This window comes from Typha latifolia, chromosome 1 (genome assembly GCF_019914945.1).
Source record: "Typha latifolia isolate L0001 chromosome 1, TyphaL0001v2, whole genome shotgun sequence".
In the NCBI taxonomy this organism is placed as follows: Eukaryota; Viridiplantae; Streptophyta; class Magnoliopsida; order Poales; family Typhaceae; genus Typha; species Typha latifolia.
Genome location: NC_133086.1, coordinates 22,487,679 through 22,700,102, shown reverse-complemented (window position 1 = coordinate 22,700,102; position 212,424 = coordinate 22,487,679). Strand labels below are relative to the sequence as shown.

Below are 212,424 nucleotides of genomic sequence, written 5' to 3'. Positions count from 1 at the left end.
GGAGAGCCTAATGGCCTTCATAATCCCACATCCTTAGTGGATCCACACCTTATTATTTATTACTCGTTATACGTAGGCATCTCTCTCTCCCATGGCGTGCAGCTTTGCATCACCCTTCCACGCACTCACTATTGTTTAATTAATTAAAACCTACTTGCACATACTTATAACCCCCTCTCGTAAAAGAGACAGCCAAAGATTTGCTAAAAAGATTCTAATGCATGTATCTATCTATTGAAGAGTCTCATAAGGAAGTAACATATTTCTTAAGTAGAACATATAAAGCTTATCCTTTGTAGGCCAATCCATATACGAGTAAACATAAACACAAGTATAAAAGGCAAAGAATCTACTCAAAAGAGAAAGTTGGTGATTTGGTTTTAATTCCTAGTGGGAGAAGTGGGTCCGGGCCCAACTACAAATGTGGTTTTGTAACCCCCCATGTAGTTTATGTACATGTTTTAATTGTATGAGAGAGAGAGAGAGAGAGAGAGAGAGATGAATTGATTAAGACCATAATTTTGTTTGGACATAGGAAAAATGAGATGACTGATGGGCATGCAAATTAATGGTGGTAGTGGATGGGGCTCACCATATAATCTGGTGCTCTTCCATGGCAGGCAAAGAAACTAAAGAATGGAGCTGTGTCTTGCCTCAGAATGGAGCTGAGTCCAAGTTATGGGCACTGGTAGAAGTATCATATATGCTGATCGATCTAATTGAACTTAATTTAACACTCGTATCTGATAAACCTACATGGGTGTGACACGAATTTTTTTTCTTCTTCCTTTTTTCTGGTTGATTCTTCCTGCACTTCATCATCAGTGGGAGAATACTTACTTAACTATAAAAGATTTTAGAGTTAATAATTCGAGATTGAAATATTGAGATAGGTTTTGACAAACGGAGATGCCGAATCTCCTTGAAATTGTTTAAATTATGGGTTAATCAACTATCTAAACTAGTGGATTCATGAATATGATAATGAGTTCGAGAACAAATTGAATACTTTGGATGAGGTTAATTAAGAACTATTTAGACCATGCTCAGAGATCATATTCGATTGGATCTGCAAAGCATAGAGTCAAGTCAAGCAGCATTAATAATCACAATACGAAGTGGAAGAACAAAATTTTCTTTTTTTAAAATTTCCTTTTCCCAAAATTTCTTTTGTCCTTTATGCTTCTTAACCTTTTCCTCTGCTTCTCTCGCTATCCATGCTCCCCACTGCCGCAGCTGATCGCGTGCAGCCCGAGCTGCAGCAGTTTCCCTGCACTCCTTTAATTCGCAGCCAAACAAGAGATGCCAAGTATCCAACTGCGAAGTACGTAATTACCGAACTTCCTCAGTCGTCTCAAAATGCCATCATTTGGCCGTAATTCCCCGTACGAAACCCATTTATGAGGACACGGACGGATTCGTCCTACCATCATCCTACGTAACATTTAACTAAAAATTCTCGTATATTATAAAACTTCGTCTCTTGTTCTATGTTAATTACACTTGTCTCTGCCTCACGAGATGTCTGACATATGACCAACATCCATCCAGGATGTCACATAAAAGAGCGTGAGAGATTCGGTGCGGGCTAATTCATCTACTAACTATAGATTCAAATTTATGTCAGTACGTATATTCGACAATCGTAATACCTGTCCGAAATTAAAAGATTCGATCATCGTAACTATGTCCGAAATTAAAGACAGAGGACCCTTATAAGATAGAAAAGGAACATGACCGCAATCGATGTGAGGGCGCACCGAATTCGAATCGGCTCCACAAAGTACCATATCAGTACATATTTGTGTGGTGCTGGTAGGGACCCATCACCGGCACCAGTAAAACAAGATTAACGTCGCAAATTATCCATCCATCATCGGACGGCGATAGGAAGAGACATGATTATCCGACGGCTGAAAGATCCGCTATCACTCGCTTAATCAATGGGTCGGTTCCATGGAAGGCAGGACGTGGAAGCTCAGAGATGCTCGTGTCGAAGAAGAAGACAAGAGATCCACTCCAATGTTCCCCAGGAACCGTTTAGCTAAGAGCAACCCCCCACCACGATCAGCCGATGAAGTTGCTTCGGGCACTAAACCGGCCGTTCTGATTAGGACACGTAGTAGGGACACAGTCGAGTCTCGGAAGGATGAAAGAGCACGGCTGGATTCTACGAGAGAAGGGCACAGGTGGAGATTTGCTTTGTCGTCCAACAAGAAAAAGAATCGATGCGAGAGGTAAATATTGGAAGGTTAGTTTAGAGAGGCGGGGATTAAGGATGTGGGTAAATGGGAGATGTAGTGCGAGATGATGTAATAGAATGGGAATCTCAACGCTAACAATATCCATACCTACTGCGGTGTGGGATTTCCTTTTGCTTCCTTTACTCATAGTTGCACCACGTCAACTCATAAGTTGCTTTCCTTCTGAGCTTAAGATGTTTCCTCATTCTTGTGGTATTAGGTGAGCAGTGATAGCTTTTCACTTCTCAGTATATACATAGCTGCAAAACGAAGAGGGAAAATAAAGTCAAATGAGAAATTCCACTAAAAATAGATCAGAAAATAAAATTTTATGCGGCGTTGAAAGAGAGAAAGGAAAAAAGAAAAAGAAAAAAGAGTTCCATAATGTGATCCTTGCCCTAAATGAACTTCCAAGAATAAAATATAACTAAGCTTTCGTAGAAGTGCATGTTTGACAATCAGGAGAGAGTACAATCATATAGTAAAAGAAAATCTCATATGGGACCACTTTTTCAAAGTGTCAAACTGTGCTATTTGATCTTATCAACAAAGAATTACGAACAATTAACTGGCCAGTAAACTCGCTACTACATGGCACTGAAAAGAAACCAATGTGGAGGAACCAAATTATACCACATTTACCCAGTACGTATCATAAGGAGAACTCGATAAGACTTGCATATGTAATTACATCTACAGATATCTTGTATGTCAAGCAATTCCCTATCCAGAACTTTAGAGGGTGTCATAGTTAATCCTGCAGGAATATTAACATCCAGAACTCATATCTGCTGCTTCTATGTACTACCAGTCACTTTAGAATCTCATCATTACCATATTATGCCATCTAGTGTAGAGCATTAAACTAAGACAATGTTCTCTTATAAAGTTCCTGTGCCTGTTCCTGTGTCATTCATCACAGTGGCAAGATAGGGAAGAATATAACAAGTAAAATAAAGTTTTCCAGAAGTGAAGACCTTGTTATGATCCCATTAATATCGAGAAACGACTCCTAACCATCGTCGTGTTTCACGTGAAATTGGATAGATATGTAATATGTGCGTCACTCGGTGGAACAAATTCTAGTTCTGGTTCTACAACCAGGAGAATCAAATAAATCGAATAAACCATCTAAATGACATGACATTAGATAATCTAATGAGCAACTTATGACGCTTTAACTGATAATACCTACAGCACTATAGATAACTACACACTTCACTTCATGATTCATATCATGAGAGAATTACAAGGTGACAGCACAGATGGATAGTAGATGTGAAGCATTTCCTAGAACAGAAAGAATGAAATGATAAGTGCATCATAGAAGAAAATGTTTACATCAACTATTCGGTATACCAGACACAAGTTGGCATTAAACGTATAAAATCTAGCTCAAACATGTATGCAAGTAAAAGAAATGCCTAGTATAACAATAATAAACTTATGAAAAAAAAATAAAAATAAGATCAAGATTAAAATAAAAAAGAATACCTTACATAGAAGCCTCATGGATAGGGACATCTCTTTTTAACTATAAAAGAAGGCTTTGGATAAAGAGCTGAGGCAAGCACATCTGAGAAAAAGATTTAATAGAATGCTCATCAGAAAATTAGTGCTATTTTTCATAGTGCACCCTAATTACCCATTTTCTTTGAGGCCAAAGGGGGCCACTGGAGTGGATCACTTGAATCATCAATTATAAATTTCTTCACTTTGCAGAAAGTGACTTCCGTTACGTCTGCTCTGTCAGAATTGAGATCATCTCTCACCAATAAATATAATAATCCCAACATACCCTCAAAGCTCTTCTTTCCTCTTACCTCTTTGGCATATTGTGGGCATTCTTATCCAACAGATGGAACCTGCATCTCATTATGCTCCTACACTGCATGATACTACATGCTCTATACACATGTCCATCATCCAGATCTATGACTGCACACCATAAGATCATTGTCGCAACCCTTTCAATCCACAGTAAATTCTTGTTACTGTCAGCCAACCAACAGCCGGTTAAATGGCTAGAGGACCTGATATATGATGTTATTTGAAGCTCCATTATTCCATGACCATGTATGCACAAAAGCACATGTGGACATCCATGATATCCATAAAGCTAAATGCTGATCATGAATGAATACTATATGCATCTTTGCTGCGATGCTATACAAGTTAAGAAACTGTATGGCTGCTAGAAGTGGGGTCTCTTCTCATTGTGTCCTTCACACTATAAATGACCCGTACCACCTCATGGTTTCTCCCCTTCCACAAGCCTATCGTGCAACACACCTTCCATCTCTCCCTGCCCAAGATCTTCTCAGTTCTCTCTTCAACAGTAGAAACCATGTATCCTGGCGAGGTTGCCAGCATTCAGTATCTTTCCCCATCAAATCCACCTTCCTTCGGAACTCACTACAACATGACTCACAGTAGCATCTCCTCCTCCGAATTCAGCAGTCTCTTTGGACCTCACACTGCATACCATCCCCATACCATGCCACTGATCCAAGAAGTTTACCACCTTCCTGTTTCTTGTCTCAGTAATAATTCAACCTCAGATGAGGCAGACAACCAACCACTGAGCCTAGCAGAAGTGAGGAGAAAGAGAAGGATGATATCAAATAGAGAATCTGCTCGTAGATCACGCATGAGAAAGCAGAAGCACTTAACTGAGCTGGGGACGCAGGTACTACATCTCCGCGGGACCAATCGCCAACTTTTCGACGAGCTGAACCGTGTGATGCGGGATCACAGCCAGCTCCTACATGAGAACGCCCAGCTTAGAAATGAAAAGGTTCAGCTTCAAAAGACACTTGAAAAGCTCCTTGGAGAGAACTCTTCTGGTGCACCACAAGATGTCCAAGAGACCTGTGCTGCTAAATAAGATCTGAAACAGAGAAGAACAGAGAGGTGCAGCTACGAAGTATGAACTTCTGTTATTGCGGGATACATGTATTTTTAAATGGTCTTCTTTTTGTCATTGTCTCTTCCTCTATGTGAGGAGCAATGCTAACCATTTTCAATGAGTTCCACCAAATTTCAACAGCAACAAAGAATGAAAAATAGTTGCCTCCAGAAGACAACTTAATTAGTGACATAGAAGGTTTCAGTTCTAAAAGATACCCAGGTGGAGTATTTGTGGATACTGCTACAAAATTGCTTACCTTGTTCCACATGAATGACTGAATGGCAAAAGCTTCTTTAATTCCGTAACAATAGTCATGTCAAAAACATAGGAGCTAAGGCCAAAGCAAACATGAAACCCTGATTAAAGAAAACAAAAGTGACAAGTACCCAAGCAAGATTGTCATTGGAACGTATGATTATTTTAATCATCTAACAACATGTATGAGAACAGAGAATTATGTTTCAGACAGGAATAACTTGATCCATATGATATGTTTCAGAAGTATCAGTCAATTCAATAAATCAGTTGAACAGCAAAAGCAACTTTTCTCATAAGGTTCATATTATGCAATCTTCTTCTGTTGGGAATGACCACAGAGATTGATCTCTACATTTTCTGCCAACATCTAGCAGAATACATGACAAAGTTCCTCACTCAACTATCATGCACTAATAACTACATGCATAGAGAGAACCAGAAGCACTACGCCACTGATTGTTTTCAGCTCACAGAGCTAAGATTAAGAGCTTTTCTTGGATGCTTGCTTTTTGGTTGGGGTGACTGAGGTTTCAGCAGCCAAAGATGGAGACTGATTTTGCTCCTGTAAGTACTTGGCAGGGTCTGCAAATGACCTTGTACACGGCCACCTGTGGATATGGAAATAAATGGTTACTATATAGAAACTTATAAAATTGATATAAAGAATGGACGATCTGCACCTGCTTGACTTGATTGTCTGATCTTGAACATGTACTTTCTGCTCAAATATATCCCCTGAAAATAGATAAAAGAATCAGAAGGGCACTAGTAATGCAATATCGGAAAGTTGCTAAACAGGATAATTCTATCAGGAGAATTGAAATGTAAGAGTGGTGTCTTTAGAAATTAGAAATTAGAAATGCTATGTAAACGGTAAAAATGATAGTGAATCAGACTGAAGAAATAAATAAGATTAATACAGATTAAATTGAATCAAACCATAAAGCAAATTCTATAATACCAGTCTGTGACCTCTTCTCCTTCAAAATAAATAAAAATCTATAATACCATATATGGGAGTCAATGAATTAGGACAATTTATGAGTTATTTGGTAAGAAAAAAATAGCATGATTAGATTGGAAAACACTAACGATGAGAAAATACGTTTTTGAGCCTATATAAAAACTATTACTAGAAAATATGTTTTTGAGCCTATATTAGCATTATTACTAGCAAACTATACTACTGCTCGTTTCCTTATAAGTATAAAATCCACTTAAGGAACTATGTTCCTGAAGCAATTGTGACTTTTGTTAGCATCCATCAAGATTCTAAAACTTGGGATTGAGATCGATCATCCAAAAAAATGATATATATCGATCGTATCAATCGGATCGATTGCCCCTATTGGATCAAACTATTTTTTAAATATGTAAAATTCTAAATATTATTTAAAAATATTAAAAAATTTAAATATTTAGAAAAAGTGACCTAAATATTAAAAAAATAAAGATTACTCATAGCATAAAAACTAAAAATGAAGTACTTATTTAAAACTTTGATAAATTTTAGATTGGATTTGATAATTTTGTATGTTCGTAAATTACTACTATAAAAGTGAAATGAAGAGAGAGAGAGAGAGAGAGAGAGAGAGAGAGAGAGAGAGAGAGAGAGAGAGAGAGAGATCTCTATCTCTTTTCACTGTTGTTTTACAGCAGTAAGAAATAGGTAGTTAAGAAGTGAGTGAGAAAAGGAGAGAGAAGATAAATGAAAAAAAAAAAAATACTAGAGTGCATAGTAGCCAAAAGAGCTTGTTGGATCAACCACCGGATGAGCTCAGTAAAGTGTGAAGGGTGGGATAAAAATGTGTATAAAAAATAGATAGTGAAAAATGAAAACTTAAAGAAGATAGCTAGGGACATCAATTATTGATGTTCCCCAGGTTGGATCTATTTAAATCTGACTTGAATTTTAAACATATTTTTACCGAGTTTCGATCAATTTCGACTAGGTTTCTGCTGATACAGCTGAAACTGGCCGATCCCAAACCAAAATAGTCACTGGACTATTTCGGGTCAAGATCGAGATCAGCCGAAAATGAGATCCATGAATAATACAAAATTTAGAGTGGTTGATTATACTTTAATCAGCACTATATATTCCTTTGTGCAGGCAATCAGCAAATATCTCACAAGGATTAACAAGTATTCAAAGCCTAAGAATCAAATTTAGCAAGAAAAGTGATTTGTAAAGGCTCCCGTGGAGCATAGGAGTTAATAAGATGGTGGAAGCTTCATATGACTATATGGTAATCGTGTACATTGACGCTGAACACATGGTACAAATAGATATGAGACTTAAGTATGATTGTAGTATCAACATAACAGGAGCAGATCATGCATGAGATAGTAGATGGTGCCTTCCCCTAAGGGTATGTTGATATCCCAAGTTTAGCACCAAACAAAAAAATATTAAAAGGGTTGAAATTCTGAATATCATAACTGCCTTGATTTTGAAGAAGCTAGGCATTAAATGACAAATTGCATCTCATAATGGACTAACTACTACTACTGAGGCAGTATCATAGATAAGATTTTGAAAGAAATAGCCTTTTATGTGCAAATCCATCACTCCATTTTGGTGGCAGCATGAGAAATGCAAGTCATTTCATGCTTTATTTTTAATTGTTATTTATCTTTTATATCTAACATTATATAATGCATACTGTCAAGTACATGTATTTTTCTGGTTGAAAGTTTGCTTCTACGATCATAGATTAGAAAAAACAAGTATTTTAATTCTCTTATTATTATGCCCATCTGCCATAAAAATGGATCATCTGCAAATAAGCTTCAAACTTAGGATTCTCTGAATCAAGTTTAAGTATATGTTTGACTTTTGAGTTGAGGCAAGCACGCTAGATATTGGGGCACACCTCCCTGCCAATTAAAAAGCAAGCAAGAACATTGCTTACCATCAAGTTCGATTTTCCTATTAGCTGAATAAGTGAGTAAATGGGATACGTGTTTTGAGTTCAATCATCTAGGATTAGAGTTTTATGCAACTGAGCTGTGCTGTAGTCTTCCAACTCTTTGCTCACCAACAAAGTTGTAAGATGGTCAATACCTTCTTTTGATCTGCAATACATGTTATAAAATATTAGAACTGGCATATGGACTGTCTTGAAATGGTCATTGTCCCTGCCCGAACATTTGAGTTTAGCCAGGCCAAAACATTTGCAGAAAAGAACTTGCATCCATAAAATGGACCAACTATTATGTGAACACCCTCTTGTGAGAATTGATCTGGATATATTCTGATTGCATATATTTAGATGATTCCAGACTTTTGGTCATTCTTATACACATCTTTGCATTTAATCCAGATAAAACCAAGGTGGTATTAATGGTAAAAACAGCTGTATTGAGAAGCTTCCAGATTCCAATCATCCAAGTTGTGCTTAGATAGTAAGCAGCTGTGTCTACCTAGGTATTACTTTGTGATCTTGGTGTAGCTTGATATGCCCTATGTAGTTAGGCATGTCCTAACTGCCGAAATCACCAGTTTTGTACTGTACTGCAAGTGTCAGCCGTCAGCTTCTCCTAAAGGCTAATGCAAAAATGAGTGCACAAGGCCCAAGTGCAAGGGTAAATCCAAGGTTCTGAAAATAGGTATCGAAATCGAAATCGGCCGTCCGAAAAAACAATATGTATCGACTATATCGGCCATATCAGCTGTCTGTATCGGATCGAATTATTTAAATTAAATAAAATTTTAAATATTATTTAAAAATATTAACAAATTTAGGAAAAATCACAAAAAAATAAAAAATATATAATTACTTATATATAAAGCCTAAAAATATCTTTTTTTTTCTCTCTCTCTGCAGTAAGCCTACTGCAGCCACAGCAGGAGCAGCTGTAGCAAGCCTGCTACAGTGCCAAAACCAGCCAACCGACTGGTTTCCGTCCATATCAAGATCGGCCGAAACTGAAATCTATGGGTAAATCTGCTCTAATGTTCTTATCAAAGTGGTAGATGTTTTGCGGATAGAAATTTGTCAAATTTCTGATGATGTGTAACAAGTAGAATGCAATATCTTCAAAAGTGACAGAAATACAAAAATTGTGCGTAGAACAATTGAAGGCCTATAATTATCTTAAGTATCAAAAGAGAAATACTTTTGCTACAAAACAAAAATAACTAGCTTGATTCTGTCAGTACCTGCAGTAACTTAATGCAATAGTTTAAAAATTGTCCAAGGGCAGCATGATCTATATCACCAGTTAATTAAATATTATTACTGTTTTGGGAAAAAAGAATAAGGACAGTATCAAGATATACAAATACCTTACTGTCAAATTGACAACAAAATGTGAAGCTTGCATACATTCTAGATGAATATCAAGACATTATATAAAGTTCAAGAATTTTGACTACCTCCGGTGAAAGTCTTATTTGAAAAGTATTTGGCCTTCAGTCGTCGGGCATACATAGCCTCGTACATGTTCAATTTCTCTTCATGCTCAATAATATCTGTTTCCCTGAAAGTCATACATGTTTTTTTACTTTTATCACTGAAAACAGTATCATTAAAAATATCACTATGGATAGAAGGATAAACAATTAATGTGAATAGCAATAAAAGAATTGGGTCTTAATAATCATTGACAAATGGAACAACTCAGTAGTGGCTTACAAATCGAACACTTTTCTCACTTGATACACAACCAATTCTCCATGAAATGAAAGCATAATCTTAAAGGAGGAAAGAAGGCAGGCACTTATTGCATAACAGCATAATCAATTAAGAAGAAACATAGTGAATTGACTATGAAGTTAGAGGTAGGTTACACTTGAAGATGGGTAAGAAATAGCAAGCAACATGCAGTTGGAATTCTCACAGATCTTACTCTCATCACATCTCAGTGGTTGAAACTACCAAAATTCTCAGTGAACAGAGACTGGGAAATGCAAAAGATACAACTCATCTATAATGCCAAACTGAGATGAGAGGAAAAAAATAAAAAGAAGCCAAGTGAGGCATTCTATTTCCTGCAAAAAGTAAGCTAGTTAACTGGATGTGGATCTTCTATTGCACAAGACTCTAAATTTTTTCCACCCTACAGAAGATTCCATCTTTAATGATTCCTTTTCTGATTACTGCAATTCCTTAGTGATCCTTGAAGAAAAAAAAAATGTGATTAAGGAGTAGACCCAAATATCAATGACTAGAGAAAGAAGACATTGCATAACAGAAGACTGGGAAAAATAAGCAGATCTAATAGCATACTTGTTTGAGCTGGTTGACATACTGCCTTTGTAGTAAGGCAGCTGAGTAATTTGAGGGGAAAAAGTTTATTGGTAGAGGGGTTGGTGGCTGATTCCCTAGTTTCTTTCCACCATGAAGAACAGATATTGGGTGTATAATTGATGAATTCCTATCTCAGACACATACAAGGGCATCAGACATAAGGACATGCATAAAGTGGAAGACACCATCAGACCAGTCCATCTTGGTAAGAGCAGGACAAGATGATATGTCACAAATCCTTGATCTTAAATGAAGATGGACCTTTTTCTGCAGAATACTTCCATACCAGTCAATGCAATAAAGGTAAAAGATAGAAAGGGGGTAACGTAAAGAAGGAAATAAAAATGCCATAATACATATAACGGATTACCTGTCATAGAGCTAAGCTATTATCCTTATCTAGGCATCATGATACATTTTCTAGGACACTTTGGTACCAATTTTTATAACAACGGCTCATCTAGAAAAGAATGACCAATTTGGGAATTGGATCTTATTTTCATTTAAAATACAAAGATATCCTTCTTAGACAATAGTACTGCAGATAAAGAATGATAATCTAAGACTTGGGTTCAATTAAGTACATTATCTTATAAAAAGAAGGTGGATGTATCTTAACATGAGAACGTAGAAACTTATGCTTTTGGGAAGAAAAGCAATACAGATGTGGAATTTCTTTCTAAATATGAGTATCCAATGATTTTGATGGCATACGAATGAACAATGATGAACATCCTCTGGTAAGGTTTTGAACATAAAATATCCAGTTTACCACTTCTAGTCTTAGTGCCTTACATAGAAAAGCTTTCTGTATCCTATAGCTCGAATATGGATATTTAGGTTTTCTATTAGCAAAGCTAAGAATAACAGGTGTTCTTCAGCAAAGATGAAGTGAAGTACTTTGAATATCCTATAAGTTTATGAGGTCTAGGATCTCTTATTGCAGATTAAAAGCAATTAAATGACTTCACCAAAAAAAAAAGTAGCTAGAAACTGAACCGTTGGTGTAGTTATCATAATCAAATTGCATATAGTGTAAATTGGTGCAAACCAGTTTTACATGGAGACACTGCTGAGCATCCATGTTAGTGTATGGCTAAAACCAACAAATAAATATCTGCAAATTCTGTGGATCCCACCAATGTGGTACTCCTTTTTCTTTTATTTTTTTCCCCTTTTATTTCTCACGAACTGCTGATATTAGTCTAACTGTCACCTTATTTCCTCCTTTTTCACCTACGCTGAAACAAAGGTTTTTTGGATTTCACCTTCTTGTTCCCACAAGATGCAGAAATAAAAATACTACCATCACAAAAAAACTAAATTGATTATAATCAACACGATCGATGGAAGAATCTAACCAAAACGACACATGAATCATATTCTTAGCAAAGGACCTATCAGACCGTTGCACACAAAAAGAGAGATCAAGAAATGCAAGTCCAAATAACCTACGAGAAATCGTCCACCGAACCAGGCTTGATCTCCTGGGCCCGATCCGTCTTGGAATCATCAACCTCTTCCTGCTAGAATTCAAACCTCCGAGATTTAAACCAAGAGGAGTCGCTCAAGGAAACGAGCGGGATGAGAGGTTAGAAGGAAAGAGACCTTAAGGGAGGGAAGGAGACTTTTCTCGGACGCATCCTCCCCGGCGGCAGCCGTGGAGGCAGAGTCCGGCGGCGGAGAGGTAGGAGTTCCGGAAGGCCATGAGGACATCTGACGCAGAGCGAGACGAGATCGAAAAAAACAGCGGTAAAATAGAGCGAGACCTGGAAGGCTGGAACAGAGTATTTATTATATGTAAGAAATTTTACATAATTGCCTCTCAAAACTTTTAAAATATCATAATATCACTATGCTAATAATAATTAAATTACAATATAACTTAAATTCACAAAAATTATTTTTCTCTTGTATAAATTATTTAAAATAGTATAAAAGTTATTCAATATTATACTCAACTTCGTAGTAAAATGAAGAATATCTTCTATTGACAATAGTTATCGATAAATATTATATATTCTAAACTCAAAGAAAAAAAAATTAGTCAGTGATATATATATAGATATGTTAATTTTAGTAATAATATGTTATGACTATTCTATTAAAAAATTATCATAATGGTAATTTTAAGAGACTCAAAATATTTGTGATATTAATGTAAAGCAATAAGAAAACTAAACAACTGATCGTTTCATAGTTGCCATTATAATTAATTTTTTAAGAAATATCTATAAAACGTTTCTAACAAGTGACTGTTGAAATTTTATTTTTATTTTTAGTTAACACCATTCGAGGGTGAGAAATTGCCCATTAATTTAGTAGAAATGGGCAAGAGTTCGTAGCTTTAGTGTAATTATCTCTAAAATGTGCAGTATTTGTACCGAAATTATTGGAGAATTCACCTCTGGGTCGTTTTCTGGTGTAGTAGTGGCAAGAACAGCGGCAGCGTTATCTTGAAATGCTTCATGAGATATTTTGGAGCGCGCAAACTCTCCCTCTCCTCTTCCTTTTTCAAAACCCCCCTTATCCTACGCTCACCATCTTCCCGTTACTCCCCAACCATGTCATCATCTTCCCCAAATCCTCTCACCATTAGTCCCCAGCTTCCCTTCTCCCAAAAGAAGCCTCCTTTAAAGCCCATCACCAAGGACCTACACTTCAATTACGACCTCTCTACCACTAAGAAGCTCAAGGTCGGCCTAAAACACACTTCTTGAAACTCGATTCATGATTGCATTCTCTGTTGGGTTGTTAGATTGATGAATTATATTGTAGGCTGGAGTAGATTTGGTGGCGGAGTTGGTTGGGGTGACCCTGGGCCCCAAGGGTCGAAACGTGGTGTTGCAGAACAAGTATGGACCGCCAAAGATTGTTAATGATGGCGAGACTGTACTAAAGGAGGTAGAGCAGAGATAGTTATCATCCTGGTTTTGTCTCATTTTCATGTGCAATTCTTCTTTAGATTGTGTAGAACGAAATGATCGATCAATCTAGATATTCCATATGGGTTTCCTGAAATTGAGTGCGTTGATATTTCTGGCATAAATTAAGTTTGTTTGCTGTTTACAAGACTAATGGTGGTAGAACTTCTTTTAGTTGTAACCTTTCCTTTATTGGGTCCTGTTTTGACGCAATTGAGCATTTATAATAGTATGGTTTGTCAATCGTGGAACAGAACAGTATTATGCTGTGGGTATTTTAGCGGGAAAAAAGAAATATTTATTAATGTGGTACAGCCTGAGTTCATATTGATACCATAGTACTATGACTTCTTCTTTTCTTTTCTTTTTTGGACCCACTAATCTTAGGTAGTTTTGCAGTTTTGCTCAACCTAGATGAACATGTATGCTCTTTAGATTCCAAGAGTAAATTGGTCATCCATCTGTCTCATTATAAAATGTTTTGAATCTTTGAAGTTTCTACTGATGGGGGGAAGTTAAACCTGGGGAGGAAACAAATTTTCCAGAAGGTGTGTTGAATGAATAATAATAACCTGAAAAGGCACACCACAATCCTGTCTTGGTTGTTTTGGACCTTTTGATAGATACTTGTAGTTGCACCTTGTTGTTAATATTACCAAAAGGTAGATTAAAAGTTAGATCGGAAGAGAACCCCTAATTGCTTTATAGACTTTTAGTTCTTTCATAAATGTCAGAAGAAAATATTTGCAAATCATTTGGTTTTCCTAATTCTGTAAGGTTGAATTGGAGGATCCTTTGGAGAATCTAGGCGTTAAATTGGTGAGACAAGCTGGCGCAAAGACGAATGATCTTGCTGGTGATGGCTGCACTACCTCCATTGTTCTCGCTCAAGGTTTAATTGCTGAAGGTGTAAAGGTATAATCCTTCCCTTTTGTATATTTCTATAAGGCACAGAGATAATACCATATCATTCATCAAACTAACTCATATGAAGAATTTACTTTTAATCCTGCGCTGCATATCTTATTATATTTTCACAAATTAGGTACTCGCTGCAGGAATGAATCCGGTCCAAGTTGCACGTGGGATTGAGAGGACTGCTGTAGCTTTGATTTCTGAACTCAGGGTGATGTCAAGGGAGGTACTGTAGATTAATGGTTGTGTTGTTCTGTAAGCGAATAAGTATTGTTTAGTTATATATCTTTTTGTTACTTAATAATGCAACTTATGCAGTGTCACAGGTCTTAGAAATTTTGAATGCTTTACCTGTCACTAAGCTTTTAAGCCCTTCAGTTACAATCTTATAACCACCTTCGTCTACTTAATGTGAAACTATCTTTAATAAATGGTATTTATGCAGCCTTTATATATGGTGCCCTCAACCTTGATCAATGCATATATCAGTGGGAAAATGCTATGCCAGCTTTAACTCATGGTTCATCTTGCAGATTGAAGACCATGAAATTGCTGATGTTGCAGCAGTTAGTGCTGGGAATGATTACTCTGTGGGAACTATGATTGCCGATGCTCTGAAAAGAGTTGGAAGAAAAGGTGTTGTAAGAATTGAAAATGGAAGAGGCACTGAAAATCATCTGCAGGTTGTAGAAGGAATGCAATTTGATCGTGGTTATCTATCAACCTACTTTGTTACTGATCGCACAAATATGTCAGTGGAATTGAACAACAGCAAGGTAGGTATTAATGTTGGCATAACATTGTGTTATTCTGCCATGTAATTAGCAGGATTGTGTTCTTCTGTGCAGATACTTTTGGTTGACAAAAAGATTACAAATGCGAAGGAGATGTTTAAGATATTGGATGGGGCTGTCAAAGAAAAGTATCCACTGCTTATAATTGCAGAAGATATTGAACAAGAAGCCATGGCTCCTATAATAAGAAATAAGTTGAAAGGCGTGATAAAAGCAGCTGTCATTAAAGCTCCTGCCTTTGGAGAACGCAAGAGTGATTACTTAGATGACATTGCTATCTTGACTGGAGGTATACAAAAGAGTTGCACAAGTTATTACAAATTACAGATTAAATGACTGGATTTTGTCCTAATCATGACAAATAAGACACATTTCCATACATATTTGGTTCTCTCTCTCTCAGATTGTCATATGTTTTGCAGGTAAAGTAGTGAGGGATGCGATGGGATTGACTCTCGAAAAAGCTGGAAAAGAGGTCCTGGGTTCTGCTGATAAGGTGGTAATTACAAAGGATTCAACATTGATTGTTACTGATGGAAGCACTCAAAATGCAGTTGAAAAGAGGGTTGCTCAGATAAGAAGTCTTTTTGAGGTAGGAATACTTGTTCTCCTAGTGTATGTTAGTATTCATCTTTGTTGTATTCCTTTGTATTCTTGAAGGCATATCTGATCTTCATATAATGCATCCATAAATCATTACAGATTAAAAAAAACTACAGGACAGGAAAGGCAGTTTGTCAAAAATTAATGTTCTTCTGTAGAACCACCAAAATATGTTGGACTAATTGACTCAGTTGGTAAGTGCACGGTAACACGTGTTGCTATTAAACTTATCCCCTTTCGAGGATTAGTTTGGCCTGATTATAAGACATATATTTCTGTATAGTTAAGAGTAAACAATATTAACCCTTTAAATGTGGAGCGCTGTCGTACAATATGTTGTGCCACTAGTAGCTTTCTGAAATAATTGTAGATTTTCTCGCAAACTACTGTAAAACTTTATATAAGTTGCTGGAACAAGGCGGGTGCTCATAGAGGTCTCCCTCAGTCGAATTTCTATCATGGAGCATTTTTCATTCAATCTCTGCATATTAGAAGCATCGTCCAATTTCTTAATATCTTGTCTCCTCAACTTGTTTGATATTCTCATATTCTCATTTGTGCTAAGCATCATCTAGATATTCACCTCATGGCCTTTCATTTAGTTTGTTTTTTCATAACTACCAGTTAAATGACAAGACTATTATATCTTCATATACAATTTTTCAGAACTCTGAAGAGAAGTTCAAAAAGAAAATACTGAATGAGAGAATAGCAAGGCTGTGTGGTGGGATTGCAATTGTTCAGGTGCGCATGTTAATCACTTCTGTGTTTGACAAACTTCTAGATCTGATGTGCAATAAATAAAGGTTAGGAAATGCTAGAATTGTGTTGTGATTGCTAGGTTGAGCAAGTTTTTACAAACTAAATGACAGGTAGGCGCACATACAGTTGTCGAATTGAAAGATAAGAAGTTGAGAATTGAAGATGCTCTTAATGCAACTAAGGTAGGCCAGCTTTTCTTGATGCATCTCCTTGTTACCATCATAATGGAAATTGCAATTTACAGGCAGCTATTGAGGAAGGTGTTGTCATTGGTGGTGGATGTAGCCTATTGAGGTTATCTACCAAAGTGGACAGTATCAAAGAAACCTTGGATAATGAAGAGCAGAAGGTAGCGCACTAGTGCTCTTTAAAAAAAATTACCGTTCTTTTTTTCCTTTTCTGGAAACTAGGATCGAATAAGTTTGAACTTAGAAAGAAATTTTAGCCAAATAAAAGAGGATGTAAATCTTAAGCTTTGCTTTTTAACCTTCTTTTAGTATCCATTCAGATGCCCGCCTTTATAATCAAGTTAATATCTGTGGATGCTTATGTCAAACTGAGATCAACTCTTTGGGCTGGCACTATACACTTTTGAAATTTGATAAAAGAGAAGGGCTTGTTATAAGCCAATAGGGAGCTCTCTTCCATAGAAACTCTAGCATGATTGAATGTGTTTTATTTCTGTAGCTTGTTGAAACCTGATAATTATTGGAGGAAGTAATGCTGTGGGTTTATTTCTGGTACCCTGATCCCTGATTCTGCAGATTGGTGCTGACATCTTTAAACGGGCTTTAAGTTATCCTTCAAAATTAATAGCGAAAAATGCTGGGATGAATGGTAACTCTGTCGTGGAAAAGGTTTGTAGCACTCCCAGTTTTTGTACATTTGCACACTTCCTTAGTTTCTGGATGTTTTTCTTAATAAGGTCACTCTTTGTGAACATCACACTCTGTGCTAATAAATCCGACATTCTATGTTCTTTTTCAGGTTCTGTCCAATGATGACTTAACCTATGGCTATAATGCAGCTAAAAATTGTTACGAGGACTTGATGGCTGCTGGAATTCTAGATCCATTTAAGGTACTTAATCTCTTCAAGTAAGGGTAGAATAGGAAGAGAGTCCCTGTGATCTGCAATCTATTGAATTGCTCCTTTTGGCTTCAATTTTTGTAGTAGAACTAGTCCTAACATATTTAAGCTTTAATCTTCTGCACACATTGGAGCAGGTTGTTAGATGTTGTATAGAGCATGCTGCTTCTGTTGCAAAGATTTTTCTCCTGTCTGATGTGGCTGTTGTTGATGGAAAAGAAAACAAGCCAGTTCGCATACCAAGGTTGGTTCCAACATCTAAGCTGATGCCAGCATCAGGTAGTCACATATTCTCAGCTTCACTCAACAAATCCAGTTTTTGATTTCCTATTGTGAAATACAAGATAATGCTCACTCTTTTCCTACTAATTACCGTCTCAGGATTTCCACTTTAATCTGTCCAAAGCTGTTTTCTCCTGCTTACCTCTCTCCCATCCGTGATACAAATGGAAAAGATGGAGCAGAGAATCCTATTAGACGAGGATCATCAAACTTTATCCAAGATGAACACATGAGACAAATTCCAGTAGAAGAATGAGATTCCAAGATTAGCTTCAGAATTGGAATAATGCTCGTCTGTGTAATTAATTCTAAGTTATGTGGTTCTTAAAAATCTTCTTCTTTCTTTCTTTCTTTTCCTCTATCACGGTGTTAGTGTAGACAACTAGCTCTCATTCTTTCAGAAGACAAATTGACACTTCTTTGAACTTTCTTGGAGCAGGCATGTAGTCTAACATATTTCGCATGATCTATTGTTGAAGCTTTTTTTTTCAGTCAATGATGAGTCTATAAGCTATACGCTAGATAAAAATTAAAAAAAAATTAGCTCTTTTCGATTTGGATAACTGAGTTAATTTTCTTAAGAAAAGAGTTGCAGAGTCATACTTTTTTTTAGAAGTCCATAGATAAGTCATAAACTCATAATATTATACGTATTTAGTGCCCTAATAAAAAGTTTACTAAACGTTAATTTGAATGTACATTAGGGAATCAAATCCATAAGACAATCACAAGGCTGTAATGATGGCTTATTAAAGCTTATTAGATATTCCATTAAAAAAACTTATATAAAATTATATTTCACGAATTTATGATTCACACCCTCATTTTCTTTACTTAAATGGATGTGATAATTGTCGGCCCATGGGCCCATTCGTCATCCCGAACCCGCTTTGCTGGCATGCCACGCCTTAGACACATGACATTGATGCCTACAGCCTACTCTCTCGTGCGTGTGCCGTTCTTCGCCATCGTTGCCCCCCATCTGTCTCTCTCACACACAGCTCTTCTTCTCTGCGTATCATCCGAATGAGAGAAAGGAGAAGGAAAGATGATTGGATTTCATCTTCTGCAGGTGGTGATGGATCTGACGGTCGCGGGCATCTCCTTAATGTTGGTTTTGGGCATCTTCGCATTCATTGCTTCCATCCTCTGCTCCGCCGCCTTCATCCATAACTCGAAGGCTATCTCTTAAACTCCAGAAAAAGGTGGATTCCTCTCCATCTCTGTTACCTTTATCCCTGATTATTGTACTTTTTTGTGAATATGTGATGATGGTGGGTTTCAGAATTGGGAAGGAATTGAATCAGAAATTAATTTTTAGGCTGTTGTCTGAATTGTATGAATTGAGTTGACTGCTTAATCTGTTTGATTAATTGTTTGGCTAAGGTTGGGAATGGGAATTAGGAAAAGATATCCGAAATATACGAATTACTGCCAAAATAATTTACTATGACATCAGAAAGGAAGAACAGCAGTTATGAAAACTACTGCTTAAACCTGCAAGAAACTGGAAATTTGGGAACATAGGATAAGATTTGACCATAATTGAATGGGATCCCCATATCCATATGAGAAGGATTTATGTCTCTTTGCATCAATGTTCGATCTTTATCTTGCTGGAGATCTCTCTCTGCGCATGTTTGATGGATTGATAATAGATTTAGGACGGTTTGTTAAGGATGGATGCCAGACTATTTATGTAGCACTTGCACTATAGTCCTCAATAGCTCTATGCATCTCTGATCGATTGTAAACTAATGGCAAAACAGTTTAAAAGAGTCTCATATCGACAAATTGGCCTGTTGGTTGAATCCGTTGTGACATCTGTGATCCATCGTTGTAAGAGAAGGTCACGAACAGTTGTCAAATCAAGTATTTACTTCAGCTAGTTCGGTTTCTTTTTCCTTTTTTGTGTTTGCCTTGTTATCTTGATTTGATGAATGGATTGTCATCTCCATTTGCATTGGCTTTAGTTATGCATTTATGTATGTAGTTCTGGTTGGCATGAGAACTAAACATTGGTGGCTTCTTCTTTTTTGCCTTCTTGAACAGATGCAAGAGTCTACAAAAGGGCAGTAATCATCTTTTGCATCAATTAGTAGACAATGCGAGGAAGGGATCCTTAGCTTTGTGTAATTGATATGGGTCTACAGAAAGCCATGTTTAATTTCACATTCAGCTCTATGTCGTTTGGGAATATTAACTGGGACTTATTTCAAATTGATAGTTTGAGGATTTGATATTACTTCCGATGGATGGATTCGATTGTTCAAGCAGAAGATGAGAATAAATGTGCCTCGATTATTATTTTGGCAAGAACCTTTGCTGCAGCACAGCGTGGTCCTAAGATAGTCCTAAACTGTAGTTTAGATTCTAAGCGTCAAGAGATAACATGTACACTGGACCTGCCACAACTAAGTCTTAAAAGAGTATTGCCTATGAATATTCGATCGATCACTACTTACTCTGCATATAACACTCGGTCACTAATGTTAATACAGCCGGAATGAGTGCAGATAAAAATAGCATTCTTAGCTGCGTTGGCCCGCTTGAACTGTAGCCCAATCAACAGTGGGTTACTAAGTATCAAATAGTAGTAGAACCCCAGCAATAAAGGAAGAAAATACTTTAAATGATGATGATCACGTGGAACCTCACCCACAAAAACTTTTGACTTTCGACAAACACACGAGGTTTAGTTACATCGACATATGAGCACCACTGCATCCTTACATAATTTGAAATTAACATGCACACAAATCTTAAAAATAACAGTATACCAGCATAATAAGCTTTAGTATCTTAGCACGACAAGTTTGTGCACACATGCAATCCAGATACAAACATGAGAGCAGAACTTCAAACTTAAGAGCAGAACTTCAAAATGACACATCGCAGGTAGTCTTAAGCAGCTCGGTAGGTAACCTGATAGGATAGCCAACAGTCCATAACTTCCGGCACACTAACAAACCTTCCAATTGATGGGTACAAGTAATTAGTCGTCCACCTCTGACTCTGATTCTGCGCTTTGCAGCCATTCAACAAAGGGCTTCATATTCTTCCAAACTGGGGAGCTCTTGTTGACACCAGCCACGCCTTCCCCATACCACTTCACAATGCTTTCTTCCTCCACCACATCTCCATCGTAAAGAGACTTAGCAGCTAAAGGCACCTCCTTCACAGCATCGGCACTACATTTCCCACAGAAGACTTCAATAGCTCGGAGTAGAAGCATCTCAGATTCCTCATCCTGTACTGCAGCAGCAAGATATTTCTTCTTTTTAGTCACCTCGTTGGCAAACCCTTTACCCACACCATCAAAGAGGGATTCAAAGAGTGCATTCATCACATCCTGGGGAGAACCAGACAGTGAACCCAGGAAGGACCCAAGCTCACCTGGTGTTGAACCCTTCCTCAGTTTAGCTTTGATCTCTGTGATCAAGCTATCATGGGCGTTAGATTTCTCCTGTACTTTTTCAACATCTTTCTTTGCAGCTTCCACTTTCTTCTCCTGCTTTGGTTTCTTCTCTTCTTTGTCAGGTTCAGCAGTAGAAAGCATCACCATCTCAGCAGTAACGGCACTGAGCTGCTCCTGAATGCGTTGGCGGGCAGCTTCAAGAGATGTGTCAGTCTGCCACTGGATGTCGTCGTCGTCTTCAGCCAGTGCATTATCACCTGCCTGGCTGACACCCGGTGAAGAATGTTCCTCATCCGAAACTGTTGGCTTCTTCTTGACAGCAACAGATTTTGAATTGCTATTTTCTTTCGATGAAGCAGCACCTTTCTTCTTGATCTCTTTCTTCAACTTCTTCTGTTCCTCATCAGCAGCTTCCCCTTCTTTAAGCCTCTCTTTTTCTGCTCGCCTCATTGCCTTCTTATCTTTGGATCCTTTTTTCTGCTCTGGTGGGTTCTTCAGAATGAAAGTTGTGAGCTTGTCCCTCATGTCCACATCCGATAAAAAACCACAAGCAGCACACTTGAGGGTGATCATTTGCGTCTTTGTGATTATTATTTCAGTCTCAGGATTGCCACATCCATAACATTGTACATACTTCTTGATGAAGTTCTCAAGTAGACCAGCTAGTTTTGCAGTTTCATGAGCCCCATTGACAAGTGAAACACCAGTTTTCTCATCAAACTTAGATTGGGCACCAAGTTCGCAGCCAAAGTATTTTGTGGTGTAAGAGGCAGGCCTGGCCAATGCCTTGGCAATATCAACCATGTTCACAATATTGGTCTTGATGCCATTTCCACGACCTTCTATCTTGGTAATCATCCTTGGCATCTTATACCTGTAGAAGGCATCATCACTGTTGGAAGCACCTATGTTCTGCAAAGCCATTTTAGCTTCGAAAGGCTGCTAATAAAGTCAGATATAACAAAAACAGGGGGTACAAGTTGAAGAAACAACAAATGATGATGAGTGGCTTTCTTCTTCAGTCCAGGGCCAAGCAACTGCCGATGAAATATATAGCTGCCACGTACTACCTTGAGTTACCACAGAGGTCTGAAATGGCTCAAGATGCATGCAGCCAACCTCTTCCAAAGAGCATATATACTTTTTTCTGGACGTAGGATAGTACTCTCCAAGTAACCCAATTGATCCCAAGTAAGACGAGTCCCGTTCAGACATAAAAGATTTCCTACACTTCACACCCTCCACTCTAGCAAGCACAAAGTCACAACTGGCAAACTCAATCACAAAATTCAATCCTGTACACATTGAAACATCGATCAGAATCTGTGAAGACTGAAGAGTTTAATCTATTCCACAACTAAATCCTAAAATGAGAAGAGGAAAACATAACTGCCAGTGCCAACAAATAGCATCAGACAGTCAAACTTTAGAAATTCAAACAAAAATATACCTGAGAAATTAATATCTAAAAGACCGACTGTACAGTAGTTGATGTATGTACAAGAATTTTTATCCATTTATCTGAATGCAAGTTGATAGAATTAGATTTGAGATAAATTCAGCAGTGTACTTGCAGGACTTGGGCTCAGATATGCAACACTGGTACTAAATCAACCCAAAGGCTGCTTAAACCATAGTTTTGCACCTTCTAGCTGAAATCTAATCATTATGATGTCTATTCTAATACCAAAAAATAAGATGCTCCAAATTCCTTCCCATGAGATCCTAAAAATAAACAAATTTTAGTTGCTTAGAACTGTCTCTTTTCTTTCAACTTACACTCAATTACCAAATCACGAGATATAAGAACTTCTTCAATCCAGAGATAAAAAGAATCCAAATTAATCGTATCTTCTCAACCCTTTTGGCCGCAACAAGCAACAAGATAAGCTCTCTTTGGATGTCAATGGGAGCATATGAATGAATTCTAGGCATAAATTTGCTCAAATCAAAGGTTAAAATCAGATACAATTATATTCTGAACAAATCTCTCGGTTCACTTTTGATATCTAACTGAACCTTAATAATTATCTAGCCAACATATTAAGAAAAGAATCTTACTCACTTTTGCATTCAACAAACATATTAATATCTAACCTAGACATAACTCCTAATTATCTTTACAGTTTCCTATTGTTCGGGCAATCTTGCTCAGATTGTTTAATCTCAAACAAAACCAATAAACATATTTTTGTGTGCCATTTATTATTAAAAAAACATATGCAACTCAACTTATATAATACAATCAGCCAAACAAGAGACAACGGCAATTCAATCCTAAGCTCATTGAATACACAGAGTACAGTTATACTCACAAAAAGGTAAAATCATTTCATCAAACGTATGACAACAAGATCACGAATCAAATCTTACAACAAGAATAACTCGAGTAAAAGAAACATTGTAATGAAAAAATTACATCACACAGCTATAAAAGGACCGAAGAATAAATACTTTTACCGCCAGATCCACAGATCTATAAGGAGAAAATAAATGTTATTACGGAAGGCAAATTGAATTGGATGCGAGAAAACAAATTTATAGGCCAATCGGATCAATAGGAAATCGGCCAAATTTAAGATCTTCCAGAACTACTATGCCGACAGATATTGAGATTCATCGACAAAGAGGAAAATAATCAAATCACAGATTGCTATAACCTACTCCCGAGAAAAAGAAAATATCGATAGAACTCCACTAAATTCAGAATATAAACAGAAAAATCGTGGAGAAAAGCAATAGACAAACACAATCAGATCGATCTAGATGCATCAAATAAGACAATATCGCATATATCAGATTACCTGAACGCGATCGCCGAAGGCGAAACCCTAGATCGTATTCTATTCAGGTAATCGGAAAACCTGACAGAGACGAGGAGACGACGAATATATATAGAGGCGAAGCTAAGGCTCTTTAGAAACCCTAATGTTGTATTTTAAGATATTTCTTAGGGTTATTTTGCATCTACACCCTTCAAAGATCTCTTATTATATAATCCTACAAAGGTGATACGTATATATATATATATATATATATATATATATATACCATTCAAAACGCTTTTATTTCCTCATAGATACTCTTCGAATTACAAAAATAATTAATTTCACAGAAAAAGTATTTTTATATTTGATAAATGACAAAGAAAATTATGAATCAATTATCAATTTCTCGTGTTAATAAAATTTAATGAAGGGTGAGTTTGAAAAAGAAAATGGGTCTTTGATGGCCGTATACATAAATAAAGGACTCTTGAGGGTATCCATGCAAACTTACAACAAATGAACGGCTGCCGTACGAACGCATATAACTTCTATACGGCAGAAAACGGCGTTATGCGCTTGACCGTGACGCCTTCTACGAGCAGGATAAATTTTATCGGCATAATAATGCACTAATTCTACCGGATAATAGAAAAAATTGCAAGATTTATTCTCCTTATTCTAGAATAATATATGCTATTCCCGAACAAGGTAAGGACTTGGTTTGAATATTATAAGAAGTGGCTCATTCCATAGTGGCACTTAAATGTAACCTTAAAATGTTGTGCAATTTTCTTTGCTAATCTATTGTAAAAATAACGAAGACTTGAATAATAATTGCTTGCCAACTTTAGAAACTTGTCTTCTAATTGCATTCCAACTCATTAAAAGATTACCTAGTTGTGGACACACTCTGGCGACTTAAAAATAAGATTATAGTGTAATAATAAACATAATTTAACCATCAACTATTTAATCTTTTTTTTTATCGTGAATGGTTGTCGAGGGATTCACTGTTATAATGTTTGCAGTAATAGGCCTTCTTGATACAATATTAATGTGCTCGGATAAGTGGCATTCCCAATTTGGAAACTTATGATGAAGATTAATACATTTTAACTCTGGCTTAAAAGTTTGTCAAGTAAAAGTTAGATTTAAAGGCCTTCTAATTACAAGACTAATTGGGCTTGATTGCAAAATATAAACCCAAACCAACAGCTAGTTTAGTTTAGTTTAGTTTAGTTTTAGGTAATATTCCTCTTGAGCACCTGCTTCTTGTCAAGCAGCTTTGCCAGCCAAGAACAGATGGGAATTCCATAGCCTTTTGAGGTAGATAGTAGCAATAATTCAATCATGAGTCATGACATGTGCCTAATTAGGATTAAGAATAGATTAATTGAGAACTCCTAACCACTTTAAGGAACTCACTGGATTCCTTCATTAAATGATATTAGCCACCAAAGTCAAGTACTTACAATCACTTTTAGATCATGGTTTTGGTTTCCATTTAGCAGAAAACTTCCCTGAAGTTGGTATGAGATATCCTGCAATTAGGTGCCATCTTTGCTGTTCTTGACCATTAGAAGAGCATAGCAAGGTTAAGCCATTAATGACATTACAAACTAAACATTATTATCACACTTAACCATTTCTACTTACAAAATAAGCTTCCAAAGTTTAGAAAATTAAGCTACACCACTTTATCTCCAAACTCAATTTCAAGGCATGTGAGTCCATGTGAAAGATGCTTGTAGGTTGTCTTCACAAAGGAAAAACTGCTGATAAATAGAAACACAGATAGGTCTAATCCTTTTAACAGAAGAGTATAGGAAGTTTCTAAAATCATTTTCCAATCAAATTACTCTTCCTTACCTTATGGCTGCTGCTGTTTGAAGGGCTCGCTTCCCTATGGCTATGGAAAGGTTTTGGGGATTTTCCAATGGCATCCTTCTTCTCCACCTTGCCAACTTTCTTGTACAAGTTTGAGGAGAATTGACTGTAAGCTTCAGGAGCAACATCATCATGCTTGAAATGATCATCCATGGCCTTTGAGCCACCAAATCTTCTGTGTGAGTACTTCTCCTGAGCTGGTCCTGTAGAAGCATCAGAAGCCAAGGAATCATCATCATCATCATCATCATCATCTCTATCATCTCCATTGCTACCACCACTTGTATTGCTCCTCTTACTGCTACCATCATAGCCATGACCTTCCACTTCACCATCACCATCATCTCCATCATCTCCATCATCACCATCATCATCATGCATGGGGGATGCAAGGTACATGGTCCACCCAGACTCACTACTGTTACATTCTTCAGCATCTCCAATGAGCTGGGAGGAGTCCATAATTGTAGAAAGACACACACACACACACAAGAGAGGGAAGAAAGCCAACCGGAAGAAGGAATATTGTGAGGTCCAACCTCTTAAATGGCAAGGCAGATAGCTAAATACAAGCACACATAAATTCCCCACTGCCCAAAAGAAACTTTAATTCCTTCAGACTTTATTATGTTCCTGACCTCTCTATCAGCTGTGCACACAAAACTGTCCAGATTGAACCCATCCTATAGATTTGAATCAAAAGAATACAAAGCCCACATCATTAAATAGGCTGACTTCAATACACACCACCTGGAAAACTCAAGACAAGTCTGAATTCTCTGACAATGCTATCAGCACAGGAGGAATGGAAGGAGAGAGCCCAAGATTGACATTTATAGCTCCTTTTTAATTCCCCCCCCCACTGCAAAGAGAGACTCTCACAGTGCTCTTAAATGGGAAAGACAGCCTATCCTTGCAACAGCCTCACACATTTCCCAACCATCTCAATTTTTCTCGCTCTTGTCACCAATCCAAAAGAATGAAAGATAGATAGATAGATAGATCAATGATCCCATCTGGACTCAATGAGGGGCTTGTGGTCTTTGCATCATGGTGGGGGTTGGAGATGAGGCTGTCATTAGGGCTTCTACTTGTTATATTGCTCCCCCCCATCTGTCCTGCAATTGTTCTTCTCCTTGTCTCTTTCTTTCAATATAAGTAAGATGGTATTATTTAGCTCAACCTCCTAATGATAAATTATAAGATCTCTCTCTCTCTCAATATATATATATAAAGATTAATAATTGCTATTAGAGCAGTTAAGTTAGAAGGTATTTTGCTTATTAGAGTGCTATCACTTTCTTTTATTACAGTGGCAATGCATTTATGTGACATGTGAGCATAATAAATTCTCCACATCACAGCCACTTCAGTTGTTGAGAGGAACATGCCCCTCATTGTAGGCTGTCATGTCAAATGAGCAGTCCAATAGGGGATGACCCAAACACCAAAATCTTATTGATGAGATGTTTCCTGCAGCCCAAATCATAAATACTTCATATATATATATATATATATATATATATATAATATCTATCTACTTTGATACCTTCTAAATTCTTTTAACTAAAAATTATTTTGAAAATTTAAAAAAGAAAAATTGAGTAGGATACTATTTTAGTATATTATATATTTCTAGCCCAGTTTTACAACCTAAAGAGTACTAATATCTTTGTCTAGTTTGAGTTGACTTATAATAAATTATTATAAAACAGAGGAGAAATGTAAAAAATAAATTAAAAGAAGAGGCGTTTCTTTCGATCACTCTGTTGAAATTTTCTGTAACAAAACTATACACAGCTTGACTTACGTTGAACTTTGAAGGATAATTTGCAATAAAATTTTACGAGCTTTTATTTTTATTTTTTTTTATTTTCGAAATCACAAGTCTTTGATCTCGTGTCCTTGAGGTGGACCAAGACACAGCTCCTATCAAGTCTGTCGGCTAGGCTATTCGAATTACTGATAAATGATTTCTAAAACTTTTGCCGTCCTCCGTGACATCCACTCCACCATCGGCTCATCTTGTCTCATAATATCTTTTGTTCTGCTCTCATGATTTAAGCTTTCTTCTCTCTGTGTCATTTTCCTCATGCAAGAGTATGGCCGACGATCAAACAGAGGAAGGGAATAAACCCCTGCTGCTAAGCCATTCTTGTGTCACTGGACTATTTCATAAGCTATTATTAGCAGCCTAGCAGCTGGTGTAGAAAAAATAGTAAATCTAAGCTTATATTTTAATATAATAATAATAATAATAATAAAAAGTATATGAATTTTTGTCTGATGTACACCGAAAAGTAGCTGAGCATGTTTTTTTTTTTTTAAGGAAGCTGATTAGCTTATATATAAACACTCCTCCCAATCGAGTTAGGGGCAGCGTCAAAAGAGAGGAGCTTATACAAATCCCGGGAGAGCTCCTCAGCTGGCCCCAAGTTGGAATGTTGCATGACACCTTTGTCCTACCATGCGGCCCAGTTTGTAACCCTATTTTTTTCACCTAAGACGTAGAAAAATTTAACCACCTTAAGACTCTCCGTTAACCAAATACACTCGCCCACGACCTGTCGCACTCTCCACGGGCAGGTGGCCTCCGAGCGTAGACATTGAACCAGCACGCTCGAGACAAGCTCGAGCTCGATCCCCATGTATTTATGCTCCTTTGCCATACGGAGCTCAAGTCGGACTGCGTAAACCTCCGCTAGCAGGATCGAGTCCTAATATTTTCTTCGAGGTACAACTAAGAATCTCATTCTTGTTTCGTTGACTCTTCTCTGTTTGAGAGAAAAGTAGCTAAATTTTTTATATTTATCTTAAAATTTTATGCTATAGTTTTCATAGACAAAAGGATATCTATAGATGCTCGAAGCTTTTGAATTTCTCTAAAAACTTATCTATCCCTGTGACTGTTGCCCGTTCAAAGTTAACAATGGGTAACTAAAACAAATAGATAGGCCCATAGCTATTGCCAAAGGGACAAACAATTTCCACACTCGTTAACTCTAAAGTCATAAGGCTTCAATACGAAGCAAAAAATTATCATTAGGTGAAATAAAATTTAGTCCAACCAGACGGCGGGGCCGTCCGACAAACCAATTGGTCAGCCGGAATTGGGGCTCGATGGTCTAAGAAGAAATATTGACCTCCATCATCGTGTGTTCGTTCGTTCGTCAACGTTGGTCTAAAAGCCCCCATAGAACGAAAGACAATTTATTACAGAAAATACCTATAATACCCCTTATAATCTCCACTTAGATCATCTTCCCTCCTGACTTAATCTCTCTCGTTCCACTCGATTAAAAACACTTTTGACCTCTTTAGATGTCACCACCACTGCATGGCCAATGATAAACTGCTTCAACTCTATGTCTTAGGTTTCTAAGACAAAATTCACACCCTCTCTCTTATGAGATTTTTGGAGGAAATTATTGAGATTATTATTATTTACGAGTTGAGATTAAACAATGAGAGAAAGAGGAAGAATATGACGAAATAATTTATACAGAATTATATGACTTTTGATTTTATTTAGATTAATTTCTTATTTAGAGGTATAAATTATTTTTAATTTAAAACTTAAATTAACTAATATATATATATAGTTTGGTTCTCTTTATGAGAACTACCGGAGAGTGAATCGAAAATGGGATGATAAATACTTATAAATAGAGAAAAAAATGGGGGTATTTTTGACAGATTGACAACACACACAAAAAAATCTTAGATTTAATCTCCATTTATTTTATAAAAGATAAACCCAGCACTCGGGAGTTGGAGAGAACGAGAGAGAGAAAGTCAAAGGAGACCTCTCTCCGCCTTCCGATTTCACCGTCTCCAATCCCACTTATCTGGATCTAAAAGTCTCCTCTCCTCCTCTTCTCTACTTCTTTGAGATCTCTTTCTATTTGATTTTATAGATCCGAATCGGGATGGGCCTGATGGAGCTCTCCTCCTCCGTGGATTGGGAGCGGGAATCTTATCCGGCATACGAGGACTACATCGCTCTACCCTTCTTCGTTCTCTTCTTCCCCACAGTTCGATTCTTCCTTGATAGATTCGTGTTCGAGGTGATTGGTCTTTATCTTTAATAGCTTGGTGCTAGCTGAATTGGTTATTCCTTACTTTTATGCAAGGTTTGGCTATAAATAATCGTTTTGACATATTACTTTGATAGGTCTCCGATTTGGGCCACTTGCTTCTCAGCGGATGGTTTAGGTTTTTAGACTTTAATCATCTCTTTTCTGTATGGGAAAGAAAACATGATGTTTTGGAGTTTCTTTGCAAGACGCTGCAATCGGAGTGATGTTCCTTCATGGATTGTTTGCTTAATGAGATAATTTTTCTTGAAGTTCTTAGATTCGTGGGATATTGAGATCTACCAAGATTTGACGTTTTTAGGCTTTGAAAAATAGAAGAGAAAAAGATGAGCGCTTAGATTTCCAGTTTTGGTTATAAATTGCTCGCTATATTACTGGTATGTTAGTTGCTGAATCTAAAAAGAGGTCCTTATATTGAACTTGCTTTATCTTCAAAATAGTAAGATAAGGAAGAACCCTACAACATACTTGTCCATCTTTTACTAACTTTTCTTGCAAGTATATTACGTTGACAATGAGTATATCACTGAGTTCAATGCCGTAATAATCAGGTAGTACAGGTATCATGTGTAGGAGGGGGTCAATGGATGGACTTCCCTATGTGGTATTATTGGCCCACCATAAAGATGGATGCAATTTTCCAGCCACTCAATTGCCTTACAATCAGGCTTGATGGGCCTTTGAAGTGGACATTTTATTGCTTTTTTTCTTTTGCGCCATCTGAGATTTCTTTGTTGACCATTGTTTGCTGAATTAGCATATGTAGGCATTGTGTAAGCTGATAACTTTGTGCAGGTTGCAGGTCAAATATGTAGAATGTTTTAATGTAAGCGTGTGGTATGAATAATGATAGTCTTTTGCTTACTTTCTGTCTGCAGAGGTTAGCAAGGAGACTTATACTTGGAAGGGGTTATCAGAAGCTTGATCTTGAAATAGATGAAAGGGGAAAAAAGATCAATAAATTTAAGGAGTCTGCTTGGAAGTGTATTTATTATCTTTCTGCAGAACTTTTGTCTTTGTCTGTTACATATAATGAGCAGTGGTTCACAAACACCAAATATTATTGGGTAGGACCTGGAGAGCAGGTCTGGCCTGATCAAAAGATAAAGTGAGTAAGATATAAACCTTTCTCTTCCTTTTTGGTTCCCTATCATCATTATGACAAGAGTGCAATATGCATACAAAAGTCTAACAAATGATTCTATCTTGTCTCTAGATTAAAGCTCAAGGCTGTTTATATGTATGCTGCTGGATTTTACACATATTCCATATTTGCCCTTATGTTCTGGGAAACAAGGCGTTCAGACTTTCTGGTGTCAATGTGTCATCATGTGGCAACTGTTGTTCTTATAATCCTGTCCTACATATTCAGGTTTGCTGCATGCCAGTTATCTGTTTACCATTATCATCTGTGCTTGACAGATTTGTATGTATTATTGATGTTTATCATTGTTCTGTTGACACTCCATCTAGAATTTTGATGTGGTCTTGGTTTTCCAGAAGTTCTCTGTAAGAAGTCTTTCTCTTTAAGAATTATTATTGTAACTTGAATAACAAGCAAGATTTTATGTGCTGGTCCTGCATCCCCTGTGCTTTGGAGCATATGTTTTGGCTAGTTTTTCTTTCTATTTTTTTCTCTATTTTTTTTAAAGTTGGGATAGCTCTAGAGAGAGGGAGAAACCAATGTTTCATGCACTTAATTTATTCCATGCTAGTGGCAAGTTATTTTCATTTAATATAGGACTAATCCATTTAATTAGAATCTTTAGTACATGACATTAGGCCATTTGGTTTATCTTTGAAGAACAAATTTTAGAAACACGAATATACCCTCCACTTCATCTTTAGAGTATGTATGGACATTTAATTTCTAATAGGAATTCGACTAAGCTTAGGCCATGGTGTATGTTTCTTGCAGGTTCCTTTAATCCCTTTTAATTTCTTCTTATACCAACCTTTGTGGAAAATTTACTTGTTTTGCATTAATGCTGTCTTGCTCTTCAAACAGATTTGCTCGTGCTGGTTCAATTATCCTTGCCATTCATGATGCTAGTGATGTGTTCTTGGAAACAGGGAAGATGTCCAAGTATAGTGGCTGTGAATGGCTTGCCAATATCTCATTTCCTCTTTTTGTTGCTTCATGGATACTTCTTCGCCTCATATACTACCCATTCTGGGTTCTCAGAAGTACTAGGTAAATTATATTATTGGGTTTTGAAATTGGTTACAATGCTAGTTCTCATTGACCATCCTTACTGCCATACATACCTCGGGATATTAAAGGTATCTAGAAGTATCATAGAAGGGAGTACCATGAATAACTTATGAAGGAATTGGATGTTATCTACATACTGAATCTGGGATTTTTATCCTTGACTTTTTATTTGGCCTAGCTTGCTGCATACTGAAACATTTTGATACTTGGTCTTCCATCCCAAGCTACTCGATGACTGAAAGTGCTCGTCAATTTTGCATTGAACCTAAAAGGCTTTTATCTGTATGAGTTCAAAATTTTGATGCCAAATTACCTTAAACTTGAGTTTAAGGTTTGTTCTTGTTTGTGTAATTGCATGAAATGTTAAAGTTGAAAGTCATATTTTAGCGTCATTTACATGCTATACTAATAGGGTGAGATAGTAAATGATACATTCATTTGCCAAGATTTTTTAAATCATCTAGAGCATCATAATAGAGTCCAGACTTAAATAGTTAAAATGCTGGGCTCAAACTGCAAATTCACTTAAAGATGTGGTATTATTTGCATATTTCTTTTGTTTTAATTTTGTGACCTAGTAAATATGCTTTTCTAAATTGCTTAGAAAGTGGTGGACAAATCAAGTCCTCAAGTGTGCAAGTTAACTTAGATATATGTGAGGGGTAATTCTACTTAGAAAAGGATGACATCAAAAAATAAAACAACCTTCTGTATAGTCTGTTTTGGTTGTTGCCAAATTTTTACCATATTTATGATGCCAGCGACATATATCCTACAACTGATGATTTTATTTCATGCATTGTTGGTTATAGTTAATAATATTGCTTACAGGTTTCTCGCAATGTTGTGCATCTTTGAATTTGTGTTATCATATTTGACACCATCTATGGAGAAGATTATTCTTTTCTATCTTCCATCTATAATGAAGTTTGGAGAAATTATAAGCTGAAAATCTGAATCACCTGGACATCTATAACCAACTTACTAGTTGAATGAATTAGTCATGGAAACAGAAGTACCACAACACATCCTTCCCAATTTGTACCTTGGTAGGGGTCTTGTGTTTACTCTCCCCACTGCAAATTTATTTGCTTTGTCTACCTCTACTCTATAAACTTTTATTATAGACTCTATTTTAATTATGCCAGTTGTTCCTATCTGATCACAAAGAGAAAGCAGGGACATTGGAGCACATTTGATTGATCTCGTGTCTCTTGATTGAACATTTTTCAGTTATGAAGTCATATTGACTTTAGATAAGGAGAAGCACAAGTTTGAAGGACCAATGTATTATTATGTCTTCAACACGCTTCTGTTCTCACTGCTTGTTCTTCATATATATTGGTGGGTGTTAATGTACCGGATGCTTGTAAAACAAATCCAATCAAGGGGCCAAATTGGTGATGACGTTCGATCTGGTAAGTGCTGCCTATCTTAAGTTTTTGGTTTTAATTATAAAAGGAAGAATATATTTCCCTCACACATGCACAAAAATGAAGTGGTCTATATGTGAACATGAGTACAATTTGGATTATTATAGATTATCTTGAAATATTTTTTATGACAATTATGTGAGTTTTAAGTATGAACTCTACACCCCTGTACTTTGTAATTAATCTGTTGTCCTTTGCTGTAGCTTAGTGCCATTCTGATTGTTCTCTTATGCAGATTCTGAAGGTGAAGAGGAACATGAAGATTGATTTGAGAAAACTGTCGATTCCATAATCCTACATAAATGCTGAATTTATCATGATGCTGAAGTTCATAGATGCCAATTTCTTGATTGTGTATCTCATGCTGGTTACAAGAACTAAAATGCGTTGCATTTAGTGAGAATAGATCAGCTTATTCTTCTCTTCCAGATTAACCTGTCAATGCCGCGTCTCACTTGTTGTCTCTGTGCCCTCATGTCGTGTAACTTTTTAAGGTGAATAGCTGTCATTAGGGAGAGCTTGTATAATTATTTGAGAAACAGGCGCAGATGAACTTTGAGACTGATGATTGCGTTGACATTCATTTCATGTTAAAATATTTGGCTAACATTGCTCTTGTTGCGTCATGAATGATAAATGACGCTTATTAATTTCCAAATATTCCTCAGTTATTCTCAGATACATCTGCTCAGATGGCAGTCTGTTGTAAATGCTGGGTAATTTCTATAATGGTCAAATGATCAAGGCATCCGTGATAGCAATAATGATTCTGTTGGTAATTGAGTATTTACTGCAATCTGGCTTGCCAGTCTCAATTGACCACCAATTCTTTGCACATCTATATTTATCTTAACCAATGAATAACTTGATTCAATCGTTTAACGCAATTAATAGTTCTATGCAGTTTCCCATCTGAACTGACACAACAGCATATTAATTAAGTGCCATTTACGATGCATTTAATAAGTATTAGGTTTTATTTTCACCATTTAACATTTCTTATCATGCCTTGCTACCATAAGTACTTTTCCACTATGAAATAGTTTTCCTGGGTTTCTCAGCATTCCGTAGGTAAAAAACCAGCTGTTAGACGAGCAAATACGCCTATAAACTTTCCATATTGATTGAGAAGTTTGTACACCATGAAGAGTATATAAACAAATATTCAACTAGTAAGTAGTAACCATCTATTGAAAGTATAAAAAGAATCGGTATTATGCCATCAACAGAGCATAACCACCTCAACCCTGAATGAAATTCACTTGCAAAGAGATACAAGATAACTTTATGTTACATTGACCCATTGGAGAAATGAACTACACATTGGCTTGAGAGTACTTCGATATGAGTTTGTCAACATGGATGACGATATCATCAATGTGAGGCCGCATTGCAGGTTGAGGCTGGAGCATCCAGACCACAAACTGATGAAGAGCTTCTGGATAAGGGGGATTAGGACCAGGGGGCCACTTTATTTGAGCATTGAGAATGGCCAACTGTAAGCTTCCTCCAGATTCACCAAGTGCATACTCAAAGGGAGATACACCATACCTGCAATCGTCAGCAAAAACAAATTAATAGACATGATATTATTTCTTATCAATTTGATGCATGATACTGGAAAACTGATATATCTGATGCGATGATTTGAATGACATCCATATTTAGGGTTTATCAGTGAACATGCTATAGTCAGTCATGAGGTTCCAATCTATGCGAATGAGATGAACATTGAAAAGCTAGTACCAAGGAAAGATAGCCAATAAAAGGGAAAAGGAAAAAAAAAGGATAAAATACATCGCACTACTATGCAGGATGAATTATAGCAGTCTTCCATCCATGATTAGAACACTGAAGCAAATTCTTCATCCTATTTGTCAGTTCCAATTTTCATCTATAAATGAACTGCTAGTTAGCTCTGAATTCTTGTCCAAGCAAGTGTAGCACATATCACTCGTTCAAGGCTAAGAGACATCCAGGTCTGCAAGCAGTTCCAATCAGCTCCAACTTTCCTATGGCTCTTACTACCAAAAAACCAAACTTGCCAACCTTTATTCTAGTTCATAGCTTTTCCTAATAACAACAAAGCTAAACAAGTAGCTTTTATCACTTTACAGAGAATGATATCACTAACTCGCGTATAGGTATCAAAAGCAAGAATTCACTCAAGATTCCATGTCCCACAGATATCTGATCTGTACTTCTCACTGATACTAATTCATGTTTCAAAAGTATTCTTATGCGATTCACATCAATAATGTTCAACTTGTGCAAAGTTTTATGCGACTAACTGAACCTGCAATGTTTGAAGTCAATCTGTGCCTCAGACCCTTGGGTGCTTGAAGCATTTGGTAACTTGACTGCTATGTTATGAATGTGGGAAAAGAATGAAGAACAACTAGTATGCTAGAAAATAACATCACTAAATGAATCCTGCAAAAATTAATAGACAGAAATATTGCTTAGAATGCAAAGTTTTAACTTTTAAGAAAGCCTCACATTATTGCATAGAGGGTACATCCTAACGACCAGATATCTGTCCTCTCATCAATGTCTGCATGGCTTGGACAATCCCACAACTCAGGAGCTCGGAAAGGTGCAGAACAATGCTCAGCAGCCCATTCCTGTGGAAAATCAATTATTAGTTCATAGTACTAGTAAATGTATCGGATATTGAATTTATCATGTTGAATCTTTAATTAGAACTGTATATTTCCAAACTGCATGCCTAAATTAGTATGACTGACAGATTAATTATGTCCCAATAAAACAAAGTAGACCATCAAAGAACTACATAATTAGTAGAGAATTCCACAGAATTCAAATGCTAAGTTGAAGATAATGTATCCTATTATAGTATTATATACTACATAGGCACTACTAGTATGTCTTGCTACTTGTTTATACATAATTTGCTCGAGGGATTTTCTTAATAGGAAACACACAAAAATACTTTCAAATTCATGAAATTTTATTGCCTTGTAAAGGCAATGATATAAGAAAGACAAATTAACAACCAAAAGAACATGTCAAGGATGAACGAATGAACAACAAATACATGAAAAAGAAAAGCAAAAGAAAGGAGAATACTTTGGTTTAGGCCTGAAGAATGAAGGCCCATACCTGCAATTGCAATGCCTCAGGACGAGAACGAATTTCTTTTCTTGATGGCCGAGCACTTCCAAAATCCATTAAGATAGCTAGAGGTGGTTGTCCTTTCCTATGCGTTATAAGGACATTACCAGGTTTGACATCATTATGGGCATACGGAGGATCAAAAGTATGCATGTGCTTTATTCCTGCACAAAGCTGTTAATAGTCCTATGTCAGCAGTTTACGCACAAACCAAACATACTTCTAATTTACAAAAGATTCAAAAAGAAAAGACCAACCTTAATTTATCTTTTAATCTTGTCCCAAAGGTTTCACTTGCTTAATTTAAAACGAAGAATTATTTAAAATAAAAAATAAAACAAGAAATTTTGCATATTTCATCAAAGTACTCAAGGCTTCATTAGAACTACGAAGTATGGATATGAATATGACATACAATATTATAGAGGAACATACTAAAACTATAAATCTTGAAAAATAAGGATATGATATGCCTAGGATACATAACTCATATAATATATATTTGTGTTTACACATATAACATCAATGAATTTGTGTACTTGCATTTTCTTAATTGAAGAATTATATGTTATTGTTGCATATGATGGTTTATATAATAAGATCTTCAATTTATCCATTAAAAGAATATAGCAAGAGGGATGTTCATTCAGTACTGGTTCTTATTCTTTTTATATATGCTATAATGAAATATAATAATTTGGTGTATCAATCAATCTATGAAGAGGACAGGCAATCTTTTACTACAAATCACAAATTTCATGTTGGACGCAATACTCATACCCTCTCCGTTGGAGCCCAGAGTAGAGATCTTCTTGTAAAGACACGGTTCTTTAATAGCCTCGGCTACTAATTGAGGAACAACAAAAGCAGTATTGGTGTGTTGTCCAGTTCACACTACTTACAAAAGTCATCGTTAGGTGCGCTAGCGAATACGTCATATTGGTATGTTTACATTCAAGTTTGGATCAAGGGAAGAAAAAAAAACGACTCCCGTTTCCAAAATGGAACTAATACCCTAACCTAAGGTCATCCGTTCCTTCATCCTTTCCTTCTTAATCAAAGTCAACGTTCTCACTTGTTGCCAAAAGTTTCAAACTAAAATTTCACACAGCTCAAATTATCTTTAACGCGCTTGTTGCCACGCTAGCACTAGAGAGTTAGCGCAACAACTTTTTGTCTTGTTTTCTTGGCAGCTTCTTTTTTTTTACATAAAGTTAAACGAAACTACCATTCTCAACAAAGAACTACTATATTACATAGTATATTACTAACTAAAATATAAGATAAACAAATGAACTCAATCTATAAATCAAAAGAAATTGACCATTGTAACATGATTTCCTAATATAGATCATAAAATAAATAAGTGAACTCATCTTTTCACACAGAGAAAACTTCTAGATCAGATAAAATGAGAAGTAACGGCCTCCCTTAATTTGACTCATATTGATAGGAATCTTTAAAGTATCCAAGAAATATGTAAGGAGTATCCGAGAAGCATCCACAATATTAATTTATTGCTAAAAATCAGATACTTTAAGATTGCATTTGGATGTGGTTTAGATTTAATTTTAAACTAGTTTAGTGTGCACTAAACTGGTTTAGTATCCAAACACTAGTTTAAGATAAAACGGGTATAGGGCAACTTACTTAAACTCATCCTTCTCTCTCCTCTCCTCTCCTCTCCTCTCCTCTTCCATCAAATTATTTTATATTTACCAACAAAATTAAATTATCATTTTGCTCTTGAAAAGACGTTACTTAAATCAACTAGCATTTCAATCTTTCTCTCTCTCTCCTCTCTTCTCCTTATCCATCCCCTATAAAACATATTTTGGTCATTTGACATAACATATCTCCTAAATTCACTACTTATTAATGTCACATCAAGGGTAATCAAGACATCACTAAACCGGTTTACGACCGAACACTATTTTTTACTAAATCAGCTTTAGCTACCTTATTCAAGTTTAAAAAATCAAATAAGAGTAGTTAGGAGATAAACTACATTCAAATGTCACTTAATGAAGTATATGATATGTATCTAAAAGCATCCAACGATATTGTATCCGATACAACGTCCAATACAAAAATGGCGAGAGTGTAAAAGTATCCATATTTCCTGGATTAGAAGTAGTTAAAACTGGCAGACAACTAGGAAATATCAAAACCTTTTAAATATTTGAAGTACTTGAAAGCTGAGTTATGACTTGTAGAGTTTTGTTTTTCCCCTTTTTGGATGAAAATTCATAACTTGTAAGTTACCATCAACACCAAATCAAATTAAGCTATAAGTATGAAATGATTCTATGGTTATAAAGAGAATTCCAGCTGTTAGTCAAAAACCTACATCCAAGTCAAAGACTCGAAGGATAAATCAGATTTAAATGCCACAAAGAAAAACATAAACTTCACAGAATGCTAAGAGCACGGAGCTCAGTATAGATAGTTCACATTACAGTATCTGCATTTGCAACATCTAAGAATAGTCAATACTGAATTTTTCTGAGCAATTACCTGCTGTAGTATTTGCAGAACAGTAAGTGTGGAATAGAATTCCTTCTTCGCCTGCATAATTTTAGCATTGTCCAATAATGTTCCATCCAGGTGAACTGGGAACAGTAAGTATGCTTCATGGTTCCATGATCCTCCTTGTGGACTCTACTAGAAGTAGAAAATTATCAAATTAAGCAAATGGGTTGGGTAGAAACAAAACAATAGTAATATCAATTTTCCTGAACAATTCGGTAGGAATAAAATAAAAATAGATAGTAAAATCATATTAATAACTGTAATAAAGCCTATGGTCAAAACGATGTATGGTATAAAATTAAGTTGGCAAGAAAAGTCATTACCTTAACCGCAATAATTGCGTAGTCAATAAGCGGAAGCAAATTAGGATGACTAAATAGAGAGGAAATACGGATCTCCTCCCTCACCAACTCTAATTGCTCCGGACTTTGAATAAGCACTTTCTTCATAGCATATGTTCCATCATCTGAACAACGTCAGAATATCTCATAAGAACTACAGTAGGGAAAATTTTAATTCTCGCACTATTTAGGAACTCTTAAAGGCAATATCATGATAACAATCCCAGTAAATATCAAACTAAACCAACTAATTGAAACTTATAATAATAATAAAAGAAAGAAAAAAAAAAAAGACTACGAGAACTTGTAAACTCCTAACCCTAAGATATTACCTAATTGCAACATACAATCATATCAATCGCAGAAAGAAAAAAGAAAAAGAAAAGGGAAAAAACACCACACTTTACAATCATAAGTACATTAGAACTACCACAACTGATAAATAGAAATCAATAGTCGGGAAATTACCAAAAGAATAACCGATTTCAAGACACGAGAACTCCTATCGAATATCACCCATTACAATCAGAAATAACACCTGTAAGACCTACTAAAAAAAAAATCCAAACCAAGAATTATTCTAAAGGAAGACCCTAAGTAGACTTCGCGGAGATCGTGAACCTGACCTGAAACGTGAGAAGGATGATTGGACTTCTTGGCGGCGATCCCGGCCCCACCATCTGAAACGACCTCCTTGACGAGGTAGACGTAGGCGAATCCCCCTTCTCCGAGCTGCCTCAAGATTCGGAAGCGGTTCTCGTTGATCCACACATCGCCGCCGCCGTTCACGGCGTCGTAGAGAGCATTGAGCCCCGAGAACGAGCAGCCCATCCGCTCTCAATCTCCTCTCTTCCCTTCTTTGACTCTCTCGCCTCTTTCTCTTCGCTCTTTCCCCAGATTAATTTCTTTTTCTCATATCAAACACATAAATCAAGATTAATCGAAGTGTCAACGGAAAACGAATACGACCCTCTTTATATTGTGTGGGTGTAAATCACAATAATCATGTAACTCAGGTGTAAAATGAAATTTCTCTTAAAAACTTCTTTTTGGAACTATATTAATTAAATAAAATTTTCAATTAATACCGATCAAATTTTCAAATAACAATATACAATGAATATATATATATTTATCACATTTAATATGTTAAAAAATTTATCTAATTATTTATAATTTTATCTCTAATTTCTTTAAATTCAACTAATAGATTAATCAAATATAAAATAAAAAAAAAGCAACCGTTTCAATTTAAATATAATCACAGAATAAACATAGGAGAGTAAAAGTGAATTTATCCCTAATCAAATGAGGGTAGAATATAAACAGACAGACACTCTAAACTATTAGGTTAATATTTCTCTTTCTATTTTCCTTCCAAAATAAAGAATATAAATATCACAAATCTGTTCACCTGTGAGTCACGTGACATAATAAAAGAGGGATTTGGGAGATTTTTAATAATTCAGAAAAAATTCTTTGTAAAGAAAAAAAAAATTAGATAATACATATAAAATACGCAATAGTTAGGGGGTGTTAGTGGAATTATCCTTAGGTTTTTAACTGGTATGAAGTATCCTTAGTCAAGGGGTTGTCAAGGCATTAATAAATAGGGAGTGCTTAAGATTATTATTTTTTTTGAATAAGAGAGTTGGTGTGAGGATTAATGGCCATCACGAAGCAACCATTGCTATTTTCATGGCAGTCCAACATTGACAAGGGAAATCAAGAACTAATATTTGTTCGCAATTAACCCATCTTATACTGGGCATCCGGCCCACAGATTAGCCTTTCCCCACTTGAGAATTTTATCCGGGAATTATGGTATGTAAATGCGTCCTCTTTTAAGATTAATTACACTTAGATTCGTTTGTTTATTTTCTAATATTTAATTATGCAACTATCTAATATCTTTTTATCTCTTCGATGTTGAAAAAAGTAGTATCAAATAATTATTTTACCCCTCATAATTTTTCTCTTCATTTCTTCGTAAAATAAAGATAAAAATAATTCTTAGAGCACCTAAAATTGATAGGATATTTTTTTAATGAAAAACCATTAGAAACTTAGTAGTTTCCAAGATCAATTTATCCCAGCTATTTGTACCCAGGTCAATCGAAGTAGTCAATCCAAAATATAACACCAATCTGCAGTTGTCAGTCTGCAAGACTGAGAGGAGAGCATTCTAATTCCAACTTGTCAAACTCCAGTAGGCACAATCTTCACACATTGGTTCACAATCTGAGAGATCCGGCAGAATACTTTTGTTTCCCAACAAAAATAAATGATTAGCAGAACAGGAAATCTAACAGAATTTTTGTTTGTATATAACCTCTTTTCCTTAAATAAGTTCCCTGGCAAGATCTAGTACTGTGTTTTGTTTGTGCGACATAGGCAGGTTGAGTGTTTGATGCTCAAAGAGAGACAGATAATAATGCCCATGAATTTAACATTAAGGACAAGATAAACTACGAATTTCTAACATTTACAAACAACTGAACTCAGAAAAGACCAAATAGCTTACAATTCATCTTACGACTTCATGCCAAGACCTTGTTCTTGTTTGTTTTTACAGAAGATACAAAAAAATTCAATGTTCCACTCTAAACTTTTTTCACTTGCACCCATATTGATCACTTCAACCATGAAGAACACAACTTATGTCAGAGTAATTAAGAATTTGGAGTTACTGTACTATACATATTTTGCAAAGCGAATTTTAAATCTTACAGTTTTTCATGATTGTAGATCACCTTGGTCCAGAGAGCTCAAAGGAGGAGTCATTGTTCTCATTGCAGTGATCCCAAAATGAGGATTCAGGCACGTTGAACTTGTCGGCTTCAACCTGGCGAGAGGCTTCCCATCTTTCTGCACGTCCATCACCTTCGAGCATTCCGACCACCTCTGCCATCTTAGGCCTCTGGTTTGGGCTGTATTGGGTGCACAAGAGCGCCACTTGGACCATCTCCTCGAGCTCAATTCTATCATAATTTTCCCTTAAATCCTCAGAAACAAGCATGTCAACATTCTTTTCTTGGTAGCACTTTCTCACCTAAGTAAAGAAAACAAGCAGGCAAGAAATGTGACAAGCAAATTTTTGTTGTTTGTATCTTGCTCAGGCTAAGTATAATATTACATACCCAGTCAAGCATGGCTCCCTTCTGATTTGATGCTTTGCCAAATTCCAATGCAGTCTGACCAGTGATTAGTTCGAGCAAAAGGATCCCAAATCCATAGACATCAGTTTTATCAGATGATTGGCCCGTCAAGAGATACTCTGGAGCTATGTGCCCCACAGTGCCTCGTACAGCAGTAGTTACATGAGAGTCCTTGTGATCCATGAGCTTTGCAAGCCCAAAGTCTCCTACAATGGCTTCAAAGTTGCTATCTAGCAATATATTAGCAGCCTTTACATCTCTGTGAATTATCTTGGGGTTGCACTGCTCATGAAGATATAATAGACCTCTTGCAGCTCCTAGAGCTATTTTATTTCTAGTGTTCCAATCCAATGGTGGCTTCCCTGAAGGAAAGAGGAGAGATGAAGCATGAGGGTATTAATAACAGATGCCATTGCAACTCTGGACCTCTGCGACATTTTAATAACAATAATCTTTCAACAGCACAAAGGCAAAATAATCATAATGACTTAGCAATACCTGAATTTGTTGTTTACACAAAAAAGAAAAAAAAAACTACTCAGTATTTGCACCAAAATCTATGTCTAAGGAACTATCTTGTACTGTGATTGGCTCGTCATCATGCACACCATATGTTTACATTTCTTATACACTAAATAACTTCATTTTTTTTTTCTCTTTTATGTTTTGACAAAAAGGCAGGGTCAAAATAGCAGTGGAATGATGCAGTTACCTTTTAGCCGAGAAGCTACACTCCCATTGGACATGTAGGGATAAACTAGGAGCCTCTCTTTGGCAGTCGTACAAAATCCATACAGCCTAAGTAGGTTTCTATGCACTGCCAAGCTTCTCATTTGGACTTCAGTCTGAAACTGTCTCTCTCCTCCGGCAGCATTTCCATCCTTGAGTCTTTTCACAGCTATTAGAGTTCCATCTGTAAGCTGACCTTTGTAAACATTTCCAAAGCCACCTTTTCCTAGAATTTTCTTACTGCTGAAATTACTTGTTGCAATCTGAAGTTCCCTGAATTGAAACCTCTTTATGTTTCCAATGCTTACTTCCTCATTAAATTGATCTGCACAGTTCAAAGAGCTCGCTAGTTTAACTCCAAGAATAACAACATTGCATCAGTATTTGCACAAATCAAAAAATAATTGCAGCAGTCATCTCTACATTCTAAAGTATTCATCATTTTAAGCTGATTCAGAAAGAATATTTTAGGTTCTTTTACTGACCATCGACATTGTCAAGGATTTGTCGATTATGTCTTTGCCTCAACCAGAATAAAATTCCTCCAGTAAGAACTAGCAAACAGATGCAACCAACAGTGGATCCAAATGCAATAGCAATCTTATGACTTCTTGGCTTTCCTGGAGTTGAAGTACCTTTAACAAAGTTCATGAGAACATTATTAGAGAAAGAGGGAATCAGTCAGCCAAAACATATAACATAAAATCAATCCCAGAATATTAAAATGACCAAACAAAGAGTTCAGATGATACAATTGATTTTGCTGAACTTGAAAAGGAAAAGAGGCAAGCATATTGCAAGTGTTTCATCATGCATATCATTGTTTTACAATTAGACTACATACTTCTCATTCTTTCTTGATCTAATGAAATCATGGTCCTTCCAGATTGGAGCAAAAGTGAGGGTTTTCTCAGAATCTTACAAATAGAAGAAAAAAAGTGGCATGACCAAAAAGATAATGAAAATGTGGGCTGGAAACCTGCAGAACCATTTTCAAGTTCACTTTGATCCCTATTTAGTCCAACTAGCTAATGCTTTTAAGCACAAAACTGATGAGCGGAAATGATGACAATTAGCAAGACGAAATGTCAAAACAAGAAAGCAGATGGCTATCCATCACTTGAAGAAAATTAGATCAGAAAGGTATCAACAGAATATATTATAATCGATGGATGTAGCATCAAATTTCTTTTGATAAATTAGCACTAACTTATGCCCTATTCCGAAAACTGACAAAGCTTACAGAGAAATTAAGTACTGGGAAGGGAAAAAAATAATAGGCAGGAATTTGACCATTTTAGGACTGCAAACTTAGTTTAAAAAACCACCTAACAATAAATATGACAGGAAAAAGTATCAATTAAAGATCTTTAGGATGAACCATTACTAATTGAACTATTCAGATTGTACGACAGAGGCATAGGCATTGTCCTGTAGCACTCTTGCTTTGAACCAGTACCACAAATCAGCGGATTTCCAACAATGCTGCAAGAAATGAACGATAGTATAAGTTCAGAATTCATCTTTAGTGTAACAATGGAGCACCATTAACTTAGTCTTAGTGCTTCAACTCAATCTTTCAAATGCTTTAATGAAAGAAAAGAAATTTCCCTAACGTATTATGGAAAATATAAAAGATGATACATCAACTCAGTTTCGTATCACTAGTGGTTCAATTATGCACTGCATATAGCCATATACAGTCTCACACTATCTGATATTGCTAACATCAATGAACTTAAGCCACCATTTGTGAAACTAAAATGCAAAAGAGGAGAAGGATTGAAAATTTCAAGTCTTACTTAAATGTCCTTGCCAAAGTCCCAGGTATAGTTCCGCTCAAGTTATTATAAGACAAATCCCTGAATCATCAAAGACACAGAAAGTTACTTCCGTTAAAGGTTTTACTAACAAGGAATTCTGCATCATAAGTTAAAGTCAGTGGACTTACAGAAATACTAGCTGTGTCTGGTCAGCATTTGACGAAGGACATTCTCCAGTTAGACTATTATTGTTAAGCTTCCTGGTACATTTCACAGAGGAAGTAAGAAACAAGAGAAAATTTTCAGTAAACCTGGGTAAGAAAAGACCGCTGACATGATCTAAAAATACAATCTATTTTATTATTTACTCACAGATACTGAAGGCTTGCCAGATGGACTATAGATGTTGGGATTTTGCCAGTTAGGTGGTTGTTTGAGAGATCAAGTGTTCTGAGATTTGATATTTTCCCTATCTCTTTTGGGATTGACCCTGTTATGCTGTTGTTATGCAATAACCTAGAGAACATTTAACCCCAGGCACTAATTAGATTATAAAAGCATACCAATAAGAAGAAGCTAAAAACCAGCAGAGAATGGAGAAGATGGATAAAGTATTAAACCCATCTAAGGGGGGAACTTACACAGACTCAAGGTTGGTCAAGTTCCCTATGCTTGGAGATAGTGTACCAGATAAATTCCGGTTTGGAACTTCTCTGCAGAAACAGCAACAGAAACTAAATAACTCTTCTCTAATGGCGACCCCAACTTAATGGAGAGTGATAAAAGATATGGTAAAGACTCACAACATAATGACCAGGTACTGTGATGAACATGTAACCGAGGTCCAGCCGCATGGATCAACAGAGTCCGGATCCCAGTTGTTAAGAACACCATGAGGATCCGTGAAAGAATTTTTGAGACCAATCAAAGCTAGTACTGAGACAAGAAAAAGACACAAACGAAAGAGCCTCATTAATCTTCACTTGCCTGCTAAAAAAGAAGGGAGAAGAATCTACCTTCAGGGTTTACACCTTTAGGGGAGAGAAGGCCAGCTGCAGCAATCCAAGAAGATAGCAAAGCCATAATAAACATCCCTTTGCTCCAAGCCTTTGCTCCCATTAAACCAGCAAGCTCCAAAGAAGAGAGACCCATTTATGAAGCACAGCCTGTGAGTGGAATTTGAGGACTTGCAGACTTATCAAGAGATGAAAGCATTACTTGGGTTCTTGACTGGCCATCTGCCTCTGGTTGATGTCAGTAGCAGCCATGACACAGCAAGGAGATGCTTATTTTCATGGTAGCAAGTAAAGCAGAAAAGAGAGGGAGAGAACAAAACATGCCTGCCACCTGAGGCTGCTGGAAATAGCAAGTATACTGAAAGAAAAACAAACATTCTAAGCATTTTCTTTTAGGAGTTAAATAAAGAGATGTTTGGATCAATAATTGTAAAGAAATTCCTTGGTGGGGGCAGCTGAAACACTTGCTTGGGAAGTGTGTTAGAGAGAATATTGTGACACATTTCATGAAGTATTTAATAAGTGATGAGGATATGTTTTGGGATGAGAAAGAAGTGCTCTCTTATGTGAGGTACTAAGCTTAGTTAAAATAAAGAATGGCAAGTGGAAGTAAGAATAAAATTACTTTAGCCTTGTTGGATTAAGAATGGACTTAGTGGTTCAAGGAAAGCTCATGGGGGAGGACCATAGCTATCTTTCATCCACTCAGGAGCAGAGGTTGATGTGGAAGGGAATGATCATTGAGCCATTTCTTGGAGTCCACAATTCAAAGACAATCCACTGTAGCATTAGTCCAAACCCACATCATATTTGATAGGAATTCTTCAGCTTAACTTATGTTGCAAAGAGAACTATATTTCCTCTGTCAATCCTCATCAAATCCCATAATGCTCTCCATGGCCGCTGATGGAAAGTTAAGAATATTTCGGGCAATTCGAGACTCCAAAAGGCAACTTAAATCATATCGTATATGCTCCACAGCTGCAGTTCAAAAAGCCAAAGACAGCATCTAAAAGGTCAAAAGGGAGCCAAACAATGGGCATATAAACACACTTTTCCCCTTTGACGTGCAAGGCAGATTCAGATATGCAAACAGTGGGTTTTACACCAAAAGAATCTTCTATCATTTTTTAATCAATCGTTGTAAAGAGTATATTCTCCACAATATATAAACTAAATAATTAGACTAAATCTGAAAAAAATAATCATAACGAATTCAAATCATGCATAATAACATTTGGATGGATTTTTTTTTCTTAAATATCAACTCTAGTCCTCTTCCGAAAAAATTAAATCAATGAGCTTTGTCATTGATTCATAAGACCTATCATTAATACTAATAAGAAGTAAGAAAGATTTGGCTAGTTTGTCGCTGAAAAATTGGCATAAACTATTATTCATAAAATCTAGCTCAAGATTTGAAGAGAGAGATAGACAACAATTTGAAAGATGAAGTTGTCATTGTTGGTAAAGGCTGAGATCATCCTAAGAGAATCTCACTATTCCCCAAGTTTAGCCATTCATTACAGTCCCAAATCCCATCTTTTGTTTGCTCGGCCAAAGGATGGTACTAAACTCGAGATAAGTTCGTGCATATCTTTGTTGGGTTCTCCTTTTCCATTCCCCTTGGCCTCTTTTAGAGTAGTGTGTACCATCATAGATATGCTCCTCCAAAGCATTGTACCAAATTAATTGAGTTTTAAATTTATTTAACAACCTTTTAGAACCCATAGTAAAATAAATATTATTGTGTAAACTACTTATTTAGCAATCTATATAACTTTATCATTTGTTATTTACGCGGGCCCAAGATCAAGTATAAAAAATGATTTATATTTAAAAAAAACCTACCAACTCAAATAATAATTTCTATCTATGGGTATAAAATTTCTTGTATAATATCCATGTCGACTAAAATTTACTTAGCCTCTTGAATAAATTTCAAACTCACTTAGGTACAATGTTTGATGAGCAGACATAAAATAGTCAAAAACTCACAAAAATGTCTCACTTATGCAACCTTGATCATCTATTTAAAACTAATGGTGGTCAATTTTGACCTTTTGCAAAGTATGACTCGTGACTATATGTGAATGTTTTCTTGATTCCCTTAGCACAATTGCAGTGAGGAGAAAAAGGCTACATAACATCATGCTCACGCTATTACCAAAGAAATCTGTTCTTCCGTATGCAAGAGATTAAAGATAGATTTTGTTCCTAGAGATCTTAATACACCATGGATGGCAATAAGAAAGAAACCGCATTTGCGCTGATATAAATGAATTGCGTGCTAGCATACATTGCCATGGTTCTATATGAATATCGCCACCTTTTCACTTTCCAGCAGGCATCCCAATGATTGAAACAAAATAAGCAACTCAATTAGGTTCAATTTTCTTATCGACCATATTTGTCAAAACATGGAGGATGTAAGCTCAACAACATCTGAGACTACTTGCTTGTAATCCGATTGCAGTTTCTCCCTCACCTCATTGTCTAATTCCCCTTTGGTTGGCTTTGTTAGCACTAACACACAGCAGGTAGGTCTCTTAGTAGCCCCAGCAGTAGCAAGATCCTGGAAGGAAGAGAAACACCCAGAACAAACATGTCAACAATGAGCAGCGCTGCAATTTCTAAAACAAATAACACTACTAGTTCTGCGACACAAATTAGAAAAGCTTCACACTTGATAAGTCATTAAATAAGTCACACCAATAATCAACAGGAGCATACCCATGACTGATGAATGAGTATGGTTATGTATATATTTAATATACAAGATAAACCCATTCATCATACTGCATAAACACAAAAATAGCTGAACTAGAAAACTTTGATGGAGGGAGGACATCAAGTTTCAGATCTCTCTAGTGAGAAAGGTAGCAGGAAAATTGAAGCAAGACTTTGTAGCAATTTTGGAGAGACTAACAAGATGGGAAAACAATATTAGTCCTGGCAACAAACTCTCCCTGCGGTGGACCTAGAGGTTCAATAGACGAACAAAACAGACATAAAAATTGGCCAACTCTACAGTAAGGATGAATCAACTATCATATCTGGCGGCTGCAGAGAACTATAGCCGTTAATTATATTTTCACTTGAAACCACCACCATTGACTCTGCTTTCTTTATCCACACATAAGTTTCTGATTTGCCTTTGCAACTTTTGTTAAGTTGATCTGGATGGAGGATAGGTCTGGATTTCAGATGCAAGAGTAACCCTTTGAGATTTATATATCGCATAATTCAATTGAACTAGAATTCTTCAGGCTTAATTGACGCATGCCCCCAATAAATCTTCATCTGCATATCTAAAGGGCATTTACAGCATATATTACTTCGCCGCAGAGGTTCCTTTTTCGCAGACTTCAGAAAAGGGCATGCTAACATGATGGTTATACACAAAAGTTTAAATTGAAAATGATTGCATATAGTGATAACAACTGACCTCTTTTGAAGGGATGTATATGTATGGAATTTCCGCTTCTTCGCATAATACTGGGACATGCGTTATCACATCAATAGGAGAAATATTTCCAGCAATCACACACAACCTAGAATCAGATAGACCAAAATCAATTAAATATTTTTAAAAAAATTATGCAGTTGACAAACAATTATAGCATCAGATTGCTAACAGATTTGGGGAGATTGCTTTCATAGTAACTGATCTAACTGTACTCAGTTTATTGATCTATCATCTATGCATAGCCAATGCTTGTGTGGATTGTGTTTACCAGTTTTCTGCATTAGGTCAAAAGAGAAATTCGAGAATGTAAAATCACACACCATCAATTCGCTTTTCTATGAAATAAACAGGAGGAAAAGCATAGCAAAACGAACCCTTTCTAAATTATGACTAGATGTTAACTGAATTTAAAATATTGAAAATGGGCAAGAAGACCAACCCTTTGTGACCTCGGCGGATGCTCTTTACTACCTCCTTCACTCCTCTTTTCAAGCACTTGGATTCAGAAGCTGGCAGCCCATATCACAGAACCCTCAAATTAGGTTACGAAATTTTAACGAATAAATAGAAAAAATAATTATATAAACAAATGTCAGACTTCCTACAATCAATATAATGGAACAAAAAGACATCATATACAGGAATCAAACCCAATAAATTTCATCACATCCTGCAACGAAAGATCACATCGCGGCTACTACTAATCTCTCCTTGAATAGCATTAGAAATCGGGAAACCCACTTCTAAAATTATAAAGAAGATACAAAAGGACTGCTTCTTTTTCATCGAAAATAACCGAGAAGTAATTACAAAATAAATCATCAAGAAGTGATAGGAAAAAGAAGAAAAAAAATCACCTCTTCTTACGAGCTTGAGGGTCCTCTTGCAAAGCTTCTTCCCTGCGAGGGGCTTGGCTATTGGTGCGAGCGCCATTAGCTTCTTCCTCTCCTTCGCGGATTTCTCCGTCTCGCTATCGCTGCCCATCTTCCCCTCCACGATTTTGATTAGGGTTTTAGACAACGAGAGCTACTAAGGCTTTGGCCTTCTATGGGTGGGGTGGGGGCGACTTGGGTCGTAAGGTTCGAATCAAACGGTTAAAAAACAAAACGGTCCATTAGCTTGGGCCGGAAAACCCTCGGCCAAATCCGACCCGTTTAGAGTCATTCAAGTAAATATATTTGATTATTTAAAACTTTTTACTTTTTTTCAATTATATGAACCAAAACCTCACTGCTAGCTTTGTAAACAGAGCAGCATAACTTAGACTACGATTCCCGGAATGTCATACTCATTGGTATTCACATTTTGGGATGTTTCTCTTGGAAGTAATATTTTTTTTTATCTTTCATGAGTTCAAAGATTAAATATGAGACGAACAAAATGTCAATTATTCATATATATACAGAGACACTTAAGCTCTATCAAATTTTTAGCTGTCTAGTCTATACTTTAAATTATATGCATCGTCAAATAGTTGTTTTGAACTAAATGCCGCTGAGACCTGATTTAAATTATTGTGCTGTCAAGCTACTCCTCCAAGATAACTGTAATGTCGAGCCATTAATTGAATCGAGCCAAGTCATTAAATTACTAAATAATTTATTCTTAATATTATTTAGAGTTGGAATTGAATCCATAATTTCCTTAATTATGAAAAAATTATTTATCAACTCTACTAATGATAATTAATTCTCTTGAAAGTAACATAGAAATAACAAGGTACCCTTTACGATGGATTTGATGTAGTGAAGTCGGTGAAGGTCACTCTCGTCCACCTTGCCTTTTGATTGATGGCACCTCTAATTACTTCACTGGATGCCTCATCAGCCCCGACATTGCCCACCCTAAGATTACCGAGGACGTGTCTATCCCACCAATGAAGATATTCTACAGCCAATTGATAAAGATTGAAAGGAAGTAGAGTGTGTGTGTGTGTGCATTAATTTTAGAAAAATATAGTTGATCAACGAGTGTTTAAATATTTATAAATATCTGAATTAAGTTACGTACCATGAGAACACCTTTGATGTGATCATCGGTCAGATGCTTCTCATCCCTCTGGATGCATAGCAGCACATCCACGATATCTTCGTTGTGATCATCACGTAATTGTTCCTGCCTCACCCTATGAAGATGGTCATCGATGACGTGTTGTAGAAGCGATCGAGATCGGCAAAGCTCTTGTCGAGCCTTTTTCGCATTCCTCTTAGCACGTCGATCCGGCCGGCCATCCGTAAGTAGTCAGCGACGAAGAAGCCAGCAAACATATATGGCTTGGGCTTCCTCGCGGAATTAATCCTCTCAAACCCGCAACCATCACCAAGATATCGCCTTCCAAAAGCGATTCTACGTGTTATATTGTTCGGGAGTGCGAGGAACTCTTCGCTTAGGTTGACGGGGAGTGAACCGACTGAGCTAGGAGATATCGTCGAGCTCATAATTCGTTCCACTTCTTCTTCCCTTACGGATCGAAACGATCGAGGCCACCTTCCCGGTGCTAAAGAGATGGATCGCACGAATCTTTCTCAGCTCCCTCCATTGCTCTTCCGTACGCCATGAACGCCACGTCGGAGCGATCGTACGAGAGCTTCGTCGAGCCGGCGCGGGACGGTCGGCTGCAGCACTATTTGGGATCATGCGTCTTGAGGACCTCTTTGGCGACCTCCGCGGAGGAGACGACGACCGAGCTTCAGGTGCATGAGGGGGCCCTACTGTTTCGAGAGCTGCCATAGGGAGTGGTGGAGGCGCCGCCGTCCGATCTGGTGGAGGTCCTGGAGGAAGCTTTACGTGAGAATTGCTCTCCTCCTTTGTTCTTCTTGTGAGGATAAAGAAGAAGAGCGAGTAGCACTGGCAGGATGAGTAGGATAGGTAGTAGGAATTCCAACATCATGGGAGGAAGAGCCAGGTCTTATGATGAGGATGTAGGAAGAATAGGTATAAGTAACATTTACATAGGAAGACATATATATATTAAAAAAATTTTTTTTGCTAGTATAAACAAATTAAATATATTTAGTTTTAATTATCTAATTTTACTACTAGTATAAATATAAGAGTTTCTTTTTGCAGATAACCCCTTCGATCTTCACCAAATGGTATGAGATTGAAGTCACGAGTATCCAGCATGGATCCACCATCCAATAGCGGTTAGCGGATCAGATTAGATTTTAGATGATCGGGCTTAACTAATAAAAAGGAAACCTGGCAGGAAACCAAATCCCCAATCCTAAGTAGAGCCCTTCTTTCTCTTTGGCTCTCTTTGACACGACAGTTCCGGGGTTGAAAATGGGTCAGATTAATTCTGATCCAATCCAATCTAAATTTAATTCAGGTCAAGAAGTTGGATTTTGGTATGAATCGGCTTTTTGAGAAATATTTGAATATATATATAGGTTGTATTTTTCAGATACGAATATCAAATATTTCTTTACTCAAATGATATACTTATAACCACTATCTATTAGAACACAACCCATTAGGTAGAGCCGTAGAGGTGGTAAAAATTTACCTAACTCAGTTATCTGACGTGATAACTTGACTTCCAAATATGTATAAGTCATAAATGGATCAACCCGTCTAACTTGATTATTAAGTGGGTTATGTTTATATTTATTTTCCTCAACCCAATTGACCTATTTATAACTTGACCCGCCAACTCATTTATGACCCCATTAACCCGTCAATGATCAAACTAACTTATTTTTAACACAAAAAACTCATTAATAATATGAATCAATTTATTTATAACTCGAATAGATCATAAACAAATATATATATATTGTGCCACTTAATGACCCATTAAATGACCCGTGTTACCGTGTAATATGTTTAATAAATGGAGCATATTACTGTTTAAAAACTCTTAGTCTTAGCCGTTTAATAAACGAGTGTTCGTGTTTGCACTGCCATACCATACCATGACCCGAACTCGACCCGAACCCGACCCGACCCGAACCCTGCTAACACGATCCCCGTCGTTAGGCTGCTGCTCCTCACTAGTTTCTACTCTTCATCTCGTCATCTTTCTCTAGCCCTAGCTGCCACGAACGAGAGTTGAAGCCTGATCACCCTATTCATCTCCTCCGTCGTCAAGCCACCGTCTCTCCGCCGTCGCCAAGATCCTCGGCCTCTCTACCTCGAGCTCGCCTTCCACTTTGAGAGCCCCCTCCATTCACGGTTAGCCTCCTACCTCGAGCTTAGTTTCAAACTAGCATAAATCATTTCTCTTGGACAAAAGCTAGCCTCCGTTTCTTTGAGTCTCTCTGTTGTGTCCTCATATAATTTGACACAAATCGCCTCAATGATGTAGGTAGCCGGTTTAAAAAAATTATCACCTTCAGAATGTGATAGATAGTCTCAGACTAAATCAATATAATAGCTTAAACATATAATAGAACACCAAAGAACAAAGACCAAGGAATACAGACCATATACAGCAAATATATGAGTGTCAGGTTTTAGTTCAGAAACTTCACAAAGTTGGAGGCCATCCAATCTCTTGAAAAAATAGCTTTTGGATCTTTAGCCATTGCTAACTGTACCACTATTGAACCCATTCGATAAACTTGAAAATGTAAGAAGTACATCCCTGCAGATTTTCTATTTTCCTTACCTTAGTTTCAAGTTGATTATTCTAGTTTCAATTTATAGAGTTTTAGTTCAACAATTAATCTAATAGTATTCGTTTATTTTACAGATGCACTTAAAAGAGGAGGATTGTTTGGATAGTTGGATGTTTTTGTTTCTCTCTAACTTTGAAATGTTCATATTTTGTATATTTGTTTTAATTTAATTTGTTGAAGTTAATGTGAATTTGTGTCTATATTTTATATTTAAACCTGTGTTAATTTAATTTTCTTGAAGTTAGTGTGAACTTGTGTCTAGACTTTGTATTTGAACTTTGTTAATTTAATTTTCTTGAAGTTAATGTAAATGGAGTGATTGTATGTTGAAATCAACTGAAGTTCGTGAAGTTAGAAATAGAATCTGTTTGTATGTTGATGCTCAATTGAAGTGATTTATTATTCTTTGTGTTGTATAGTCTTGTTAATAATGTTATATTATGATTTGTTGTTTCTTGCTCATTTAGATGGTGAATACTGATATGATTATTAATGATGTGTTCTATGTTGTTTCTAGAGATTGATTTTGCAAAGTATATTTATTTGATATGCAAGTAATTATTTTTGTGAAACTCTTTGTGCCTAAAAGAAATGTCGCAATTCATTTAAGATTCGATATGTATTTGTTTAAGATCCGATTCATATCTAAAAAAGGTATGATCCATATTCGAAATTATCTGATTCGTATCCGAAAAGTATCCGTATCCGTTTAGTTATGATATGATTTCAAAATTTATTTTTCTGTCCAATATCTGTATCTGATCTATTTTCACTCCTAATTGTTCCTCTCGTTTGCTGACCGGTGACTTGACGACGACGGTGGCGGTGGTGGTGAACTATTTTCTCTCCTTATTTCTCTCACACAGTCTCTCTCTCACTCTCATAGTCTCTCTCACAGCTACCCACCGCCCACCCCCTCACCCACCATCCACCGCCTCCTTTCCTTTGCCGCTCTACACATCCCCACCCCATCCTACATCAATCACCTCCTTCTTTCTCTACCAGTCTCCTCTCTAAACAGCGTACTCCATATCATTGTAGACTGTAGAGTCTAGATAATGACTAAGATGTGAGACAATGCTAAATTGCTAACTACTTATTAGTGATGTGAAACTATGAGTTATCAGCTATGTTACTTTAAAGCTGTGATTATGTTGTACTAATACAATTTTATATATGCTATATAGTCTATTACATATCATATATAATTATTTTTATATATTAAGAATGCTAAAACCTGCATCCGGCATGGCTTTTCGAAACCTTGGAATTCGGTGAGTGATTGCACGTTTGGTGATTGCATTATCCAATGATGGATGCTTGGTTAGTGGGTTTTTTGTTAACGAATTGCATATTATTTGACGGAATGATATGCATTGTTACAATTTATGTATTTCTCGTCAGCAGATTGCAAATTTATATATTCTGATATGCAATTTCCTTACCTTTTTTTCTCTATTACCCTGGAAAGGCCCTCTTGTAACCTTGTTAACTTTCTTTGGTGGGTCCTGGTTCTTTGATGGTTTTTGTGCAGATTTTGCATTGGATTGTGCTTCAATTGGTACAAGAAAGAGGATTATTTTGCCATTGTCATCTTGTGTAGTGGAGCGGGCTTCTTGCTGTCATATCAGCTAGCTGCAATTCTATTCAATGGGAAAAGGTCTGTCTTCTTTTTGTTTTAAAGATTATGGAAATAAGAATCTTAATGTTCTTGAGTCTCTTCGTTGTTGCATTTTGAAGTGCATCAACTCTTCCCTTTTTTATATTGTTCATAGTTATATCTTTGAATAAGTAGTATTTTTGTTCCGTTAAAGCTGTTTGATTCCTTTCATGCATTGCAGTTAATAAGGAAAGCAAAGCAGTAACAGATAACAAAAGGACACTGCTTAAAGTGAAAAAGGGGAAGCTAAGTAAGAGGAAAGGTGGAGCAAGTAAAGCAGATGTGGTATTTTCGGAAGATGCTGATTTTGGGAGAATCTTGAAAGGTGTGATATTAAGAGTATTTAGCAGAATCTCTCCAATGAAAATCTAAATTGCATTAGGTTGTTTAGCTGCCTGCGGTAGTCATTGTTGGCAATCCGTGAGGGAAACAGATGGAGGTAGCATATTTGCTGCATCCATCTATATATCTCACCCATTTGACCCTCCAAGTTTGCTCTGCATCTTGTTGCATTATCAAATTTGAAAATGTTGAATTGCCAGAAGTTATCCATTCATGCATCCTGAGTACCAATTCCCTTATCATCTTGCTGACAGCATATAATACCTGTTAGAAACTTAGAATGCCCCGCACATCTGCTGCACTGCAAGATTCGTTGCTTTTATAATGCAGGCAGAGGAAGTGCCTTATAGGCTTATAGTACATTTTTACATTTAGAGTTCAAATTCTGCTGGAAATCCTATGCATAGTTTCTTTTGTCCGGCTAGGACTATCTTTGTAGCAGTTATAATCAACCTAGAGTTCCCTAAAAGAATAGCCGCTATCATTGCTCGAGAAAAAAATGTAATATTGCCAGTCCCTTTAGCCCCTCATTGTTCTCCTAGGAAAGAAGGAAAATATGGGAAAGGAATACTATATTTCAGTCACAGACATAATTTTCTTATTCTTTTACAAATAAATTTTATTAATGCTTTATATTTAAGGTAGCTTTTAATATATCAAATTATTACTATAACCCATGTTTTGCTTATCCTTAGATAAAAAGGACAGCACAAACGCAAAACGCAACACAGAGGCGCTGGCTAAGGTAAAAAGGCGGAAGACAAAGGACAAAAATTCTAAAGCAGTCGATAATTTCTGTGTTATTGCTTCTGAAAATGAGAACTGGAAAAGCTTGAAAGGTATCTAACCGTTTCCGTTATATTCTGTTGTACATCTCATTTTGATGCCCTTCTGTCTTCTGAACATATGCCATTTTTATGTTTGTGTCTTGAACTTCAGAACTGATTAGATCCTGATCATGACTATATGTCCTCTTATTTGCATCTGTTGTACAGTATTATTTCAAGTACTTGGCAAGCTTGTTTAGAACTGCAAAACTTTATCTTATGAGGATTGTTTTTTTAAGGTACTGATAACTTCTGCTTTAATGACCAGTTAACCTCTTGATTCTTGAACATTTTTTATGAATGGAGGAAGTTATATGTTATGTTATGTTTGCCACAATTTTTTGACCTGGTATTCTGTTGACGCTTGATTTTGACTTGGATGAACTTGATTAGGTTTTCTGTTGCTTAACCTCTTGGACATATCATTAGTCCTAAGAAAACATTCAGATTAGTATGTCCTTAAGATTGAGAGCTTAGGGCATGATTATAAGAATGGATTAGAACTCTAGCAATTTAAAATGTTAGTCAACTGTTAACAGATATATGAAATGATTTAATTAGCCCACGTAAATGTTCTAATAATGATAAGATTAGTTTGGTCATTTAACAACTTGCTTATGTTAGAAATTAGAAAAAACGCTGATGATAGTAGGGGTAGTATGTTATTTACTCTGTTAGTTTTGGATAAAAAAAATCTAACAGTTCCAACTTGGCCTGCATCATAAGGGTTTAAGTGCTTAAGTTTGAATTATAAGGGTATAAGTTGAAATCTGGCCAAACCACAGTGGGGTAAATTGTATTTTGCCCTTCTTTAAATTACTCTTAGCAAGTTGTCATGCTTATCAGTCATGGATACCTCTTTTCATCTGAAGCTTTCAAGGATCTATTGAAACCCAAGTTATTGTGACATGATTCCGTTATTGTTATTGTTGATATTATTTTACTATAGTTACCAACAATGTTTTGCTCTGCATTTACTAGCTGATCAGGAAATAGGCAAAGTTTCCGCTGGAAATTTCATTGAACTTGAGACATTGAGCAAGGTTGATGATTTTGGAGAGCCAGAGGAACAAAAAAATGGGGCAAAATTAAAAAGCAGTGAGCTTCCATCTTTATGTTCCCTTACCTTCAAATCTTTGCTGGAAAATGAGTTATCCTGAAAGAAACAAAAAATGTTTTTTATCTTCATTGATGGCAGAGAAAGTAAAGAAAGCAAAGAAGAGGAAAGAGAAGAATGTGCACGTAATGATAGAGGAGAAAAAAAGCCTCTGTGAAGTAAATGCGGAAATGGTTTATCAAATCTCATCAGCCGATGAAGATTGTTCGAGAGGAATGAAAAGTATTGCTTTTGTCCTCTTGTGCTGTTATGCTACTTATTTTGTATATATTTTCTGGTCGCACTAAGTCATCCTTTTCTTGTTCATTTCTGTGAGATTATAATTTACCAATTGAAAGCACATCAATGATTATTCAGATGCATTTTATCAACTAGGTACTATGGGAATCTGAATACATGACTGTATTTTTCTCGAGTGTTTTTTTTTTCCTTTGTCATATTCCATTAGGACATGCTATGGAGGCCTTCACATCCTTATATTAGATATTTTTGTTTTTTGCATGGACATATATGTTTGAGCCACGTCAATTGGTTGAAACCTCTCAATGGTATGACAATATGACATATAGAACATGCTGTAGAACCTTCTCATCCTTATATTAGATTTTTTGCATCGACAATCATGTTTAGGTCATCAATTGGTAGAAAACCTCTCAATGATATGATTCATGACATGTTCACAGTTTCTTTCATGTCACAATTTGTATTAGTCCTACAGATTTTTGTGCACTGTTCTCAATTGAAACTGACTTAGAAATTTTTCACAGAATGGCTTACTGATTACAAGCAAAGTAGACCGGGCTTAAAGATACTGCAACAAAGAATAGATGAGTTTATGATTGCTTATGATGCACAAAAGGAGCAGGTAATGTTACTCCTAATGTCCTATTCTTACAGGTTATACTATCTGGGCAACTTGAAATCTAGATGACCATGAAAAAAGCAGTCAGTTCTAGTAATATCTTTGCAATCCAATTAGTAATGAACCCTAAAACACATGTTCGCAGAGGCTAGTTCATTGATATTGAGTCAATAAATAAACAGTCATCTGATGTGTTTCCACTCTGGAATACTTTTCTGTTTAACATAAGTTGATTTTCACATATGTGATGCTGAAAATTGACAAAAAATGCCACTAACCTTGTGCTAACAAAATTCTTATCTGCAGTTGGTTTTCAAGAAAAAGGTACAATTTCTAACTTAATTTATAAATACAGGAAAGAAAGGAAAGTGAGGCACTTGCTGCAGAAGGAGGATGGACAGTGGTGGTGCATCACAAGGGTAGGAAGAAAACAACAGATACTGAAAGTGGGATAACCGTTGGCTCTGTTGCCCAAGCTGCTGTGATGGATAAACTGGCCAAAAAGAAGAGTAAAGAAATCAATCTAGATTTTTACAGATTCCAAAAACGGGAAGCTAAGAGGAATGGTATGTTTGCAAAGATCTGCATTCCTATACATTTTGTAGAAAACAAACCGACCTTTGTGAATATTTTCATGATTTTTGAGGCACTTCCATGTGAAAATTTCTTTTATCGGTATTTAAAGCTAAGACCAATCATTGTTACTAATAGTACTGTTCCTTTTGTTGTCATTGTTTTTCTAGTTAAGAAACTATAAGTTAATTATAGGAAGCAGGCTCAATGTTTATCAACAGTGATCATTACACGTTTGAACGAACGGTGGTCGGTAGATGCTCCTTGGTACTTGCAGCTTAATTCCACATTCTATTCGTTTTGCAGAGGTAATGATTCTGCAGAGCAAATTTGAGCAGGACAAAAAACGCATACAGCAACTGAGAGCTGCGAGGAAGTTCCGGCCTTACTAGTTCTGCACATGATTTCAAAATTTTCCTGCGGTGGAAAAGCAGCATGCCCTCTGTTACATTTTATTAAATTTTTTTTTTCTTTTTATTGAAGAGAGAAGAATACAGCGAGGGAGAGCGCATTTCTTTACTGCATTAAAATAGAGAGTTAACTCGATCCGAGGCGAGACTCTCTTCTGACATTGTGTTAACTTGGGCATTTTCCTCTTATTTTTTTGGGTTAAGATATAACATCATTTTACGTCCTTGCCCAACTAGTACTTGTTATAAATCTCAATTCTTGTACATTTGCATTGTTCCCAAATAATTTATATCCTGCTTTTCACTCGGAACGTACAAAAGATCTTCATTTTTCTGCGCCGAAAGCTTGAAGCCTTTTCCTGACGATTTTTTTAACATAGTTTTGAAATTGTTATGCAAGCAAGAGAGAGAGCAAAGTTTTTTCAACGAAAGAATCTCATTTTTCTTCTTTTGTTTTTGTTTTTAAAAAAAAGACTGGCTGCAAGATAACCAGACTACAGCCGCTGCCTAATGTATGAATGATACATGTGGACTTCTTGTTAAAAGCCACGTGCTACTAAATACAGCAATCAACAAACCAATCGAATATACATATACGTATTTGCTATGATACAGAAGGATTTGTGTATGATTTAACCCCTTCCCCTCTTATAATTTCTGCTTCTGGAGGTTTAGACAGCAGATTCATTCTGAAAAACACAAGTGTTCGTTTGGGTTCTGCTCATCTTTTTAGATTTAATTGAGTGCAGCCGCTTACTACTCGTGCCTCCATAATGCAATACTCCCTCATTTCTCTTCTCATATTCTTGCTTAAGCTCATCCAAGCGTTTCGAGACCTAGAACCACCACAGGAAAAGGGGGAAAAATAAAAATAAAAAGTCAAGCACTGTAATGTAAATCAATCAAGAATCAAGATCAGGAGGAATAATACATTTTAGACTGTATGGATCTTTTTTCTGTTCATCTTTATTTTAGAGCACCGGTTTGTATCAATCAAGCACTACTACTTTTCTAACTAATTCCCCCAGTTCCTCTAGGATACACAAAATAATCTCCAAACTTTTTATCAAATGAGTAAAAAGGTGCTTCCTGAGCATGGATTTAAGACCACATGAATAACAAATAGTTGAGAAACAGTTAGTTTAAAAGAAAATTTAATCGAAAACAGCTAATAACACGATTCACATATTAGAGTAAATAACATCACTTGAATGAATATAGAGGGATGCCAGATGTTACTGAATGCTTCTATATAGAGTAAAAAAAGCTAATTGATGACAACATATTCTTCAAAAGAGTCCGACCGCAAAAATCGAAGTCATCATGATTCATGCATAATCAAAACATAAATAGTAAACATGAGGACCAATCAAAATAGTTTATTCTTAAATCATGACGGCTAGTTTGTATGGAAAATTTAGAGGACCAAAGAGTCCTCAATTTGATAATATAAATGACCATTTAATCTGCACTACTATTAGAAAAGGATCAAGGATCTTGTCAGTCTTTCTTCTTTTGAGTTCAAAGAAAAATATCATATTCATGCAAATAAAAATAATGAGAAAATGAGTAAGATTATCAAACAAAACATAATCGATATCTAGCAGTAATATACTGGAACGAATAAGAGAGATCCAACACCCGACATTCATTGTAATCAATTGCTGCAAGCATGCAGAAGATGATTATGCTAGAACATTTTCATGTGCAAGTTGCATAGGATGATCATCACCTTAAATGTGAAAGCAAGCGGCAATAATGTATCTGGATTTGTCGCGTCCTCCGGGAAGTTTCGAAGAGCATGTATAAGCTTCTCGAAAGGCAATTTTATCTGACCAAATATTACCTCAAAATAAGAGGTAGTACCTCAAAATAAGAGGCTTTTACGAGCAAAATATATACACCAGAAAACTCACCAAGTCATCATGGCAGAACTTCAGCAAAGCCAAACCAACTTGAAAAACTACTTTAACACCCTGTAGAAAGTGACAAATCAAAGTTCAACCAAACAGTAATATAGTAAGTGTCTCTATACACCATAACATAGAAAAGGGTATCTCAGTGCACAAAGCTCTTGCTAACATGAGGAGGAAATTGTGCAACCATCAGCTTTTTATTTTATTCCCATAAACCATAATGATCTACTAGATGCAAGAGGCAAGCCATTTTGAAAAAGTGATTCAGATTCATAAAATTACAAATCATTACAGATATACCCCAAAAGAGATGCTAATTTTAATATACACCCGTAGAAAAAGAAAAGATTGCATATCTACAATGTTCAGAACTTTGATCTTTGAATAAGTATGTATCCGAAAGTTCATATATGGCCCTGTAAAATTTTGCAGTTCATGCTATGTCCTTGTAGTCAGATGACATACCAGTATGAAAATGTACATAGATACTTGCTGAGGTGTACATATGCATGTAAGAATTTCTTTAGGATACTTCTATAAGTTGTATAATTCAGGTAAATAAGTATCATATATAACACAGGTGACTGAAACCATTAAGAAATTGGCCATTTCACAATGCTTCAAAAACAAAGCATTAAATTGCTAACCTCGTAAAGAAAGACATCCCAGATGCGAAGCGCCAAGGGAAATGGGAATGAATATGAGAAAACAGTTATAAACCATTGACTTGCATACATGCTTGGATTAATCATTTCTTGAGAAAAATGTTGCCCCAACTTTGGCAAGTATTCTTTCACCAATTGTTCCAACTGAAATAGGTACTGCTGTACAAGTGGCAATCCAACCTGCTCCGCAATCACAAATTTTAAATTGTTAGTATTCCAATATAGCATATCAAGTTAACAGCATGGATATATGTTTCTTTATTTGCCAAAATAAAAGGTGCTATTGCACAATCTTGCAGTGACAACTGACAACATCATTTTGAATATCATTCAGAAGCAGAAAGAAAGGTAAAAGTAACAGTATCAGAAGAGAAAGACTGATGATGCTTAAATTAACTTAACCACCAACAAAATCCAGGCAATAGATACTTTCCATGATCCCTCATTCTCTCACAATACTTAACAATGCCAGTTGAGCCAAGAAAAGAATGGAACTCTCAACAGTAAAATCAGATGGAACCAGACAGAACCTTTGAATGTTGTTTCAGAAAAAGCAAATATAGGGGAACCCAAAATTTCAATCACTAATAATTAAATAAGAAAAATCCATGAATGAGGTGAGAAAGTTATTCAGCCAAAACCCAACTAGCCATTCGATAGAAAACTGCCCTAAAGGTAAATGTATGTAGGATGAATCCAACCATGAGAAGAAATCAAACATGTCTTCCAAATACAAACATGAAACAAAGTAGTAATGTTCTCATTGAAAAAAAGAAAATCTTTTCAAAAATCTTGTGTGACATTGCATGTTATAATTGTGTTAAAGGAGATTGGGCAAGACCATTTGAAAGGGTCATATTCATCTCACGCTTAAGGCTCATATAAAATTATGTTATATAATAAAAAATTATGTATGACTAAATAAAGAACAAAGATCTAATACATCTAAAAGAGACAACTTGATTAAGCAATGAGGAAGCTGACAAATTCTTTAACTTAATGTACTGCTCAAGAGTCATTCTGCTCCATCTCATTATTCGACTGTTTCAAAATGATTCGATAAATCTTACAACTTAGAACAGTTATCTGATGAAATTAATGAAATTTGGGAACAATTATGCCCTTTTTGTTGCATACACTGGTCACACCATTAACAAAGGTGCTTGAAGGCTTGTACGGCATGTCGCGAGCACTCTTAAGAAATTGATAACATGGTATATGCATAAAGCAGAAAAATATAACTCATACTGGAATAAGGATTAACTATATATCAGGTAGAAATAATTATCATTGAAAAGGGGTTTAACTACCAGATATAATCCTTCCATTGGTGCATGAACAGCTCCCTTCAATAATGCAACTAATAGCCAGAATGCGTCCTCCTCGCTCATATAAAGAAGCAGCAGACCTGCTAAAAATCCCATTCCCTGAAATTAAACTAGCCATGTTACTAGATACCTTAAAATCTCAATTCCATTAGTTTAGTTAGGAATTGCTAAAACCCGTGCATGTTTACTAACTCAATTCAAACCTGAACATATCCAACATCCCTGTCATATACTGAATATGCCTTCAAAACATTGTACAAGGACCTCTGACCCGGACCATGTCTTTGTTGAAAGAAAACATGTGAAGGAAAAGTCCGAGATATGTCTCGAATTATATCCAGTTCTGAAGCCGACGTCTCATATATCACTAGTTGCTGTAGTAGAAAAGGACACATAACATAAGCAAGTTGTTAACCAACTGGAAAGATGGAAAGAAAGAAGCCAAAATATGTTATGATAAACACAAGGAAATTTAAATGGGCGGTAAAATAGAGAAAAAGGCATTAAAAGACGATTCAATAATTTCAACTCGTCTTTTAGATCTTGATGATCTTCACCCATTTTTTTGATCTGGTGGATCTTTGTTTCTTATATATATTATCACAAACATAATAGGTTTATGATGCTTGGACAAATTAAATAGTGGTAAGTGCAGGTGAGCTGTCACATTCTTTATAAACTCAAACAAGTTAAGTAGAGGAAGAACTCCAAAAATAATGAATAACTACTAAATATTATAAATTTGCAAATCAAATCAAGTGAGGATAGGCATGAGCTAATCGTGAGATACATGCTAGAGTCATGGCACCATTATTATGTTACTCACTAGCTTTTCTTTTAACTAATCAGGAATCATTTATGGATAATTGATAATACCCACAAGCAACTGATAATTTAATTTTATCACAATGATATACAAGTTACTGAAAGTAATTAAGAGACTAAATCAAGAATTCAGTTGATCCTGGCACTGCTGTGCCAACACATAGTACACTGCACAGCCACTGAGTCACGCCAGGTCATGCTGACACAGAGTGGCCACGGAAATCCATCCTTTAAATATCTATAAATAAAATATTACATTAATACATCTAAATCTACCATCAGAAATTACTATTACAATAGAATTTGCTGCATATGTCAAGAAAATATTATATGCTGAAAAATGAGAGATCATCTAAAGCAAGTCTCTATATCAAAGAGCTATGATGTTCATGTAAAGAACATCATTCGCCTTTGTCTGCATTTCCGAGTGCACCAAACAAGACTAATGAAAACAAGCACTTAAGTTGAAAATGCAAATGGCATCAAGCAATTCCTTTCTTTCTTCATGAAACATCACCATCTTTATACATTATAAGAAGCATTTGTATCGGTCCTAAGAAGATCCGTGAAGTCAGCATGCACAAAGAGTTGCATGTCAGCTGAAAGATTCTGAAGCACAGTTGTTGATGAAATAAACAACAAGAATGTAACCAAGAATTATGTGCACTTCAGTTTTACACAAAATTCCTAGACTTTAGCTATGGCATTCAAACGTTATGTGATGCAAAATATTTTGTGGTTTTTATCCCAAAAGGTAAATGCTATCATCTTGTGGAGATTCAATAAAAGTTCTTGGAGCCTCATGCACTTAGATGCCTTTTTAAATTAAAAAATTATGGTCAAAATTAAAAAAATTCCGTAGGTTCTTTCCGACAAGTAGATTTTGAGAAAAAGATAGCAATTTATGCTAGCAAGAAATTTAGTCAGTTCAGAGCAGGAAAAGAAGTGAAAATAGGAGTACCTCATAAACACCAGGGTTCATTAACAATAGATCTCGACTTCCTGAAATCAATTGCCAAACAAGTCCTCTCAAACAATCAGGAATGCCCTTTCTTATACGCCTTTTAACTACATGGGATTTTCTTCTAACATAATGCTTCCAGTCACTGCCACCAACACCTATCATCTTCCTCCATTTTCTTATCCTTCTTTCCTCCCTGGAAAATTCAAGGAAAAGGAAAGTCAGAAAATAATGACAATTAGAATGAGAATTCCATGAGTTGGAACTGGGAAGTTTTGCTAATTAGAAGTTCATAATCCGATAGCTTTGCAAGTCAGAAAATGGTAAGATCATAAGAAGAATGTCTAGGACAAGTTAGTAAACCAAGGATATGTGCAGTTTAGCAAGATAACCAAATTGGAAAAATGGAGAATAATGCAGGTAACGTATAGGGAAAATTTACAATTTGCAATATAGAAGTAAAAGAAGTCCCCTTGAAGTTTTAACAGTTTGTGGAAGGCAATAAATAAAAAGTTAAACAATGAAAAATCTTGGTGGTAACATGGGTTGAAGTTACACAAATTCAACCACTATATAGGTGTTTATGATTACACATAACAAGCATAGAACAAGAAAAATAAAATCCAACCACTATATGGAGTCTGTTCTGTGCAACTAAAAGAAATTTTCAAAAAATGATGAAGGGAAATCTCCTTTCATTAAAGTGACAGATGATGCATGAGGGTACAAGGACTAAGGAGGTGAAAGTGGTCGTACAAAGAAATTGTGGCTGAACTGCCCTATAATACCACATCCCATTGCCTTTTCATTAATTGACATGCTAGATAACACGAGAGGAAGATGAGATCCCATAAATCTCTGTATCCATTGTAGGGACATTTTGCCACTTTTGATTCTCTTAATGTCACTGCAAAGTGCAAACATTTACTTAATTATCCTTGAAGTTTACAAAAAAAGGGATCTGCTTCTAGCTGATTAAAAAGATGAAAACAATATAATGCTAGTCTAATCAAGGTTAGGAGGAACAAATGAACAACATTAGGCTGGTTCTTAGTAGTTGTTATTTACTTGGCATTAGACATCCAATATATCCTAAGCATTGTGAAAGAACAATGTGAAGAATACTGAAATGTGATTCTATGACAAGTGACAACATGTACCTATCGTGTTCGTTTATGGATCTGCTTTTTCTAAAGCCCTCCGGTGAGCTGCTCTGCTCTTGTTTAATAAAACCAAACCTATCCACTGGTCTTGAAGGGGAAGCAACTGCTGGTTCAATTTCTTCTGTTGTTTTTTTCTTTTCCATTCCAGTTGCAATAGAAAACCCTTTCGTAGTTTTTCTATTTGGGACATAAAAGTACTCCCTTCCTTTTCTTCACATGGCCGTCCATCTATTCTATTTTTTCATATGCACGACAAGATCAACAAATATTCTTTAGTACCAGATCATTAGACGTGTAGCATAGCCGATAATGTCATCACAACTTAACCAAATATGGCAGGAGAAACAAGAAAAGAAATGAAGAGCAATTAGAAACAATACGTGTAAGTTGAACCAATATATGCCAATTAGAAGTTAGAAAATACGTTTTTTAAGGAACCACTGGAATGCTATACTGAAGTTCTTGCATATGAAAAATGGGCATGAAATTGACCAACTCACAACAACTTTAAGTGCTTGAAAATCTAGGACTCGGCATACTATATAGGAGAAAATGCATCAACCTATACCACAATTAACAGACATCACAGAGAGCAAATAGAAAAAAACAAAAGACATAAGATGGACATACCTGCAGATCTTCTTAAATAGTACATATCCGAATTACAAACAGTTAACAGATTCAAGAAACAGCAGTTCAATAAAAGGAACACCGAACGTTTCAAAAGTACAGCGAATTGGTTGTAACGAAAAGATTGTAATAACTGAAGCCAATAAAGAGCACTGTTCCAACAAATATGCAAGATCTTTAATGCACATAGGAGTTTTAATCTATAAATAGAAAAACCCATACGAACCAACAGATTGTAGCATACAAATCGATTACATCCATACCATTCAAACACAACATTCAAGTGACAAGTTGTGTTATAAGGTAATACTGCAAGAAAGATTAGTTGTAATCGCAACAAAGGAAACCCACAAAGATCAAGAAACGAACTCCGCTCCCGCGTTGGCAATGTACCTTCCTTCTATACGATCAAACAAGAAACTCTGATTCTTTTCCAATTATAAAACATCTTCCTAATCCGACAGCCCAACAGGAGATCTGTGGTCGAAACCGACGGAATCCGACCTTGTTTAAATCGAAATTGATCAAAGAAAAAAAGGGGGCACAAGGGGGAAACGAACAGCGAGGTTGATGGAACCCTACCTCGGGATGAGCTCCCATGGAAGAATTCGCGAACGAACGGTGAAATTTTGCGGAGGGATTTATGATTGAAATCAAGATCTTTCTTTCTTTTACCCTTCGTCGTCACCCCGGGCGAGGGGATTTTTAATATTAATTTGCAATAAGAGGTCTCTTTTTTTTAATTAAAAAAATAATAATCGCCGGTTCATGGACAGCTGCGTCCTGAAAGAAGGAACCCTTTGGTCGATCATCTCCAGGGCAGCGAATCACAGCCGTTGGATAGATCCTATCGAAATATCACACGACGACACGTTTTAAGAGCATTTAAAAATCCCTCTACAAAAAATATGAATAGTTAAGTTTGATGGTGTCCAAACCAAAACACGTCGTTAATTAGCTCTAATTGCAAGTATCTAAGTCAATCTTCCAATTTATTTATTTATTTATTTATTTTTCATCAAAATTTTTACTCCCAATTTGAATCCGTACCTTACGTTACGTGACACCACGACTCTTCCATCTACAATAAGAGAATATAACATTTATGCTCAACCAGCTGCCATCCTTGGCCTAAAGCCTATATCATATTAGATAAACAAAATAAAGATCACCTTTATTGATACAAATTTATAGTAAAAGTATTAGATCACTAACTAGTTTGTAGATCTTGATCATTCATATTACCCGAAAATAATTGATCATGGGATAAATAAACCATATAACATGAAGTTCTAATTTTACTACATTTTTATATATATATTTTTTGATGTCTTTAAAGATCATATTGAACTGCTACAAGCTTCTTCTTTTTTTATATAAACATGACATTATGTGAAGGTATAGTAACGCGTGCTCAATAATTTCCAAGGCAGTTTATTAATTGAAAAAATGACATAAATCTTTCATTAAAAAAGAGATATATATATATATATATATATATATATATATATATATATATATATATCAAGTTGCATCTGCAGATAAGATGAGAGGCGTCCAAGTTGCAAGTCCAGAGCAAATGTATGTTCTTGACTTCTTTCTAGTTACGTCATATAGCAAGCAAAATAGTTTTTTCTATAAAGCAATCTTTATCTGGTTGCCTACGTTCCTGTCGACTGGATGGATTGAATGACGAAGAAGAAACTAGCATGCATTTAAGAAGAAACTATCAACTCCATGGCTTGCATAGAGACTCAAATCATTTAAGTTATTGTCTCCCAGCTGCCGTCTATTCTATTCTTTTTTTAACGCTTGAGTTTAGATATGAACAGTCTATCAACTTTCTCTCTCTAGAAATATATATATATATATATATATATATATATATATATATATGAACTGTAGCTAGCTCAACTGTTACAACTAATTTGTTGACTTCTTATAATCTTAAATTATAGAGAGATATATATCTCTCTATAATTTAAGATTAATTTAAACTAAAATGTCATAATAAATAGAGATAGTGAATTAAATTTAAATTGAAATCTATCTCCCATAAAAATAAATAATTAAATTTAAATTACTTTTATTAATTGATATCTCATATAATCATTACTAAATCGTACCTATCACAATTATAATCTTTTTAACTAATAGATCTTTTTTTTCGGTATATAAAAATTAACTATTATAACCTTTTGATTAGATTATAAGTTATAGAAGGAAGTATTGAAGTTCTTCGAAGCCACATGGGATCATAACTTTCTGCATCCATATATATAATAATATAAAGGATAGAACTTGGTAGGTGTCACCATTTAAGGCTCAACCGTCTCTGAATAGAAAGAACAAAAATGAGGCAATAATGCGATCTCTCTCATCCATATAAGTTTATATAAACTCTCGGGAAGTGTACTCGTTGCAGTTGAACACAACAATACTAAGACCATGGAAGTAAAGCACTTTACTTGTCTACTCTCCCTAGTACTCCTACCTCTTCTTCTTCCTCCTCATTTCATGGCTTTTGGTTATGAAACAAAAACTATTGACAAGCTGCAAAAGATAGAAAAGCTCGTACTTAGCTCCATATCAGGGCCGGAGAGCCTCGCCTTCGACAACTTCGGCAAGGGGCCTTACACTGGTGTTTCTAATGGCAGGATCCTCAAATGGCAAGGGAAAGACGTAGGTTGGGTTGCGTTTGCCTTTAACTCTAGACACAGGTAATGTTATTCTTATAAGATAAGTGCCCTCTATAAGGAAGTTAAGATATTAAGTTGCAGGACCTCCTGTTTTAGGTTAAATTAAACATCATCTCTCTGCAAGCAGGAATGCAGAATGTGCAGTGTTCAACAATGTTCTATTGGAGAGCAAGTGTGGGAGGCCATTGGGGTTGCAGTTCCATAGGAAGACTGGTGATCTCTACGTCGCAGATGCCTACTTTGGGCTCTTCAAGGTTGGACCAAATGGAGGTTTGATGAGTGAGCTTGCATCTAGTGCCGAGGGAGTACCATTCAAGTTCACAAATGGAGTTGATATTGATCAAGAGAGAGGAGTGGTGTACTTCACCGATAGCAGCACACGTTTCGATAGGAGGTGACACGTTCATCTACGCCCATACACACGTATATGTTTTTCTGTACTAATAGCCTTAAAAATATGGCTTCCAAAATTGATATTTTGCTTAGATGCACTGTTAGTTTTCAAGTTACAAATTAAAAAAGACAGATAATTTTAACTAAGCAACATATGAAAACTATAACTACATATTACTGTTAGTTAACTGTAAGGAATATCTATATGAAAAATAAGGATTTTAATAAGAAATACATGTAAAAATTATATGTCTTGAGAAATATACATGTAATATTAAATTTTAGATAGCCATATAAATAAAAAAGAGGCTTTTTAAAAGTTTATGTGCAAAAAAAAGGTTGGGCATATATAATACTATTTCTTAATCTTAGATCATATAGATAGACAACGACTTATATTGCTAGTTTAAAGTGTAATAGACTAAAAAGAAAGTTTGAGAGGACTAGTTTTGGTTAAAAACTCGGTCAATCTCCTGATAGCATGGAAATTCCAACCGTCGTATTATTGTCGTGCTCACTGCAGTACAAAAGATCTTAACATCACGTCACATTTAATTTGTTTCCACGTTCCCTCTGTCAGCCGACCTTTTTATCGGTTTCTTTGAACAATTAATTTCCTCGCTTCTACCGTTCTACGTCTACGTCTACTCACCGACGAACGACTCCTTGGAGACAATTCTATTCGACCTCTTCCTGGCCAAATGCATGCTTGTCTTACACCTTATACTAGTACTTTATTACTCTTATGTATGTATGTATGCCCTTTGAAAATCTTTTATTTACTCTACTCTTGTGTTTGTATAGATAGTTCTCAAACAAATTAATAATAGAAATACCTTAATCTTGTTTGCATCTTTTTGTTGTTTTCTCTCGATCGACAGTGAGCACATATTGGTAGTGCTCTCCGGAGATGCCACAGGGAGGCTTCTGAAGTACGAGCCCCAGACAAAACAAGTAACAGTCCTAAAGAAGAACCTCGCCTTCCCCAACGGCGTCGCCATTAGCGACGACAACACCTACCTCCTCGTCGCCGAGAGCTCGCCGTGCAGGATCCTCAAGTACTGGCTCCGAGGTCCCAAAACTGGAGAGTTTGAACTCTTCGCCGAGTTACCCGGATACCCAGATAACATCAAGAGGAACTCGAGAGGCGAGTTTTGGGTGGCAATCCAGAAGAAGGTTCAGCTCAATGGATTGACCTCCAGCTCGGCGTTGGACAATCCGGTGGCTTTGAGATTGAGCAAGGAGGGGAAAGTCTTGGAGATTTTGGACGGAGATATTTCTACGTCCATAAGTGAGGTGGAAGAAAGAGATGGGACGCTGTGGTTGGGCTCCGTGGAGATGCCGTATGTTGGTGTTTACAAAGCTTAACTAAGCTCACCTTTAATTATATGCATCATTTTGTCTTTACAACAGCAATAGTGGGCCTCAGTGGAGAAACAGCGAATCCGTTCTCTGCTTACTTTAAAATTAGGCTTAGGTTAGGGAGTGTTTAAGAATTTCTTTTTTCAGTTTTATCGTATGGTTGCAAAAATATATTAGGAAAATAACTTCTTTATCTATTGACTTTAAAAAAAAAAATACTTTATTGAAATAAGTTATTAATTTGATTAAACTAGAAATCAAACAAATTCTTAGTGTGAATACGTTACGGGACACCACTATGGAGGCCTAGCTCCAACTACAATGTGCACCATATTCATAAAGTCAACCTGATCATTACAGGAAGCTTCATACCGTGTAAAGTCAACTAAACCGGTTCACATAATACCATTACATAGAAGAGAGAGAGAGAGAGAGAGAGAGAGAGAGGAATGTATGCAACAAAGCCATTATCCATCTTCGAAAGCCAACCTGTGGCTTCCTCCCTCCCAGATGCCTCCTAAGAATTCCTCCTCCGGCTATCTCGTCGTCGACGAAGACAAATCCGAGACGTCGAGTCCTCGTTCCTTTCGAGATGCTGCTGAGATGGCATGAGAGTTCGCGATCTTCCTTTCCCTCAAACAAGATCCCTGTCTTCGAAAAGCTTATGTTACTTCGCAACTCTACGTGGAACCTCATGAGGTAAACAAATATTAGCTTTAGAAAAATTAAGCAAACTAAGAACTTTCTTAATTATTTATCTATGCCAGTATTCAAAATTCAAATTGGATTGGATTCCCAGGAAAGTGTCCACATGTTCGTCGGAGGAAGAGATGAGCACATGCTGCTTTAATTCGCCGGTGCATAAATGACGTGCAGCCGAAGGTGTTTGATCACAGAGATCTCATAAAGGCATGCAGATTCACCGCCAAGTCCATAGCTTCCGATGGCTTCCCCTCCATCCATATTTAGGAAGAAATATTGGAAACTCCACTCCTCTCAGCCCAAGAACTACTACTTAGGTGAGGCTTCGGGACTCAACGATCGACGCTCTTCTTTCGCCTCTTCCCGAATTGGACTTCCCAATATCCTCCATCGGAAAGTGGTACTGCCCCTTGGGCTGGGGGATGGTTACGTGACACCACAGGTCTTCTATCTACAATAAGAGAATATATCCTCCATGGGCTAAGCCTAAGTCATATAGATAAACAAAATAAAGATCACCCGGAAATTGATAAAAAGAAAAATTGATGGTAAAAGAATATCGTAAGAGTATCAAATCACTAACTTGTTTGTAGATCTCTATCATATTACCCGGAAAATAATTGATCATGGGATATATAAATTTATTACATGAACTTCTAATTTTACATGAATCTTCAACATCTACATTTTTTAATTTGATTATTTTGATGTCTTTAAAGATCATATTGAACTGCTACATTGTTTGAAAAAGAAAAAGCATTTGCCTTTAATCACATGATATTATGTGAAGGTATTGTAATGCGTGCTCAATAAATTACAGCGTGATATATTGGACTTGTTCCAAGGCCGTTTATTAATTAAAAATTGACTTATAAATTATTCATAAAATAAATCATATATATATATAAGATAGTGATGTAAATGAGTCGAGCTTGAGCTAGAGTCGGTTTAAAATTAATTTTGAGCTGTCCAAAAATATTTAGGCTCGATTCAACAGACCAAGTCGACTTGAGTTCGTGCTTGATTAGAGGAGAATGAGGCAGAAGAGGCCAAAAGAGGAGGGGGCCAAATGAAGAGGAGAATGTAGTGGCAGCTTGTTGATGGAGTACAATGAGGTCGGATGAGGAGGTGAAGGAGGCGACTATGGGGTGGTTAGACGAGGAGGTGAAGGAAGAAGAGGAGGGAAAAAAAATAAGTAGATTGAGTGTTAGTTTGTTGAGAGTTTTTATTAAATTTAGGGTTAGAATTAGATAAGAATAGAATAATAATAGCAAGATGTAATAATTATTAATATATTTATATATAATATATAATAATACGTAATAATATTAATAAATATTAGATTTAAACGAGCTGGTCGAGTCGAGCCTTAAAATAAGGCTCAAACTTAAGCTCGGCTTAAAATACAAATCAAACCTTAAAATATGACTCAAGCTTGACTCAACTTAAACTAAATTAAATCGAGTTTGATCTCCTGCCGCTAGTTTATTTTAACACCACTAGTTGCAGGGCCTCGAGATACGTTGACAGGCAGTACAACTTCTACTTTCAGAGCAAATTACAAATTTATGACGTATTTTTTTCTTCTAGTTACGTCATGTATCAACGAAAGTACGAGCTCTTTTTCAATACCGGTTCTATAGATGATTACGTTTTTTTTTAAATATAGATACTCTTTTTTTTGCAATTTATGTATATATTATTTTAAATTTTAAAAATTATATTTATATGTATATCTTTTCTTTTATATTTTGATAATTATATTAGCTTAGTAATTTATCAAATAAAAGATATAAACAATGAGAATAAAAATATTTATTAATTATTTATATATATCTTTTATTAGTTTAAGATTAATTTAAACTCAAATTTAATAACAAGATAGAGATAAAGAGAATCAAATTTAAATTGAAGTTTATCTCCTATAAAGATAAAGATTCCATGAAATAAACACCATATTAGTGGTTCAAAATATTCGGCTTAGGTTAGTGTTACTCCTTGGGCCAGGGATGGGGTCAACTAGGCCCAATTTGAATCCGTTCCATCCTCGGCCTAAGCTTGTATCATTTAGATAAACAAAATATAGATCTCCTTATTGATAAATATTGATGGTAAAAGTATCAATTCACTAACTAGTTTGTCGATCTCGATCATATTAATATTTTTTAATTATATATCTTTTATTAGTTTAAGATTAATTTAAACTCAAATTTAATAACAAGATAGAGATAAAGAGAATCAAATTTAAATTGAAGTTTATCTCCTATAAAGATAAAGAATCAAATAAACTTATAGTTCAAACTTGATCATATCTATTACAATCACATATAAAAATTAAAAAAACAAATCTTAACAAAAGAAAAGAGAGTAATTATTATTGTCCTTGGATTATGATTATAAATTTATTACAACCACACAAATCAGAACTTAACTTTCATCCGTATATATTTAGATAAGGGTGATAAGGTTTAGATAGAATTTAACCGTAACCATCTACAACTAAACCTCTTATCTATATAAGCTTAAATAAACTCTTTGGAAGTGTAGACGTTTCCTTGTAGTTAGAACGATGGAAGTAAAGCGCTTGACTTGTCTCCTCTCCGTAGTGCTCCTACTTCTTCTTCTCCCTCCTCCTCCCTTGGTTTTTAGTTATGAAACAAAGGCTATTGACAAGCTACAGAGCATCGACAAGATCGAACTTAACTCCGTATCTGGGCCGGAGAGCCTCGCCTTCGACAACTTCGGCGAGGGGCCTTACACCGGTGTCTCTAATGGCAAGATCCTCAAGTGGCAAGGGAAAGACGTAGGCTGGGCTGAGTTTGCCTTTAACTCTAGACACAGGTAATATTTATTTTATAAGATAAGTACCCTCGATCAATAAAGAAGTTAAGATATTAAGTTGCATGACCTACCTTTATGGGTCAAATTAAATATTTTTTTCTCTACGAGCAGCAATGCAGAATGTGGAGTGTACAACAATGTCCTCTTGGAGAGCAGGTGTGGGAGGCCATTGGGGTTGCGATTCCACAACAAGACCGGCGATCTCTATGTCGCAGATGCCTACTTTGGGCTCTTCAAGGTTGGACCAAGTGGAGGTTTGATGAGCGAGCTTGCATCTAGTGCCGAGGGAGTGCCTTTCAGGTTCACAAACGGACTCGATATCGATCAAGAGACCGGGGTGGTGTACTTCACCGATAGCAGCACGTATTTTCACAGGAGGTAATCGACTCCTATACATACATATTGCGGTTTTTATTTATTTTTAATTACTTGTATAACCTAAAAAGTAGGTCTTTCAAGTTATCTTTGAGGACAAAGATAACTTTAACTAAGCAAATATATGAAAACTATAATACATCATATACTTTTATCCTTTTATATTTACAACATTTAAAAGTATATGCGCAAAAAAAAAAAGTAGTTGGACATATATAGATAATATACTGTTTCTTAATCTTAAGATCATATAGATAGACAGAGACTTTTATTTATAGCTAGTTTTATTTTTTTGCAGTAAATATAAAATTAGTTTTATATTTAAGTTTTAAAATGTATTAGATTAAAAAGAAAGTTTGAGAGGACTAGTTTTATGATGACATGGAAATTCCAACCGTCGTATTATTGTCGTGTTCACTGTAGTACAAAAGATCTTAACATCTCAGGTCAGCCTTCTTTAAACTTTGATTTGTTTTAAGAATTTCCTCTTTCTAGGCAAATTCCTTTGAATATTAATTAATTTATTTATTTTTTTTATCTCGATCGACACTTCGACAGTGAGAATGCATTGGTGGTGATCTCCGGAGATGCCACAGGGAGGCTTATGAAGTACGAGCCCCAGACCAAAAAAGTAACAGTCCTAAAGAAGAACCTCGTGTACCCCAACGGCGTCGCCATTAGCGACGACAACACCTACCTCCTCGTCGCCGAGAGCACGCCGTGCAGGATCCTCAAGTACTGGCTCCAAGGTCCCAAAACTGGACAACTTGAACACTTCGCAGATTTGCCCGGATACCCAGATAACATCAAGAGGAACTCGAGAGGCGAGTTTTGGGTGGCAATCGGGAAGAAGGTTCAGCCCAATGGATTGACCTCCAGCTCGGCGTTGGACAATCCGGTGGCGTTGAGGTTGAGCAAGGAGGGGAAAGTCTTGGAGATTTTGGACGGAGATACTTCTACGTCCCTAAGTGAGGTCCAAGAAAGAGATGGGACGCTATGGTTCGGCTCCGTGGAGATGTCGTACATTGGTGTTTACAAAGCTTAACAGAGCTCAGCTGCATCATTTTGTCTCAACAACAGTCTGCTTAATTACTTTAAATTTGTGCTTAAATGTTAGGATTAGGTTAGGGGGTGTTTAAGAAAACTTTCAATTTTAATGTTTTGATACTGCAAACATAAATTAGAACAGTGACTTCTTTTATCTGTTGAAATTAACTTCAGTCTTTTCTTCTTTAACTGTTTCTTTTAAATTACATTACTGAAATAAGTCATTTGATTAAACTAGCAATCAAGCGCACTCTTTGTGGTGAATACGTTACGTGACACCACCATGGATGCCTAGCTCCAACTACGTACAATGTGCACCATGTGGATAAAGTCAACCGGATCATCGCAGGAAGCTTCATACTATGCACATCTGAACCGTGTCAATAAAGTCAACTAAACTGGAATAAAGAACTCATTTAAAAAAATAATGAATATTTATTTTAGAATTGATATTATTCTAAGAGGGCTAAAGGTAGGACCAAATGAGAACTATTAATTCCAAAAAATAATGAGGCATATATGGTCCTATGGTAGATTGTAGTCTATATATGTACGTATCTGGTTGGTGATTCGAGCTATTAATTTACATGAGTTTTTGTATATGCGATCAGTGTGGTTTTGCTTTTGTTGCCTGTTGACTTTTCCGATGGTGTTTGATCAAACACCTAGCACTTTAAGAATAGAAAAAACGTACCATTTGACTTTGCTCTCCTCGCAGTTGACTAATCTTCACAGGATACTTCATTGCCAAGTTGTTTAGAAAACGTCTCACAGTCGACTAATCATCACACGAAACTTCCGGGCCAAGTTATTTATTAGAAAACGACGAATTGTAAACTAATCACCACAGGAAACTTCATGAGATCGATGTTCATGGACGAAGTCTCCGTCAGCCGTTATTAATAGCATCTTCGTCTCCATCAATTCAATTCCTTTAACAAAGATCGGAGAGTTAACAAAAGAAAGAAAGAAAGAAAGAAAGAAAGAAGGAAGGAAAGAAATGTATGCAACAAAGCCACTGTCCATCTTCAAAAGCCAAGCTGAGGCCTCCTCCCAGCTGCCTCCTAAGGATTCCTCCTCCGCGGCCGGTCATCTCGTCGTCAAAGAAGATGAGCCCGACGTTGAGACTACCTGCTGTTGGGGATTCTGCAAAGACACGAGAGTTCGCGATCTCCCGTTCCCTCAAAACAAGATCCTCACGGTTTCATACTCGGAGCAACAAGGCGAGAATAGTAGACACTACACTGCTGTTGCCTACTTCATCCCTGTCTTAGATAAGCCACTGTCGTCCAATCAATATTACGTTGTCGTCGCCAAAGGAAGGAAGAAAGGGTAAGCATCTCCTACTTTGCAAACTCTTATTCAAAATTCAAAATAGATTTTAATTGAAACTAAGCAACCTACTACTTACCTTCCTATGGTAATTAAACAAAAAATTGCCTTGAAATTTGGAAGTTTCCAATTAGCCTAACAATAGCGAATGTGTTAATTACAATGAAAAATATAATATATTGTTGAATTAATTGAATTCTCAGGAAAGTGTACACATGTTCTACGGAGGAGGAGATGAGCACATGCTGCTTTTGCCGGTGCATAAACGATGTGCAGCCGAAGGTGTTTGATCACAGAGATGTCTACCAACGCATGGAGATTATAAGCCATAAAGGCAGATTCACCGCCAAGTCGGTAGCTTCCGACGGCTTCCCTCCAACCATATTTAGGAAGAAATATTGGAAACTTCACGCGTCTCAGCCCAAGGACTACAACTTAGGTGAGGCTGCGGGACTCAACGACGCTCTTCGTTCGCGTCTTCCCGAATTGGACTTCCCGATATCCTCCATCGGAAAGTGGTACTGCCCCTTCGTCTTCGTGAAGGAGGCGAGGAGCTTAAAAGAACAGATGAGCAAGGCCACGTTTTATGAGGTGAGTTTGGATCGATCCTGGGAGGAGGTGTACGTGCTCGACAATTTACATGGGGATGCAAAGGTTGTTCAACTGAAAGCTACCACTCGAAGCAAAAGAGTTCTCTTGGATGGGCAAGAAGCAGTTCAAGAAGGCCAAGCTGATGGGTTTGTTTGGTTTAAGAATGTGATGAGTTCCAACGGGGAAAGAGTTGGGTTGAGTCTGGTTGTATGGGAGAGAATGAGATGGGAGGAGAGTAGAGCAGGGTGGGTTGAAAGCGATGAGGTGGTGGAGAAGGTGGAGGAATACGGAGGGTCAAATTTGTGGAAGAAATATAGGTGTTATGTGTTGGTGGAGAGGTTTGTGTTCAAGAGAATGGATGGGAGCTATGCGTTGACCTTTGAGTTTAGACACAACAATATAGTCAGGAACAAATGGGACTGATCAATTCCACAAATATTCTAGCATGGTAGTCTATATATGTACGTATTGGGTTGGTGATTCAAGTTATTAATTACATTAGTGTTTGTATTTGTGAGCAGTGTGTTGTTACTCTTTGATGAATTAATATATGTATATTTGATCGGCCTATTTATTTTGTTTACATCACAAGTATACTTTTGTTACTTGTTGACCTTTCCATTAATATCTAGTTGACTAAACAATTACATACAGTGGATAAATTCCATATATATTACCCGATATCTAACTGCCTTCTCTTTTCTCATCAAGTCATCCTATACGCATAGAAAAAAAAGTAGGCAAAGTTATGTTCACAATATATTTGCGTAACAACCCTCACGCCGTCTCCGAGCAGCCATCGGTCGGATGGCCCAAACTCCGGCATTCTGGTCATCGACGACGAAGTGGAAGAATTCAATGATCGATGGATGTCCTCCCTTTCTCTTAGAACCTATTGATCAAGAGGATGATCATGAGATTGGAGTTAAATAGAGGATGCTAGGTTGGTGATGAACAGTCGGGGAGGTAGAAAAGTACGATATAATTCTACTCATTATTTATTTTTATTTTTTTGAAACTCTTTTTGTACCATATACATTCTTAAGTCAAACTCTTTTTTTTTTTGATTTAGATGTCTATATAATTATATTAATTTTTTATCAATTCAGAGGAGTATATATGAATTTTTTTCATAGTTTAGAAGAGGTATATATACGTGGGTAATAAGAAAATTCAGAAACTATATATAAAAAATAAGAATAGTTTAAGAATCTAAATATAATTATTTCTAATTAATTTACAAACAAAGATGAATGGGAGCTTGGCTTGACGCATGATTTTAAATTTATCAAGATCAAAAGGAAGTGAAAGTTGTCATTCTAAGTATTAATTTGTTGTAATTTTTTTCACACTATTGAGTTTGCTTACCTAAAGAAGATCATAATTAATTAAATAATTTAGCAACTCTCTTGTTTATGATTTATCACACATGGTAATGTAATTGGAAATTAAGGAAGCCATGATTTAGGCACAATATGTCTTCCATCAGAGGGATACGATTTAGATATATATATCCTATCAAGTTATTAACAGAATGATATAAATTTCATGTTTTGTTTCATTATAATGTTCTCTAGAAAACGAGCCAAAATAGTCCACAGCCCATATATAAAATTGTTCACATCCGATCAACTTTTGATCAGTAGGAAAGAAAAGAAAACCTGATGAATTCCCAAGGAGCCAAAAGGATAGAGCTACCATGAGATGATGAGAAGAAACCTACTATAGCTAGTGCTTTAGAAGTATTGCTCAAATTTATTTGCTTGCTTAGGTTACTACGTAAGTTAGGAACCATGATGGAGAACGATTAAAAAGAAAGAAAACAAAATGATTGCAAAGAGGAAAGACCGTGAATTAATCTCAGAGACTAAGTATTGATAAATTTAACTTCTCTTACTCATACCGTGGACTGGAAAGCAGCGATAAACTCTAAGTAATAATACTAGTTAATTAACAAAACATTAAGATTATTTCTTTCCCTTCGATAGATTTGCAGCACTATTCAATTCGCTACTGAAGCAATAAATCTCATTTTATTCATCTCATCAGTCTTCCAAACAAACTGCATTCCACAAAATGGACATGCTTATACTAACTAAAGTTCACGAAATAATTAATCAAGATATTTAATGGACATGTCTACTGCACCATGATCTTGCTTTCATGGAACCTAGCAATGAAATCTGTAGCCTTTTTATCAACATCTGGTTCTCCAAACCATCCCCCTCTGTCTTCGTCGCTCGGACGTACCTTCCTCAAGTATCTGGGCTCCATGTCAACGTCTTCTTCGTAACTTCGCGACCTCTTGGAGAAGCTGAAGAAGAAGCAGAAGGACTTGGAAGAAGATTTCCTCCCTCCCATTGATATGCTTCTAAGGGAAGTACTGCAAGGAGCTGCTGCTCTTTGTTTTGTTTTTGGAAGGAAGAGAGTAGACTGCCCTTGCATTTATAGAACTTGAGCCATGCAATCTACACCAGCCGAGAGCAATCTAATGGTTGAGATTTGTTGGTCTCTATGTGAGGCTAAAAGTTGATAGAGATACCATAGTAAAACCATTCCAAAAAGCCAAATGGTTTCCAGGCCGCTGCTTTTAAGGTTGAGAACCAAGACAGGCTATGTCTCTTGTCCTTTCCAGAGCACTAACAAGGGCTCAAGTGCATAAGGATTCTGCCTCATTAGTTAAACTTAATTAACCTCTCCAAATTAAACTTTAGAATTCAAGACCTTGTGCAATTTAAATTTTAAATTTTAATTCTCAGTTTTTCTTTCTTTTTTTTCTCTCTTAAATATGTGTAAATAGTCTTTAGAGCATCTAATATAAGAGACATTTCAGATATTTTCTATAGTTTTTTTTTTTTTTTGAGGGAGTCTTGTGCAATTACCCATGTTATTTATTAATCAATTGTAAATTTTCATGCCTCTAGACCATAGTTAACAAGGACTAATGAACGTGTTCGTATAAGTTCAATAGAACATATATTTATGGGTAATTAAAATATGAAAGTTTAGAGTGGTCAAATTTTTTACTTTTGGGTCCTCTTGGAATCAATGCAAGCTGTCTTCCTTCTGATCACCTTAAAGCAACCTTCCTAAATCCATCACTTTATTAGGCACAATGGAGTCCAATAATTTCAACCCTGGTTTGGTATGCCCACTTAGTAGAGCAGATCAATGCAAGATATCTTCCTTCAGCCTTTGCCTCTTTGTTTAGACAACATAGTTTATGTTTTCCTTCTGTAATCACATTGCTCATTAAATTAAGTGTGTGGATTCTTAATCATTAAGTGTCTTCAAAAGTTTAAGTCTTTCCATTGTGGGCTGTGAGATTCTTCTCCAAGTACTGTACTTGCCCATGAACATGTGTAAATCATATATAGGAGGAAGCTGCTAAGTAAAAAAAGATGATATTTGTCTTCCATGTGGATTATTTGGTACAAAAGGGTACATTAAACTATTTCAGGTAACATGAGTTAATTGTAAGGGTTAATTGTAAAGGGAAACACTTTCTTCTAATTGTATATTGGAACAGCATCATTAGACACTAAACCCAAAATATCTCGCTTGTTAGTAGTTTAATATGAATGGTTGCACTACTTTTTCTTCAATGTGTATGGAGTACAGCATCATTAAAGTGAAGATAGTGACTTTGGCTTGAATCTTTAACATATCATTGGGGTTCTAGATTAAGTTTTTTTTTTAAGTTTGATTTCTTCAGCAAGCATCTTGTTTTACCTTTAAGCACTTTTTAGCTCCAAAATCCATTTAAAATGTAGATTTGCCAAACTACACAGTTTGAAATAAATTAATTAATCAAGCAGCTCAGCTAGCTAGCAGATTCGCAAGTGGTTTTTACACCAAAGTGATAAAAGGATTAATTTGGATGTTATTAGAGGTCAACTATTTAATCCAAGAAGATTAATTCCAAACATACGTACTACAGATCTAAAGTTGGACTTAGCTCAAAAAATTTGGCAGAATACATTCCTTCTTAATCCGCAGTTACAACCAATTCATTTGAAAAGAAATTGTTTTGGAAAAAAAACTCTTGAGGATAAGATTTTAAGAACAAGTACAAGGATAAGAAGGTTGTGGATAATTCAATCCTTCATCTGAGTTTCAAAGAACAAGCACAAATTAAGCTAAGATTTCAGTATAATTCTTCATCTACAACAGGAGAACAGTTTTTCTCCACATCTTCTTTACCATTGAGGGCTAATTCTTCTTGTGGATAAGAAGGATGCAACACCGATCCATTCCCTTGTGAGTGATTCAGGCCCTTAGCAAAAAGCTCCAAATCACTCACACTTCTCCTTGCATGCCTCATTGCCTCCATGAAGTGTTTTACCTTTATCTCAGCAACTTCCTTAGTCATGCCTTCTCCATTCTCCTCCTCATCTCCTTCCCTTCTCAAATGCAGCTTCTTCTCTATAACTTCTCTGATGGCATACTTACGTGCTCGTTGGCAAATCCCGGTAATGTCGGCCCCGCTGAATCCTTCAGTAGCCTTTGCAAATTCCGGCAAGTCTACGAGAAGCGAGATGGGCGACTTCCTCAGGCAAGACTTGAAGATCTGTAACCGCGACGCCTCATCGGGCAATGGTATGTATACCAGCTGATCTAACCGGCCTGGCCGGAGCAGCGCGGGATCGATAATATCGGGCCTATTGGTTGCTCCGATGATGAACACTGACTTCTTGCTATTGATACCATCCATCTCAGTTAAAAGTTGGTTCAGGACGCGGTCGGCCGCACCGGATTCTCCGACATTGCTACCGCGCTAAAAGATTGGAAAAATAAATTGAATAATAGTTATAGCTATAGATGTTTAACTTCAGAAGTAGGCAGTTCAAGTAATATTACCAGGCATCATATTTTTCACCTTGATTGCGATTGAATCAAGCTCGTCGAAGAAAAGCACGCAAGGCGAGGATTGACTGGCCTTGTCGAAGATATTGCGAACGTTGGCCTCGCTCTCGCCGAACCACATGGTGAGAAGTTCGAAATTTCTACGTACCATCTCACGCAGAATTGAAGGCTTCGATGCCGCTATCGCAGTTTGAAGGTGTTCATTTGTAACCAACATAGAATTCAAGACCTCTGCATCAATAATTTCATCTTCGAGATTCGTAACGTCCAACTTCTCTCTGATGCATTGGAACGCAGCTTCAGAACAGAGCGCCTCAAGATCCGCGCCGACGCCTCCATGCGTGCACTTGCTAATCTTCTCCAGATCAACCTGCAAATAAATCAACAAACAGGTTGCTCAACATTATTTGTTACTTCTAGCATATAATAGTAACAAATGGATATATACATACATCTAAGGGAGCTTCATCTTCTTCGTATGAATGCGAAGAATATCGAGCCGGCCGGCCTCGTCCGGCACGCAGACATCAATCTCCCTGTCGAACCTCCCGTACCGCCTCAACGCGGGATCAAGGCTACTAGGCCGGTTGGTCGCTCCGAGAACGATGACCTGAGCCCGGGCCTTAAGTCCGTCCATCAACGTCAGAAGCTGCGACACGACGCGCTGATCGACCTCGCCATGCGTCTTCTCCCTGTTGGGTGCAATTGAGTCTATCTCGTCCACAAAGATGACGGACGGCGCGTTCTTCTCCGCCTCCTTGAAGGCCTTTCTTAGATTAGCCTAACTTTGTCCGGCCATCTGGGACATGATCTCAGGTCCATTAATCACCAAGAAGAATGCACCCGACTCATTTGCTATGGCTTTGGCAAGCAGTGTCTTCCCGGAGCCTGGCGGGCCGTAGAGCAAGACGCCTTTAGGCGGCTTGACGCCGACGGTGGTGAAGAGCTTCGGGTGCCGAAGAGGGAGCTCGATTATTTCTCTGATCTGAGCTAGTTGCCGCCTTAACCCGCCGATGTCGTCGTAGCCGACGCCATCTAGTTTCTCTTCGTCCTCGCGCTTTATCGGGTCGCCTTCCCAGTATATCTCGGTCTCCGGTGCGACGACGACGAAGTCGGCAGGATGAGTGTCAACTACCTTGGATTCTACTGCGTTCATGCCTCCTCTCACCAAGAACACGTAGCCCTTCCGGACAGGACGCAGGTTAGTTGCAAAGTACGCTGTCGGAACACAAGAGCAAAACAATATTAGTCATCAAAACTCACATCAAATGTAGGATCTTTTTGCATTAAGTGAATTGCATGTGTACTAATTGAGGTTATACACATGAACAAGGGAATAGCTTGCGAGTAGGAATAGATATATACGTTTCAAGTACGCCTCGAAGAGATTTCCGGTGATCCCTTCGATGGTGTCGTCAATCGGAAGGACTAGTATCTTCTCCGCGTTAGGTATGCCGGTGGATGGTCGGACGCCGACAATGTCGCCGAGACACACCTTGAGGTTAGTCCTAACAACTCTGCTCATCCGAATCTTACCGTTCTCACAGTTCTCATCTTGGGTAATAGCACACAAGCAGTTTCCCTCCTCTTCTTTCCTTTGAGTGTAACTATTTCGCCTTGAAAGTTGAAACAGATCGAGTGCTTGCACTGTCTCGGGATTCACTTGAACAACCGAGTTGTCAAGGCCCATTGCGTCCTCCACCATAAGGCGATTTGGAGCCTTCTTCCTTTCTAGGATTGCTGCGACGTAGTCCCTCTTAGACCCCATACTGCACAAAAAGAAGAAGAAAGAATTCAACATTGGAGAAGATAAAATAGTAATAAGGAAATCTCATCGATAAAACTTCTTCAGAGTTTCTGGTTAATAAACATTAAAACGATCAAGCATAATATAAAAACAAGAAACTAAACACCACGATGTCAAGGATGAAAAAGGAACCCGAGTCCAAAGCATTACTTCTTGAAAGCATATCCTTGACAAGAGGAAAAGAGGAGACAAGAACAGAACAAGATAGAAGGGGAACGACATTGCACTACTACCTCTATGCTTCTTTCTCTTCGTCTCACCGAGTCTACACGAATAACTTCGAGTAATGAAGCCTTCGAGGAGAGGAGAGGATGTGCTTGGTGAGGATGCGAGTAATATAAATAGTATCAGAGGAGTTCCTTTCAGGGGACAGTTGAACTGTACCTAAGCCAAATGAACTCGGAGACGAGTGCTGAAGGCGATCGAGTCCGTCCATCTAGGTGGCTCTAACAACGGTGCACAGGAAAAAATTGCAGGATTATACCTCCAGAACTAGCGCTATTAAATTTCTCTCTCTCTCTAGCAGAGTCCAGCCCCTAGGCCAGCTAGGGTTTAGCGCTGAGGTTCCTTTGCTCCCTCTTAGAGAGAAACCTTCTTCCCTCTTTCCGCTCTTGCTTCCTCCCCTTCTCCCTAAAGTCCGATGTACGTTCACAATTCTCTCGCGCGCCCCGCCACCGCTCCTCACGGCTGCCTCTCCTCTGGCCCCTCGACGCCGCCCTCTGCCGTCCACCGCTGCCTCTCCCCTTCTCCCTTGAAGCTGTCGTTCGCCGCCTCTCGTTACTGCCAATCTCCTCCGCTCTTTACCACTGCCGATCTCCCTCTGCCTCCCTACCGCCACCCCCTCGACTGTCGCCGCTCCTCACTAGTCCACCGCTGCTTGCCACTACCGATCTGTCCCCATCGCAACCACCCTCGGTTCCTACCCCGCCCTCTCGACTGCCGTTCTCCTCTTCCCTCCTCCTTCGGTGGACCCTCGCCGGCGCCGCCAATGCAGATCTCCCGCCCCCATGCCAACCCGGTCAGTGAGGATGCCTTCTGCAACGGCTACCTTTTTGCGCTGCCACCCCCTTCTTGCAGTGGTTTCGAGCGCGTCGCGTGTTTGGCTTGGGTTTCTCGTTTTTGAATGCCAAACTACTGCCTCATCAAACTCTGAGAATACTTGGGCTGCTGGTCCTGTGCACAATTAGTTCCAGCAAAATGATATCAAATGTTGGAAGAGAGACTAAGGCTGTAACATGACTCATTCCTTTCAGAGACCTCTCATTTTTGTGTAGGTATAATATTCCTATTTCCTAACTAGAATAAAGTTCGAGTTTATCCCGTTTTTATTGGTTATAACCCAACACCCCATTAACTGCCACGCTATTCCACCCACTTATTCGGACACCGTGTCCGGATTTTATTCCCACTCCCAGCTCATAAACGGGGATTTAGAATGAAACAACGATACATACCTCGTGTAACGGACTTAAGCTTAATATGGAAAATCCTCTTCTTCTCCCTCCTTTTCCTACCATTCTTTTCCTCCGTATTGTTCAAAGAGAAGGGCGTTAGAGAGATAGTTCAGAGATAGAGATAGGGATACGAATAGAGAGGGATTCATATTCTCCTCTCTTAAGCATACGAATAAATTAGTGAACAATGGTTAGGATCAGCAATGGCCTCTTAGGCACCCTAAACCTTGTTATCCTTCTTCTCTCTGTCCCTGTCATCGGCATCGGCACATGGCTTAGGTTCCACGCCGCCTCCGAATGCGAGAAGTTCCTTCAATGGCCGGTCATAATACTAGGCGTCTTCCTCTCGGTGGTATCTCTTCTGGGTCTCTTGGGGTCGTGCTGTCGCATGACGTTCTTCCTGTGGATCTATCTCTTCGTGCTGTTCCTGTTGATCCTTGGGATGTTTTGCTTCACCGTGTTTGCGTTTGTGATCACAAATAAGGGCATCGGTGAGGTGATATCGGGGAAGGGATATAAGGAGTATAGGCTTGGTGATTATTCGAAATGGCTGCAGAAGAGAGTAGGGGATTGGAAGACGTGGGAGGAGATCAAGAGCTGCATGAAGGATGGCAAGGTGTGTGGGGGTTTCAATGGAGATGTGGGCCTTAAGGCGAATGACTTTTACAAGCAAAACCTTTCACCCATCAAGGTATTCGTAAACTTATTCATATCGTAGCAAGTATATAGTATCTACGAGCATCAAGGACTTATTTTCTACATTTAATATTTTTGGTCTTACACTCTCTTTAAACTATTAAAAATACTTTAAACACTTTTTTGTTGTTGTTAGATTTACGTTATACTTTTTCACGTGAATTATTATATAATATGTTTACATTTATATTCATATCTTACGCTTATGACACATTAATTGTTGTTTCTATGCATCAATGAACTCGATTGATCGATCAATGTGTTGCCAAAACAGACATATTAATTAATCCCTGGTTCATGATGCAGTCTGGTTGTTGTAAACCTCCAACCTACTGTGGCTTTGTATATCAGAATGCTACGTACTGGGTTGCTCCGAAATCTAGAATCACTCCAGGTGGTGTGGATTGCAAGACATGGAACAACGATCAAAGTAAGCTGTGCTACGATTGCGACTCATGCAAGGCTGGTGTTCTCGCAACCATGAAGAGTAAATGGAAATATGTCTCCATATTCAACATCGCGCTTATCGTCTTCCTCATCATCGTCTACTCGATAGGATGCTGTGCTATTCGGAACAACAAGAATGATAGCTATTACAAGCATTATAATTGAGGCAAGATATACCAAGCATTGCTCTCACTATTGGGTATGAAGATGTATATTGGATATTTGAATATGAAGATGTATCTACTTAAAATTTGTATATTTAACTTCTTCATTTTTGAAGATAGGTCCAGATCAATAACTTCTTTTTTTTCCTGTTAGATAAGAAGATGTATATATTAACTTCACTTCTCAAATTTGTAGAAAGTGAGAGAAGAAGATACTCACTTTTAGAAACTTCTCTATTTTTTATATTTGATTATAAAAAATTAATTTTTAAAAGTGATTTTCTTACTGATAAAAAATAAATTAATATTTTTAAACTTTCTTTTTCAAAAGCAAAAATTTTATTTTTATTAAATTTTATTTTATAACAATTAAACTTACCTTAAGCCGTACTTTAAATAATTTACAACCGTCGTATCTTTAAACTAACGCTCTTGTTTAAATTTCTCTAAATAATGTAATGAAAAAAGAAAAAGTATAATTAATTTTTTTTAGTGGAAACAAAGGTTAAATATATTTGAACTATTCCTTAATGCGAGTTTCCACTATTTTTAGTGGAAAAAAGAAAAAAAATTTGACTAGTTTTAAGTTTGTTCATCAAACATCATATCTAAGTAAGCGAGTTTCAAACATATTTAAATGACTTCTAATTTATTATACGAATACGAAAATCATCATTTGAGTTGATAATTTTATTTAATATAAATTACTTTCTCAAATAGTGATTTTAGGTACGCCTAAATAGCAAAGAATAAATGTATATAAATCGCTATCATCTAGTTAAAATTATTATTATTATTATTATTAATTTGAACAATCCTAAGTTTAGAATTTATTTACTTTTGGAATAATATTTGGTGAATTTGCCCAGAAACGGTCAGAGACTATTTTATGACGAACACCAACCAACCGCCATGGGTTACTCTCTTTCCATTATAATACTAACATAGAAGAAAAGAAGAAGAAGAAGAAGAAGAAGAAGCCTATGGAAGCCGAGGAAAAGCAGCAACTCCAGATCCCCAAGATCGATCTCCGAGGGTTGGATCGGACCCAATCCGGATCCCAGCTCTGGGATTCGATCCGATCCGAGGTGATGGCAGCCATGGAGATGTACGGGTGCTTCGAGGCAGTGTTTGATCGGGTGAGCGAAGAGCTAAAAGAAGCCCTCTTTGGCAAAGCCATGGTCGATCTCTTTGGGCTTCCATTAGAGACCAAGCAAAGCAATAGCTCCGCCAAGCCCTACCTTGGCTACATAGGCCAGATTCCAGGCATGGACTACGAGAGCCTTCGAGTAGAGGACGCGCCCAATTTCGAGAGCATTGAGAAGTTTGCTCGCCTCCTTTGGCCCACAGGGAATCCAAGCTTTTGGTAAGGATTATTAGCTTTTGCAAGGGGAAAAGGGATTTTTTTTTTTTTTGTGGCATTTGCATTAAAAAAAAAGTAAAGATATTCTTGGAACGTTTCTTATGAGCTAACTGTATATGGTTATTTGCAAATATATTCAAAGAAAGATAGAATTAATCTACTGTAGATGGAAGACCTTCATAGTTATTGCTGTTAGAATCCTAGTTTCTTTCATCAGTCTCTTCTTATGTATTTGAGAAATAATCACTGCTTAATTTCTTCTCATCGGCTAGCAATACATTGTGTGCATATGCCAAGCATTTGCAAGAGTTGGAGCAGATGATTGAGAAGATGGTCCTACAGAGTATGGGCCTTGAAAAGCACTACATCTCTCACATTGAATCACTGCAGTATGGTGTCAGACTTTCACAGTATGGAGTTCCATTGGATCAGGAAACTAAAATTGCAATGCAACCTCACCTGGATCCTAACATGATAACCATAATTTGCCAGCATCAGGTAGGAGGACTTGAAGTGCAGACTAAAGACGGCGAATGGATCCATGTACAGCCCTCACCGAACTCCTTCACCGTCGTGATCGGTGAAGCATTTGCTGTAAGATTTCTCATTGTTTTCTAACACAATATTAGTGCTGTAGCTTCTTTATCAGACACTGGTTGTTGCACATAGGTCCTGACAAATGGAAGGTTGCAACCTTGCCTTCATCGCGTAAGGCCAACGAGCAATTGCAAAAGATACTCTGTTCTTTTCAGTTCGCGACCGAGGGATGGATGCATAGTAGAGACCCTGCAAGAACTGGTCGATGAACAGCATCCTTTGCTTTACAAGCCTTGCAATTATGTCGATTACCTGCGATTTCGCTTCTCTGGAGAGGGCCAGAAAGCTAAAGACACACTGAAAGCTTTTTGTGGAGTTGCGGGAGAGGAAACAGAAGCATGATCACCTCATCTTGTCATGTTCTTTTCATGCAGAGCTTGATAAGATTGAAATTTCTAAGCTTCCTTGTCTATTCATATGGAAAAACAGCATTCTCTATTATCCAGTCAGCTATATTGGCTTCCTTATCTATGCATGTTGCATAAATTTGCAGTTATTACTGAAGATATGTCTTTTAGAGTATCTTCATTTGACCAGTTGTAAGTGTTCTTCATTATTAGGAGTTCCAGTATTTAAAGTAGTTTTTTCTTATGATCTGTGCACAACTCTAAACGGATTTACAATATACTAAAAGGCTAAAAGCATTTATTTCCAACTTTATATGTTAGTTGTGAGTGTGAGAAGAAATTTCAAGAATACTAGAAATACAAGACTAAAATACTTTTAAGTGGTAGTAGCTGAATTTAATCTTCTATCCGCTGAATCAAAAGGATTTATCCAACGATGTAACAAATCATACAAAGAGAATTGCACTTGAAGTAAACCAAAGAATTGTTGATAAAACAGGGCTAACAGTGCACCTACAGGACTCATCAAAATTAATGGCAAAATTAAGTTTCTTTACATTAATTGTATAACAGGAAAAGAAAGCACCATTTTACTTGAGAAAAGTGCAGGATAAAAATAAGAAAACATAAGCTACCAATGAGGTAAGGAGTTCTAGCGTCCAAGTTGGTGGCAGAACAGCTGAAGGAATCACGGGAACCAGTATAGATCCAACTATCCAACCAACAACAAGAGCTCCGAATCTGGAAGAGAGGATGGTGATAAATTAACACACGAGATAATTTAACAATCTAACAATATGTTGGAAACTTCTTACTTACCCCGTTGCTGATGCTCTGATGACATTGTTCATCTTGTCATTAAGGAAGTAGATACAAGATAAGAGCGAAAGAGCAACCTGCAGAATAAAATACCCATCCAAATGAAATTAGCTCTCCCTTTGAAGCTACTGTTCATGGATTAATTTTAGTTTAGAAGTTAAATCCTTGTCACAAAATCATTGGTGAACAAATTGAGAAGTGGAAGTACTATGTTATCTTTGCAAGAAAACTTGCCCCAAGAAATATTTATCTATCTTATGGATGAAGTGGACCCAACTTGAAAAGAAGTAAACATGTCATCCTGGAAACATGCAAATTCATTGCACTATAAGTAGCAAAATCTAGAGCATACTTGGAAAGCAGGCCCAGTCTCTGCAGAGGTCATTATACTCCATCCACCCATGAAACCGAAAAGGAATAATCTTCTCAGGATAACATCCACTGGTGGTAGTTCAACATAGCTGAGCAATGTTTTGACCCATGATGGTGACTCCTCGACTTTCTGTTTCAACCTGCTTTTCAGGTTAATTTTTGATTTCTTTCGCTCCCTAAAACTCTTCATTATTATCTTCTCATATGCATCTTCAATAGACTCCATGCTTCTCTCATGCCCAGCATACTGTTGTAGAAGAAAATTCCTCGCCCCTCTGATTTCTTCTTCAGAAGCATCACGAGTAACACCAAGACGCTTGTAAGGATCCCACACATTCGTCCGTGGAAATTTTGGAATGTGCTCTACAAAACAAATTGATTAAGTCATTGATACTTATAGATTTTAAATAAAGGTGCAATAAGTTGATCATGGATTAGAGTATTCATGACCCCAATAAGAATAAAAACAAGTACAAGCCTCACTTTGGAACACCAATTCAATAATGCATTTCAACGAAATAAATCAACATAAGAGTCGAACACTCCATGGTCATAATAGATCTAACAAGAACATGGACTGCAATCTCACGTATACCGTTCCGTTAACGAGAAAATCACCTTTTCAGTGTGATATTGTCATGTACGTTGTAAAGAATTTGTGAAGCACCTATTAATAATTCATCTTATGCAAAATTTCCATATGACACCAGAGTTCCCCTTATTTCAAACTTAATTCAGCCTACCTTACTTCCATAATCTCTTTGGAAACTTCTAACAAATGTCGGCAAGAATAGGATGGAGTCATAAATCATAGACCATAACAAACAAAGCGGATCACATACAATGGATTTATCTCTTTTATTTCTCTGCAATACTGGAAGAAGTAAAATGATAAATATGCCAAATAATATGTATACAGGCATATACAGGAGTTTTTTGGATTGCATTGCAGGCAATAAGATAGATAACTCCGTCCAGTACCAGGCCTTGGAGGGGAAAAAAATTGGATTTTTTTTTTATTTCCTACTAACTGTGACACTTCAATCCATTATCTTGTACAGCTGTGTCCAAATCAAAACAGCATGAAATATTCAACACTTATAGATATATAGAGGAAAAATAAATAAATTGACAACAGGAACTAAATCTTTCTTCATTTAAGCGCAAGAGAGAGCCAAAAATCTAGCGAATGAACAGTATAATAAAGTCTAACCGTAATTGAAGTTCCCACCGCCGATTGAAACATCCATCGCACACCTGGGGCTTCTAAAACCAGCAAAAGAAACCCTTTTGGTCTTCCCTGGATTCCTGCGAAAAGAACATAGAAAGAAAAGATGCAAGGTTTAGCGAATCAAAGAATAAGGAACATTAAGGAGAGGGATCGAGATGTAATCTTACGTTCGTGGGCGGCGAAAAGGAGGAGCGTAGCATCTCGCTGGATTCGAGACGGAGATGGCGTTCATCCTTCTTTGAGAGAGAGAGAGAGAGAGAGAGAGAGAGAGATGGGACCGATAACACTGCGTCTCTCTCAGATAAGACGGAGCTCCGCCGTCTCGATTTACCTGAGAAGATGAGTAAAGGTAGGTGTTCACGGGTCGGGCCGGATCCGTTATTGGGCCTCACTAAACCCGCCCCGCTAACATCTTATGTGTGTCTAGACTCTAGACCCCTTTAAAATTTGATGGTTACGTTTACATCCCTCAAAATGTCAAAATTACTCTTAATACTCTTACTTTTCATACGGACACAATTAAACCTAACTAACTATTAAATTTTCATCAATTTAACTATTGAAAAAATACCCTTATTCTGTTTTTATGTATTTATTTCAGTTAATAATTTTTTTGTCATATCTTTTATTAAATTATTAAAAAAAATATTAATATAAATTGAGCATGTGTGCACTTTAACATATTATTTGTAGCTTTATAACAAAATTGAGAATTTTGGAAGGCTGATATGCAAATAAGGAACTTGGGTTTGGAGTTTGGACAATATGGGTCCAGCCATTACTTGACTTGCACGTTTGAGCTTAAATACGATCTCAAAACGGTCAACTTTAACTCTTAATTACGTAAACTAATCCTTTTATATTCGATCCAAATGAATAGGGTTATTGAGAATGCGATTAGTGTAATAAGTTGGACAAAATACTCGTCCTTGTTGTCAAACCTCAGGCCATACAATTTCCTGAGCATGATTAGAGTCTTTATAGGCCCACAATTAATAAGCATCCTTACTGCTCATGAAAGAATACGTCCAAATTGTCCTTGTTTTTTCCATGATATATTAAGGCATTTTATTGGATTTCAAGTTCAAAGATTCTGACCAGTAACTAGCTTTCCCAGCAAATAAAGTTGTGGGCCTAATCCCTTGTGATCCACTTAATGCAGTGACTCAGCGAAATGAATTGTTTCTCTTCTTCTTTTTTCCCCTTCCCTAAGAAAGGAGGAAACAAGTGAGAAGTCATTCCCAAACACTACTATTATACTTTTTTACTTCTTAAAAATAAAATTATGTTTTATATACAGGTGATGAGATCCTTAATACATAACTCTTTTAACGTATTTACATAGTGATTCCTCCCTTTTCAAGTATATTTGAGAAGATTTTAGGGGAAAGAAAAGGTGAGTAGACAATAAACTTCAACATAAAACCATCCATGCTAGAGTAATAGAAGCATACATATCACTTCATTTATAGTACAAATGGCAAGAGGATAGCAAACCAATCATATGGTGAGAGTATATATATATATATATATATATGGAAGATTGGGAGCTTAATTGCTTTAATATAAACCAAGGAGGAAGATGAAATACATAGCAATAGCAATTAGAAGGCAAAGCTCTTGTGGCCCAAGGAATCGACAGCCATGAGGTTCTTGGCTATAAGCTTCTGAGCCCTCCTGCTGCTAATTTCCACTCTCATGCTGTCCGTCTTGTCCACCTTGTCATAAGGCCTAGGCTTCTTCGCCTTCAAGAGCTTCAGCTTCGACTTGAGGCTGTCCACAAGTCTCTCTAGATGATGACCCATCATCACCATGGCTGGAACCTAGACATAGATATATAAAATCATCAGGAGAGAGAGAGAGAGAGAGAGAGAGAGAGAGAGAGAGAGAGAGAGAGCAAACCTATACGGAGCAGCAGATGTTAAGCAAAAGGAAGACGGAGGAAGACGGAGTTTGGCATTTGGTTTGTGATATAAAACAAAGGCCTTCAATAATGAAAGTACGACAACGACGCTCCGTGAGGACATCTATGGATACATTTCAAAGCTTTCCTTTTACATGAGTTTAATGTGGACGAGAATTTTTCTCTTTAAAAGACTTGACATTTTTACCCCGAAAAAGGGTCTTAACATTTTTACCCCAAAGAAAGGACTTGACATTGATCACAGGCTGCGTATTAGGCAGCTACTCCGATTGTTGAACACAGTTTAGCAGAACAATTTGTAGAAGAAATTTTAAAGTTGACATCAACAACGGCTGTCAAAATAATCGAGCTATCTGGGCTTGGCTCAAATTTGGCTCGGCTGAAGCTCGAGTTCAGCTCGGCTTGATTAAAGATAAGTTGAGTTCGAGCCGTCCAAATCAATTTGAAATTAATATCGAGCCGAGCCTAAGCTGGAGTCGGCTTACTCAGATTCGGCTTGATAGACTCAGTATAAAGGGGTAAGAAAACTCTAATTCACAAACACGTGCAGCACGACCAATTTCGTATCCGCTTGAGCAACATTTCTCGCCATAGCGACAAGAAGCGTGATCTCGTGCTTTGCCGCCGTGACGGTGTTCATGGTAGACGAGTTCACGACAAGGCATCCAAACTTCGTTGCCACTTAGAGATCCAAGTTGTTGATCCCCACCCCTACTCTCCCCAACACCTTAAGCCTCTCCTTCCCAACCTTGAACATCTCCCTCGTCACCTTCATCATGCTCCTCACGATTAGGACATCGCAGAGGGCAATCTTGGAGCAGAGCTCGGCAGAGGAGAGACTGACTCTGCTCCAGTCTTACTTAACCTAAGCTCGAGCCAGAGCTAGAGCTTGAGTCGCAGCCTTACTCAACCTCTCGATACCCCCCCTCCCCTGAAAAGCTCTTATGGCGACCCCAATCCTCCTCGACGCGCTTGCCGTCACCTTCGCCTCCCAACATGCCATAACGGCGCTCTACAACCTCCTCTACAACCTCCTCTTCGTCGACTCCTATCGCTCTGAAATAATGGCGACCTCGCAGCGGACGTCGTCAACATTGACGACTGTTCAAAGATGACTGTTCAAAGCTTTCGCTTAGGGTTGAATTTCCACTGTTCCAAACTTTCACTTAGGGATGGATTTGCAGTCACAGAATCCAAGTAACCATGAGAGGAGGGATGGGTTGGCTAATTCTAAAGAATTTTTATAAGCCGTACCCAACGACAACGACGTACAAACTAACAAGGATTCAAGCTCGTGCTCAATTCTAAGCCTAAAATTGAGGCTCAAAATTAATTTCAAACCAAGCCTCTCAATAGAGCCAAAATTAGTTGGCTATTCTTATGTTTTAAACTTCAAATATTTATCAAATGCTTTAGGTACCTTAAATAACTAAAATAATTGAACCGATAAAAACAAAACAGAATAATTGCTTAAATAGGTTGCTCCTAAACAATTCTATCTTAGACCTTAAGGATTTGAGAAATGAAACTCAATTCAATTGTAGCTCAAAATTCAGAGCACGCACATCTATCCGTTTAAAATAGAGTATTCCCCACGATCTAGCGAGCAACGGCTTAATCGTCAAACAAAGAAGAAAATTCATCCAACAATATGATGTAACAGTTATCAGACAATAGTACAAGACGCACGCTAAGAAGAAATCCCGGCCTACATAGCAGTAACAAATTTCGCTTAATGAGGATTCCTTGGATACCCGGGTCTCTCTCTCTCTCTCTCTCTCTCTCTCTCGGGCATCGGAAAGGGAGGTTGAGTACTTCCGCTTCACATCACATTTGGCAAACGACTTCTATCCAGCATTTTTGGGGGTCGCAATCCGTTCGTCACTTGCCTCAAAACCACCGAACTACAACAGGTTAGCTTCTTATTGAAGTCCATAAGCATCTGGCGCCATGATGTTGGCATCTTTTGGTGGAGATTCGCATTAAGCACGCTATCCTACTATCCGGACGATTTTTCATCGATACCACAAGTGCTCAAGTGCCTCGTCTGAGAAATATCTTGGAAACTATATTCGGCAGCATCAGTAGCTACTCTTTTCAACCGTCTCTGCTTAATATAATAACTACCATGGTAAACAAAATTCCTAACGCAAAATTACAGTACTAAGAACATATATATAAGTACATTATATGTAGCACTATTCATTCAAAAATATACCATAACAATGGATTCAAAGATCCAGTCAATACAAATGGATCGTAGATAGCATAAATGTTAATTCCAATCCAAGATTATAAGCCTAATTTTGACTATAATACGTTACATATCGAAAATAATTATTCCACCAGCAAAATAAGCAACTAAAATCAAATTCTAAGAACGGAAAGAGGATTCAAAGTCTCCGTTAAAAAACGACCAAAAGCCGGTAAGACCGGATTAGTTAGAAATAAAAACGATCGAAGCTTTGGGATTTCGAAGTGGCATCAGACATCCAAGGAAGGATTAAGCAGCACAAGCTCTCAAGCCCGGCAAGGCGAAAGCTCTCAGGCGGCCACTGCGAATGTCTTGAGAAACAAGCCTTTGGTAGTCTCATCATTGCCAACTATCGACTGGCAGCATAATAAGCGAACATGTAAAGAAGAACAAAAAGAAAAAGAATCGAAAAAATGGATCTAAAAGGGGATTCAAGCAAAGATCTCAGACATCCAAGGAAGGATTAAAGCAGCATTAGCTCTCAAGCCCGGCGAGGCGAAAGCTCTTAGGCGGCCACTGCGAATGTTCGTGAGAAACAAGCCTTTAGATGCATCATCATAGATCGCTCCAATCAAAATACCGAGAATATATATGCTCCGATAAATTCCAACCATACCACCAATAAGAGACAAAAAACTAATAAAAAATTATGAAGAGGGGGAGAGGCGAAGGCTTCTTCTGGATGTGAAGAGAGTCAAAGTAATCCAGGATAGGATATCGAGAAATGGGGATCTCAGACATCCAAGGAAGGATAGAAACAGCATAAGCTCTCAAGCCCGGCGAGGCGAAAGCTCTTAGGCGGCCACTGCGAATGTTGTGAGAAACAAGCCTTTATATGCATCATCATAGATCGGGCCATCAAAAACTCGAAAATTCACAATATTAATCTACCAAAATAACGATAAACAAACAAATTACTCGATTAAAACACCAAAACTACAAAACAATGTGATGTGATGTGATGACACCACCAATTACGAACGACTAATAAAACGGACTGGGGGATACGTAAAGAAGATTGAAGGAGCGAAAGCCAAGGCGGAAGCAGGCAGCCGCGGCACTTAGGGTTTTCAACGATCTGATGCCGAGCGAGGTATTATATAGAGGGTCCTGTGAGGGTGAATGGGTGATCCAGAAGCTTCCAGTCTGGTCGACACGAGTGCGGCGCGTGCGTCAACGAGTGGGGGTTTAAATTAAGTTTCCAGTCTGGACTATAATTAAGTAGCAGGGGAGTATAGTTTTTGAGAAAGATATGAGATTATGATTATTTGGATTCGCAAGGACTGTAAAGGTGGTTTAAAAAAAAAATCAATACAATAATATAGTATTTACTGTTATATTTTGTATAAATATCACATTTTTATAATTTTAACTTGTTTTTTTCTCTTCCCTGGCTCCTCTTTTAATCCTCTTTTAATCTAGTGGCCAAAGAAGGGAGTTATTTCCCCCACCTTTTGAGGTGTTTCTTTATCTCTTTCCCTCCCTCTCTTCCTTCTCTTTAACTAGCTTTGCCGCCCTCTTCATTACTAGGAGAGTCTGACTAAAGACTTTATCAAAATAAATTTTGATGGGTCATAAAACCCGTTAGACAATATCGAAGGAATTAGAGTTGTCATTAAAAATAATCAAGCTAAATTACTATTTACCTCGGCCAAACTAATATCAGTTAACTCGGCATTAGAGGCAGAGAGACTTGCGATTTTGCATGCTATCACTATTGCTGCTAACAACAACTATATGAATATCATTTTTGAATAAGACTCTAGTATAGTTATCAACGCTATCAACAAATCCAAAGACCCTCCTTGGCTTATCCATGATATCATATATCGCTATAAACCTTAACTGCTTAGCTATCACTCCTATGCTGTTATTCATGCTAGTCGAATTTGTAACAAGGCAACTAATTGAGTTGCTCATTTTGAAAGGTAGCATCTTTTTGTAACCTTAGGTACTAAGCACTCCTTGCTTCCGCCTGCAATGGTCTATACCTATCATTTTGACACAAATAGAAAACTCCATGAAGCACTTAATTAATCCTTAGCTTAAAAACCCTACATCTTTTGTTGGTGTACCGGCTTAAATAATATCTTGGCTGCTTTATTTTGTGTAGGCCTTGCGCTTAATATAATGTTTCTTTTTACAATGCTATTGTTTTATTGTCAAGTTGTAGGGCCTTGTTAAACTCTCTCTCTCTCTCTCTCTCTCTCTCTCTCTCTCTCTCTCTCTCTCTCTCTCTCTCTCTCTCTCTCTCTCTCTCTCTCTTACTCCTTTGTATATCATCTTTATAATCATATTTTGGGAACAGTCAAATTTCTAGCACGGAATATTTTTCTAAATAAAACAACAGTTTGGTGACATACTTATTCTACAATCAGTATGTGAAAAAAGAATGAGACCTTTTTATTTTTAACCTACTCAGATTAGGCTTGTCACAATATTATGAACAAATTAAATTCAAATAGACATTTAAGATTTGTACTCAATGCATATTAATCCATAGAGAATAGCAATAGAAGAGCATCACACCATTGCAACAAAATATTTATGTGGTTCAGCCAAATTTGAGCTATATTCACAGTCTACCGACAAACATATTTACTATCAATGGAGACAGATTACAAGAATGGGATATCTGGGGTTACTTCTATTAAAATTACAAGAATGAGAAGATATTCCTCTTTCACAATCTCCTTAATAACTAAGCAAGATGATCATGCTCAAGACCTTGAGCACCAATAATCTCTCTCTAACCCAAGGAAATTCAAACTCAAGCTCTGTCGCACTCTTTCTTCCTCTCTTGCTAAAACCCCAAAAGCCCTAGAAGAGAGAAAAAAAAAAAACCTCTCTAACGAGACATCATGAAAGAATGGACTAGAAATCCATATTACACTCTTTTGAGTTAGACAAATTTGCCCCTTATATGGGTTTTTTAAATCACTCACAGAGGAAGACGTCTAGTGTTATTTTTGTCACACGTCTAGTGTTATTTTGCCGTTAATTTTCATATCAAGAGTTTTATTAATTTAAATCAGAAACGTCGGCATAGCTCGATCGACTGGAGCTGTAGTTTAAACTTCTTAGAGCTCGACAAAAGCTGCAGTAAAACGGTGAGTTTTCAAGATTTCATGCATTAAACTTTTTTATAATGCAGTATGAAGAGTATTATTATCACAGTCATTCTCAATTAACGGTAGTATTTCTGTGGTTCGCAGGCGATCACAGCCGTCCAAGCCCCCACATCAGACGCGAAACGTAGATCGTAAAGACGTCAACAATCGCAGGGCTTTACATGGGCCACTTCTTTAAAAGGGAGTTCCTAATTTTCCAACAAGCCCATCGAGCACACCTATATAGAAGTATTAAGGCCGTCCGCGGGCTAAACCTATAGTATGAACTGGAGCCATCTTCCTCCCAATTCAAGAATCCGATCTCCCCCACCCCCAACTATTTCGACTCCCTGAACCCAATCCATCTCTCGCGACCGGCTTTCGTCTCTTTCCGAGCTCTGTCCATGGCGGTTGTCGCTCCTTCATCCCCCGAAACCCTAGACTCCAAGCCGGACAAATCCGAGCTCGAAAACCTCCAATCCACCTCCCAATCCCCTTCCCCTCTCCCTCCTCCATCTTCCACTCCATCCAGTACCGAAATCCCAAACCCTAACCCTACTCCAGCTCCTACCGTTATAACACCTCCTCCGCCTGCCGTTCCGTCTTTCGCTCCGTCGTTCCGGCCGCTCGGAGCTCCGGCCATGCCCCAGTACTCCACTGTCCCGAACCCTAGCTATCCGATGGCGCAAAGCCCTGGAATCCAGCCTCCAGGGGTATCGGCTCCGGTCCCTGTCATGTATCCGGGAGCGGCGGGTGGCGTTGGATCCGTTCCGGCTTCGGTTCCCCAGATGCGGCCGATCGGCGTTTACCAGCCGCCGGGGTCGATGCCGATGCAGTATGGGCAGGTCCCGAATGGGTACATGGCGGTTCCTCAGCCTCCGGGTGCGATTCCTCCTCCCGGTGGGTGTTCCTGGATTTCTTTTGCAAATCTAGTGATAGAAACTCGTTTACTCGTTGATTCTTTAATTAGATGCATCTTTATTATACATGAATTTGCTTGGTCATTCTGGTACTCAGTTATGTTGTGGAATAATGATTGAAATAAATGCTGGAAAGCATGCGTTGTGGTTAATTAGTGTTACGTTAGTGTTTGTGTTAGAAAATATTTGGGGGAAATTAGAGGGGATGATTGACGGGTGAAAAGGAGACCAGGGAAAAGAGAAAAAAAATATGCACTTGGTATCGATGACTGGGTATTTTCTCCTACAGCATCGTCTAATGGTCCATGGTGAGAAACGTCAGCGGCTTGCGGTTGCCAAAAGATCACTTCAACTCTATGTTGGTATGCTTAGATTCTTGAAAGGTGTTGTTTTGAGCATTTGTCATTTGATAACAGTTTGGTTAGGTTTTACGTCTAAAAGAAAGTGAATTTGGTAAATTATTGTTTAGCATGTTACCAGTTTTTGAGCCGAAAGTACAATATTCCTCTCACGGCCTTCATGGATACTTGAGTGCACGTTGCAATATTTCCTGAGGTATTATGATTCCTTTATTGAATTTTCTAATGTCCCGTCTATTCTATTCTATATACTTTATATTGTTATTGTCCTTTATATTATCCTGCCATTTTCTTTGATGAGAAGCTTAGACATAGTGATACATTTATTGTCCTTTCACAATTGAGTGGTACATTGCAATGGTGTGAACTCTGCAAGTCTTGCAAATTCTCAATGTTACTTCATGATACCTGGGTTAACTTCTGAAGGTTGTGGTCATGGATATAGAAAGGTAAGACCAACTTCACACATCTTGAGTTTGATGAAACAAATGGTATTTTGTGCATATCTCCCCAGGTTATTTGTTCAGCTGGCGATAGTTGCCTAGCTTGTGCTGCGCATCTCTTGTATGCTTGTATTGTGGTAACATTGTCTGATCATTATTGTCCTTTTCTCTTCTGGACTTTCCATGTGTAAAAGAATATTTTCTAAATTTTTTTTTCTTTCGCTATCTGATAAGTTGGCCGATCTTGTCTGACAAGTTTGCATAGATTCTTCTTTTTGTATTTCTGCAGGAGTGCCTCGATATCCTGGCCCATATCCGGCCATGTTTCGCCCGGGGTTTCCTCCACGCCCGATTCCGCCTATGGGTGTGATCCCGCGACCTCCTATTCCAGGGATCCGCGGCATTCCTCCTGTTGTGACCCCTGCGGTCAGGCCAGTTATTCCCATTGTTCCTCCAGCTGAAAAGCCACAAACCACAGTTTATGTTGGCAAGATCGCCTCCACAGTCGACAATGAGTTCCTCCTTTCTATCCTTCGGGTGAGTTGTTGCCAACACCAAAATATATTAACCATGGTATTTTTCAATCATCAATTAAATATTGCTGACGTCTAATTTGTAATATTTTCCCTCAAAATGATGTTTTTATGAAGCTATGTGGACCAGTGAAAAGTTGGAAACGTGCCCAAGATCCTAGTGATGGAACTCCTAAAGGCTTTGGATTTTGCGAATTCGAATCTGCTGAAGGAGTTCTTCGTGCAATGCGGTTACTCAGCAAATTGAACATTGATGGTCAAGAACTGGTGGTAGGTTAATTCATCTATATTCTGTTGTTACATCATCACCACTTGCCAATGAATTATCTGGAAATATACTTATTTGTGCAAGCTGCTTTAGCACATGCGAGGGCCCAACAAAGTTCATTTCACGATTCTTGTATATTTAAAAGCAAGATTGTTGATATTTGGAAGACCAGATGAGAAAAATGCATTTAAGAGTAGGGTGAGCAAATAGTCAACTGGGATATTTAACAGACTTACTTTAGTTGTTCCTGGCCATAAGCGCCGACAACTGCAGTCCCATTTTACCAATATAGCCATGTAGTAAACAAGTTAATCTTGGGATTCAGAATGTTAAATTGTTGGAATCTTTCTTCATGCATTGGATCTTTTCTTTTCTCATACAACTGGTTTCACATTTAAGGAAAGAAAATTTTAATTCTAGTTAACTCTAGAGTCTAGATTCTTCACCTTTTCAATGAAGTGTCAAATGGCCACTTAGTGTATGCCACAAAGTTTGTGCAAACCAGTTGAGTGAGAGCAAAATAGTCGAGAAGTTCACTACTAATTTATCTATAAAGTTCTTTCTACTGGGCGTCAAAGAGTTGCTTGATAACATTTGTATCTGAAAATTACTATTAGCTGGGTTTAGGACTGATGCATTTTACTCTTTCCTTTTGTTGCTTGTTTGGCTTTTTTGTTCATTGTGATGATATAAGGGATGGTTAGCCTTTGCACTCCAGAAGTGGGCATTGAGAATTTAAGATTACAACTTGAAGTTGCCTGATGTTCCACCTTAATCTAGCTTAAATCTTCTGAAGTTCCTTGATCTTCATGGTGCCTCCATGGTGTTGGAGAAGCTAATAAGCTGTAATAAGCTCCTCGTGTTCTTGCATGCTAAAAGGACATTATGATCTTAGATGACGTATATGAAACTCTCATTGAGAAAATTAGTCATGTACATTTTGGTGGAAGAAACACAGAAATCATACTTGGAAATACTAATTTTTTAAATGGGCTAAAGAATGATATATTGAATCTTGAATTTTCTTTTTGTATGCGTGTATGCATCAAATAATTTTAGTTTTGGACTTCTAGTGATTACACAAAGTGCTGTATCTCAGAGTGCTATCTTTTGACATCTTTCCTTCTGTATTGAGCTACGATTCTATTTTGGTATCTTATTTGTAACTTTCGGTTACCCGAGTCCATGTTATCTTGTTTTTCCTCTGTCCTTAGTTCACCATATGGTCCTCAGATTGATTTCCTTATGTTTGTTTTGCTCCTATTAACATTATTTGGTCATGGTAATATCAGCTAAATATTAATCAAGCCACCAAGGACTATCTTGAGAAATATATTGAAAAAAAGACTGAAAGAGAAAAGCTCAAAGGAGCTGAAACTGAAGCTGGTGATAAAGAGAATGAAAATGGATCTGTTATTGAAAAGGAATCTCCAAAGCCAGTCATAGTGGAAACTAAGAAGGATCCAGAAGATTCTGATGATAAAGAAAAACAAGAGAATGCCCAAAAATTTGGTATTGTTACTGATGAAGACCGTGAGGCTGACAGGGATGCTCTGGAGAAGATCACTAGTATGATAGAGGAGAGATTAAAGACCAAACCTTTGCCTCCTCCCCCACCTGTACAGACGCCTGCTGATGGTTCTGCTAAGTCTCATTCCGAACTTCCTTCTAAGTCGAGAGATGGGGACTCAGACGTGGATATTGTGAGGAGTGGTGAGTCCATGTTCTAGTTGGCTTATTCTCTTTAATTTTCTGAATAATAATTTTTGACGCAGAAATTGGGCTTCATTTGCTGGAGCTGATATACTAGCTTATTGCTGCAGATGCTGCTGAAGATAAGAATGATGACGATACTGCAAGTGATAACAAAATGACGACTGAAAATGACAAGCCTGATGTTAGCTCACCCGATAGGAGCAGAAGGAGTGACAGGAACAAAGAACGAGATAGGGACCGCGATTTGAAACGAGAGAAGGAAAGGGAACTTGAACGATATGAGCGAGAACGAGAGCGAGAACGTGTTAGAAGGGAGCGGGAGAGGGAACTGAAACTTAGAGAGTCTGAGCGATTGTATAAAGATCGTGTCAAGGAATGGGAAGCTAGAGAGAGGGAGAAAGATTATCAAAGGCAATATGAGAAGGAGAGGGAGAAGGAAAGGGAGCGGGAACGCAGGAGGGAGATTTTGAAGCAGGAAGATGAGAGTGATGATGATGATTCGAGGAAAAGAAGGCGCAGGAGTAGTGTGCTTGAGGACAAGAAAAGGAAGAGACAGCGTGAAAAGGAGGATGACTTGGCTGATAGATTTAAGGAGGAGGACGAAATTACTGAAGCAAAGAGGAGGGCACTGGAGGAACCACCACAAAAAGACGAGTCAAAGGCTTCTATGGAAATGGACATGGAGAGTGAAAAACCTAATATACAAGAAGAAAGAAAATCTGTTGAAAGCAACCAAGTTGTTTCAGAGCAGGATTATGAGAATGTGGTCGCTAATGGTGACAATGTCGGTAAGTATTTTGTCATTTGTCAAGCACTGCAATTCTTGGTCCTGGCTTCTTTTCTTATAAGTTTTCGATGTTGTGGATTTTCAATTGGCAGGTGATGGAATTTATAAGAACAACATTGATGATGAACTGGGCCTGGGATCAGGCCCCACTTCAGATGTTAAGCAGAACAGCAATGCCCCAACTAAAAAGCTGGGCTTTGGTCTAATAGGTTCAGGAAAACGAACTACTGTTCCATCTGTATTTCATCAAGAAGATGATGAGGATGTTGATGATAAGAAGATGAGACCTCTTGTACCTATTGATTACTCTACTGAGGAGTTGCAAGCTGTCCAAAGTAATGCTTCTGGAGCACCACCAAATATTGTAGCTGCTGCTGAATTTGCCAAGCGCATCTCAACTTCTAACCCAAAGGAAGAAAAGTCTGAGACAGAAAAAGACAGAAGTAGGAGGTATAGTGATAGATCAAACCAACGAGACCGTGCTCGAAATGATGACGATAGATTAAACCAACGAGACCGTGGTAGAAATGAAGATGATGTCCCCCGTCTGAAGGATGACGGTAAGGATAAGATGCATGATAAGATGCACGATCGGGAGAAGGATAGAGAAGACAAGCCTAAAGCAGATAACAAAAAACTTTTGGATGCGAAACAGTTGATCGACATGATCCCAAAGACGAAGGAAGAGCTTTTTGTTTATGAAATAAATTGGGCAATTTATGACAAGGTGAATGATTTTTTGCTTTCACGTTTGAGGGCATAGATCAGTAACTTTGTGTTGGTTCCAATTTTTTTTATTATAATGCTTTTGCATGCAGTGATGTTTAAATCTTAAGTTTTACCCTGCGCTTCCTGCTGAAGTGTTGGCGTCTTAGAATCACGTAATTGGTAACAGAGTTAAGGTTGTGTACATGTTTCCCTTCACTTATCCCTCATCTCTTCGACATTTTTTTTATTATAATTTTATATGGCAATTCAAGTCATATAACTTGTATCTTTTATGGAGAAATTTGGCCTTAAAATATGACCTTTTTATACCTGGTTCTTATTTTGAGTTAGCTTTTGTTGAAGTGACAACTCTACTAATTACATATATTTGTTAGCTTACAGTCTGAGGTGCAACATTGTTAATAGTCCGGTGTTCACGCAGATGATTATCTTTTCTTTTCCTTGGTTTATGTTATTAATGTAGTTCAATGCCTTTTCCCGCCTGCAGCATCAGTTGCAAGAGAGAATGAGGCCTTGGATTTCAAAGAAGATCACAGAGTTTCTTGGTGAGGAGGAAGCAACGTTGGTTGATTACATTGTCTCCTGTACGAAAGATCATGTTCAGGCATCAAAAATGCTAGAACTTCTTCAGTCTATACTGGATGACGAGGCAGAAATGTTTGTCCTTAAGATGTGGAGGATGCTGATATTTGAAATCAAGAAAGTTGAGACAGGCCTCTCAGTGAAACCAAGGGTCTGAGTATCAGGTTATTCCTTTTTGCTGTTTAGATATGTTATGGATTGTGTTTTTATGTTTCCTATTCCTGTTATAGCACTGGAGAAGACCTTAGCATATTTTACTCATTGTTTATCTGGTGCTAATTAATCTTTATACCAGCATTTTACCCGATTAGGATGACACATTTAAATTTGTTCTGTAGTTGCTCTGATTTGCAGTCTCATTGTCATCTTAAAAGGAACTATTGATGATCTTATACTGCAATTGGAACTGAACTTTGCTCCCTCTTCATGAAGAGAAGCACTCAAATCTTGGGTGGGTTAATCTTTTCAGATAGGTATGTTGCTAAAATCACAGCTCTATGTATAACCAAGGGCTGATTTCAGTTACTTCTTGTAGATTTCTCCTTAAATATTTTATTTACTGTGGCATTATTGAACATCTTAATGGTGTATAATACTGCCCAGTCATCTTTGTCCTGGCAGCAAACTTTTCATGCAAATGGTGAGCCAGTGTTATCCAGTGGCTCTTGTAGCATTTTGTAGCGTGAATAATTCTTTTCAACGTGGAATGAGAAATTTTGTAATTTTCATTAGAATAATAGTTAGTATCTTGATTCCTGAGAAACTCGTCTCATATATAGTTTCAAGCTGCTGAAGGCTACTACTACCAGTAGGATGACAGTCTGTATGTTTTCCTCATCAATTTATGTTCCTTAAGTATTCAATTGATGCCAGATTCCCACATTACTTCGTGTTTGATATCTGTGCTATCTCGCTCATTAGATCCCAGGATTTCATCATCTCTTTTTAAAGTACATGGACCGGAATTTGTGTACTCCTACATAATTGATATGGTTATACTACCGAGTTCTTATCCTCCATTCTCACCGGTGTCTTTTGTTTCACATTTTCTCTCCTGCACGATCCTCTAGTATTGAAGTTGATATTCATGAATGTACATAGAGTATTTAAAAGTGTGAATGCCATAAGGTAAATACAGTGAAAAATAATTTGCAGAGAGCTTTATCTTAAATCTACTTAGCGTACAGAAAATCAAGATACTCTTCACTACCCTATTCGTAACGGTTCTGCTATTCACGGTCATCATAGTAATAGAACAGGATAAAATTACTCTGCGCACTTGCTATAGCACATCTTCTGTGATTAGGATGGTCTCAGTGGTAGGGCCAGGGTCTCATGTGTTTTAACTCTTACCTGCTAAGGAATGAATTGAAGGATAAATCTCCACACCAAGCCTCGACCCATGCCATTAACCTCAACTTGCAAGGCAAGGTACGGTGTGCTACTAACCTTAGACAGTAAGCAAAACTAAGCTTAGCTCCACGGATTAACCGCGCCATTCTTTCCTTTCAAACGCGCTATACGGCTTCCTTCCCACCCCCAACGGTCTTGCTGATTCTGTTTAGGCAATCCAACCCACGCTCTTCTCTTCATTAGTAGCGAACCTCCTCCCTTCTCTCTTCCCTTCACATCATTCCTACCACCTCCTCCTCCTCCTCCTCCTCCTATGCTGTTCTTGTTCTTCCCTTCCATTCACATGCCAAGGGTCATAACTTGATAGCATCGACCTGACTGACCCAACCCGATACTTCCCTTGAAGTCAAATATATTATCAAATAATAGTATCTGTCAAGAGCTCTAACAAACCAACAACTTCCACCCCGTCATCACCTACTCCATACTTGTATTAAAGTTGACAATATGATGGAGTTAGGGGGCAGGTTATTAAGAAGGTTGACAACACATATTAACATTATCATAACCAAAATCTTCACGGAGGATATCAACAACCGTCCCCAACCCTCTCAGATCCCAGATCAAAAAAAGCCGCCACCACCACCTCCTCCTCTTCCCTTAACCCCTTCAATTCCTCCCACAATGTCTTCTCATCACCACAGACGCCGATTCCTCTTCCCCACCACCCAGTCCCCGGTCCTCCCCAATCCATCTCCCTACTTCTCCTCCAACCTCCTCTCCTCCCCTCTCCCCACCAACTCCTTCTTCCAAAACTTCGTCCTCAAGAATGGCGACCAGCCCGAGTACATCCATCCCTACCTCATCAAATACACCTCCTCCTCCCTCTCCCTCTCCTACCCATCTCGCTACGCCACCCCTTCTTTTATCTACCAGACCTTCACCGCGGATCTCACCATCTCTTCCCCTTCGAATTCATCTCCCAACCATCTCATCTCCTCCTTCCATGATCTCAGTGTCACACTCGACCTCCCGCCGGCTCTCCGCTTCTTCCTCGTCCGCGGCAGCCCTTTCGTCACCTTCGCCACTCTCGCCGGCCCTGTCGACATCTCCATCGCCTCCGTCCACGCCTTCTTGTCCGTCACATCTAATTCAACTTTTACCAAGTACGTCTTCCAGCTGAATAGCAACCAAACCTTCCTCTTGTACTCCTCTTCGCCGCTGCAATTGACGCAATCCAATGTCTCGCTCTTGACGGCCCCCGGCTTCGACGGCGTTATCCGCATCGCTGTACTTCCGCAGCCGAGCTTTGAGCCAGTTCTTGATCGGTTCAGCTCGTGCTACCCGGTCTCCGGAGATGCCTCCCTCGCCCGGCCGTTCTGTGTGGAGTACAATTGGGTGAAGAAGGGATGGGGAGATCTGTTGATGCTTGCGCATCCGTTGCATCTTCGCTTACTCGATGAGAATTGTGCGACGGTATTGAATGATTTCAAGTTTAGAAGCATTGACGGCGATCTTGTTGGAGTAGTGGGTGATTCTTGGGTGTTGAAGGCCGATCCGGTGCCGCTCACATGGCATTCGACGAAAGGCTTGAGTGAGGATAGTCAAGAGGAGATAATAGCGGCTCTTCGCAAGGATGTGGATGCTCTTAGCTCTACACCCGTAAGTACAACTTCGTCGTACTTCTTCGGGAAGGCGATTGCCAGAGCTGCTAGATTCGCCTTGATTGCAGAGGAGGTTGGTTTTCCTGATGTAATCCCATCTGTGCAGCAGTTCTTGAAAAATTCAATTACACCGTGGCTGGATGGGAACTTTAATGGGAATGGCTTCCTGTATGATCCCAAATGGGGTGGGATTGTCACTAAGCAGGGGTCGGTGGACTCCGGTGCGGACTTTGGGTTTGGGATCTTCAATGATCACCATTACCACTTGGGTTACTTCCTTTATGCAATGGCAGTGCTGTCTAAGATTGATCCTGCATGGGGGAGGAGGTTTATGCCCCAGGCTTATTCCATGGTTGCGGATTTCATGACAGTGTCTCGCAAGCCGGAATCTACTTACACTAGGTTGAGATGCTTTGATCTTTGGAAGCTGCATTCTTGGGCAGGTGGGTTGACTGAGTTTGCAGATGGACGGAATCAGGAGAGTACTAGTGAGGCTGTGAATGCTTACTATTCAGCTGCTCTTTTGGGATTGAGCTATGGAGATGCTCATCTCATGTCTGTTGGGTCAACGCTTACGGCCTTTGAGATCCAGGCGGCGCAGATGTGGTGGCATGTGAGAGAGGGAGAAGGATTGTATGAAGATGATTTCAGTAGAGAGAATAGATTGATGGGAGTCTTGTGGGCTAATAAGAGGGATAGTGGGCTCTGGTTTGCTCCTGCTGAATGGAAGGAGTGCAGGCTGGGGATTCAAGTGCTACCTTTGTTGCCGATAACTGAGGTTCTGTTCCAGGATGTTGGATTTGTGAAGGAGTTAGTGAAGTGGACATTGCCTGCGCTGTCAAGGGAAGGCGTTGGAGAAGGTTGGAAGGGCTTTGTGTATGCCATGGAGGGGATGTATGACAAGGAGACTGCATTGGTGAAAACTCGGGCTTTGAATGGTTTCGATGATGGTAATTCGCTTTCGAATATGCTATGGTGGCTTTACAGCAGGGGTGATTATAAGGAGGGGGTAGTTGGATGGCTGAGAAGCTGCTGGTATCGTCAATATTGCCATTGAAGAAGCAGATCATGTTGCTTCTAATAATAATGATATCTCTCTTTGGTGTCTTTGGGATTCACTTGTTACTGGAATACTAAGACGGCTATAGAGAGGTATGATTATATGATCAGATGTGTTAAAAAATAAATAAATATACACAGTTATTTCCAGACACTGAAGTGAGAATAATATTACTTTCCTGAGTATTATTGTGTGTGCGCGCGCTTGTGCGCAAAGGTATACAATACTGGTTGATTTGTTCTTCTATGATAATAGTAATAAAATGTAATAGTTTTAAATATTGATGCGAGTTTATCTTGTAATTGTTGTTTAGAAGCTTTACTTGTTCTTATTTGAGTTGTTTATTACTTTATTGTCATTGTGTATCTGTGGTTGATTCAACTTTGCTATGAACTATGAACTATCATTACTGCATTTGCAAATGATACAACGTCTGTGGTTGATTCTACTTGTAGGAAGTTGCACACCTTTAGAATTAAGTGCGGAAATGCATAGTCTAATACTCTAATATGTTTCAACTTGATTTTATTCATTGGTCAGCCTTGCAAATGGGAGTTACTTGCCAAGTTGGTATCTCCTAAATTACATAATGGTTGTGGATGGAATTTTTCTGTAATATTTTGGTTCATGACTTGAGATGCAACACCACTTGGTAGTTGGGACTATAGGAAGCTTAGAATGAAAGGTTGCCATAAGTGGCAATATACAAGCTCTTGATGCTGCAGCACCACTTGTTAGTCCTCAGTAATAGTGTATTTAAGATTGCCGTCTCTGATGTATAACTGTACAAGGTTATTGGCAGGAGGGTCTGCTCAATATTGTCATTGGTTTGCAAGTGCATCTGAAACCATCTTTAAAATTATGTAATTTTAAAATACATTTGTTTTAATGGAATGTCAAAATACTGTATTTATCCATATAGGCCTTTTCACGGATAATTTGTATGAAAAAGTCTTTTAGTTATGGTATTAATAATTTTGGGCTCCTTAATTTTTGAATTATAATTTCGAGATTCTTTTATTCACTTAGTCCAAACAAAATAATAAAATAAAAGACTATTGTATCCTAAAATTACTCGCAAAAACTATGCAAAAAAAAATGTACTTTTAATTTTGCTACAATATAATAAAAACATTGTACATATTACCTATGTAAATTATATATAAAGAGTATGCAAAATGTACATTTTCATTTTGTCGAGATATGTATTTAAATGTACACTTTTAATAAGAACTAAATGAATAAAAAGAGTCCAAATTTACTATTCAAAAATTAAGGAGCCTAAAATTGTTAATATCATATTGGGTTCTTTTCATGCAAATCAAAGCATCTCTAACCGGACTCCAAAACTCTAAATTTGGAGCTCGGTTAGCCCATCTCTAATACTATTTAACTTTTAGAAATACCAATTTTGCCCTACAAAAGCTTAATTTAAAATTTTAAATTTCGTCTGTATCCTTTATTAAATAATCTAATTAATTAAACTGAATATATAATTAGTTTTGCTAATTAATTTTTAACATTAGTATGCTCTCATCGAGATTTTTAAAATGAGTATAATATTAAATTATTTAAGTTATTTTAAATATTTTAATTTTATTTTGTGTAATATAATTTTAATATTTTTAATTAAAAATATAGTAATTTAAAATTATTTGTGAAACTATTGAATATTAGTCTTATTATAAAGATATCGATGAGAATTTTATAACCATATATTTTTTATCAAAAAATAATAATATTAAGAGGTCTTATTAAGTGATTTAGCATATATATATATATAATAAATATATATTATATTAATTAAATAATAAATATAGAGCCCGGTGCATTTGGAGTTTTTGGGCTCCAAAGCCTCCCTTGGAGATGCTCTCAGTGTCTAAAAGTATGGACCTCCTACTCAAACGGGCCGGGTCGGGTCGTGTCCGGTCGGGTTGGTTGAGCACCCTTTGCATCCTTTCGGTTCGAATGCAGAGCCACAAAAAAGATATTTGATCCGATAACCCGTCCATCCGTTCGATGAACCGACCTAGCCACCTAGGCAATAGAGAACTTCGCTAATCGCTACCAATACCCATCCATCCATATCCGACCTTTCTTTAAACCCGCCGAAACCCCCTTCTCTCCGCTCTCCTCTCCGTCCCGCTCCTCTCATCATGGGGGGAGCCGTCGATAGGAATAATCCCTCCAAGAAACCAAGGAAACCCCATCACCGAATGAAGAAATCCCTCGAAGTAGAGGACCTCGAAGCCGAGGCCGCCATGGGCGTGAGCTCGAAGTCCGACCTCAAGCGCCGCCAGATGGAGATCAAGAAGGCCAGATCGGGCGGGTTCGAATCCCTGGGTCTCTGCTCCGAGGTGTTCGGCGGGGTGAAGCGTAAGGGATATCGTGTTCCCACCCCGATCCAGCGCAAGACCATGCCGCTGATACTGGCCGGTGCCGACGTCGTCGCCATGGCCCGAACTGGTTCTGGGAAGACCGCCGCTTTCCTCGTCCCCATGCTACAGAAGCTTCGTCAGCACGTGCCGCAGGCCGGAGTTCGTGCATTGATTCTTTCGCCCACTCGCGATCTTGCTATCCAAACACTAAAGTTTACAAAGGAGCTCGGAAAATTCACCGGTACGACTTCTAACTCTTAGATATGTTATCTTTTCTTATTGTTCTCCAAATATCCTAAACTTTTAGGAGAATTGCAATTTCAAGTATAATCTTTATCGAGTTTCTGTAGGATTGTCTATTATAGTAGGGTTGCAAAAGCATTTCTGTAGGATTGTTTGGACACTGTGGTAGCTTTTAACGAACCAGGTGCTCAAGCAGGTGGGATGAATCTAAGTAGCTATTTAAGGTATTACCATATCATTCACATAATCAAGAATTTAGTTAATTAATAAGATTTTGAAACTACATTTTGTTATTCTTCCCTATATACCTATCTTTGCAGGAGAATTTAACATCTCTAACTTGGTTTACACTGAATTCTTCGGCGTTGATATGTAGATGAAAAATAACTCAAATTTTATGAGCATTAAGAGGACTCCGTTTACATTGATCAAGTTCCTACCAAATTTGAGTTGACGTGGACTGGGGAAATCCAGTAATAAAAGTTTAAACAGAATGGAACAAGGTAGGTAACCGGCTAGATCGAGGAACAAAAAGCAATAAACTATTGTTTGTGAATATCTATCTGGCCCATGCAATTTTCTTCTTTTCTAATAACTGAGAAAGGTCCATGTAGGCCAAGAAGGATATGGAATTTCCTCCCTTCTTATTATATGCTTTGGATAGTTTAAATACTTTTGCTTTGTGGTGTATCCAGTGGATTTGATTGAGATGGGCTAGGTGATGCATCGCTAATGCCACCCTAGGCACTGGAGTTGACAAGGAATAACTAATCTTTTGTTAGATCTTGAAATTGGCAATTATTAAGGAAATGCATCTACTCTCCTAATATACAACTATAAGCAGGAAAGAAACCAATTCTTGCAGGTAAACAAAGTTTGTGCTATTACCATTATTAATAGTTTTGTCAGCTTCCAATTAAGGGTTCAAAGAGAAGGAAGCCAGGGGAATTATACGTGTTAGCAACCTGTTATATTATCATGACTCATGAGATAAACCTATCAACTGCCAATCAAGTTATAATGACATACTTCACTTTTCAAGTGGCAAATTTGTGGGTTCTTTTTTTTTTAAATTCTTTTCTTCCAGACTTGGAGTATCTAACTTTTTCCGTTTATACATGGGAAATAATGTAGACCTTCGAACTAGTCTGTTAGTTGGTGGAGATAGTATGGAAAATCAATTTGAGGAGTTGACACAGAGTCCTGATATTATAATTGCTACACCTGGTCGACTCATGCATCATTTGTCAGAAGTTGAGGACATGTCTCTAAGAACTGTAGAATACGTAGTGTTTGATGAAGCTGACAGCTTGTTTGGTATGGGATTTGCTGAACAGTTGCAGAAAATATTGTTACAGCTGAGTGACACACGCCAAACATTACTATTCAGTGCTACTTTACCAAGTGCCCTTGCTGAGTTTGCCAAGGCTGGTCTGCGCGACCCGCAGCTTGTGAGGCTTGACTTAGAAACTAAGATTAGCCCAGATCTTAAGCTGAACTTCTTCACATTACGCCACGAGGAGAAGCTTGCTGCTTTGTTATATTTAGTAAGGGAGCAGATAGGTTCTGACCAGCAGACATTGATCTTTGTTTCTACCAAGTATCATGTGGAGTTCTTAAATATTCTTTTCAGAGAGGAGGGCATCGAGCCTTCCATTTCATACGGTGATATGGATCAAGATGCCCGAAAAATTCATCTTTCAAAGTTCAGAGCAAGAAAGAGTATGCTACTTATTGTGACAGACATTGCTGCAAGGGGGTTAGATATTCCCTTGCTTGATAATGTGGTAAATTGGGACTTTCCTCCAAAGCCTAAATTATTTGTTCATAGGGTGGGTCGAGTAGCTCGTGCAGGTAGAACAGGTACTGCCTACTCCTTTGTCACATCGGAGGATATGCCATATTTATTAGACCTTCACCTTTTTCTGTCGAAGCCCCTTAAACCTGCTCCAACAGAGGAGGATGTTCTCAAAGATATGGAGGGAGTAAAATTGAAAGTTGATCAAGCTCTTGCCAATGGGGAAACAATATATGGACGTTTTCCTCAGCCAACGCTGGATCTTGTTTCTGATAGAGTTCAGGAAATTATTAATGGATGCACAGAGTTGATTTTGTTGCAAAAGTCATGCAGTAATGCTTTTCGGTTATATTCGAAAACTAAGCCTGTACCTTCAAGGGAGTCTATCAGAAGGACAAGAGATTTGCCTCGTGAAGGGCTACACCCAATTTTCACAAGCTTGCTTGCCTCGAATGAACTCTCAGCACTTGCATTTTCTGAACGTTTGAAGTCATTCCGGTTAGTTTCTTTATTTGTTCTTGCTGTTCTTGATTTGTTATAATGCTGCTTTGCTTGATGTCCTTATAGCTTCTACTTGGAAGTTCTATTTTTTTTTAATGTTAGATACAAAGGATAAACTTATTAAGTTAGTATCATTTTTTTTTCTACTGGCTAAGGATTTATTTAAGTTGGTTAAATTTTTACCAGGCCAAAGCAGACCATTTTGGAAGCTGAAGGGGAAGCTGCAAAAGCAAAAAGTTCACAAGTAATTTCACTTCCTTTGATTACTGTTCCTTTGGAGGTCTATTTTTGCTTGGTTTAGGTTGTTGTTTTTGTTTTCATGCAGTTGCTAGTAGAAAACTACAAATTAATCGTTGTCAACAAGAACCATTCTTCCACAGTTTCAGATTCTTCCCATGAACTCCATCACTTTCTTTGAAATAATTGCTGGAAACAACTTATTCCCATGCTTTACGTGAAGGCATGATATAGTTTTATGTTAGGTTTATAAGTTATCTTATACTTGTATGAGATGCATACTTAGTAAGCTCTGATCATCTTCACGACCACTGTGGAACCTGTGATGTTTGTACTTGTAAATTAACACCGAATATCACTTGGGTGGGAACATTTATTTCTGCAACCTCTTTTGGAGATGTGCTAACAGTTATTTTCTGCACATACAATTTAGGGCTCCAACCTATGGCTTGATGTGATGAGGAAGAAGAGAGCTGTCCATGAGGAGGTGATTAGATTGGCCCATCAAAAGCATTCTTCTTATCAGTCGCCAAAGGTAGTTCTTGAACTAGTTGAATGACACCTTTGTGCACACTTCCAACTCCACAAGCTGCAGAATAATTCATTAGTCTTAGCTTGTATGCACATATGGCCTCCCGACTGTACCACAGGCACTATGCAATATTTCTTCCCCTCCAGGAGTTTATATTATTCATATACAAAAGTATAAGTGTAGAGTTAGTATAAAGGTATTGCATAGTTAAGGATCTTGTAGACATACTGTATAAATGAGAAAAAAAGATGGTGAATATATGCACTTTTAATTTCTACAGTCATTCATTACTCCTCACATCATTGTAACAAGTTAAAATTTACTATTCATGATCATCAAAATGTTAAATATCATGAGATATTTACTGCTGACTTCTGAATGAATATTTTGACGTATGGATGGAGGAAAGAGAAGGGTTCTCTATGTAACATGAACTTAGTAATGTGACTTTGGAAAATTACTGATGATTTGCATTACTTTTCATTTTACAGGATGTGGAACAAGAAAGTGCTTCATATTGGGAGAAAAAAGGTTTTCATCTTCTCCGATTTTGTCATTTCGACTCTTATATATGCTGTTATTTATAATTACATGTTGGGACTTCAAAATAGTGTCTATTGTAGTAATTTGGAAGGTGCTTTGTAGCTGGTATAACACAACACCTAGAAAAAAGAGTACCTTGTCAGGTAGCTTGACAGTGGGTGTATTACTTTTATCAAGGGAGAAAAAGATCATGAATCCTTACTTGATGTAGCTCATGACAATTAATTGAGGCATGTTTCCATATGATTTCCTTTTATCTATCTTATAATAATGGTTTGATAAGAGAAAATATTGTCCCTCTAGCAATTTTTTTCTTCAATTCATTCCATTATAATGGTTACCAATGACTATTTAACTCGTACCTTGTTCTGATGAATACTGGTTGCAATGTAAAGGAAGATCATGGCTACTTTTTTCAAGTATAGATCACAAAAAAGACAAGTTGATTTGTCTCTATTTTCATTTATATGGTGTACAATGATTTTTAATTTGCATACTTGTGACACATGGCACTACAAAAAGTTTCTTCTGCCATTAAGTTGATGAGGTTATCTAATATTGCTGAATTTGAAGTGTTAGTTGGATCCAACTGCATGACAGCCTTAATTTGTAATCTACTGGAGTGTTCTGTGTTTATAGTTTATCCAAGTGTGTCAAATAACCTCCAATCATGATTTTCTGAGGGAAAAGAGAAATAATTGTGTAGGCAAGTTAAAATGTTCTTATTTGTTTCAGTACCTTTTTCTTCTAAGACGAATCAAGAAAAAGTGGGACTGAATAGGAGGAACTGGGAAAAATATAGAGAAGCACTCTAAATTTTTTCATAGTTATGGAAAAGCACCTATCTTACCACATGCTAGAAACATGGAATTGTGTCTGACAGTCTGTATTTCGCCTTGAACTCTAAGAAGCAAAGAATCTGTTGACTGGGAGCAAGAAAGGAAAATAAATTTATAGAAAATGAAAGGAAAATAAAAAATCACCCATCCATCTCTAGTTTCTCCCTCTCTCCTACAACACTCTCTGCTACTGTAGCAGTGAAGGCACTGCAGCAATAAGGAGAAAGGGGGAGAAAGGAGGGAGATGAGAGGGAGGGGGGAGAGAGAGAGATGGAATAAAGGAAAAAAAAAACCTAACCAAAGAAAAAGAAGATGAAAAACTCCTCACCTCACCAGAGAACTATTCGTCAGAGGTTACTTGTTGTCACCTGATCGGGAGGGATGTGCGCACACACAGAGATAATATTATCCAACCCATTTATGCGTTCTCGTTTCAGCCAAAATGGGTCTGAAACCTGCCTGTTTTGGCCCGATAAAGGGTGATTTCAGCCCGAAAACTGTAAAAGTACTGTTTTGCAGTATGGGCTGATGCGATCCGTTTTAGATTATCCGGATCAGAATCAGCCGAAATTTCAAGCCATGGAAAAAACATCCTTTTATAATCTGTTAGAATGTTATTTCACAATCTACATTGGTCTTTGAAAAGACAGTTAGAATCTGTAATTAATGTTAGCCATGGCATGTATTAAGTCTTGTTTCCATGGTGAATTTCTGCATTAAACTCAAATATCATGCTGATTCTCTATAATGTAAAGTCTTTAAAATTTTATTTCTCTTGCATTAAATTGGATTTTAAATTGCTTTTATTTGACCATGTAATCTTTTGCCATTAATTCTGCTATTAATTCAATAATGTTAGCTTATGAGCTCAAAGATCTTGATGATGTTGCATCGTGGTTACCATTCGATATAATTCATTTGTCTTCGTCAGCTACAAGTTCATGTTTATCATGTTAAATAAAATTTAATCCTTTCAATGGTTCACAATTTTAGTTTTATTCATTTTGATTTGGAACTTTATTTAGGAATTTATTCCCAGCAAAAGAGGTGAAAATTTTGAGCTGGCAAGGTTTTCTAGGAATACCTGGATCATTACAGTTGCTGAATTTTATACTGATTATGTTCTTTCATGGGTTTCAATTTGTTTGGAGATGAATATTCTTTTCTTTTTCCTATTTCATTAACATTTATGTCTACTGCAGAAACTTGCAGTGTGAAGAGAAAGGCAACGAACTTTAAGGATGAGGAGTACTACATAAGTTCTGTTCCCACCAATCAAGTATATCTTTGATCTAGTAACTTTTCTTGCAAACCATTTTTAGCTGACTGACATTTATCAAGTTATGCATGTCTTTGTTTGCGAACTATGTCAAACTCAGTTGATGTTAAGTCTTGGCTCCATTTAGAATATAGATAGTTTGTCTTGGCAATTTGGTTGATCAGTCTTCCTTTCTGGTGATATTCTAGCATCTGGAAGCTGGGTTATCAGTAAAGGGAAATGAAGGCTTTGAATCAAACAGGTATAAAATTCTTCTTTAAGATTTGCTTTTTTACTTATATAAAACCACACATTAGTAGACGGTTCTACATAAGCAGCTTTATGAGGAATCACTTGGGTCTTGTTTGGTTTGAGATTAAGTTCCGAACTCAATTAGTTAGTCTCATTTTTTTGTCTTGATTTTTTAAAGAATAAACTTGGTTAGATATGAAAAAGATAAACAAATATTTGGTTACTGAACCAGTTTAAAGGTCCTTGAGCCGGTTCAAGAAGGGTCCCTAAACTCAAAGTAAACGAGGCCTTGGTGACCAAGTTTTGATAACATAAAAGATTCTCTCGTCAAATTTGAATAGAATGACATTTAAAACGTGAACCATTCTTTCCTACATGCCTTTTCCACTCTTCGATGATGCAAAGGGTAGTTGACTTCTGTTGCAATAAAAATTAATCCATCCAATGATATTTAACATTAAAAAAACTGGTAAATAAAATATACACCAAGCAGAAATATCACAAATATGGCTTTGTCTAGCAAATAAAATATTAAAATACAGTACGAGATCTTACATAGAAGATCCACTATTAAGTGCATGACTAGATGGTTATGGGTCGCTAAAAATAAATCCAGAGTGCAGATGTAATCTCTACTACTGTTCAGTCCAGCTGTCCATTATGGTGGTCAGTTTGGTAACTTCACATTTTCCTTATTTTCTATACTAATAATTGAAGGCATAAATTCCAAACCTGACTTATAATCTTGATGCATATTTTAATTGTTTATTCTAAGCATGCCTTCCTTTGCCAAAGACATTGAATTTTAAATAGTCGAAGATATTGCTACCAATTCTTCCACTAAAAGTTAGAGAATTGATGAAAAGCGAAGTTTACTCTGTATTATTTCAAGCTGGCGATTGTGGGATAACTGCATGTTTGGAGTCCAGATCTGTTATATATTTTGGTATAACAGGTTGAAACTCTCTATTGTGCATGAGGACTAAATTGCATTATGAGAAGTTTGTGATCTCCATTGTAACAAGAGCATGCAAAGAGGAATTTCTAGACTTGTATCTGCTTGTCTGAATGAATTTTTCTTCTTCTCACTTTGCACCGCATCACCATCCTGTGATATTTTATTAGAGCCTCTCCATCTTCTCACACTTTGTCTTGCTCTCAGTAGTTCCTCGGTAGTCCTAGCAAGCAATATTCAATTTCTTTTTCATGCCGAATGCTTGAGAAGCAGTAATCTAGCTAATTTTCTGAAACCTTGATCTCAGATTATTTCCAACTGGAAGTTGTACCTTATAAGCTGTATTGCACAGTGGAAGTTCATTGTCTATAGCCACACTCTTCAGGACTCATCCTACATTTCCATCTCTTTGCTTAGTTTTCTTGGCGAGTTCCCAATCCATGTTCACTTTGTAAATTATGTTTTCTCAATCAAATTACCCTCATTTAGGTTAGATACACTCTCTCACCCATATATTTATTTTATAATTATATGTATTTGCACAAATTTATATCAGATGCCATGATTAGATGCATTGAAGGCTTATTCTGTCTTAGTATAAAGTTTACATGAAATCGTTTGTCTAGATTTGTTCCCACAAACAATCTGAGCTTACTTGATGTAATTATCATATCCTCTTTGTAACAAAATGATAATCACATTTGCAGATTGGAGGCTGCTGTTCTTGATTTGGTTGCAGACGATAGTTCTGGTCTTCATAAGCAAAAAACTCAATACCATTGGGACAAGGTACTCATATAAAAACAAATGTTGTTCTTTACTTTATTTTCGATATTCGTAGATGCAAAGGAGCTAAATATTTCTTTTTCAGAAAAGCAAGAAGTACATTAAGTTGAATAATGGGGAGCGTGTTACAGCTGCAGGCAAGGTATATCCTCTGTACAGTTCCTTTAAGCATACTCTCAATTTACGTCTATTCTACTGGTCAGCTGCTGGTTATTATTATTATTACTACTGCTGCTGCTGCTGCTGCTACTAATTATGGGTATTCAAAGAATGGAAGTGATTTAACTGATTTTTGATGGTGTCAGACTCAAGGATTATCTGAAAAAAAAGCAACAAAAGTTCCAATAAATGTTTAAGTGATTATCAATATTTTCTTGTCACAAGCATCTTTAACATGAAAATGCTTAGATTGAACAGTTAAAATATGATAACACCATAATTATTTCATGAACTCACAAGTCAGAACTACCTCCCAAAAAAATAAGTGTCATTGTACTATGTAATAAATTTTATGTCAACGGACTTCATGCAGATGATTATGACATCCATTTTAAGTTTTTAACAGTTAGATATTAGAAATGAGTGGAGTGTTGTGCATGAAAGGCCCATGTGTGGGCTTTTAATTAACTTACAATGTGAGATAGGTTTGTTGGCAGTTGATGCAACAACTTGTTGTGCAGACAATCTGTATTACTGTCAATCAAACTACTGAGACCAGGCAGAGTATTTAGCTTAATTTTGATTCAGATAGACTTGACACCCTGTTTGGATGAAGAAAATCTGATTGAACTCTTAAGGGAAGACGAGAAAGTAGAGATGCTTATGAGTTTACACATATATTTCATTAAGTTTAAAAGAAGGAAAAGAAGGTAATTGTGCATCTTTCTAAATCAATTTGTATAATTTCTTTTTGGTAGCATCTCTTTCTTTCTCTCGCACACACTTGTTGACATGTGTTTGTATGCTCGTAACAGAGAAACCTTGCTTAACCGCTTATATATGTTGATTTTTAATAATTCTTTCTGATCTAACCTTTACTTTAATACATATTTCCAAATTGCATGTCATTGTCTACCTAGAAGTAAATATTCATCTTGTTTGTGCATTATTCAATAGATTAAAACGGAGAGTGGTGCAAAGGCGAAGGCCATGAAAACAGGGATGTACAAGAAATGGAAGGAAAGGTCTCATCGTAAGATCTCTCTTAATGGAAACACTGCAGATACTGCAGACGAGGGTGTTGGTTTGGCAGGTGATGTTTACTCTATCTTGTCTGACACCTTCATCTTGCTTTATGTAAAATTTGACTTGCTACCATATGTATACCAATGCTTGAAGGCTATTGTGTTACTAAAATTTTATTGAATGGTACCATCTTATATAGTTAGTTCTTATCTATTTGATGACAGTCTGCCTTTATTCTTATGCTTAATAGGTAAAATATAGTTTTAAATGTTTCAAATTTGTTCTTGATCATGACCTTCATGATATCTATTTTGTTAGTGAAAAATAGAATTTGGATAGTGATATGGAAGAAATGAGAAGGAAAAATATTTTTTTTCTTTAACTAGTTAAGCAAACTAAGTTATAAGGCATGATATATATCCTAAAATTCCTTTTAAGACCAAAGTGAGTTATCATGTGCATGCAAGAACTGCTTAAAATTATGATTCTGCTATTCATGCATGATAGTGCATATATTTTATATATCAAACCATATATGCATATTGAATTTTATATATGATATATCAAAAGTAATACTGATTAAATTTCATATATGATTATTTAAAATAAATCATATATGCATGATAGTGTATATATCAAAAGTAATACTGGTTGAATTTCATATGATAAAAATATAATAAATATATTAAACATATGCATACTAACGCACCAGGCCATATAGCGCCTATCTATAATATAAGAAGAGAAGAGGTCGATGCTTTCTTCCCCAGGTTCGGTTCAGGTGACATCCCCTTTCATAGACTATTTCATCAGGCACCTAACTTGATTCGTCGGAGATGATGGAAAAACAAACAGGCCTATCACGCTTCGCGCCTGCAGCGTTTTCGCCAGACGGTCTAAGGCTTTGAAGATGGCTGCTCGTTTGGATGTTATTTTAGATTTGTTAAAAAGCTTATTCAATTATCTAGAACCTTATCTCTAATAAATATCTTCAAATTTGACCTGTAAATTAGTCAAATATGATAGAAAAAATAAGTTTCAGTTTGAATATAACTATAACGAAGTAAAATGATATAAATAAAACTATAGACGGTGAAGTAAATTTTAACTTAATCACATGGGAATAAAATATAATTTTCCCTTATTAATATTATGGTTATGTTGCTCACCCATTTGTCCTTTCATGAGGTCTTAATTGCTTTCAGTTCATTTTTATTCTTGATACTTTCAGCTTGTGTTGTGTTCTTGGTAGTTGAGTAGTTGAACAATGGAATGTTGCCTGGTTTTATAGGTGGTCATCAAAGAGGAAATAAGCGTTTTGCTAAGGGGGGCAGGAATCGCCGGTCAATACCAAATGCCAATGTACCATCTGAGCTTAAAGATCCTGAACAACTGCGGAAGAGCAGACAGAAAAATGCAGCAAGAATTGCACATCTGAAGAGCAAACCTTCAAAGGGGAAAAATAATCAGAAAAAATGGAAACAAAAGAGAAAGAGCTGATGATTTGCAATACCTCTCAAGGAGGTTACATCAAGTCAAGCAATTTTTTGCATGGGAAAGAATTTGATAAAATGAAAGGGAAGAGACAGAGCTGATGGATTTTGAAATTCACCAGACGATAATATCGCTATAGCAGAAGGCTTATGAATCATGGAACTTCTAAATGTAGGAGCTTATATTTGATTTAGTCAATATGGCAAACCTTGCTTGCTGCAGATTTTGGTTGTAATATGCAGTTTTTCTTTTATCTTGTCCAGTTATTCACAAATGTATTTTAATTACTCCTAGATGTCCGATTTTTCTCATGAAAAATTTCTTATCCTATAAAGTTAAACGTGAATAAACAATTTCAATTAATGATGCAAATGCCAAAGAAAGCCAGCGTTGCTGGTGGATGGAGATGATAAAATCCAGAAATTGAAGTTGAGATACCAGGAGGCATTTCGTAGAGTGCAGAGTTCATCCGAATTATTAATCAGCATTTTTTGTGAGGAGAATTTTGACAAGAAAACGATGGCTGAATAGTGGTGGTGAAAGCCTTTGGAAATGTACAAGGGAAATGATATTCTTACTTTTTGTTCTCTTATTTCTAATATAGTAGTCGAGCTTCATACCAACTTGGACTCCTAGTCAAGCGAGATAACTAGCAACCTGTATCAAGATGCGTGGTTTTTATCTTAGGTCTTTTAATTAATTCGATATCTGTCGGACTGTATTGCTAATTTTTACAACTGTTATTTCCTGCAGGTAGGAACTATAATTGTATTCTTTTCCCAACAGAATCATCAGATTTTTACGACTGTTATTTCCTGCAGATTGGCCTTGTCAGGATTGCTGATTAGAAGTTCTACTCGATGAGCATATTACTGTGGGTTATCCGGTTATGAGTTAATTCAGGTACTTCCTTTCTGCGGAACTTACCTACTGAGAATAAATTCAGAAAGTTAATTATGTGTATTTTCTATTGTTAAGAAAAAATATACTAGTAATGGATATATGTGTATCTATATTTGTAACTTAATATTAATTCAGAGGTAGAGACAGGCTTTACTGTCTCTAATAGTTTTGCCCAGCAGTTGAGATTGGTTTTCAATACTTCAATGACAAATCAATTCACTTTGGATTTGCGTCTTGCTTTTTGCACCTTATGATTTACTAGTGGACAAAATAAAATGTGAAATGTTTGGTGAGACATGCACAATTTGGCTTTCTCGTCACAAGCCCTTCTTAGTTGACAGTATAAGTTCTGATCAGGCTGACTGATGATGGCTTTCTCTGTTCTTCTTTTCGTAACTTGCTTCGTCGAATCTAGCGAAGTAATACAAGAGGAACACTTCAACCACCAATGGTGGAATAATCACTTTTACACTAAACACTTCCCCAGCCTTCTTTGCTACTTTCACTTTGCACGCCTCTCCTTTTGACCACCCCACCCAAACAAACATGTGCGATTTTATCAGCCAAAAGGCCCAAAACTATCAAGTGAGGAGATCGATCATCACTAGCTACATAAATATCTTCAGCACATCTTTATGTATTTGTATAGACTAACAAGAGGTCATATGAGCAACTATGATTGCTTTATTGGTGTTATATCTGTTACTTTCTTCATTTATTAGGGCTGGCAAATGTGTTTAAGCTATATTGACTTTCACCTTTAAGGCCGGGGCAAGCTTGACCAGTAATTTGTTTGTTTGGGCTAGTTATGTCTTTTAATGTGGCTCCTTTATGAGCTTGTAAACTGAAATTGTGCTTAAGCTTTATATCTTCTAGGTAATCTTTAGTTAGTGCCAAGCCTGAGCTATTTTTTTTTTTACCTTTTAGTTTGCGGAGAACAACGATATAGCTGTGATAGTAATATTTAATTATGCAAGCTTTTCAGAGAACATTCTTTTTCAGTGTTTATTCAAGGAAACCAGTTCTGTAAGATTATATATCTATTTTTTTCCTTCTCTTTCTTAGAACATTATGTCCAAATCTTGATATAGATGGACAAAACTGGAACAGGTGGGGGTAGTGAATAGTGACCCTTGATCTTTGTAAAGCATTAAGTAGTAGTGCCTTTGTAGAGGTATTCTAGCAGTGGAAAGAAAGAGGGAGGAGCACTATCTGATGCTATTCACCTTTTTTTCTTTATGTCCCACTGTATCTAAAAAGCATCCTGCTTGTTATGTGCTTGCTGTGGCTCATCCCCTCACCAGTATCATCCTTTTCAAGTTCAGAAGAGTCCCTGACAACCCACTTCCTTTTATTCTCAAAAGCTAAAGACTTCAATCCTTTCCACCCAAAAGATGCCACTGCAACACTGTGGCTTCGAAGCTAAGAAACAAGAGAGAGAGAGAGAGAGAGAGAGAGAGAGAGAGAGAGAGAGAGAGAGAGAGAGAGAGAAGCTTTCATTCTTGATGAACTCATTGCCATACATAGTCTAGGCTATAGTGAATAGAATTTTAATGTGTAAGATTAGAAAGAAAAAACAAAATGGCATTTGTGCTTATACATGTGGTTGTGCTTTCTAGAGTGATGCTAACCAATCTCTAATTGGTCCATTATGATATTAGCCAGACTGGAGGGGAAAAAAGGGACCACTTGGTTTTAAAGGATGCTTGACTAATAGGAGGTCTCATGGGTGGGTCTGGAATATGGCCTTATCAATGACAAAACACCTTGATATTAAAATAACATCTAACTGAACTATTGAATGTATAAAAAGAAAATTTCTACCATATATGAGGCCCTAGGTAAGAAGAAATGAAAGGAAATTTCTTTTCTTTTCTTTTTTTTTGAAAAAAAATGGGTTTGTAGTGGTACGATGTATGCAGCCTTACCCACTATCGAGTAAATTATATTTTAAATGTATAATGATAGTAAGGTACATGGTGGCAAGTTTTATTATTTAATAGATGGAATATTTAGAAACATAATAGAGGCTGGTTGTATGTAAATATGTTAACCTAGGGAAAACCATTATATGTCACCAAAGAAGATACAGTGTCCTGGTACATTTGAAATTTTGGCTTGTAGGAATCAAATTTACTGCTTGAAAAATTCTAAGCCTTGTGTATATGTTGGACCTTGTAATTTATTTTGGTGGTTACATGGCATAGAAAACTATATCTAATATCTCCCTCATTAAAGAAAAAGGTTTTATACTCTTATCTATATGCAACTTGGTATATTTAATGTATGGTTGTTATCTTGTCATTCTATACGGAGGAGTTAAAAGTCTTTGATGCTATTAATAGTGCAGGCTCAAACCAGAGGAATCTGTCAACAGAGGCAGCTGTGGGGGAAAAAAAGAGAGAACATTGCAAGGTGGGGTTCTGAAGTCAATTTTTTTTTTCTAAATGATAACGTGTGGTGCATAATAAATGACTCCACTTGCTCGGTTCTCTTTGTTGAGCGGTTTCACATATTACTTGCGCAGATGAAAATTCACTTTAGCAGTGAAGAATAGAGTGATGTGGTGATGCTGAATGAGGCAAAGGTATTTGAAATAGCCTAGTTCAATTTTTTGTGAAAAATGATGAGCAGTAAATAATATATGATATGAATATGGATATTGATATTAACATAGCCAGAATTGTTACCCATTATTCTTTTTCCATGGATATTTATCAAATCTAACAAACATTTACAATTTCACTTGATTAACTGCGAAAGTATATATAAATATTTTTATTTTTATTTACATGCATCCTCTAAAGTTACTAGGAACTTATAATATTTGAACAAAATCGTTATTATTAATGTCTTTGTTTTTTTTTGGGGGGTACTGTCCCTTAACTCTTATCGCCATCATAAAGATTTCACTGACAATGTTAGATTTAGTAAGACCAAGGGATTTTAGGTTAAGAAGTCCAACCATCCATTAAAAGGGAAAAAGAAAAGAGAAAATAGGAGTCAAATGGAGATGGTGGTTGCCCATTTTGTGGAGTATTATTAGTTGGAACAGTTGGAAATTGGAAGTGGAGGGCATGTTTGAGATTGAGATCTACGTCGTCTGGCCGACACTGCTAAGAGTTGACTTTGTTTTTCTTCCTTTTTGCTTGTTTGCTTTCTTCCACGGACCCGACAAGGTCGTTTAATCATAGCATATATTTTGCAATTGGGATTGAGAAGCTTAAGATTGTCGAGAAATCAACTCCTCCTCCTTTCCCTTCTCCTCTCCTCCATCATATTAGCAAACTACTAATATATATTTATGTTGTTATCTATGATTTTAATTGTCAATAAAATTGGTCACATGATGATCATATGACCAAATTTATTGATAAAAAAAAATATATTTAACACTCAACTAACAGAATGGACATTAATATGGCACTATAAATTAATAAGCGGTCTAATAAAAAAAAATTCGTTATATTACAATTGCATTTTAATTATCAACAATAGTATGATGTAATAATATATCTATGAATTAAGTTTTCCTTGATTATAATTAATAAGATGACAAGAATAATATAAATCACAATGAAACACACAAATCACATCGGGTTAGTAATGGATATCCTATAAATATGTATTAATGTGGCTGAAATTCTATCATTTCACTGGATCCAAGGCTGAATAAAGTACATAAACCCTATTTTATTATGTGAAATCTTATCTCTCTCTCTCTCTCTCTCCTTCTATTAGTCGATGAGCATATTCAGATTTATGTGGATGATTCCAAATTAAGGATCACTGTGGTTAGCAAAAATAGCCTTTTAATTTTATTCTTTGAAACCCATTAAGACCACACGGAGTTGCCGCTGAGGAGAAGGCAATTGGTACTTTTGGTGCGCGGAATTTGAGATAACCCCACGAGATTTATTCTTGGGAGTATACGAATAAGATTAGCCATCAAGATGTGAGATTTTATTCCATTATGATCACTATAATCCCCTCATAAATTTGCCTTGCTTGCACGGTTCCACTTCTCTTGTGAGATGGAATTTTTCCTCATCAACTGTAGATTATCCTTTATTCTCTCTTTTCTTTGGTGATTCTTTTTATTCCTAAATTACGTAATATATAATATTAGAATTTTTTTATTTATTTTGCTAACTCTTTTTTACGCTAATTTTATTTCAACTTTTTCTTCTTCTTTTTTTCGCATGTTTAAATCGACTCATGTTTCTTTTTTATTTATTTACATTTACTTATCTACTAAACCTCCTACCGTTAATTTTTGAATCCTCCCATACTTTTCTTCCTCAACTCTACTTTTTCTATTCACTAATGAAAACTCTTTCCAAATAACTCACTAACCATGCTCCTCTTATTAACTAGAAAGGGCCCTCTCAAACATTCCTCTAAGCATTCCCAATGAGAGAAGAAATAATAAGGGTGAAAAGATTAATAAAGTGTCATGAACAATTTTGATATTTTATAAATTATATTTTAGTAAACATATATTCATTTAAAAAATATCATTCCATCTGGTTCTAATAAAATTTTTTTTTTAACAAAAAATAAATAAATAAAGTCAAAGAGTAGGAATTTCACCATATAAGCTCTGTCTGATGTTCACATAAAAATCATGATATTTTTTGGTTGCTTTAGCTGATAAGCTTGGCTTGCTTATGATACCTACTTGGAATCTAGGAGTTGGACACTTTGATTAGGAAAGTAATACGACTTTAATGACAAAGAAGCATTACTTGATGGTCACGCGTAATCCAGAGGTTAGCGTAAATAAATAAAAGATAATAAAGATGTTATAAGAGTAGACAGTAAAAATTATTGATCGATCCAAAAGCTTAAACTGTTAAGTATTATAAATTAAAATATAGCTGCCACATGGAATAATACTAGGACCTAGAACTCACAGAAATGAAAAAGATTTCATCAATGGCGGTTCATCTAATTTTATCTTGATTTACTTTATGAGTATCAAGTTTAATCCAATAGCAACCCTTGCAAACGTGTACATCTCAATTATATATATTTAAATGTAACTACTTCAAGGATAAATTAGTACCCATAATTTATTTTCGATGTCAATATAATGCTTCAATATCTAAAAGCATTTCTATAGGAACAAATGCTTCACAGTGCTCTCCTATGTCGTCCAATTAATACGTATCATGGTTGTATATTGAAGTAAATATCACAAAGCATTTAAAGAATCCGAACACTACTATTAGGTAGTATAGAGTTAAAAGGTAGTAAAATTTATGTACTCTCAACTTAATATTTAACTCTCTTGTGATCCGAATTAAAGTATAGCCATTATTTCTTTTATTATGTTTAACTAAATTAAAGATTAAATTTAAAAGCTCTTATTAAAGATAAAATTATAAATAATTAAATGTGTTTTCTAATATATTCAAAATAATATCTATTAAATTTTAGATGGCAAAGATATGACAAAATATATTATAGTTTTTATCATCTGAAATACGACCAATATTATTCTAAATGTATTGAAAACTTTATCAAATTCTTTCAAATTCGACATGTAATTTAATCAAGTATGATGAAAAAAGAAATAAACCACACTAGAGTCGAATACTTAAATTGAAAGTAAACATATATTTAAGCCAAACTATTATCGAAAGTAAATTACAATTAACCCTGCAAAAAAAATTAGTATCTATAACTTAGCCTCCACTCCTCTGTAGTTATAAGGTTCTAAACTTTATAGACAACCTCTCTTTGGTCATTCTCTTCACCAAATTCTTATAACTATGTAAGAAATTCTATTTCTTTTTCCAGGTTAGATTTAGGTAAATGTAGACTTTAGGGCTTATTGGAGATTGTGGACATCTACGGATAAAGAAACTATGAGAGTATGAACGATTTAGATGTACAAAGTTGGATAGAGAAAGCCAAAAGAAAGAGAGATCAACACAAACCACTAAAACAAGCAAACAAGCGTGGACTATCTAATTTTTAAAATCATTAATATATACGATGTGACATAAATAATAATATCAAGACAATCTTATTATTATTATTATTATTATTATTTTAAAATATAATAAAGTTGCACAGAAACATGGATATTTTTTTTTCTGTTTAGAAGAATGAAAATAGATTAATTTAATAATTATAAAAATCTCCTAAAGCATCGAAGACCAAAATATGCATAAGCTCGACCACCAGAGTATCTCTTATCTTAAGTACAACTCGAAGCTTAAGCTTTTATCATGGTTAGATAATTAATCAGCAGCAAGATTAGCTTTTCCGGTAAGTGTGACTAATTTTATTATTTTGAAAGAAACACCGATAAATTTGAAAATAAAGAATTGCAAATTCGTTGATTTTTTTTTATCATTTAAGAGCCTAAAGGCTGGATATGGGCTAGACAAAAAGCTAATCATCTCAAGACACAAAGACACTAAGGTCACATCAAGCTTTAGCTAATATACTAAGTTGCCTAGTTTAGACTTCAAGCTGTGTGCGTTGTCAAACTATTATTCTGAACTAAAAGCCGTTAAGACATTGCTCTAAACTATTGCGCTACCGAGCTATTCTTTCAAGTCAACCGCATCGCCGAGATATTAACCGAGCTAAATCCTTGAGCTAAGCTAAGCCAAGCCTTTAAAAAAAAAAAAAAGCTTAATACAGCGATGCCTGACCCCACAGGGGTGAGGCATCGGTGGAAAGTAGATTACATAGCTCGAGGGGGATGAGGTCCCTAGGCCGCGGCTTTTCCAGACCCGACCCATTTTTCCCTCGCTTGGTCGCTCGGTCGGCCGCCACGTTGCCCTCTCTCCTAACATACACTAAACAACTGTTTACAAAAGAGCTAAATTGAATTTTGAACTGGCGAACTAACCCCCAAAGTACCCTAAGGGCAACTAACTTGATTCTCGATGATCGGAACTAACTTTCTTTCGAGAGTCTGATTTCACCTCGATGTGACTGTGGCCCTTCGCCAGCTCCAAGCCAAGCCAATGCTCGTTTATTAATTATAAGGTACATTGTTAATAAGCCAAGATTGAGAACCCCACCATGTGCACGTACGTCATACGCCCGGGTCCCCACTGTGGACACGTGGAGAACGAAATGGTCCATCCGATTCCCAATTGGGTCGACGGTGTCGTGGCCACACAACTTCAAATGACTAAACTGCCCTCATCCCCGCCCACCCGGTCGTGATTCGCGCTCGTATTCATTAGTTACGACCTGGCGTTTGCATCAGATCCGAGGCGATTTCATTTAACACCTCGCCTTTTAAGCATATATTATATTACGACTCGCAGTTCCACGATTGGGTTTGGGTTTGGGTTTATGACTTTGTATATACATTTCATTTTCACACTTGACATATCCACATATTCTGATAATAAGTAGCCTTCAATATCTCATGGGTAAAATGTTATCCATCGTATAGTTGCCAAGTTGCACCTTGTTTGATTATTATTTGGTTATATTTCTCACGTTACTGTATATAATCCCATAGTAGCATTGGACTAAAAGGTATAACTTGTCAAATGAATTACGTATCAGATTATCGCTACCTATCTAATCTTGTCAAAATTTAGGACCTCATGATATTAATTTTTTTTAATTCTTATTTATCACAATCACGTCTCAATCGGATGGCATCCACGCGTGCGTGCAATAGTGGGATGATATAATATTTCCTATTAGCTTAAGCTACTATGGAAAAAAAGTGGTAAGCAACTAATTTCGATTAGAATTATGTACGAGAACAGTGTAGTCTTGTTTTAATTAATTTCTTTTATGATCACCTTTAGCGGATTCGGATCTTTAATTATAAAATGTGGATCCGACTCGAATTCGATCGTGTAGGTCAATTCTTTATCCGCCCCTGTTTCTTTTTAATCAGCCCATGCTATTCGAGAACCAACTCCGGATAACTTTTTAATCCTGTGAAGGGGTAATTTCGTCATCTCACGTACCGCTCATCCCTATATAATACCTCCGTTTCCATTCCTCTCAACTTTAGCTGCCAAAGTTCTCCACCAAAAAGAAGGCGAAAAGAAGAGAGCGAGAGAGAGAGAGATCTTATTCTAAGCTCTTCAGCCGCCGGAATCTCCAATTCCGGTCTAAACCTCCTGAAAATTTTCCATTTATAGCTCTTGATTCTTGGTTTCCTCCTTGTCTCTTCGCCGGAGCTGGATTTGGTGGACGTGTGATTGATTTCTTGGGGCTGAGGTGCTGAGATCTACACCCGAATCTCTCGGTGCATGATGGGGTTTTCTCTGTTTCCCATGAAAACCTCGACCCGCCTGCTGTGGAGTACCAGCTTCTTCCGCCACAAGATCACCACCTACGTCTTCTTGTAAACAAACCCCCCCTCGATCTGCAAGAAAAGAAGATTACATATATACATATATATATACACATATATCGTTAGATCGCGTTAAGATTTTGGTTGGGATCTCTCCGATCTGAAGGAGAACATGATGGATTCCGGCCGTCTGATCTTTGATTCCTCGACGGCGAACCACGGCGGCAGTCGCATGCTGTTCTTAGGCGGTGGGAATCCGGTCTTCCGAGGTAACTTTTTTTTCTCTCTCTCTCTCTCTCTCTTTTTCCCCTTCCTTTCCTCGAATATCTACTCGATTTGCTGGTGTTTAATTCGAGTATGGGAATTGACGGGGTTTTGAAGGGGGGAGATTGGTGATGGGAATAGAGGAAGGGCGGACTAAAAGACCCTTCTTTACTTCCCCCGATGAGCTATTGGAAGAGGAGTACTACGACGAGCAGCTCCCGGAGAAGAAGCGACGACTCACTCCTGAGCAGGTAATTCCCTTTTCCCTCTTTTGCCCCTCCCATCTCACCGTACGATCTCTGTTCCCGATCTAATGATAGATGCAAAAGGCTGATGATGACGCTATTTATGATGCCCTTTTTGTTTGATCTAATACTACAGTACCCACCATTAAATAGAAAATATGTTTCTAGTGTGAAACGAAGTACACGGATTAATTATTTAGAATTTTTATTTATAAAATTTAAGTTTTAGCTCTTGATTTTTGAGGTGCTGTTATTGTTATTATTGTGGAAATTAATCGAGAGAAAAATAAAAAATAAAAAATAAAGGTGCACCAGTTGGAGGTGAGTTTTGAGGCCGAGAATAAGTTAGAGCCGGAGCGGAAGAGCGAGCTAGCAAAGAAGCTTGGCTTGCAGCCGCGGCAGGTGGCTGTCTGGTTCCAAAACCGACGAGCTCGGTGGAAGACAAAGCAGCTTGAGAACGACTACGACCGTCTCAAGTCCTCCTACGATGACCTCCTCGCCAACCACAACTCCCTTCTCAAGGACAACGATCGCCTCCGCTCTCAGGTCTATCTCCTTTCTTTCTTTCTTTCTTTCTTTTTTCCCCTCTCCTTTTGAATTAATTAATCTATGCGGTAATTTCACCGTTACCGGACTAACTTATGGTCACCTCACCAAATCATTTGATTGGTGAATGATAAAAATTTGCAAGAGGGGAGGGTATTCCTGTCATTTTAGACAAATTTGTAATAAATGCCTATGGGCCCAAAAATAAATGCATCTATTCGTTATTACTCACCTCACCGCACTTGTAGATAGCGACCGGTAAAAAAAAAAAAATTAAAAAAAAATAAGAGAGAGGAATAAAATTAAGATGGTGGTCCAAAGCCTATCCCCGTCGCCCGGCGAGTTGAGTGGTTGACTAGGAAACTATTACCGCACGCGCAGGTGTTCGTATTGACAGAGAAGCTCCACGGGAAGGAGACGACGACGGAGGAGAATCACGGGCTGAAGCTGGAGGAGCAAGTGGCTGCGACTGATCAATTGGTGGTTGCTGCGGCCGTGGATTCTCCGCCGAAGTCGGAGGACCGACTCAGCTCGGAAACCGGCGGGAGCGCCGTGATGGACGCCGAGGGGGCGATAAACAACCTGGTGGTGGATAGCAGCGGCGAATCCTACTTCTTGGAGGAATACCGATGCGTGGGGCCGGTCGACGGAGAGGAGGACGATGGCGGCGGCAGTGACGAGGGGTGCAGCTACTACACTGATGCTTTGTTATTGGATAACCACGGCCCGGTGGAGGATGGGACGCAGCTCGGTTGGTCTGTTTGGGGCTTGATTTAGTTGATCCAAAAGGAACAATTACTAGAGGCATCCAATCCATCTCCATCTCCATCTCTATTCCTTCGATCCCTGGTAGAAATGCTTTAATTTCCTTGTGGTTAAGCAATAGTACGTATTGGAATTGTGTTTTCTGTCGTTGCATGTATGATGGTACACTAGCTGCATACTTACTTTTATATATATATATATATATATGTGGAATAAAGTGTTTAGAGGAAATCAAGGATAATTTCCATGCACGTCAATTGGTGCTTGCTTGTAACGTTGTTATCCTGCTGTTGTATTAATGTTCTGATATTGTTGGTTATAGTTGTTGTTTCGCAAATGTCTTCTGCTCCATCTCTTCCTAAAATCTCTTTCTTTTTTCTTTTTTTTGACTAAAGACCATCCCAAAATAAACAAAACCTACTTCATCTATGGTTTTGCCTAACTGAATCGATCTAGTAGAATCTTTAGCCTACCCTCCTCCACATATGAATATATGGTAGATAGAAATTTTATGAAACCCACCTCCACTCCCAAGTTGAATGCAAGCATACCATAACCTATATATCAGAATTAAAGTACTATTTTTTTTTTTTTGCAAAATAGAAAAAAAAAAGAGAAGAAGCTAGATGATCTTTGCAGTACATATTAGGGGCACCTGGTGTTCTAGATCTCGTTAGTTTGATTGGATTGAGGAGGTAGCACCTTTTGTCTCTGATCAGTGTCCAATGGACAGCGCAGCAGCTAGATTCTCTTCTTTTATTTACACAGACATGGACCCTGTTTGTTGATGCCATGGTGCATGCTTCTTCTTCTTTTTGCATGAGTTACATTGGCATCCACGGATCAACACCAACGATCTTCCACTACTTTGAGATCTCGGTTCATACTTTACCACGTCTATATATTTTGGGTGTACGTGCTTTTGATCCGTCTGCTATCTACCTAGCTCTCTTCAATTATTCCACATGGCATAACACTGCATGTATGATTGAACAGACATGGAACAGAGAGGATCCATGCATGATGGGCCATATGGGGGACGTGTGGATGGTTGGTGGAGCTATCTCTTTCCTTCTCAAATTAACAACAATATAACAAAGTCTATGGAGGTCGATGAGCAATGGAGAGGTGCTCATCTAACAGGGGAAGCGACATGTCACATGTATGCCTTTCCTTCCATGATTCCATCTATATTAACTCTCATTGGCTAGCTTTTGGAAAAGTAAATATTAAATTCCATCTGGTGGTTTACAAAATTAACAATTACATGTCAAAATCCTGAAAGAAAATAAGAGTATTATAATCTTTATAACTATATATTATTGACTATGTTTCGAGATTAATAAATACTGAATTTATCTGTCTCCATCGTCAAGTAGTAGACTCCTTATAATCTCTTATATGTATATATATATTCTAAGTCATTGAATTAAAATATAAGAAAAATTGTACATATTTTTACCACAGAAGTTGGTAGTAGAGAATAGAGATGGACAAAGATGTGGCAGAGCAAAGAGGGGTGATGGATTATTAGGTTACCGTCTTGTACTTGTCGCTTTGCCAAATACCAAACGAAGAAGATTCTCTTCTTATATCCAATGCTTAATCCTTTAATTTAGAGGGTAAAAAAAACAGCTAAAAGACATAAACAAGGACAGAAGCACTGGAAAGTCATTACTAACTTCAACTATGATCATGTGGTAGCTAGCCAAAGATTTTTATTAATGATAGGAGTTTTTTTTTTTTCTCACATATTATCTTGTTGTAGAAGATGATCAAAACTACCTAAATAACTTTACTTGTTTACATGATATCATTGTGTTCTAACTTCTAAGAAGAGCCAAAAGTACCTAATGGGCCTAATTGGGCCAGTATTTTTTTTTTTTGGTATCAGGTTTAGAAGAAGCCTTCACCTGCTATAATTATAAGTAAAATTTCAATACTTTGTGCCCAAAAAAGAAAATTATGCAGTTAGTACTATAATGGCCATTATCTTGTATGTCATGCTGGAATCGCAATAGGAATTGAATCACGATGAGAAAATGAACATAATCCAATGGGGAAACTTAAACTTTAAGCTTGTAGTTGGGATATCTATATCAATCTTTTTCCCAATTTTCATTTCTGACAGATGATTGTTACCAATTTGCATCACTTGTTTCCTCTTGGAAACTATAGTGTCTCTTCTCTTAGAGTTTCATGTTTTTAAATAACTTTTCTAATCAAATGAATAGTATATACTTAAAAAGGCCATTAGCTTTAAGCTTGATATAATAGTAGCATAATTTAATTTGAAGTGTTATATATTTGAAATCCCGTAGATCTTAGATGTGCAACAACAAAACGGGATGAGAGATTTAAAATTCGGGTAAAAGCCTAGCAATCCCACAAGGTCCCAGTTCAAGATTCCAATGAAATGAGTGACTAACAACCTGACAACAAAAGCATAATAGCTCTTAATGCTACCTACTTAGAACCTTAATCTTACCTTAACATCCAGTTTCAAGGTTTTATTTATGTTTTTTCTCGAGGATATGGTGAGGTGTCTCTAGGATAATGTTCAATAGGACAAGAACACCTCACCCTGTTATGATTGTATGCAAAATTAGAGATACCTGAGTCCCTTGATAAATTTGACAAACTATGTTAGGTAAATCAAAAATTGCCAACAAAAGCTTTGGATGTGGTATGGGTTTGGAGAATTGGTATTCTCACTAAGAATTTTGATGGTATAAACTATTAGGATTAACCAATCCACCTGCATGCTTGATGTTGATCTCTTGATATCAGCACATAGTTTAGTATTATCCCAATACAATAAATCATAAACAATTATGAGATGTGAGAGGAAACAGTGGAATATCACAAGAAGATACAATATAGTCTGCTATCACATCCCTTTCTCAGTCTCCTCCATTTCTACTTTTCATTTCCCTAAATTCCATTCCTCCACCACCATCCTCTTCCTCTCCATCATTCTTTTACTTCCCTTCATCTCCTCTGTTCCTTAGAACAGAGGAAGACCCAAGAGGAGCAATACATAGGTAAGTGTAATTCTTGGTTAGATTTTCATACTTGGAGAAGTGATTGTGATGACCAGTAGAGTTCTTGGAGTTGGAAAACAGATAATGGTGATGGCCATCATCGTCTCTATTGTGCTACTGTTTGTTGGTATTGGGTTGTTGGTATTGATCCATGTCTGGATAGTTGGGAGGGCATTCAGGAGAGGATTTGATTCCATGGTGATCGCCGAGAGGCGAAATGGAGAAGCAGGCAAAGGTTTGTCTCCCATTGATCTGGAGAAGCTCCCGTGCTATGCTTTCAAGGCAGGAGAGAAGGGGAGTGGTGCAATGGACTGTGCTGTTTGCTTAGAGAGCTTTCAATTGGGTGATAGGTGCAGGTTGCTGCCTGTTTGTAGGCATAGCTTTCATGCAGTGTGTGTGGATTCTTGGCTGTTGAAGAGCCCTAGTTGCCCAATCTGCCGGAGCAGTGCCGACGGCAACCGGAAGGATGACCCGGTCCCGGAGGGCCAGCAAAGCCAAGCGGTTGCAGTTATTTCTGATCCATCTACAATTCATGTTACTCCCTCAGGATAGATAGTTCCTTGATTCATTTCACTTCACAGAAATAGGTGTTGCCTTAGATGGGAATTGATGGTGTAATTAGATAGGAAGATAGATTGAGATTGTTGATATTTTGGAAGCAGTGGAGTAGAAGAAAACTTGAGACAAAGTGATAAGAGGAATATATGGAAATGATATTTCAACCTCCTTTACTTATAAAATCTATTGGTTGACTCATTTTTGAATTTCTGTATACATCTTCACAGTGTTTGTGATGACCTGTTCCATTAAATTAGATGAATGTTGTCTATGAAGGTGACAAAATAGGCACACTAAACCTAACCTCTCTAGTATCAAAGATTAATCACAAGAAAACTGTGGATCACAATATCAATAGAGACCAAATCTTTTCATAACCTCAGTTTAGACATACTCATCAACCTAACAATTAATAGTAGAGACAAATCTGACATGGTATATACCAAACTTGAAGCAAAAGAATTAATCACCAAATGCAGCATCTTTTCACAAGGTCACAGAGAAATCTCTATAAGCAATTCTATCAGTAGGATCCAGAACTTGACTTGAATAACAAATTTATTCATTGTGGTTAACAAATAACACAAGAATAAGGAGATGCTTAATATTTACAGACTTAGAACAGAGATAATAATGGTAGGCTAAACTAAACAAAATAGAATCTTTATGTACACGTATAGAACTCAATCTCAGCTATCCTAAAATCCGAGCTGAGATCTATCTACACACCACAAAAATTGACCCATGGAAAATAAAATTAATTAATTAATTAATTCTAGACGCCTCACTGAGCGCGAACAAAATGGTCGCGCGCCGCCACAGCCGACGGCGGCGTTGCCAAATGAGGAGAATAATTTTGATCTCGGTAGTGAATAAGGCGATTAAGAAGCAACGTAGCCTTCTTACCGGCTTTCGGAGAACCCTCGGTGACGATCGAATAGAGAGAAGACATAAGCGCTGGTGCGTTCACTAGTAGACTGACAACTTTATCTCCACCATTGTTGCATAGCAGCAGCAAGAGAGAGACGCACAACTCTTTCCCCAGTTGCGAAATGGGGGAATTGAGAACCCCAACAAGCTCGGCAATGGCGGACGACCTCAAGATCGCCGTCGTCCCTTCGTCCCTTGCCGCTATCTTCTCGAGCAGTGCGATAGCGTCACGAACTAGATCGCCCTCGTCTCTTGAGAGAATCCGGACGAGAGCTGGAACGGCCCCGGATGCGACAACTCTCGGATGGTTACCGGGATACCGCAGCAGCTCGTAGAGAGCACCCACCGCGCACCGGTTCACTTGGCAATTGCCGTCTTTTAAGAGCTCCACTAATGTCGGAATCGCCTCCGGGATATCTCCCATCTCTTTCCGGTATTCTTCGACCAAGGAGAGGTAGAAGAAGATGGAAGCTGCGCTCTCCTGAGCCCTGGGTATGAGTCCCACTTTGACGGCGTCCAGTATCAAGCCGAAGCCATTGGCCTCGAAGAGGGCTCGCCGGCCGCTTTGGTGCCTGGAGATGAACACGAGAGCGGTGAAGGCGTTAACCTGCATTCGGAGATCCGATGAGGATAGGAGGGAGAGTAGCCATGGAACTGCGTCGGCTTCGAGCAAGCAAAATCTATTGAAAGGGGTGGATTTTGCGAGCCTTCGGATCTCGTAAGACGATATTTTCTTCTCCTCCATGGTGCCTCTCGAGATCTTGTTGATAAGGGAAGCCACGGTCAGTCTAATTCCTCCTGCTTGCGCCGCGCTTAGAGGGGAAACGATGTCGTTAAGGCTTCGCCTGGACTTGACGCTCGGTTTCGACACCGGGATGTTGGTGAACTGCTTCACGAGATTTCGAACGGCGGAATTGGGGATGAGCTCGGTGGTGGTGAGTTTCTCGCCGGTGACTGGGCATGTGATGGTCCCGCCGCCTTTGAGGATCCATTTCTCGATCGATCCCCGGTCGTAGGTCTGCCCGGTGGATATCGTCACCGGGTCGGTCATGACCTCGAGAGAGATCGGGCAACGGAGGCATTCTAGGTCGAGGCGGCCGCCGACGCTCGTCGGGGACGAGCATTTCCTCTGCTCCTCCCGGTATTCTCCGTCGAAGACGGTGTCGAAAAGAACCGCCCGGCAGTACGCCATGAACGCGATCAAGCCGCCAAGAAGAGCAACCTCGTCGTTCTCGCATTCCGTGAGCTCCTTCTCTAAAAAGGAGCTCTCTTTGTTGCAGTCGCACCAGGTTCTTATATCCAAATGATCAAGAATTCGCCTCAAATGGCCTTCGTCGGGAGCGACGCCATTCTTGAACTGGAAAAGAATCGATTTCACGCTCCTCGCCGCCCAATCGTCCTTACAATCGATTCCAATCTCGACATTCCAAGCTTGCCTCTTGAGCAGCTGAACCACCTCCTTGATCTCAACACCCGCGTCGATCTCGTCCAACGGGAGAACGTCGAGGGCAGTGGCGATGGAGCGGACGAGCACCCGGAGATCCGATAGCACCCAATCGGATCGCATCAAGATCCAAATCCGCGCGTCCCTCCGCGAGCAATCCTGAACGACTTGGTTCATCTTCTGGAGCGTAACGTGGAGCTCGAATAAGCTCACCACCGAAGACTCCGAGAGCGGGCATTGGCGATCTCGGATGTCTTCGAAGAATTGGAGGAGAACGCCGACTTCGCGAATGGCTTCGCGGATGCAGCGCCGGTGTATCGGGAAGGATTCGGATCGCCGTGAGAAGATCTCCCGCGCGAGGATAATTAGAGAGTCGACGAGAATAAGCGGTGAGATATCATCGCATGGGCGGATAGCCCTAAGGTTTAGAATCCGGCGTTTGGATAAATGACTCATCGAGAGAGAGAGAGAGAGAGAGAGAAACAGAGAGCTTTCGGATCTAAATTGTGCCGATTTGTTCCAGATCCTGGTTTAAAGTTTCGTATTTATAGAAGGTGAGACGGAGCTGCAGGCGCGACATGTGTCCACGCGCTATTCCGCGACGCGTGGATGGAGCGACACGTGGAGGGAGATGTGAGGGGAAGGAAGCAGCATGGCGGGGGATCGAGGATATGAATTGGAACGAGTACGGTACTGCTCCCAGATCCGTCGGGAGAGGGGTAGCACGAAACCGTCCTGGACGCGTGGCAAACCTTGAGTCGACGGAATCGTATGATGCCTCGTGAATCCCTCGGCCGACATCGAGCGGCAATCTCCTCAGATCTCAACAGCAAACACCACCTCACATCAACTCATTAGACGACAGCGTATCCCGTGCGCATAAGTTCCAATACGCCACGTCGACACGACGTGGAAACCTGATAGGTCCTACACGGAGAAATAATTTTATCTGACCTCGCGTTTGGAAGCAACATCATGAATGGTGACGTGGCAGTGAGTAAACTTGTTGTTAGTGTACAAGATGCGACATGTGTACACGCGAGGCTCACGTCACGCGTCGGCCAAACAGGTGATAGATACTTTGTTTTGTCGACGTGATTGCGTGTAGTTGCAATGCATGTCGATAAACTACGTTTTCTCTTGTCGTCGCAACTAAACCACACGTCTTTTGGTCAAGTCGATGTTATTTGATTACCTCGCAGGATCACGATGGCTTATGTCGTGTCTTTAATTAGGCTTATATGGTGGGAACTAGTACAAGAAAAGGAAGAAGATACACGATATAATTAGTTATACTACACCATGTAGTTGGATTTAATGTGGATTTATATCCGTATCATCTGTCATTTATGAGGAGTATTAATAAAAGTATACATATATTTCACAAAAAGATGGTATGTATTAGTTAGTTACATCATCTTATACAACGATAAGATTAACAAGAATATTATAAAAGACTTTAAATATTTTCTACTCAGTTTAAAAAGAGGGACAAAAGAACATATCTATATATATATATATATCATCCGACAGCGTGCCATGTGATAGTCCAGTATAGATTCTCCTGCTTCATTTTTTTTTTTAAGCTGTTGATTTATGTGCAAGAAGACAAGCAACTTCATTTTTGCTGGAACGTGCAGTCTCAGACATAAAGAAGAAGTACATCAGAATTAAGTTTAGATATGATCTACAAACGGACTAACGAGCATAACGTCACAATTTTACTGCAAGCAGTTACTATTATTTCACATATTATGACTACAATGCAGTTTATTATGGCTGTCATCAAGCATCAAGTTGTTACACGACATTCAGAAGTAAACTATGCGGAGCAAAGTTGTTTAGCTGACGGTGGTGATTACAACCATGCTGGGTTCTTTAAGGGCGTCACAACTGCTTTGACTTGCAAGTAGTTCTTGAGGCTATCAATGCCCTTCTCTCTTCCTTGCCCACTCATCTTGTAACCACCAAATGGGATTGCAGCATCAAACACATCAAAGCAGTTGATCCATATTGTTCCAGCTCGCAGTGCGCGGGTCAATGTGTTCGCTGTATCCAGGTTGTTGGTGAAAACTCCCGCAGCTAGCCCGTAGCGAGTGGCGTTTGCCCTTTGAATGACCTCATTAAGATCCCTATCATCATCATCATCATCATCGTCGTCAACAACAACAAAAGTTGAAATGTCATCACTTTCTTAAGATTCAAAAAGAACAAAGGGGAAGAGGTGAATATATCATCATCGTCGACTTTTAAACTGCTTAAATCAAGCTAAGATAAATATTTCGCTTTTCACTTTATAATAATCACTCTTGTGAAGCAAAGCGAGTTTCAGGAAAAGTACTCCACACTGACTAAAAGAAACTGTGCTTAAGGGAATATACTCACTTGAATTTAAAGATCGACTGAACAGGACCAAAGATCTCATCTTGAGCTATCGGCATTGCATCCTAAAGAAATGAAGATTCAATATGAAGGAAAGGACTGAAAGTTACTTCATTGAGATATTACTGGCATTAGAAAGCTATACCTTCACATCTGAGAAGATGGTAGGCTGAATGTAGTAACCTTTGCTGCCTATCCTATCACCCCCTGTCACGAGGTTAGCCCCACTATCAACGCCAAGTTTTATGTAGTGTAAGATCTTGTTGAACTGCTCTTCATCAATCTACAATGTTTCAAACACCATTTGTTAGCGCTCTTACTGACAAACTTCTGCGTAAGCACTGATTATTTCATGAAAGCAGTAAGCATGTCGACAAAAGGTAAGGACAAGCAAAGGTAGTTGCACAATCTGACATCACCACTGCTAACCGAATAGGCTCAGGAAGTTGTTCCTAAATTATTCACTTTTCAGTGAATGAATTCATTTGCATGTTGTCATTACTTGATCTATTATCTGCAGCATTTCTGCCAGAAGGATAGGTAGATAAGGACTCTTCACCATTAGATTCATAAATATTTTCTTCCTTTCTTTTTCTCGTTCTTGGTTAAAAAGCATATGCACCTTCTTTCTCAATACGAATTGCAGACTGCAGAGTTCAGATGAATATTAAGGTAGACTGTCTGTGCATTTACTGAAATTATAGTTCATTCACAGTATACGATACAGCAAAGTGTTATTTCTTACTAGTTCTCTTGCAAACTGGAAAAGGTCATTATTATCAGTTTATGAAGATTTTGAAGTACTGATTAGTTTGACAGGAATAAGAGGAATCCTCTTCCATATGCCATTATCAATTGTACAACTTGAAAATCCATTGACTAATTTTAGATAGAAGCATAAGAAAATCCCAGATGTTCATCAACAGAGTAGGAGAAACCCAAGAACCATGAATGTACCTGAGGACCTTGTTCAACTCCTCTCTTAAAAGGGTCACCAACGACACGCTTCAAAGCACGTGCTTTTGCTTTCTCTACGAACTCATCATAAACACGCTCGTGGACAAAAGTACGAGATCCAGCACAGCAGCATTGTCCCTATATTTTAGATTACCAGTCAGTAAAAGATATCATCGGTAAAGATTGATGCATTCCTTCTAGGCACTAATAGTGAAACATACCTGATTAAAAAACAATGCAAAATGAGACAGTTCGACAGCCTGGTCAACATCAGCATCATCCATTATGATCATAGGAGATTTGCCTCCAAGCTCTAAAGTTACCGTCTTAAGGTTGCTTCTTGCAGCCAATTCAAGAACAATCTTTCCAGTATCAGTTGATCCAGTAAAAGCAATCTGAATAAAGATGGGTCAGGAGAAATAGGCATTAGAAAGAAATAAACATGACCACGTATTATTCAATATCAATAGTCCTCCTTTGTACTTGGCACAGCATGACATTTAACATTCATAGATAATCAATGCAATATCAAGGGTGTTCCCAGATCCTCCTCCCTATATCGACCCATCAGATAACAAGAATAGTTAGCTATGTGTCTTTTATAGGTCATCATGAATATTTCTAGCCAAAGTTTGTCATAAGATTGTCTTCGTGTGTCATCCGTAAAGGCGTAAACATTTATGACTTCTAAATAATCTGTAAATGTGCGTATACAAATAGTAGTAGGAAATCTTTCCTCATGACTAGTGACTCTCATCTCTAGCTTACAATTATTCTACAGCTTGCATAACCCAAAGCCTGCAAGAATGCTATAAAATTTCATAGAATCACACATCATACTATTCAGAAATTCCCCACTTCCTGTTTCTACATCATAGAAGGCATATGCCCATATCAGGTACTATTCCCAAACAACCCAAACTGCAAGCCAGCACAGAGTGTTGTTCCGCACAGAAATGATTAAGGTGACATAACAATGGAAGCATTAAAATAGTATAGCCTGAAACAGAGGATGCATGAAGCATTAAAATAGTATAGCCTGAAACAGAGGATGCAATTTGTTTATACCTTGTCCACATCCATGTGACTAGCAAGGGCAGCCCCAGCTGTTGGACCAAAGCCTGAGATGACATTTAAAACGCCCTCAGGAAGCCCAGCCTGAAAACAGTACATGTGAAATTTAAGCAACATAGACAACTACTACTATAAGATCAGACATAAGCTTGTAAAGAGTGTGCAATCAGTCAGAACATAGCATGGATCAACATGCAAGTAGTAAGATTTGACTAGAACAATCAGAAAGAAACTAACATATCATGCTTTTATGTGCTTCAGAATTCAACCTAGCATTTTCCTTTACAACAATAGCAGTAGAAATGACCTTCAATCTTTTAGAACAGAAGTAACTGATTCTAATTTACATATTATGCACTCAATGCCATATTTCCTTTCATTGGACATGTGGATCAACCTTGTATTGACTGTATCTAGAAAACATACTATAAGATTCTGCCATACATTCCCTCCAAATTTAACTTAATTTTTGTGTGAACTTTAACTTAAAGCTCCATCAAAAACTCTTATTATTTACTGAGAAAGAGCATTGCAGGTAATCTTGAAATATATAGACAGAAATTTATAGATGACTCAATCCTAAGAGACTCAAACATGCACTTCCTCAAACATAAAAATCGTCAGTAGCTGTTCAGAACCAGGAAAGATTGTTCTCTTGATATATTATGAACATTACCGAAGAAGAAGTAACACACAAGCATGATTCACTTCACCAAAAAAGTGAAAACGAAAGAAACTGCTGCACAATTGAAGAGAAAAAACAACTCCATCTACCTCATGCAATAGCTTTGAAACATAAAGAGCAGATAAAGGAGTTTGCTCAGCAGTCTTCAATACGATGGCATTGCCACAAGCTAGCGCTGGCCCAACTTTCCAAGCATACATAAGAAGTGGAAAGTTCCACGGAATAATCTGGCCTGCAACACCAATTGGCTCATGCAAGACTTGCACATGATGAGGACCATCAGCAGGCACAATGAGTCCGTGTATCTTATCTGCCCAACCTGGCGATGTTGAACAGAAGGTAAATGTATGTCATATAGTAAATTGAAAAGAAGAGATAGGCTGAAGTCAGTGTCAGCTTTCTGCCTTACCAGCATAATAGCGCATCAAGCGCGCTAACATTGGAACTTCAATCCGGGCAGCCTGTTCATAAGGCTTCCCATTATCCCATGTCTCAAGAGCTGCAATCTCATCATTATGTTTTTCAATCAAATCCGCAAATCGATAAAGTATGCATGATCTTTCCTGAAACAAAGAGTTTCAAGAGAATATGACTTTCCTATTTTCACTTGCGAGAGATGACAACTAGCTCATACGATTTTATAGAGACCACAAGGATTAGGCCTTATAGTAAGAAACAAACCAATATAAGAACAGATAAAATAAAAAATAATTCTTAGAAAAATTACATAAGCTGTCATCCTAGGCCACGGTCCCTCATCAAATGCCTTTCGAGCAGCAATGACAGCACGGTTGATATCTTCAGTATCCCCTTCAGCAACATGAGCTATCACCTCACCAGTGCGAGGATCTAAGGTTGGGAATGTCCTACCTGGTTCAAACAGCACATCAGTATCCTAGTCTTACGACATTATGTGTAAGAATAAAATTGCGAAACTTTACTAAACCAACTTAGAGACAATTTCAGTTAACGATAATTTAAAAAATGTACCTGATGCTGAGTCAACAAATTGCCCGTTGATAAGAAGTTGCGTGTAGTTCACTTGAACTGGTGGTGTGATTGGTTCTTCAACTGCTGCAGCAGTGCTAAACCTTTGCAAAATCCCAGACGACAAACCAGATGCTCTACCTGGAGATGAATTTTAAAGAGTACAAAACTAGATAAAGTGTATGAAGAATTACTACATATTCCTACATTCCCAAGCCGATAAGAATTTTATTGGAAATGCGAATCAAGAGTATGCAAGGTAACCGATACAGAGCTCCTTTAAACATTTTTCTTCTTTTAATAATTAACTACCATTGTTGAATATCAAAACGACCAAAACTTGTCTTTCTCCTCAGCAATTTAATTCGCTTCACAATTGACCAAGAACCCGATGTTCTATACATCATTTGGAAGAATAAACCAAACTCCAATGATCTTTAAGAGTCAGATCAGATGCAGGGCGTAATCCTCATCGACCAAAAATAAATCTCACAATGTGTACAGAGTCTAGGATTTTTCAACACCTTCTGGTCACCAACGTATGGTCAAAGCAAAGAACACATCACCTACGATTACTTCGATTTTTCCAGGATCAGACCAGGGGAATCAAATGTAAAAGCAGCCAAAAAAAGATCCCATCTTTTTTTTTTCTTTCTTCTTTTTCGAAGAAATCCAATCCATCAACAAGAAACTCACATCAAAATAATACTCAAAAAGAAAATATTAAACAACCATGGACGTGAAATTAAAAACCCAGAAACGAATCCAAAACAAATCCAGAAAGCAGCTTCCTAAACGTATCAATTCTCAGAAAAAAAAGGCAAGCAACCTCTCCAAGGCAAGACCTTTTCTCATCGATGACAAAGACCCAACAAAAAAAACCTCCTTTTATGGACAAAAATTGAAGGAAAAAAAAAAGAAAAAAAAAAACTTGAAGAAGAGTAAAGAGATGAAATCAAAACAGAGCAGGGAATCAAGTGTTCAACGACCTCCTCGCAAGAGAGAAGGGTTGGAAGCGCGAGGAGAGGCGTAGAGGCAACGAGAGAAAAGAGAGGAAGCCACCCTTCGAGCCGCCGCCATAGCCTTTAATGCCCCAAATCTCCAACTCACTCTTCTCTCTCTCTCTCTCTTCGATCCTACGATTTCCGAAATTCTCTGCAGATTGCAGCTCTACTGTTATGGCGAGCAGATTGAATCGTCTTTACTGCGGAGGAGCCCAAAGATCAAATGGTGAGAGAGGGGCAAAGTCAAAAATAAACAGCAACTACATGTATACATTTATGAATGCGAATTTGTCGTGATGGGAAAGGCGTTGATAGCTTTCTTGGATAATGCCATGAAGTTTGGAGCTTTCCAAAAACAAAAGAAAACTAAGAGAAAGTGGAGGATACTACACTATAATTCAGTATAACTACTAAAAATAAAAATTGGCAAATTTATAATTTACCACCGGTAATTTGGCCTAATTTTTAATTACATACTTTAAACTATAAATGATCAAATTATCCCTATTTAGATTATTTAGCTACTTTACATTTAAATATTTATTAATTTGACCTTTTGTTTGACAATAGGGTAAATTAATATCTTCTCCCTATTTATATTATAGATTAACAATTCCAGAGCTAAGTTGCTTTCTTTCTTCAGTTTGATAGCACTCTGTCCAAGATTGGGTGTGCTGTCACATCCTCAAACCAGTGAAACCTCCAGCTTCTATAGGTGGATTAGTTTTGTTTGCACAAAGAGTTAGGACATGAGTATTGTTTATTTACCACAAGTCATGGTAAATTTATTGGGCATCAACAGGTAGGGGTTGGGTTGGTGGTATTCTATGAGTCATGTGAAATGTGCTTAGGATTTCTATATCTTCCACTCAGGCTCTGTTAATAATTTTCAAAATTTATATAGTTCTATATAAAATAAAAATTAATGGTTTTAAAATGTTTATATAAGTCTTCAGTTATGTATATTGGAAATTACTGATAGGGGCACTGATTTTAAAACGCACCTAATTTCCTATATAAAAGTACATTTTAAGTACAAACGGCTCAAATACATCTCTTCCAAAGAATCAGGTCGCAAGGCAATTCCTGCTGCTGTGTCGCAGACGATCTTTGGGACCACTGACGTCACTTGTCCTTATGAATGAAAGCAACAAACTGGAAGCTCCTGCGGGGTAGGCTCCCAACGCGAGCTTACCTCCATTACCTTCGTGTTGGCCCCGAGGATCGATGTGCCATGTGTGGTCTGTTCAGCGAGACGAGTGAGCACCTTCTGTTCTCGTGTAGATACAGCCGGGAGGTATGGGAGATCCTGGGCACCAGAGAACGGCTGGCGACTGCGGAGATCGATCAAGATTGGATCACGAAAGAGTGGAGCTCAAGCGTCGAGGAGGACGATCGGGCCAAAGGGTTGATAGCATGTATGCTGTGGTCACTTTGGAAGAGCAGAAATGGAGTAGTGTTTAGAGAGAGGCGGACGCCGGAGCTAGCAGTGGTTTGGTCAGCGGTAGAAATGGCTGGGGAGTACAGGCGCGTAAACAAAGAAAAGATCCCGAAGGTAAGGAAGAGGAGGAAGCCATGGGAACCGTCCGGAGCGGGCTGGATCAAAGCAAACACCGACGGAGCGCTGAGAGCTGGCGCGTACCAAGGCGGAGCAGCGGCCATATTTCGTAATGCGGAGGGAGAGTTTCTGCAGGCGGGCTGGGAGCCATGCCCGGGCACCTCGGCGCTCCAAACTGAACTCTGGGCTATTAGACTGGCGCTGAAGATGGCGAGAAGAGGCAACAGGCTAGAGATTGAATCGGACTGCACCGAGGCCATCAGATGCCTGCAGCAATCTAAGCTCAGCCCATGGCGCGTCCGAAACCTGGCGCGCGAATGTGCGGAGCTAGCCAATGGCTTCGGTGAAGTCAGGCTATCCCACGTAGGGAGAGAAGCCAACTCGGTCGCTGACTGGGCAGCAGCGAGGGCCAGTGAGGCCTCGGGTTACTGCCACGTGGAGCGCCTAAGCGACGCTCCACCGGAAATATGTAAACTTTTATCTGTCGACGCGGAAACGTGGCGGCAGAATATTAATATATAGCTGACCTCAGCTCCTTGCTGTCAAAAAAAAAAAAAAAAAAACAAAATGGATGGCACCTCTCAATGCATCTTGACGGCCATATCTCATGAAAAGTTTGCTTTCAAACAAAAAATTTCCCATCGACCATTCTTACTCTTGTCTGAAAGCGTGACACTACTTTGAAAGGTCCAAATTACTCTAAGAATTACTGTGGATTACTGTGGGTATCCCATAAATATATTTGTATATATAACAGAATACAGTGGAGAATTTGAGGATTGATGTTTCTCCTTAGTTTCTGGTGATCTACTGTACAACAGGAACAAGGTTATTATCGCTTATTTCCTTCCAGTCCATCCATCTAGCTGACATTGATGGGTGAGAATGACTTGCACAAAGACTGATATTAAGGAGGAATATCTACTTTGCAATACCATTCCGAGCCAAACTTGGATACCTTTCCTGTCTTCATACGCTCCGTCTCCGCCAAACAGGAGAAGATTAAATGGGTCCACAAGTGTTAACATCAATATATCTTGCAACGCCTCACAAGTCACAAGTGAAGCAGGCCTTCTTGGGATATTTATTGTGGAAATGTTGTTTGTGGAAATGCCGCAAAGGGAATTGCCTATCTGGAGAGAAGAAATGTAACACGCCGTTTAAAAGTAATAATATCTCAGGGAGGAATGCACTGCACGCACCCTTCTCCAGCCTGTAAAAATTAGTGATAATAAAACTTCTTCTTAGCTTTCTTGTGACACCAGTCATCCATAACAAGGAAACTCATATCAGCTGCACTCGTTACTTGACACAGTCCTCTTCTTCTTCATTAGCAAGCATATGAACTATTTTTCCAGAAAACAACCAGCAATAACTAAGCACAATGTGTTTTTATCACTCTTATGAAATAATTTTCCTTCAACTCGGTGCCGAGGCAACAATTGCAAAAAACAACCATCCACTTAAATTATGATGCTTGGATTCTCCATGCAAGGGGATTTCTCAGTTAAAGGGGTTTAGTTTCTCAGTAAAGGGATAATTGGTTAGTAGCACAACAGTACAAAACTCAGCCTAGCTACCACAAGTCCTCAATCGAATATCTATAACAAACGACAGAGCAAAATTGATGCGAGAATGTGTTTATGATCAATTTTTATATAGAATTATCATATAATTAATTTTAAGATTACTGTTAATAGCAGTAAATTACATGAAGTAAACTACTATAATATTAAAATATTTATCAATATTTTTTTATCTCACATAAAAATAGTATATAATTTATTATACTGTACAATTGTGCAAAATATTAGATATCTTCTAAACTATTTTATAATTTATGCAAGGGCAAAACAATATCTTTTGGATCTAAAAAATTGCATTTTAACTTACTTGTTCATAACTAACAAAATGACGTTTTTGAAATAGCATTAATGATTTTACTGACACTTATAAAATTTTAAATATATAGCCGCAATTATGATATATTCAAATTTTCCATAGGAATTATGTTAAAATCCCAAATAAAAAAAAGGGACTTCGAAATGCGTATGTAAAGTTTATGTTTTATCCACGGAAGGATAGAACGAACATGTGGTGGTACATCTACTCCAGATAAAAATCAAATTTTTTTTTTTTATTTGAGTACCTTCACAGATAGAGACCTCCTATTCTCAAAAACAAATCCAAAGAAAGCTAGATTAGTTAGAATATTTGAGAGATCCTCTCCTTATCCGTTCACTATTTGAGATCTACTCCTGTTAGGTGCCTCTTTTCCCTCTCAAAGAGTTCGTGTTTGGATAAACTTTCATTAATGTGGAACCAAAGGAGCCTTTCAAATGCTAATAATTCTTAGTAAAATACCTGCCAAATATATCCCTTTTCTGCAAACAAATTATTCCTCAAGGAAACAATGACCAATAGAATTTTGTACAACTATTTTGCTGACATGTCCGTAGCCACCAATGGGCAATGTTCATTCATGTGTCCATCAAATACCAACTTAAACTCTATCCAGCTTACAAGTCAAGTAGACAACTGAAATGATGAAATTCAATTCATACTGTTCTTTGACCTTGGAATGGCACCAATATATCCAAGAAACAGGAAAAATAAAGAAGATAAAAGATAACTGTGGAGCTTCAATGAAGTATAGTAGGTACTGATGTTAATTTTCATAAGTAGGTACTGATGTTAAGAACAGTATAAGTAGGTTAAGAAAGTTGCGCACAGAATAGCATTTATGGAGCTCCAGAACATTACCTACTTATGGGTTATCATGTTAAATAAAAGTACCAACAAACAAGGATTGCAATGGGAGAACACCTGAGGGTATAAGTGCAGATTAAGGCCATAAAGCCTAAAGTGTGTTAAAAACCTTGACGACACTGTGAAGAATTACATAAATTACTATAAGAGGTGGCAACGGCGACATCTAGGACACTGAAGGGGACGCACAAATGAGCATATGAGCACTCATGGATAACCTGCAATAAGCATAAACAACACCATGTAACTTTCCAAGGCATACTATGGACAGCATGGAGATACTTACCTTCGAGACAAGATAACCCTCTGTGTATCTGCAGATACCAAACCCTTTAATTTAACTCGCCACTTAATTCACATTTTGAAAGCAGTCGTGATTGTGGAATCGGTCATGAAGAGAAACCAAAAGGTGCAGAGGTAAACTATGGTGCAGTAGGAACCATAAAAGGCAACAAGTGTGGCCGACAAGCTTGAACCAGCTTCTCTTCCTGAAGCAGTGAATCAAAGACTCTAAACCTATAGCCCAATACCAAGTCTTCTTGCAGGTTGAGGCAGGAATCTAAACTATTGCTGAGGCGTCAAATTGCTTTTTCAATACTTGGCGGGTAAATCAAGCAGAGGAAAGCACGAGGGGACGAAGAATAGATGATGAGAAGCGCATTGCAGGAAACCCATTGTCAGTTAAGGAGCAGAAGATCCGAAGAGGGTGTAGTTTCAGCATTTAGCAGAACCGCACCTCAAAACAAAGAACAAATGGACAGGTCTTTATAAGATGTTCATAATAATCAACTATATATAAAGCAAAGCCTACACACAACTCTGCCACACCAAGGTATAGAAACTTAAATTATTATAAGATAGACACGATAAAGGTACTTAAGTAGAAAATTAACCTCTAAACGACAGCAAGCTGAGAGTTTTGAGGAGTCCAAGAGCTCCACTCTGCACTCAACCAGTTTGAAGTCGACTACTAATCAAAAGACATGCTTTGATGTTTTAACAACCCAAAGATCTTGCAGGACAACTACTAATCAGAGAACTCAATAATCCCATATCAGGCATAATGCAGTCAGCTCCGGCTTCGACGGCGGTCCCTGGCATCAGGATTCCTGATCAATAATTAAAACAAAGAAAATTGAAAAGACATGACAATAATGGAAAATACTCCCGAATATTCAAGACAATCTTATTCTTCTATGCAGACTCATACCCATTAGCATAAGGCGAGTCTCGATGATAAGATGGCGACCTACTGTAGCTACGTTCTCGACGAGGGGAATAGCTGCGACGTCGAGGTGACTTACCCCGTGGACTGTTGCTCCTACGAAAAAGATATGAGTGGTTATATGAAACATATTCAAAGAACAGACTACCAAAGACCTTTCTGATGACGAACTATAAAAAAGAAAAAAAAAAAAATCTGTGATCCTGCTCTTCAGTAACAGCAGCAACAGAATATATTCATTTGAAGACTATTATACTGATGTTATGGATTATTGGGATGAAGTGTCATGAAATGAAGCAAAATGATGCGAAATTCAGATCACAAGATCCTTACCTGCGTCCATAACTTGGGCTTCTGCGATAACGAGGAGGAGTGGGGCTTCGACGTCTTCCACTTCCCATCCCTCCAGGACCAATTCGCAACCGACACTCACGAGCAAAATGACCAGGCTCACCACATTCATAACACTTCATGTCTTCGCCTCCACCTCGTGAACGACCAGCTCGACCACCACCACCACCACCCTTGGAGTTATGAGAAAGCTCCACTCGCCAACCATTTTTGCCTACCAAAGGAAATCCCAAGTGAAAGACGCCGCATTATATATATCTCAAACAGCTACCAGTACATACCAGAGAGAACTTGTGCATGTGGTAACCTGATCCTGCTAAACATTCTACCTGTCACAGTGTTCTTAAGGTTTAAAGTAATCATCACATCTATTTGGTTGCTGTTTTAGTTTTCACACCTTAAAGTTGTGCCCATGACTGAAGGCAAGGTAATAGATAAGACAAACATTATCAGCACCCAATGTAGAATGACATTGCATACACTTAAAGGTACTCAAAAAGGAACATAACTATTCTAATACCTCACGACCTATACTTCAGTTGTTCTAGCAATCAATATATATATCAAGGATTTAACCTTATAATTGTCCCACAGTAATGTTAAGCTCCCTCACCAAGGCCACTCTAGTACCCACCTCAGCTTTCTTGGATCAAGTTTTCATGCGCAAGATGCACATACACGAACACAAACACAGGAAAAACAGTCAGAAGCACATCCCTACTCTCCTCATCCAGTCCCCTCCACCCTTCATATCCCTAATCATACACAACAAATCCCTGATTTGGTGAATCTAGAATGCATCAAATATTGAACAGATTGTTCCAAATAGTTCACAATTCAATCATGTTATAGATGCAAGCATTTCAATGGACATATATAGGGAGAGAAGAATTTGATAACATTAGGACTGTAAAACATCACTTTCTCAAGGATATAGAAAAAGGATACACTAAAATAAAATAGTGCATTCCAAACACGAGTATATTTCACTTACCGTCCAGCCCACGAATGGCATCTGTCGCATCTCTTCGGTCATCAAACTCCACGAACGCATAACCAGGAGGCCTTCGAGCAACCCATATACTGCATTTTATTTTAAACATGCACAAATAACAGTATTATAATATTGTACCAATAAATATACTACACGAACCCTAAATCTTATAAAGACCAATGCGACCATTCAGTTTGTCACCTAACACAGGTGTTCGAATAACTTCAGTTAAACATCAGTAAATCATGTTATATTAGATTCTGCTATTCAGAACATGGCCTTAATAAAGGATCATCAAGAAAGAGACAATGTTAGTTCATCTCTAACATTTGTAGAGATCAACATAGGTAGCTCATAACAAAGAGCAGAAAAGCATCAACATTAGTGATTTCAAGGGTAAATCATCAGCCTAATCTGATATGAAAAGCTGATACAAGAAGTTTTAAACATTGGCTTGGAAAAAGTTCACACCAGCTCTAATGGCACGAGACTTGCAGGAGCATAAATCCATATTCCAGCAAAAAGGTTTTAATACGAGAGGTATCAGAAGCTCATAAGAAGTAGTCTTTAGATAAGCTAGCATGAACAAGACTAAATCTGAATCAAACCTAGTTAGGACTTAAGACTTAGTTCATTTGGGTCATTTTTATGTATTATATTTATCCTCCTATGAATTTAATTATCCTTGTTTAGTTTTAACTTTGATTTAATATTAATGTAAAATATTTTTATTTTCAATGAATTTTTTTAACATAGACACGTGTTCTAAAGATTAATGAAGAAAGTAAACTCAACTGGCAGGTCGTGTTTCTAGATGAGCCTACGACAGGCTTGGATCCAGTATCAAAATATCAATTGTGGAAAAAGTTCACTCTAAATAAGCTGACCAACAGAGAATCATGAATAAGCTAATCAATAGAGGCTCATACAATAGTAAAAAATGCGATAGCAAAGATGCTACTTCTACACAACCGGTTGTTACGAATCAGCTTGATCCAATCCGTAACGGTTCTAGACTAGATTGAGGATGTGACTTTCGAAGGAAGCTACGGATGATTTAGCCGTTGGATCTTTCTGAATTTGGATATGTTGTCGCCATTAAAAAAAAGTTTTCCAACGAATCCAAAATCGTAGGATTTGGATGGTTAGATCTTAAAATATCGGCCGAACAGTGGCCGAAGGTCAGGCAAACCCTAGCTTAATAGCCTTTCAATGGCTAGATAGGTGCTCGGTTAATTCCTTGGAGTGAAGGGGGAGAAGTTGTTATAGAAGAGAAAGATTAGGAGTTAGAGAAAGCCGACCAAAGACTTGAGCGGTGGAAGGAAGGAGGTGGAAGAGGACATTAATGGCTAGAGGGAAGAGATAAGGAGATAAGGACACAATGTCGTTTTCAATCTTAGCCTAGATTAGACTTGAGCCTACATTGGATTGTGGGTGAGTTAAATCTTAGCATTGGACTAATTGGTCAAGCACCAACCAGCGGGCGAAAATGTGTTACACTCATGGCCTCGTCCACAAGTCTTACGCTCTTGGACTCGGCTGGAATGTTGGTGGGAACGATTTAGTAAATACGGAAGGTTTGAAAACCACCATGGACACCTTGAGGACAAAGTGGACAAAAGCGTGGTCGATTGATGCAACCTGGGTTAAATCGGATCACATCATGGAAACATTGGGCTCAATAGATTGAGTCTAGTTATTTTATTTGTTTATTTGGTTTAGTTAGAGTCTTAGTGAGTTAGAATTTTACTTAATTAGCTAAATCCAATTCTCTGCGGTTTCGGAAAAATATTCGCAAAATATTCTACAAATGTTCGAAGAAGATCAAAATATTCTACAAATGTTCGAATAAGATCGTCAATCTCCATATCTGCAATTTTGGTATTCACAACTTCTCTAGATTCGGAATCTATCTACAGCGAAACGAATGATTAATTCGAGAAGATAAGGAAGACTAGTTTAGTTAAGTTGTTTAGGATTGTTTAGATTTAATCTCTATAAAAAAGGTCTTATGGCTTGTATCTCAGACATGCTTGGAATGAAAAATTAATTAGCTTTTGCCCTTGCATCTCTCTCAATTAGGCCGTCAGCCTCAACATCTCTCTCCTCCCTCTTTACCAACCAACGCCACCTCTTACGTTGGCACAGTCTTATCTAGCTTATAATCTTCCTCTTCCGCCGATCCCCCTAGTCTCGTAGAGCAGGCCTACTTCTCCCCCTTCATCCCTCTATCTTAACCGTCTCTATCTCCCGTACGATTTTCATCTATATTGCTATCACAGTTGGTAAGCCAATCGAGCCTTCAACTATCTATCGCATCCGCATCCCCAAGCCACCACCACCATCATCCCTACCGGTGCCACCCCATCACTGTCGGCCTACCACCACCATACCTCACCTTGGAGTCCATGCCTCCACCCACGAATCCCAAATCCCGTGTAGACCTAAATCTCGTAGAACTGCTACGAATCGAATCAAGTCGGTTCGTAACAATTTGGTATCAGAGCCAACGATCCTCGGACCATCATTGCTATAACAAGATCAAAGGCAGTAATTGAAAATGACATTGTGCCTTTATCTCCTTCTCTTTTGCTCTAGCCATTGGTGCCCTCTCCCACCTCGTTCCTTCTATTGCCCAAGTCTTTGGTCGGCTTCCTCTAACTCTTAATCCCCCTCTTCTACAACAACTTATCTCTATTCACTCTAAAGAATTAACCTAGCACCTATCTAGCCATTGAAAGGCTATTAAGCTAGGGTTTGCCCGACCTTCGGCCACTGTTCGGCCGATATCTCAAGATCTAGTCATCCAAACTCTACGATCTTGGATTCGTTGGAAAGCTTTTTTCAAGAGCGACAACATATCCAAATTTCAGGAAGATCCAACGGCTAAATCATCCGCAGCTTCCTTTGAAAGTCACGTCCTCAATTTAGTCTAGAACTGTTACGGATCGAAGGTAGCAAGGCAAACGGGCGACCAAGGCTTGGAGACGAACCACATGGCTCCGTCAAGGTCACCATCTCCACCTCGTCCGCGAGATCCCATGGAGTACCTAGCGGGTTTAGCCGATCTACCTCAAGTCATAGCTTCCATGGCACAAACAATATTAGAGATGAAAGCAACCCCTGTGGACATGAACCAAAGACTTCTAGGGCGTACACCTGAGCATACCAACAGTAGGGAAGTTAATCAAGGCGGCATCCTACCTAGAAACAATGAGGAAGATCCAGCAACAGCTGCGGCTTCTGTAGCTCCACCACCGGTTGGAGCCCAACCAGATCATCCACCTCCACTTCATGACCAGCATCGTAGGACAAAGGAGAGTCCTCCACCGCTAGAATAGGACCAGCAAGGGTCAACTCTACAAGTACCATGGCCTCAGTGCGATAAACCACAACATCAATGTGCAGAATTTTCTCCCTTGTGTCCTAGACCACCTATGGCAGTAAACCACGAAGAAGACTCATGGGATGAGTGGGGTGAACCCGTTGGATAAAATCGTCAACCTCTAGATCTACAACTTTGGTATTCACGACTACTCCAGATTCGGAATCTATCTGCAGTCAAACGAAAGATTAATCCGAGAAGATGAGAAAGACTGATTTAGTTAAATTTGCTTAGAACTTTTTGATTTAATCTTTATAAATAGGACCTTATGGCTTGTATCTTAGGCATGCTTGGAATGAAAGATTAATTGGCTTTTGCCCTTACATCTCTCTCAATTAGGCCGTCGGCCTCAACATCTCCCTCATCCCTCTTCACCAACCAACGCCACCTCTTCCGTTGGCACGGTCTCATCTAGCTTCTAATCTTCCTCTTCCGCCGATCCCCCTAGTCCCGTATGGCAGGCCTACTTCTCACCCTTCGTCTCTCTATTTTAACCGTCTCTACCTCCCGTATAATTTTCATCTTTACCGCTACCACAGTTGTAGACCAATCATAGCCTTCAACCATCTATCGCATTCGTATCCGCAAGCCGCCACCACCATCATCTATTGCGGAGCCACCTCCATCACCTACTCGGCCTCCACTCTATCATCTCCTTCATCATATACCTAGGAGTCCGTGCCTCCACCCACAGATCTCAAATCCCGTACAAACCTGATCTCGTAGGTCTGACTCTCTAACCTTTATCTACCTTTTCGAAGATATCTTCTGATCTACACATTCGAATTATATGAAACTAAATTCATTGGAAAGTTCTCTCCCAAGGATAACTCGTATCAAAATTTCATGTTGATCTAACGGCTAGATCCTCTGAAATATCTCTCAAAATTTACATCCTCAAATCTGTTCAGATCCGCTACGAATCGAATCAAGCAGGTTCATTTTAATGTTGGTCAAAATATACGATAAACTGTAATTGTAATTTAATTGATCAAATTTCAATTTCAATCCTAACCTCAAACCCTAGACCCTAAACATGTCCATTGTAGAAATTTGAGTTTACAAAGAGCTCTAACCCACCCCTCGGGGTAAAGAAAAACAAGATGGAGGTCTCTCCCAACCAAGGTTTTGAAAAGCAGTTTTGGCGAAGGCCTTGGTAGGGCGACACACCGACCGCCTGCCGACAAACAAGCATCCATATTATGCTGGTAGGGTTCAAATCGGATTGACTGCTAGTAATAAAAAAAAAAAATTTAAATCAGACTAAGCCCTAACCTAACCCTAGTATCAACCAAAGTATTAAAATATCTTTTGCGTTACAAATCCTACCATCGACTAGACAAAATGACAAATCCTTTCTCTCAGATATAAACTAGTATCAAATTTGACGAATATAGTTCCATCAATAAATACAACTCTTTTAATAAATGTGGGTAAATAAAAACAATGAAGGTAAAATTACATGTATTGAAACCTATGTAAGAGACCATTCAGTAAAAACAATGCTTGAGAAAGACTTCATTTTCTTTATGTTTGAATCTAATTCTCTGCCAATACAAACTCTATCTAGACTTCGTAGGCTAATAACTGATGATCAGATGACTGCGTCACCTACAATGAAGAAATGTTAATAGGTTTGTTCAAGTCTATATATCTAAGCAATATAAGAGTAACTGTCATATCAATTTTATCAAATATTACATATGAAAGTTGCTTCATATTTATATTGCACCAACTAGATGCATTCAGAACAAAAATTGAGACCATTCTCTACTTTTTCTTTGTGGAGACAACAAAAAAGTGTTCACATTTCCAAGATTATGTAGGTTTCATTTCTCAAGTACCCAAATTCATGATAAAAGAGACAATTCAGACATAAGAGATCTATCAACTACTGTATGCATATGCATTGTTCCATTGCAACACCATATATAATTCTAGAAATACATAAAGAAGTTTCAATTATATGTATTCCACACTTGGATTGTGCTCACCTTCGAAGTACGCCATAGTAACGAAACTCATCTTCTAGATCTCTTTCTGTGACACGCGGATCCAAGTTGCCAACATAAACTCGCGACATGGTGATAACAGGTCACCTGATAAGAAAATATAAGAAAATGTCTAAATCGCAATAAATATAGAAGTCCACAATTTAAATTATATATATGTCATCGTGGGATAATATCAAAAAACAAAATGCTTGTAAAGTCTGTGAACACTGAAAAACTAACAGTGGTTAATAAAAATCACCTGCAAGAAACTTGACATCAATCTGCATCAGAAAAACTACTGCAGGTTTGTCAATTGTCATTCAAAGTTTAAGCATGACAAGTGAAGATGGCTTTTGCCCTTCATTATTTGGCTGATTATTCCTAGGGGATCCAACATATAAACAATTTATTGTAACAAAAGCATTTTCCAATAAACATTCATTTCATCATGAACAATGTTTCACACAAAGACAACAAAAAATAGAGAAAGAAAAAGAAAATGGGACAGTGCAAGAAGTCAATTTCATAAATTGGAGAATGACAGTTACGGAAGTCTGGACCAAAGTAAGCATAGAATTAATGTTACTTTGAATCAGGAGTTGCCATTGAATTCAATTAAAATCAGTATTCAGTGTTCGAACAAAAATGAAACTAAACTGAATCTTCTATTCAAAGTGTAAAGGGGACCAGACCTCCCTCCATGGTTCTACAAGAAAGAAAGCCTTCGGAACACAAATTTTCGACTTGGTTTTAGAATTGCAAAACTTTGCAAGAAATACAACTTTAAAATTAAAAAATTAAAAATTAAAAAAAAAACTAGATAGATAAAATATTGCCAGTGTTCAACATAAAACAACCATCTAAAATCCAAATAACAATATCTGCTTCAATCACTGGAAAATGCTTCAGATGAAAGACAATTAATAGTGTGACTCCTCAAATAATGTGACATTCGGTTGAACATACAACAAGACACTCAAAGCCACACAAAACAAAAAGAAGAAAAAAGAAGGGATATTCAGAATCAGTTGAGCATGAAAGCTTGGATATTTCTGGTGCAAATACGACTGTATCAAAACCTCATGTCTAGATCAAGTATACCCTAGGACAATAAGTCCAAGGATTTAAATCCAATCAAGTCGGAAAGTTTTTGTAAACGCCAACCTAAGCAGGTTTCTAGGGAGTCATTCCTTCCTTGGTACGATGTTGCTAGAGGAACTACTCAAAACCTAGACTAGCAAAGCCGGGTATCCAATCATTAAAAAACTGGTCATAACCGATATCCAGCATCAAGAGCTACAGACAGTTAAACATCAATTGCCACTCACATAGTTGAGTAGCATAAAATGGTCGTTCCCTTGGAAATATTTCTTGTGGCGGCATAATTTCCTTAAACTACTTCTCCTATACAAGCCCAATCCTCCTTATATGATCTAGAAACCCTAATTCACCAAAATTAACACAGTAGGATAAAGAAACAAAGAGGCCTTACCAGAAAGATCTAATTCTCACAATATAGAATAATTTTTGAACCAATATACCATCATCTGGACAAAAATTGTCAAAGAAAATTCAAGAAACCGGTTGAAAAATTCACCAGAAACTCAATCGTTGCAGATCTATCCTGTAAATTATCCAACAAAACTAATAATTTGGGACAAGAAGAGGCGAATGGAAGATTACCACGAATAGTTCGTCTTGACGAGATCACTACTTGGACCAAGAAAGAGAAGGAAAAAAAAAAAAAAAAAAAAAACAATCGCAAGGAACGCCGGACGGGAAGCCAGTGGAATTCCTTTATAGACCTTATATAGACAACGAGCGGCGAAATCCAGTTACGCGGGTTTCGGATCCTCTAAGTCCGCCTCCCGTTTGTAATTTTATTTTTCTTTTTAAATATACTTAATCCCTCCAAAGTCCGAACTAAATTTCCTAAATTAAGAGGTTTATATGGATTATTTTTTTTAATTTAAATGGTTTATGTGGATATAAAAAAAATCTAGGATATATACCTAGAAAACGCTAATAATTTAAGTGTGTTTATGTAATTATCTTTTTAAAATATTTATTTTACTTCCTTCCTTTGTTATGCTCCTCAAAAAAAAAATTATTTATGTTCATTAGAAATATACGGTCAAAAAATATCTCTCTGCAAATATTTTTGATACATTCCTTTTCATCGGCATGATATAAATTAATAAAATAAATTTTACATAAATTGAAAGACACAATGTACATTTGTATACGATATTGTACTGTTTTTAATTGGGATATTGTTAAGTTGTCATATATTTTTTTTTCAAAACATTATGTGCATACTTGTATTAATTGAGGCTATTTACTAAAAGGATCTTATAATATAGAACAGAGCAAATAATAAATTAACCTCTATTAAGATTTTAGTTTTGATTTGATGGTGGAGACTGGTCACCTAAACTTAGCTCTACTGCTTATCTCTAGTAAATTTCTTGGTGGCTAGAATTTAGATAGCATTAGTTTGGCGTCAGGCTTATAAAAGGTATATAAACTAAGCTCAACATAATAATTAAATAATTTAAAAGAACTTGCGTATCATAGAATATAATATCCTATATGAATTGAGTATACCGTTGAAACACTTCGTCATGTGATCTCTCGAGATACGATTGTCTTAAATATATAGTTAGTGTGATATTAAACTTACCTCATTTTTATTATTGTTACGATAGCTACTTTAGAATCAATTTATGTTTTCTTATTCTTAATAAATTTGAACAAGTAAATATATAAAATTAAATACTATTTGAACTCTTTCCGTTCCACTTTAATGCATTATAAATAATTTACAGACTCCACTTAATATTAGACTCATAAATTATATAAAATTCATATTCAAATCATAAAAATTTCAACTTGCATATATAACTAGGGCTGTCAGGCTTGACGAGAAGCTCGAGTTCGGTTCGACTCGGTCAGAGCTAAGCTAAACACGAGCCGTTGTAACAGGCTCGAAAATTAATATCGAGTTGAGCCTAAGCTGGAGCCGGCTCGCTCAGGCTCGATAGTCTAACTAGCTATAACTAAGGACACGTGGCATAAAGAAATATTGCCACGTATCCGTCACAAACCATCCTCACCCTCACCTGTGACCCATTCATCACGCGCAGCTACCCAACCTTCACCCATAACTTCACTCTGCCCCCATCATGTTACCTTCCCCGTCCTCACCCACCCATCATGCCATCACTCTCAATTTCCTCACCCACCCCACCCTCACCTTCACCCTCACTCTCACCCTCACCTTCACCCTCATCCACTACTCGATCACCACTCATAGCCTCACCCCACGCACCGCCACCTCCTCCCTCTCTGTCGACCTCCATCGGCAAGCCGCCGCCACGGCGCCACGTCCTCCTCCTCCATTCGCCATCTCCTCGTAGTTGCCTCCTCCATCTATCTCTAACTCCTTCGGTAAGCCATCGTCCATGCTGCCACTGCCCACGTCGCCACCACCACCATCTCATCCTCTAATCAAGCCCGATCTTTGCTCGGGCTCGATTAGGCTCAGTTCGAGCTCGACTCGAGTTGAGCTGAGCCAAGCCAAACAAAATTATGAGACTTGAAAGTAATTTCGGCCGACTTGCTCAGGGCTCGACTCGTTTACACCCCTATATATAACATCGTACAGGGATGGAATCACTCTTGACAAATCCGTCGCTATGTTGGCACGAAATAATACAAGGAGAGTGCTTTGCTGCTCTCTTTCGTTAAATAAAAGATAATAATAATCCTCTAATTAAATTGATATGCCATTAACAACAGCAGCACACGTCGTTGTCAATATTTAAATTATTTTATTTTAAGTTTACCCAGAAAAAAATATATAAATTTGTATCGATAGATCCTCACATGAAGCATTAATTAAAAGTAATTTTAAAAAATTATGTGGCAGTATTATTAATTACTATTTAAATTATAGGAAAATGTGTATAATTATCATGCTTAACACATGGGGATATCAAACATGAAAGCATGGACCTATCCATTGACCATTGGTGGATTTCGATAAAATAAAAAATAAAAATATTGGTGGGACAGCTAAAACAGCCAGGACAAAGGTCCACCAATAAATATGTGCCACGCTTCCACGCCATACTTGCACTCCCGACACAGAACAGAGTTGCAGCAAAGTGATTTTCCATTTCAGGACAACTATTTAGTTAAAAAAAAAGTGATATATATAATTCTGAATTATTCCGATTGTGGAAAATAGTGAAGTTTTGGACGACAAATTAATATGGCGAGAAATCTCCCAAGGCGGAACCAACCTCCTCTCACCCCCGTGCTTCCCCAATCTTAGGAAGTTAGGAGTGACAATACTGGTAGATATATAGATCGATCGATCGATTGATCGGTATATAGATATTAAATATTCTCTCGCCTAGATCCAATTAGTCTGAGAAATTCGAAGGAAAAAGATTGAAGGACATGGAGGAAGGTGGAATCGAGGAGGTGAGCACTCGCCTGACTTGGTCCGAGTCGAGGTGGGTCGATGGCAGCGAGGTCGACTCGGAGTCGCCGGCGTGGTCTCTCGAGGACGAGAAGAGCGCTGGGGGAGCTGGGTTCGATGGGTTCGGGGAGAAGGGGTCGGTGAGGCGAAGGCTTTCCAAGAGGCCCAAGAGAGTGGATTCCTTGGACGTGGAGGCCATGAGCGTCCGTGGATCACACAAGCACGGGGCAAAGGTACCGCTTTTTGTCTTTTTGGTGGGATTTTTGGAGTTCCTGGTCATGTGGGTACGCCAAGATTTGTCATTTGGGTGGCGTCTTCGTTTCATTGAGATTTTGTGGGTATCTTGTTTATATTTGAGCAAGTGGGTAAGGCGTCAGATGTTCTGCAATCGGAATATTCTTCGTGGGTATTATTTTATCTTTTTCTTTAGATGTTTTCATCTCAGACGGTTTATCAAAATCTTGTTGCAACCGTTACAAGTCTGGTTGATTAATTTGTTGGAACCATTTTTCTTCTCCAATGTAGTCTGTAATTGGTTGCTTTCATTTTTGTTGGCCAATCCATCACTGATACCTTAAGTTATATCATTAACTGTTGTGGCAAAGGAAAGGTGAGTGCTTTCCTAGAATTCGCTGCTCTTTGGTACAGAGGATTCTTACTAGACTCATTCTCCAAGCTCAGAAAATTTGCGGTAGAATGTATTAATGAGTTGGATATTTGAATAGAGGCCATACACAGCAGACTCCTATAAATTATTGCTTACTAACTTTAAAGATCTTGAAAGTTGTACCTTTACAGACAAGGTTGAATCAGTATTTAAGCAGTGTGTTAGCTGGATTCCTGCATCGCACTAGCAAATTCCTGTTGAAATGTATTACGTTCTGGTTATGGCAGATTACTGGATTTCTGAATTGGATCTTGCCATTATGGAAGAGTTAATTCTTTCAACCACCAACACTTAATTGAGACAAACACACTAACACCAAAAGTAAGTGAAATAGTGGAGGAACAATGAAAACTTGGGGATATTGTAGGTCGGGATAAATTATGATATTTAGATAGTTCAATAAATACATTTCTGACATAATAATATAATTCACTGTAGTTAAGTACAAAAAGGTGGTTATAGTCTTGTCAATTAGTACTATGAAGATTAAGCCAAAATCCCTTGTGATACTGGTTAAACAACTCCAAAGTGTCAGCAAATCACTTTTCCTTATTCTTGATGCTTCATGCACTCTTTATTGGACACGCTCGAATCATCTCGATGATTTACACAAGTTATCCTCGAATCCTCGATTAAGTAGAGAAGTACAACCATTTTTGTTGTCCTACTCTTCATTACTTTTCTTCATAAGTTGTTTCTCTGACTACTTAGTTAATTGCAAATAATATGTTATTTCGTCATTGAAAACAATGCAGACTAATTTAGTTACTTTCCTTTTCTTGGTTTTTAATACACTTCAGGAGTTATCAATTTGGAGTACTCTTGCAATGGCATTTCAAACTCTCGGTGTTGTTTATGGTGACATGGGCACAAGTCCCTTATATGTATTCAGTGATGTATTCAGCAAAGTTCCGATAAAATCAGAGGTTGACGTCCTGGGAGCTCTATCATTAGTTATGTACACAATTGCAATAATTCCTTTTGCGAAATATGTCTTTGTAGTGCTGAAAGCTAACGACAATGGTGAAGGTATGAGATAGGTTATGGAAAGTTGTAATTCATTCATATATTCTCAGATAAATGTCTATTTGTACATTTGTAGTTATCATATTTTGTAAGTTTAATATGGAAATGATTCAAGAGCTTCTCTCTCTGTGATTGCAGGAGGCACGTTTGCATTGTATTCATTGATTTGCAGATATGCAAAAATTAGTCTACTTCCAAATCAGCAGCGCGCTGATGAAGATATCTCAAGTTTTCGGCTTAAATTGCCAACTCCTGAGCTGGAAAGAGCACTATACATAAAGGATTGTTTAGAAAAAAGGTCCTCATTCAAAAATCTTCTCTTATTTTTGGTTCTGATGGGTACTTCCATGATAATTGGAGATGGTATTCTTACTCCATCAATGTCAGGTACAGTAAATTACTAAAACTATTTTATTTTTACATCTGTCAATGCCAGTTAGTGATAGGTTGACAAATTACAGCATGTCTTGTAATTGTTGTTTTTCTCCCCAAAGATCTACAGTAATATATTGCTGCCTAATTTATTTCCTGTTATAAGCAGTAATGTCTGCTGTTAGTGGTCTCCAGGGTGAAGTTCCAGGCTTCAATACAGGTATCCTGCACACTTCGTTCATAAACCTGCTCATGCTCAGCATGTAGTATCTTTGGATTCTGATTTATTAGCCTTTTGTTTCATCTATTTCCATGCAATCTCTTATGAAATTCTTAGGCTCTTTCTGCAGATGCTGTGGTGCTTGTTTCGATTGTGGTTCTTGTGTTATTGTTCAGCATACAGAGGTTTGGAACTGGCAAAGTTGGTTTCTTGTTTTCGCCTATTTTAGCACTTTGGTTCTTAAATTTGGGCTCTGTTGGAGTATATAACATACTTAAGTACGACATTTCTGTTCTGCGGGCATTCAACCCAGTGTATATCTATCTTTTTTTCAAGACAAACAGCATAAAAGCGTGGTCAGCTCTCGGTGGTTGTGTTTTGTGCATCACAGGTTTCATTTTTTCTTGCCTCAAATGTTTGTTATTTTTCTCATTTCTCTAACTCTCTTTTATGAAACTTCACATACTGAATTAGTGATGTTTATTCTCTCCAATTTCCTTGATGAGGTGATATTTGCTTGTCCACATTTGATTACTGTTGTACCTAAAAAATGGAAGAAGAAAGCTTAATCTGATTTTGTGGTTCACTCTCTTTTTCCTTTTTGGTCTCATTTCTCATCATTCATACACAACAAAATTATATGAGACAGTAACTGCTGTAACTATCTTGTTAAACTGACTGTATTTAGTCAAGTGTCATTTGATACAATATGATATGATTGCTGGTTGAGGGGAAATGGAAAAGATGATGGAGGATTCATTGTAATTTGGCCATTCGTTAATTCAACCTGAAAAATTTAGACCACAGTTTGTCCTTGAAGCTTGGGGAAGAACTGTGCAAGCTCATTCAGTTGTATCTCCTCCTTAGTCATGAAATATCATTGGAAAGATTTTGTAGTACATACCATCTTGAATAAACTACTTGCTGGAAAAGGTGAAAATTTTGTGCTGATGTGGAGGCATCACAGAAATAAATTGTCACTTCATGTTTGAACTCTGAATAATTCTATATTTTGTTCCCCTGCTTTTATTAACCAGAACCTTTCCAACTTTGGTGAAATATCTCTCTCTGTTGAAATATTAAATAGGTTGGTTTCGACCTATCTAAGAATTAAGATTGAAAATATTGTTGGTCCAAAAAGTTGATAACTACATGTTATCGATCTGAGTATGTCCTTTTAATTTTTAGTTTTCCCTATGAGTCGTGGACCTGTAAACAATTCAAATTTTGGAATCTGTAATTAATTTGAGAAGTTCTTCAGGAGTCCTCAGCTCTTTCATATGCATGTGCTCATGTAGCTTTAGTTTCTCTCTTAATGCTGAATGAAATCATGTATATTTGCATTTTGGTGATATAATACATATGGAGCACTGATATCTGGTACTATATATCTATAAACATACATTTAGCTCTCTTGCTTAAGAATTTTTGAATCTTTTTGCCAACACCATGCATGCAATTGGCATAGCACATATTCTTGAAGGACCACTTCATGTTGATACTAGGCTATGCATACAACCAGTTTTCCATGGAATCTCTCGTTCTAAGTTGACTCTCATAGCTAGTTCATGATGGTGATGATGTAATGCAATAATGAATTGCTCTTGCTCTTCATGCAGTAAGTGACTGATAACAATGCCAAACATCCTGTTTGCATCAATCAAATTTTGAACCGCATAAGGAAAATGTGCATTGTAGAGCAAGTTAGGCATTCTTCCGATAATGAATTGGACTTTTTATCTTAGTGGCAAAATTTGCTAGTCGCTTGGGTCAGAACTCTGTAGTTTGTTATACCAACGCTCACGTCTAATGATCTGGTAACAGAATGGGCAAAACTTGCTATTTTACTTTGTTAGACTCTATGAATGAGCTGATAATTTTAGTTGAATAGTAGATGGCCTGTGGTTAATAAGCTGACTGATCTCTGATTTTACCTAAGTTTGAACATGTAGGTGGTTATAAGATAGTGTTAATTCAACTACTTTACAAGCTTAAGTAGATAAAAAACGATTGTTTTTTCATATTTTTGTATTCAAGCACTCCACCTCACTTTTGAACTTGAGATATTGAGAGGCCCAAAAATACACTCAGACTTAAATAAGTTGATATTTTATATTTTAAATAATAGATGAACCTGGCAGGATTTTAACCAAGGATCTGTGTTTTTGATGCCATGTTAGTTCTTGTAACTACTCCAAAAGCTTAAATTGATACATAACGGTGTTTTTATTAAATATTTTTGTATTCTAACATATGGTATTTTAAAACACCTGCTATACTCGGTTAAAATGGAACATAGTACATCACACCTATTTTCCTTTGTTAAAAGTCTCCAATCTATGAGTGAGTTAGTGATTGAACATATTGTTTCCATTTCACTTGTGGTGTGTAAAGTCACAAATTCCCTGCTAAATGCATTTGGAGAACTTGAAATGAGTCTAGGGATATTTTTCTTCCTACTTTCTAGTCGACATCTCTGTTTATCTTTTGTCATTACTTGTCTTAGGCCTAAAATTCAAACTTTATCTTGTCCTATACCAGTGTACTAGTGTAGTTTTGGAAAATAAATTATGTATTTCTCTGTTTATGAGGTGCCACTTAGTTTTTCTGTTGGCTTACGCTCAAGGGGTCATGGTTCAAGCCTTAGGGACATCCTATCTCGCAAACCTCCTAGACTCAACATTGATAGGAGCTTTGTGCACTACATGCACTTGGACACACTTGTTTAATTTCTCTACTCAATTATTAGCAAAAAATGACTATCATGATGTAGGTTAATTTTGGACAGCTTAATATGGTTAATCTTACATTCCACTAATCACATGAAACTAATTGAATTCGGAGATTAGGATCCTTACAATTTGAGTCATTTATATTGTTTGTTTCTTGATTTATACGTAGAAGATCTATTTCAGATGGATGTAAACCTATTCTTTAGTTATTATTTTGAGCGCTTTGTACTGATTTTGGTTCGTTGTGCACTCTATTTAATTTTAATCTAGTTCATTTCATTGTTGTAGGAGCTGAAGCAATGTTTGCTGACCTTGGCCATTTCACTGTTAAATCCATCCAGGTCATCCATTTGTGGACCAATCTTTCATCTCTTACTTTCTGGATGTTGATGTCTTCTGCCCCTGGATTCTTTATATCCAATTTTTAGCTCAAGGTTTCTTCTGCTTGCAGATAGCATTTACTGCTGTGGTGTTTCCTTGCCTTCTTTTGGCTTACATGGGCCAAGCTGCATATTTGATCAAACATCCATCTTCAGTAGAAAGAATTTTCTACGATTCTGTACCAGGTGAGGCTCGCAAGTGATATATGGTCTCATCATACTCTGATAAGAACAAACTCTGCATGAATTCAGTATTCTCAGTCATGTAAGAGTAATAATTAAATGTATCCAAGGTGAGGATAACTAGTTAGTCTTAACGAAATATAAACTAATTAATATTGTCTTTACTCCTTAAATCTGATAAGCAGATGTTCTATTCTGGCCGGTCTTTGTGATCGCCACTCTTGCTGCTATGATTGCTAGTCAGGCCATGATATCAGCAACTTTCTCCTGCATAAAGCAGTCCATGGCTCTTGGTTGCTTCCCAAGAGTAAAGATAGTGCACACCTCCAAGAAATCCATGGGTCAGATCTACATTCCTGTCATCAACTGGTTCCTAATGATCATGTGCATTCTTGTTGTAGCCACTTTCAGAAGCACCACTGACATAGCCAATGCTTATGGTATGTATCCTATATAGATAGAATCTGCATGTTATTTAAATCTTAATCTTTCTTTATTGTTTATGTGGTTACTATGTGTTTATTGCTGGCACTTGTTACAAATTATCAATCCTCCAAACTGTTATCAAACATTGAGATGATTGTTGGTGCCTCTTTGAATGGCTGAAATATTAGTCTGACCTCTGAAATGTTGAGGACTGCATATTCATTTTCATTTTCTCCTTCCCATAGGTATTGCGGAAGTTGGAGTGATGATTGTCAGCACTACATTGGTGACATTAGTGATGCTTCTCATATGGCAAACCAACCTCTTCCTTGCTTTGTGCTTTCCTCTCATATTTGGCTCAGTAGAGCTCATTTACTTATCAGCTGTTCTGTCAAAGATTAAGGAAGGTGGGTGGCTACCACTTGCTTTTGCTTCTTGCTTTCTCTTTGTCATGTATACATGGAACTATGGAAGTGTGTTAAAGTACCAGAGTGAGATGCGGGAGAAGATCTCAGTGGACTTTGTAGATGAACTAGGATCCAGCCTTGGCACTGTGCGAGTCCCGGGGATTGGACTTGTGTACAATGAGCTAGTCCAAGGAATCCCTTCGATATTTGGGCGTCTATTGATTTCACTCCCTGCAATTCACTCTACACTTGTCTTTGTCTGTATCAAGTATGTTCCCATCCCTGTTGTGCCACAAGAAGAAAGGTTCTTGTTCAGAAGGGTGTGTCACAAGGACTACCATATGTTCCGTTGTGTTGCACGGTATGGATACAAGGACATAAGGAAAGAGGATCACCGTACATTTGAAGAGCTCCTGGTTGAAAGCCTTGAAAAGTTTTTGCGGAGAGAAGCCCAAGAGCTTGCTCTAGAGACAAGCCCCATCGACATTGAGCCTGATGAGGAGTTTGTCTCAGGTGCTGCCAGTGGAATTGGAGAGCTGCATGTTCCACTACTCTCTGACCAGAGGTTAAGTAACAAACAAATTTCTAGCAGTGAAAAAGGTCTTTCTGTTCTTCCATCAAGTTCTATGCCTTCAGATGAAGACCCTAGCTTGGAGTATGAGCTTGCTACCTTGAGAGAAGCAATCGAGTCTGGATTCACATATTTGCTAGCACATGGCGATGTAAGGGCCAGGAAGGAGTCATTTTTCACAAAGAAACTCATTATTAACTACTTCTATGGATTTCTCAGGAGAAACTGCAGGGCTGGTACTGCAAATTTGAGGGTTCCTAAAATGAATATCATGCGTGTAGGAATGACCTACATGGTTTGAGCTCAATTTTGTTATGCTCGCCACACCTTGTACCACTGCATTATCTTGGTTATTTACTGTACTAAATAATGCTTTATAGGAGCCACCAAGAGGTATGTTGGACTCTTAATTTTATATTTTATATTCTTTCACTTGTAGTAGCCATTATATTTGATTATTTTTACAATATCCATTCAGTTCTTAGAAAACAAAATTAGTTGGAAATGCTTCCTACTTTTTATTTCCCTTTCAAAGTGGTTCTTGGCCACTTAAGAATAAGGTGGTTGTTACGCATTAGATCTGGACCGATCTGGACGTAAGAAAATTATTAAAATTTAGGAGAACCGCCACTAAGGCTTGGATCGAGTCATTGATGGAGGTTTAAATCTCCTTCAAGTTATCCTTTAATGATTCTCTCAATGAGTTGACGGACTTTATCGATGCCTTCGTCTACACGGGTGGCTCGTTGCTAGTGGTTGCTAGTGGTGGTGATGGTGCTGGGAGAACTATCACAAGAACGGAAATGAGTTCTTGGTCCTCCATAGTTGATCTCTCCTTGTTCGTTTTGGATTGCGTGTTAACCATAGTCTAAGGAACGTCGGTTGTGATACCGATGTTACGCACCAGATTTGGACCAATCCAGACGTAAAAAAATTATGAAAATTTAGGTGGTGGTAACCTCACAAAATATGGTTCCAATAGCTCCGATTTCACCTAAATTGAAGGTAAAGATGAAAAGATAAAAGAGTGGAGGAAAGTTCGAACGGGACAGAATAGTAAATATTTGACGTTGTGTTGGTCTTCTGAGGGTGGCGGACGACCAAAGGTGGTGGTGGACGGCAGTAGAGTAAGGTGTCTGCTGGTGAAGGAAGATGGTTAATGTTTGGAAGATCGAAATGCTTCTACGGCTATGATATATTTCTAGAAAGATAAATGCAATTTAAGAGCTACAGTAAAAGATAAAGACGAAAAGAATAATTTTGTTAAATTCAGATTCATTCGATGATAATTATTAACAGATGTCCACTCTTATAAACTTAGCGGATCGAATCCACACGTGTATTATCCGATTTATTTAAAATTCAGAACAATAAGATAAAGCTAACTAACTATTCAATTTGACTGACTCAACCGACTCGACTAACCAAACCCACATGGTCGAATCGTAACAATGTTCTGTAAGGTGGATAGGATAAATATTGTTTCTATAAGATTGTAACTGTGTACTATAACTGTATGGCCTATTAGATTAATCTATAATTGTGGATATATTATATTGGATATGCTAAAAGCAACAAAAGAGGATAGAACTTTCAGCATCTAAGGAACAAGTTAAAAAATATAACTTAAGCAACTTGCCAGGTATGAAGCATGGTTACAGGATATGAAAATAAAACGATATGGATATAGATATGACAAATTCTTAAAAGTAGAAAATGAATATGACATGAATGAACTAATAAATAAACAATATATTTTTAATCTATTGTCAACTAATATAATGTATGGTAAAAAATGATATTAACCCAGATGTGATAATACAAAAGAAAAGAAAACTACATATTTAATATATACATGTCTAAAACTTTAAATAATATTGTGACAGAAGTTGATATGAAACTTAAAATGTTAGTGAAATATTGAAACCTAATTTAATTATTCATCTACAATTAATTTGGATCTTTAAATGACTTTCAAATTATATGTTTAATTTATTATCAAATAAACAAAGTTGAAAGTATTATGAAGTATTAGATTATCATAGATACATATAAACTATATGTTTTATATCATCTCTTAGCAAAAAAGAAAGAGATTGAATGATCAAGAAATGTATTATAGCTATATCCAGCCGTATTAGAGCCATGCCAGAATTTTTTTTTAATTCAGACTCCTCTAGCCGTATTTGATATGTATCAGGTCCAATCGGAATCCTGTATGTACGGATACCAATATGGAGGGATGAGTAAAGTATTTGTGTTCCGTAGCTTGCTGGCTTCTAGTTGCTTTCATATATCAGTAGCTATAACCGTATTCACTCTTACCGTGGTTGTAATTGGGTTTAAGATTGCTAGGTTATGGATATAAATTATATGTTGTTTGCACCTGCCCATGCCTTTATTTGTATGATTTCAGTCTCAAACTTGTAGGCAGTGTTGATAACAGTAGATTGGTTCAGCAAACAGTTAGGAAGAGATCACTATATTTTATTGTTTCTCTTTCCTGTAGTTATATAATTGTGCTTAAGAACTTTTCATATGTTTGGGACACCAAATCCTTTTTCCCTAACCATGAGTTTCCTGCATTTTTGTCTGTGGTCCGTGGAGCTTAACTTTGCTTTGTTTTAAATTCCCTCTGTATTATGATCTCGTCTCTCTGAGGTTAGAAGTGGACTTTCACATACTTGTGTGAGGCTTAACTGGACAAACATCCATGTATATGGTCAATAGCCATCACAAATATCTCAAGGAATCAATGTTGAAGAAGACAATATGGATTGAAGAGTAAGACTAGACAATGGATGTTAGCCAGCACTATTAGGCACAGGAAGACACTAGTCTTTGGTGATTATCAATACTTACTTTGTTTGTGTAAAGGAGTTTATTGCTGTTCATATATCTTGGAAAACCAACCTTGCTAAACTTTTCCTTTGTTGGATTTCTTCTGTCATACTATTTTTCATAAGAAAGCGTCTCTTTTAGTTATAATTATATCAAGGAATTGTTTGTGCTGACACTATAACTCAGTTTCTCTTTTCTCCCTCTAATGCTACACACGTTGTGCAGACATGGACAAAATTCTTTTAAGCTCCTATTAGCTGGGAGTAATGGGCCTTCTGCAAAGTCATAGTGGGTATGGAATAATGGATCATTCCAATAACCTTCCCCCCCTTCCTCTTAATTTTCTATGGAACTTTATTTATCTTGAATTATATTCCTGTATTTTGATAGCAGGAGCTTAATCTTGTCAGTGATCTACATTGCTTAAACTTAGAAGAAGAAAATCTTTTTGGTCCATTGTGGGCTGGTGACTTTAGTTATAATCTTTGCCTATGCTGCATAGAAAGAAACATTTGACCTCACATCTAGTTCAACGACAATCTCTACAGACTTGCATCATAACATGCTAGATTTCTTTCTTCTATTATTAGCATCAGCATTTTGGAGCCTATGACTTCAATATTCTATTAGCTTTAGCTAAAAAATCCCTATCCTTATCAGATGAGTTTCAAATCTCAAGTTGCTTTATATTAATATAATTATTTTGACCTTGATGATTTTGTATTGTAGAACATCCGTGCACACGAAGGATAAGATAAGGATTGGACATCTGTTCCTCGATTGAAACAATCCTGGCCTTATCCAAAATCAAATCTCTTTCTCTATCTCTTTTCCTACTTTGCTACATATACATTAAAATGTTTCATAATATTAGGCAAGTCAACGTGACATGGGTATTATTATCTTTCTTATTGGCTAATGTATAGTTGAACTTTTTTGGTTCACCTCCTCCCTTGCTACGTTACACTATATATATGTTGTATAAATTGACCAACAAAGTCATGAAATGTGCCTCCAAACTGACCACAATTAATAAATTTAAATCTAGCAGCAGAGTGTTTTTAAGATATTAGTGGGACTAAATAATAGATATCTATGTGGGCACAAAAGTGGAGGATTTTTGACACATTATTCTACTTTTTATATCAGAAAAGTTAGGTTTATAGAAGATATTTGATAAGAAAGTTTGGTACAAGAAACAAAGATATAGTCACACATAAAATATGATACATGATCCCATCTAGGGATGGTTTGGCTTTTAACCATTGTGCTCATTGAATATTATATTTTTCATAATAACTGATCTCCATAGCATATCCTCGTATTTATATATTATAAAAAAATAATACTTTCCCCAGAAACTCATTAAACTCTAACATCCCCCTAAGGTCTTGAACCATTACTTGTAAAATTATAGGAATACTTTTACAACATGCTTTGATTAAGTAGAGTGGAAATTATATTTTACCTTTTTATGGTTATACTCAACAATGGCTGTGCCACAGGTAAGAATTGTGCCGGCCACATCATATTTTACCTTTGTATGATTACACCCAATGATGGTCGTGCCACAGGCACGACACGCGGCACTTGTCGACCGTGCCGTAAGATGAGAAGAAAAAATATATATACTCACCTTCGTCGTTGCTGATCGTCGCTCGCCACTCACCTGCCATCACCGCCAGATCTGGATATATATATATATATCTTATCTTCTCTCTCGGGTTAGGGCACCTGACGAGCTCGGGCAACGGTGATCGACAACTAGTAGCTTGACGGCGAGCGGTGGAACTATTAGGAGGGGTGCCGTGCAGCACCCCTCGTGCCATGTGCCGGTACACCGTCGGCACGCTCCGTGTCGGTCGGCACGGCCATCCATGGTTACACCTAAATTTATTTTAACCTTCTATATTTTTGAATTTAAATATATTTATTAGAGTCATATTAGAGTCAAAGTTGTAGATAATTAGATAAGTTTTTTTATCGCATCAAAAATAATACGATAAAATTTCATATAACAAACTTACATATGTTTTGTCATATGATATTTAATTTATATTATTTTAAATGTATCGAGAAGCTTATCTAGGAAAGTAAAAATATAATTTTCCTATTAAGTAAAACACACGGAGGGTAAGTAGATAAAGTAACCTACCACTAGTTGTCATATGTTATATTTCCCCTTTAGACAATGAAATGAATATTTAATAGATTTTTATTATGACTTATTTACGAAAAGAGAGGGGTTTGTCGATCCGAGTGGACCAAATAAAAGATACGGTATAATGGTAATAGTGCGAGAAGACAAAAGAAACGTCTCTATCTCGGCCTTTTTATCGTCGGCTCCACCACCTCTCGCCAATGGATAAGGACGACCCCTCCCACGTGGGTCCCAACCCGAACCAACCGCTCCCAGACCTGTGCCGACCAACGTGGCGGGAAACGCGACGACTCGGACCGACAAGAGCTGGGACCCACTTCTCAAGTCGACCCCAGCCGTCCGATCGCATCGGTGCTCGCTGACGTGCTTCGCTAGTCCCACGTCGGTTTTGCTTTTTGGACCCCAGGACTTTTTTTTTTTTGGTCGAGTTTTGAGTAGTAGCGGACATTTCAAATAAGTAAAATCTTGAGGGTGCAGACTGAAAAAAGAAAAACAAATTCTTTTTCGTTTTTTTTTTTTTTCTAATAGGGCAGATGAGGTGTTGCTCCGTTGTCGCGGTCGTACGGAGACAAAGCGCATTTATTAATGCGCGAAAGGATGAGCATCGGCCGTCGGGCAGCGAAGCTATTAACCTCGCCTTATTCTTCACTTTAACTACGGTTTTGCCATTAGAAATCAAAATCGTAACACCGTAGAAAATATAAGTTCTATAGTTTACTAACCATCCCCTGGCAGACAAATCCATCTACACTTTAGCTGGATATTAAGTGCGTTGCTTTTGGTTAGTTATAGTTGAAGAGTGGGAGAGACAAACCAAGAATGACAACGCATTGTCGGCTAGGATATCTTTGCTCTTAGATTTAGCCCACAAAATCTTTTGCAGTTGGTGGGTGGGTGCCCTAGATCTCATGTGGGCCCCCCCCCCCCCCCCACCCCAGTAGATACGCAAACCCCAAATTTGCACTTGTCCCGTTAGGCGAAAAAGGGTAGGGATCTAAGCATCAATCTCATATTTGCTCTATTCTTTTGTCCATATGAATGAACATAAAAAATAAATTTAATAATCTAAATGCTGAGAGGAATAAAACGTCTCATGTGGGCCCACACTAGTGGGTCCACGTTGGTGGATGTGAAAAGAACCGCCCAATACCCAACTCTATGTCTCTATCCAATTGCCTTCCGCCCTCGGATATCTTACGCGGTCCTTATTCCACGCCACCACCTTTCAACGGATAAAGACCCCCCCCCCCTCTCGAAATCGCCACCGTCGAATCGCGCAGTGGGCCGTCCTGATTTAGTCCTAGTCGCTGTTTGATAACTTTTATCCGAGCCAAGCTGGGGTCCACCGGCCGCTAGGACCATAGGCTGTCGGTTACTGGAATAAGGGAGGGGGGCGGGAGAGTAAATAGGGTGGCGAAGAAGGGGCGAATTGTAAAAGCGACCTTATCCGTAAGGGTGCCAGCGAGGACTCGCGTGGTCGGGCAGCGGCGTGCAGTCGCGGTCACGTTCGCCGAGTCCTCGCGGTGAAAAAGCAAGTACAAGCGTGTTCCAGCTGTCATTACTCGCGTCCCAAAATGGGGCAAATTTGTGCCTCAATTTACCATAGTGCCACTGCCTTAAACTCCCATCTTTTTCATCCCTATCTTTGTATCCCCACATTTAATTTAATCTGTTAATTATATTGTAATCTCTAATAAGAGACAATACTTAATACTCTTTATATAGTAAATAAAACTATAAACATTTTCAATAGTTTAAAAATAAGTTTGACACTTTATATTTTTGACAAGAGTTTGACGTCTAATCTCAACCGCTAACAAAGTTTTGGTAATTAATTTGAAAATGATAGTAGTATCAACCAACCTAGCTATAGCTTTTGGCTATATGTAAAGGTGTAGTTAATTCATGAGCTAGGCAACCACTTTGTTTTGGTAGTGTGTCCAACTAGATAACCATCTTCCTAGTGAAGGACAAGGAGATTAGCAATTCTGACTTAATTAAATGCTCCTAGATGGGGATTAGACAATCTAGAAGCTGGTGGTTGGATCTTTTGACATGCCTTATCTCTTAAGTGATTATTATTACAAGTGGCAATACCTATGTTTAGACTACCCTAGGAGATGAAAGTAGTATCTACCAACTTTGGCTTCCTTAAATACCATCAAGTGTAATTAATCTAAGCCATTATATTGTTGCTAGGTTTAATAGAGGACACTAGTACCAGCCTTATTTTTCACTATTTTTGAAGTGGAAAATGGAGATTCTAGAAAGGATCAAAATTTATCTATAATGGAGATACTAGAACAAATATAGTAGTTAATTTGTAAGAAATCTTTATTAAATAACCGCGTATTTGATGTAATTTGAGCTTAATCCAATGTTATTTGATCTACATGTACAGATGGTATTAATGTTTTATTAGGTTTGCACTAATTTTCTTAAACCAATGTCTACATTATTATCTGCCCAAGGATTAACAAGCATAAAAACAAGTCACTAGGCTAAGTTAAAGTGTTTCACACTACATACATAAAAAATTTAAAATTAAATACTATGTTACCTTCTGCACTTTAACATAAAATTAATTTACCTCTTGTATACTTATCTTTGTATTATTTAACTTTTTATACTTATATTTTTATTAGATAATAATTAATTGGCAAAGAAATTTGTTTCATCTAAACAACACCAATCCTTCGTTCCTCTTTTATACTCAATTAGAGGTAAATTTCAACTTATTTTTTAGTTCATATGTGATGATAAATAGACACTTCAGAGGGATATTTTAGTTTGCAATTTATTTTTAAAAGTCAAAATTTTAGGCACGGTTAATTAATTCGGACATAAGCTCCAATAATTTTACTTTAGTCATAATTATAAGAGTTAAATAAAATAAAAAATAAAGATACTAAAATATCAGAGGAGAAATGTATTTAACTAAAGTAAAGATATACGAGCTAGTGAGAGGCTGGCATTTTTGTAGATAAGAGGTAGTATAAGGGCATTTCGGAATCTATAGTTGTAACCTAACCCTAGTTAAATATTTTTCTCGTGGGAGATTAGAACTCACCCCTAGAGTTAGACACATAGGCATCATGAATTACTTCCCAATATTATCCGCTCTTTGCTGACGTCTCTTTCTCTCTCTTCTCATAAATAGAAGAAATTAAGAGAGCGATAGGAGAAACCGAAAACCAGCACATTTCTTCAAAATTTAATCCGTCGGAAACCTCTTCGAATTCCCTCCAAGAAGCGGCGATCGCTGCTCGACTCGGTAAGTGATCCTCGTTTTGGACCTTGGGATCGATTTCAGGGCCTTTTCTTGCTGCTTTATCGCTACCATCTCGTTCTATATCGATCTTCTTATCGTTAATCTTCTTGGGCTTTTTCGATAATCTTTGATACAATACCGAGTAAAAAGAATCTTTGCTTTCTCGGTCCTGAAATGATGGTTTCTGTTATAAATCGCACATGCAGTCTTCTTGAGATCCTTAGGCCATTTTTCCCGTTCCATTTGGAATTGTTGGTTGATTTCGTGGAAATTTAAGGGATATGTTCGAGATTTTTGTGGGTTCTTGGTGTCTGTGGGATTCTTGGGGTTCTATTTGTAGAAAATGGTGTACAGCTCGGACGGGAAAAAGGATTCGATCCTTATCTCTCTTCTTTTCCCATTTCTTTTTAGCTCTAGTCATTCAACCGTACATGCCGTTATTAGTGTTGATAGATTTTACGTAATTTAGGGGTGATATTAATGGCAGTCTGAGTTCTTTTTATCTGGGAATAATGATAGATAAGGAGTGTGTCGCAAAAGTTCTGTTAACGATCGAGTAATGGTTAGGATTATCTAGTTCATGACCTGTTGCTTTCCACATTTCAGGAAAGTTCTGCGTTTCCTGGTCGAGTTCCACTGGTGCTCTTAGTTGTTGTTTCAACTTTTGAGTCTTGAGATTTGTTGCTGGAGTTCATATATCACCAATCGCTCTTATATGTTCTATCATTGAGATTTTGTGACAAATCGAGAAAAAAAAATTAGTAAGGGGGATTCTAATCGATCATGAGATATGATGGAGATCTTTAAGCTACTTAAGTTTGTCAAAAGGACATTTTCTACAGGATTGTGTTGAGGCAGATAAAAGGATTCGCAGTAGTTTTCATGGCCATTGCATTTCCGTGATCATATAGGGGAGTATTTTCTTCTCTGGGCCTTTTGAAATTCTATGGAGCTACCGTGGAAAGTTCTAGATTAGATGAAAATGGAAAACGAAAAAAAATGTAAGGATTTATATTTGCAGTGTTAAAAAATGCTTTGACCTGCATTCTTCTAATAACAAATGCAAATCTTGTGCATTTTCAAGCATATATAGACGTGCTAGCATATGGATGCAATTGACTAATTTGTCTTATCCTATAGTGTTGCTTGATTCAATCACTCAATCGTACATGCTGAAAAGTAGACTTTCTTTCTCTTGTTGCTTGATTATGATATAGGTTGCTGGTTTACATGTTCTAAACATGGATTTCTTTTTTTTTGTGAAATAATAATTTTACATGAAAATGTTGTAGGAACTTTTGCCCAAAAGTACGTATTTTGACTTTCAGCACAGTTTGGTACATTCCCCAACCCAAGTGGCCTCGTTTGGAGACCAACCTAGTATATATATTAGATATCTTGTTTTGACCAAGGGGATCCTTAATGCAATGCATCTTTGGATCCTACTTTCTTATATGCCTGTTGACCATGTTCTAGTGCCAAGTGGCAAGCACTATTTCTTTAATGGAAAAGGCACTTGTTCAAGACTTCTATTAAAAAATTTGCTATTTTACTTAGTGGTATCACATGAATATGCATTTTCTAATCTTAATAACCTGTATGTGTCCATGACTAACCAAAAATAAATAAATTTAGTGATCCATCTATTACAGTTCAATGTTCATCATTTTGATTTCTTTTATTCTAGTTTCTTAACTTGAAATTTTTTGAAACAGTAGCTATTTTTTCTTTTTGTTCGCTAATATACTAGAAAGGCAGAAATGTTGCCTGATTATGAGGAAGATGATGGCTCTCATATTTAATCTACTTTGTGCAAATGCAATCAGTGTGCCGTCTTGTGATGTATGGTAACTATAACTTTTATTGGAGAAAGATAGTATGCACACATTCCTCATTGTTTGTCAGCATGAGCTATATGCTATAAGTATGCCATCTTGTGATGTATGGTAACTATAACTTTTATTGGAGAAAGATAGTATGCACACTTTTCTCATTGTTTGTCAGAATTAGCTATATGTTATAAGCTCTTCTTTATAAATTGTTCTCATCTGAAACTCCATATTTAATTTTGTGTGAGATGACCAGTTTATTTTCGTTTTCGTAAAAGAGTAGCAAGTTCGATAAGCAACAATGAACGGTTGAGCTATGCATTTTATTTGTAAAATGTTACTTCATTTCTTAGTGGGGAGTGAGCTGAATCTTTTGTGCAAGTACATTTTTTTATTATACTTGGATCTCATGTTAGCTGTAGAGGGGATAACACTATATGTTACTTTTGCGTTTCATGTTTATATATGTACATATTATTGATGGACAATTGAACCCTAGCCCTGTTCCGTTGGGATGCTTGTGCATTGGGATTGGAATTTTTATATATTTATATTATTATATTATTGGAGAACAAAGTAGGCTGAACATACAGACCAAAAAACTGGACAACTTTGATGATTTATGATGCACTTTTGGTACATCATGTGCTTACCGAAGCTCTATATATCCAACTAATTGAAGGTCTGAATTTTGAACTGTTTCATGATTACTCTCATCAATGGAGAGAGAAAAAGAAGTTTGTTTTTATTAGCATTAACTTTCCAGAAGTTCCTTTTGTTGTTTCATTTATTATCAAATATAATTTCTTATTGATCTCCCCTACATTTTAGTTTGCATTTCTACCTGTATTGGGTGATTTATGATCTTTATATTACAAATAAATTATCTTTCAAAGTTTTTTGTCAAGTAGCGACTTTTTTTTGTTTCAATTTTTGTATCCAGAATCATTGATCTTAAAGGTTTCTTTTTATTTATGATGCCAAAAGTATTCAGTGTTGTAGATTTGGACATGTTTAGTTAATTATTCAATGACTGGTCATCACATGAAGATACTGCACGCATTCTTTCTGGAACACTTGCTTGAAGAATGCATTTGCTTTTGTATTTTTGGCAATGTTGCTAGTCATGACATGCTATAAAGCTAGATTTAACTGTTTGTTGAACTCCACTATCTACATGTAAGCAATAGTGCTTAACATATCAGTTTCCTCATTTCTTTTTTTCTCTGCCTTCAACAGGATTTCAGATACAACCAGATATATTTGGAATAAAAATAAAAGGACATTCAGAAACCATCTGGGTTAGTCAGATTTTTTTTTTTGTTTGAAAATCTGACTTGTTGAGAACCAGAAACTTTGGCAGTCATGTTTTCAAAGTCTTGCGCAAATCTCCATGATATGGGTTCTGATGATGTGATTGACTTCCGTCATGTTGTTAAATCACTCCCTCGTGTGATGACTGTTCCTGGCATTATATCTGATCTTGATAGAGATACAAGCAGTGACGAGGATCTAACTAGTCCAACGTCAGTTTTTAAGGAGCGGAAAGTTATTGTTGCCAACTTTCTTCCACTGATCTCCATAAAGGATCAAACTACTGGACAATGGTGCTTCACTATGGATGAGGATTCAATTCTGCTGCAATTAGTAGATGGCTTTTCTTCTGACGCAGAAGTCGTGTATGTAGGAAGTCTGAAGGTTGATATAGATCCTGGTGAGCAAGAAGAAGTTGCTCAAAAGCTCCTGAAAGAACATGGATGCATACCAACTTTTCTCCACCCTGACCTTCAGAAGAAGTTCTATCATGGCTTCTGTAAGCAGCAATTATGGCCTCTCTTCCATTATATGCTTCCCATTTGCCTTGACAAAGGTGATCTCTTTGATCGCTCTTTATTTCAAGCTTATATTTCTGCAAATATAATATTTGCTGACAAGGTTATGGAGGCAATAAAATCTGATGATGACTATGTGTGGGTTCATGATTATCACCTCATGCTTCTTCCAACTTTTCTAAGGAGACGGTTAAACCGGGTTAAGTTAGGTTTCTTTCTCCACAGTCCATTTCCGTCCTCAGAAATCTATAGGACACTGCCAGTCAGGGACGAAATCCTAAAGTCATTGCTTAATGCAGACTTAATTGGATTTCAGACATTTGATTATGCCCGCCATTTCCTTTCTTGTTGTAGCAGAATGTTGGGACTCAATTACGAGTCAAAACGTGGCTACATTGGTCTTGAGTACTTTGGTCGCACAGTCAGCATCAAGATTCTCCCTGTGGGTGTTCACGTAGGCCGACTTGAATCTGTCCTGAGATTACCTGCCACAGTTAGCAAGGTCCAAGAAATTGAGCAAAGATTTAATGGAAAAATGTTAATATTAGGCGTAGATGACATGGATATCTTCAAAGGCATCAGTTTGAAGTTGCTAGGACTAGAGCTTCTATTGGAAAGGAATCCCAAGCTTAGAGGAAAAGTAGTACTAGTACAAATTGTCAATCCTGCGAGGAGCACAGGGAAAGATGTGAAGGAAGCAAGTGAGGAAGCAATTTCTGTAGCTGAAAGGATCAATGCTCACTATGGTGCTGCAGATTACAAGCCAGTTGTCCTTATTGACTACCCTATACCTTTCTATGAAACGATTGCTTTCTATGTGGCAGCTGAATGTTGCATTGTAAATGCTGTTAGGGATGGCATGAACTTAGTTCCATATAATTACATAGTTTGCAGGCAGGGAACTGAGGAGACAGATAAATGTAGAGGTCTTGATAAGGATTCTCCTCACACGAGCACACTTATAGTGTCTGAGTTTGTGGGTTGCTCTCCGTCTCTTAGTGGAGCTTTTAGAGTCAATCCTTGGAGTGTTGAAGACGTGGCCGATGCTATATGTAAAGCAACTGACCTAACACTATCTGAAAGGCAGATGCGCCATGAAAAACATTACCGCTACGTCAGCTCTCATCATGTTGCTTACTGGGCTCGCAGCTTTGCCCAAGATTTGGAGAGAGCTTGCAAGAATCATTACAATCTAAGATGCTGGGCAATTGGGTTTGGTTTAAATTTTAGAATTATTGCCCTTTCTCCTGGTTTTAGAAAGTTGTCCGTGGATCACATTGCTCGCTCTTATAAGACAGCTAACAGAAGGGCAATATTTCTGGACTATGATGGCACCATCATGCCTGAAGCATCTATTAATAAAATCCCGAGCACTGAAATCATTTCTATCCTTGACAGCTTGTGCAGTGATCCGAAAAACACTGTATTTATTGTCAGTGGAAGAGGACGGACTTCTCTCAGTGAGTGGTTTTCCTCATGCGAGAGGCTTGGTATAGCGGCTGAACATGGTTATTTCATCAGGTATGATTTGCATTTATTTTTTTCATTCTTCATCTGACCATCTTAGCAATTTCTTCAGACTTGTTTGATGAATTGCTTTATTTTCTCCATAGATGGAGTAAAGCATCTGAATGGGAGACTAGTTCAGTGATTCTCGACTCTGAGTGGAAGAAGATTGCTGAACCTGTTATGACATTATATACTGAGACAACGGATGGTTCCTTTATAGAAGCCAAGGAGAGTGCTCTAGTATGGCATCATCAGTATGCTGACCAGGACTTTGGTTCCTGCCAAGCCAAGGAGCTACTGGATCATCTTGAGAGTGTGCTTGCGAATGAACCTGTTGTGGTGAAACGGGGTCAGCATATTGTGGAAGTGAAACCTCAGGTATGCACTACCTATCTTCTGTGGAACCAAGTTTGGCCCACTTTGCCGTCTCTATCGTGTTGCTATGGTTGCAGCTAACAAGTAAATGTTTACACAGGGAGCTAGTAAGGGACTGACTGTTGAAAAGCTCATTGGTAGATTGGTCAATTATCAGAAACCCCCAGATTTTTTGATGTGCATTGGTGATGATCGATCTGATGAGGACATGTTTGAAATCATTAATAATGCTGCATCCAGTAGCCTACTTCCTGTAGCGCCTGAAGTCTTTGCATGCACAGTTGGACAGAAACCGAGCAAGGCCAAGTACTATGTAGATGATACCAGTGAAGTGATCAGACTATTGGAAGGTATTGCTGCCATTTCGACTTATAATGATAAGATCGCCGGCAGTCGTGTTACCTTCAAAGTGCCGCTTGATGTGGTCATTTGATTGTGCTGTTGTTTGGTTAAGTGGTGATGAAACCTGTATATTCTGATGGTTGCAACTATTCTCATTCATTAGATGTGAATCTTGGGGTCTCTTTTTCTGCTCCTTTTAGCCAGCATCAATCATCTGCTTCAACGACCCAAACAGTAGCTTTGCCACCTCTGACGTCAACACGACTTATGCATTTTGTATGCAATTTTGGTACAAAAGGAGAAGTCATATTGGAACCCGGGATGCCACGGTCACCATTGTTTTGTATAGATGTTGGTTTCTTTATAGATAGATTGGCTTTTTACCTAACATTTCACTTAATGGAGATATGTTCTCATTTGATTTTTGCTTCTATCTGTTACTTTTGATCACTTGTACTTTGTATATATGAGTTTATTTTTCCAAATCGTGTGGAAACTTCATCGTCCCCTATCCGGGACCAGAAGGATTTTATTTCTTTGCTGCTAATTTTTTTTCTGGAATGTAATCTGATAGTAACTTGCGGTTTGCAACTTTGCACTATGCCTCACAATAAATGAAGCGACATAGTCTGGTTTTGACATCATGCAACCAAAATTTCCTTCAGAAGGTTGTCCCAGGGAAGTTCTCTACTACGTGCCAAATCAAGCTTGTGATTGACAGTAAAGTTATAGAGCCTATTGTTGAGTACCCGACCATATCAAAGCGTTTTGAGTCGCTTATCCAGTTTGTTTGTCCTGATGAATTGGTTGGCGTGGACAAGAGAAAGAAAGCAAATAAAACGAATTGGATGGTGCAAATTGGAAGGCATAAACATTGATAAACTGTACAAGTAGCACAACCTTCTATCCTTATATACAGCATACAGCATATAAACCAATTGTTCCATATGTAAACTTCCAATCTAAGAAGGGAAATTTTTAAGCTCATCGCCCTCAGCTTCATAAGTCCTCCTCCTGACTAGGCCTGGACTGCTGATGTTGGAATCTTCAGTTGAGCTTTGCCGATTGGCTTGGTATGCAAATCCTAACATGTTGGTTCTTATCATATGATCTATCTTCATAGTGTTGCCGTGTGAAGCATCCATCACCCCACTTTGTTCCACAGAGCTAACCTCCAGTGCATCAATGCCTTCATCAAAACTGATCATATCCTTCAGGAGATCAGCAGAAATAGGTTGCTTTTCAGGATATAATTAACGTGGGTTTTCACATCTGAATCAAGCAAAGAAACAGTCCCCTTGCACCAAACGTGTCTTCCAAGCCTAACACTAGAAAACACAACAGAAAGATAACCGAGACTTGATTTTACAAGCTTAAATAAGATGGCATAAAGTGTGGAGTTAGCAACTCCGCTTTTGACGCCGAAGAAAGTCATCAGAACTACTCGCCCCAGATTGGTTTGGTAGTGCTTCCATGTCTTGCTGACACAGTGGTTGTTGTAGACTTCCTGTCTACATGTGAAAAAATTCATATTAAGCGCCAGGTGCTAATTTGTATGGTATCAAATTGAGAAGAGTGTAGCACTTACATGAAAGGTTAAAAATGGCCGAGCTATAAACCCAATAACTAAGCCGAATATAGCACACATTATTGCAATGGCAGATACAAAAGTTACTCCCAACCCTGAAGGTCAAAGATGGAGAACGTTTACAAATTATAGTTACCAAAAATAAAAGCATTATGTGGTTAAATAAGAATCCAGCAGCAACAAATTTGGAGGGTCGGTTAAATCATGTCTTAAAGGTCACATAGATGAAATTATCAGACTGGAGGCAACCAGCCAGGCAGCGACTACCAAAAGAAGCTTTTTTCCTTTCCGGCAAGTAAAGAAAGTATGGGTATAGATAAAGAATTCTATGTTGATTGTGTGAGATGTACATAAGCACTCAAATCCTAGTTCGTTGAGCAGCTCCTTCAAGCTGTCACATATAATAAGTCTCAGAAGAGCAAGAATGTACCTTCTACAGTTAAAAGCATAGAATACCAGTAAGTAAGTAGGTAATAACAATGGATAATTCATGTGTTCATCAAAGCTTTAAACATCATTTCTCTGAAACCAGATTAAAGATTGGACAGGCAATAAAGAATTAAATCTTTAAACATCATTTCATCAAAGCTTTAAACATCATTTCTCTGAAACCAGATTAAAGATTGGACAGGCAATAAAGAATTAAATCAACAATAAATAAGTTAATTCCAAAAGTTTCTCTCACTATTAGCAGCCACAGCAACTGCCCATAATCAGGGAGCTATTGATTATTGAAACAAGCTTACTTACCTGAGCGTGATTCTTGCGTGCAGTCTTTTGGTTTTAAATCAACTTGTCGGATCAATCTATTTCCTCGATCAGTGATCAGTAATGCACATGATTTGGGAACATAAACAAGCTCAAAATCGCTTGAAAACGATGCATTCTGAGCAGGCCCATCAACTTTACCTGTTCTCCCCAAGTACCCTCCGGCAATAGTGGTTGTAACACCTAAGATACAGGGATGTTCAAAATGAGAAACTAGCAATTAGATAAAAGTGAACACCCTCTGATCCATAAATATAGCTATAGACAGGAATATTGTTGATGTAGAAAAGTAGAATCCATTTTCCCACTTATCCGTAAATATAATGCTTAGCTGATTACTCATTGCAGAATATGTTATTGTTAGTAAATCTATCATTTGACCCTATTTTTACCACGATGTAATGCATCTTGCATGAGCTAATAAGAGCATTACCTGATTTGCTAATCTTTCGAATGGCGTGGTTGTTCCGATCAGCGACGTAGACATTATCCACCGCATCGATCGCGAAGCTCCGAGGCCGGTCGAACATCGCAACCGCCGGATCCCCATCCGAGAAACCCGAGACGCCCTTGCCAGAGAATTTCCTGATCTCGCCTTCCTTATCTTGCGAAAGAGGAAGAGGAAGCGAGTAGAAGGCAGAGCCAGAGGAATCGAGGAGAAGGAGGTCTTGGGATCGCGGCCGAGGGAGGAGGGAGAAGGGGTTGACGCCGGCACCGGCGGCGGAGGAAGATAGCTTGTTGAAATCAACGACGGTGGAGACGACGTAGCCTTCTTCCAAGATCAAGTCCGACGACGCTGCGAAGGGGAAAGAGTAATTAGTGGTGCATAGACATGAGTTCGAAACGGCTAGGGTTTAGCTTGGGTACCTGAGATTAGGGTTAATGCTAGGGGAAGGAGGAGCATGAGAGAGTGCATGGCTCGAGAAGTAATTTGGAAGGAGGTTTTCAGTGGAGGATGGAGGAAGAGGAGGAGGAGAGCTCGAGAGTTGGGAGTGCTCGGCGAAAGGGAAAGCAGCATAGAGTAGTAGTGGAGTGGCTGAGTTGGGTTTACTCTTTTGGTACAAAATCAAGTGCATATAGCGTTGTGCTCGGTACCAACCAACTCTAAGTCCGCTAGAGTTTGGCAGGTATCTTTTCTATAATAAAAAAAAGGTTGTAAATTCAACTTTAATCTTAAATAATATTATAAAAAATTATTTAGTGTAATAATATTATAAAAAAATTATTTAGTGGATCGATAATTTCGTTTGATTCAGTTGATAGTTCGATAGTAAAATTAGCTTAGAGAAATAACTCGGCAGCATAATGACTTAAAATAGGTCTGGATAATATTTGACGACAGATGTTGCTTGAAACCTAGATAAGATAATTAAAAACTTAGTGAAACCTAAGTAACTCTGTATCTAAGGATGATTGGCATTTTATCTAACTCATGTCTAGTCTTCGGGCTCACTCATAAAAACAAAAAAAAATTGTGGCCGTAGTGGACACTATTAATTGGTTTGGTTTTGGTGTGAGATGACAAGTCAACGATGGGCCTGGGCCTGGGCCTGCTTAACTACTGTGTAGTGTCTGATAACTTCCCATGTTTTGTATTTTAATATTTGAAAATGTTATTAAAAATACCTTCTTAAAAAAAAAACTGAGCCACGACTGGGTTGATCTGATCATACTGTGATGATTTTGTCACTTTAAAGATGTAGAGATCCATTCCAAAAATTCCAACCATTTTGGCCCCATTCTCAATAAAGATTTGAAGTAAGCTGCCTCAAATTTACTTGAAATTAAAAAATAAGGTGAAAAAAAAGAAAGATTCATGAATCTGAAGCAGCAAAAATGTTATTGCTTTACTGAGATTTTTAATTGACAGAAGTTACCATCTTAAGCATCAGAACTGAAACAATGTTCCTCTAACATTACTTAATTAATATTCTTTAAATATGTTAACAAGTTTGTCCAACTGTCTATAATGTTCCTCTAATAAGTGATAAAATATAATTAAAAAAATAATAGTTTAATTTAAAATATAATTATACGAGGTTAAAGTGATATAAATGAAAGCTTATAGTAAAAAAAATATAATTTTTTCTGATAATTATCAACTCACTTTATATATTATACTCGTACTGTTGTCACCGTTGAAATCGGGTTCTAAGATTGTACCCAATTAGTTATTGGTTCCGGAGATGATCCGACTCGAATTCAATCGCTACGTTCCACATTAGAATTGTGTCCGATCCGATCCGATCCGGTTCAAGCCTAACGAGTCTGGATTGGCTTCAGGTGACGTCACACCGCAGTTGCAAACTGGGAGGAGGCTACATATTACATATATAATATATTTACCGATCGTAATGCGTTAAATCTTAATCTAAATCCCATCATATTAAGAGAAATAAATAAATAAAAACAAACAAAAAACAAAAACGACGGGAAGACGCCCAAATATTACCGTTCTCTCCACTCTCTCTTCTTCAGATCCAACCTCGCTGCCTTCTATTTTTCTCTCTCCTCTCAGATCTCTCTAGTCTCTCACTCGGATCTCGCATCTCGCATCTCGCGTCGCGGTCCTCCCTCCCGCGACCTAGGGTTTTCCTCCTTCGTCGTCCGATCGGGAGCTGAAGAGATTCGCGGGAGACTTCGCCACGGATTTAGCCATGAATCCCTTCTCCTCCGGCACGCGGCTGAGGTAAGATCCGATCCTTCCCTTCGTGTCACCCAAATTATGCGATTCTTGATCTCGGTTGTATGAAATCTTGGATTTGTCCAACGGAAGCAGCTCGATTTAGCGTGTTTGTTTTGGAGCTTGTAGACTTACTCGATCTAGTTGGCATATTAATAGATCTTTTGATTGTAGTCTGGTGTGGTGATTCTATTTAGCTGCTTTATTGAAATCAAATTTGAAATTGTGTCATCGGTTATGATTTGACGAGAATGCATTAAAGAATCGGTATTAGTTGAATCAGATGGGGAATTAGGGGAATTGCAGGAGCAGAGCATAAACTTTTGAGAGGAAATTTGATTATTTACAGTTGTTATATGAAAACGACATGCTTTTTCTTGTCGAGGCATGCTATTTGCTGTACTTATGGTGAAAAGTATTGAAACTAGTCTTTTTCTGGTAAATATGGTGAATGGCATGTAAAGTCCCAAAAGAAAATAAATATCGAAATTCAAGCACCTGGATTTGTACATTGAGAGTCTGGAAAATATACCCAATGAGAAAACGAGAATGAATTGTAGTAATTCAAATCATCAGTTTCCTTGGCATGTAAAAGGTCTGAAGCAGTTCAAGAGAATATTAGCCACCAGATATGCTATTGTCTTGAACTTTCGACTCTTTATGAATTGCAATATTAAATTTATTTAGTGGAAATTACTAGCTAGTTCCTTGAGCCCTTATCTATATAAGTGCTTATGTGACAGTGATGAACTTGTCACCTATTACAAGAATATTGGGGCGAGGTCTGAGAGGAACCTAGAGATGTTGGAATATTTTGATTAGTTAAGACCTTATTAGTTGGAATCAACTAGAAAGGAGCCTATAGACAAAGAAAATGAAAAAGTAAAAAAAGGAGTACTCTGAAAATTTGAAAATTTTATGACATGCAATGTAGTCAAACTAGCTTAAGAAACTAATGTTTAGTTGCATTCTGATGGTCAATATGCCAAAAGGTGCATGCTTCCTTTATTTTGAATCAATGTTTGGATATTTAGAAGAATACATTGAAAAATGTTGCAGTAATTGTAACTTATAATCAAGATGGTTACATGGACAAAGTTTCTTTCTGTAAGAGGCTTTTAATATGATATCATAATAGCAATTATATTTTGTTGGTCATTTTATTTGTACATGAATGATGGGGCACAACATGTTTTCATAGTTAGACAAGGATGTGGAGATAGATGAGTAGTTCTTTAGAAATAGCAAATGTCCAAGTTCTTGTAACCTAGAAATAGCACCCAATGGAAGTAAGACATAGTGTCAAAAGAATTGAAGAAAAGTGGATTGGATGTATGATAATAATGAAATAGTCGGTGAAATAATTGCCACATAAAATTGCTCCTAGTGAAATACTATTTGCTGATGCAAGCATCAAAAGGTTGGTTAGAATTGATATGTTATCTTGTATGTTGATTCAATATTAGACAGTTGCTAACTTTGTATTTAGTGTGCTCTAGTGGATTTGTTTTCATTTATCACCAAAGCTGGCTCAGCAGAAATTTTTAACTGCAGGGACATGATTCGAGCTATACGTGCTTGCAAAACTGCTGCAGAAGAGCGTGCAGTTGTAAGAAAAGAGTGTGCTGCTATACGTTCTGCAATTAGTGAAAATGATCAAGATTATAGGCACCGTAATCTTGCAAAACTCATGTTCATTCACATGCTTGGTTATCCCACTCATTTTGGTCAAATGGAATGTCTCAAGTTGATAGCTTCTGCTGGATTTCCCGAGAAACGAATTGGTTATCTCGGTCTTATGCTACTTCTTGATGAAAGACAAGAAGTTCTTATGCTGGTTACAAATTCTTTGAAACAGTATCCACCAACTTGTTGTAGCATAGTACATTGGTTTATGTCTTCACTAAAATTCACATTTCTACACTTTATTATAGATTTTGTATGTTGAGGGTAGTCTACTACTGTTATTTTTTATCCTTGACATGCCCAGAGATCTAAATCATTCAAATCAGTATATCGTGGGCCTTGCTCTTTGTGCTCTTGGAAATATATGTTCTGCTGAAATGGCACGAGATCTTGCACCAGAAGTAGAAAGGCTACTGCAGAGTAGAGACCCAAACACTAAAAAGAAGGTAAGTCCTTCCTGTTATAACTGGGGATATTCATTTATTAGTAATTCTTAGGATGAATTTCTCTGCTGGAGTGCGGTACTCGTTAAATGTAATATTGGAGACTTTAAACTGTAGTGTGTGTATTTGTACTTATTTGGAAATAAATTTTCTCACTGTTTTTCTTTGGAACCTAGAAGGTGCTTTGTTCATTGTTTGTTTGCTTAGTGCCTAATGTTAACTATTTTTATTTAAGCTGTATTCAAGAGCATGCAGCTTCTTTTGATCTTTTTTTCTTTCTCTTTTTGTTGGCCATTTTCAACGATGTACAATGCATTACAGGGAACTTTGCATAACCTTTTTTATAATTCTCCTTTGCTGGTGGAGCCAACAAGATAATCACTTCTATTAGTTTTATAAGAAGTCCACAGTGCATAGTAACCAGTGAAAGCATTTCCTTTGTGCCTTATATAGGCCTAACTTATGGACTACGAACTCCTCAAAGAATTTCCAACATGCATGTCATGAACGGGAATGGCCACTTCAGTGCAGTTCGATAATCTGATCGCATATATATTACCTTGATTTTCTATTCTAGAAACATATGTTAGAAATCTAGCATACTCTGAGAATCAAGAAGAAAAGATGGAGAATTTGCAATGTGTCAACTATATATTGAACTCCTTGTATGGTTGCAAATTCATCATCTGTCAATAAATGAGGGTTATTGGGTTATGGTGGCACTAAAAATAGAATCAAGAAACTCTAATATAGAAATGCTAGGAAATAAATTATTCTGCCTCTTCTTAAGTTTTTTTTTCATGTGGGGCTGGGATTGCTAGCCATAGACATGGTATTTAGCTTACCATATCCCAGGTAGACTCGCCCATAGAAAAATCTTTTAGTAGCAATTCTTCTACAGATAATTCAATTTAGCTAGAGAATGAATACTTAGCCATCTTTTATAATCATATGCATGTATTTGCAAGATAGCTAGTTCTTGAAGGCAACTAGTATCTTTGGAACAAATGATTTAGTTGAGGTATATTTGCTTTGACTCCTGCAAGAGACTCTCCTATACTTGCTTGATGTTATAGATTTCCTTTCCTTGCTTAATAACACTTGAGGGTTGGGTTAACTGTTAGGTTGCTTCATGACCCAATAGTTTAAAATGGTGTTCTAATATGTAGTCATTGAGTTCAGATAGGTGCCTGTGTTCATGCAGAAGAAATAGCCTCTCTATTAATGGGTTTATGGCTGCATAATTCCTCTCTTCCAAGACCTCATATTGACAAGAGCCTCTTGGGATTCCTTTGATAGAGGGAGTATCTAAGCAGCTGATTCGAAATAGTTGTTGTGTTGCTTTATGCTTAACATAACTATGGGGATTAAATTGCTCCAGAATGTATAGTTTAGGTTGGAAGCCATTCTAAACCAATAATTTAGTTATCTTGAACATATTGGATAGGGATATGTTCATGGAACTTGCTGTTTACTTGACGTTATATCATGCACTACTGCCATTCTTCTGATGGACATGTTACTTCACACCTTTTTAACTAATGCAATTTGATGAAGACTTGGATCAACGTTAGTCCTTTGGGTAGTTTCATCCCCTCTGCGTCATACAATTTTATAACTATTATTCTTTCAGAAGGGCATTGTAGTCAACTTTATCTCTAGATAATTTATACTGCATGCAATTTTATAACTATTATTCTTTCAGAAGGGCATTGTAGTCAACTTTATCTCTAGATAATTTATACTGCATGCTTATCAATTTCCTTTATTATTCACTGAAACAAAGTTTTTCTTGTTCCTTAGGCTGCTTTGTGCTCTATAAGGATAATAAGAAAGGTTACAGATTTGGCAGAGAACTTTATGAGTCCCGCTGCTTCATTACTGAAGGAAAAGCATCATGGAGTTCTAATAGCTGGTGTTCAGCTCTGTACAGATCTATGTAAAGCTAGCACAGATGCGTTGGAATACTTGAGAAAGGTGCTGTGTGCATCATTATCATCATCTACATCAATGTTTTTTTTTTTTCAGACATGGACCTTTCACAAATTGTACATTATCATAGAACTCTCTTGATTTGTTTGAGAGTATGAGTGTACATGTTCGTTTTTTTATCTGTATTGGTCTCTTTGCTTTTAGTTGTTTTGTTGCTTTTCTTGACAAGTTGATTTTATGATTGTAGACTTGCATAGAAGGATTGGTCAGAATATTGAAAGATGTGTCAAATAGTCCATATGCACCCGAATATGACATTGCTGGTATCACAGACCCTTTCTTACACATTCGTGTGCTTAGGCTCATGCGCATGTTGGGCCAAGGAGATGCAGATTCTAGTGAATATATGAATGACATTCTTGCTCAGGTCAATTTTAGGCACAATTGATATTTCTTATTATTTACTCTATTTTGTGTCTCTTACATTCCATTTGTAGGTTTCAACGAAAACCGAATCAAACAAAAATGCTGGGAATGCTATTTTGTATGAATGTGTTGAGACTATCATGGGAATAGATGCTTCTAGCGGCCTACGTGTTCTTGCAATCAATATTTTGGGAAGATTCTTATCTAATCGTGATAACAATATCAGGTTACTTCTCATTTTAAAGTCTATGGTTTGTATTCTTAAACAAATATATCCTACTCTTTTAGAACTGTATACAATTTATGATAGTTAGTAGAATCTGATATTTCTGCATCCTTGTGAGTTTTGAGCTTGGGAACTCTTTAAAATGTTCCTAATGTTACAGAGTAGGAATGCAATTGTCCAGCTGGCCTTTAAGTTTTGCATTGTTCTATAATCTTCTTTTTTTCCCCTATAAATTGGTGTGCCTAACAGTAAAATGACTTGCAGTATTATGGAAAATAGTGGTCGAGAATTATTTCTGATCATCTGTGCATCCGATACCATCATGGAGTTGGGTAGGATATTTTTTAACTATCTCTTTCTTTTCCTCCAGATATGTTGCACTAAACATGCTCATGAAGGCTATTGCAGTAGATACTCAAGCTGTGCAGAGGCATCGGACAACAATATTAGAATGTGTCAAGGTAATATGTGTCTCTTTCTGTTTGCAAGAAGTGGAAATATAGATTTCCGGATTTGATAGTTTCCTCTGTTTACTGAAAATGTGCTTTATATTTAAATTCAAATACTCAAGTTGTGGCCGTTTCTGTAGAATAATTATAATTTCTCTTTTGAGACCTGCTTAATGTACTTCCAGCAATGTGTTAGAGCTGAATCCCATTTCCCAAGTTCTATGTCCTGAATATGAAATTAAAGCTGTACTGCTGGATAGTTCATCAGTCATCAATATTTGAATTATTGAAATGGTGTTGCAGCTTCTGAATCCTTTAACATATAAATATTTTCTTGGAGTGTAAAGAAGCCACTTAATAGTTGGTGCATTGAATCTGCTGATCAATCTGATGGGAAATTGAGTCAGAAATTGAGGGCTAAATAGATAGGAACCTCAGAAGAACTCTAGAGGGACCCTCCTGGGGAATAATACAACTTGTGATCTAATGGATCTAAATGGTTGGGATCTGCAAATTGAAAAACCAAACATTGCCCAGTCAATGTTAGTTGAATATCTATGAAATGGAATCTAAGTCTGCACAAACTTCTAGATTTCTAGTGATGCAAATGTAATGTGATACTGAAGGGATGAGAAAGGTACCAGACAAAAGGGGAGCAACCTTCTTCATTTTCATATGAGAGTGAATTTACAGTAGGAGAGCATTCCATGTCAAGAGATAAGGTTAAAGAAACTAGTCTGTTCTGCTCTTGATCTAAAGCAAACGAGATAACATTACGACGTGAAAGATTCAAGAGCAGTTTTTGGACTCCAACTCATTTTCTGGGTTATTCCGGCCAGAAAATGCTATTATTTGGTCTGAGGTTGAATCATATAATTTTTATTTCAGTCCGTTTGCTGCCGTAGGTGATATGAGGAGCTTCACTTTAGAAAGAGAAAACGCAAAGGCCTTTTTCCAGGCATACTACTCCCACTCAAATATTGGTAACCGTGTTATCCTAACTATTCCCCCTTAATTTTCTCTGGAGGACATGTTGGGAATGTACATGGTCTAGGACAATATTCATTATTATAATTTTTACTAGAAGTACTTTATAGTTTAGCTGTTTAGTTTATTCTACTTTGTGTTTGTGCAAGCTCCCTACGCGTTTGTGATTGATTGTGTGCTAATAATTGCGCCTCATTCTTTGTTTCATCTTGAAGTAGATTTTGAAATAAATTTATGCTTTGATGACTCTTTTTCATCCAATAAGTTGAACAGAATTCTTTCGTTTTGCTTACTCTTTATGTAAATATTTTTACTGTAATTATTGTAAGCTGCCTAATGGTTTTTTGTAGTGTTTGATTCAGTAATTAAAAGGTTATGATTTCTTATGCAACTTCCAGGATTCTGATGCCTCAATTCGGAAAAGGGCCCTTGAACTTGCTTTTCTATTAGTCAATGATACCAATGTAAAACCTTTGACTAAGGAACTCATTGACTATCTAGAAGTAACTGATCAAGAATTCAAGGGAGATCTGAGTGACAAAATTTGTGCAATTGTTGAAAAGTAAGTTCCAATACTCACAAGTTCTACTCAAGTGTAGTTATGTATAAATCAAATGATTTATACGAGTATTATCTTCACGTTCATGTGCTTAACAACTTTTTATTATAGTAAGTTTATTTGGCCAATCCTTTACAGTCATCATCTTCATGTTCTTAATTTCTTATAGAAGTGACCATTTGTTTTACAATTTTCAAAACATGTTTGGCTCATATATATTGTCTGTCTTTCACATTTTGAAAACAATAATTACATACACATTTGGTTGCATCTTTTGTTTCTCCACTAAAATGGGCCATCCTATACTCAGGTTGAGACCAATTTACTGACATTCCTTTCTAAATTAATGTACTTGATAACCTATATTCGTGTCATTGATGTATGTCGGCCTGCTACATACAGAATCCTTCTTCACAGTAATAGGTTAAAAGATATCTAGGATAAAATCTTGTGTTCAATACAGTCACCGAAATACCCTTTTCCTATTATGAGGATAAGACCACAGGCTTCTTGCGCTCCACAGACCCTACGTAGGTGGAACTGTGGAAGTCTTGTGCATCCAGACAACTTTTTTTTACACCTCAACATAGAGTATTGTAAGTATGAGTATAAACATGGAAATCCAGCAACATAATCAAATGGAGATCATGAGGTAATGTTTAAGCATTATTATGGTCTCTTTCATACTGCAACTGCTCCCGCTCCCTGGCATTAAGCATCTGGCAGTAATGCAGCAGAGTCGATGTTAATTTTCTAGATGAGAAAAGCATTCATAAGAATTCACGCATATCCTTTTCTAGAAAATTATAAACTAATTTATAATAACTTATGAAGTACCTCATGGTTTGAAAGATCCAACTAACACAAGCATCCATTGCTACAAAGTCTTTACACAAGAAACCTGAACCATATATTTAAACTTGGAGAATGGGGAGCTAGAATATCAAGAAGCAGTTTTTTGCATCAGAGAGGGGAGACTAGTGTTGAGGGTATAGGTCAATTCTGCCTTAGAAGGGGGAATAAAAGGAGTCCTGATTGTTTGATCTCTGGTGCTTGACGGTGAGTTCCATTGTAGGGAAAAGGTAGCGTTCCAATCATTGAGTTTCAGAACAAGGAAAAGCACAGAGATTATGAGAGGAATATGATGTTCCTAAGGCTTCAAATAATGATTTTACTTAGTACTTCATTTTCTTACCATTTGCTTACAAATAAACCAGCAATGAGTTATGAAATCGAAAGTACTGAAAAAAAGAAAAGAAAATTAAGATGCACCTTTTGAGTTTTGATGCAATGTTTGTATTTTTGGCAACAAAAATGGAATTAAGGTCAATTTGCTGTCAATTTAACAACTTTAAATGATCAGAGCCAACATTTCTCCTGTTTAGTTGCAAAATCTTGCAATGAACTTCTTCCTGTGGAGGGAAAGTGTTGTTATGTTTGTATTTTAAGGATAAAATAGTTCTATCTTGCAACTAACATATTTTTCACCTCAATGATTGCTCTTTTTGTCTTGATAGACACTTTCAGATAGCTTATTTGGGTCCCTGATGTTTTGTAGGTTTTCTCAAGAGAAGCTGTGGTACGTAGATCAAATGTTCAAGGTCTTATCTCTGGTAGGTGAGAGAGTAATTTTCACAAATGATCTTGGAATTAAAAAAAAAAGTTCAAGTTTTTCTGTGTAATGCCAATTCCTTTTTGTTTAATTTGTTGCATCAATGTCAAATTACTTATATGATCTTTACATCTTTTCCTTTCTTTTTATTACTTTATGTTATGTAGTGCACTTCATCCTTGCTACTGGAGGTGTGCTTCTGTCAAACTTGAATCTGTTGCCTGATCACTTTCAGAAACCACTTATATCAAGTAGTTCACGTCGATTTGTTATTTTCACTGTATTATTTGTCCTTGTTGAATTTGTTGATGCTTGACATATACCCCTTTAACAAGTTCAATTTTCTGGGGAAGTCATCCTCTTATTCATTTAAAGCTAGTTATGTAGCAAAATATTCTGATGACATCTTTGAAAAAACTTCACTGCAAATTAGAGAACAGATGGTGCTCTTACATGCAATTGGTTTGTGATTGGTACTTGGTAGGAAACCAGTAAGTCTATCAGGCGTTTAATGAAGACTTCAGTTTTATATTGTTCCTGCATATGCTATTATCTCCTTGTGCTTTCTGATCTTAAAATATAATTGACAGATTCTTACTGGACAAGAAAATGACTAACTTTTAATAAATGATTTTTGATGTTATCAGTAGCTGTTAGCAATTTATTGATTAATTTTATACATGCATATCTGTGGATGATTTTAAATTGTGTTACTCCTTGAAATCTTGAGAAGTACATGTACTATTTTGGATGGCTTTCTCCTTTCTTTTTGCCCATGAGGTATCATAAAATTTCATTCTCATCTTTTTATGATATTTTAACAGGCTGGAAGATATGTAAAAGATGATGTTTGGCATGCTCTTATTGTTGTCATAAGCAATGCACCAGACCTTCAAGGATACTCTGTGAGGTCATTATACAAGGCACTTGCAACGTCATGTGGACAGGTATGAAGATCTACTCATTTCTTTTGTTAAAGGTGCATGCTTTCCTGTGTTCACCTTGCTTCAAGTCTTTTGGTATTTAATTGCTTAGGAAAGTTTAGTACGCGTAGCTGTGTGGTGCATCGGCGAATACGGTGAGATGCTGGTCAATAATATTGGAGTCCTGGAAGTGGAGGAACCAATGACGGTTAGTGCATTACTTCTCCAATTCATAACTACTTAACATAAATTACTTTTGTTAACACTGCTATGTTCTAAGCTTCCCTTATTTCAAAGCATGATCATTTTACAATGGTGGCATTTGCTCAATCACAAACAAAACAGACCATGCTTTTCACTTTTTAGCTAGAAATATGTCTGGAGTTAGACACCACAATTTTTTTTCTTGATAATTGGTCTGGATCAAGGATTTTTAATGTATTAGTATTTATGAGAATAATATCTTTTTAACATATTGGAGGGACTGCATAATACCCCTTTCACCTGAAAGCTCATTGTGGAACATGCATATTACTCTCATAAATTCAAAATTAAGTAACTCTGCAGAGTTGATGAGAAGTTCCTTGTTGGCTGTTTGGGATTAAAGACTTTCATGCTTGGAAGTATGCCTTCAATATATAAATGGTAAGGATAGGATGTTCATGGTTGTCAAAGAAAATGACCAAAACAATTCTATTATGCAGGTTACAGAATTTGATGTTGTGGATGTTGTAGAGCTTTCCTTAAAGCATCATTCTTCAGATATTACAACTCGAGCAATGTCTTTGGTTGCACTTTTGAAGCTCTCCTCACGATTTCCACCAACCTCAGAGTAAGTGTTGTCTAATTGGATTCACCAAACAACTTTTTTGCTCCCCTTTTTGAGTGTATTTATGTCATTTACTCGTATAGAGTCTAATAGACATCATAGTCAGCCAAACCATTAGCTGAACCATTCCACTACAATGTAGGGTTAGATAGGAAAGGCTCAAAGATGTGAATGCTACCATAATAATTGATAAATTTCAATTTTTTATGACTTATTGTCAACTTGATATCAACCCTCTAGCAATTAGTACCAAACTCCCTAGTCAAAGTAAAGTGACATAAGAGGGACTTGCCTTAAAAGCTGTAAGATTAGTTGGCTTGTAGACTTCTTCATTGTAGTTAATGCTCTTGCAAACTAGGAGCAGTGCATTTAGAAAATCCTCTATACAAAGGAATAGTGTAGACAAAAGAGGGAGTTGCCCTACAAGCTATAAGATCATTTGGGTGGTAGACTTCTTCATTGTAGTTTATGCTCTTACAAACTAGAATAGGCAGAGGAATAGTGTAGATCGATGGGGAATGTTTGTGATTCACTTTTGTAAGTCTGTTTTTTCTTACTTATGTTTTTAATCATGCTATCACTGAATCTTGAGTTTTAAAGGTTGCCATGCTTTTGAAAATTTGATGTTTTTAATATTACTGTATTTAGAATATCGCTACTGTTTTGATGTAAACCGGGTCAGATTGAATCACATCATGGGAACATTAGACTCGACAGATCAAATTTTTTATTTTTTTAATTAATTCATAATATAAGCCCTTAAAAAGAAATCTAATTATGTAATGTAAGTCCTTAAGGTAAATCTAGTTAAGTCGTGTGAGCCACTAAGACAAGTTCAATTAATTTAAGACAAATCCTAGTTTAAGTCGTATAAGTATTTATGGTTAGTTCGAGTATGACTCATTGTACCTAATCTCTATATAGAGGGGCTGAGTTTCTTTGTTTAAGTATCGAAGCATTGAGAAATTATTTGTCTTGAGTTTATTTTAGGAGTAAGAGTAAGATAATTTAGAAGTAGAAGTAAATTAATTATAGCCGTTTATTTTCCTAGGAGTAGATCTAAATTAGAACCTTAATTTTACCTCTAAATCCTGGTCACTGTCCACCACCATGAGCCACCCTATTATACGGCCGTCCATCACCATCCTTGGCCGTTTGACACTCTTCAATGACCGTCGTAATTCCGGATATTACCGATCTATCCCGTTCTGACTTTCCTCCATTATTTTATTTGTATCTTTTCATCTTGACCTCCGATTTATGTGAAACTAAAACCATTAGAATTCTAAATTCCGAGGTAATCATCATATAAATTTTCATAATTTTCTTACGTCAAATTGGTTCAGATCTGGTTCGTAACTTGTTTCTTCTGTTTTTCTTTTCATTTGATTCTTTTATTATGCTAGCTCTTCTATATTTAGACCATGATGTTTGTAATAGGGCTGTATTTAGAATATTGCTACTGTTTCTTCTGGTTCTCTTTTTATTTGATTCTTTTATTATGCTAGCTCTTCCATATTTAGACATTAATACCTTCATATTGTAGTCAATGAGGAGCAATATCTTCCCTCTGCAGTGGTAGCCTAATTCTTAAAATATGATACCTTTTTGTTATCTTTCTATATTTCAATAGCATTATTTCTGTTTGTTTTTGTTATTTGATTTGCCAGGAGGATAAGGGAGATAATCACACAGCATAAAGGGAGCCTAATGCTAGAGTTACAGCAAAGATCAATTGAATTCAATTCTATTATCCAAAGACATCAGGGTATCAAGTGGGTAACAGGCTATTCAGCCACCATGATGTAAAAATATTATTTTAAGGTTCTTGTGGCTGAACCAATGCATCTTTTTTGTACCATTCATTTATTTGCAGATCGTCATTGGTTGAAAGGATGCCTGTCTTGGATGAGTCAACTTATATAGGAAAGAGAACAGGTGCATCACAAGCAACTCTTTCAGCAGATAAGTCAAATAGATCAACCTCCTCTGGAGCTTCACTTAAGCTTCCGAATGGTGTAGCCAAACCACCATCTGCTCCCCTAGTTGATCTACTTGATTTAAGCTCCGATGATACGCCAGCTCCTGCTTCAACCCCTACTGATTTTCTACATGATCTTTTGGGCATTGGATTGACAGATTCATCATCAGCAGGTTTATTTTTTTTCTTATACTTTATTATTTTTTTTTTGTTTCCTTCTATGTGGACTGGCTTACTCTTAGTTTAAAGCTTGTGTCTTGAAGAGATCTTGCAAATAGTACTCTTTTACCGAAATTGCCCCTATGTTCTTTTGGTATGAATGGAACACAAGTTTCTATTTAGTTGCACATTTGTTATCAGTTGTACTTTAGAAATTGTGGTTTATTTGTCTATATTCAAGCACAACTCTTAGTAAATTCTCTAGCCTTGGACTGATTTACCAGTTACTGCCAATTTTTAACCGACAAATATGTTGTTTCTTAGATTACATTGGTAGTTAAATTCTTGGTCTTAGCTTAGGTAAAATCAATTGGTATTGTTCATACTTCCAGAAGTTTCTGCTATTCTGGATGTTCTTCTAGGTGATTAGATGATTTATTGGAGCCTCATGAGTTTATTTTTTTCTTTGCATGATATGGTGTAGCCCCGTCGGCCAGTACTGACATTCTAATGGATCTTTTGTCAATTGGAACATCTCCTGTACAAAATGGTTCATCGGCATCTAATGTTATTTCATCCAATGAGGGTAGCACTTCTTTAGTCATTCTAGTGGATCATGTCTTTTCAATCTCCCTCTCTCTCAATTCATATGCACTAATTCTGGATTTACATTTTACATCTTAGGGAATGCAGCAGAAAAGAAATCTACTCCTGTTACATCTCTAGTAGTGGATCTGCTAGATGGCTTTCCATCAAATACAACTCCTTCCAGTGAGTTCTCTTGGTGCTAATATTTTTAAGATTGTACGCAATGAATAATTTCATCGTGATCGATTGCTTTTCTTGTTTAAACAGAAGAGGAAAATCTGGTTTATCCATCTATCACGGCTTTCCAGAGCAGCACCTTGAAGATAACATTCAACTTCACAAAGCAACCTGAAAAACCACAAGTGACCTTGATCCATGCTACATTTACAAATCTATCATCGAGTATTTATACAGATTTCGTTTTCCAGGCAGCTGTGCCAAAGGTATAACATTAGTAATATTATATTTTGAGTTGTGTAGAAAATGGATGGCTTCAAATTTGCAGTTTTTTTTAACACATTTAATCATATGAGGACATCATTTTTTTTGTGATTTATATGCCAAAGGAGTAACCGATAGAAACCTTGCTGCCTTACAACTTTGACTACTGCGATTACTCCAGGGGTGTCAATGTGCTGGGTTGACCAAACAGCCTTGGGCTTTTCCTGGGATTTTGCAATTTAGGTCTAATATTAAAGTGTTGGTTCTATCACGAATGAAATCAGTAGAGCCAGACTGAATTCTGTTAGGCCTGTTCTAAAATTTCCTTAGGAAACTTTGGAGCCCGAACTAGGCATGCTCAAAATGAAACATTTACAGGACCTGGTCAAGCGGAACTAGTGTTGAAACTGAGCAAAGGCTTGCCATTGATGTTGTCTAATTATTTTGTATAATTTTGGCTACAAGATACAAATCACAAGTGCTAACTGCTTATTATCTCTTCTATTTTTTTGTTTAGCTAGCAGAAATTGTCAAATGCAATATAGTTATTCTCTTGGTTACTTGGTGTTGGTGAAATTAGTGTTTTGGAGGAAACAGACTTTCAATGATGAATTTATGCTGGAAATAAATAAAATTGAATCATGTTTTATATATTATCCTGACTAAGTGTAAGAAACTTTAGTCCTCTAGAAGCTACTTGATATTATTCTTCATGTAAGAAGATGGCTGCATAATCAGCATTCCATCTGCCATGTGCATACTGTTCGCTAGAATTGCAAATCAAGAAATCATAAACCCCAACAGATAATTATTGTGAACAAATCATTGAATCTCTTTTGGTGATTCAGGTATTATCAATGGAGAATGAGGTTGGCAGGCATGCCATAATTATGCATTACCATCTTAGGTGCCAATTGTTCAGTGGAAAATAGATGTTTTGAGAGTAATCTCCATGGGTGTAAACTGTGAAGTAGATTCAAACTTCATGAAAGGCTAGATTGAGCTTGGTCTAATACCAACATGTTCTTTGACTTTACTCTTGTTAAGGATGAGTGATATTTGTTTATCTGACATGGACTTGCATAGATATTGAGAAGGCAAATTTGTTTGGGCTAGAAGTTCCAAGGAAACTAAATGAGATGTCGATATAGTATAAGTATATAGGATATTAGGATTTTGACTCATAGATCAATTTCATGCAAGTATGAGCTGCTACTCATCATCATGCAGTGATAAACTTTTTAATATTTGTCCATACGGTTTCAGCTAATTAGTAGCTCTCTTGTGTCTGTGCATATTCCATCTACTCTTATCCAACAGCCTTAACATTGTACATCTCTCTTTTTCTCCAATTTGGATGACTTGATTAGTTGAAATACTGATGATGTTGAATCTTCTTGTTGCTTGTTTCACAGTTTGTACAGTTGCATTTGGACCCAGCTAGCAGCAGCACTCTTCCAGCAGGTGGAAATGGGACGATTGCACAAACACTTAGTGTTACTAACACTCAATATGGACAGGTATGCAAGTTATCCAATTTTTATATCTTATGACTTTGTTATGACATAAAGTCCATAAGATCCAACTCTCTTCTGGAATATCTTCTATTTCTGTATTTTTAGAGGCTGTAGAGTTGGATGTATAACTAGACTATTCCTCTAGTAAATTCCAGCTGCCAAGTCAACATTTGGCTTTAAAACATAACCTTTAAGAAACATGGTAGCACAAATGCTAAGCAAAAGAACTTAAACAAGAAAAAAAGAGCATACCCTAATTAATGATGTTTATTAAATTTGACCAATTTTATCCTTAAATTAAGGATACTTGATGCATTTACTATTGATACCCTACTATCGAGTACGCTGCTGCTGCCCAATCTTGAACTGTATGAATGTGAAACATTGCAAATAATAATCAGTGGTTCATAGATACCTTCTGTGCTAATTGTCACCTTGTAAACAAGTGGGGATATGTTTGACATCAGAAAAGGATGCATCATCGTGGAACATCAATGTGAATTCATCCACTTCTGCGAAGACATTAAATACTTGATTTTACCTTTTAACTTTTATATTGCTGCTTCTAGTTCTGTCATAATTTAAATTGTTAAGAAATTAGAACGCCTCAAACCAGAATGTGGAACAAATTTTGAGGAGAATATATTAAGGTTCAAGATTGTTTCTCTTGCAATGTAAAGCATACCTACTATACATTTTTTTCCTGAGAAATGCCTAGTATAAGTTTATCTGGAGTTGTTTTTGTTTATTAGCATCATTAACTGAGATTTCTGTAGGACTGATTCTTTATTTTCTGCTGATCCAGAAATCCCTTGCCATGCGAATAAGGATAGCTTACAAAGTGAATAATGAGGACAAATTGGAGCAAGGACAAATCACCAATTTCCCTCCTGGATTATAGTGTGATTTCCAGATCCGATTGTTGTGCTAGTCTTTTTTTGTTTGTTCCTTTTTCCTTTTTACTGTGGGACGGGAGTTGGGGAGAGATTTTTCTTTTTCTTTTTCATTTTGCCCTATTCATGGGGTTTCTAGACAGGCTAAGCGTTTTGGTCATTTATTATTTCCTACATATTGTATAGTAGTAGCCATCAATGCGTCATCCTCAAGCTTAGAACATGCATTTGTGGTTCCTGTACATCACCCATCGCCTTTTTAAGTACATGGAGAACTCTTTCTCTGAGCAGCAATGAGGTTATTATGGCGGAACCTGAGGCAGATGATGATCCTGCGTAGCAGATACTTGATTTTCTATTTTACTTATGCATAATTGTTCCTTACTGTTACATACTTTGTTAAACTTCCAAATGGAAAGTAAGTGGCTTGGATGCAGCATTTGTGAAAGAAATTTTATCCCTGATCAGACAAAATTTGTTTGTCAATCAAATTTTTAGCGTCATGTCCGTTACTCGATCTAAATAACATTTGAAAGTGATTCACATCAAAAGGTGCATGACAATCTAACCGTGCTTGGCATATGAAGTTGTGAACTCGTCTTGTTGTTTTTCCACTATTTAAAAAAATAATTTGGCGACACATCTGTTGTGGTGGCAAATGAGGCCGCCGACATGTGACATGTCTACTTCACAGGATTCGTGTTGCAAGGTGGTTGTGGCTGAATTATGATTTTGGTGCATCAAAATTTTAATTTTAATAATTTATTATTTAAAAGTTTAGATTTTTACAAATCTAGCATGCGCATACTTGTGATAACTTCACCAAACTTTATTCTAATAATAAAAATTAAATCTTAATTAATATTTAAATATTTTATAAAGTAAAATATAATACATATTAAATAACTAAAAAAATGTTTATATTTTAACAATCAAATTAATAAAGTTAAAGTATTATCAGGACAAGTTGGTGGCTGAAAAAGATACCAACTTTCTTCAGTGCTGCTCTTGTTCCCTATCATCCGATTGCTCAGATTCAAATATGTCAGTGTCATCCAATAAGCTCAAATTATCGCTAGCTCGCATGAAAACCTGGGACACTCTTGGAGCCTATCTATGTCAAATGAAGTTTAACAATAAGAACAAGAACTGGAGATTTTAAACAGATGATTGGGAGCGATGAGAGGTGCAAAAATGCTCACCAATTCAAAACTAGATGGAAGTTATACATTTACCAAGAGTCTCATCAAGATGAGTTACTCCATCATGTAACTAGAAATAGTGACTAGTGAAAGGAACAAATCAGATGACCATAAGGTCTTCCTTCTAATTCATTGCTTGATATTCGAGTCCCTTAGATCTTTCTGTATTCTTCTTAGCAGACACCAACTGAACATAGAAACAATCAATACAAGATCATGGATGCAAAAAGAATCACCATATAAGAGATCTATTGATCCACTTACAGATACGAAGACCATTTCAGAACAAATAAACAACAAAAAGGCAAAAGAGTATATATATGACTACCTCCTCTGGCACCCAAAAGCAGAGAGTTTTTCCTTGCTTATTAAACAACAGATAGGAAGACTATTCCGCCTTCGTCAACCACCGTAGCTTACACCCCTAAACTTGATCGAGATGGTGGTACTAGGCCTTTAGGATTTCTTTTCCTAGGCATTCCAAATGCATGGGAAGGCTTGCATTAGATAGACTAAGGTGTTCTTTTACTGTTATCTACTTTGTCTTAAAATTTATCCCTCATGTTTTGAGTAAAAAAAAGAACAATCTAATTGTGATTGGCATAACTTATCTTGTTAATTTTTTCCTCTAGACATCTTCTTTTTTTTTTGTCGCCAATCCAGCAGTACCCTGGCTCTCTTCCACTGCCAATGGGGACCTTGGCCTTTGGCTCCTTCTATTTAGCTTCTTAGTTTTGGACGAAATTTGTTAGGAAAGGGTTTAGAATTCATTCACATATGAAACTATATCTAATAATCGATTAACTTGCACCATATATTCATTCACCTACCATTATGATTAATTAGGACGATCTACCAAAACTTGTGAGGAAAGTTTAAGGAGTAAAATAGGACACAAGTTTGGTGAATAGAGATTCTCTCAACCGATTTATATCTCTCTTTTGGTGGGATCGCATTCGTGCAGCATGGGGGACCAATGATTAGGATGATGATTTATGGATTGGATTACTTGCAACGTTAAATTTTAGGATAATTAGGGCTAACAAATGCTAAATAATTAATTGATTAGAGCTAAGTAGATCAAGACTTCTAACTGCTTCAAGAGGCACCAATTAATTAATTAATTAATAATATTCAACAGTTATAATACGAGAGGAGATATTAAATAATAATAATAATAATAAAGTATAATGCTCATTAATATACATGGGGAGGTAGAGGGATATTATTTAGAACAAGCCGAGTAGGACATCGGAGACAACTCATCATCTTCCCGTATTACACCCTGTGATCCTATTGGGTGTTGGCAAAAAAAGTGCGGGGACCCACCTTTTCCAACTATATCCATCCATTTAAGAATATCCACGTTACCCATCCTCCCCCTTGTATTAAACCCAAGCCTTCTCTCCCTCTCCCTCTCTCTCTCTCTCTCTCTCTCTCCAATCAAGAAAGAGGAAACAGCGGAGACCGACGAAGATCCCCTCGACCTCTAGGGTTAAGTGTTTCATGGAGACGGGGTCGCACTCGGATCCCCTCGACGACGCCTTAGCTGGCCGGAGATGGTGCTTCTTCTGCATCCCCTGGTCTTCTTCACGCCGGCGTCCGGAGGCGCCGTCGCTGGACGCGGAGTGGTGGGATCGGATGCGGGCGAGCGAGAGGTCCGGCGACGAGCGGCGGTCGCCGTGGTGGAGCAGGGGACTGAGGGCGCTGATGAAGGTGAGGGAGTGGTCGGAGCTCGTCGCTGGCCCCCGGTGGAAGACCTTCATCCGGCGGTTCAATAGGAACCCTAGGCACCACGGGGGAGCGGGAGCCGGATCCGCGAGGTTCCAGTACGATCCGCTTAGCTACGCCCTAAACTTCGACGAGGGCCACGGCGCAAGCCCGGAGGGGGATTACGTCGGGTATCGCGACTTCTCCGCTCGGTTCGCCGGGCCGCCGTTGACGGCGAATTCGTCAATGGACCTCGGGGGACGTGACGCGCCACCTCTGTTCGTCGCCGGAGGGGTACAGGTTTGAGGTGAGGCGCACGTTACCTGGAATTCAATTTCCGATAAAGAAAATGTTAATTGTCCTTCTCGTTATTAGCTTGCTTAGTTGAGATCGATGGTGATGTTTAGCTGTAAAAATAATGTCAATACTACATTTTCGACATTTTATATTTCCTCTTTTTTTCCCTTTCTTTTCTCGACTCCCGTATATATAACACAGTCCAGTCGGAAAAGAAATTTCTTCAACTTGGCATATCATCTCTCTTATGATACAGTGTTCATATTACTTGATTAGTTTTGATGAAAAATTTAGCATTACTTTTATAGAGGTGGATGCTAGTTTGACTAATATTATTAAAGTAAAGATTTCTAATGATGACGATGGAATGAGATAAGAAATTATCCTTGGGCTTAGAATATACCAAAAGGTGGGTCTTATTGCTAATTTCTATGTATTAATTCTAACCTAGGGACCAATCTGGTGGCTTGTCTTGATCGAGACACAGTTTTAATGCGAGATGGGTGGAAAATCTTAATTACCTTTTTTTCCCCTTTCCCCTTTTCCAATGCTCAAGTGGATGGTTCAATCATGACCATATCTGAGCCTCTTGGAATTATTTTGTAAGTTGCCTTAAAATTTTAATCTAGTTTGTGGAACAGACCGGTACCTACCAAACAAACGATATGGAAAGATCACAAGTGTGGCTAAGGATGACTTTTTAGTGCATTATGATTTGTTTATAAGATACAGTGGTTTGTGACTCTGATCACACCTTAGCTTTAGTTTAAAGACATAGTATATAGAATTAAAATTATGCATGAGAACTAACCTTAGCCCATGAGGCCATGAGCCCAGTAGCCCAGTATATGAAAGGATTAGTATATTGTCCAGCCCAACTAAAACTAAAGCCCATGGGAAGAAGAAGAAAGGTCCATTATGCAGGAGGTGTTATGAAATATGTGAGTCTACTGGTTTGGTGATTTTAATTCTCTATGATGTAATAACTATGATCTGATGTGCTACTTCAATTGTTCCTGTGCCTCTTTGTGTTCTTCCCTTTTGGTCATCTTCTGATTAAAGTATTTTCTGACCATGTCAGTAGGACAAACAAATTTTGTTTCATTAAACCAAGGACTCAGTAGATCAAAATTTCCAGATGCTAATTAAGGTAGATCATGGATCCATGAACAATCAACTCACAATCATCAGAATTCAGGGCACAGGAACCATAAAAGAGTTTAGATTCAATTTGACTTCTTTGGATACAGAAATTTCCTTTAATAGGTGAAAGAGAACATTTTTCGAATTTCTGAATCATCTGTTCTTTTCCTAACTAGCCCTTTCTTGTGAATTATATATAGTATGTGATTTTAATTGATTGCACATCCTTTCTCTTTCCACTTATCCAGCCCCTTTTTTCTCTTGTTATCATGCTTAAAGAAAATTGGAGATTCTTCAGACAGTGAGAGACTGAAGAGGCTGGTGAAAGGATAAAGGAGGTATTTTTGGGAAAGATTATTTCTCAAAAGTAGACTTCAAGAAGAAAGAGAATATTTAAGGAGTGAGATAACACGAGAGCAGCAGGTATTTGAAGCCCAATGATGAAACTATACATAAACCAACAAGAAAAGTAGTACATATGAATCTCTCAAGAAGAGGAAAAAAAAATGTATTGGCATAGGAGTTCTCTCTGCAAGTATGCATCTCCGATGTTGGAGATAGCGACTATAATTTAGAAACTTGCAGATATTTGGCAGCCGAGAAGAACTTTAACCAGGACAAAAAGATTCCTTTTAAGTGCAAATGGAGTCCCACAAAGTGGGCTTCCATCCAAGTTAGATGGTTCTCCAATTTTGCCTGTCAATTCCACGAAATTTCCTCAATATTCCTGTCAATATCACACTTGATTGCAATTGATAGAGAGGAAATTCCTGGCTTGAACAGCTAAGTTCATGTTGCAAAAGGATCCTAAGGCTACCAGACTTTAACATGCTTGTCTCTCTTTTAATTAATATTTACACTTTTGTATTATTTTCTTTTGGCAACACCATTACATGGAGCCAGTGTCACATGCAGCTGCACATACTAACAGTTAACAATAATATTTGATGCAACATGATAAGTTTCATATGTCAAATGGGTATGTGTGGCATTTGACAGCATTCAAAATTAGACATCAGTCCAAGTGATAGGTGGGGATGCACTTTTTTCATTCTCAGAATATAATTGTCAGTACGGTCTTGCTGAAATTTTCTAATCTCCATCTGTGGTCCAAATTGTTAGATATATCCCCTTTACCTACTCAAGAATTATATAACACAACAAGAGAGGCATGCAATCCCCTTGATCAAGATATCAAAACAAATTGCATTACTTGGTTTGCGTGCCAAGACATCTTCACATTCATCCGAAACTAATGATGATGCATTATAATGCTAATAATTGAT

At 37.4% G+C, this 212,424-nt stretch overlaps 31 protein-coding genes, 3 long non-coding RNA genes, 3 other non-coding genes and 1 pseudogene across 68 annotated transcripts; 21 read left to right on the top strand and 17 right to left on the bottom strand.

Moving 5' to 3' along the window:
• Positions 1-4,590: 4,590 nt before the first annotated feature.
• Positions 4,591-5,130, top strand: LOC140798445 (basic leucine zipper 43-like). Its single transcript, XM_073152311.1, has one exon. It carries the CDS (start codon positions 4,591-4,593, stop codon positions 5,128-5,130), a length of 540 nt encoding a protein of 179 aa, XP_073008412.1.
• A 515-nt stretch (positions 5,131-5,645) lies between these two features.
• Positions 5,646-13,152, bottom strand: LOC140801763 (uncharacterized). Of its 2 annotated transcripts, none has more exons than XM_073157042.1 (6): positions 13,073-13,152; positions 12,276-12,444; positions 12,123-12,193; positions 9,794-9,897; positions 6,093-6,147; positions 5,646-6,020 (listed from the first exon to the last, which is right to left on the bottom strand). In XM_073157042.1, exons 1-6 carry the CDS (start codon positions 13,135-13,137, stop codon positions 5,894-5,896), a joined length of 591 nt encoding a protein of 196 aa, XP_073013143.1. In that variant the 5' UTR covers positions 13,138-13,152; the 3' UTR covers positions 5,646-5,893. The 2 variants fall into 2 exon arrangements, with proteins under 2 accessions (XP_073013143.1, XP_073013152.1); XM_073157051.1 differs by having other exon boundaries at positions 12,123-12,190.
• Positions 13,121-18,499, top strand: LOC140801754 (ruBisCO large subunit-binding protein subunit beta, chloroplastic-like). The gene is made up of 14 exons (XM_073157031.1): positions 13,121-13,363; positions 13,446-13,571; positions 14,369-14,506; positions 14,637-14,732; positions 15,040-15,282; positions 15,355-15,589; positions 15,723-15,892; positions 16,570-16,647; positions 16,776-16,847; positions 16,910-17,014; positions 17,430-17,522; positions 17,653-17,745; positions 17,892-18,033; positions 18,136-18,499. Exons 1-14 carry the CDS (start codon positions 13,136-13,138, stop codon positions 18,147-18,149), a joined length of 1,833 nt encoding a protein of 610 aa, XP_073013132.1. The 5' UTR covers positions 13,121-13,135; the 3' UTR covers positions 18,150-18,499.
• A 472-nt stretch (positions 18,500-18,971) lies between these two features.
• On the top strand, positions 18,972-20,281 carry LOC140789285 (uncharacterized). The gene is made up of 2 exons (XM_073138932.1): positions 18,972-19,241; positions 20,089-20,281. Exon 1 carries the CDS (start codon positions 19,085-19,087, stop codon positions 19,226-19,228), a length of 144 nt encoding a protein of 47 aa, XP_072995033.1. The 5' UTR covers positions 18,972-19,084; the 3' UTR covers positions 19,229-19,241; positions 20,089-20,281.
• A 366-nt stretch (positions 20,282-20,647) lies between these two features.
• LOC140789278 (eukaryotic translation initiation factor 5-like) lies at positions 20,648-24,362 on the bottom strand. Its single transcript, XM_073138920.1, has 2 exons — positions 24,259-24,362; positions 20,648-22,749 (listed from the first exon to the last, which is right to left on the bottom strand). The coding sequence occupies exon 2, from the start codon at positions 22,376-22,378 to the stop codon at positions 21,032-21,034; it is 1,347 nt and encodes a 448-aa protein (XP_072995021.1). The 5' UTR covers positions 22,379-22,749; positions 24,259-24,362; the 3' UTR covers positions 20,648-21,031.
• Positions 24,363-25,803: 1,441 nt separating this feature from the next.
• On the bottom strand, positions 25,804-27,237 carry LOC140797606 (uncharacterized). Its single transcript, XM_073151199.1, has one exon. The coding sequence runs from the start codon at positions 26,569-26,571 to the stop codon at positions 26,062-26,064; it is 510 nt and encodes a 169-aa protein (XP_073007300.1). The 5' UTR covers positions 26,572-27,237; the 3' UTR covers positions 25,804-26,061.
• Positions 27,238-29,831: 2,594 nt separating this feature from the next.
• On the top strand, positions 29,832-34,531 carry LOC140793606 (ASC1-like protein 1). Of its 2 annotated transcripts, XM_073145178.1 has the most exons (6): positions 29,832-30,176; positions 31,085-31,314; positions 31,423-31,578; positions 32,215-32,400; positions 33,655-33,839; positions 34,090-34,531. In XM_073145178.1, the coding sequence occupies exons 1-6, from the start codon at positions 30,039-30,041 to the stop codon at positions 34,119-34,121; spliced, it is 927 nt and encodes a 308-aa protein (XP_073001279.1). In that variant the 5' UTR covers positions 29,832-30,038; the 3' UTR covers positions 34,122-34,531. The 2 variants fall into 2 exon arrangements, with proteins under 2 accessions (XP_073001279.1, XP_073001288.1); XM_073145187.1 differs by lacking the exon at positions 34,090-34,531 and having other exon boundaries at positions 33,601-33,724.
• A 409-nt stretch (positions 34,532-34,940) lies between these two features.
• On the bottom strand, positions 34,941-40,863 carry LOC140801217 (uncharacterized). Its single transcript, XM_073156228.1, has 6 exons — positions 40,489-40,863; positions 39,845-39,987; positions 39,507-39,650; positions 36,978-37,163; positions 36,354-36,478; positions 34,941-35,405 (listed from the first exon to the last, which is right to left on the bottom strand). Exons 1-6 carry the CDS (start codon positions 40,691-40,693, stop codon positions 35,171-35,173), a joined length of 1,038 nt encoding a protein of 345 aa, XP_073012329.1. The 5' UTR covers positions 40,694-40,863; the 3' UTR covers positions 34,941-35,170.
• Positions 40,864-42,380: 1,517 nt separating this feature from the next.
• LOC140800650 (LRR receptor kinase SERL2-like) lies at positions 42,381-46,903 on the bottom strand. 3 transcript variants are annotated; one of them, XM_073155424.1, is made up of 11 exons: positions 46,529-46,903; positions 46,316-46,448; positions 46,154-46,225; positions 45,885-46,028; positions 45,701-45,772; positions 45,552-45,611; positions 45,137-45,234; positions 44,235-44,384; positions 43,733-44,074; positions 43,003-43,382; positions 42,381-42,914 (listed from the first exon to the last, which is right to left on the bottom strand). In XM_073155424.1, exons 1-11 carry the CDS (start codon positions 46,662-46,664, stop codon positions 42,612-42,614), a joined length of 1,890 nt encoding a protein of 629 aa, XP_073011525.1. In that variant the 5' UTR covers positions 46,665-46,903; the 3' UTR covers positions 42,381-42,611. The 3 variants fall into 3 exon arrangements, with proteins under 3 accessions (XP_073011525.1, XP_073011516.1, XP_073011533.1); XM_073155415.1 differs by having other exon boundaries at positions 45,131-45,234; positions 46,529-46,867; XM_073155432.1 differs by having other exon boundaries at positions 46,544-46,801.
• Positions 46,904-48,691: 1,788 nt separating this feature from the next.
• LOC140800670 (H/ACA ribonucleoprotein complex subunit 2-like protein) lies at positions 48,692-51,885 on the bottom strand. The gene is made up of 4 exons (XM_073155443.1): positions 50,855-51,885; positions 50,437-50,506; positions 49,977-50,082; positions 48,692-49,103 (listed from the first exon to the last, which is right to left on the bottom strand). The coding sequence occupies exons 1-4, from the start codon at positions 50,979-50,981 to the stop codon at positions 48,942-48,944; spliced, it is 465 nt and encodes a 154-aa protein (XP_073011544.1). The 5' UTR covers positions 50,982-51,885; the 3' UTR covers positions 48,692-48,941.
• Positions 51,886-53,984: 2,099 nt separating this feature from the next.
• LOC140792031 (uncharacterized) lies at positions 53,985-60,643 on the top strand. The gene is made up of 9 exons (XM_073142819.1): positions 53,985-54,173; positions 56,154-56,279; positions 56,461-56,604; positions 57,317-57,460; positions 58,430-58,546; positions 58,647-58,787; positions 59,333-59,430; positions 59,783-59,993; positions 60,307-60,643. The coding sequence occupies exons 2-9, from the start codon at positions 56,270-56,272 to the stop codon at positions 60,390-60,392; spliced, it is 951 nt and encodes a 316-aa protein (XP_072998920.1). The 5' UTR covers positions 53,985-54,173; positions 56,154-56,269; the 3' UTR covers positions 60,393-60,643.
• A 206-nt stretch (positions 60,644-60,849) lies between these two features.
• On the bottom strand, positions 60,850-68,658 carry LOC140791996 (uncharacterized). 8 transcript variants are annotated; one of them, XM_073142782.1, is made up of 10 exons: positions 68,481-68,654; positions 68,292-68,402; positions 67,266-67,501; positions 66,106-66,301; positions 64,523-64,693; positions 64,302-64,418; positions 62,974-63,171; positions 62,327-62,386; positions 62,143-62,241; positions 60,850-61,246 (listed from the first exon to the last, which is right to left on the bottom strand). In XM_073142782.1, the coding sequence occupies exons 3-10, from the start codon at positions 67,409-67,411 to the stop codon at positions 61,082-61,084; spliced, it is 1,152 nt and encodes a 383-aa protein (XP_072998883.1). In that variant the 5' UTR covers positions 67,412-67,501; positions 68,292-68,402; positions 68,481-68,654; the 3' UTR covers positions 60,850-61,081. The 8 variants fall into 8 exon arrangements, with proteins under 8 accessions (XP_072998883.1, XP_072998867.1, XP_072998875.1 ...); XM_073142766.1 differs by having other exon boundaries at positions 68,250-68,375; positions 68,481-68,621; XM_073142774.1 differs by having other exon boundaries at positions 68,292-68,375; positions 68,481-68,618.
• A 1,670-nt stretch (positions 68,659-70,328) lies between these two features.
• On the top strand, positions 70,329-72,549 carry LOC140798913 (protein STRICTOSIDINE SYNTHASE-LIKE 10-like). Its single transcript, XM_073153004.1, has 3 exons — positions 70,329-70,618; positions 70,725-70,991; positions 71,872-72,549. The coding sequence occupies exons 1-3, from the start codon at positions 70,347-70,349 to the stop codon at positions 72,356-72,358; spliced, it is 1,026 nt and encodes a 341-aa protein (XP_073009105.1). The 5' UTR covers positions 70,329-70,346; the 3' UTR covers positions 72,359-72,549.
• A 3,074-nt stretch (positions 72,550-75,623) lies between these two features.
• LOC140798344 (protein STRICTOSIDINE SYNTHASE-LIKE 10-like) lies at positions 75,624-77,315 on the top strand. The gene is made up of 3 exons (XM_073152193.1): positions 75,624-75,895; positions 76,004-76,273; positions 76,829-77,315. Exons 1-3 carry the CDS (start codon positions 75,624-75,626, stop codon positions 77,313-77,315), a joined length of 1,029 nt encoding a protein of 342 aa, XP_073008294.1.
• Positions 77,316-78,250: 935 nt separating this feature from the next.
• Positions 78,251-79,808, top strand: LOC140797766 (uncharacterized). The gene is made up of 2 exons (XM_073151419.1): positions 78,251-78,649; positions 78,853-79,808. Exons 1-2 carry the CDS (start codon positions 78,318-78,320, stop codon positions 79,661-79,663), a joined length of 1,143 nt encoding a protein of 380 aa, XP_073007520.1. The 5' UTR covers positions 78,251-78,317; the 3' UTR covers positions 79,664-79,808.
• A 3,525-nt stretch (positions 79,809-83,333) lies between these two features.
• LOC140798260 (cell division cycle protein 48 homolog) lies at positions 83,334-86,707 on the bottom strand (annotated as a pseudogene).
• An 837-nt stretch (positions 86,708-87,544) lies between these two features.
• LOC140802700 (tetraspanin-8-like) lies at positions 87,545-88,802 on the top strand. Its single transcript, XM_073158250.1, has 2 exons — positions 87,545-88,058; positions 88,370-88,802. Exons 1-2 carry the CDS (start codon positions 87,555-87,557, stop codon positions 88,673-88,675), a joined length of 810 nt encoding a protein of 269 aa, XP_073014351.1. The 5' UTR covers positions 87,545-87,554; the 3' UTR covers positions 88,676-88,802.
• Positions 88,803-89,585: 783 nt separating this feature from the next.
• On the top strand, positions 89,586-91,225 carry LOC140793586 (probable 2-oxoglutarate-dependent dioxygenase AOP1). The gene is made up of 3 exons (XM_073145147.1): positions 89,586-90,040; positions 90,310-90,631; positions 90,707-91,225. The coding sequence occupies exons 1-3, from the start codon at positions 89,658-89,660 to the stop codon at positions 90,974-90,976; spliced, it is 975 nt and encodes a 324-aa protein (XP_073001248.1). The 5' UTR covers positions 89,586-89,657; the 3' UTR covers positions 90,977-91,225.
• A 258-nt stretch (positions 91,226-91,483) lies between these two features.
• On the bottom strand, positions 91,484-93,749 carry LOC140793595 (protein CHAPERONE-LIKE PROTEIN OF POR1, chloroplastic-like). The gene is made up of 5 exons (XM_073145160.1): positions 93,571-93,749; positions 93,386-93,480; positions 92,153-92,535; positions 91,801-91,877; positions 91,484-91,722 (listed from the first exon to the last, which is right to left on the bottom strand). The coding sequence occupies exons 1-5, from the start codon at positions 93,633-93,635 to the stop codon at positions 91,572-91,574; spliced, it is 771 nt and encodes a 256-aa protein (XP_073001261.1). The 5' UTR covers positions 93,636-93,749; the 3' UTR covers positions 91,484-91,571.
• A 1,067-nt stretch (positions 93,750-94,816) lies between these two features.
• On the bottom strand, positions 94,817-95,351 carry LOC140793601 (uncharacterized). The gene is made up of 2 exons (XR_012109992.1): positions 95,306-95,351; positions 94,817-95,226 (listed from the first exon to the last, which is right to left on the bottom strand). It is a non-coding gene; the product is annotated as an uncharacterized lncRNA (long non-coding RNA).
• Positions 95,352-97,807: 2,456 nt separating this feature from the next.
• Positions 97,808-97,928, bottom strand: LOC140780822 (small nucleolar RNA SNORD14). Its single transcript, XR_012107584.1, has one exon. It is a non-coding gene; the product is annotated as a small nucleolar RNA SNORD14 (small nucleolar RNA).
• Positions 97,929-98,021: 93 nt separating this feature from the next.
• LOC140780801 (small nucleolar RNA SNORD14) lies at positions 98,022-98,145 on the bottom strand. The gene has a single exon (XR_012107564.1). It is a non-coding gene; the product is annotated as a small nucleolar RNA SNORD14 (small nucleolar RNA).
• Positions 98,146-98,310: 165 nt separating this feature from the next.
• Positions 98,311-98,433, bottom strand: LOC140780802 (small nucleolar RNA SNORD14). The gene has a single exon (XR_012107565.1). It is a non-coding gene; the product is annotated as a small nucleolar RNA SNORD14 (small nucleolar RNA).
• A 2,531-nt stretch (positions 98,434-100,964) lies between these two features.
• On the top strand, positions 100,965-107,791 carry LOC140793553 (RNA-binding motif protein 25). Of its 6 annotated transcripts, XR_012109985.1 has the most exons (9): positions 100,965-101,591; positions 102,703-102,950; positions 103,064-103,216; positions 104,507-104,927; positions 105,038-105,718; positions 105,810-106,444; positions 106,536-106,619; positions 106,934-107,192; positions 107,367-107,791. XR_012109985.1 is itself a non-coding variant. In XM_073145098.1 (8 exons), exons 1-7 carry the CDS (start codon positions 101,096-101,098, stop codon positions 107,183-107,185), a joined length of 2,886 nt encoding a protein of 961 aa, XP_073001199.1. In that variant the 5' UTR covers positions 100,966-101,095; the 3' UTR covers positions 107,186-107,192; positions 107,403-107,791. The 6 variants fall into 6 exon arrangements, 4 of the variants coding, with proteins under 4 accessions (XP_073001199.1, XP_073001191.1, XP_073001183.1 ...); XR_012109984.1 differs by having other exon boundaries at positions 106,934-107,791; XM_073145098.1 differs by lacking the exon at positions 106,536-106,619 and having other exon boundaries at positions 100,966-101,591; positions 107,403-107,791.
• Positions 101,889-102,188, top strand: LOC140793582 (uncharacterized). The gene is made up of 2 exons (XR_012109986.1): positions 101,889-101,994; positions 102,081-102,188. It is a non-coding gene; the product is annotated as an uncharacterized lncRNA (long non-coding RNA).
• Positions 107,792-108,765: 974 nt separating the features above from the next.
• On the top strand, positions 108,766-111,394 carry LOC140793577 (glucan endo-1,3-beta-D-glucosidase). The gene has a single exon (XM_073145125.1). The coding sequence runs from the start codon at positions 108,889-108,891 to the stop codon at positions 111,100-111,102; it is 2,214 nt and encodes a 737-aa protein (XP_073001226.1). The 5' UTR covers positions 108,766-108,888; the 3' UTR covers positions 111,103-111,394.
• A 1,766-nt stretch (positions 111,395-113,160) lies between these two features.
• Positions 113,161-124,469, top strand: LOC140786687 (DEAD-box ATP-dependent RNA helicase 29). Its single transcript, XM_073135303.1, has 11 exons — positions 113,161-113,724; positions 114,861-116,022; positions 116,212-116,269; positions 116,696-116,797; positions 117,286-117,325; positions 119,379-119,455; positions 119,644-119,696; positions 121,349-121,430; positions 121,513-121,569; positions 122,544-122,679; positions 123,904-124,469. The coding sequence occupies exons 1-11, from the start codon at positions 113,262-113,264 to the stop codon at positions 124,110-124,112; spliced, it is 2,439 nt and encodes an 812-aa protein (XP_072991404.1). The 5' UTR covers positions 113,161-113,261; the 3' UTR covers positions 124,113-124,469.
• Positions 124,470-124,874: 405 nt separating this feature from the next.
• Positions 124,875-127,754, top strand: LOC140786696 (uncharacterized). The gene is made up of 3 exons (XR_012108688.1): positions 124,875-125,009; positions 127,355-127,424; positions 127,537-127,754. It is a non-coding gene; the product is annotated as an uncharacterized lncRNA (long non-coding RNA).
• A 5,162-nt stretch (positions 127,755-132,916) lies between these two features.
• Positions 132,917-135,459, top strand: LOC140793543 (homeobox-leucine zipper protein HOX16-like). The gene is made up of 4 exons (XM_073145070.1): positions 132,917-133,571; positions 133,684-133,817; positions 134,118-134,357; positions 134,739-135,459. Exons 1-4 carry the CDS (start codon positions 133,475-133,477, stop codon positions 135,132-135,134), a joined length of 867 nt encoding a protein of 288 aa, XP_073001171.1. The 5' UTR covers positions 132,917-133,474; the 3' UTR covers positions 135,135-135,459.
• Positions 135,460-138,214: 2,755 nt separating this feature from the next.
• LOC140798175 (E3 ubiquitin-protein ligase ATL23-like) lies at positions 138,215-138,718 on the top strand. Its single transcript, XM_073151975.1, has one exon. The coding sequence runs from the start codon at positions 138,215-138,217 to the stop codon at positions 138,716-138,718; it is 504 nt and encodes a 167-aa protein (XP_073008076.1).
• A 546-nt stretch (positions 138,719-139,264) lies between these two features.
• On the bottom strand, positions 139,265-141,614 carry LOC140793520 (U-box domain-containing protein 18-like). Its single transcript, XM_073145039.1, has one exon. It carries the CDS (start codon positions 141,552-141,554, stop codon positions 139,509-139,511), a length of 2,046 nt encoding a protein of 681 aa, XP_073001140.1. The 5' UTR covers positions 141,555-141,614; the 3' UTR covers positions 139,265-139,508.
• Positions 141,615-142,797: 1,183 nt separating this feature from the next.
• Positions 142,798-148,560, bottom strand: LOC140793527 (aldehyde dehydrogenase family 2 member B7, mitochondrial). Of its 2 annotated transcripts, XM_073145059.1 has the most exons (12): positions 148,460-148,560; positions 148,173-148,387; positions 147,187-147,324; positions 146,924-147,066; positions 146,606-146,759; positions 146,286-146,515; positions 145,506-145,595; positions 144,659-144,832; positions 144,438-144,575; positions 143,626-143,763; positions 143,484-143,545; positions 142,798-143,230 (listed from the first exon to the last, which is right to left on the bottom strand). In XM_073145059.1, the coding sequence occupies exons 2-12, from the start codon at positions 148,261-148,263 to the stop codon at positions 142,957-142,959; spliced, it is 1,632 nt and encodes a 543-aa protein (XP_073001160.1). In that variant the 5' UTR covers positions 148,264-148,387; positions 148,460-148,560; the 3' UTR covers positions 142,798-142,956. The 2 variants fall into 2 exon arrangements, with proteins under 2 accessions (XP_073001160.1, XP_073001151.1); XM_073145050.1 differs by lacking the exon at positions 148,460-148,560 and having other exon boundaries at positions 148,173-148,432.
• A 3,925-nt stretch (positions 148,561-152,485) lies between these two features.
• Positions 152,486-162,248, bottom strand: LOC140794790 (serine/arginine-rich splicing factor RSZ21-like). 10 transcript variants are annotated; one of them, XR_012110195.1, is made up of 7 exons: positions 162,147-162,248; positions 160,464-160,568; positions 155,085-155,173; positions 154,073-154,304; positions 153,725-153,835; positions 152,801-153,623; positions 152,486-152,732 (listed from the first exon to the last, which is right to left on the bottom strand). XR_012110195.1 is itself a non-coding variant. In XM_073146980.1 (6 exons), the coding sequence occupies exons 2-6, from the start codon at positions 160,550-160,552 to the stop codon at positions 153,584-153,586; spliced, it is 561 nt and encodes a 186-aa protein (XP_073003081.1). In that variant the 5' UTR covers positions 160,553-160,568; positions 162,147-162,248; the 3' UTR covers positions 152,486-153,583. The 10 variants fall into 10 exon arrangements, 3 of the variants coding, with proteins under 3 accessions (XP_073003081.1, XP_073003107.1, XP_073003096.1); XR_012110197.1 differs by having other exon boundaries at positions 152,486-153,250; positions 153,408-153,623; positions 162,147-162,245; XR_012110205.1 differs by having other exon boundaries at positions 153,408-153,623; positions 162,147-162,245.
• A 2,454-nt stretch (positions 162,249-164,702) lies between these two features.
• LOC140797332 (potassium transporter 23) lies at positions 164,703-175,721 on the top strand. Of its 4 annotated transcripts, XR_012110624.1 has the most exons (11): positions 164,714-165,185; positions 166,420-166,648; positions 166,784-167,032; positions 167,187-167,237; positions 167,368-167,628; positions 170,258-170,310; positions 170,421-170,535; positions 170,718-170,972; positions 171,204-172,329; positions 175,003-175,069; positions 175,507-175,721. XR_012110624.1 is itself a non-coding variant. In XM_073150701.1 (9 exons), exons 1-9 carry the CDS (start codon positions 164,931-164,933, stop codon positions 172,235-172,237), a joined length of 2,502 nt encoding a protein of 833 aa, XP_073006802.1. In that variant the 5' UTR covers positions 164,714-164,930; the 3' UTR covers positions 172,238-172,446. The 4 variants fall into 4 exon arrangements, 1 of the variants encoding a protein (XP_073006802.1); XR_012110625.1 differs by lacking the exons at positions 175,003-175,069; positions 175,507-175,721 and adding an exon at positions 174,603-174,925 and having other exon boundaries at positions 164,703-165,185; XR_012110623.1 differs by lacking the exon at positions 175,507-175,721 and having other exon boundaries at positions 175,003-175,252.
• A 4,355-nt stretch (positions 175,722-180,076) lies between these two features.
• Positions 180,077-186,620, top strand: LOC140789884 (probable alpha,alpha-trehalose-phosphate synthase [UDP-forming] 9). 2 transcript variants are annotated; one of them, XM_073139894.1, is made up of 5 exons: positions 180,077-180,212; positions 180,816-181,210; positions 183,278-185,391; positions 185,484-185,757; positions 185,855-186,620. In XM_073139894.1, exons 3-5 carry the CDS (start codon positions 183,404-183,406, stop codon positions 186,185-186,187), a joined length of 2,595 nt encoding a protein of 864 aa, XP_072995995.1. In that variant the 5' UTR covers positions 180,077-180,212; positions 180,816-181,210; positions 183,278-183,403; the 3' UTR covers positions 186,188-186,620. The 2 variants fall into 2 exon arrangements, with proteins under 2 accessions (XP_072995995.1, XP_072995917.1); XM_073139816.1 differs by lacking the exon at positions 180,816-181,210 and having other exon boundaries at positions 180,090-180,212.
• Positions 186,621-186,945: 325 nt separating this feature from the next.
• LOC140786561 (uncharacterized) lies at positions 186,946-189,531 on the bottom strand. Of its 2 annotated transcripts, none has more exons than XM_073135194.1 (5): positions 189,320-189,531; positions 188,886-189,248; positions 188,435-188,635; positions 187,685-187,779; positions 186,946-187,607 (listed from the first exon to the last, which is right to left on the bottom strand). In XM_073135194.1, the coding sequence occupies exons 1-5, from the start codon at positions 189,468-189,470 to the stop codon at positions 187,497-187,499; spliced, it is 921 nt and encodes a 306-aa protein (XP_072991295.1). In that variant the 5' UTR covers positions 189,471-189,531; the 3' UTR covers positions 186,946-187,496. The 2 variants fall into 2 exon arrangements, with proteins under 2 accessions (XP_072991295.1, XP_072991211.1); XM_073135110.1 differs by having other exon boundaries at positions 186,946-187,603; positions 189,320-189,498.
• Positions 189,532-190,842: 1,311 nt separating this feature from the next.
• LOC140793116 (AP-1 complex subunit gamma-2-like) lies at positions 190,843-207,277 on the top strand. The gene is made up of 19 exons (XM_073144491.1): positions 190,843-191,141; positions 192,690-192,992; positions 193,126-193,267; positions 195,068-195,241; positions 195,444-195,623; positions 195,694-195,848; positions 196,219-196,309; positions 197,683-197,846; positions 199,402-199,456; positions 200,280-200,402; positions 200,491-200,586; positions 201,083-201,210; positions 202,878-202,982; positions 203,084-203,361; positions 203,832-203,933; positions 204,032-204,118; positions 204,203-204,378; positions 205,792-205,896; positions 206,699-207,277. Exons 1-19 carry the CDS (start codon positions 191,110-191,112, stop codon positions 206,792-206,794), a joined length of 2,592 nt encoding a protein of 863 aa, XP_073000592.1. The 5' UTR covers positions 190,843-191,109; the 3' UTR covers positions 206,795-207,277.
• Positions 207,278-209,393: 2,116 nt separating this feature from the next.
• LOC140796389 (uncharacterized) lies at positions 209,394-212,086 on the top strand. Its single transcript, XM_073149408.1, has 2 exons — positions 209,394-210,005; positions 211,418-212,086. Exon 1 carries the CDS (start codon positions 209,495-209,497, stop codon positions 210,002-210,004), a length of 510 nt encoding a protein of 169 aa, XP_073005509.1. The 5' UTR covers positions 209,394-209,494; the 3' UTR covers position 210,005; positions 211,418-212,086.
• The last annotated feature ends 338 nt before the right edge of the window (positions 212,087-212,424 follow it).

Bases quoted from the DNA above. Each gene is read 5' to 3' on its own strand.
- LOC140792031 (XM_073142819.1), top strand. The intron at 57,461-58,429 runs GTATCTAACCGT...TGCATTTACTAG, and splicing joins GAACTGGAAAAGCTTGAAAG to CTGATCAGGAAATAGGCAAA. The intron at 58,788-59,332 runs GTATTGCTTTTG...AATTTTTCACAG, and splicing joins TTGTTCGAGAGGAATGAAAA to AATGGCTTACTGATTACAAG.
- LOC140798175 (XM_073151975.1), top strand. From the start codon at position 138,215: ATGACCAGTAGAGTTCTTGGAGTTGGAAAACAGATAATGGTGATGGCC.
- LOC140793586 (XM_073145147.1), top strand. From the start codon at position 89,658: ATGGAAGCCGAGGAAAAGCAGCAACTCCAGATCCCCAAGATCGATCTC. The intron at 90,041-90,309 runs GTAAGGATTATT...CTCATCGGCTAG, and splicing joins ACAGGGAATCCAAGCTTTTG to CAATACATTGTGTGCATATG. The intron at 90,632-90,706 runs GTAAGATTTCTC...TGTTGCACATAG, and splicing joins TGATCGGTGAAGCATTTGCT to GTCCTGACAAATGGAAGGTT.
- LOC140793527 (XM_073145059.1), bottom strand. From the start codon at position 148,263: ATGGCGGCGGCTCGAAGGGTGGCTTCCTCTCTTTTCTCTCGTTGCCTC. The intron at 145,596-146,285 runs GTAGATGGAGTT...TACTGTTTTCAG, and splicing joins TTTCAAAGCTATTGCATGAG to GCTGGGCTTCCTGAGGGCGT. The intron at 144,576-144,658 runs GTATGTTTCACT...TCTAAAATATAG, and splicing joins TTGCATTGTTTTTTAATCAG to GGACAATGCTGCTGTGCTGG.
- LOC140801754 (XM_073157031.1), top strand. From the start codon at position 13,136: ATGAGATATTTTGGAGCGCGCAAACTCTCCCTCTCCTCTTCCTTTTTC. The intron at 17,015-17,429 runs GTAGCGCACTAG...CTGATTCTGCAG, and splicing joins TGGATAATGAAGAGCAGAAG to ATTGGTGCTGACATCTTTAA. The intron at 17,523-17,652 runs GTTTGTAGCACT...GTTCTTTTTCAG, and splicing joins GTAACTCTGTCGTGGAAAAG to GTTCTGTCCAATGATGACTT.
- LOC140789278 (XM_073138920.1), bottom strand. From the start codon at position 22,378: ATGGCTTTGCAGAACATAGGTGCTTCCAACAGTGATGATGCCTTCTAC.
- LOC140802700 (XM_073158250.1), top strand. From the start codon at position 87,555: ATGGTTAGGATCAGCAATGGCCTCTTAGGCACCCTAAACCTTGTTATC. The intron at 88,059-88,369 runs GTATTCGTAAAC...TTCATGATGCAG, and splicing joins AAAACCTTTCACCCATCAAG to TCTGGTTGTTGTAAACCTCC.
- LOC140794790 (XM_073146980.1), bottom strand. From the start codon at position 160,552: ATGTCGCGAGTTTATGTTGGCAACTTGGATCCGCGTGTCACAGAAAGA. The intron at 155,174-160,463 runs GTGAGCACAATC...AATAAAATGCAG, and splicing joins TACTATGGCGTACTTCGAAG to TATATGGGTTGCTCGAAGGC. The intron at 153,624-153,724 runs GTATGAGTCTGC...ATTATTGATCAG, and splicing joins GACTCGCCTTATGCTAATGG to GAATCCTGATGCCAGGGACC.
- LOC140793553 (XM_073145098.1), top strand. From the start codon at position 101,096: ATGGCGGTTGTCGCTCCTTCATCCCCCGAAACCCTAGACTCCAAGCCG. The intron at 104,928-105,037 runs GTGAGTCCATGT...TTATTGCTGCAG, and splicing joins CGTGGATATTGTGAGGAGTG to ATGCTGCTGAAGATAAGAAT. The intron at 105,719-105,809 runs GTAAGTATTTTG...TTCAATTGGCAG, and splicing joins CGCTAATGGTGACAATGTCG to GTGATGGAATTTATAAGAAC.
- LOC140797766 (XM_073151419.1), top strand. From the start codon at position 78,318: ATGTATGCAACAAAGCCACTGTCCATCTTCAAAAGCCAAGCTGAGGCC. The intron at 78,650-78,852 runs GTAAGCATCTCC...TTGAATTCTCAG, and splicing joins GCCAAAGGAAGGAAGAAAGG to GAAAGTGTACACATGTTCTA.
- LOC140800670 (XM_073155443.1), bottom strand. From the start codon at position 50,981: ATGGGCAGCGATAGCGAGACGGAGAAATCCGCGAAGGAGAGGAAGAAG. The intron at 50,083-50,436 runs GTTGGTCTTCTT...ATCTGATTCTAG, and splicing joins ATCCGCCGAGGTCACAAAGG to GTTGTGTGTGATTGCTGGAA. The intron at 49,104-49,976 runs GTCAGTTGTTAT...TCTTCCTTCCAG, and splicing joins TATACATCCCTTCAAAAGAG to GATCTTGCTACTGCTGGGGC.
- LOC140801763 (XM_073157042.1), bottom strand. From the start codon at position 13,137: ATGAAGCATTTCAAGATAACGCTGCCGCTGTTCTTGCCACTACTACAC. The intron at 12,445-13,072 runs GTGAATTCTCCA...ACTCTGTTCCAG, and splicing joins CACCAGAAAACGACCCAGAG to CCTTCCAGGTCTCGCTCTAT. The intron at 6,021-6,092 runs GTGCAGATCGTC...CCATATCCACAG, and splicing joins CAGACAATCAAGTCAAGCAG to GTGGCCGTGTACAAGGTCAT.
- LOC140800650 (XM_073155415.1), bottom strand. From the start codon at position 46,664: ATGGGTCTCTCTTCTTTGGAGCTTGCTGGTTTAATGGGAGCAAAGGCT. The intron at 45,773-45,884 runs GTGAGTAAATAA...GAAATGTACCAG, and splicing joins CTGGCAAGCCTTCAGTATCT to GAAGCTTAACAATAATAGTC. The intron at 45,612-45,700 runs GTAAGTCCACTG...TTGATGATTCAG, and splicing joins CAGACACAGCTAGTATTTCT to GGATTTGTCTTATAATAACT.
- LOC140793543 (XM_073145070.1), top strand. From the start codon at position 133,475: ATGATGGATTCCGGCCGTCTGATCTTTGATTCCTCGACGGCGAACCAC. The intron at 133,572-133,683 runs GTAACTTTTTTT...GGGGTTTTGAAG, and splicing joins TGGGAATCCGGTCTTCCGAG to GGGGGAGATTGGTGATGGGA. The intron at 134,358-134,738 runs GTCTATCTCCTT...CCGCACGCGCAG, and splicing joins ACGATCGCCTCCGCTCTCAG to GTGTTCGTATTGACAGAGAA.
- LOC140793520 (XM_073145039.1), bottom strand. From the start codon at position 141,554: ATGAGTCATTTATCCAAACGCCGGATTCTAAACCTTAGGGCTATCCGC.
- LOC140801217 (XM_073156228.1), bottom strand. From the start codon at position 40,693: ATGGGCTGCTCGTTCTCGGGGCTCAATGCTCTCTACGACGCCGTGAAC. The intron at 39,988-40,488 runs GTCAGGTTCACG...GACGTTGTTCAG, and splicing joins TCATCCTTCTCACGTTTCAG to ATGATGGAACATATGCTATG. The intron at 39,651-39,844 runs GTAATGACTTTT...TACTTCTAGTAG, and splicing joins ACGCAATTATTGCGGTTAAG to AGTCCACAAGGAGGATCATG.
- LOC140793577 (XM_073145125.1), top strand. From the start codon at position 108,889: ATGATGGAGTTAGGGGGCAGGTTATTAAGAAGGTTGACAACACATATT.
- LOC140791996 (XM_073142751.1), bottom strand. From the start codon at position 67,411: ATGGAAAAGAAAAAAACAACAGAAGAAATTGAACCAGCAGTTGCTTCC. The intron at 64,694-66,105 runs GTACTCCTATTT...TTTCTACTACAG, and splicing joins TGAACCCTGGTGTTTATGAG to CAACTAGTGATATATGAGAC. The intron at 62,242-62,326 runs GTGAGTTTTCTG...ATATTTGGTCAG, and splicing joins AGTTCTGCCATGATGACTTG to ATAAAATTGCCTTTCGAGAA.
- LOC140786561 (XM_073135110.1), bottom strand. From the start codon at position 189,470: ATGCTGCTTTCCCTTTCGCCGAGCACTCCCAACTCTCGAGCTCTCCTC. The intron at 189,249-189,319 runs GTACCCAAGCTA...TCCCCTTCGCAG, and splicing joins AGCATTAACCCTAATCTCAG to CGTCGTCGGACTTGATCTTG. The intron at 188,636-188,885 runs GTAATGCTCTTA...CCTGTATCTTAG, and splicing joins TCGAAAGATTAGCAAATCAG to GTGTTACAACCACTATTGCC.
- LOC140793606 (XM_073145178.1), top strand. From the start codon at position 30,039: ATGGGCCTGATGGAGCTCTCCTCCTCCGTGGATTGGGAGCGGGAATCT. The intron at 31,315-31,422 runs GTGAGTAAGATA...TCTTGTCTCTAG, and splicing joins TGGCCTGATCAAAAGATAAA to ATTAAAGCTCAAGGCTGTTT. The intron at 33,840-34,089 runs GTAAGTGCTGCC...TCTCTTATGCAG, and splicing joins TGGTGATGACGTTCGATCTG to ATTCTGAAGGTGAAGAGGAA.
- LOC140789884 (XM_073139894.1), top strand. From the start codon at position 183,404: ATGTTTTCAAAGTCTTGCGCAAATCTCCATGATATGGGTTCTGATGAT. The intron at 185,392-185,483 runs GTATGATTTGCA...TTTTCTCCATAG, and splicing joins GAACATGGTTATTTCATCAG to ATGGAGTAAAGCATCTGAAT. The intron at 185,758-185,854 runs GTATGCACTACC...ATGTTTACACAG, and splicing joins TTGTGGAAGTGAAACCTCAG to GGAGCTAGTAAGGGACTGAC.
- LOC140798913 (XM_073153004.1), top strand. From the start codon at position 70,347: ATGGAAGTAAAGCACTTTACTTGTCTACTCTCCCTAGTACTCCTACCT. The intron at 70,619-70,724 runs GTAATGTTATTC...CTCTGCAAGCAG, and splicing joins GCCTTTAACTCTAGACACAG to GAATGCAGAATGTGCAGTGT. The intron at 70,992-71,871 runs GTGACACGTTCA...CTCGATCGACAG, and splicing joins AGCACACGTTTCGATAGGAG to TGAGCACATATTGGTAGTGC.
- LOC140797606 (XM_073151199.1), bottom strand. From the start codon at position 26,571: ATGGACTCCTCCCAGCTCATTGGAGATGCTGAAGAATGTAACAGTAGT.
- LOC140793595 (XM_073145160.1), bottom strand. From the start codon at position 93,635: ATGAACGCCATCTCCGTCTCGAATCCAGCGAGATGCTACGCTCCTCCT. The intron at 93,481-93,570 runs GTAAGATTACAT...TTCTTTTCGCAG, and splicing joins CCTTTTCGCCGCCCACGAAC to GAATCCAGGGAAGACCAAAA. The intron at 91,878-92,152 runs GTATGCTCTAGA...TTTATTCTGCAG, and splicing joins AGACTGGGCCTGCTTTCCAA to GTTGCTCTTTCGCTCTTATC.
- LOC140797332 (XM_073150701.1), top strand. From the start codon at position 164,931: ATGGAGGAAGGTGGAATCGAGGAGGTGAGCACTCGCCTGACTTGGTCC. The intron at 167,238-167,367 runs GTATCCTGCACA...CTCTTTCTGCAG, and splicing joins AGTTCCAGGCTTCAATACAG to ATGCTGTGGTGCTTGTTTCG. The intron at 170,973-171,203 runs GTATGTATCCTA...TCCTTCCCATAG, and splicing joins TGACATAGCCAATGCTTATG to GTATTGCGGAAGTTGGAGTG.
- LOC140796389 (XM_073149408.1), top strand. From the start codon at position 209,495: ATGGAGACGGGGTCGCACTCGGATCCCCTCGACGACGCCTTAGCTGGC.
- LOC140798445 (XM_073152311.1), top strand. From the start codon at position 4,591: ATGTATCCTGGCGAGGTTGCCAGCATTCAGTATCTTTCCCCATCAAAT.
- LOC140793116 (XM_073144491.1), top strand. From the start codon at position 191,110: ATGAATCCCTTCTCCTCCGGCACGCGGCTGAG. The intron at 195,624-195,693 runs GTCAATTTTAGG...TTCCATTTGTAG, and splicing joins TGAATGACATTCTTGCTCAG to GTTTCAACGAAAACCGAATC. The intron at 197,847-199,401 runs GTAAGTTCCAAT...GATGTTTTGTAG, and splicing joins ATTTGTGCAATTGTTGAAAA to GTTTTCTCAAGAGAAGCTGT.
- LOC140798344 (XM_073152193.1), top strand. From the start codon at position 75,624: ATGGAAGTAAAGCGCTTGACTTGTCTCCTCTCCGTAGTGCTCCTACTT. The intron at 75,896-76,003 runs GTAATATTTATT...TTTCTCTACGAG, and splicing joins GCCTTTAACTCTAGACACAG to CAGCAATGCAGAATGTGGAG. The intron at 76,274-76,828 runs GTAATCGACTCC...ACACTTCGACAG, and splicing joins AGCACGTATTTTCACAGGAG to TGAGAATGCATTGGTGGTGA.
- LOC140786687 (XM_073135303.1), top strand. From the start codon at position 113,262: ATGGGGGGAGCCGTCGATAGGAATAATCCCTCCAAGAAACCAAGGAAA. The intron at 119,697-121,348 runs GTATAAAATTCT...TCACATTTGCAG, and splicing joins GAAGGCTTTGAATCAAACAG to ATTGGAGGCTGCTGTTCTTG. The intron at 121,570-122,543 runs GTATATCCTCTG...ATTATTCAATAG, and splicing joins GTGTTACAGCTGCAGGCAAG to ATTAAAACGGAGAGTGGTGC.
- LOC140789285 (XM_073138932.1), top strand. From the start codon at position 19,085: ATGATTGGATTTCATCTTCTGCAGGTGGTGATGGATCTGACGGTCGCG.